Source organism: Symphodus melops, assembly GCF_947650265.1.
Source record: "Symphodus melops genome assembly, chromosome: 8".
Lineage (NCBI taxonomy): Eukaryota > Metazoa > Chordata > Actinopteri > Labriformes > Labridae > Symphodus > Symphodus melops.
This window is the reverse complement of record NC_136698.1, coordinates 20482578-20770935: the sequence shown is the minus strand read 5'-3', so window position 1 is coordinate 20770935 and position 288358 is coordinate 20482578. Positions and strand designations below refer to the sequence as shown.

The following is a 288358-nucleotide window of genomic DNA, read 5'->3' as shown; positions in this document are numbered from 1 at the left end:
ATTAAATTTAGATTAAGTGGTTAATGTTCCCAGAATCTCTTAACCTTACTTAATTTCTCCAATTACCTAAAAACGGCACTCATTAACTTTCCCTATCATATATGTACTTATTACATCCCATGTGGTCAGTATGCATTCAGAAATCAATTTATTTGTTTTAGCTTAATCGTCAAACTTCTTACCACAGACAATTCTTTATTTAGTTTATCCAATAGCAGAAATTCTGATATTGTATCGATATTTTAAATGTTTTTTGCTCACCTTTTAGTTGGGGTGTCCCCTTGAATTGTCTACAGAGAAGTCCGCCGACTCCACCACACGTGGTCCTCACTTTGGACTCATCCTGTCAACCAGACATCACGTCACAGGGTCACCAGTTGAAAGATTTTTAGGCTGTGTCTTCTTATCTGAAAGGAAGAACGAGACCAAATGCTAGCAAGTCAATAGCTGTTTTATTGCAGGTTGATCACAGATAATGCCAAGAGCCACTGAGCTGAGAATTTCTCCTCCCAAACAAGAGAAGAAAAAACCTTTTGAGAACAAAGAGCAGTTGGTGAGAAATGAGAGGCATGATGGGAGGATGGAGTGATCTCTTCTCTGTTGCATTTTTCAAAAGTGGTAACACAGGAGAAACAGAGGTGGACACACACAGAGCGCTGTGTGTGCTTTTCTGACAATGCTGGGAGCTCCCACTTTGCCGTACTTTGGCAATGCTCAAACACAATATGAATTCACAGAAAGACACCAATATTAGATAGATAGAGAGAGAGAGAGAGAGAGAGAGAGAGAGAGAGAGAGAGAGAGAGAGAGAGAGAGAGAGAGAGAGAGAGAGAGAGATATAGATAGATAGATAGATAGATAGATAGATAGATAGATAGATAGATAGATAGATAGATAGATAGATAGATAGATAGATAGATAGATAGATAGATAGATAGATAGATTCAAATTCAATATGAAGGTACAAAGACGTGATGATGGCAGTGGTTAGTTAAGGATGATGGGACAGAAACCAGGGAGAGAGAGTGTGTGTGGGGAAAATGACAAAATGACACGCTGGATTGTTTTAGATGCTTAAAGAAATGTTCAGTTTTTGACTGAACCAGAGGTCAGATTTGAACCTGGGCTGCTCTCGAGGATCTAAGTGTCTGTACGTAGGGCTACCCACGCACCTTGAGGAAAATCTGTTTGTCGATGGAAACCTGTTTTATAATCTCTTTGTTTTGTTTCAATTAGGACATCCCTCAGCTCAGCTCACCAGTCCAGACATCATCTGCTGCCTTATCTGCTGCACAGGCCAGAAACGTAGCCTCAAGACCCAACAAAACGTACAAGTCCAGCTGTGAGGCAAACACCAGGATCCAGCACACCTATAAAGAATTCAGGAGGAGCTGGAGAGACGTCTACTCAATGGAAGAACAACTGACTTGGCATGACAGTACTGATGACATTACCCTCTCTGATGTGTTCCTGCATGATTACTACTCACAGGTGACACATTATCTACCTGTCCTTTCTAAGTATGTCAGCACTCAGGCCATTGTGTTCAGGCCATTAGTGATAAAGACACCAGTCAAGTGTCAAGTACTTAATAGTAGGAATTAGCTTAGGGTAGTTTAACTTGAGGCACCCAGGCCCGGATCTGAGTACACTTGAACCCAAAGTCTAGTTAATTTGATCAGTGTGAACAGAAATTTATAATTCTTGGGTACTGTTCCCTAGTCTGCTTTATTCATGTGTACTCAAGTACTGTCTGAGGGAGATGTGAATGCAAACATGCTCAAACAAGGAAGTGGACCGCTATATGATGTAATTCTAAACGGCTCCTGAAGCTTCAATGTTTTTGGTGTCTCAGAAATAACAAAAACATCCACAGTTAGCAGGATGGAGTCAGTCTGCGGGTGGTTGCCATGGTTGCTTCTTCTTCTTTCTGCATTTTACCAAAATTGCAAACCAACTATATGCACATTGCCCCCTGCTGTATTGGACTGTTTTCACTGCCAATTTTTAATAATATAATAGAACTGAACTATGCACTGATAGAATAACCTTAAAATGTCCTCATAGAAAATCCCTAATAGATTATTCACCTTTTCACGCTTTTAGTTTATTTTTTATTCTAAAATGTGGAAAATACTGTAGTAAAAAAAAAACAAAGTTACTAATGTGAACACAGACCAGCAGGGGAGCAATTGTTCTCGTGCCTATTGTAAAAACGCCCCTTAGTCCTGTATCTAGTCAACTCAGTTTTTCAGTTCAACAGTGATTTTAACCAGAACTCTGATTTGGTAAGTAAAGTTTATACACTGTAAATTCATATTTCAGAATTAGGGCCTTAATAAGAACGTGAAGGATTCAGAAGTTTTCCCACAAGAAGCTTGCTTGTATAAACATGAGCTCATTACATTTTTGTGGCATATATGTTATTCAGTCAAGTATGTCGGCTGAGTCACAGATGTGTTCATGTTTCATTGTTTCACTGTCTTTGTTTTCATGTTGATCTCTATGCAGAAGGCGAGCTGTGCTGCAGCGAGGCAAGCAGCCTGGGATTGTCTTCTGGAGTACAACTATGAGGGTGTTGGCTCCCCTGCTCAGTGGACTATGGCATCAGCCCCTTGGAGTGTGATGAAGACCTGCAGTTTCTTGATGACCTTGGGCCAAAATGTAAGAAACTGGCTGAGATCTGTTTCCCTCCTACACCTCAGACCCCTCAAAAAAGCATCACCATCCCTGAGTTGAAGAAGGCTGACGTCATTGCTGAATCTTCGCTGAAGACCAAACCAGACCGTAACCAGAATGTCAGCGTGGCTCAATCATCCAGCAGCTACGGGCATGGGCACAAATCTACCAGCGTCATGGGCTTTAATGAAGCAGCTTTCCATACACAGAGGCAAACTCTACACAACACCAGGAGCATGTTTCAGTCACCTCACCTTCAGTCCAGTTAGCCAAACCATGCTGCCCTCTCCTGGTCACATGCTTCTTATACAAGAGCAACCTGTTTTCTATACCACCACCCCTGTGATGCAACCGATGCACTACATTGTCCAGCCACAGCTTCAGAGAGGCTCTGCACTGCTGGCTGAGCTCCTATCACCAACCTGCAGGGCATGATTCTGCTCAATGGGAGTCCTGAAAACATTGAGCACATCCTTCATTGGAGAAACACTGCCGGGACTTTAACTCTCAGGCGAACAAAAGGCAATGCTATGGTAGATGGGATCCAGGGAATTGGAATAAGGCAGAGATCTGATGGCTCAGGAGAGGATATGAGTGTTAGAAAGGGTCGTCGTAGGATCAGGTCAGAGGGCGGAGCTGGGACAGAGCTATGTTCCAGTGGGACACTCTTGCATATTGGAGAAGCAGGGTCTGCAGAGGAGCAGCGAGTGTTCACACAGAGGAGAGAAAGGAGAAGAACAAGGTCCACAACATCAGGAGGGAAAAGTTTCATGTAGTAGAATTTGTTCTGATATCATAAGTACTTCCAGACAAAAAGGCCTTTATCAAAAACAAAAAATACAGTGATTGTTAAACTTAATTGAGCAACACATATCATACCGAGCCCCTGAAGTCCTGTAAGGAGATTCTTTATTGTCACATATGTTGTATACACAAGATAAAACAAATCATTCATGTAGATGTGTATTCGACCTTGCGCTGTGTGAACAGACTTGGTTTTAGCATTCATAATTGATAACAACAGAAGCATGGCAATAAGTCTCTTACAGTCATCTGTGAATGAATGGCTCCAGAAATTGCTCAATCACAAATTGAAATAATGTAGCTGTGGGTTAATTGGTTAATATATGTGTGCACAAGATTATATATGGGGTTGTCAATCAATTAATTAATCAATTAAGATTTATTTGTATAGTGTCAATTCATAACAAGTGTTATCTTAAGACTCTTTACAAAAGCAGGTAAAAGACTTTGCTTATTGCTATATTACATGGGATACTTTACCCATTTGCATTAAGCTTTGTATCATTTGAAACTTGGTAGTAGTGTTGAATGGTTGTGAATCCTGCCCTCATTTTGCCCTGAGACGGCAAAAGAAAGATGTTCTTCTTTGCCTGAAAGTTTTCTTTATATGACTCAAAAAAAAGAATTTTAGGCTGGCAGGGAAGAACTACATGTCTAGTTTTTTATGTTTTCATCCGCTGAAGCTACAGACCAATCACAGATCAGTGGGTGGGACCTCATGGCCAGAATCGAAACTTAACGTCGGCCATATTGCTTGGTTGGAAGCTACTATATGCTAACCAGCTCTGTGGATAAAGCTTGTGAGAAAAAAAACGCAAAAAAGGATGTTTCAACTTCCAACTGATATGGATAAAGGGGATTTTGAAGGTGCGGTACTCAAATCAAATGTTTGTGGCTATCTCCACGAGGCTGCTGGAATAACGAGAGGCAGCTGCTGCGGTTGCTGCACCTCAGGGACAGGGCCTGCATGGTGAGGAGGAGAGGCCGCAGCTGCAGCCGAGGTAGAGGGCTATGTCGGCAGCAGTGGGGATGAGGAGCAGCGGCCTCAAAACATATTTCAAAATCCCTGAAGTGAACTGGAAACGTCAGCCAAAACCTGCAGGATTTAACAGACGTCTGTTAGCGTTTTTATTTTCTTTCTGTTACTGATGCGACATGCATAGTTTAGCCGTCATGCTAACTGTGTGCTCAGTGTTTTGTAGACAAGTTGCCTGACAGCCATTTTTAACATAATGAACCGTGTTTCTCTGCACATGTATTTTCCCAGGCACGTGCTTTGACTCGTCATAAAAAAGAAAACACAAACGTTACTAACAGCACTGATGATGGTCCTGGTTAATTCAAGTCTCCCATAGTGTGATAGCAGGAATTTCACAGGATCCTGACACATGTAACATGCATCCATTCACACCACATTCACACCCTGCTGGCAGAGGCTGCTAAGTTTAGTGTTTATAGGGATTGACTGATCCCATTTATAACATTCACACTTTGTTGGCTGTGCTCCCCATATGGCTGTATGGGGTGAAGTGTCTTGAAATTATGACTGCCTACCCATTTTAAACACTCGGGCTGTGTCCAAAATCACTCACTCATTCCCTACTTATTGTATAGTAGGTTTATTGCAGTGGACTCACTCAGCAAAATAAAAAAAACATTTTGGACGCTTATCGCTGACTTGCTGGCTGCTGACAGTGATGTCATTGTTTTTGCACTATGGCATAGGACCAAGAATAATGATAAATTATGACATACATTTTACTATTTATTGAAGATGATCGAAGATTTTATTAAAATGCTCCAAAAATGAAAATTATTGTGTTTCGGTGATCACGCCAGTCGCTCGTCTTGTCCGCCAGAGAGCCGCTGAGTCAAACGCTACTCTCCGCTCGTAAAAATCTTTTGAATCACATTATCATACACTACTACTACTTTTCAAAATGCATTGTGGTACAATTGTGAGACAAAGTAGGGTATGACCATACATACTCATTTAGAATTCAGACAGCCCTACAAAATGGCCACTGATTGAGATTTTTTTGGACACAGCCTAGGTGTCAGAGTAACATTTGGCTCAGTAAAATAATTGTTTGCTTGGAGTTTCTTCGCGAACTTCATGGTTCCATACAGTATTTCTATAAATCAGATGCTCTTGACAGATAAATAAATGTATCGTTTGATTCTGTTCCAAATGTTTGAACTGTTTTGTTAGTAAATATAACATATCCACAGGGTCTGCGGTTAAAACACTTTAATTTATTTTTGATTAGTAAAACACAGTTTTTGTCTGAATGGTAGGTACTGAGCAGTTCATGGTTTCCTAAGCCAACATGTCAATCCCTCTGAAGATCAGAGCTTTGGCAATGACTCTTATCTGAAATGCCACTTGAACTTAGCTCACCAGGTCTTAACGTTGCACTGGTCTGAAAATAACAGGTCTAACTGGTGGTCCATGCCAAGCAGCTTCTCATAAAGCTGTCAGTCATGTCAATTAGATTTAGTAATGAAAATGTGCAGATGTGAATAAATCATCAATCATGTGCATGTTTTTTTTACATGTCTATTGGGTGTTTTGTTTTCCATCATTTCTCACCCTTTATTCTCGTTCTCACCGTTTGTACATGTGGGAATAGTCACCCAGGCTCTTTCTCACCAGATTCCATCTCCTTCTCAGCCTTGGGAGATAGTAAATAGTCACGTAGGCTCTTCTCTCACACAAGGAGATAGATCGTGCCCTGCCAGGTGGGCAGTGGCCCTATGTGGTGATGGGTAGTGCCCTTGTTATTAGGGCACCATATAATGGTGGAAATGGAAATGTATGTTTGCCTTTCTTCTGGGCCTCTTTCTCTCCTCACCGTGTGAGAAAGGGGTCTTCGAACGCTGATTCTGCCTTCGAATAAATGTTCATTGAGACCAGATCAATCTTGGGATTCTTTTTTGAATATATATCTTCTCACTCTTTATTTTCACTCTTTGGTAATGGATAAAATTCCACAACACTGACTAGGGAGGGCTTAACCTGCAAGAGTAAATCCATTTAGTCTTTTAATAATCAAGTTATTTGACACTACTGGCTGTCAAGGTCTGTGTCAATAATCACTCCTCTGCTCCTCTGCTTTGTGGAGTTTCCCAAGGGTTTGGTCCTTGTGTTACACCTGTTACGCAAGGACATGATCAATCAATTACTTGGACCAATTCTTTTTTTTTCTTTTTATATATTCTGCCACTGGGCAATATATGCTATGCCAATGATTTATTTTTCAGCCAAACCAAATAATGAGAATCAATTATCTTCTCTTCACAACTGTTTAGCATTTATCAAAGAACGGATGTGTCAAAATGTCCTTAATCCCAGACAAAACTCATTAATCAAACATCAAACCGACCACTACGAATCTTGGAATCATCTTGGACCAACACATGACCTTTCACACTGACACTACTGTAGCTATCTAAAAAAAAAAAAACTTGAATTTCCCTCGGGATCAATAAAGTATCTATCTATCTATCTATCTATCTATCTATCTATCTATCTATCTATCTATCTATCTATCTATCTATCTATCTATCTATCTATCTATCTATCTATCTATCTATCTATCTATCTACTGAGTTTGGTGCTTCCTGCAATTCAGAAATATCTTAAAAATAATGAAAATGCTCTCCCATTATGACCTTGAAATATTGATTTAAACTTTTATTTTGTCGCTTTTAGAGAAGAATTATTGTAACTCTCTCTGCAGCCAATCCTCACTTAACCATTTACAGTTTTTTTCATTTCATTTTTTCATTTAACTTTTATTTGTAAAGGGGCCATGTGCAATATCAAACATAAGTGTTGCCTTTTTATGTATTGCACCAGAGTTAGCTTAGAGCTAGTTTACATCTGCAGTCCCTCAGCAGTTAACATTTAAAAAATCACATTGTATTACAAAATATAAAATATATCTGTAAGAAAAATAGCAGATTATCTACACACACACACACACACACACACACACACACACACACAAATGGACACATGTATGAATCAATCCTACAATTGATAGATAGATAGATAGATAGATAGATAGATAGATAGATAGATAGATAGATAGATAGATAGATAGATAGATAGATAGATAGATAGATAGATAGATAGATAGATAGATAGATAGATAGATAGATAGATAGATAGACAGACAGACAGACAGACAGATAGATAGATAGATAGATAGATAGATAGATAGATAGATAGATAGATAGATAGATAGATAGATAGATAGATAGATAGATAGATAGATAGATAGATAGATAGATAGATAGATAGATAGATAGATAGATAGATAGATAGATACTTTATTGATCCCGAGGGAAATTCAATTAATGAATCTGTAGGTACCACGAGCAGGCCTGGTCAGTTGTCAGGCACCACTCCTCTGGAATCGTCTGCCAGTCGGGGTTCAAAGTGTGTCTGCCTCCCGGACCCCAACTGGTAGACGATTCCAGAGGAGCGTCGTCTGTTTACTGAAGGCTCTACCTCCCATAGCACATTTAGAAACTGTAGGTACTGTGCCACAATCAGGCCTGCATTCTGGGAGCGCAGTGTTCCCCATAGGTAGTACGGTACAATTAACTCTTAACACTTTGTAAGTAAGAAAAATGATTTTAAATTCTATTCTAGATTTTATAGAGAGCCAGTGAAGAGAAGCCAATATAGGAGTAATGTATTGTTGTTTAAGCCTAATCTGTTTTTCTGTGTTGTCTTTTTTTTTTTTTGTTTTTTTGTGGCCACCTCCTCCCACATACACATCAATAGGGCCCATTGTACAGGTCACCCTGAAATCCTGGCTGCACTAGTTTCTTGTTAGGGGCTGGTGACAGCAGATGGTCAAGTGAAAAATCAAATAAGTTCTTTTTTATGTTTAGATAATACTCCTTAAAAAGATAAAAATGACATATTTTAATGATTGGTGTCCTTAAAAAAATGACAGACTCTGATATATACATTTTGAATTGTTTTAATTTTCAATTTCTGCCTAAACTACACATGCGTTTAAGTGTGTATATTTGAAAAAAAAAAAAAGAAAATTTTACAGATTAAAACTCTGCCCATTTGTAGTTAATAACTATCTGTGAATACCCTGTCTACATTTGGTGACATTCTGATTTTGATTTCCAGAGATACATGTAAAATAGCTGGAGCTGTCCCTTGCCGTCACATTTTTACTATTTTAATTCTTTGGTAAGATGCATAAAACATCCAAAAAAGTAATGTGATATTCTGTTATTCAACATGTTGCTTTCTTGTGTTTTTGCTCACTTCCTCTTGTATTTTGCTATCTGCTGCTGATGTATGATTTCTAGGCTGACTTCCTTTCCAGCCATAATTACCTTGTGTTTGCTTGCCCAGTTTTGACTTTTGATAGGATTTTTTTTGGATTTTGCAATCGTTGGTCCTCGCTGACTGCTTTTTTGTATATGACCTATGGAATTGAAGTAAAGAACATACAACCTGCTTTTTGTGTCTTGGACTTTACTCTGCAATTGAGTCTGGCTTTGAAGTGTTACAATACAATCTGGCCCTGAAACCTCTGCCTTGTCCTCGGGAAACCAGCATACAAGATGGCCAGCAGCTCTGCTTCATCACTCACTGTACTCCTGCCTTGAGCTTAACCATGTCAGGTAACCACTCAGAAATGTTCTCATTTCATATAATTGACTCATCTGAATATCCACTTGTTTTGGGTAATCCTTGGTTTAAAGAAACACAACTGGGGTGATTTTTGGATGGAGTAAATTTAGCCTCTCATCCTATCTTGTGTCTGCTTCACCAAGTATCTCTGCCAAGAACTCAGACTCCTCAGGTTTTCCAGATCTCTGTGATGTCCCTGATGTCGGCCTAGATTTAAAGGAGGTGCTCAACAAGTCCAACGGCCTGAATGATATCACGATCAAGATGAGGTATCCTCTACCACTCATGTCCTCTGCTTTCGAACAGTTGGAAGGGGTTTTCATTTTCACAAAATTGGATTGAAGAAATTCAGATATAAGAGGGGGGATGAATGGTAAACGATGTTTAACACACCAAGTGGTCACTATGAGAATCTGGTCATGCCATTTTGTCTTACTAATGCCCCAGCAGTTTTGCAGGACCTGGTGAATGATTTTCTGAGGGACCTGTTGAACAAGTTTGTTTTCGTCTACCTTGATGACATTTTGATTTTTTTCCAAGTCAGAGGAAGAGCATGTGCAACACGTCTGTCAGGTTCTTCGACAGTTTCTGGAGAATCAACTATTTGTCAAGGTGGAGATATGTGAGTTTCTCCAGTGTTCTGTTTCCTTCCTGGGGTTCATCGTTGCAACTGGCAGTTCAAAATGGACATTGAAAAGGTTAGTGCTGTCACAGACTGCCAAACCCCCTTCAACAGAAAACAGCTGCAGAGATTAACTTCTGAAAACTTCAGGAACTATTGTTCTGTTATGGTAAATGGACTTGAGCTTGCATAGCGATTTTCTAGTCTTCTGACTACTCAAAGCGCTTTTACACCGCAGGTCATACCTACCCATTAACACCCATTCACACAGATGGCTGGTTATATGGACCATCGAGCAACTAATTCCATTCACACACACATTCTTACGCCCCGAAGTTAAGTTAAGTTACCCCTGCTGAGCGAAACTATGACCTTGGCAACCGTGAGCTGCTGGCCATCAAACTGGCTCTTGAGGAGTGGAGGCACAAGTTGGAGGGGGCTGGCCAGCCCTTTCTTGTTTGGACTGACCACATGAATCTCGAGTATACAAGGACTGCAAAAAGATTAAACTCTTGTCAAGCCAAGTGGGCACTTTTGTTTAATGAATTTGATTTCCCCCTTTCCTATCACCCTGGATCCAGAAACATCAAGCCAGAGCGAGAGAAGACTCCTAGAACCCTTGGCACAATTTCACAATTTCACAATTCCACCGCCTTGTGTTAATGATGTGGGGTGTAGCTGATGAGGTCATGAGAGCGTTGGTAGGGGTGGAGATTCCAGAAGCCTGAGAATCGACTTTATGTCCTACCTAATCTCCATTCATGGGTCCTGCAGTGGAGACACTCCTCCAACCTCAGCTGTCATGCAGGGGTTGCTCGCTCCATCAGTCTCCTACAACAGTGTTTCTGGTGGCCCACACTGAAGAGGATGTCCGAGAGTTTGTTGCTGCCTGTCTGCCTGTGCCCAGAATAAGAACTCCTGACAGCGGCCTTCTGGTTTACTCAACCCATTATCTGTTCCACGGCGACCTTGGTCTCACATCTCCATAGACTTTGTCAATGGACTGCCTCACTCAGAAAGTAACATCGGAGGAGAGGGCATGCTGCTGTGACTCCAACTCCCTCTATACATTCTGCCATACACAGAAAAACGGATAATCACTCCATGCGACCTGGATCTACTCGAGGATTATATCGACGAATGCTTCAACAGATTCTGCAATATGGATGACAACCTGCCGAACATCACCCCCGCTTCCACCTCCTCCTCTACCTCCACCGCAGGTAATGAAAAGAAACGACTCCGGCCAACTCTACTCTCCAGCTCTGATTCACCCCCCAAACCACTCGGATAAATTGAGGTAAACGACATCCTACTTTCCATTGAACAAAAACTCACCGGACTGGACAATAGAATCAATCTAATTGAAGTTTTGCACCGCGAATTCCAATCCCTCCGCCAGAGCCTCGAATACAGTCAGGAACAAATAGACACCCTCAGCTGATAAATAAATCCCTTAAAATGTCAACACCCTCACCACCCAGCTCAACTCCAACGTTACGGAAAATAAAAATATGAAAGAAACAATATTAGACCTACAGGCCCGCAGCATGCGCGACAACCTTGTCTTCGCTGACATTCCAGAACACCCCGCAGACGACCTGGAAAAAACTGTTAAGACTTTATGATTCACCAATTCAAACTCTCCCCTGACACCGTTAAAAACATTACATTCCACCGAGTTCATCGCATAGGTCAGAAAAACACCTTCAACAACCGTCCCTGTCAAATAGTCGCTAAATTCGAACACTTCAAACAGAAACAACAGGTACAACGACAAGGCAGACAGCTCAAAGGAACGGACTATGGACTCAATGATCAGTTCCCAAAAGAAATCATGCTCCGCCGTAAACAACTCCATCCCATCCGCAAACTTATGATTGAACAAGGAAAAAAGGCCGTCATCTCCGTTGATAAACTCTACATAGATGGACAGTTATACCGCGATAAGGACAAAACCCCCTGGCTCTTCTAACCCCCCCTCATGCTCAGCTATATCTGACACACACAACGCACGCACACACACACACAGCCATCTACCCATCCTGGTAAACAGCTCTCCCTTCCCTCTCCTGCACCACTCTCTACTCCAATGCCAAACTTTTAAAATACCCATTCATAAAAACTATTACCCATCACCAACGTCTCCCCGCTACCTCCAAATACGACCTGACCAGCACTGTACTTTCCCCAAACTTGTTTTTGTTGTTGTTTTTGTTAAATGTTTGCACGCACCTACTCTTTATTTTCGTTGTAATGTTCACTCTCTCTTTCTGTGTTTTATGTGTACAGTGTAAAGGGTTAAAAACGTGTATATAATTCATTGAAGTAAGTATTGTGTTAAGTTTAAATTGAAGGTGATTTAAAAAAGGTTAAAAGAATGGATCACAAGATCTGTGATGGCATAAATGTTAAACGTATTCAGACCAGTAAAAAAGTTCATTGTATAAGGAAAATACATTTCATAGTTAATAAGTTAAATGAGTTAAAAAAAGACCCCAATATATTTTTTTGTCTAAAACAGGTATTTTAAGCCATATTTAAGCGCACTGGATTCATATGTTATTGTGATACTAGCTCAGGTCACTAGAGGGCGCATAGCGCTTGCAAGGGGCATAATACCCAAAAGAGGCAAGTGCTGCAGAATAAATCCTGCAGCTGAGCAGAACGCAGCTAAGCTTCGTTGCCTTTTTGTATTCATATACAGGTGGGTTTATTGTCCGCAAAACCACAAACATGAATGTCAGTATAATGATCAAGAGTGTTATGAATGTTGTCGGTAAGAATATGTTTATAGGGGGTCGCCGGTGGCGCAGCTGCAGTGCGCGCGACCCCATGTATTGAGGCTTAGTCCTCGCGCGCGGGCGGCCCGGGTTCGCGTCCGGCCTGTGGCCATTTCCCACATGTCTCTCCCCACTCTCTCTCCCCCTTTCTGACTCTATCCACTGTCCTCCCTCTACAATAAAGGCGAAAAAGGCCAAAAAATAAATCTTTAAAAAAAAAAAAAAAGAATATGTTTGTAGTTGAGTGTGTAACAGTGGCATGTGAGAGAGTAAAGTTTTACACTAGCGTGCTAGGCTAGCGCACCTGACGCTAGCGCATGGTAACATTGAAGAGCACGTGAGCTTACAAAGACATTTAAAGGGGGTTGTTTTGTTGAAGTAACGATATAGAAATCACAGAGAGCTGTACGTTTCATGTTATGTTTAATGAATGGAGGTTTATATAAACTTAATGGATGTGATTTATGTGTGAATATCTGTTAAGACATATGTGTATGGTCTTATGTGATAATGTAATGCTAGATATACAAAAGTGTTTTGTTTAAAATGTCTAATGAGAATAAATCCTGCAGCCGAGCTGTACGCAGCTAAACTTTGTTGCCTTTTTGTATTCATATACAGGATTTATTGAAACTCTCCTCCCTGGCACCCCCTAGGCCAGGTCGGGGGAGCAACAACAGCTTGCAGCTATGTTTCACTTAGATCAATTCCTTATTTTCTGAAATGTTACCACTAAAATTTTTAACATGGAACATAAGGGGAATTGGTTCTCAGGCTAAAATAATTAAAATAATTAATCACCTGGACAAACTACAAGCAGACATATGTTTATTACAAGAAACTCATCTCACTGACTCCAACCAAAATAAATTAAAATCACCACAATAACATAACCAAATGTACCTGCCAATCATCTGACACAATCAAACAGTTTATGACTGACATGGGACTTGGCGATAGTTGGCGGCTTCAACATCCATCTACAAGACAATACTCATTCTTCTCTCCAGTTCACATATCATTTTCACGCATTGACTTATTCCTCATCAGTAATTCAATCATATCTAATATTTCAGAATCAAAAATCCACCCCATCATCATCAGTGATCATGCCCCAGTAACATTCACATGGAATAAAACCACCCCATACAGACCCAATACCAGATGGCGCTTTAACACATCTCTCCTCAATGACCCAGCGTTTGACAGTCTCATTAGAAGAGTGGACATCCTTCCTAGAAATAAATGATTCCCCAAAGTCATCTCCGTCTATCATATGGGAAACAGGTAAAACAGTATTAAGAGGCATAATCATTTCATACTCCGTACACACAAAAAAGAGAGAACAGCAACAAGAAACTGAACTGGAAGAAAAAATCAAACACTTCACATCATCACCAACAACCCAACAGAAGAATCACATACTGAACTTAGAAACTGTAAACTTAAATTGAATGAAATTCTGAATAAAAAAAACTAAATTCCAAATACACAGACATTTCCATCACAACAAATCTGGTAAATACCTAGCAAATCAATTAAAGCAAAATAAAGAAAAAACAACCATTTCCACCATCAAGAACTCAGCAGGGAAGCCAACAAGCGCACCTGAAGAAATCAATTAAGTATTTAAGGAATTTTATGCAAATTCATATTCAACAGAAAATAACCCAAACCAAGAAGACATCATTTCATTTTTGAACAACATTGATTTACCACATCTCAACCAAGACCAAATCTCAGCACTAGACACTCCAATAGCTCCTGAAGAACTTTCATCTGCACTCCATCTCATGCCCAACCACAAATCACCAGGACCTGATGGCTTCCCTGCTGAGTTCTATAAACATTTGTTGTCAATTTTATCCACACTATTCCATAGAGTAATAACCAACATAATACAACAGTCAAAACTTCCCCCACATATGAACTTGGCAACAATTTCACTCCTCCTCAAACCTAACAAAGACCCATACTCCCCTCCAGCTACCGTCCCATCTCCCTCTTAAATGTAGACCTAAAGATCACCACAAAAACACTTTCTCACAGAATAGAAAAAAAATAATTCCATCTATAATCCACCCTGATCAGACCGGTTTCATCAAAGGCAGACACTCATCCAATAACACCCGCAGACTTCTTAATCTAACGGAACACTCATCACAACAACACACACCATCCATCATTTTCACACTCGACGCAGAAAAAGCATTTGATAAAGTTAACTGGTCATTTCTCATTTCCACAATGCAAAAGTTTGGCTTTGGGGAATCATTTATTAATTGGGTTAAAATTCTCTACACTGCACCTTCAGCCACCGTCATCACAAATGGACTAACCTCACAACCATTCACAACTCACCGGGGGACTAGGCAAGGATGTCCACTCTCCCCCTCATTATTCACCTTCTTCATAGAACCGTTAGCTGCAGCAATCAGACAGAACACTAATATCCATGGATTTAATACACCAAATCAACACCACAAAATCCGTTTATATGCCAATGACATACTGCTCTTTCCACAGAAGCCACATGCATCACTACAGGAAACTATCAAAACCATAGAAACATATTCTAAAATATCAGACTACTCCATAAACTGGCATAAGTCATCAATCCTCCCTCTCCATAGTAACAGCTGGGATGAGGCAGCCCACATACCACCTATCCCTTTATGCACTGGTCACATCACATACCTAGGTATCCACATTTCCCCCAAGCTGTCAGAGCTGGTCACCCTCAACTATACCCCATTACTTAAAACAATAACTGACACCATCCTCCGCTGGACAAACCTACCACTTTCATTAATCGGCAGGATAGCAGCAATAAAAATGACCATATTACCCAAAATAAATTATCTCTTTTCAATAATCCCATCTAAACCCACCCATTCCTGGTTCAAATCTTTAGACTCCATCGTCAACAAATATTACTGGAAAAATAAAACACCCAGAATCAAACTTACAACCCTACAGAAACCCAAAACACAAGGAGGACTAACAGCACCAAACTTTCATCAATACTTTATAGCAAATCAATTACAGTACATATTCAAATGGACCCACCCCCAACATTCAGACAGTACATGGTTAGACATTGAACAAACAGCATGTGACAACATCCCCCTCTCAGACTTACTATTCATCAGCCCATCCGTCAAACGCCACCCCTGTTTTAAATCAATAACTATATCATCAGCTCTGACAGCCTGGTGGGAATTCCACAAAATCACAAACTCAACTCTTGCACCATGTAAACTCACCCCCATCTGGAACAACCCCGACTTTCTCAGTAACAAAAAACCTCTCCACCTCCGCTCATGGTCAGACAAAGGCATTACACACATTTTTGAAAACAATAAACTGGTTTCATTTCCACCACTGGTCCGGGAGTATGGCATCAGGAGCAATCAATACCTGGAATACCTTCAAATTAAATAATCTATTCATGCCAAATATAACACCACAGACATTCACCTCCATCTCCCACCATTTACCCTTGAATTAATAAAAATCACCTCAATAAAAAAACTCTTGTCCAAAATATATTAAATCATATCTCAATCAGACACTTCCATAACTCTACCGGTATCAAAATGGGAAACAGATCTTTTGATTGCTCCTGATGCCGACTTCTGGAATCAAATCCTCCAAAATATTTATTCAATGACGAAAAATACAAACCTACAACTAATCCAATATAAAATACTACACAGAACATACCTCATGGGACAGAAAACGTTTAAAATGGGATTCAGCACCGAAAATTGTACTAATTTCACCCAAAATACACCAGACACCTACTTTCACGCCTTCTGGCACTGCACCCCAATTCAACAATTCTGGAACGAGTTCACTACATCACTTTCCACCATGATGGGCTGCCACATCCCTTCACTCTGCTTACTCGGTAACACGTCACTAACAAACCTCAACAAATCAAGCAATAAACTACTTCTCACAGCCCTGACTATCGCCAAGAAAACCATCCTCACCAACTGGAAAACTAGGAACAAAACAAACATCCCGCACTAGAAAAACTTACTCATTGAACACATCTCGCTGGAAAATTCACTCATACCCACCCACAACTCAGTAGTAGAACTCCTCTCTGTTTGGGCCCCCCTCCTCAACCACTTCCAAACATGAACCCACGCTCTGTTTATCATTTACTATTAACATTATTAGTATTACTTTTTTTTTTGTTTTGGATTCCCCTTCTGTTGTTATTATTATTATTAACAATAACTATAATGGCAATTGCCTGAGAACCAACTCCCCCCTCAACACAGAAATAACATTGTCATTCATATCTACCTCACACTCATTATCTAGTTATCCATACAGCTCTTTCTTGTTTGTTCATTCATTACCTTTACTTTGATGTGATAACTACTTACCATTATCATATTATGTTTACTATGTACTATGATTATTAGTTCTAGACATTTTTTTACTTTATTTGTTTTTGATTTTGATTTATTTATAGTTCAGTCAGGACCACTTTCTCAAGGAGAATACTTTGACGCAATTACGTATATTTGGCGGTATGGCTCTGAGGGATCTCCCTGCCCTTCCCCGTGCTTACGTTGGAAGGCATTAGGCAGGAAAAGCACACATCCCTGCCCTTCCCGCGCATGCAAGGAACGCCATAAGGCAGGGAGATGAGCCGCAACCCCCCAAGCCAGCATCAATGCAAGCATGACATTATTTAAGTTAGATATCATAAAAGGAGGAGCAGGGGAGGAGGTGGGTTGCAAATGCGCTTGCAAATGCGGCATGCAGAGGGAGCAGAAGTGTAGGCAGGCTAGAGCAGTTTAAATAAGGCGGCGTAAGAACTATTTAGCCAATAGGGTGCTTTCAGCAGATCAGCTGGCCATCAGCTGATTAGGCTTGAGTGAGATCAGCTGACACGAATTCTAGCACAATATTAAAGCGTGACTCCGTGACCTGTCGGAACTTACGTGATACTTCAATTATAATTATTTGATCATGATTATTGATACAATTATTTCTATATAAAACTAGACAATTTGCATTTCCCTGCGGAAATTGCGTGTGAATGCTTCCTGCCGCAGAAGATGAAGAAAAAGTGGAAGAAGAGGAAATAGCAGAAGAAAAGTAGAAGAAGACAAACAGTAGTAAAAGTACAACAAGAAGCAGAAGAAGTAAAAGTATCTGCAGAAGAACAAGAAATAGTAATAGAAGATGTAGAAAAAGCAGAAATACAAGAAGCAGAAGAGGAGGAAATAGCAGAAAAAAACAGTAGCAAAACTAAAACAAGAAGCAGAAGAAGTAAAAGTATCTGCAGAAGAACAAGAAATAGTAATAGAAGAAGATGTAGCAAAAGCAGAAATACAAGAAGCAGAAGAAGAGGAAATAGCAGAAAAAACAGTAGTAAAATTAGTACAAGAAGTAAAAGTGTCTGTACAAGAACAAGAAATAGTGATGTAAAAGTAATGGTAGTAAAAAAAATGTAAAAGTAGGAATAGTAAAAGTAGAACAAGAAGTAGTCACTGATCTGATTGAGGGGCGACAACTCTACCAACTGAGCCACAGCCGCCAATCAAGAAGTAAATGGAAAAAGTAAAGCATTTACAGTATAATCAAGAGCAACGGCAGTCAGCTGGCAGCTTCGACTGAGAAAACAGGGGAAACCTCTCCCTATTCAGTGCTTATTTTAAGGGGTAAAATGAAGAGTTGGTGGCTGAATGATGATATGAGCAAGAGGAGAGATAGCTGAACGCGTTGATGTAATTTTTATGTCTGGGATCCAAGAAATGTTGGAACTACAGTGATGTAAAAACTTAGTCAATTTTGCTTTCATTTAACATTTTTTGTTTCTTTTAACATTGTCGCAGATGGAGAGTTTTTTGGACCACCTGCCGCTTTGAAGCTCACTGTGTCCAAACCGTTGTTCCGTTTGTCCTGAAATTTTAATGTGAGTGAGAGGACAATAGTTTTCCTACGTTTTGAGGGTAAATTTAGTCATGTGGTGTGAAAATTGTGGTCGCTAGAGCAATTTGTTCGGGAGATTTTGAAACCATCTCCCAACTCTGCCGCACTCTAGCGATGATGTCACGCACTCTAGCTCTGAACATCCCACCACATACACACCCATTCAAAAACGGGGAAGACAGTAAAAAACATCAACATCAAATCACAAAACATTTGGAGGTATAGTTTAAAAAGTATAAAAGATAGCAAAACAATGTAAATGTAGTGGAAAAACGTGTGAACGTTTTAAAGTAAAAATGAAGTCTCTACGTGGAACACAGCAAAAGTTATAAGGCTGAGAAGAAGGTGAAACAGTGGGAAAAAATCCCATTCATTTCAATGGGGAAAAAAATTGTGAAAATTTGTGGAAAAAGTGAAATAACTTAAAAAGTAAAAGTAGTAAAAACATGAAAAGTCATAGCCATAATGAGCAGAAAAAGCTGAACAGTATGATAGTTGAACGGTGAAAGTAGCACAAACGGTGGAAAAAAGAAGAGGGCCAAAAAACGTACGGAAGTAGAAGAATAAGATGATTAAAGAACTGGATAACAATAGTGTGAATGCTTTGAAGCATTCACACTAATAAAGATTTGGATAACAATAGTGTGAATGCTTTAAAACTTTAAAACTGAGCATGCTTTGAAGCATTCACACTAATTATTAAATTCTTAGTGTGATGTACGGTATATTGACTGCTATTACCATTATTACTATTATTTTCATATTTAATTAATAAATTATTTATAATTGTAGTGATTAATTATCTTAAATTTTACTGTATTATAGTATTATGTTATAATGATTTTCTAAAATGCATTGCTTTCTATTGTTATATTTTCACATTGTTTCATTATACTTTGTCATATGAATATTATAATAGCTATTATATATTTTATATACTATTTGAATAGAAAAGGGGGGGAAAAAAATATATATACTGTTTTGTTTTTTTTTTTAATTTTTTTTTTTTTTTTTTTATCCCCATTATACATTGATGGAGGTCGGGGTGACTGGTGACGGGGTCACCAGTCTGACTCTTGGTTTTGGAAGGAATTCTGTAGACTCATCGGAGCCACAGATAGTCTGTCCTCTGAATTCGACCTTCAGTCCAATGGTCAGACAGAACGTTACAACCAGCAGCTGGAGACAGGGCTCCATTGTGCAGTAACCCAAGATCCTTCCTTTGGAGTAAGCATTTGATTTGGATTGAGTATGCTCACAATTCTCTCCCTGTCTCTGCCACAGGACTTTCTCCTTTCCTGTGTGTGTATGGTTACCAGCTACCTTTGTTCCTGAAGTGGACGGGGAAGTTTTGGTACGATCACCTCAGGCTTTGAGCAGCTCTCCTCCGCACTGCTAGCTGGTACAAAAGATCGGGATATAAACTCCACATTGGCTCCTTGCTATAGGGTAGGTCTTGGGGTTTGGCTTTCCACCCAAGACCTGCCTCTATGCCTAGAGTCACGGAAGTTGGCACAGAGAGTCATATGTCTGTTCACTATTACTGTTATTGTGAACCCAGAGGGAGTCCAGCTCAAATTCCTGAGGACGATGAGGGTTATTCAACTCTCCATGTCTCAAAAACAAAGCCCAACAGAATCAGTCCTCTAGTTTCCTTCTCCAAACCCCCTCCACCCCCAGAGTATTGATGGGGGGCCTGTCTACACTGTAAAACGACTTCTAGCTATTCTCCTCAAGGCCCTACCTTGTTGATTGGGAGGGGACCTGAGGAGAGGTCCAGGGAGGTCCAGGGTCAAGACATTATTTATAAGATATTGATCAGGGACTTTCAGTGGCGTCACCTTGTTCATCCAGGGACGTCTGGAGCCGTCCCTTGGGGGTGGATTTGCAATTGTTGGATGTCTCTGCCCTCACTGACTGCTTTGTTTTGTTTGACCTTCACGTTAAGCAGGAGCAGATACAGAGTGGAGACGCAGTGCAGCGGACCCAGTGGAAGCACATGGACGTACTACGGTGACATTGAGCGTATTGCATTACTTCTTGTTGTGTCTCACTGGTCCTGCACTGATCAATAGAGCTAAAGTGAAATCGTTCTATCTTGTGTAGTTTCTTACAGCTGTTGTTTCTAAATCACTGCATACTTTGACTGTAATCACCAAGTACTCTTCCTCTTTAGCGAGCTATCTGCTATTGATTTTTTGTTTATCTTAAACTACATACTCTTGGGCTAACTTAGCAGTTAGCTTCTCATACGATGGCTTCTTTTCCTGCCTCTCCCTCTCCTTCTCTGTTCTGTGTGTCAGATGTTTAGCTGCTCCTCGTCTTACTTCCCAGGCAGCGCCATATAGTGAGAGTTGTGTTTAAAAATTCATACTAGTTTATTTTCTTCCATTTCAGTAATCCCATGGTAATTAAGGGCCTATGTAATCTTAATGATGCAATGCAATCTTTGACTTTCAGATAGGACCGATCAGAGACAGTTACCTGTCAGACTCCTTTTGTCCTGGTCCATCCCTAGTCTATCAATGATTGTTACCTGACAGCACAACGGGTCAGAGGAGGATGAGCATCAGCAGCATGACGATGTTGTGTTGTCCAGGAAATCCATTGCAAATGCGTTGAATTAAATGAAGATTTAACTTTCGGATCCCTGAAGGGAAATTAGGTGTTTACACACTGAGTTTGCACTCCGAGTGAGTGAGGCAGGAGCTCCTGAGCTGATTTCTGTTTACAATTTGTATGCAATCCTGCACTTCATAACACTGTATATACATAAATACATAGTATTTACAACTTCAGAATAACTTCACTGTCTACTTTCTGTTTTGCAAAAGGCAGAAATATATCTTTGGCTTGCATGTGCAGAAATCTGAATCTGAGTCATGAAAGCCCTGCTGGAGAAAACAGCATCTTAATGAACTTGAAAGACTTCAAGGGAGTTTATTACACTTTGTCGTCCCTCCCAAGAAGCCTATGACTCCATTAAAGAAATAGAGGAGCTATTTAGGACCAAGACTGGTTCCTTCCTCATGGAGCTCCCCAATGCAGTGAGTGTGTTGGATAAAGAAGCCTAGTCACTCTCCAGCAGGCCGCTTCCATCATGCTGTGGAGTACAAGAAAAAATCTACAAAAGATTCATACAGCTGAGGTTGTGAATTGAGGCAAAGAAAATACGAAATGACAGAAAAAAACAACACTTAACAGGTGGCTATTTTGAAAGTAAGAGCCAATCCAAACAGGCTAAAAAGCACAAGAGTAGCCAAGATTCAACATCGGGCAACCCCCGAACAGCTTCAAACGTGCCATCAATCCCATTAGTTGTTGCAATGGAAACATTTGGGCTGACCATTACTCCTACAAGTGCTCCAGCATCCAGCCAACATCACTGCTTTTCCTCTTACTAGCACACAGCCATCATCACTACTTTGCAGCGTAACAGAGCATTGTCCCCAGCCATCCTTACCTGCAGCCTCATTGGTTCTCACCATGATGGCATCACAGAAGTAGGAGTCCTTGAAAATTATTTATTCAATTAGTATGATTATTTAAATAATTCATATAACATGTTCAGTATGACTGCTTACACCCTAATGAGATTACATGGTTAGTATAATTACTTGTATAATACAGTAGTAGCCTATATACTTATGCAGAATATAGTTCCCCATTTAGCCTATTGCAATTTATTTTCAACATTGTTCGTCTATTTTAAACTTCTATGTGCTTTCAATCTCACTTAGGGCTTCTAACTTACCCCTCTGCCATGATCATAACTAGCTGAGCTGATATTTACAGCTAAGAGAAACAAAGCTTAAAACACTCAATCTATAAATTACCTTTTTGTTCAAACTTGCTGTTTAGAAATCTCAAACATGACCTCTAAATTTATAGCAATATAACAAAAATAGCTTTCTTCATTGTTTTTTTGTTAAGTTAACTTTATCATGTTAGCTCGTACTCCAAAATCCATCCTCATTCCTCCGCTGTACAACCAGATGTCCTAAAATTATATTAAATTCATTAATTTATTTTACTATAGCAAAATAAATCACGTTTAAAAGTATGTTCTGTAATTCCACATCATTGGATGAAATGGCATTTATAAAATTTAACCTTATGGTGTCGCTAACTTTATTCAGTAACGCTATCATGTGCTAGCCTCATCTGTTATCTGCTAATGATCCCTTAACCTACCTGTTTAGCAGGTAGGTTATATTATGATGAAACACATACATTTTCATTGCTATGCAGATGATACTCAGCTATACGTATCAATGAAGCCAGAAAACACCAATCAATTACATAAAGTGGAAACCTGCCTCAAGGACATTAGGACCTGGATGACTGGAAACATTTTGCTGTTCAAGTCAGACAAGATTGAAGTTATAGTGATTGGACCTAAGAACCTCAGAGAGACTTTTTCTGACGATATAGCGGCCCTTAGTGGTATCAGCGTAGCCTCTAGTACCACTGTAAGGAATCTAGAAGTTCTTTTTGATCAGAATATATCCTTTAACTCTCACATTAAACACATTTCAAGGACAGCTTACTTTCACCTTCATAATATCTCTAAGATCAGGCATATCCCTTCACAAAACGATGGAGAAAAACTAGTTCATGGACTTCCAGTTGGCCATGAGCGAGTGAGGACGTGTGTGTTGGCGGCTCCTACAGCTAATGTGTTAAAATTACGATATGCACCAGAGTGAGACACTCTTTCCATAAAACAATAATAGTTTGGCTCCGGGTGGCTGTCGGGAGCACGGTGTTGGCCTAAAATGTCACCAAAAAAGGCGAACACAAAGCTTATCGGTGGAGCCTTGGGGGAAAATGACGATGCTAACCTCGGCGCTAGCGCTAGCCCTGCCAACGAGGAGTCCACCCAGGGCAACCAACGAGTGCTGACCGCGATTGCTTCTCTGGATGCCAAATTAACCCAAATGAAGGCGGACATCTGTGACACTTTGCGGGGTGAAATTGCTACGTTGAGGGCCGAAAATGACGTGGCAGTCTCCGCATTGAGAAGGGAGGTAGAAAACCACAATGACCGACTTAAAGACATAGTGGATTCAGCTACTAGCATGTCAAACTCTGTGGTGAAGTTAGAGAAAAAAGTTGCACAACTTTCGGGCAAGGTGGAAAAACTGACTGAAAAATTTATAGACTTGGAAGGACGTTCGAAGAGGCAGAATATAAGGATAGTCGGGGTGCCAGAAGGTAAAGAAAATGGGCGCAACTGTTAAAAGACGCATTGGATCTGGATGAAGTACCGTTGCTGGACCGAGCCCACAGAGCCCTGCGAACCCTACAGACCCTGAGATAACGCTCCTCCGCGACACTTGATTGCGAGGATTCACTATTGTCACACCATGGAGGAAATACTACGAAAAGTTTCGAGCAAAAAGAACTTAAAGCTTGGTGATGACCGCATTCAGATTTTTCGGGATTTGCCACAGGCTGTGGTGAAGCGCTGCCTTTACCCCAGCTAGGAACCTGTTACGAGATCAACCTGGAGTTAAATTTGGACTTCTATATCCTGCCAAACTTAGGGTGACACACAACGGCACGGAGCTAATGTTCACGGACCCCATCGAAGCCCACCGCTATGCACAAGAACAATTTGGTCCTTAACAGGGACAGATCTACAGCAGATGTTTGCCGATGGCCTAGACCCGGGTTTAAGACATTTTTTTTCAATACAGACTGCTCAGACCCAGCTAAGGTATAGTAAACACAAACATGAACATTCTGGGCTGAATTTCGTTCTGTCTAGGCTTTATTTATGTTGACATTCTTCCACCGTGTCTTACTTTGATGTAAACGACTGATAATTAGCTATGGAACTACGTTAGTAAAAAGGAAGTTTGAGATAAAGTATCTGGGTGACTTTAGGTTATATGCCAGCATCCCTTTAGTTGTTCTGTTATTATTGTTGGTTGTTACTGATAAGGCTGGGATGCACTGTTCAGGTGTTCTGCCTGCTTTTGTTTTGAAGGGGTTTTACATGGGGAGGAGGGAGGGGGTGGGCATTATATTCTGACTGCAGAAATACAGAGAGTACAAGAACTATACTGCCATAAATTAGGTCAATGCAAGACAATGCAAACGTGAATGACAAGAAGGTAGACCTGACCTTCTGTACATCGCTCAAAGCAGACGTCATCTTTTTACAAGAGACCCACTTGAAAAATGATGCTCATAATAAACTTAGATGTAGATGGGTTAATCAAGTATACCACTCAACATTTTCTGCCAAAGCCAGAGGGGTGGCTATACTAATTAAAAAAGGTGTGCCATTCAGACAAACATCCACTATAGCTGATAAAAATGGGAGATACATACTAGTTACTGGGGAGATGCTTTCCACTCCAATTACTTTGTTGAATATTTATGGACCAAATTACGACGATCCAGAATTCTATAGAAAGATTTTCAGCTTGATTCCTAACACAACTAATGCCAATAATTGGAGGCGACTTTAACTTAGTGTTAGACAGATATTTAGACAAATCACTCAGCAGGAAAACTACACTGTGTAAGGGTAGCAACTTTATTAAAACGTACATGGAAAATATGAACCTCTGTGATGTATGGCGAACCCTAAATCCATTCCATTGAAACGATGCCTGCTGTACTATGGGAAACATATAAAGCCTATATCAGGGGGTGCATAATATAATTTCAGGCCTCACAGAATAAAAAAATAATAAAGCAGAGCAGATAAAATTAGAAAAGCAGATATATGATCTGGACACTGAAATTGCAAGGGTGCCCTCTTTAGATAAATACAATACAATATGTGCATTAAAATACAAGCTCAATCAGATATTATCCAGCAACACCAATAGAGCATTCACCTATGTAAGACAAAAATACTTCGAATTTGGGGACAAACCACAAAAACTATTAGCAAGACAGTTAAAGAAGTTAGAGAATGACAGAACAATCCATAAAATCAGATCGGCAATGTGTTAGAACAGGTGGATCGTAAGAACCTTAATGCCAAGATTACAAGTGAAGAAATTAATAAATCTATTGGCTTATTGAAAAATGGTAAGAGTCCAGGCCCAGACGGGTCAGGGAATGAGTTTTATAGACAACTTAAGATCAAATTGGTTCCCTATTTATTTAATTATATAAACATGCATATAATGAGGAGTCTTTACCACCAACATTAAATGAAGCCATTATTACTGTGCTTCCTAAAAAAGGTAAAGACCTGGAGGAGGTGGCCTCTTACAGACCTATTTCTTTATTAAACTCAGACCAAAAAATCCTGGCAAAAATACTAGCAAAACGACTTAGTACAGTGATGAGTAAACTCATAAATTCAGATCAGACGGGCTTCGTACCAGACAGAAGTTCTTTCAACAATGTCATTTACTCTTCTAAGATACAACAGAATTTAATAATACTTAGTTTAGATGCCGAAAAAGCATTCGACCAAGCCATATCTCTTTGCAGTTTTAGAAAAGTTTCACTTGGGACAAGATTTTAATTCGTGGATAAAATTATTGTATAAGAACCCCACTGCCAGAATACTTACGAATCAAACACTATCCACCCAGTTTAAGCTTTGCAGAGTAACCAGACAAGGATGTGTTCTCAGCCCATTACTGTTCGCTCTTGCTCTAGAACCCTTGGCAGAGACCATTCGCACTCACCCTGATATACATGGCTATGACACAGCATACACTAATAATACTATATCACTTTATGCTGATGACATTTTATTGTATGTAACACAACCACAAACTTCTATCTCATCAATTCTTTCTATTATTGATAAGTTTGGAACCCATTAAATTAGAAAGTTATGAGTGGCTTGCATCTCCCCCATTTAAAGTGGCTTCCGAAAAGAATAACATTGGAATAACAAAGAAATATAGTGGTCTTGTGAAAGAAAATGTTCTCCCTCTTTTAGAGAAGCTTAAAAACAATATTCAATTCTGGAGGACACTTCCTATTTCACTGATAAGAAGGGTGAACTCAATAATGATGGTTTTTCTCCTGCAATATTTGTACCAGCTTCAAAATATACCACTTTTTCTGCCCAAATCCTTTTTCAAAAAGTTGGATGCCATTATTATGCCATTTACTGTATATGGAATTACAAATCTCTGTAAACATGGATCTCTTGGAGGCTTGACATTACCTAACTTTATGTATTATTACTGGGCAACAAATTTAAGAATAATATCTCTTTTGCTGGATGACTCAGCGGTACTCCCTAAAGGACTACAAATGGAGCAGGAGGATTGCCTCCCTTATTCTATTGGTGCAGTACTACTGTCACCTACCCCTTTAACAAGGGCTCACTATAATCATAACCCAGTGATCCACAGCACTGTACGAATTTGGAAACAGATAATTAAACAATTTAAACTTAAAACACTGTCACTCTGTATACCAATTTCATCGAACCCCTCTTTCCATCCATCCTTAGTTGATGGGGCTTTCAATTTGTGGGGAGAATTGGGAATCTGTTAATTGAAAGACCTGTATTCAAATGATATCTTCATGTCGTTCCAACAACTACATGACAGATTTGGATTGCCAAATAGTCATCTTTTTAGATATCTCCAACTACGAAACTATGTTCGTTCACTTCTGCCACAATTTGAAAGGGCCAAGCCTGATACTTTAGACAACTGCTTAAGTGACTGTCCAGGGACTGAACAAAGAATTTCACTATTCTATAGCTCACTACAGGAGACGAGTACCCCTTCCACTGGTTTGATTAAAGAGTGGGAAAAGGAACTTGGGACCCCTTTGTCTGATAACATTTGGCAGAAGGCTTTACACAATATAAACACAGTTTCTATAAATGCCCGTCATTGCCTGATCCAATACAAAATTGTACACAGGCTACACTACTCAAGAGAGAAAATTCATAAAATTAGATTGCTCACCCCTTTGTGAAAAATGTATGGTACAAAGTGACAGTTTGCTACATAGTTTTGTACTTTGTCCAAAGCTTCAAGGTCTTTGGTGTGACATTTTAACCTATCTGGCCAATGTTCTGAGATTCAGTGATTATTTTTGGGACTTCCAAAGAAACAAAGGACCTACAATGTGCTCAAATATCGTATGCACTAGTCATTGCAAAGAAACTTATCCTGCAGCTTTGGAAGGGTAAAGATACTCCTGTATTAATAATGTGGCTCACAGAGCATACAAATACACTGCACCTTGAAAAAATAAGATATGCCTTTAATGGCAATATGAATGCTTTTGAACAAACCTGGCAACCTCTACTCTCCTATCTTGGGGATATTTAATCTAGCAGTCAGGGAAAGGAGCTGTGTGGAGGTTTTTTGATTTTTGTGTTGGTATTTTGTTTTTAAGGCAGCAAGATCACTTTGAATTACAACGGATTGTTTATTTATTTATTTGTGTATTTTGTTGTTCATTCTTAATTTCACTTTGCCTCTCTTTTTTTTGCTGATGGTTTTTTTTTTCTTCTTTGTTTGTTTGATCTTACATTCATCCATTCATTTAATTTACTGACTGTTTGTTTTTTAGTTATTTCTGTTGGCTTCTATGGAGCACTGTAAAACAAAAATGAAGCATAAGTCTTGGATTAGAAACATGAGCAACTTGTGCTGGAGGTTTGTATCCTGTGGTCCAATCATCTGTCAGAGACCTAAGTTTAATTTAGAAGACACACAGATTAAATGTTTGTTTTCAGGAAAAAAGGGACTCGTTTATAATATAGTTTTTAGAGTGTGCTTTACCTGTCTCTCCCTGTCAGTCTGATCTAGTGTTAAACCCTGAGGCTGTACTGTCACCTTTAAAAGTATAAGGCAGCGTGAAGACACACCTTTGAGAAATATTCTGCATGTGACAGCTGAAGTTATGAGTGCATACATCAAGTGAAAGAGGGAGGGAGGAGAAAGAGAGGAGGGGTCTGCACATACAGGTGTGGTTGCACTGTACATAAAGGGGAGGTAGGGTAAAGCTGACAAAGGTGTGTCTCTAACCAACACTCTTTAGGGCTCAATATTGTCTTTTCCCCTGTTCAGACCACCTGACCAGACAGTTTTCACACACACAGACAGAACAAGTTGGTGTATGCTTTGGCTCTCCTGCAGTCATGGCTCGGCTCTCCCTCCCAGGAGTGGGCCTTCTGCTCCTGCTCACGCTGGCCCTGGTAAGTATTTACCCTGAAGCTGCTCATATTCTTTACCTTGACACACTATATATTACAGTCCATGAGCTAACGTGTTTCTACAGGAGAGGGATTAACTCTGAAACATGACTTCATAACATGATATCAAACATAGTTACTCACATTCATGAAGCTTGTTAGATATGTCTATGCATACAAAGCATACATTAATGCAATGACAGTCAGTCAGTCAGTCAGTGCGTTTGGATGCAAGTATTATCTTTCAATGCAGCAGAGTGTGCAGCGGTCATATAGCTTCAGCACTACATGATGGTTGTTTTAGAGTGTCTCTGCTGGAAGACACCACATTGTCATTAAGTTTTTATTTCTCAGGCATGCATGCTGTAAAAGTTGAGAAAAAATATGTCTGCTTGTCCATCTGTGTCCTCCATTTGCGGTCAAGAGATGAAAAAACAGAATTGTAGGAGTTTGCAGAGAACAGTGAATCCTCTAATTTCAGACCAAATCCAAACAGGTTAGAATTATATAAGTAGCTGAAAATGGACACTTGTTAATACAATATCATAACAAAATAATTTGAAACGATAAGGGCAAGATAGAAGATAGATATCAGCAAATAATGATTGGCTGATTCATTGATATTTTTATTTCAAACATATAGTTAAAAAATATGTAGAAAAATAAATATTCAAGATTAGAAAGTCTGTTTGTTCGCTCTTACATCCCCAAAGACAAGTAGAAGTTCAAACTGTTCATATTACCTCTCTCTACTGGTGTTATTAACTAGACAATAATACTTCATAAATTTCACACATTCCCACATTTTGTCATTAATCATTCATGACATTCAATATGTTGTGTTGTTTGATATTTTACTATGCTAAAAGATTGTTGTAGAAAAAGGGCAAAGTTTGGATATGCAGCGATCAATAACAAAATGGTATGAAATATATAATTAGAAGTTGATTTTATTTCATTTTCCATTTGCCACTTCTTTTTTTCATGCTGAAAATAAAACCCACATAAAATTCCAAACTACAGGCGTATTACCATCCTGCAAACTGCACCTTTGGAGCGTTTAGAGATGGCGTTAACTGAACATTTACTGCCTGGGTGGAGACATTGTACATTGGGCTGTTTTCCAGTGATTGCACCATTTCATTGCCATCAAATTACTTCTTTCATGTTGAACATGACAGCTGAAGCAGCTTAAATAACTACCACACCTACCAACACTTATCAGCATAACACATGCAAGACCGATCAGTCACCACACAGCCAAAAATCACTTTACAATTATCATAATCTTGGGCTCACCGCCCAGTGTTAAAATCATAGACACATGACCAGCTTATCAGCTTATTTAGTGGTACAAAAATGGGGGATATGGTGCCCATCCCATGTCTCACAAATTTCCCCAGTTCCTATTGGCAGCAGGCCACGGTTCTCTCAGGTGTACATCCCTGCAGATATTTTTCAGAACAGAAGACACAACATAAGGTACATCAGGCTGTAGATTAGAGCAGATTTATGTTTTTGTGAAGTCCCAACAAAATATTGCTGATCATTGTCAGTCGACGTGGTTCTTTTGTGGTTTCTAACAATACTCTCTGCTTGTTGTGGTCTTTGATGTGGAACCATAACAGCACTTTGTCTTACGACAGTGCAGTTGCACTCAAAAACCTTCAGTGGGTAGCAAAGCAGACAAAAACTCCTCCATAATGTTGCTTTAAGTCATCACTAACCCCTCAAAACTTACATGATAAAACTACTTAAAGTGTTCTATGAAGTAATTATATTGGAATTGTGATTTTAAAAGTTATACAGTACTAAAACAAAAGTAACAAAAACATTGATAGGTATGATCAGATCAGGATGGGACACACACACACACACACACACACACACACACACACACACACACACGCACATACACAGCTGTCTGGATGCTCTGGGAGCCAGGATAACAGCAAACCAATAGAATTGGTTCAGATAGACGTATTTGTACCTGACCTAAAAAGCTTTTTAATAAGCTCCACAAGCATGAACTTGCTCAAACTATGATCACCTTTGGAGATGCTTTTGAAAAAAGGGAGAGGTTAGAACACAGAAAGGTTTACAGAACGATGCAGAGCTGGTTAAACACTGAAGCCTCAGTGTCCACCACATGGCAACCTGAGTGACCGTCAACTCTCTGCAATGTTTAGACTGCAGTACCTATTTTAAACAGTATAGGTCAGAGTCACATATTGCGGTATTTCTTCTGAAGTTAGTTAGAAAGAGCTTAGATATCTCTTTTTCTAACTGGGAAGCTTTGTATCATTTAAAAAATGTTGTCTGGTGAAAGACTCAGTCAAGTTTCAACTACAACAAACTCAACAAACAATGTAATCTGCTTCTTGGTTTTAGGTGCTGATCGCTGAAGCAAGACCGAGGAAGTATCTAAGAAGGCAGAAGAGAGAGTGGATCATGCCTCCTTCCAAGCTGAAGGAAAACACTGACTACACCAACAAAGAATACATTGCCAAGGTCTTTTTTTTATTATAAGAATATTTTTTCCCACATTTAACATAAAGTGGCGATTTCATTGATGGGATTTTGGATCCCTGGATAGATGAGCTTTCAAGTTCTAACAGATACTGAACAACGACCTGATTTCACCTGACATCACTGTCTGCTCTGCCACCAAGCCAGCTGTAAAAACCTGTATCCACATGTTTATAGAGACTGGTTCAGCCTTTTCAAAAGCTGCACTATGAAACTATAGGGGATGTAGCCCTGGGCCAAAAGCTGATTTACACTCCCTGAAAAATGTTGCTTTACCGAGAGAACCACGTCTTTGAACTGGTTAATATCCAGTTCACGTGTTTTTCTTCTTTCTGTTGGAATAAAAAGTTACGACAGAGCACAGAGTACCATAACTATCCTTTACAACTTTTTTTTAGACAATCTCTATTTGGAGGCCCTTTTTCCCCTCTGTATCACCTTATTTATCTTTCCAGGACAGCTACAGCCAGATGTGTCTGCCTCAAAGTTATTTAACATCCTTGTGAGAGCATGAGACCAGCTCATTAGGTTTTGGGTCTTTTTGCTTTTTGTAATTCATTCCAAATAAAACTGGGGTAAAAAATATCTCTGGGCATGTAGTTCTGTCTGCTCTGAGGTTGTCCAAACTAGATTTAAACACAATATAATAGCGATAACTTGATTATTTTTTCAAAGAAGTGTTGATAAAACTAAAATACTTCAGGCTACTAATAATAACATTATTTATATGGCACCTTTAAAAATAACTGTTTACAAAGTGCTTTACAGATACAAATACATCAACATTAGATAAAGAAGGAACAGAGGTTAACGGACAGACCAAACATGGAGTTTTACATAAATATAATATAAAAGCAGATGACAGAAATACAAGCGATACAACAGGCAGGACGAGGTAGTAAATACAATGATGGAAAATTTGTTAAAAATCAAGTCAGACAAACTTGTAATTCAGGGTCTAGTGAAAACATTTAAAAAGTGACATTTAAACCTCCTTTTCAACCATCTTAAATACATCTCAGGGCTCCCAAAACATATGTGTGAAGTGTCTTGTTGTAAATCCACTCTGATCCTTTATTTGATCATGCATACAAACCCCTCTATTTCAGCCCTGATCAGAACAGGCTGTTTCTGTGTCTCTAGCTTTAAATGTAAATGAGTTGTGTCTGACCATGCCCCTCTCTGGAAAGTGAAATGGCTCATTGTTTACAGTGAGAAGGCAGAGGGCAGAACAAACACCTAGCTGTGGGACTGTCACCCACCTAGGTGAGGGGTTACTGCACTTTGCGGTGCCATGTTGGGAAAAACTCCAAACGGCCTGTTTGAGCACACATTTTCGGAAAAGTGGAGGAGGCAAAAGACAAAGAGGATGCACTTATCTCATCATTTGGGGGTTTGTAGACAGACTAGGGACATATATCAGTGTTAGAGAACTTTATTTTGCATAATATATGACATTCAAATGTAAGTTATTTTTGACAGCAGTTTTTCACTTATTGTGTTTGTGGTTTGAGGATCTGGGAGGGCTCGGTTTTTTAGGTGGGCTTAAAAGAAAACGGTTGGGAAGCATTTCTTTAATCAATGAACGTTTGTTAATCAATAATTTCTAAAGCATTTGGTGTAATAAGACAATTTCTCTTTCTTTTTGTCAAATACATGTCTCTAATGTCACATTTTTTTAAATTTATTTGTGAAACTAATTGTTCCTTTTATCGGTAATCACAATGCATTATGATGGTATTATTGTATGTATAAACAAATACACAGTTTGGTTGGTATGAAGACATTATTTGCGTCTCTGTCTGTGTTTTGTTGTCAGATTCGTTCTGATAAAAGCATGAATGACCGGGTGGAGTATTACCTCTCTGGAAAAGGAGCTGACAAGCCACCCTTCAACCTCTTTGTGGTGGACCAAAAAACTGGCTTCGTACGCGTCACTCAGATTCTGGACCGGGAGAAGTACCCATCCTACAATGTAAGTCTTCTTTAAGTCATTTCACCTGGGTAAATGGTAGACATTGAACGTGGATGTGATTTTTTTCACATTGTTAGTATGCTTAAAAAGTTGTCCTTATGGTGTAGGTGTTTATGTTAATGGAATTAGCTCTTATTATGATTACAGGGACAATGGTAAATTACATATAACTACAGCTGCTCATGTAATTTTATCATTTTGTGTCTGCCAAATGAAGGCTGTGATCAAACTTTAAAGAGGAACAGCCATTATAGGCAGAGGAGTCTCCATCTCTGAGAAACTTGCTGGCGCTGTCTTACTGTCAAATTAGTGTGAGGCAATATTTTGGAAGCCTGCAAGCATTTAAGGGGGGAAAAAAACGCCATAAAAATGAAATGAAAAAGAACAAGAGGCTACGCAATTTGGAAGGTCCAAATATGTTGAAGTTTAAAAAATGAAAAAATTTGCCTTCAAGTATAAATGTATAAAACAGCTTTAAACCACTGATGCCAAGGTGATCTGATCTCAGTGTCTTTAATTCCAGTAGACTGAACTCTGGTTTGTAATGGTCAATTTGTAGGTCAACCAACAACATACTTTTGATAAACTATCTTGCGGGATAAATATTCAATGTGGAATAGACTATTCAATGTAAATTAATATATCATGGCAGTGGACCTTTTTGAATTCCATCCATCCATCCATCCATTTTCTACCACTTATCCGGGGCCGGGTCGCGGGGGCAGCAGTCTAAGCAGAGACACCCAGACTTCCCTCACCCCAGACACCTCCTCCAGCTCTTCCGGTGGGACCCCGAGGCGTTCCCAAGCCAGCCGAGAAACATAGTCTCTCCAGCGTGTCCTGGGTCTACCCCGAGGCCTCCTCCCGGAGGGACATGCCCGGAATACCTCCCTAGGGAGGCGAGATCTCGTTCTTTCGGTCATGACCCAAAGCTCATGACCATAGGTGAGGGTAGGAACGAAGATCGACCGGTAAATCGAGAGCTTCGCCTTTCGGCTTAGCTCCTTCTTCACCACGACGGACTGATACAGCGACCGCATGACTGCAGACGCCGCACCGATCCGTCTGTCGATCTCACGCTCCATCTTCCCCCCACTCGTGAACAAGACCCCGAGATACTTAAACTCCAAGGACTCCCCACCGACCCGAAGGGGGCAAACCACCTTTTTCCAATCGAGAACCATGGCCTCAGATTTAGAGGTGCTGATCCTCATCCCAGCCGCCTCACACTCAGTAGCGTACCACCCCAGTGTGCACTGAAGGTCCGGGTTCGATGGAGCCAACAAGACCACATCATCCGCAAAAAGCAGAGACGAGATCCTGTGGTCACGGACCCCCTCCGGCCCCTGACTGCGCCTAGAAATTCTGTCCATAAAAGTAATGAACAGAACCGGTGACAAAGGGCAGCCCTGCCGGAGGCCAATGCGCACCGGGAACAGGTCTGACTTAATACCGGCAATGCGAACCATACTCCTGCTCCGGTCGTACAAGGACCGGACCGCCCTTAGCAAAAGACCCCGAACCCCATACTCACGGAGCACCCCCCACAAGTGAAGCACTGCTTCCCCCTCCTGAGGCGACGGATGGTTTGCCAGAATTTCCTCGAGGCCGACCGAAAGTCCTCTTCCATGGCCTCCCCGAACTCCTCCCAGGCTCGAGTTTTTGCCTCCACGACCGCCCGGGCTGCAGAACGCCTGGCCTGCCGGTACCCGTCAGCTGCCTCAGGAGTCCTATGCGCTAGTAATGCCCGATAGGACTCCTTCTTCAGCTTGACGGCCTCCCTTACTTCCGGTGTCCACCACCGGGTTTGGGGATTGCCGCCACGACAGGCACCAGAGACCCTGCGCCCACAGCTCAGAGCAGCTGCTTTGACAATGGAGGTGGAGAACATGGTCCACTCGGACTCAATGCACCCAGCCTCCCCCGGGACCTGTGAAAAGCTCGTCCGGAGGTGGGAGTTGAAGACCTCGCTAACAGAGGGTTCAGCCAGACGTTCCCAGCAGACCCTCACTACACGTTTGGGCCTGCCGAGTCTGACCGGCTTCCTCCCCTGCCAGCGCATCCAACTCACCACCAGGTGGTGATCAGTTGACAGCTCAGCCCCTCTCTTCACCCGAGTGTCCGAGACACACGGCCGGAGGTCAGATGACACGACCACAAAGTCTATCATCGACCTCCGGCCTAGGGAGTCCTGGTGCCACATGCACTTATGAACATCCCTGTGCTCGAACATGGTGTTTGTTATAGACAGACTGTGACTAGCACAGAAGTCCAATAACAGAACACCACTCTGGTTCAGATCAGGGAGGCCGTTCCTCCCAATCACCCCACTCCAGATCTCACTGTCACTGCCCACGTGAGCATTGAAGTCCCCCAGTAGAACAATGGAGTCCCCAGTCGGAGCACTGTCCAGCACCCCTCCCAGGGACTCCAAGAAGGCCGGGTACTCCACACTGCCGTTCGGGCCGTAGGCCGAAACGACTGTTAGAGACCTGTCCCCTACCCGAAGGCGTAGGGACACGACCCTCTCGTTCACCGGGGTGAACTCCAACACCTGGCGGCTGAGCTGTGGGGCTATGAGCAAGCCCACACCAGCCCGCCGCCTCTCACCGCGGGCAACTCCAAAGAAGTAGAGAGTCCAGCCCCTCTCAAGGAGCTGGGTTCCAGAGCCCAAGCAGTGCGTGGAGGTGAGCCCGACTATATCTAGCCGGTACCTCTCAACCTCCTGCACAAGCTCAGGCTCCTTCCCCCCCAGTGAGGTGACGTTCCACGTCCCAAACGCCAGAAGCTGCGTCCGGGGATCGGGTCGCCGAGGCCCCCGCCGTCGACTGCCACCCGATCCACACTGCACCCGACCCCTACGGCTTCCTCTGTGGATGGTGGGTCCACAAGAGGACTTTTTGAATTCAGATTACATAATTCACATAAGCAAAACTACATTTCTGTTGGGCAGTGGGCCCTTCAGAGAATAAACCTTCACTGTATTTTTCTTGCACTAATGTTTATTTAAATGGAGATCATTTGAATGTTGGATAGGCTAGGGGGGACGCTGGCGTTGTGTCTGTTTGGTGCTTCTCCAGTCGAGCCAAAATAACTAACAGTTTTTAATAAGCAAACTTTTTAACTTACCTTTTACTATCTGCGCCACCAACCAGTGAACCTTTTTGAATAGTTACCAGGTAGATGCTGTTCGAGCCTAGCGGAGGCCATCCTGTTGCTGCTAGCACAACACCTCTCTGAGACTCCCTGAAACTAGTCATTTTCGTTGCTGCTACCGCGGCCGAAAGAGGAAAAAAAAGAAATAATGATAATAATCTCCTCCTGGAAAGCCTGGACTCAACTTGTCCCTGCCATTATGATGTGCACCTGGGAAGCCTGAAATCACCCATCACTGCTGCCGCCGCAGAGTTGGGTGTCCATGTAGCATCCTGGCTACATAGCTAAAAACAACCTGCACTCCCTCCATGCCGGCACCACTATGTTGAGTTACTCCTTCAACCAGCTGATGAATCTCAACAGTTTTTTCACTCCACCGTGCATTACAGTGATTAAACAACTAGGACTTCTCTGTCGTCCGTACTACATCCACAAAGGGTTCCCACAGAAAGTTTGTCTACTCACAGACAAGTCCTGCATACGTCATCAGCGTGCTGTCTCCAACAGGCCAAGTAGTTTGGGCGTCTCCATGGCAACACCTTTCAGTGACCTGGATGGAAAACGTGAGTGGACTCCAGTCTGCTACGGCCAGTGCAAAGACTTGTTGCATCATCACATAGCAAAATTAATCTACTACAAACAAATCCTGTCTCATTCATGACCATGTCCTGGATAAATGTCTGGATTGTATGTGCATTACAGAGAAATGGCACCAACCAGATACTTTTTACTCTTTAAATGAGAGCTGTCTTCCAGAATATAGCTACCTCCAGAAAGCTTGCAGCACAGGATGTGGTGGTGGCCTGTCTGTCATCCATCGCAATGACCTGGAGTTAACTTTGCAGCCATTACCTGAACTTTCTTCTTTCGAATGCCTTGCATTTAAATGTAAGTCCCCTTTCCCTGTACTGTTCCTCCTCATTTACCGACCACCAAAACCAAACTCATCATTTATCACTGAGACGCCCAATCTTCTCACAGCTTACTGCACATCCTCTACTCATCCTCTATTGACACACCCTCCTGCCGCTTTGCAGCTGAATTTCTCAGCTGAAACTACTGGACTGCTTTAATTTAAAGCAACTTGTTGATGTCCCCACACACACCAGTGGGCACACCTTGGACCTGGTCATCTCAAACTCTGCCCCTCTCACCAACCTGCAGGTGTATGACCTAGGTGTCTGATCACAAGGCCATTTCTATGGAGTTGCCATCCCCATCGAGCCTCTCCAAGCCTAAACGGAATATCAGTTTCAGAAACCTGAACCAGAATCCCTGGCAGCAGACTTTCAGCATCTTTCCACACATTTTTCATCAGCCAGCGAAGCAGTGGACTACTACAACGGTCACCTAGGCAGCCTCCTTGACCTTCACGCCCCTGTTAAAATCAGACCAGTCACCTTCACCTGCTCAGCCCCCTGGTTCACAGATCGGTTTTGTAAAATGAAAGCAGCAGGGCGGGTCCTTGAGCAGCACTACAAAGCCTCTGGCCTCACTATCCATAAACAAATTTACCTTGAGCACCAACAAAAATATGCACAGTCCCTCAAAGAGTCAAGGTCACAGTTTTACTCTGATGCCATCAGAAACAGTCCAGGAAATTCCTAGCAGCTTTTCTCCACTGTCAACCACCTCCTTAAACCACAATCCTCCCCACTTACTGGTACTACAGAAGAGCAGTTTTATCATTTCATGGATTTTTTCACATTGCACATATTACCCTCTCTGGTCCTCCCACCCTAACTGTTTTAGGGTTGGAGGACATACATTACATCAAAGTTAGATCTGCCTGTAGTGTGTTTTTCCACTTTAATCTCGAGTGTTACTCCAAATCTAGACCTCCATTGGTTTATAAATTTGGTTCCTATTGATCATTTTTGTGTGATTTTGTTGTCAGCACATTCAACTATGTAAAGAACAAAATATTTAATAAGAACACTCGTTCAAATCTAGGATGTTATTTTAGTGTTCCCATTATTTTTTGAGCAATGTACATTCTTGTATCATGTTTGTGGAGATGCTTTGCAGTTAATTGATTTAATATGAGAAATTGAAATATAAAACTTTGTTAAATAAAAAAGAAAAAGGAAGTTGGAAGTTAGCACAGCAACAGGATTTACCTTAAACAGCTTTGATCAATCTTAAACCCAGAGGTAACTCTGAACGTGATGCTGATTAAAACCATCAAAGTGAAGTTTCCTGGTATCTCATAAAGCCTACCTTATTTTTTCATTCACACATTGTGGTTATTAGGATTATTTCACCGGTAAGAAGGCACAGTTCCACCATGACAGACCCACTTCCTTTATGAATTCTCCTTACACCTTTCCTTAACCCTGTGATGTTTTCACAGGGTTATGGTAAAGTGGATAGTGAAAGTAGAGGGAAAATCCGAATGCACCCATGAAATAGAAAAAAAACCACAAAAACAGGAAACACTACACACAAGACTATGGAAATGTAAACACACAGGGAAAAGAGAAAAACAAGAATAAAAATGGGAAAATAAAACAAGCACTCAAAAGATATACCAGGAACATGAAAAGGAAATACAAAACGAGAGAACACAACATAAACAGGAAATAAATTATAATACCTGAAATGAACCAAATGTAAAAGTAAACAGGAATAAATCACAACAGAAGGTAGCTGTGGCTTCAAATGTCTTGCCGTCCACTCCCGCTGAGGAGGTGTGGTCGATATGGTGTCAATGCATACCCTCTGTGCACAAGCACAATATATATTATACATTTGTTCTTATTTTAGTTTTGGCCTAAGGTATTCGTTGTTAAAGAAAAAAACTAATGGATAAATAAATGTAGGGAAAGATGCAGACAGAGAAAATAGAAACTTGAGAAAGGGGATGCTGAATGTAGATGCTGTTTTTATTATCTTTAAGTATGCATTTAGGACTTTGTTTCCTTCACACAACAGACCTTGAGTGAAATGTCTAACCAGCATCTTTTCATGTCAATGGTGCAGCTCACTGGAGTCGCTAAATTCACAAATGGGACCACAGCAGAAGATAACATCCCTCTGACCATCATAGTCACGGACGAGAATGACAACCCGCCAAGTTTTAAGCTGCATGCTGGCAATGTCTCGGAATCAAGCAAAACAGGTAAGCTTGAAACGAGCGTGATCTTAGTCGGTCTGTGACTGCAAATGATGACTCTTCTTCCATCAAGTCCTTCGTACACCTTCTTTGGTTCAAGGCTCACTTGAGAAATTTAAACATACCTAAGAACTACAGTCATAGTTTGGCAACATTTGAATCAAACTGTGGTTGACAGTGGGTGTGCCGTTTGTTTGTGCGAGGTCATGGCTGTCAGTCAGGCAATATCATATCCACATTTGTGATGGTGAAAATCACTTCACAAAATAACTATTAAAGGTCCGATATTCTGTTTTTTCTGGTTTGATGTGCTCTTTAGTGTGTTTTTCAGGTGTCTTGTGCATGTTTAGGCACATCTATTTGCAAAAATTCAAAGTCTGCAGAAACTTTGGCTTCTCCTACCTCCTCCTGTTAGCAGTAGGTGTAGCCCCATGAAATGCTCAGTCTCTAGCCTCCCTTGTTGAAAATGTGTGGAGTGATATTACAAGACAAAGACGTCACTGATCCAAGCCCATTGGCTCGTTGTAGCAAGAACGAGCACTCTTCAGACTAACTGTAGCATTCCCAATATGGGAACATACATATCCGAGAACAAAGCAGAACAACTGACCATTTACAAGAGCTGCGAGTAGACACATAAAGTCGATGTATGAACTCCTAAAAGGGCATAATATAGACCTTTAAAGACTTTTTAATGTGGGTTAGGGTTATAAATACGAGTTGATAAAACTCAAGCACTGTGATCAGATTTTCCTTATACCAGGGTCCCAAAAAGTGAGAAAGTACGGATCGGTTATTTGGGAGTCTTTCCCGGGATTAGTCTATGGAAACGCCGAAATGCGCGCCTTGCTGAACCGCTCAGTGGAAACGGGGCTAAAATCTCCTCCGATCTCAACTGTTAGTGAGTACGTTCCATGTATGGAAGCAATAGTCCTCCAAGTGGAGAGATGGGGTTAAAATGTGACCTCTGGCTCCTTTCCTGCACTTCATTATTCACATTTTTTCCCTGATTTCTGATTCTTTTTGTCTCGTCGGTTTATCAGCATCAAAACAAGAAAGTCATGAATCAAAATGAGATGTATAAATCCCCATACATATAATCATGCATGTTATTATTGTTGTCCTTCTCATTAGATCTGGGTTTACTGCATAGTGTGAACAGGACCTTTAAATAATGACTTCCATTTCATCGTCTTCCTCTTTGTGTTCCACTGCAGGAACCTTCATTATGCAGATCTCAGCCAATGATAAGGACCAAGCTGGGACAATAAATTCAAATATCTCCTACAGTATCGTCAGTCAAGAGCCAGCAGGCATGGGACATATGTTCTCTATTGACAAATATTCAGGAAAACTCTACGTCAAAGAGCCCACACTGGACAGAGAGGTGAGCCTGCTGCTCCTGTCACATGAAACACTTCATGCTGCAGGTGGTCATTGTGCATAATGTTTTAACAGCTGCTAATTTTGCCCTAAGCTACTTTCTCCTACAATTACGAACATGTGATGACATTTAACTGTGTTAGGGTTTTTCTGAACACTTTGTGGTTTGTTGTTTTTCTGTTGATTTCTCTGGCAGCATGTAGACTTTTTCAAACTAGTTATAAAAGGGACTGATATGGCAGGGGCCAAAAATGGACTAACAGGGACAGGGACTGTGGAGGTCAAGATCCTGGACATCAATGACAACATCCCCACTCTGCAGAAATCTGAGGTAAACTATTTTCATATTATGTTTGTATCCCCCCTATTTTAAATTTGTTAGCTTCTGGGTGAGGATGGGTCCATTGTCTCTCAACCAGAGAGTTTGGGGTTTGATCCCCAGCTTCTGCAGTCACATGTCTCATGTGTCCTTGGGCAAGATATCAACCACAAGTTGCGCCTTCTGCTTTGCTGGCGGTGAATACATTTTTGGGTGGGATTACTTCTGATGGTCACTTCACCGCAGCCTCTCCCATCAGTGTGTCAATAGGTGCTACAGGTTTTATTGTAACTATTAGGATCACCTACTTTATTGGTTCCATCGAAACTTAAAACAATCAGTTGACAATCAGAAGATATTTTAAGAAGCACCAGTGTCATCAGAGGACTTACACGCAGATGATTTCCTCCTGATTTACAGCTTAAGTGGTCTTCGTTAGACAAATGACAAGTATCAACTCTTACCTATTTGCAGTATGCTGGCTCAGTCGATGAAAATGTTGCAGATGTAATTGTGATGAGGATCAAAGCGCTGGACGACGACCTTCATCACACTGACAACTGGCTCGCTGTCTTTAAAATCGCCAAGGGAAATGAGGATAATCTCTTCTCCATTGAGACGGACAAAGAAACCAATGAGGGCATTCTGAAGCTTATCAAGGTATGAATATTTTTCTGATGGGATTTTAAAAACTGTTTAATTTATGACTGTAAATATTGTTGGATGAATCATTAACATTTTTTTCTGTATGCTGTTCTCTCAACTATATTTCCAAAAGCCATTAGATTTTGAAGAAGTCCAGAATCTTGAGCTTGGCCTGGAAATTGTGAATGTTGCTCCTTTTGTCAAAGGCAAAGCTGTACTGATGGATGTGGATGTTCTGGTGGGAGAGGGTGGAGGGGTTGGAGCTGGAGCTGGGGCTGGGGCTGGGGCTGGGGCTAGTGCTGGGGCTGCTGCTGGGGCTGGGGCTGGTGTTGGTGTGGATGCAGGGTCTGATGTGGATGTGGATTTGGATACAGATGTAGATGGAGGGGTAGATGCAGGGCTAGATATAGGGGTCGATGCAGGGGTAGATATAGGGGTTGATGTAGGGGTGGATGCTGGGGGTGGTGCAGGAGTTAAGCCTGGAGTGGATGTTGGCCTTAAACCAGGACCAGGGAACAAGCCAAAGCCAGGAGCACCTGCAAAAAGCTATCCCATTAAGATAGCAGTGAACAATGTGCCAGAGGGTCCGGCTTTTGTACCTGACACAAAGAAAGTTCCTGTATCAGAAGATCCGAAGGATGCGCCTGAGGATGGTGTCCTCACGGTGTTTCCTGCTCTCGACCCAGACACAGGAAAAACTGCAGAGGACGTCAGGTTGGTCCAAGCTCCAGTTAACATTACTTTCCAAAAAATATATTAATACTGCAGAAATTAAAAAGTTATCTTGTGAGGATAATGATCGGGTAGCTTTTAAAAAAATGTTACTATGGGCACTATGAAATAAGGACATCAACAAGGTTAATGAACCAACATTTATAAACCTAGAAAAAATTACTGACAAAATAATTTTCTTTAAATCCCATCTCGAATTTATTTCTCACAACTTTGATGTCAAGATGGGTGTAGCCCCCTGTCTGTGTTAAAAGTAAGTAGCTTTATCAAGAAAATTATTAACTTAGCATAAACAAAGGGAACTGCTATGTCTACCGGTTCACTATACTGTATAAAACATGGACCCATTCTCAGTGACTTCTCTAACTACCAAGGTTCATGGAGAATTAAAGGCTTGAAGAGGTTGAAAAAGCTTCAGCAATACTTTAAAAACGAAGATTAACTTTATTAACATTATTACAAAAGTTAAGTTGACATTTTAAAAATGGAAACCACCATCGTTCCGCTTCATTACTTAAATGCGTTTTTGTCTTGTGGCCTTCTTCAAGGTCATAATGGGGGATGGGGGGTGACCTTGATGAAGGCCAAAAGCCAAAAACGTGTCAAAATTTGTTGCTAGCTCAACAAAGAAACAAGTTATTGATACCAATTTCAGTTCACCAGCTGTCCACGTTTATTTTCAATGTAAACATTTCATAATAGGATGATAATGGAGATTCACCTCAAGTGGACACATTAATGGGACTGCAGTTTTATTTGCTTCCATATGGACTTCAAGTCCACCTAGGTTAGAGCCAGACGAGGGGTTTATCGTTCAGGTATTACTTGTTGTCTTATTATTAATTATACTCATTTTGTTCCTTTCTTACATGCGCGTTGTGCTACAGTTATGCCAAAGCCTATGATCCAGATAACTGGTTTACCATTGATGAAGAAACCGCTGAGATTAAACTCAACAAGGCCCCAGACCGAGAGTCACCCTTCTTGGTTAATGGTACCTACATTGCCAAGATTCTGGCCATAACAAAAGGTAAGACAATGAGACAATTTGTCCTTTATTACACTGCAAGTTGAATGTTAACAATAAGGTTTAATTTCTTTTACCAATCAATGATTCATTGATTACCTTTTAATCAATGAAAAGCTTTAACCTGCACGCGATTCATCCTTTCAATTTTTATGAGAAACAGAAACAGGTCATAAGCATGCTTTCCAGAGACAAAAAGACTTGACGAAATAAAGCCCACTGAACCAGCCAAACCACTTTGTCTCTCTAAGTGTGTCATGTTTACGATCAGATGAAGCCTGTGGGCAAGATAATGTACATCGTCTGCATGTTTTAACTGAATTCCCTATAGTCTATGAGTTTGAAAGTGTGCTTAAGAAGCATGCTCAATAGTTTGTTTGGACTGCTAATAACCAGACTTATTTTTCATGTTGTAAAAAGGCATTGTAGGATACAGGTCTTCATGAATGACTAGACCTCCACATTACAAAGTGGATTTTGTTGTACCTACCCGACAGCTTGTGTTCTGCTTGACTTAGGGCACACTCACGCTGGGCAATTTCTACTGTGCCTAAGCATGCTTCACCCCTAAAGTCCAGTTTGTTTGACAAGCGTGAGTGTGCCAATCTGTGCTCAAGCATGTCAGGCCCTGGCATGCAAGGAAGAGGTGTGTTCTGGTCCGACATGGTACAGTTCACAAGCACGGATACATTACGTGGATAGCCTTTATTATCGATAAGCCTTTTTTTGTTCTGTATTATTATTAAATTATTTTTAAAAAGCCACAAAATAAGTAAAGCAACTGTCACGTTGTCTGTGTTGTTCTCCGATGTGCAGACTCAAGCAAGCACCCGTTTTTATTTTCTATTGAGTTTGTCTGTCTTGTTAACTAAGCATGCTTTATAATTACGTAATGTCAAACGTATTGTATTACAACGTCATGTAAAAGAGGTAACTGACTTTGGCCCAGTTAGTCCTGGAGCAGTGTGACTTCAGGCCAGCAGGGGAATGGGGAGGGGGAGCATGGTACAGGAAAACATGAGCGAGTGTTCCAAGACTGAGTTTTTATTTCCTTCAGACATGCCAGCGAAGACAGCCACAGGAACAATAGCCATTGAAGTCACTGACTCCAACGACTACTGTCCCACCCTTACCACCACCTACAACCATCTGTGCACTGATTTAAAAACTGTTTATGTAACTGGCTTTGATAAAGACGTCAGCCCCAATGCTGGCCCATTCACCTTCAGAATCATACCTGAGGCGACAAAAGGCACTTGGGAAGTAGAAGTCATCAACGGTGAGTCAAACAGTGTTAGTCAGGCACTTTTCCAAAACCACAAACTTACATACAGTACTAGTACTTGTATACTCCTGGTGACAGTAATTGCAATCATCTTTGTGCAGGAGGCGTTTTAACAGTATTCTCTTTTTTGTTGTTTATAGAAACAACTGCTGCTCTTCACTCAAGTGAGGTGCTTTGGCCTGGAGAATACGAGCTGCAGGTGGAGGTGTCGGATGCTCAGGGCCTGTCCTGCCCAGAACACGAGGTTCTTAAAGTGGATGTTTGTGTCTGTGGGGAGACAAAGCACTGCACTTCAAAGGCAGCTCGTCTAGCAAGTACTAAATCTGAGCTCTCTGCCCCTGCCATTGGACTGCTGCTAATGGCCATGTGCTTACTGCTGTGTGAGTTGAGCTTTATCAAATACACTAATAAACATTTTTTTCACATCATGTAGTGATAAATATGATAGTATAGATGTGAGAAACAGAATATTCATCTACCCTGGAAAGCAGTTGCTACATACATTTAAGTAATAAATATGAATCATGGGTTTTAGTCAATAGAGCAGCATTATTTAGTAGTATTGACAATAGTTGTTCTATGATTTCTTAAGCCAGTTCTTAAGCCAGTTAAGCCCTGATAAATATCCAATCAAATGAAGGTGAAAGTAGAGGTTCAACGATTTGTATACCATTTAGTTAAAACCTTTCTGACACCCTTCTGACTTCAAACAGCCTGGAGAAGGCGAATGAGCTAAACCTGTTCTTCAACCAGTTTAGTTCACAGCCTTCAGCTGTCTCACCCACTTCAAACAACTTCCCTGTCCTTAACACCTCCAAGTTTTCCTTTGTGCTTTCTCCCTCCCCTCCACCACCCTCCATGCTAAACTTTCTTGACTCTGTCTCTTGCCCTGCACCACTGGGGTGTACTCCCCCATCCCCAGAGGTGAACTGCTCCATCTCCCACCTGACTCTAAGAACTAGCCAGGTAAAGAGACAGCTGGAGAAACTAAACATTAGCAAGAATCCAGTTCCTGACGGCATAAGCCCAGGAATTCTGAAGACCTGCACCAGCCAGCTGTCAACGATTCAGCAACACCTCTTTAACTTGAGTCTCAGTCAGGAGAGGATATCGCTGTGGAACGCTATCAATCAGTTTTAGCCACTGTACTTTTCTCTGCGGTGGTCTGTTGGGGGAGCAGCGCTGGAACCGGAAACATTAAAAGACTGGACAAGCTCATTGAGAAGGCCTGCTCTGTGACAGGCTGCAAGCTGGACTCTTTTGTAGAAGTGACAGACTCTGAACAAATTGGTATCCATAAAAGATAATCCATTCGAATAAACCATCCATTATATTATAATCCTGATCAACCTCTGCACCACCTACTGGACAGTCAGCTTCTCTAACAGACTAGTCCAACTCTGCTGCCACAAGGACAGATACAGAAAATCTTTCTGACCAAAAGCCATACAACAACAGCTCACCTCTTGCGATCAGAAAACTGTCATCTTGATCATCTTTGTAATGTTTACTATCCCGCTGACCATAACACCCTAGCATACCCTGCTGGGTTGGCTAGCATGTGCAGCTTTTGACACTATCTCTCATATCACCCTCCTTGACAGACTAGCCTCAATTGGATTCACTGGCACATCTCTCAAGTCATATCTATCTGGTGGCACTCAGTTTGTTCATCTCAAAAACTTCAGATCACAGCTCTCCCCAGTCACCTCCAGTTTTCCCCAGGGCTCTGTCTTGGGTCTTCTCCTTTTCATCATCTTCCTCCTACCCCTCGGTCCCACAGTACATCTGTCTGTCTGTCTGTCTGTCTGTCTGTCTGTCTGTCTGTCTGTCTGTCTGTCTGTCTGTCTGTCTGTCTGTCTGTCTGTCCATTAATTAAACATTGAGATGCTCTTAAGGTTCATTTTGCAACCCAACTCTGAGGGTTATAAACCATCTTAATGTTTTACCTCTCTCTGCAGTCATTCCTCTTCTCCTGCTGTTCTGTCAGTGTGGAGGAAAGGACACTATTTTCCCTGATCAATTTAGTGATCTGCCGTTCAAAGCCAAGGAATATCTGATATCCTACCACACTGAAGGCAAAGGCGAGGATAAGGTTGGTTAAATTTTGAGAAGAATGTCTCACATATCTCACTCTGATTTACAAATCCACCAAATCCAATGGATATAATTGTAGTTTTATAAAGAATGCATAAAGTCAAATCCCTAAAGGGAAAAGATGGTAAGCAATGCCATTGGGATGTCATATTTCACTGATATTTTTAATCGTGTCGTATAAGGACAAATACAAGGTTCATCCTGTTGTCATCAATTTTACTACGGAGGCTATTTATTTTTCAAGGATAACACTGGGAAATTGTGGTAAGCATTCACAATATGAACACTTCATACACCCACCGGGGGCTGTATGAAGGACTATCAGATCAGCAACTCCGAATTTCCTTCTTCTGTGATCAAATGGAATATACCATTGCTCAAATATGACCCTCATGTTACCCTGATTAGTCAAATGATTACATGTTTGTTTTTTTGACATATTTAAAAAATTATTGTTGAATGTATCATTTTCTTTTATTTTAGGAAGTGCCCCTTCAAAGTGTCCCCATTTTGATGGCCACCCAGAAGAAAGTTTCAGCAGCAGTACTGTCAAACTTCAACACTGCTCCAACAGTTGCATTAAAAAACATAGAAAATTATCAGAGAAATGCAAACTACAGAGAAGTTTTGCAGAATTTTCAGGAAACAACCCAAAATTTGATGCAGGTCGACAATTCCTACCAGTTTTCAAGACAATCGTTCAACCAAAGCTACATCAGTAACATGCAAGCGCTTGGTGTCCAATCAAAAACGTCTCTGTTTGAGGATATAGCTCTACCAGATGCTTTTCTGAAAGACTACTTCTCACAGGTACTAACTTTTCTTTGCAGTCATTTTTTTAACAGCCATAATTCATGTTAGCATAGGGTATTTTGCCAACATATTTTAATACTATTTCTTTGCCTTACAGAAAGCCGATTGTACTGTACCTGTGAAGGACACTATGTTGGAGTACGATTATGAGGGCTGTGGCTCCGCTGCTGGCTCTGTGGGCTGTTGCAGCCTCCTGGAGTCTGACAACAATCTGCAGTTCCTCAATAACCTTGGGCCAAAGTTCAGGACTCTGGCTGAGATCTGTTCCCCTCCTACACCAGCACCCAAACTAACAAGCAAAGTGGCAAGAGCTGTCAAGACCACAGTTAAATGCAATGAACCAGTTGTTGAGTCCAAAATGGAGACAAAGCAGAGAGACATGCAAACAGAGAAAGTCATGTCATCTACTAACATCTCTAAATCATCTGCAAGTAATGTAAGCTCTAACCTAACTCATTCTGTGATAACTAACATCAGTCATTCCCCTAACGTCATACACTCTGCTACTCTGCCCCGTTCAGCTCAGACAGTAATACTACAGCAGCAGCCAGTTTACTACACTACATGCCCTGTTATACAGCCCATGCACTATGTAGTTCAACCACAGCTACAGAACACTGTTCTGTTGGCAGATGGGAGTCATAAAGAAAATCTTCCAGGCCTGTATGTAGTTGGAGGTCCCCAGAGTCCATCTTCTGGGCTTGTAATCCAAGGCATTGAGAGCCCAAAAACACCAACCAGCCCAGTAAACCCCCTGTTACTACCTGTTGGCCCAGGTGTGCCTCGGGGCTCGGTCCCCAGGGATGGCTGGAAAATAGTTGGGCCAAAGCCTGATGGTAATTACAAACTAGTTCAGGAAAAGAGTATTCCAGTTGAGCCAGCTAGGGTGGACCCAGGTCCGCCTCTGGATAATTTGCCCAGAGGTGCTATCCTGGTAAAAGAGGCTGCTCCCCCTCAGGGGGTGTTAGGCCCAGCAGCCCGAGGGAGTGTGTTTGGCATTCTGCCAGAACACACTGTTGCCACAAAGGGGGGTGTTGTTTCAACAAATTTGGGGCAAACTCTGGTTGAGAAGCCAGGACACATGGGGTTAGGGCCTGTAACTGTTTTGGGAGTTGGAGTTGGGCAGCCAGGAATGGTAATGGGACATAGGATAGCAGTGAAGCCAGACATTATACAGGGCCGAATGGGGCCAACTGAGATCAATCCAGGTAGGATAAGGCAGCAGAGTAAGAACCAGTTTAAAGGAGTTCCTCCATTGGTGAAAACTGTGTCTTCATCACACAAAAGCGACTTGATAAATGTTATAAATACCACCAGCATTACAGCTGAAACCCCTAAAACTCATTTGCCTTCAATGGAAGAGGTTGTGATCAAAACTGTTCCTGGCATTAATCTAGCTCAGAGCATGCATGATTATAAAGATGAAGAAAATCAATCAGAATATTTGAACAATTCCACAGTGCAAAACACAATATTAGATGAATGGGAATGTAGTGATATGGACCAAAGGGCATTTGCTGTCAATGAGGGAATCAAAGAGTCTGCAACAGAAACATTAGGAGAATCGTTCATTTTGAATGTTGAGAGTGATATTGGAGGATCACTACGAGTGGCAGATGTATGGCAGGAATCTTCTGAGCAGTCCAAGCCAGTCAATGAGATACGAGGCGATACATTGGACCGAACTGTGCCTGTTGAACTAATTGAAATTAGTGAAGCTCCAGAATCAAACGACCCACAAGAGATTGCGGAGGTAGAAGTTGAGGTTTCACAGTCAGAACAGCAGGAAAATCATGTTCTATCAGAAAATGTTTCCAAGGAAGATGTATCCATGGTCACGTCAATGGCTTTCACTGAAGCTTCCCTACTTGCATCAAATGGTACTTATTCAATCAATCCAGGCAAAGAGAATGAACAAGGACCAGTCTTTCCTCAGGAAGAGATAGGAACTTCAATTTTGGAATACAGCAACATTGTAGAAGAAGAACCAGTAAAAGATGATCAAGCTCTTCATTTCAGTATCACTGATGGTGTTGAAGACAGAAGTTCTGAAGGTGGAGCAGAACCTCAATCAAATGAAGTCCAAGAAGATCCATATGGTAATGCCACTACAGATATTGTTGAGGTTGAAGGAATAAGTGCATCACAAACTGTTAACATAGAAGTTGGAGATCTGGGTAATCCAAAGTTGCCAGCAGAGTCTAAAGATGTTATTCTAGAAGCAGAAGTGGAAAGCACCAATGAGGCAGACGTTTTAAAGTTTGAGCAACACCTGCATACAGTGGAAGACAGCAGCTCTGGCAGCGAAGAGGATGACAAGCAAATTATTATTACATTAGAGATAGACATGGATCAAATCAATACAGATGTAAACAGTTTAAGTAGTGGAGAGAGAAAGGAGACAACTGTAGAGAACGAAGAGACAGAAGAAAGTTTAAGCACCTCAGATGGAGACATTGAAATGCAAGAAGCATTAAGCACAAGTTCTCAAATGGAGGAAAAGTTTATCTCAGATGACAACACAACTGAAGTTGTGGGACAGGACAATGCTGTAGAGGAAATAGAGACCCTACAGCAAGATCTAAGCCTCTCAGATAACAAAACTGAACAGACAGCAAAAGAAGATGCAATCCCAACGAGTCCTCAAGTGGACGAATCCTTGATCTCTGATAAAATAAATGATGTAGAGAAAGATGGGGAGATCGAGGATGCATTAGTGTTACCAGGCAACCGAGATTACCCAATTGAAAAAGGAGGTACTCCAGAGTGCATTGCAGATGACCAACTTTTCAAAGGTAGTAGTTTAAATATTGAAGAGAAAGAGGAGGATATTTTGGAGGAATTGGTGTCAGCTGTACAGCCATCTATTGGCCTAGATATAGAGATTGGTAGGGAAGATGCAGAAAGACAGATTTTCAAGGTGGAGAATCAGCTTGTCTCAGAGGAAGACATAAAAGATGGCAAAAAGGCCGAGGAAAGTCTGAAAGATGTGTTAACATATCCCCAAATTACCAGCATATCAGATCGAGATGAAGCTGCAAAAATAGAAGACGTTTGTGACACAGTTTCAGACATGACTTATGAGATCATTTCAGATAAAATTGTTCATGATGGAAAGATACAAGCACAAGAGGAACAATATTCACAGAAGTCACAAGATGAGCGCATGTCCTCAGATAAACATGTAGGAGAAAATGAGGAGTATCCTCCAGAGGACCGAGATGTTGAATGTGCAACAGAAAATACTGTAGACATACTTTGTAACATCGGGGAAGAAGTAACAAAGTCTTTTCAGGTAATAGAAGAGGAATCTCAGTCTTTAGTGACTGAATGTTTATCTAAGGAGGACTCTAATTTAGCAAATCAACATCTGGAGTTGAAGCAAGACACAGAAACATCAATTGTGACTGAAATCAATGAAATGGCTTGTGAAGTTAATCAAATTAATGAAGCGATTGACTCTTCAGAGGAAGGCAAAACTTTATACAATCCAGAGGGGCAAGAGACTGTTATTCAAGATTTAATGATTGGTACTGTTTCGGAAGAGGCCACATCTCCAGAGGAATACAGTTTATCCAAGGTTGCCACAGGGCAGGTTTCTATGTCCAGGAAAGATCAAGGGACGAGTAGAACAATGTTGTCAGTGGCTGAAGGTGAAACAGCTTATTCTGAAAACAAAGAAACAGAAATTATTAAAACTGAACAGACGGTGGGAGAGGGTGGGAATACCATTTTGGAAGAAGGCAAAGAAGAGGTCTCTTTTGAACATCTGGTTGGAGAAGTAATAGATGAAGCACTAGGACAGGTATCACCAACAGATTCAGAGAGTATTGAAGTGGACAAAACTACAGCTACAGCGTTGGAAAAAAACTCAGGCTCAGAAGGGACAGAATCCATAAGTTTGATGGCAGCAGGTGAGGTAGCTGAGGCTGGTGTCTTTGTTGAGAGCCAGAGCATGAACATAACCGGAGAACCGGCAGGGGTAGTGCCAAATACTGTTGAGGAAACTGATTTGATGGAAGCTATGTCAAAAGTTGCTGATAACCCGCTTGGTTCTGAAGCAGCTGGTGGTCAAGGAAGTCCTGTACAGCCTCAGGAGGTCGTCAGCCAAACAATCACTGCTAAAAAATCCAGAAAGAGCAAAAAAGAGTCCAGCAAGATTGTTCGAAGTCCCAAAAGCCCCTCTGGAAAGTGTAAGCAGCAGTGATTACTGTAAATGTAAAGCTACTGTATGTAATTACTATACAGTTACTCATAATGTAGATGGCTATGGTGGTAGTCCTGGGTTCTGCAGCAGTGTTGTGAAAGTTTTAAAAGGATTACACTTTGAAAAAGTGACTAGGACAGCTGTCTAACTATGCATGTGAAGACATTTGAAAGTTTTATTTCGACTATCATCAAGTACAATAGTCACCAAAAAAGGAAGTCCTCAATATCTTCTTTTAGCTTGACAGAGACACTTAATTGACTGGTCCAGAGACCAAAGACTAAAGATTAATCGTGAGGCAGTTAAAAATCTTTTTAAAGGTCAAGGTTCACATTGATACTTTAAAAAATAAATCACATGAACAGGGTCGCAAATGCTGTTCATATGTTCCTCCAAGAAATACATCAAATCAAAGGCCATCAGATATAGTTTTTAAATTTCCCAATTTCCTGCTCTGATAAAATGATTTAATCTGTGACTTCAAATTAGTGATCAATTCAACAGATCGTAATGCTTTCTCAATTAAATGTACAGTAACAGATGTGTATTTGACACAAAAACTCAATTTGTTATTTTGGTCATCAAAAAATCAGTTTGACCTGTGACTTTTTTAATTGACCCCGCCACCTTGGCTGGTGAGTCAAAAAGTTAATTTGCGACTCTGTAGTAATATGGTGATTATCAGCAGCTGTAGAGCAGAGGCGGTTGGTTGTAACAAGCAGGCGATATCATGGCAACTGCCATGAGTGGCAGTTTTGTAGCCCTGCTCACCCAAACAATTGTAAGAGCCAAAGAGCAGAAACTATGATATTAGAAAAATAATGATGATTAGTTTCACTGCCTTGTCTCAGTCCCTTGAAACAATAATCATGACTCACTGAGGGCATCTTTAGCACGTCTGTTTTAATGGATGGATGAGTCATTTCCAGTGCTTTTTTATAATTTGACTTTTGCATGCATTGCAGTGCTTTTGAACTTGCCATCGTTTTCTTGTAATGGGAATTGCTTGGGCCTTTGTTGCATGTTTAAATTTGTCATCCAGCTCACCTATGAGTGTTACGTGTATGTGTATGTGACTTTTTTTAGGTTGATCCTTCATGCAGGATATCCTCAGATCAGTTAAACCTTGAATCTAATTATGATATAATCTTGCTGTGATTAATCGATTTTTAAATTTCGGTAGAAAAAGATGCAAGTTTTTTTTGTCTATGTTTCTTCAATTCAATTAAAAAAATGTGTCCCTGTGGGCAATTCAAGGATGCACAGAGCAGTAAATGAACGACAGTGCAGCTTTACTAAAAAATGTGACCAAAGATAAAGAGTCAACAAAAGACTAAGTCCCTGTTTCCTCAGTTTAATGTCAGTGTAATGTTTGCAAAATACTGAGAGTTGGTGCAATTTTTGGAGACTCCTTTAGCACTTGATTATTAATAGCCCGTCCCCCTAGGATTTCGCAGACTTTTGGGGGGATTGTTGCAATTCATGTTGCGATTTCTTTAGCTGTTTTTTCCAATTAAATTGCAGCAGGAAGCAAAAATTGCAAAATAGTTGCGATTTTTTTTAATATTAATTGTTTTCTTGCACACACTTTGATGTGATTGAATGATATTTTAACCTGAGCAGAGCGATTTACTTTGTGAAGCATATTCCTCTACCTCACTCAGTGACTCCCTCTCACATACGCACACGCACACGCACACTGTTTTGTGTAGCTGCTCCGAGCTCTTTCCTCATTTCAGGAAGGCGCTGTTGACTTCATGTTTGCTCATTTCAAAATGTCTGATATTTCCTGTATTTTATATCTTCCTACAGAGCATACCTTGTACCCAGATTGTCTATGCTTCGTGTCTGCTGGGTTAAAAAAACGATCTCAAATATTAAGCAGTAAAAAGTGACAGAGCAGTGTCAGCTACACAGCGGCACTTTGTCAACAAACTGTTGTCAGGACCTGCAGCGCTTGTATTTTCAGCACACAAACGCTTCATGCACACTCTCCTGAGTGTGTATAAACAGGGAAGTGAGTTTGGTCCGTGGTCAGTAAACTTTGGTGACGTATAGATCACTGTTTTCGCCAAGAACTATTTTGATATTTGATTTGCAGAAAAGTTGCGGTGATTGGACAAAATTGCAAGGTCGCCCAGAAATCGTGGGGATTGGTTGAATTTGTGTGATTTGTTGCGATCACAACATCGTGACTTCCTGGAGGGAATGAATACCACTCAGAGTGGTGGTGCTGAATCCCTTGTTGTTTGGTTTCGATGTAAAGATATGTCGAGATAAAGGTTAGATTTACATTTTCTTGTCTTCAAACCAAGTCATAGTTTGTTCCTGTACTTTAAAGGTCTCATATTATTACTTTTTTGGGGTTCATATATCTAATTTATGTCTACTAAAGTATGTTCACAATCGCTAAGGTTTGAAAAAAGTGTCCATTTTCATGCACTGCCACTCCTAATGCCCAGACACCCCCACAAAGAGAAGAGAGAGGAAAAATAAAATGGTCGCCATGTGTGCCAAGTTTGATCTGATTGATGCCAATCTGCTCTCTTATAATTAGTCAGTCGTTCAGCTTTGTTCTTGGATATCTCCCGCATCTTTAACCATATTAGGAATGCTACAGTAAGTTCAAGGGGAGCTTCTGCTGCCACAGTGAGCAAGATCCATGGGCTTGTATCAGTGACATCAGGGGTTTGTGATGGCAAACCAAAAAAAACACATAATGGACCTTTAAGAGCCATATTAAGGTTAGGCTTGTCTGCTTAGATATGATATCAAGGCCCAATTTCAGTCCTGGTTGGGTGCCCTTTTTTCTGTTATGTTGGGATATTACAATTTTTTTTGTAAATAGATTATAACTCCATAGTTTTTCATTGCAAGCTGGGTGGTTACAGAAATTAGGCCTCATCAACCAGGAACTTCTCACATCCCATTAAAAAAAAGTTACTCTTCTAAATTAAAGTCAAAACATTCACCATCAATTAGCAACTTATTAGCATGCTAACTAATAGCGTACTGCAAAAAGCTATCAAGATTTTAATTCATGTTCAACAACTTCCTAACTTACTATCAATAAGCTTGATTAGGAGGGTAAACTCTTCGTTAATGACCTATTAGCTCTGGCCATGTAGAGTAAGGTCCTAATAAGCAGCCAGAATGCTACTAATTAGGATGCTAATAAGCAGCTAGTTAGTGGTGAACATTGTGACCTTAACTTAACTGTTAGCAAAAAAAGCATGATTTTTGATAGGTTACTATTCATCTTTTCATTTGATCCACAGTGCAGTCTTTATGTTTCAGTTCTACTTTAAAACGTTTACTGATTCAGTCATACATTTTGGACTTAATAATACTGAGCTCAAATGATAAGTCATTAAAAACATCAAGTTTGTATAAAGGTACAAAACGTGTGTGTGATTAAGATAGAAACAACCTCTATTCTACAACATGATGTAAATAAAGCATGTCGAATTTCTCATTTCTTTATAGAGTTTGTGTATTTTCATTTTTGAACGCATGTATTTCTTCCTTCTTTTTTTTTTTACTGAATTATATAGTAAAACAGCACATGCACATGTTTATTTAGTTTATAGATGAGCTCAAGCACTTGTTCTTGATTTATGAATTACATGTCTGCACTGCAAGTCGACTTGTCATTACCATTACGACAAAAAACAAAAAACATAAAGGACACAATTGCTTTTATAGGAAGCTGAAATGTTGTATAGAGTGTTGTGCACACTATGCGTGTTGTTTGTAATTTTACATGTTAATGAACCTATAGTTTTCCTTCTTTGTATTTTATTCAAAAATATACCAGGACCAGCCAGTTTGTGAGATGAATAAACTATTTACCATTCAAACAGAGTGACTGTGGAGATCTTTTAAATCCAGAGTCTAAGTGACCATAAGGCTGCACTACAAGAACGATACTTAACTAAAAGAAGCAGAAAAGCCTCTCTCAACGCATTTATTGTACATTTTGGAGGTAGAACAAACTCTCAATTTGAGTTGAGTCATAGTGAAGATAAAGCCTTCTGAAAAACCAGAAGAGAAACGAAGAAAATGACAAAATATCAGAGAAGACTTCGAAAGAAACTCTTATCTGTCCACGTTTACTACAAACCCCCTCATGAAGAACATTTCCCTGACAACTTTAAGGATCTTTTGGTACAATGTATGAGTAAGTTACTATGAGCTTGAGAAATAATGAGTGTGTCTGAAAGAAATAAACGGTTCACTGTTCTGATCTGAATTGTGTAAGAGATGCTTCCTCTTTTTTTACTCGTGTTTTTACTTAGACTCAACGTTCACAGTGTCTTTTCTCATGTCACCGAGGAATGTGATCCGTTTCGCCCAGAGCAACTGAGATGTGATTGCTTACACTGCAGAGTCACGCTAAAAACTATTCCATCCGTTCACCCCTTCTACATATCAATGAAGGGTGAACTCTCGGCTTCAGTTTGACGCTGACACCTGCCAAACCTGTCGTTCAGCACCATTTATGACTAAGAGTGAAAAGAAGAAGTAAATACAAATGTATGTTGATTGGATGTTGTATATTGAGCTTAGACTCCATTTTAAATTGGAAATGCATCCAATTTTAAGAAAATCACACCATGTCAGCATGGTGAGTCATTGGTTGGTGACATCCACATTTTGTAACTTAAAGATCCTGCATTGTACAAAATATACTTCACCATGTTTTTCTAACACTAATATGTGTGCCTAGTGTGTCTACAAACCACCCCAGTTATGAGAAAAGTCCATCATTTCCGTGTTTTGACTGCTCCACTTTTTAGAAAATGTGTGCTCAAACAGGCTGTTTGGAGATTTTCCTTTCATGACATCACAAAGAGCAGTAGCCCCTCCCCCAGGTGGGTGACACTCCTACAGCTAGGTGTTTGTTCTGCCCTCTGAGTCTGCCTTCTCATCGTAAACAACAGGACATGGAGCGAGAAAGTCACCCAAGCCCTTCCAGAGAGGGGCGTGGTCAGACACAGTTCATTTACATTTAAATCAACAGACAAAGAAACAGCCTGTTCTGAGCAGAGCTGAAATAGAGGGGTTTATAGACATGATCAAATACAGGACCACAGTGGATTTAGAGCAAAAACTTCACACATGTTTCGGGATATCTGAGACTCATTTGAACTTGTTGAAAATTAAAATGTGACCTTTAAAAAATACAGAATGTATAATAAAAATGCCAGCAGATGGAAAGTTAACATTGTAACGTAAACATCAAATGAAGTGATTTTTTTCTTCAAGTGTTATTGATATTAAAAGGACTTATCGTGATACCCACTACCAGGAAGCTAGCTAGCTAGTTAGCTTTGATTGGTTCATGTGATAGCTTTGCATATTGAAATACGTGACATTGTTCTGATGCCTTCAAATAGATTTTAATTCACAGGGCATTCTATTTTCATAACTTCAACAATGCATATTTTCAATACCAAGGTTGAGCTGAACATACAGGTTCAAAAGAAACAACGCACAGCATTCCCAACATGGGTGTCATTCTGGACTCCACCCTATCATTTGAGACATTCACCAAATGAGCCTTCAAAACTATCTCCAAACCTCAGCAATCACTCACAGACCCCGTTGCACAATCTCTCAGATACACTTATATCACCTTTCATATTGCAATGGAGTACTGTCTAAGGCAGGGTTTCTTAACCATAGGGCCGCGGCCCTTCGAAGGGCCGCGAGCGCCACCTGCAGGACCGCAAGGGGATAATATGTTTGCATCTGTGGGCCGTAAGGGCCGTGATCGTTGGCCTGCAGTATACTCTCCGACCACCAGAGGCAGTATCATCAGTTAGAAGTAGTGGAACTTTACAACGCGACACTCAGCAGTATAACCACTTCCTCCACAACATCCTGTTTAGCGGCTAGTTCTCCCAGGTCTTATCTAAATGCTGCATATGGTCGCCCTGTGCTTGGGTAAAGGTTGAACTATTTGCCGCAAGTATTCGTTGCTCTTTTGGCGGCGACATACACGATGTATCATATCAAGGTTCTGTTTTAAAAGACGATACAACGCGAATAGCTGCTGAAGCACATAGCCGCCGCCATTGTTGTTTGTTGTCGACTACTGCGCATGTCCAAATGTTTCGTCTTGCTGTCACAGCGTCTCCGTGTAAACGGGGCCTGAATCTGAATGGAAACGTAATGGAGAGGTTCTTAAAACGAAAAAATAATGACAGCAACGGGGGCAGCGCTACACAAAACAGAATGCTCTTTTTAATTTCAACAAATCTACCTAACTTCATTGAGCACCTAATTTTATTGCTTTTGTTGCTAAGTTTATATTGTGTTACTTATTTGACAAACATGCACTTAAACATGGTTTTATATGAGCAAAATTAATTAAATGATCTTAACTTGTGCAAGGTTTTATGCATAATTAGCCTATGTATAGGTTATATATTGATTAAAAAACATACAAATGAAGAACAGGATTCATTATTACAACATAGTGACACAAATAGCTATTAAATAAAAATGACCGCAAAAGTTAAATCAGAACCATTCACTCGATTGGGCCCCAGACTACCTTGCCCTGAAAATGTTGGGCCCCAAGGTCAAAAAGGTTAAGAAACCCTGGTCTAAGGGACCCAGCACTTAAAGTACTTGGTCAGTGTGATTTTAAAAAACAAAAACAAACTGAAGCTCTCCCAACTATTAGCTTACCGTAAGCTTTATAGGGGACATATTTTGAAAAATTGATTTTTGCAGTGTTTTTGAACACATATGATGTAACTTGAGTGTCCACTGGCACACAAAATGTGAAACAAACCCATCCAGTCATTTGTTTGTGGTCTGTGTAAGTCTTCCAACACAGAGACCCTCCCCTCCGTTGGTATCTCCACCCATGGACTCCACTGACTCTGCCCCCAATCGTAAGCTATTGTAATGCATAGAAACATGTTCTACTCAGGTGATCGAGTTATCAGGGGGGTTGCCAGAAATTCTGGACCCTGTAGAAACAAACATTTCTGGGCCTCGTACCTTTTACAGACAAAATTTAACCCAATAAACATGCCCCGCATACTTTAAAAGAGATGTACTTGGCACATCACATTGTTAATTAACATTAAAATATCTATTTAACTGTTTACAGGTCTCTTTTAACCAACACATGTTTTTCTCTCCTCACAGGTTATGTACATTATGCTATATTAGTTTTAAGTCTAACTGCTAATGCTAACTGAACAGGTTTAACATATAATTATGTTTATTCTTAGTCACATAGGGGCTGCTATATCTTGTTTGGGGGATTTTGTATACAGAGGGGAGGGGGGACAGCGGGTGTGTATTGTAACTAATGTCTTGTGTCCTGCCTGTCTGTATACTGCTACTGGATGCCTTGAATTTCCCTCGGGATCAATAAAGTATCTATCTATCTATCTATCTATCATTTTGCAAAATAATTATAGCCAATTTATTTTTTATTTTTAGGGACCGAAGCACTGACCATTGCGAAGGACCCTATTGTTTTTCGAATGATTATTAGGGACCGAAGCACTGACCAGTGCGAAGGACCCTATTGAAACCCAAATGATTATTTTTTAGGGACCGAAGCACTGACCAGTGCGAAGGACCCTATTGAAACCCAAATGATTATTAGGGACCGAAGCACTGACCAGTGCGAAGGACCCTATTGAAACCCAAATGATTATTAGGGACCGAAGCACTGACCAGTGCAGTGCGAAGGACCCTATTGAAAGCCAAATGATTTTTTTTTTTTTTTTTTTTAGGGACCGAAGCACTGACCAGTGCGAAGGACCCTATTGTTTTTAGAATGATTATTAGGGACCGAAGCACTGACCAGTGCGAAGGACCCTATTGAAACCCAAATGATTATTAGGGACCGAAGCACTGACCAGTGCGAAGGACCCTATTGTTTTTCGAATGATTAGGGACCGAAGCACTGACCAGTGCGAAGGACCCTATTGTTTTCCTTACGATTATTAGGGACCGAAGCACTGACCAGTGCGAAGGACCCTATTGTTTTTCGAATGATTATTAGGGACCGAAGCACTGACCAGTGCGAAGGACCCTATTGAAACCGAAATGATTATTAGGGACTGAAGCACTGACCAGTGCGAAGGACCCTATTGAAACCCAAATGATTATTAGGGACCGAAGCACTGACCAGTGCGAAGGACCCTATTGAAACCCAAATGATTATTATTTAGGGACCGAAGCACTGACCAGTGCGAAGGACCCTATTGTTTTTAGAATGATTATTAGGGACCAAAGCACTGACCAGTGCGAAGGACCCTATTGAAACCCAAATGATTATTAGGGACCGAAGCACTGACCAGTGCGAAGGACCCTATTGAAAGCCAAATGATTATTTATTTATTTTTTTTTAGGGACCGAAGCACTGACCAGTGCGAAGGACCCTATTGTTTTTAGAATGATTATTAGGGACCGAAGCACTGACCAGTGCGAAGGACCCTATTGAAACCCAAATGATTATTAGGGACCGAAGCACTGACCAGTGCGAAGGACCCTATTGTTTTTCGAATGATTAGGGACCGAAGCACAAACCAGTGCGAAGGACCCTATTGTTTTTCAAATGATTAGGGACCGAAGCACTGACCAGTGCGAAGGACCCTATTGTGTTTCGAATGATTATTTTTAGGGACCGAAGCACTGACCAGTGCGAAGGACCCTATTGTTTTCCTTACGATTATTAGGGACCGAAGCACTGACCAGTGCGAAGGACCCTATTGTTTTTCGAATGATTATTAGGGACCGAAGCACTGACCAGTGCGAAGGACCCTATTGAAACCCAAATGATTATTAGGGACCGAAGCACTGACCAGTGCGAAGGACCCTATTGAAACCCAAATGATTATTAGGGACCGAAGCACTGACCAGTGCGAAGGACCCTATTGAAACCCAAATGATTATTTTTTAGGGACCGAGCACTGACCAGTGCGAAGGACCCTATTGAAACCCAAATGATTATTAGGGACCGAAGCACTGACCAGTGCGAAGGACCCTATTGAAACCCAAATGATTATTAGGGACCGAAGCACTGACCAGTGCAGTGCGAAGGACCCTATTGAAACCCAAATGATTATTTTTTTTTTTTTTTTGAGGGACCGAAGCACTGACCAGTGCGAAGGACCCTATTGTTTTTAGAATGATTATTAGGGACCAAAGCACTGACCAGTGCGAAGGACCCTATTGAAACCCAAATGATTATTAGGGACCGAAGCACTGACCAGTGCAAAGGACCCTATTGTTTTTCGAATGATTAGGGACCGAAGCACTGACCAGTGCGAAGGACCCTATTGTTTTTCAAATGATTAGGGACCGAAGCACTGACCAGTGCGAAGGACCCTATTGTTTTTCAAATGATTATTCGGGACCGAAGCACTGACCAGTGCGAAGGACCCTATTGTTTTTCGAATTATTATTTTTAGGGACCGAAGCACTGACCAGTGCGAAGGACCCTATTGTTTTCCTTACGATTATTAGGGACCGAAGCACTGACCAGTGCGAAGGACCCTATTGTTTTTCGAATGATTATTTTTCTCCTTTTTTAGGGACCGAAGCACTGACCAGTGCGAAGGACCCTATTGTAACCCAAATGATTATTTTTATTTTATTTATTTTTATTTTTTTATTTTTTGTTCCGCCTCTTTGGAGCCATTTTTGATGGCTTGAGCAATTATCCGACACAATGAGAATGTCAGTGTGTTCTCGACATGTTGAAGATCTCTCGTTGTGCTCTGCACATTATTTCCTCAAAGGGCGTAGTCATACGGACGCGTTGTTCGTCACAAACAGGAAGTAGTTTGTTACGGGCCTCAATATAGTCATACATTCATCAAACATCATACACATGATCCCAGTGGAAAAATAAAACTAGACATGTTGGCATAAAAAGTGGACGTGGCTAATTTACTCAGTGGCGCCCCCTTGAAATTTTCAAAAAGGCCTCCCCATTGAGGTTTTTTTGTTCTACATACACGAATTCTTTTATGCTCATTGGGCATGTCAGGACCTACATAAAATCCTCTTACACCTATAGTCATAACCAAACAGGAAGTCCGCCATATTTCTTTGAATGCAACAAAAATGGCCGAAATTCACATTTCACAGGTTAGCTATTTGAACGAACTCCTACAACAGCGTTTATCCGATCATCGTAAACTCAGTGTCAGTGTATTCTAGACATGTTGAAGATCTCTCGTTGTGCTCCGCACGTTATTTCGTTTAAGGGCGTGGCCATGGCGTACCATCAAACATTGATGTCTCGGCGCACCCCTATTTTACCTTTCTGAAAGGCCTCCCTATAGAGGTTTTTTTCTTTTACATGCATGACAATTTTTTTGTACATTCATAATGTCAGGGCCTACAATAAATCCTCTTACACCCATAGTCAAAACTTAACAGGAAATCCGCCATATTTTTTTTTAATGGCGAAAATTCTCGTTTTAAAGGTTACCTATTTGAACGAACTCCTATAAAAGCGTTTATCTGATTGACAAAAAGTCAGTGTCTGTGTGATCTTGACATGTTGAAGATCTCTCTTTGTGCTCTGCACGTTATTTCCTCAAAGGTCGTGGTCATACGGACGCGTTGTTCGTCACAAACAGGAAGTAGTTTGTTATGGGCCTTAATATAGTCATACACTCACCAACCACCAGACACATGATCCCAGTGGAAAAATAAAGCTAGACATGCTGGCATAAAAAGTGGGCGTGGCTAAATGACTCAGTGGCGCCCCCTTGAAATTTTCAAAAAGGCCTCCCCATTGAGTTTTTTTTGTCCTACATACACAAATGTTTTTATGCTCATTGGGCATGTCAGGAGCTACATAAAATCCGCTCACACACATAGTCAAAACTAAACCGGAAGTCCGCCATATTTTTTTTTAATGGCGAAAATTTGCGTTTCACAGGTTACCTATTTGAACGAACTCCTACAAAAGCCGATATCCGAATGACACAACGTCAAGGTCTGTGTGTTCTAGACATGTTGAAGATCTCTCGTTGTGCTCTGCACGTTATTTCCTCAAAGGTCGTGGTCATACGGACGCGTTGTCTGTCACAAACAGGAAGTAGCTTGTTATGGGTCTTAATATAGGTGTAGAGTCACCAAACATCAGTCACATGTTCCCAGTAGAAAAATCAAACTTGTCATGTTGTTATGATAAGTGGGCGTGGCTAAATGACTCAGTGGCGCCCCCATGAAATCTTAAAAATGGCCTCCCTATAGAGGTTTCTTTGTCCTACATGCACGGGATTTTCTATGCTCATTGGGCATGTCAAAAGCTACATAAAATCCTCTTACACCCATGGTCAAAACCCAACAGGAAGTCCACCATATTTTTTCTGAATGGCTGAAATTCGGGGTTTACAGGTTAGCTATCTGAACGAACTCCTCCAAAAGCGTTTATCCGATCATCGCAAACTCAATCTTAGTGTGTTCTAGACATGTTGAAGATCTCTCATTGTGCTCTGCACGTTATTTCCTCAAAGGGCGTGGTCATACGGACGCGTTGTTCGTCACAAACAGGAAGTAGTTTGTAACGGGCCTTAATATAGTCATACATTCATCAAACATCACACACATGATCCCAGTGGAAAAATAAAACTAGATATGTTGGCATAAAAAGTGGGCGTGGCTAAATGACTCAGTGGCGCCCCCTTGAAATTTTCAAAAAGGCCTCCCCATTGAGGTTTTTTTGTCCTACATACACAAATTGTTTTATGATCATTGGGTATGTCAGGAGCTACATAAAATCCTCTTACACCTATAGTCATAACCAAACAGGAAGTCCGCCGTATTTTTTTGAATGCAACAAAAATGGCTAAAATTCCTTTTTCACAGGTTAGCTATTTGAACGAACTCCTCAAACAGCGTTTATCCGATCACCGTAAACTCAGTGTCAGTGTATTCTAGACATGTTGAAGATCTCTCGTTGTGCTCCGCACGTTATTTCGTTTAAGGGCGTGGCCATGGCGTACCATCAAACATTGATGTATCGCCGCACCCCTATTTTACCTTTCTGAAAGGCCTCCCCGTATAGGTTTTTTGCTTTTACATGCATGACAATTTTTTTGTACATTCATAATGTCAGGACCTACAAAAAATCCTCTTACACACATAGTCAATACTAAACAGGAAGTCCGCCATATTTTTTTTCAATGGCGAAAATTCGCGTTTCACAGGTTAGATATTTGAACGAACTCCTCCAAAAGCAATTATCCGATTGACACAATGAGAATGTCAGTGTATTCTAGACATGTTGAAGATCTCTCGTTGTGCTCCGCACGTTATTTCCTCAAAGGTCGTGGTCATACGGACGCGTTGTTCGTCACAAACAGGAAGTACTTTGTTATGGGCCTTAATATAGTCATACACTCACCAACCACCAGACACATGATCCCAGTGGAAAAATAAAGCTAGACATGCTGGCATAAAAAGTGGGCGTGGCTAAATGACTCAGTGGCGCCCCCTTGAAATTTTCAAAAAGGCCTCCCCATTGAGTTTTTTTTGTCCTACATACACAAATGTTTTTATGCTCATTGGGCATGTCAGGAGCTACATAAAATCCGCTCACACACATAGTCAAAACTAAACCGGAAGTCCGCCATATTTTTTTTTAATGGCGAAAATTTGCGTTTCACAGGTTACCTATTTGAACGAACTCCTACAAAAGCCGATATCCGAATGACACAACGTCAAGGTCTGTGTGTTCTAGACATGTTGAAGATCTCTCGTTGTGCTCTGCACGTTATTTCCTCAAAGGTCGTGGTCATACGGACGCGTTGTCTGTCACAAACAGGAAGTAGCTTGTTATGGGTCTTAATATAGGTGTAGATTCACCAAACATCAGACACATGTTCCCAGTAGAAAAATCAAACTTGTCATGTTGTTATGATAAGTGGGCGTGGCTAAATGACTCAGTGGCGCCCCCATGAAATCTTAAAAATGGCCTCCCCATAGAGGTTTCTTTGTCCTACATGCACGGGATTTTCTATGCTCATTGGGCATGTCAAAAGCTACATAAAATCCTCTTACACCCATGGTCAAAACCCAACAGGAAGTCCACCATATTTTTTCTGAATGGCTGAAATTCGGGGTTTACAGGTTAGCTATCTGAACGAACTCCTCCAAAAGCGTTTATCCGATCATCGCAAACTCAATCTTAGTGTGTTCTCGACATGTTGAAGATCTCTCGTTGTGCTCTGCACGTTATTTCCTCAAAGGGCGTGGTCATACGGACGCGTTGTTCGTCACAAACAGGAAGTAGTTTGTTACGGGCCTTAATATAGTCATACATTCATCAAACATCATACACATGCTCCCAGTGGAAAAGTAAAGCTAGACATTCTGGCATAAAAAGTGGGCGTGGCTAAATGACTCAGTGGCGCCCCCTTGAAAATTTCAAAAAGGCCTCCCCATTGAGGTTTTTTTGTCCTACATACACAATTTTTTTAATGCTCATTGGGCATGTCAGGAGCTACATAAAATCCTCTTACACCCATGGTCATAACCAAACAGGAAGTCCGCCATATTTTTTTGAATGCAATAAAAATTGCTAAAATTCCTCTTTCACAGGTTAGCTATTTGAACGAACTCCTACAACAGCGTTTATCCGATCATCGTAAACTCAGTGTCAGTGTATTCCAGACATGTTGAAGATCTCTCGTTGTGCTCCGCACGTTATTTCGTTTAAGGGCGTGGCCATGGCGTACCATCAAACATTGATGTCTCGGCGCACCCCTATTTTACCTTTCTGAAAGGCCTCCCCATAGAGGTTTTTTTCTTTTACATGCATGACAATTTTTTTGTATGTTCATAATGTCAGGACCTACAAAAAATCCTCTTACACCCATAGTCAATACTAAACAGGAAGTCCGCCATATTTTTTTTGAATGGCGAAAATTCACGTTTCACAGGTTAGCTATTTGAACGAACTCCTCCAAAAGCAATTATCCGACGGACACAATGAGAATGTTTGTTATAGTACTTAATATAGGCATAGAGTCATCAAACATAACACGCATGATCCCAGCAGAAAAATGTAACTTGTCATGTTGTTTTAATAAGTGGGCGTGGCTAAATGACTCAGTGGCGCCCCCATGATTTTTTAAAACTGGCCTCCCCATAGAGGTTTCTTTGTCCTACATGCATGACATTTTTTATGCTCATTGGGCATGTCAGAAGCTACATAAAATCCTCTTACACCCATGGTCAAAACCCAACAGGAAGTCCGCCATATTTTTTTTGAATGGCTGAAATTCGCGGTTCACAGGATATCTATCTGAACGAACTCCTCCAAAAGCGTTTATCCGATCATCGTAAACTCAATCTTAATGTGTTCTAGACATGTTGAAGATCTCTCGTTGTGCTCCGCACGTTATTTCGTCAAAGGGCGTGGCCACGGCGTACCATCAAACTTTGATGTCTCCGCGCACTCCAGTTTTTTAACCTTCGATGACTGTAAGGCCTGCTGCTCGGCCACGTGTCGCAGCTGCACTCCCGCGGTCGCACTCTCGCGGTCGCGACACCCGCCAACATGCGCGGGGTGCTTCGGTCCCTTCATCACCGCTTGCGGTTTTAATTAGGGACCGAAGCACTGACCAGTGCGAAGGACCCTATTGTTTTTCAAATGATTTTTTTTTTTTTTCTCCGGTCCGTCTCTTTGACGCCCTTTTTCACTGCCTGAACGTGAATGAAAACTCATCAAAATCTCCAACGTCATCGGGTCTGGCGAAAAATTTGATATTCTCGTCATTTCGTAATAAAAATTCGCAAAATGACTCAGTGGCGCCCCCTTCAAATTTTCAAAAGGGCCTCCCCATTGACGTTTTTTCATCGTACGTGCACGAAAATTTTTAGGCACATTCAGCATGTGAGATCTCACATAAAATCCTCTTACACCCATAGTCAAAACCAAACAGGAAGTCCGCCATATTTTTTTTCAATGGCGAAAATTTGCGTTTCACAGGTTAGCTATTTGAACAAACTCCTCCAAAAGCAATTATCCGATTGACACAATGACAATGTCAGTGTGTTCTCGACATGTTGAAGATCTCTCGTTGTGCTCTGCACGTTATTTCCTCAAAGGTTGTGGTCATACGGACGCGTTGTTCGTCACAAACAGGAAGTAGTTTGTAACGGGCCTTAATATAGTCATACATTCATCAAACATCACACACATGATCCCAGTGGAAAAATAAAACTAGTCATGTTGGCATAAAAAGTGGGCGTGGCTAAATGACTCTGTGGCGCCCCCTTGAAATTTTCAATAAGGCCTCCCCATTGAGGTTTTTTTGTCCTACATACACAATTTTTTTAATGCTCATTGGGCATGTCAGGAGCTACATAAAATCCTCTTACACCCATGGTCAAAACCCAACAGGAAGTCCGCCATATTTTTTTTGAATGGCTGAAATTCGCGGTTCACAGGATATCTATCTGAACGAACTCCTCCAAAAGCGTTTATCCGATCATCGTAAACTCAATCTTAATGTGTTCTAGACATGTTGAAGATCTCTCGTTGTGCTCCGCACGTTATTTCGTCAAAGGGCGTGGCCACGGCGTACCATCAAACTTTGATGTCTCCGCGCACTCCAGTTTTTTAACCTTCGATGACTGTAAGGCCTGCTGCTCGGCCACGTGTCGCAGCTGCACTCCCGCGGTCGCACTCTCGCGGTCGCGACACCCGCCAACATGCGCGGGGTGCTTCGGTCCCTTCATCACCGCTTGCGGTTTTAATTAGGGACCGAAGCACTGACCAGTGCGAAGGACCCTATTGTTTTTCAAATGATTTTTTTTTTTTTTCTCCGGTCCGTCTCTTTGACGCCCTTTTTCACTGCCTGAACGTGAATGAAAACTCATCAAAATCTCCAACGTCATCGGGTCTGGCGAAAAATTTGATATTCTCGTCATTTCGTAATAAAAATTCGCAAAATGACTCAGTGGCGCCCCCTTCAAATTTTCAAAAGGGCCTCCCCATTGACGTTTTTTCATCGTACGTGCACGAAAATTTTTAGGCACATTCAGCATGTGAGATCTCACATAAAATCCTCTTACACCCATAGTCAAAACCAAACAGGAAGTCCGCCATATTTTTTTTCAATGGCGAAAATTTGCGTTTCACAGGTTAGCTATTTGAACAAACTCCTCCAAAAGCAATTATCCGATTGACACAATGACAATGTCAGTGTGTTCTCGACATGTTGAAGATCTCTCGTTGTGCTCTGCACGTTATTTCCTCAAAGGTTGTGGTCATACGGACGCGTTGTTCGTCACAAACAGGAAGTAGTTTGTAACGGGCCTTAATATAGTCATACATTCATCAAACATCACACACATGATCCCAGTGGAAAAATAAAACTAGTCATGTTGGCATAAAAAGTGGGCGTGGCTAAATGACTCTGTGGCGCCCCCTTGAAATTTTCAATAAGGCCTCCCCATTGAGGTTTTTTTGTCCTACATACACAATTTTTTTAATGCTCATTGGGCATGTCAGGAGCTACATAAAATCCTCTTACACCCATAGTCATAACCAAACAGGAAGTCCGCCATATCTTTTTGAATGCAAGAAAAATGGCTGAAATTCCTTTTTCACAGGTTAGCTATTTGAACGAACTCCTCCAAAAGCGTTTATCCAATTATCGTAAACTCAGTGTCAGTGTATTCTAGACATGTTGAAGATCTCTCGTTGTGCTCCGCACGTTATTTCGTTTAAGGGCGTGGCCATGGTGTACCATCAAACATTGATGTCTCGGCGCACCCCTATTTTAGCTTTCTGAAAGGCCTCCCCATAGAGGTTTTTTTCTTTTACATGCATGACATTTTTTTTATACATTCATAATGTCAGGACCTACAAAAAATCCTCTTACACCCATAGTCAATACTAAACAGGAAGTCCGCCATATTTTTTTTTAATGCCGAAAATTTCGCGTTTCACAGGTTAGCTATTTGAACGAACTCCTCCAAAAGCAATTATCCAATTGACACAATGAGAATGTCAGTGTGTTCTCGACATGTCGAAGATCTCTCGTTGAGCTCTGCACGTTATTTCCTCAAAGGGCGTGGTCATACGGACACGTTGTTCGTCACAAAAAGGAAGTAGTTTGTTATGGGCCTTAATGTTGTCATACATTCACCAAACATCATACACATGATCCCAGTGGAAAAACAAAACTACACATGTTGGTATAATAAGTGGGCGTGGCTACATGACTCAGTGGCGCCCCCAAGAAATCTTAAAAATGGCCTCCCCATAGTGGTTTCTTTGTCCTACATGCATGGGATTTTTTATGCTCATTGGGCATGTCAGAAGCTACATAAAATCCTCTTACACCTATGGTCAAAACCCAACAGGAAGTCCGCCATATTTTTTTTTGAATGGCTGAAATTTGCGGTTTACAGGTTAGCTATCTAAACGAACTCCTTCAAAAGCGTTTATCCGATCATCGCAAACTCAATCTTATTGTGTTCTAGACATGTTGAAGATCTCTCGTTGTGCTCCGCACGTTATTTGGCCACGGCGTACCATCCAACTTTGATGTCTCGGCTCACTCCAATTTTTTAACCTTCGATGACTGTAAGGCCTGCTGCTTGGCCTCGTGTCGCAGCTGCACTCCCGCGGTCGCACTCTCGCGGTCGCAAAACGCGCCGACATGCGTGGGGTGCTTCGGTCCCTTCATCACCGCTTGAGGTTTTAATTAGGGACCGAAGCACTGACCAGTGCGAAGGACCCTATTGTTTTTCAAATGATTATTTTTATTTTATTCTTTTTTCTCCGCTCCGTCTCTTTGGAGCCACTTTTGACGGCTTGAACGTGAATGAAAACTCATCAAAATCTCCAATGTCATCGGGTCTGGCGAAAAATTTGATATTCTCGTCATTTCGTAAAAGAAATTCGCAAAATGACTCAGTGGCGCCCCCTTCAAATTTTCAAAAGGGCCTCCCCATTGAGGTTTTTTCATCGTACGTGCACGACAATTTTTATGCACATTAAGCATGCGAGATCTCACATAAAATCCTCTTACACCCATAGTCAAAACCAAACAGGAAGTCCGCCATATTTTTTTTCAAGGGCAAAAATTCACGTTTTACAGGTTAGCTATTTGAACAAACTCCTCCAAAAGCAATTATCCGATTGACACAATGAGAATGTCAGTGTGTTCTCGACATGTTGAAGATCTCTCGTTGTGCTCCGCACGTTATTTCCTCAAAGGGCGTGGTCATACGGATGCGTTGTTCGTCACAAACAGGAAGTAGTTTGTTACGGGCCTTAATATAGTCATACATTCATCAAACATCACACACATGATCCCAGTGGGAAACTAAAACTACATAACTTGTTATAAAAAGTGGGCGTGGCTAAATGACTCAGTGGCGCCCCCTTGAAATTTTCAAGAAGGCCTCCCAATTGAGGTTTTTTTGTCCTACATGCATGAATTTTTTTATGCTCATTAAGCATGTCAGGAGCTACATAAAATCCTCTTACACCCATTGTCATCAGGAAGTCCGCCATATTTTTTTGAATGCAACAAAAATGGCCGAATTTCACGTTTCACAGGTTAGCTATTTGAACGAACTCCTACAACAGCGTGTATCCGATCATCGTAAACTCAGTGTCAGTGTATTCTAGACATGTAGAAGATCTCTCGTTGTGCTCCGCACGTTATTTCGTTTAAGGGCGTGGCCATGGCGTACCATCAAACATTGATGTCTCGGCTCACCCCTATTTTACCTTTCTGAAAGACCTCCCCATAGAGGTTTTCTTCTCTGACATGCATGACAATTTTTGTGGATGTTAATAATGTCAGGAACTACAATAAATCCTCTTGCACACATAGTCAAAACTAAACCGGAAGTCCGCCATATTTTTTTTTAATGGCGAAAATTCGCGTTTCACAGGTTACCTATTTGAACGAACTCCTACAAAAGCGTTTATCCGATTGACACAACGTCAAGGTCTGTGTGTTCTAGACATGTTGAAGATCTCTCGTTGTGCTCTGCACGTTACTTTCTCAAAGGGCGTGGCCATACGGACGTGATGTTCATCACAAACAGGAAGTAGTTTGTTATGGGCCTTAATATAGGTGTAGAGTCACCAAACATCAGACACATGATCCCTGTAGAACAATTAAACTTGTCATGTTGTTATGATAAGTGGGCGTGGCTAAATGACTCAGTGGCGCCCCCATGAAATCTTAAAAATGGCCTCCCTATAGAGGTTTCTTGGTCCTACATGCATGGGATTTTTTATGCTCATTGGGCATGTCGGAAGCTACATAAAATCCTCTCACACCCATGGTCAAAACCCAACAGGAAGTCCGCCATATTTTTTTTGAATGGCTGAAATTCGCGGTTTACAGGTTAGCTATCTGAACGAACTCCTCCAAAAGCGTTTATCCCATTGACACAATGAGAATGTCAGTGTGTTCTCGACATATTGAAGATCTCTCGTTGTGCTCTTCACGTTATTTTGTCAAGGGGCGTGGCCACGGCGTACCATCAAACTTTGATGTCTCGGCGCACTCCAATTTTTTAACCTTCGATGACTGTGAGGCCTGCTGCTTGGCCACGTGTCGCGGCTGCACTCCTGCGGTCGCACTCCCGCGATCGCACTCTCGCGGTCGTGACACGCGCCGACATGCGCGGGGTGCTTCGGTCCCTTCATCACCGCTTGCGGTTTTAATTTTTTTTCTTTTCTTTTTCGGTCCGTCAGTTTGACGCCACTTTTGACGGCTTGAACGTGAATGAAAACTCATCAAAATCTCCAATGTCATCGGGTCTGGCGAAAAATTTGATATTCTCGTCATTTCGTAAAAAAAATTCTCTAAATGACTCAGTGGCGCCACCTTCAAATTTTCAAAAGGGCCTCCCCATTGAGGTTTTTTCATCGTACGTGCACGAAAATTTTTATGCACATTAAGCATGCGAGATCTCACATAAAATCCTCTTACGCCCATAGTCAAAACCAAACAGGAAGTCCGCCATATTTTTTTTCAAGGGCGAAAATTCGCGTTTTACAGGTTAGCTATTTGAACGAACTCCTCCAAAAGCAATTATCTGATTGACACAATGAGAATGTCAGTGTGTTCTCGACATGTTGAAGATCTCTCGTTGTGCTCTGCACGTTATTTCCTCAAAGGGCGTGGTCATACGGACACGTTGTTCGTCACAAACAGGAAGTAGTTTGTTATGGGCCTTAATATAGTCATACATTCATCAAACATCATACACATGATCCCAGTGGAAAAATAAAACTAGACATGTTGGCATAAAAAGTGGGCGTGGCTAATTTACTCAGTGGCGCCCCCTTGAAATTTTCAAAAAGGCCTCCCCATTGAGGTTTTTTTGTCCTACATACACGAATTTTTTTATGCTCATTGGGCATGTCAGGACCTACATAAAATCCTCTTACACCTATAGTCATAACCAAACAGGAAGTCCGCCATATTTTTTTGAATGCAACAAAAATGGCCGAAATTCACGTTTCACAGGTTAGCTATTTGAACGAACTCCTACAACAGCGTTTATCCAATCATCGTAAACTCAGTGTCAGTGTATTCTAGACATGTTGAAGATCTCTCGTTGTGCTCCGCACGTTATTTCGTTTAAGGGCGTGGCCATGGCGTACCATCAAACATTGATGTCTCGGCGCACCCCTATTTTACCTTTCTGAAAGGCCTCCCCATAGAGGTTTTTTTCTTTTACATGCATGACAATTTTTTTGTACATTCATAATGTCAGGACCTACAATAAATCCTCTTACACCCATAGTCAAAACTAAACAGGAAATCCGCCATTTTTCTTTTAATGGCGAAAATTCTCGTTTTAAAGGTTACCTATTTGAACGAACTCCTCCAAAAGCCTTTATCCGATTGACACAACGTCAAAGTCTGTGTGATCTTGACATGTTGAAGATCTCTCGTTGTGCTCCGCACGTTATTTCCTCAAAGGTCGTGGTCATACGGACGCGTTGTTCGTCACAAACAGGAAGTAGTTTGTTACGATCCTTAATATAGTCACACATTCATCAAACATCATACACATGATCCCAGTGGAAAAAAAAAACTAGACATCTTGGCACAAAAAGTGGGCGTGGCTATATGACTCAGTGGCGCCCCCTTGAAATTTTCAAAAAGGCCTCCCCATTGAGGTTTTCTTGTCCTACATACACAATTTTTTTTATGCTCATTGGGCATGTCAGGAGCTACATAAAATCCTCTTACACACATTGTCATAACCAAACAGGAAGTCCGCCATATTTTTTTTGCATGGCTGAAATTCGCGGTTCACAGGTTAGCTATTTGAACGAACTCCTCCAAAAGCGTTTATCCGATCATCGTAAACTCAGTGTCAGTGTGTTCTGGACATGTTGAAGATCTCTCGTTGTGCTCCGCACGTTATTTCGTTTAAGGGCGTGGCCACGGCGTACCATCAAACTTTGATGTCTCGGCACACTCCAATTTCTAAACCTTCGATGACTGTAAGGCCTGCTGCTTGGCCACGTGTCGCGGCTGCACTCCTGCGATCGCACTCTCGCGGTCGTGACACGCGCCGACATGCGTGGGGTGCTTCGGTCCCTTCATCACCGCTTGCGGTTTTAATTTTTCTTTTCTTTTTTGGTCCGTCAGTTTGACGCCACTTTTGACGGCTTGAACGTGAATGAAAACTCATCAAAATCTCCAATGTCATCGGGTCTGGCGAAAAATGTTATATTCTCATCATTTCGTTAAAAAAATTCGCTAAATGACTCAGTGGCGCCACCTTCAAATTTTCAAAAGGGCCTCCCCATTGAGGTTTTTTTGTCCTACATGCACAACATTTTTTATGCTCATTGGGCATGTCAGGGGCTACATAAAATCCTCTTACACCCATAGTCAAAACTACACAGGAAGTCCACCATATTTTTTTGAATGCAAGAAAAACGGCCGAAATTCCTTTTTCACAGCTTAGCTATTTGAACGAACTCCTCTAACAGCATTTATCCGATCATTGTAAACTCTGTGTCAGTATGTTCTAGACATGTTGAAGATCTCTCGTTGTGCTCCGCATGTTATTTCGTTAAAGGGTGTGGCCACTGCATACCATCAAACTTTCATGCCTAGGCGCACCGCTTTTTCACCTTCAAAAATAAGGCAATGCTTCCATCTTGTGGTTAAAAACAGGAAATCACCGTAAAAAACTGAAGTGGCTGTGATTCTTTTATATGTAGCACGGCGTATCTGGCTCAATTTTAAACCTACAGCGGATATAGAGATATCTAATGAAAGTCTGTGAAGTCCTGCATCCAATGCTACCAAAAGCGGTGATGAAGGGACCGAAGCACCCCGCGCTTCGGTCCCTTCATCACCGCTTGCGGTTTTAATTATTATTATTAAAACCGCAAGCGGTGATGAAGGGACTGAAGCACCCCGCGCATGTCGGAGCGTGTCGCGACCGCTACACATGGCCTTACAGTTTTATTTGTGTATGGCTGAAGTGTCAGCAGACATGTTGCTCTGCAGGAGCTGGGTATCAAACTCTTGACCTTCTGATTGAGAGACGATAACTCTCCCCACTGACCCACAGCGTACCGTAACACTTAGCCAGACGGCAGGCCTTACAGTTTGATTTGTGTAAAAGTGAAAATCCACCACTGTGGAACTGCAACAGCATGATGTGGCCAAGAAGCAAGGCTCATCATTTTCCAAAACATTTGTAGGTGTTTAAATGTTTTAAAGTATGCAAAGCAAACAAGGTGTGCATTGTTTATGCTTTGGTGTGTGAAGAAAAACATTCACTGATCCCTGAACAGAAATTAGGTGTTTACACTCCGAGCGAGTGAGAGCACCCTGATCTGATTGGATTGGGGGCGTGTTAAGTGTCTTGCCCAGGGATACACCAGACATGTTACTCGCAGGAGCTGGGTATCAAACTCTCCACCTTCTGATTGAGAGCTAGACGACTCTCTCCACTGAGCCACAGCCTCCCACAACACGTATCCAGGTTTGATTTGTGTAAAAGTCAAAATTCACCACCACCGGGACTGCAACAGCATGATGTGGACAAGCAGCATGCCTTACGGTTTCATTTGTGTAAAAGTTAGAAAGTTTGTTATTCAGATAAAATAATTAGCATGGCTAAAGACAGGTGTGTAACATTTTGGTTGATATGTATGACTTTCCATGTAATATCTGTCACTAAAATGTTTGTGCAGAGTGTATATTATAATTATTATAATATTTTGATGACAAAGTCTTATTAAATGATCGTTTAAAGGCAGCAATCAAAATAGAAATGCAGAAGTTGGGACACAGATATTATGTCCAGTAAGACACGGACATCGACTGTGTGCTTATGGCAGCTTTATTGTCGTAACACAGGTTGTACACTCAACACACCTTGCCTTCAAAAACACCGAACACTTTCCGGCCGTGACGTCACACTGTCGTGACTACCACACCATAGCATGTGGTGATACACCACATTTACCCCCCCTTCTTAAAGCGTCCAAACAACTGCAACAGGGTTAACAATTTATAATAACACACTATGGCCCGAACGGCCAACCTGACTGGATAAGCCGGGTAGACTGTCGACTTACCCGCATAGCCTTGTGGTTTATTCTGCCACATGGCAGGCTATGCGCTATACTAAGGTTTAAAAGTCTGTGACATAGTCTGTGAGGTAAGGGGGCCTCTGGCGGACCCGGACAGGATGGGGTTTAGGCTGCAGAGGTTCAACAGGCACATTCGGCTCCGGGAGATTCTCAGCCGGGGTCTCAGCCTGTATACTTGGCAGGTCCCAGTCCCCATCTGTGTGACGCCGATGAGCTGCGGTTACCTGGTCCGAGGCAGGCGGTGGTGCCACTCGTCTGAGGCGACTGGCATGCCAACGTGAACCGTCGGCCAGGCGAAAGGTGGCTGATCCCAGTTGTGCTGTAACTTGCTGTGGTGCAGACCAGAATGAGAGCAGTTTGTGGGACCGGCTGGGTCGCCGGATCCGGACCCAGTCCAATGCGGTGAGTGTGGGGTGCTTCACGCGATGCTTCTTGTCGAACTGCTGCTTCATGCTGTGTTGTCTCTTTGCCACTCTGTCACATGAGACGGGCGTCACTGCTGGAGAGTCCCCTACCGGAGGGCGCAGGCGGTCCAACGGTAGTTGCAGCTCGCGCCCCAGCATCAGAAGGGCTGGAGAGCTAACAGTCGTCGTGTGTGTCGTTGCTCTGTAATGCAGCAAGGTGCTCTGCAGTGATGATGAGAATGTTAGGCCGTCTGCCATGTGTGCTCTGAGCCCGTTCTTGAGGGTTTGATTAAACCTCTCGACGCCACCGTTGGCCTGCGGGTGGTAAAAGGCAGTTCTTATGTGTTTTATCCCCCTCCCCACCACGAAAGAGGCAAATTCGGCCGAGATGAACTGGGGCCCGTTATCAGTGGTGATGGCGTCGGGTACACCCCAGCGGGCAAACAGGGAGGATAGGAAGTCGATTACCACTCTGGTGGTGACGGACCCAGCAGGCAGCACCTCTGGCCATTTAGAGTGAAGATCGTAGGCCACCAGGAGGAAGCGCTGATGCTGTGGGGTGCCATGGAGTTCACCGCAGATGTCCACCTGAATGTGGGTCCATGGCGCCTGGGGCCATGGCAGAGGCTGCAAGGGCGGAGGCGGGGGAGGGCCAGTCTTCCCGCTGGTGAGACAGGCCACACAGTCCTTGACCAATGTCTCCACGTCTCTGTCGATACCCGGCCACCAGACCAGGCCCCTGCAGCGTTGTTTGACCTTCACAATGCCCAGGTGGCCGTCATGAACCATGGCCAGGACACGTTCCCTCAGAGCGCTCGGGACCACTGTGCACAGCCCTCTTGCCACGCAAACATCATTCCAGCATGAGAGGTCGCCCTTGACCCGGTGGAAGGGTGCTAGTTCCTCCGGGACTCTGGTGGGCCAGCCTTCACGGATGAAAGTGCGGAGTTGGGTGAGTACAGGGTCCTGTGCGGAAGCTGCCTGAAGCTCCGGCAGAGAAACAGCAGCCTGGAGGGGTGCGTGCAGCATGAGGATCAGTTCTGGTTCTGAGGAGTCGTGGGTGACGTCTGGGACCGAGCTGGGTGTAGCCCTGGAGAGGAGGTCAGCCACGACATTCTCTCTGCCAGGTGTAAACTGCGTGGAGAAGTTGTACGCCTGTAACCTCTCAGACCACCGATAAAGGCGCAGTGGCTTGTGACCCGACCCGGTTGTGGCCAGGAGGGCTGTGAGGGCCTGGTGGTCGGTCCGCAGTGTAAAATGCCGACCATAGAGGTACATGTGCCACCGCTCGCATGCCCAGACGCAGGCCAGTGCCTCCCTCTCCCCCACCGAATACTTCTGCTCAGTCGGGGTGAGGGACCTTGAAGCGAACGCCACTGGGCGCTCGGTCCCTTGCTGGAGCTGGGACAGGACCGCACCAACTGCAGTGTTGGAGGCATCACAGGTCACAAACGTGGGGCTCTGCAGATCGAAGTGAGCGAGCACAGGTGGGGAGGTGAGCTGCGACTTTAGCCGGCGGACTGCAGCAGAGCATGCAGGAGTCCAGGTCCAGGGTGCATCCTGCTTAAGGAGGGCGCGCAGAGGTGCAGTGGTGTCAGAGTAGAGAGGGAGGAAGCGTAGATAATAAGCAGTCATCCCCAGGAATGATGACAGTTGCGCAGGGCAGGAGGGCTCAGGCAGGCGCAGAATGGCTTCCACGTTAGAATGAAGTGGGCTTAAGCCGTCGGCGGTCAGGCGAAACCCCACAAACTCGATGACAGGTGCTGCGAAGATGCACTTCTCCCCATTCAGTGTGAGGTTGTGACGGGCGAGCACACTTAGCACCCTGGCGAGGCGGTCGTCATGCAGTGAGGATGTCGCTCCATGCACCACGATGTCGTCCAAGTACACAACCACGCCGGGGATGCCGGCAAAGATACATAATCTTCTGAAAGCAGCTGGGAGCGGAGCTGAGGCCAAAAGGCATGCGGGTGTAACGAAAGACCCCCATGTGGGTCACGAAGGCAGTGAGGTTGCGGCTGTCTGGATGTAGGGGCACCTGCAGATAACCCTGGCGGAGGTCGAGCTTTGAAAAAACTGTCGAGCCGTGGAACTTGGCAGAGAGCTCCTCCACTGTGGGCAGTGGGTATTTGTCGGGGACCACCGCTTTGTTCACTTGTCTGAGGTCAATACATGGCCGCAGGCCACCTGTCTTTTTCTTTGCCACCACCAGATTGGAGATCCAGGGCGAGGCGTCAACTCGCTCAATAATGCCACCGTCCAGCAGTTTCTGCAGCTCGGCTGTGACGTCATCACGCAGGGTGAGGGGTAGCCGGCGCAGAGGTTGGATGACAGGGGACGTGGTTGGATCGATGAGCGGCTGGTGGTTGAAGGCAGTGAGGCAGCCCAGCCCAGTGAACAGCGATGGCCAGCGCTGCTGCCAGGACGTGGTCACAGTCAGGACGGTGGCTCCCATGTTGTCTGTGATGGAGAAGCCCAGGGCACAGAAGAGGTCAAACCCCAGAAGGTTGGCACCATGGCGAGATACTTGGAATGTGAAAGCCGGGAGGGCTCTGGAGCCATATCGCACGGAAAAGGAAACGGTGCCCAACATGCTGATTTTAGTGTGTCCATAGCCGTACAGTTCCTCTGCTTCTGCCTTGATCGTCTGTCTGGGGAAGAGCCGTCGTACAGTGGATTCATTGAGAAGAGACCTGGAAGCAGCTGTGTCCAGTAGCAGTGGCAAGCACACGCCATCCAGCTCCACTGTGCACCATGTAAATGGCTTGGCGCTTGAGCCCACAGAGTGGATGGTAGTTGTGCCTGATGGATAGGATGAGCGGCGCTGAGGTTTTGTGGGAGCGGGTGCTGAGCGGCACACTTTGGCGAAGTGATGTAATTTACCACAGCGCTGGCACCTCTGCCCCGTGGCTGGACAGATCTGAGCGCGTGTGGAGTGAGACGAAGAGCCACAGTTCCCACAGGGCCTGCATGCTGCGGTCTCCTGACGCCCTGCTACATTAACCTCCAGATCGATGTGAGGGGAAGTGGGGCTGGGAAGCTGAGAGGCTGGGGCTACTGTCTGTGCTAGTGGAGCAGAGTGTGAGGCAGCCGGGTCTGTGGCCGCTAGCCGCGGTGCTAACTGAGCAGCAGATTCCAGCTGAAAAGCTATTTCCACCGCTTTGGCCAGGGTCAGGTCGTCTGGCGACATTAACAGTTTTTCTCTCAGCTTGTGATCGGCCGTGTGCTCAGCTAGCTGGTCTCGAATTAACTCCTCCTCTAGCCGGTCGAATTTACAGAGGCTAGCCAAACACCGGAGGTCGGTGACGTATTGGTGGACAGACTCACCCGGCCGTTGTCGGCGCTGGCGGAAGACGATCCGCCGGACTATTACGCTCTGTGGAGCGGCGAAATGTCTGGCCAGTAAGGCAACACAGTCTGCGTACTTATCTGCGGGTCCGAGAGTGCGGAAAATGCGTTGTCCCTCGCTGCCCAGGCTGTGGATGAGCAAAGCCTTTAGCCGTGCGTCGTCAGCCCCGGCTAATCCCATAGCAGCAATAAACGTCTGAAACGACTCATACCAGCGGGGCCATGGAATCGTCGGCTCGCCCGGCAAAGCGAGGAACGGAGATAGAGGTGATAGAGGAAGCTCCATCTTCGTCGCCAATATTATGTCCAGTAAGACACGGACATCGACTGTGTGCTTATGGCGGCTTTATTGTCGTAACACAGGTTGTACACTCAACACACCTTGCCTTCAAAAACACCGAACACTTTCCGGCCGTGACGTCACACTGTCGTGACTACCACACCATAGCATGTGGTGATACACCACAACAGAGAGTTTTAAAGAAGAACAAATGTACCCCTGTTAGGGGTTGGGGTCTCCTTAGCTAAGATGTTTGACAGATGAAAATAAACTTTGGCCTTATTATCACTGAATTAATCAAAAAGATTTAGGGTTTAAAAAAAATTGTTAGAGTGAAAGATCACACCAATGAAAATGGGGTGAAAAAATAAAGATTTTTAATGGTCTGTGTAAAAGCAAAGATTGGTTAGTCTAAAGCCTTTTGGTAAAGAAAACTGCAGATACAAGTTAAAATGTTATCTACCGAGTCACATAATATGTGTGAGGTTTGGCAGGAATGTAGCCATTGCATGATTGAGGTTTCTGTTGTTGTGCTTATTACACAGACATTAGCATATAGGCCTATATGGCAGGGCAGCTGATGAGAGCAATAACGTTAAGAGGTCTATCCAAGGGGCTTTTGTTCTGTGCTGAAAGGAATCTGCATGTGTATAGCCCACAGATATGTCTTGTTGTTGTTGAGGTATTTTTAGTGGGAATAAATGCTGTAAACATTTAATCAACTCCAGTGACAACAAAGGTTTTAGACGTTGAGAAAGGATACATCAGTGTAAAAGTGTCATGCAGAATATGAGTAATATTTAAAAGTATAAAATGTTTACAATGTGTTCACAGAGAAAATCAAATCTGCATCGATAAATACAGGGTTTCTAGAAAAATCTCCTTTTAATGCATGTATTTGTAACATTTGGGTTTAGGGGTTGTTATCATAGACTGTAAAAATAATGGACGGGACAAGGTCCCTTGTGGAGTGAAGCTTTTATTTTTAGAGCTCCCCCTACTGACTGGCTGCAGTATAGGTCATAAACCCCGCCTCCTCAATGATAACAGACGGGACTTGGGTCAAACTGTTAAGTTAAAATACTCGTCACATAATTTTTTTCCAGACGTAAACTCTGCTGTGATCATTAGATATTATCACCATACATGGTGTTCAAGTGCTCATTTTTCTGTGAAGTTTGTTTTAAATAAGTTATCTGAGGTTAAAAAACGGGATTTGACGTCATACATGGCGATGATTGACAGCCGCGAATCTTGCGTAGCGCTCTTGGTAAATAAGTAGTTACGTCGTGAAGTGAAGCCGGGACGCCATGGAGCTTTTCTGTTCAGTTTTTTCGTCTTTTTTGAGCTGGTGAAAGCTGTTTTTCTGCAGTAAACTAATGTCACGGACCGGTGGACTCTAAGGGAGCTTTGCAGTTTTTACGGTAAGTAATTAAGTTTGATTTATGTGTCATTGCTTAAAGTGTTATGAGCGAGCTAACATATTAGCAGTCTAAGCTAGGTTACTTGTCAGGCATGATTGATCTTTTTATTTTACTTTTTAATATGAGCAAACCTAAGAACTGACATGCTGTGTTTCTTGATATTGTTATATCGTTTTTGTGAAATTGTATTTAAAACCAAAACACCGTAACTAAAATCAGCTCATAGATGCCGTTCATTGACTGTACAGTTATGTTTCAATAAATAATAAACAGGTCTGGTAAGGTTTTTAAAAAAGCATCAAGGACAAAAACAAAGCTAAATACTATAAATCTGTCCTGTATCATTACTGATGTGTACATGTTTACAGTCTGTGTAAAGTGTGTTATACAGAGATTAACATGTCACCATGCAGCCTGATATTTATAATACTGTATAATGAGGTAGAATATTTCTCTAGATATCAGGATAAAACTAAAGTAAGCTCTGATTTAATATAACTTCTGTCTGATTTAAGAGACTGACAGAGACATGAACACAAACAATCAGCGGTGGTGTAATATAATATTAACCGAGCATTATGCTGCTTAAACCTGCCAAATATTCAGCATGAGCTTACACACACATTACCAATCCAATAATCACAAGTTGATTATGTTGTACATTTAATGACGCTTATTAATAAATTGTGTTACAACTTGACAAAACCTGACACAGACTACAAAAACCGGCTGCTTGTTATGGTGGTTAGGAGGAGACAGACAGGCTCAATAAAAGAAGGCATAAAGATCACGTTTCTCACAAAATTATATATTAATGTTTTTGATTTTGCATCTATAATCATTAATGAAGATTTTATGTCTTTTAATAGGTATTTCCCTGTTTTCACCAACATATTACACATTAAACTGAGGATTTCCTCTCTCTCTCTCTCTCTCTCTCTCTCTCTCTCTCTCTCTCTCTCTCTCTCTCTCAGCTTGTCCTCCAAAGCCTGCTGCTGCTGCTCTGTAAGAAGGATTGGAGGACCTGACCACAGCTTCTCTTACCAGGGCATTTGGTCTGATCTTACACAGCACTGGACGGCGGTCTGATGTGAAACAGTGGGCCGATTGTCGCGCCTGAGCCACAGAGGACACAGCTCACATCTCCTGAGCAATGTTTGACAATTCATTCAAAAGATGAACGGAAGAAAAGAGAGGCTGTTTAATACCGAGGTTTTTCTTATAAGCCACATTTTCTTTTTGTTATATTTAGATTAATCTGCTATAACTTTAAAATACTGTGCATTCATTTATATACATGTTTATTTTGGAGTGTTTTGTAATATTTTTAAACCGTATATTCCTTGTTGTGCTGACATAATGTATGACTTATAAACCATACATTTCTATTCTTTACTAGGTCATGGTATTGGTTCTAGGCATCGTGTCCGGAAATGGCCAACTTCTGATGTGACCGGACGGTCACACAAGTTGGTCCTTCCAGCTGAGTCTCCTGACAAGAAGGTATTATTTATTTAGATATTATGGAGAAATGTGAAGCTGTGAATGAAGACACTAGTACTAATCATATGAAATACATGTCTGCCCAGTTTATCCTTGTTGTAGGAGACAGTCATTTGCGAGCTCTAGCAGATGGCGTTGTGAAGATGCCAGAGAGTAGCTTGTCCTTTGGCTTCATGTCGACACCTGGGGGTTCTGCTCAGGATCTGAGGACGGAGTTGGTGAACGCGGAGGTTCCTCAAACTCCTGCAGCTGTGTGCCTTCTTGCCCCCAGCAACAACCTCACTTCTTCTAAATTCCTCCATGAAGCTGCAGATGACTTCAGAAAGCTTCTTCGTTCTGCTTGTGAACGCTGGTCTAACGTAAACTCATTTCTATCTAAATATCTGCTTTTTTTGCACACATGATTATTTTTTTATTTTTTTTTAAAGATTTTGTTTTTGGCCTTTTTGCCTTTATTGATAGAGGACAGTGGATAGAGTCGGAAAGGGGGAGAGAGTGGGGAGAGACATGCGGGAAAGTGGCCACAGGCCGGACGCGAACCCGGGCCGCCCGCGCGAGGAGCGAGGCCTCGCAACATGGTACGCGCGCTGTCGCTGCCGCTGAGCTATCGGCGCCCCCACATGATTATTTTTGATGATGAACTATTAAGTTAACATAGTTGGTACATGTAATGGCATGTTTGTAATAATTTCTTCTGTGTTCTTAATGTCAGGTGGTCGTGTTAGATTTCCCCCCACGTTTAAACTTTGACATGAGCTACCAGGAGCTCATGCGTCAGGAGTTTCACCGTGTTGCTGCAGACAAGGGTAGGCTTATTTTTAATGTACATTTGTCATTTATTCATGTATATTATATATCTGATAATTATAAAGAAGGATTACTTAAGGATACAATGTAAAAGTGATTGATATATTGTGATTTTCTGTTTATCTAGTCAAGTCAAGTCAAGTCAAGTTTATTTATATAGCACTGTTCAGACACAAGGCAATTCACAGTGCTTTACAGACATAGAAACAGAAAAACATTAAAACAGAGCTTAAGGAAAGAATACAAGATACATCATTAAAAGACGGGATGAAAGTGAAAATACTCGATAAAGGAACAACTGTTAAAACTATCAAAAAAGGAAGAATGTGATGCAGTAAGGCAGACAGTATATTTCTAATTGAAAGCCTGAGCGAATAACAAAGTTTTAAGGCCTGATTTAAAGGAGTTGAGTGTGCCAGCAGTCCTCAGTTGTTCAGGGAGTTTGTTCCACAGTTGAGGAGCGTAGTGACTAAACGCTGCTTCACCATGTTTGGTTCTGACTCTGGGAACACTGAGTAAATCTCTTCCTGAGGACCTGAGCGGTCTGGATGTTTTATATTCTACAAGTAGATCTGACATGTACTTAGGGCCAAGACCATTTAATGCTTTATAGACCAGTAGTAAGATTTTAAAGTCGATCCTCTGACACACAGGCAGCCAGTGCAGTGATTGAAGCACAGGTGTAATGTGCTCCACCCTCTTTGTGTTGGTGAGGACTCTGGCTGCTGCGTTCTGGATCAGCTGCAGCTGTCGGACAGATTTTTTACTAAGGCCTGTAAACACACCGTTACAATAATCCAGCCTGCTGAAAATAAAAGCATGAACAAGTTTCTCTGAATCTTGTTTGGTCAGAAAACCCTTGATTCTTGCAATATTTTTCAAATGGTAATAAGCTGATTTTGTTACCATCTTAATGTGGCTGTTGAATTTGAGGTCTGAGTCCATAATCACACCAAGATTTCTGGCTTGATTTGTTGTTCTTAAGGACATGGATTCAAGACAAGTGCTGACCTCTGACCTTTCCTCTTTAGGGCCAAAAACAATCACCTCAGTCTTTTCTGGGTTCAGTTGTAAAAAGTTCTGACACATCCACTCAGTGATTTCGTTGATGCACTTGCTCAGTGAATATAAGGCACTATGGTCATTTGTTGACACTGATATATAGAGCTGTGTGTCATCTGCATAATTATGATAGGAAACGTTGTAATATTCCATGATCTGAACGAGAGGGAGCATGTAGATGTTAAATAACAGCGGCCCAAGGATGGAACCTTGAGGAACTCCACAGGTAATATTCACATGCTCAGATTCATAATTACCAACAGACACAGTGTAGACCCTGTCCTGCAAGTAAGATTTAAACCAATTTAAGGCAGTTCCAGAAACTCCAAGCCAGTTTTCAAGTCTGTCCAGCAGTATGTTATGGTCCACCGTATCAAATGCAGCACTAAGATCCAGTAGCACTAAAACTGAGACTTTAGATGCATCACTGTTCACATAGATATCATTTAGCACTTTGATAAGAGCAGTCTCAGTGCTGTGCTTTGACCTGAATCCAGACTGAAAAACACTGAAGTATTTATTTTGTACCATAAAAGTGTTAAGTTGCACAAACACTGCTTTTTCGATTATCTTGCCTAAGAAAGGTAAGTTAGATATGGGTCTATAGTTACTAATTGATAAAGCATCCAGATTACTCTTTTTTAGGAGGGGTTTAATCACTGCTGTCTTTAGCGACTTCGGAAAAGTGCCTGTCTGAAGAGAGCTGTTAACTATCTGCAATACATCTGGTGCAACACAGTTAAAAACATTTTTTAAAAAGCTTGTGGGCAGAATGTCAAGACTGCATGTAGTGGACCTGAGGTGTTGAACTATGTCTGTTAATGCTACAGGATCTAGAAGGTGAAAATGTGCCAGGTTAGCTAAATTGTTTTCATTAGGAGGTACAGGAGTTACAGTCAGGCTGCCTGTAGTAGACTGACTGACTGTCTGTCTAATCTGTTCAATCTTTTGGGTGAAGTGCGATGCAAAGTCATTGCATGCCTTTACAGATAACAGTTCAGCAGGAACTGGTGCTGAGGGGTTGGTCAGCCTGTCCACGACAGTAAACAAAGTCTGAGCATTGTTGCTGTGCTTGTTGATTATCTCAGAGAAGAAGGACTGTCTGGCCTTTTTGAGTTCTAAGTTATATAAGCGGAGCGCCTCTTTAAAGATGTCATAATGAACCTGGAGTTTACTTTTTCTCCACCTGCGCTCAGCTTGTCTACAATCTTTTTTCTTTGTTATAACAAGTGTCCCATTCCTCCAATGGGGCTTTCTTTTTGCACAGACAGCTTTGGCCTTGACTGGAGCAACGGCATCAATAATATTTAGAACTTTAGCGCTGAACATATCTACAAGGTCTTTGACAGGAGCTGAGTGTAGAGCTGGTGTGTTAGTGAATGCCTCAGTGAAGAGTGTGCATGTGTTATCATCAATGTAACGTTTTCTGATCAGCTCTGTTTTGCCTTCTCTGCAGTCAGCCAAGATGGAAGCTTTAAAGGAAACACAATAGTGATCAGAGATGGCAACATCATTCACTACAACATCAGAAACCATTAGACCTCTTGAAATGACCAAGTCCAGAGTGTGTCCCTTGTTATGTGTTGGATTTGTTACATGCTGGGAAAGATCGAAGTTTTCCAAGATGTTTATAAGTTCTTTCACACTGTTATCTCTTGGATTGTCTAAATGAATGTTGAAATCACCCACTATAACGACACAGTCATAATCAATACACACAGCAGACAATAGTTTGTTGAGGTCATAAAAGAAGTTTGCGTTATACTTTGGTGGCCTGTAGATAGTGACTAATATTGCACAACAGGGTGAGCTTAGCTGGAGTGCAATGTGTTCAAAAGAGCAGAATTTCCCATATGACAACTGTTTGCATTGGTACTTGTTGTTGTACAAAGCAGCTACTCCACCTCCTTTCCTCTCTAACTTCACTGATAAAATTAAAGTTTGGGGGAGCTGTTTCAATAAGTGCTGCTGCACTGTTGTTCTCATTTAACCAAGTTTCAGTTAAAAACATAAAATCCAAATTCTCTTCGATTATGAGATCATTAATTAAAAGTGACTTCGCTGATAGAGATCTAACATTTAGTAGAGCAAATTGTAACATGCTATGAACTTTGCTAGATTCACACTGTGGCTGACGCACAACTGGAATCAAGTTAGATAGAGTGACCGTACGTTTTAATCTACTGATGTACTTTGCGCCATGCCACCAGCTATTTGAGATAACTGGTATGTTAAAAACTTCCGGGACAAAGGGCCCTGGCTTTTCCCTGGAGATGTCAGGCTTAGCATTTGCCTTAAAACCTGGACCCAGAACACATCAGTACACACTCTTTTGGGCTCTTATTGGGAGACTGGTGTAGGTTCAGATCTAGCTTTGGAAGGGGTACAGGTGGGGCTCGTCTGCGCGGAGGTAGTGGAGGGGGGCCGGGTTGTTGTTGGGGAATTAGGGGGGTTAGGAACCCAGGTCGGAGGGGAGTGAGTCTGGTACCAGTGTTGACAAGTTTGTTCATTTGTTCAGTAAACTCCAACATGGGGGAGGAGGGGGAGGGGATACCCGGTGAAGATGATGAACTGGGTGGAGTTTGGGCAGGTGGAGTTGGGGGATTCTCTCGAGCAGGTGGAGTTGGTGAATCCTCTCGAGCAGGTGGAGTTGGTGAATCCTCTCGAGTAGGTGGAGTTTGGGGATTCTCTCGAGCAGGTGGAGTTGGTGAATCCTCTCGGGCAGGTGGAGTTGGGGGATTCTCTCGAGTAGGTGGAGTTGGTGAATCCTCTCGAGCAGGTGGAATAGGTGAATCTTCTCCAGCAGTGGCTCCTGGTGAAGGACATAAGGCCTCCTCTTTTTCATTCTGGCACCCCTCATGGCCAGGACACGTAGGCGGGGGGGGAGTCGGTTCTCCTTCATGTTTTGGTGTTTGCTCCTTTTGTTTGGGTTCATCTTGTCTCTTGTCCTTGGCAGTGGGAACAGTATGACGCAGGAAGAAAGAGAGATTGGAGGTGAAAAGCCTCACTCCTGACTTGTTAAGGGAAAGGCCATCTCCTTTGAAAAAATGTCTTCTGTCCCAGAAAAAGTTAAAATTGTCAATAAAATGGATTGAGTGGACCTCACATTCTGTTGAAAGCCATCTGTTGATTGCCAACAGTCTGCTGAATCTCTCTCCTCCTCCTCTGACTGGTGGTAGCGGCCCACTGAAAAAGACTTCAACCTTCAGAGAGCTCACTGCATTTAGCAGATTACCTAAGTCACGTTTGAGCACCTCAGATTGTCTTTTCCCAATATCATTTGCCCCTGTGTGCAGTACAAGGTGTTTCAAATTGGGACTTTCTTCACAAATGCTGAGGATTCTGTCGGTCATGTTGGAGACTGTATCATCAGGAAAGCACAACACTCTTGTTTTTCTGCTGTACATGCTTCTCACATCTTTGATAGCAGAATCACCAACAACCAGAGTCTCAGCATCATTCAGTAGCTTTCCTTGTAGCTTTCTAACTTCTGACTTCTTGTCAGATCTTACCCTTCTCTGTGGGTTCAGGGGGTTGTCCAGGTGTCCAGTTGGAAATCCTGAGTCTTGCATTAGAGGAAGAAATTGATTTTGTAACTCCACAGCCGCTGGTATTGGAGCCTTGTTGGTAATCTTCCCTTTAGCCTTTATCCACGGCTGTGTCTTCCTCTGCACCGGTGTTGAGGAGGCAGATACCGCGGGCCAGCCTGTAGCATCACAGATCTCTGGGCGTTGGGTTCTACCAGTTGGACGTCTCCATGTGGCAGCTGGTGTACTCTTTGGTTTTGCCCCGAGAGCATTCCAGGGAGGATTGATAGTGGCAGATTTGTTACCTTTTGCACAGCCCCTCTGTTTGGTGGGAGCTGTATCAGAGCTCATTAGCTGAATGTTAGCATTCTCCAGGCTGTTGTTTTGAATTGTTGGGAATTTTCAGGAGCGAATACCTGACCAACGGTTATGTTGGGTTTTATGACGTAAAATTTGATTGTCAAAATAAATTAATAATTAAGTTTATTTAATTATTAATCTAAATCAATAATTGTTATTAAACTGCGTTTAATAAACCTCGGCGCACCACCCTGTAAACAGGGAACAACCAAAATATTACCAATATCAGTCTCAAATTATTTAATTAAATACCAATATCATTAATAATTAATAATTTGTATTTAATTGAAGGTGTGAAATCCGAACACAAAGCCCTTTCACCCAGCCTAAGTCACAAAGCAAATTCACAGTGATCACAAACAACGACTTTTTAAGATATAATAGAATTTATTTAACAAAGCAACATCAAGTAAATCAATGAAACCCAATCAAACAAATAACCATCATAAGCCAAACTACAAGTAACAAACAAAACAAACAAGCGTGGCACATGTGTGTGTGTGTGTGTGTGTGCGTGTGTGTGTGAGAGAGAGAAAGAGAAAGAGAGAGGGGGAGGGACAGACAGACAGAGACAGATCAAAATGGCGACGACCACGCGTGGTCACGTGATGGCGGACACAGAACGTGATCTACGTTTCTGCAGCGTCTGGAAAGCCACAGATCTAAGTGTGTGCGTTTACCGAAAGGTGTGTGTGTAAAGGCGAGAGAGCGAGAGAAAACAATGCACCTCGACAGCTCAATCTCGGACTGGAGCTCACCACAACTCAGAGCACAGTTTACGTCACGTACCAGAAGCAAGTGGCCGGATTTGTATCAGATGGCGTTCACACTAGTCTTTCTGATAGTGAGTCTATTACCCGGTTATGACGTGGGAGCTCACAGATAAACATACGGGACACAGCGGCACAAATAAGGAGAACAAAAGAGATTTTACTCTGGTAAAATCTAAGACACAGTGGTCAAACAAAGAGAACAAAGGAGATTTTACTCTGGTAAAATCTAAGACACAGTGGTCAAACAAAGAGAACAAAGGAGATTTTACTCTGGTAAAATCTAAGACACAGTGGTCAAACACCAAGCAAATATTATCACCGTTTCACTATAATAACTCAGTTATTAAACACACTCTCTATATCTAACTGCCCAGACCTAGCTAAGCCTCACTTGAAACCGTTTCGTCCACGGTTGATGAAAGGAAGAAAAGAGGTTCTGGAGCGGCCTTTCTGCAGTTGTAAGGTGATGGCGGTGCGTGTCCAGTGGGGTTGAGCAGGGCCGTCGTGTCCTCCGTCGAGCGAGGTGATCTCCGTGGGTGTCCTTTCTTTAAAGGACGGAACGAGACGTAATCCTTACAGTCTCTCTCAATACCGTTTTGATACGGGAGAAATAGAACGCTATACTTCTGAGATGCGTTCAAGTGGATGATCTAGGCTCGGAAATTAGGACGTCGGTGTGCTTCAAGGCCTTGGATCAGCTGCGCGCCAAAACTTTTAAACAAAGGGAAGCGTGCTGGAAACAGGAACAGAGTTGGGTATCCTCGGACGTCGCCAGACGACGTTTGAAAGAGAGAGAACAATGAGACATGGCTGGCTTTATACCTCCCAGACTTCACACCTCTGTGTTAGGTGTGGCAAAGCATTCTGGGAGTACCTGCAAGGCATGCTGGGATAAAGAGTCTTTGCCATCCTGGCTGGACCCAACATCCCCCCTGGCCTGAAGAGCGGGATGCAGGTCATGGTCTTCAGGGCACTATGGGCCACCAGTCCACGTGCTTTGGAGATACTTGTACAAAAGTTAATTTGGCAAACAGTCCATAAATTCAAGAGGCATTTGGTCTGGGCAGGCATTGAGGCAAAGTCTGGGCAGACTGTCTAACTATGTCTAACGCTAAACATCAAAACATAATCAGACATTAGCGAAGCATTGCTGCTCAAGGTGCATTCTTGGACAAAACACATGAAACAAACAAACAAGAGGAAGAGAGAAAGAGAAGAGTTTCATGTGTAGATGTGTGGGCTAACTCCTTGACTAGGCAGGAGAAAGCCTGTGTGTGTTTGTGGCATGTCAGTGCGTAATGTACATGTACATGTAGAGTCTCACTATGGGTGTGAGGCCACAAAACAAAACAAAACAACAACAACAAAAGCGTGAGTAGAGTTACTGGATTTTGAAATGGGAGCTACTCCCCCCTCCCCGATGTGGCGTCAGAACCTGGTTCTTTGTAAGGGCTGGAGGCCTGCCACTGTCTTACCCCAGCTATCACCCCCCTCGGAATTGTGCTAGTCATTTCACTGCCGAGACCTGCTTCCTTATGAAGCTCTTGGGAACTCTGGTTATACCTACCCTTCTGACTTAGGCTTCGGCCATCCCGAGAGTTCCTCTTGGGACCTCTGGTTATACCTACCCTTCTGTCTTAGGCTTCGGCCATCCCGAGAGTTCCGTTCAGGTCTGTCAGTGATTGACTCCTCAGGCTGGAACCTACCCTATGGCTGGCTCAACCCTTCACCCCCCTGGCTGTCGTCTTCTCTGCCGGTGACGTGGTCTCTTGGACTGCTTCATAGCACGAGGCAATTCGTTGCCTTCAAGTGCTACGTCACCTTTGTGACGCTCAGGGTGTATGTGTGGGAACCTGCAGGTAGTAGGAGAGGGCCTGCTGTAATCTCTGCCTGAGGGGGCTGAGATGTCACCCCCCTTCCCATGGGGTGATTCAAACCTGTGAAGGTGTGACAGCTGTCAATATACTGGAGCGTTTTGTCAAAGGGAGGGGCTCTACAGTCAAAATATTTCTGTTCCGGATTGACAGGGGGAACAAGACTTTGTTCAGTCATTAGACTAACCTGGCTGCTCGGTTTTCTACTGAGCTTTTTCAGCAGGGGCGTTTGATTTTTTAAGGGGCTTGGTGCACGATCAGAGTCGTATCCTGACGACGTGGCTCCCTGAATTAATTCAAACGTGTCTAACACCTTCTGCTTGGCAGTTTGTCGGTGCTGACAAAGAGATTTGTTCTCTTTCGGCAGGGATTGGACCTCTGGCTGGAGTGTCTCCACTGAGGCGCTGACACTCTGTCTGGTCCGTAAACCATGAGGAACAGCCTGGTGGGAGTTGCCCGAGTCGTCTGAAGACTCATAAGTCCTCTGGTCGTCCAACATGTCTGTCTCCTTCCTCCAGGGATCTGGTTCAGTATCCCATCCCTTGTGTAGGGCTTCCTCAGCTGGCGTGGGGGCTGCGGTGCGTACCTGCTCCTCCTGAATTCTGGGTACCATGACACTTTCTTTATGTCTGGCTAACCTGCAACTTTCTTGCAGTATTTTATTCTCCTCCTGCAGGGCCTTGCATTCGACTTGCAAGGTCTTAAGTTTATCCTGCCTCCTTTTGAAGCCGTCCTTTAGGATCTGGTTATCTTCTTGCACCTGGGCGAGCTGTGCCTGGTGTCTCTTTTGCTGCAAATATGATTTGCGCTGAAAAGGGAGGAGAAGTTGGCCGAGAACATTCGAAGATGTGTTCTGTGGTTTCCCTGTTCGATGAGTCATATACTCAACCGACTCATTTAATTTATCTTCGCCTGTGCTGAGGGTGGAGGAGTTCAGACTGTTGACCTTTAAAGGGACGTGGTTTAAACCTGCAACTCCAACCTGAGGGGGTGGATTGTGTGATCCACAGGGGGCCTTGGTCCCTGACTGCTGAATGTCTTTCGCAGACATTCTGTCTTTGTTGGGGGTGATCTTGGCTCGGGGGTTGGCCTGGTCACCTACCTTTCTCAAGGTGTCCTTACAAATGCTAATGAAATAGCTGTTCAGGTTGGCAATCCCCTCTAAGGAGAGCTGCGTCAGACCAGCAACAGTTTCTTTTGGTGATGTGTGGTGGTCTGATCCAAAAGGAGTCTTAGCTCCTGGCTCACAAGAAGTCCTGGTAGACATCTTAATGTGGTAAAACAGAATACCTTAGTGGATTTACTGTTTTCAAAGCTGCAAGATAAAAGTCAGCAGGAGGCAATTCTGATCTATGGTTCTGAACCGGATCAGTGCAGTCTGTCCTGGCAGCTAGGTGCGAGCATTCACACCTCAAGTCCTTTTGAGGATTGGGGGAAGACACACCTCTCAGGCAGCTGGCTCTGTAACAATTTTAAAGTTACACTCCTGACTAACAAATGGCTAACTTGTTGTCTCCAACAACAATAAGCACACAAAAATGATTAAACTACTCACTCATCAACACGCAACAGCACAACTAACACACAACTTGATGTTTGCTTTGCTTTAAAAACAACAAAAAGTAATCTCCCAAAGAAAAGAGAATTTCCTCAGAAGAATCACTTCAGGATTAAAAAGTTTGGATCACTGTGAACAAACAATGAAACAAAGCTGGTTTATTAAGGGCCTCACACGGGGCACCATTATGTTGGGAATTTTCAGGAGCGAATACCTGACCAACGGTTATGTTGGGTTTTATGACGTAAAATTTGATTGTCAAAATAAATTAATAATTAAGTTTATTTAATTATTAATCTAAATCAATAATTGTTATTAAACTGCGTTTAATAAACCTCGGGGCACCACCCTGTAAACAGGGAACAACCAAAATATTACCAATATCAGTCTCAAATTATTTAATTAAATACCAATATCATTAATAATTAATTTGTATTTAATTGAAGGTGTGAAATCCGAACACAAAGCCCTTTCACCCAGCCTAAGTCACAAAGCAAATTCACAGTGATCACAAACAACGACTTTTTAAGATATAATAGAATTTATTTAACAAAGCAACATCAAGTAAATCATTGAAACCCAATCAAACAAATAACCATCATAAGCCAAACTACAAGTAACAAGCGTGGCACATGTGTGTGTGTGTGTGTGCGTGTGTGTGTGAGAGAGAGAAAGAGAGAGGGGGAGGGACAGACAGACAGAGACAGATCAAAATGGCGACGACCACGCGTGGTCACGTGATGGCGGACACAGAACGTGATCTACGTTTCTGCAGCGTCTGGAAAGCCACAGATCTATGTGTGTGCGTTTACCGAAAGGTGTGTGTGTAAAGGCGAGAGAGCGAGAGAAAACAACGCACCTCGACAGCTCAATCTCGGACTGGAGCTCACCACAACTCGGAGCACAGTTTACGTCACGTACCAGAAGCAAGTGGCCGGATTTGTATCAGACGGCGTTCACACTAGTCTTTCTGATAGTGAGTCTATTACCCGGTTATGACGTGGGAGCTCACAGATAAACATACGGGACACAGCGGCACAAATAAGGAGAACAAAAGAGATTTTACTCTGGTAAAACCTAAGACACAGTGGTCAAACACCAAGCAAATATTATCACAGTTTCACTATAATAACTCAGTTATTAAACACACTCTCTATATCTAACTGCCCAGACCTAGCTAAGCCTCACTTGAAACCGTTTCGTCCACGGTTGATGAAAGGAAGAAAAGAGGTTCTGGAGCGGCCTTTCTGCAGTTGTAAGGTGATGGCGGTGCGTGTCCAGTGGGGTTGAGCAGGGCCGTCGTGTCCTCCGTCGAGCGAGGTGATCTCCGTGGGTGTCCTTTCTTTAAAGGACGGAACGAGACGTAATCCTTACAGTCTCTCTCAATACCGTTTTGATACGGGAGAAATAGAACGCTATACTTCTGAGATGCGTTCAAGTGGATGATCTAGGCTCGGAAATTAGGACGTCGGTGTGCTTCAAGGCCTTGGATCAGCTGCGCGCCAAAACTTTTAAACAAAGGGAAGCGTGCTGGAAACAGGAACAGAGTTGGGTATCCTCGGACGTCGCCAGACGACGTTTGAAAGAGAGAGAACAATGAGACATGGCTGGCTTTATACCTCCCAGACTTCACACCTCTGTGTTAGGTGTGGCAAAGCATTCTGGGAGTACCTGCAAGGCATGCTGGGATAAAGAGTCTTTTGTTGTAGTTCTCCAAACATACACAGCCTGAACTTTGCCATCCTGGCTGGACCCAACAGAATCAACGGATGAGTGCTGTCGTTTTCGCAGGGTCCATTCACTTCTGCGTTTATTTCTAAACGTTGAACTTTATTCTCCAAAACTGCGACCTGCTGCAGCAGTTTGTGGAGGTCATCTGTGGAGAACGGAGGCATCTCGGTACTGGTTAGCTTTAGCTGACAGTAGGCACCTGATTTGTCCGCTAAGAAAAATGTCTCCACCAACAGAGGTATTCCGTCAAAATGTAAACGTCAAAATGTTTACTAGCATCGAGGTGTGGGAGAAAAAAGCAAAAAAGCAAAAAGAGCAAAAAAAGAAAAAAGGGAGTGAAGCAGAGCGCAAAGCGGAGAGCCAAGAAAAACACGTCTACACTCTCAGGAAGCAGGTGTTAGGTGGTTTCCTGTGGCTGATAAATTCCTGTTGACCTGTGGGCCAGAGATGGTGTAAGTTGGAGTTGATTATTGAATAGGACAAGTTTATAATACACACATAGATAGGATATTCATTGTAATTGCCATTCTTTTTCATGATTTACAGATTCACTTGTCTGACTCAGTGGGAATGCCTCGTTTGGTAGACCTGCTTTGGACAGCTGTTTATTCGGTGAGTTAATTTTAAATACGTCTTTGTGTGGATGAAGCTGTGATTGTTGATGTCAAACAAGTTCAGTCTGAGTAACATAAAGCTATTATTGTATTTAGCAAGTGGATGACGTTCAACAGAGCAGCCAGGTGCAGGCTTCATCGAGGCCATGGGTTCCAAGATTCACTCCGCGAGTGGTTGTGAAGGGAAAGGAGATCTCAGCAGTTACTGCAGCCGACCCCTCAGAAGAGATAGTTGTCAGAAAGGGCAAGAAGGTAACATACTGCCAAGTGTTTGTTATCATGTTAAAAACAGTAATATTAACAAAACAGTCGAGTTTACTGAAAATTCTTTTGTCTAAAAGAAAGTGTGCTGTTATGTATTACAGAGGCGTTCATCAGTGGAGCTGACTGATGCTGAGTGGGCGTCTAAGCACAAGAATGTATGTAGGAGTGTTCCTTTTAAGTCTTACACATACTGTATGTATTCAATGAATTCTGCTTATGTTTTTCATTTGAACAAAAAAGTAACCAATTCTTTTTTCACAGCTGGTGAAAGATTGTACCATCCCGCTAAGACCCGTCTGGTTTAGCGTTCCCATGCTGGAGAAGATGGACAAAATCTCCCCCTCTGATCTCAGTAGTCCTGATGAGTCTGACGCGCCTGTTCCTGAGGGCAAGCCGGTATGTGTCATGTAAAAAATGCCATGTTTTATTTTCTCTTGTTGACAACGTAAAGCTTGAGGTCAGCTGAATCTCTCAGCTCTTTTAAATCAAGGTTAAAGACCCATCTGTTTACAGCTGCCTTTAACTAAAATGTTTGAATAAAGGTTCTAATTTTTTACTCTGCACTATAACTTTTAAATCCTTTTATATTCTTCCTTAAATTAATTTTATTTGAATTATTATTACTACAAATTTTAAGTTTTAATAATTTCAGTAATTTTTATTTTTTTATGTATCTTTTCTTTCCTCTGCCATGATGCTTTTGATGTCTTGTGTAAAGCACTTTGAATTGCCTTGTTGTTGAAATGTGCTATATAAATAAACTTGCCTTGCATTGATACAGTCAGCATTGTTGAAACTGTGGTGATGCAGTGTATGTTGTATATGACTACAATGAAGTTGTTTTTGTATTTTATCAGAAGGCCTTCGTGAAGCAGCGGAAGAGGGCCACCGTCTCCAAGATGCGTCTACCAAGGCCCGAGCAGGTCAGTTTTTTTGTTTGTGTAATATTATTTGGACATTAAAACTGTTTGTTGACTTTCAGGAACTGTCAGTCAACTTCACCAGTCTGTGTTGGTGAGAATGTTTTCTCATTATATTTATTTTATGTGTATTTGCTATAGGGGGCAGCAGTGAGTGTCGGCGGGACGTCAGATCAGCTTTCTCCTGCCATGACAGCCCAGGAGGTGTCCGATGCACAGTGCCCACAGAAGTCATCTAAAGGTCAGAGCGATGCTAAACCCTGAACATGTGTGTGTTTAGAGAAGTTACCAAAGGCTTGTATTCACGGTACACGTGTAGCACCTGCACCACTGACACATGATGTAAATGCACTGATAGCTTGTAGTGTGGTTGCTGCAATCAAGCATGTAGTTGCACCTGTGTGTACATGGACAGGGAGAGATGTAGATGAGGTAGGTGCAGAGGGAAAGAAGTTGCTTGCATTGTTAGCACAGGACAGTCATGCTAAGCCGAAGGAGTTGTCTGAGCTGATTCAACAGTGCAGTGTGTTTGGAAGGGAGTGGAAAGTAGCTGTTGGTGAAGCAGGCTATGTTTGTTTCAACACGTCTGCTGCTGACGAGTCTTTGTCCAAGAAGCTGCAGGAAGTATTGTTAACTGATCGTATGTGTCTCTTAAACATAAATGGTTCAGTAATTGCTGTCATACAACACAATGACAAATACCAACAAATGCCAAAGCTTAGGCAGAAAAAGCTGGAAAGGACAAAAATGCATTATCACAAACATATAGGTTATAAAGAGAACATTAGGAAAATTAAAAAAAATAAATATCAGTCAAATGTTAACTATAGAGAGAAAGTGAAAAAGTATAATAAAATGAGAAATCAGGAAAATATTTATAGAGAAAAGGTTCTGAAAATTAAAGAAATAAAATATCAAAATGTTGCTTTTAGAGAGAAAGTGAAGAACAATATGAAGATAAAATATCAAAATGTTGCTTTTAGAGAGAAAGTGAAGAACAATATGAAGATAAAATATCAAAATGTTGCTTTTAGAGATAGGAAGAAGAACAATAGCAAATTACATTATCATAAGCATTTGTTGTATAAAGCTAAAGTTAAGCAGTTGTCTAAAAATACATACCATGGCAATGAAGAGTTTAGGAAGAGTGTCGTAACAAGCAACCGATTAAAAAGACAGGACATGAAGAAAAAGGCAGAGCAGTTTGATTTTGTTAAGGAAAAGTTTGACGAGAAGGTAAAAGATGGTCCAGATTTTGTGTGCTGTGTCTGTCATAGATTATTATTTAAAAACCAGGTTTTAAATTGTAAAAGAGAGTACTACAATAAGAAAGAGGGAATAGCTGCATTAGCAGATAAATGTATAACAGAAGACTATTTACATAACTGTAGTCAGGACTGTGAGACGCCGTGTCAGATGTTGGATTCAGCTCGAGGTCAGCTTTGGATTTGCTACACTTGTCATTTTAAGATTAACAAAGGTGAAGTTCCACCTGAAAGTGTTGTTAATCATTTGGGACTTGATCCTGTTCCGGAAGAGTTGAGATGTTTAAATGTTTTGGAACGTCATTTGATCGCTTTAAACATACCCTTCATGAAAATGTTGGCTTTGCCTAAAGGTGGGCAAAATGGAGTTCATGGTCCGGTGACTTGTGTTCCTGCAAATATTGTGCAGACTGACAATTTGTTGCCCCGTACCAATATGGAAGGGTCTTTGCTGCGGGTGAAGTTAAAGCGCAAATTAACCTACAAAGGCCATTATGACTATCAGTTTGTTGACACGACACGTGTTAGACAAGCATTGCAATATTTAAAGAGGACTAATGTACATTATAAAGATATAGAGTTTAATGAAGACTGGTTAAATGAGTTTGTTATGGAGCAAGACGAGGAGGCTGTAGCATCACACAACAATAATTTAAAATCTGGCCAACCAAAATATGATGTAGTTGACGATGAGCTTTTGCATGATCGACAGTCACATTGCATGTATCAGGACACTTGTTTTATGCCAGTAGATTTAGGTCAGGAGATGTTAGATCAAAACACTGATGTATTAAATTTGGCCCCAGCTGAAGGAAATAATCCTGTGAGACTTTTGTCTGACACTACTAATGAAGCAAAGTGCTTCCCTTTTTTGTTTCCAAGTGGATCTTATACTTATCATGAAAGTCGGCAGCACAGATTAACATTGTGTCGTTATCTGAACAACAGAATTTTAAATGCTGATGGTAGATTTGCGCAATGTGTGGAATATCTCTTTTTTGCTCTGTATTTATTAGAGATAGAGCAGGTCATGTCAAAGGTATCAATAGCATTACGTAAAGGAAAAGGAGGTCACATGTCCATAAAGGTAGCAGATTTCTTAAAAGATGAAGAGTCCTTGAAGAAGTTTTTGGAGTTTGACGATGGTTATCGTTTCCTAAAACCAATTCGAGGTACTCCAGCATTTTGGCAAGCAGCACAGAAAGACCTCTTAGCTTGTGTCCGTCAGCTTGGCATTCCTACGTGGTTTTGTTCATTTTCTTCAGCTGACATGCGCTGGAAAAACCTATTGACAAGTATTTTGAAGCAGGAAGGTAGAACACAGACTGCTGACGAGTTAGAATGGGCAGAAAAGTGTGAGTTATTACGTCGCAATCCTGTCACAGCTGCCAGAATGTTTGATTTCCGCTGGCATTGTTTTTTGAGGGAGGTACTCATGTCTGCAGCAGAGCCAATAGGTGAAATAGTTGACTACTTTTATAGGGTGGAATATCAGCAGCGCGGGTCACCTCACATTCATAGCTTGTTTTGGATAAAAGATGCTCCGCGTATTGACACACACACAGATGAAGAGATCATTACATTTATTGACAAATATACCACATGTGCAAAACCAGTAGATGATGATGAACTATCAGAAGTAGTTAACTCTGTTCAGCAACATTCAAAGACACACACTAAGACTTGTAAAAAGAAAAACACAGTTTGTCGTTTTAATTTCCCTCGGTAAAAGTTTTGAGTTTAAAAAGACATGCAAATGTCAGGCTGATAAGACTGATTCTTCAGCAGCGTGTTCATGTGAAAAACAGACTCCTGAAGATCCACATGTAATGTCGGCAGAGCGAGCAGCAGACATTTTGACGGCATTAAAGAAGGCTCACTTAGATGAGAAGTCCAGCTTTTATAGTTTGGAGGTGATGTTTAAAAGTGTAGGCATTAATCAATCTATTTTTGAGGCTGCATACACACGATTAGCTCGTAATACACATATTGTGTGGAAAAGAGACCTCGATGAAGTTTGGATCAATCCCTACAGTAAGCCACTCTTAAAGTGCTGGTCAGCTAATTTAGATATACAGTTTGTGGTGGATGTATATGCATGTGTTGTCTACCTTGTGTCTTATATGTCCAAGGCAGAAAGGGAGATGGGGTTGTTGTTGGGGAATGCTCAAAGAGAAGCATCAAAAGATAAAAATCTTAATGCTAAAGAAGCACTTAAAAAACTAGGTAGTGTTTATCTGCATAACCGAGATGTCTCTGCTCAGGAGGCTGTTTGTCGACTCATGACAAATATGCATCTCAAAGAATGTTCAAGGAAAGTGGTGTTTGTACCAACAGGGGACAATATAGTTAAGATGAGTTTGCCTTTAAAAGTCTTACAACATACATGTGTGGTATTGAGTATTGAGTGGAAAAGAGACCTCGATGCTCATCATCATCACATGATCTGACATCAGAAGACATGTGGATGACCACTTTTGCTGATCGCTATAAAAACAGGCCAGATGACAGTGTCTTTAACGATATGTGCATGGCAACTTTTGCTTCAGAGTATCGCGTTTTAAGTAAAAATGAGAGGTCAAAAAACCGAGTACAACTTCAGAACAACTGTGGTTTTGTGCTGAAACGAACACGAACACAACCTGCTGTTTTAAGGTACGCACGCTTTTCCGAAACAAGAAATCCAGAATTATTTTATCAGAGCAGTATGCAGTTGTTTCTTCCGTACCGCCTTGACGTGCATCTGAAACCCCCACACTGTGAGACATATGAGCAGTTTTACAAGAATGGTCAGATTTGTTTTAGTGATAGCTCAAGACATTCAGTCAAGTCAGTTGTTGATCAGAATAGGAGGAGGTTTGAAATGGACGCAGATGAGTTGGATGATATTCAAAATCAAGTTGGTACTGATGGCGTTTTTGAAGATGCTTGGGCTCAGCTGTGTCCAGAGCTGGAAGCAGAGCGCTTAGAGTGTCAGCAAGAACGTATCATCAACGAACATGACGAGGAAGAAGTAGAGATCATTCCAGATTTGGCAGTTAGCAGCAAAGACGTTTCTCATTTGGAGAAAAGGAAGAACGTGATGTCCAGAAGTGATGGCTTGTCTTTAATTAGGTCTCTGAATGAAAAGCAGCTGTCTGTCTTCAATCAGATCCGTCAGTGGTGTTTAGAAAAAATTAGAGGTAACAAGCCAGATCCTTTGCATGTGTTTATCACAGGGGGTGCTGGCACAGGAAAGAGCCATTTAATCAAGGCTATTCAATATGAGGCCACAAGATGGTTGTCAACAGCTTGTCATCATCCTGACAACACTTGGGTTTTGTTGACAGCTCCTACAGGGATTGCTGCATACAATTTGCATGCAACAACTATTCATAGCACTTTGTCTATTGGAAAGGATGTACGCTTACCGTACACTCCTTTGGGTGAGGAAAAGCTTAATTCTTTGCGTGCCAAGTATAGTGATCTTCAGATACTGATCATTGATGAGATCTCTATGGTTGATCATAGGCTGCTCACTTATATCCATGGCAGGTTGAGGCAAATTAAACAGACTGGGGACTTTTCCCCATTTGGCAATGTTAGTGTTATTGCTGTAGGAGATTTTTTCCAGTTGCCTCCGGTGAAAGGGAAAGCACTTTATGTAGATGATGACGGGGTGAACTTGTGGTCTAGTCTATTTAAGGTTGTAGAATTAACAACAATAGTCAGACAAAAAGATGTTGTGTTTGCTGAGTTGTTTAATCGACTCAGAACACGTTCAAAGGACAACCCAATGCTGCTCAGTGATATTCAGACACTGAAGCGTTGTGAAACTGGTGAAGTCAGCTCAGCTTTGCACATTTTTCCAACAAACAGTCAAGTAAATGAGCACAACCTTGAGCATGTATTCAGGATTTGTCCTGAATATATAGTGATAGAGGCACAGGATTTTATGAACAGCAAGAAAACGGGAAAATTGGAACTTTTAAATGGACATCACAGCAAAACCTCTAACACATCTTTAGAGGAAACACTTCCCTTGGGGATAGGTGCCCGTGTGATGCTGATTAAGAATGTGGATGTTCTGGATGGTCTTGTTAATGGGGTGTGTGGTACTGTAACCCACATTGTGACTAATGGTGAAAATAAGTTTCCTCAGAAAGTCTATGTTAAGTTTGATGGTGTTGAGGTTGGAGCTAATAGGAGGAAACAGTCTGCTACTGCTTCTGTTAATTTGATGGATTCAACAGGTATTGCCCCAGAAGAAGAAAATGTGACCAGGAAGGGTGGAATGCGAAGGCAATTTCCACTTAAACTTGCTTGGGCTTGTACAGTCCATAAGGTGCAAGGTCTTACTGTGGACAATGCTGTTGTATCTCTGAAGAAGATTTTTACAGCTGGTCAGGCATACGTGGCCTTAAGCCGTGTGAGGAGTTTGTCAGGGTTAGTCATTCAGGATTTCAGAGAACAAAAAATATACTGTAAAGAGAACATTAAGGACGCCATAGAGAGTATGCCCCCATTTTTAGTTGTTGATGACACACAGCACACTGACACACAGACTTTCAATGTGTTTTTGACGAATGTTCAGAATTTGTCTCTGCACTTGCAGGATTTGGTGGCTTGTACACAGAATTTGCAGCTTAACTGCATTGCTGTTACAGAGACATGGCTGCCTGATGTGTCTTCAGAAACGATAAAGATTGATGGTTACAGTTTTTCTAACTGTCCACGAAGTTTATCGTACGATAGTAATAATCCAGTTTTTACAGCCTTGCAAGCCCAACAACATGGTGGTGTTGGCATGTTTATTGCAGACAATGTGGCATATGACTTAATCAAATTGCCACAGTTGAATGTAGAGTGCTTGCTTTACAAGTACATCAGTTTGGACATTGTAGTTGCAGTCATTTATCGACCACCGTCTTACCCCATGTCCTTGTTTAAGGAGTCTCTCGGCATGTTGCTTGATACGCTTGACCCCTTAAGTAACACAATTGCTGTCATGGGAGATTTTAATGATGACATTTTAAAGTCCACTTCCATCCTGAACTTTGTTGCAGAAAGGGGGTATGTGCAGCTAGTGACACAACCCACTACTGAGAGAGGCACACTTATTGACCACGTGTATGTGAAAACAACACAGTACCAGGTACAGTCAGTAGTGTGGCCAACTTATTTTAGTGATCATGAGGGGATTGTATGTTCCTTCAAAAGAACATCTTTCCCACATGTTGACAGAGATTAGTTCTGTACTCATTTGTTTGTAATGAAGTGGTGTTGATTTTAGCATTTAATGAATTGTTGTTGTTGGTAGGTTTTAAGATTGTCAGAACTTTTGTAATGAAGTGGTGTTTGTGGCTTTAAATGAAGTGGTGTTGATTGTAGCATTAAATGAATTGTTGTTCTTTGTAATATAACTTTATTTAATGTAGCGTCTTTAACTTGTAATAAACAAGTGTGTATCATGCAATGAATTTAAGGATTTTTTGTTGTTTGTAATATAATAACTATTTAATGTAGTGTCTTTAACTTGTAATAAAGAAGTGTTTATCATGTAATGAATTGTTGCTGTAGTTTTTGTCCTGTAATGAATTCTTGTTGTTTTTATCATGTAATGAATTATTGTTGTTTTAGTATGTAATGAATTGTTGCTGTTGTTTTTATCATGTATTGCATTGTTCCTGTTATTTATATCATGTAATAATAAATTGTTGTTGTTCTTTTTATTATGTAATGAATTGTAGCTTTTGTTTTTATCATTTAATGAAATGTTTTTTTACCATGTAATTATTATTTGTAGCTTAAGTGTGTTGAAATGTATAATAATGCAAACGTTTAAATAAACATAATACAATGCACTGTAATTATTGTCATGTGATGATTTTTATGAGGATAAGAGAATATTGAAATGCAAACTAGTTCAGGCAGCAAACACATGGAGTCTCAGTAAAAACATACAGATTCCAGGATTCCATATGGATTCCAGAGTCATACTCAACAGTAAATGTGACAAGAAGCTAAACTAGAACTCATGAGCATCATAGCGAAAGTAGCTTATGATCTTTGAATCACGTTTAAAACACACTGACACAGACTTAAGGATGTTGTTAAAATAATAACACTATAATTTAAACTTTTAGAAATGAAATAAATCCAAGAATGATGATTTCAGAACGTTATTTACCCCTCTTAGTATCAATGGATACTTCATTTCGTGGACTAAAATAGAGCCTGCGATGCTGTCGTAAATAAAGACTGGGAAATGATGTTTTTTGTACTTTCAAAATATCCTAGTGGACTTTGTTGAAATTTAAAGAGGAGTGTATTTGGGATTTTCATAGATCCTTACATGGTTAACATACACAGAAATTGCATGTCGCAGAAAAAAAACATATTGGAAAGATTAAAAAGGGGTGCGCCGACACATCAAAGATTGATGGTACACCGTGGCCATGCCCTTTAACGACATGTCTAGATGTCTAGAACAGACTGACACTGAGTTTGCGATGATCGGATAAACGCTTTTGGAGGAGTTCGTTCAGATAGCTAACCTGTAAACCGCGAATTTGAACCATACAAAAAAAAATATGGCGGACTGTTTGGTTATGACGATGGGTGTGAGAGGATTTTATGTAGCTCCTGACATGCCCAATGAGCATAAAAAATCTCATGCATGTAGGACAAAGAAACCTCTATGGGGAGGCCATTTTTAAGATTTCATGGGGGCGCCACTGAGTCATTTAGCCACGCCCACTTACTATAACAACATGACAAGTTTAACTTTTCCCCAGGGATCATGTGTCTGATCATGTCTCGGACTTCCAGTATAACTCTGAGCTCTGCCACATGCAGAAATACTCGGACGACACTGCGATAGTTGCTTGTGTCAGGGATGGACAGGAGGAGGAGTACAGGAGCCTGATCGAGGACTTTGTGACGTGGTGCAGTGCCAACCATCTGCAGCTTAACACCTCCAAGACCAAGGAGATGGTGGTGGACTTCCGAAGGAAGAAACCACATCTAGAACCTGTTTCCATCGGCGGGGTCGACGTGGAGGTGGTCAGAACCTACGGGTACCTGGGGCTGCAGCTGGATGACAAGCTGGACTGGTCGCCTAACATGGACACTACCTGCAGGAAGGGACAGAGCCGTCTGTACTTCCTGAGAAGGCTGGGGTCCTTCAACATCTGCAAAAAGCTGCTGCAGATGTTCTACCAGTCTGTGGTGTCCAGCGTCCTCTTCTACGCCGTGGTGTGCTGGGGAGGAAGCTGCAAGAAGAGGGACGCAGCACGCCTGGACAGACTGGTGAGGAGGGCCGGCTCTGTGGTGGGTACAGAGCTGGACTCACTGGTGACAGTGGTAGAGAGGAGGTCTCTGGACAAAATGCTCTCCATCATGGACAACACACACCACCCTCTGCACAGCACCTTCACCGGCCAGAGGAGCATGTTCAGCGAAAGACTGCTGTCACAGTCGTGCTCCACGGACAGACTCAAGAACTCTTTTGTCCCCCTGGCAACAAGGCTGTATAACACTTCACTGTCACGGCAGGGAAGAAGCGCACGGTGATCCCTGGAATCTTTTTTCACTTTTTTCTCACTCCTCACCTGCACTACTGACCTCAGAGTCAGCCCCCAGTTGGACACTGTAATGCATATTGATAGTCACCTTACTGAGCACTGGTCACTTTAAAGATAATCACCCTAATCATGTCTGGTTTCATCCTACTGTTGTGTTATGCTACATCTGTAAGGGTTGACATGATCACCCTAATTAGGTCAAGTTTCACTCTATTGTCTCCAACACTTAATGCTAATCTGCCCATCAATAGTTGGGTACTTAACGATAATTACCCTAAGCACTCCTGGTTTCACCATATTGTCTAGGTCACTTAATGCAAATCACTGCTCCTTTAAGTGGGTGAGCCAATTTACATTCCTGCATTGACTGTTTAACGACTGTACTCACACCTCTGGCATAAGCTCAAACACCTCTGTACATGCACATGTAACTAGTTTCTAAAGGTCAGCACTTTGTTTCTAAGGCTCTTTAACTGTTTACAGGTCTCTTTTAACCAACACATATTTTTCTCTCCTCACAGGTTATGTACATTATGCCATATTAGTTTTAAGTCTAACTGCTAATGCTAACTGCACAGGTTTAACATATAATTATGTTTATTCTTAGTCACATAGGGGCTGCTAAATCTGTTTGGGGGATTTGTATACAGAGGGGAGGGGGGACAGCGGGTGTGTATTGTAACTAATGTCTTGTGTCCTGCCTGTCTGTATACTGCTACTGAATGCCTTGAATTTCCCTCGGGATCAATAAAGTATCTATCTATCTATCTATCTATCATGTTTGGTGACTCTACACCTTTATTAAGCACTGTAACAAACTACTTCCTGTTTGTGACAAACAACGCGTATGTACGACCACACCCTTTAACGAAATAACGTGCAGAGCACAACGAGAGATCTTCAACATGTCAAGATCACACTGACATTGTCATCGTGTCAATCGGATAATTGCTTTTGGAGGAGTTCGTTCAAATAGCTAACCTGTGAAACGCGAATTTTCGCCATTAAAAAAAAATATGGCGGACTTCCTGTTTAGTATTGACTATGGGTGTGAGAGGATTTTTTGTAGGTCCTGACATTATGAACGTACCAAAAAATTGTCATGTATGTAAAAGAAAAAAACCTCTATGGGGAGGCCTTTCAGAAAGGTAAAATATGGGTGCGCCGAGACATCAATGTTTGATGGTACGCCATGGCCACGCCCTTTAACGAAATAACGTGCAGAGCACAACGAGAGACCTTCAACATGTCTGGAATACACTGACACTGAGTTTACGATGATCGGATAAACGCTGTTGTAGGAGTTCGTTCAAATAGCTAACCTGTGAAAGAGGAATTTAAGCAGTTTTTATTGCATTCAAAAAAATATGGCGGACTTCCTGTTTGGTTATGACCATGGGTGTAAGAGGATTTTATGTAGCTCCTGACATGCCCAATGAGCAGAAAAAAAATTGTGTATGTAGGACAAAAAAACCTCAATGGGGAGGCCTTTTTGAAAATCTCAAGGGGGCGCCACTGAGTCATTTAGCCACGCCCACTTTTTGTGCCAACATGTCTAGTTTCATTTGTCCACTGGGATCATGTGTGTGATGTTTGATGAATGTATGACTATATTAAGACCCCTAACAAACTACTTCCTGTTTGTGACGAACAACGCGTCCGTATGACCACGCCCTTTGAGGAAATAACGTGCGGAGCACAACGAGAGATCTTCAACATGTCAAGAACAAGCAGATACTTAATTTGTGTCCATCGAAAAAACACTTTTGGAGGAGTTCGTTCAAATAGCTAACCTGTGAAACGCAAGTTTTCGCCATTGAAAAAAAATATGGCGGACTTCCTGTTTGGCTTTGACTATGGGCGTAAGAGGATTTTATGTGAGATCTCGCATGCTTAATGTGTATAAAAATGTTCATGCACGTACGACGAAAAAACGTCAATGGGGAGGCCCTTTTGAAAATTTGAAGGGGGCGCCACTGAGTCATCTTGCGAAAAAAAATTACGAAATGACGAGAATATCAAATTTTTCGCCAGACCCGATGATGTTGGAGATTTTGATGGGTTTTCATTCACATTCAAGTCGTCAAAAGTGGCTCCAAAGATGAGGAAGAAAAAAGAAAACAAAAATAATCATTTGAAAAAACAATAGGGTCCTTCGCACTGGTCAGTGCTTCGGTCCCTAATTAAAACCGCAAGCGGTGATGAAGGGACCGAAGCACCCCACGCATGTCGGCGCGTGACGCGACCGCGAGAGTGCGACGGCTGGAGTGCAGCCGCGACACGTGGCCAAGCAGTAGGCCTTACAGTCATCGAAGGTTAAGATATTGGAGTGTGCCGAGACATCAAAGTTTGATGGTGCGCCGTGGCCACGCCCTTTGATGAAATAACGTGCAGAGCACAACGAGAGATCGTCAACATGTCCAGAACACACTGACACTGAGTTCACGATGATCGGATAAACGCTGTTGTAGGAGTTCGTTCAGATAGCTAACCTGTAAACCGCGAATTTCAGCCATTCAAAAAAAATATGGCGGACTTCCTGTTGGGTTTTGACTATAGGTGTAAGAGGATTTTATGTAGCTTCTTACATGCCCAATGAGCATAAAAAATCCCATGCATGTAGGACAAAGACACCTCTATGGGGAGGCCATTTTTAAGATTTCTTGGGGGCGCCACTGAGTCATTTAGCCACGCCCACTTATCATAACAACATGACAAGTTTAATTTTTCTACAGGGATCATGTATCTGATGTTTGGTGACTCTACACCTATATTAAGACCCATAACAAACTACTTCCTGTTTGTGATGAACAACGCGTCCGTATGACCACAACCTTTGAGGAAATAACGTGCAGAGCACAACGAGAGATCTTCAACATGTCTAGAACACACAGACCATGACATTTTGTCAATCGGATAAACGCTTTTATAGGAGTTCTTTCAAATAGGTAACCTGTGAAACGCAAATTTTCGCCATTAAAAAAAAATATGGCGGACCTCCGGTTTAGTTTTGACTATGTGTGCAAGAGGATTTATTGTAGGTCCTGACATTCTGAATGTACAGAAAAATTGTCATGCATGTAAAAGAAGAAAACCTCTATGGGGAGGCCTTTCAGAAAGGTAAAATAGGGGTGCGCCGAGACATCAATGTTTGATGGTACGCCATGGCCACGCCCTTAAACGAAATAACGTGCGGAGCACAACGAGAGATCTTCAACATGTCCAGAACACACTAAGATTGAGTTTGCGATGATCGGATAAACGCTTTTGGAGGAGTTCGTTCAAATAGCTAACCTGTGAAACGTGAATTTCGGCCATTTTTGTTGCATTCAAAAAAATATAGCGGACTTCCTGTTTGGTTATGACGATAGGTGTAAGAGGATTTTATGTAGCTCCTGACATGCCCAATGAGCATAAAAAAATCTGTGTATGTAGGACAAAAAAACCTAAATGGGGAGGTCTTTTTGAAAATTTCAAGGGGGCGCCACTGAGTCATTTAGCCACGCCCAGTTTTTATGCCAGCATGTCTAGCTTTATTTTTCCACTGGGATCATGTGTCTGATGGTTGGTGAGTGTATGACTATATTAAGGCCCATAACAAACTACTTCCTGTTTGTGACGAACAACGCGTCCGTATGACCACACCCTTTGAGGAAATAACGTGCAGAGCACAACGAGAGATCTTCAACATGTCGAGAACACACTGACATTCTCATTGTGTCAATTGGATAATTGCTTTTGGAGGAGTTCGTTCAAATAGCTAACCTGTGAAACGCGAATTTTCGCCATTGAAAAAAAATATGGCGGACTTCCTGTTTAGTATTGACTATGGGTGTAAGAGGATTTTTTGTAGGTCCTGACATTATGAACGTACCAAAAAATTGTCATGCATGTAAAAGAAAAAATCCTCTATGGGGAGGCCTTTCAGAAAGGCAAAATAGGGGTGAGCCGAGACATCAATGTTTGATGGTACGCCATCGCCACGCCCTTAAACGAAATAACGTGCAGAGCACAACGAGAGATCTTCAACATGTCTAGAATACACTGACACTGAGTTTACGATGATCAGATAAACGCTGTTGGAGGAGTTCGTTCAAATAGCTAACCTGTGAAAGAGGAGTTTCGGCCATTTTTGGTGCATTCAACAAAATATGGCGGACTTCCTGTTTGGTTATGACGATGGGTGTGAGAGGATTTTATGTAGCTCCTGACATTATGAACGTACTAAAAAATTGTCATGCATGTAAAAGAAAAAAACCTCTATGGGGAGGCCTTTCAGAAAGGTAAAATATGGGTGTGCCGAGACATCAATGTTTGATGGTACGCCATGGCCACGCCCTTAAACGAAATAACGTGCGGAGCACAACGAGAGATCTTCAACATGTCTAGAATGCACTGAAACTAAGCTTGCGATGATCGGATAAACGCTGTTGTAGGAGTTCGTTCAAATAGCTAACCTGTGAAAAAGGAATTTCGGCCATTTTTGTTGCATTCAAAAAAATATGGCGGACTTCCTGTTTGGTTATGACTATAGGTGTAAGAGGATTTTATGTAGGTCCTCACATGCCCAATGAGCATAAAATAATTCGTGTATGTAGGACAAAAAAACCTCAATGGGGAGGCCTTTTTGAAAATTTCAAGGGGGCGCCACTGAGTAAATTAGCCACGCCCACTTTTTATGCCAACATGTCTAGTTTTATTTTTCCACTGGGATCATGTGTATGATGTTTGATGAATGTATGACTATATTAAGGCCCGTAACAAACTACTTCCTGTTTGTGACGAACAACGCGTCCGTATGACCACGCCCTTTGAGGAAATAACGTGCAGAGCACAACGAGAGATCTTCAACATGTCGAGAACACACTGACATTCTCATTGTATCAATGGGATAAACGCTTTTGGAGGAGTTCGTTCAAATAGCTAACCTGTGAAACGCGAATTTTCGCCATTGAAAAAAAATATGGCGGACTTCCTGTTTGGTTTTGACTATGGGTGTAAGAGGATTTTATGTGAGATCTTGCATGCTTAATGTGCCTAAAAATTGTTGTGCACGTACGATGAAAAAACCTCAATTGGGAGGCCCTTTTGAAAATTTGAAGGGGGCGCCACTGAGTCATTTTGTGAATTTTTTTTACGAAATGACGAGAATATCAAATTTTTCGCCAGACCCGATGAAGTTGGAGATTTTGATGAGTTTTCATTCACGTTCAAGCCGTCAAAAATGGCGTCAAAGAGACGGACCGGAGAAAAAAAAAAATAATAATCATTTGAAGAACAATAGGGGCCTTCGCACTGGTCAGTGCTTCGGTCCCTAATAATCATTAGGGTTACAATAGGGTCCTTCGCACTGGTCAGTGCTTTGGTCCCTAATTAAAACCGCAAGCGGTGATGAAGGGACCAAAGCACACTGCGCATGTCGGCGCGTGTCGCGACCGCGAGAGTGCGACCGCGGGCGTGAAGCCGTGACATGAGGCCAAGCAGCAGGCCTTACAGTCATCAAGGGTTAAGAAAATGGGGTGCGCCGATACATCAATGTTTGATGGTACGCCGTGGCCACGCCCTTAAACGAAATAACGTGTGGAGCACAACGAGAGATCTTCAACATGTCTAGAACACACTAAGATTGAGTTTATGATGATCGGATAAACGCTTTTGGAGGAGTTCGTTCAAATAGCTAACCTGTGAAACGTGAATTTGAACCATTCAAAAAAAAATATGGCGGACTTCCTGTTTGGTTACGACCATGGCTGTAAGAGGATTTTATGTAGTTCCTGACATGCCCAATGAGCATAAAAAATTTCATGCGTGTAGGACAAAGAAACCTCTATGGGGAGGCCATTTTAAAAATTTCATGGGGGCGCCACTGAGTCATTTAGCCACGCCCACTTATTAAAACAACATGACAAGTTTAATTTTTCTGCTGGGATCATTTGTGTTATGTTTGATGACTCTACGCCTATATTAAGTACTATAACAAACTACTTTCTTTTTGTGACGAACAACGCGTCCGTATGACCACGCCTTTTGAGGAAAAAACGTGCAGAGCACAACGAGAGATCTTCAACATGTCGAGAACACACTGACATTCTCATTGTGTCAATCGGATAATTGCTTTTGGAGGAGTTCGTTCAAATAGCTAACCTATGAAACGCGAATTTTCGCCATTGAAAAAGAATATGGCGGACTTCCTGTTGGGTTTTGACCATGGGTGTAAGAGGATTTTATGTAGCTCCTGTTATGCCCAATGAGCATAAAACATTTCATGCATGTAGGACAAAGAAAGCTCTATGGGGAGGCCATTTTTAAGATTTCATGGGGGCGCCACTGAGTCATTTAGCCACGCCCACTTATTATAACAACATGACAAGTTTTATTTTTCTACAGGGATTATGTGTCTGATGTTTGGTGACTCTACACCTATATTAAGATCCATAACAAACTACTTCCTGTTTGTGACGAACAACGCGTACGTACGACCACGCCCTTTGACGAAATAACGTGCAGAGCACAACGAGAGATCTTCAACATGTCGAAAACACACTGACATTCTCATTGTGTGAATCGGATAATTGCTTTTGGAGGAGTTCGTTCAAATAGCTAACCTTCAAAACGCGAATTTTCACCATTAAAAGAAAATATGGCGGACTTTCTGTTTAGTTTTGACTATGTGTGCAAGAGGATTTTTTGTAGGTCCTGACATTATCAACGTAGAAAAAAATTGTCATGCATGTCAAAGAAAAAAACCTCTATGGGGAGGCCTTTCAGAAAGGTAAAATAGGGGTGCGCCGAGACATCAATGTTTGATGGTACGCCATGGCCACGCCCTTAAACGAAATAACGTGCGGAGCACAACGAGAAATGTTCAACATGTCTAGAATACACTGACATTGAGTTTACGATGATCGGATAAACGCTGTTGGAGGAGTTCATTCAAGTAACTAACCTGTGAAAAAGGAATTTCGGCCATTTTTGTTGCATTCAAAAAAATATGGCGGACTTCCTGTTTGGTTATGACGATGGGTGTGAGAGGATTTTATGTAGCTCCTGACATGCTTAAGGAGCATTAAAAAATTCACGCATGTAGGACAAAGAAACCTCTATGGGGAGGCTATTTTTAAGATTTCATGGGGGCGCCACTGAGTCATTTAGCCACGCCCACTTATTATAACAACATGCCAAGTTTAATTTTTCTACAGGGATCATGTGTCTGATGTTTGGTGACTCTACACCTATATTAAGACCCATAACAAACTACTTCCTGTTTGTGACGAACAACGCGTCCGTATGACCACGCCTTTTGAGGAAGTAACGTGCAGAGCACAACAAGAGATCTTCAACATGTCGAGAACACACAGACTTTGACGTTGTGTCAATCGGATAATTGCTTTTGGAGGAGTTCGTTCAAATAGCTAACCTGTGAAACGCGAATTTTCGCCATTGAAAAAAAATATGGCGGACTTCCTGTTTGATTTTCACTATGGGTGTAAGAGGATTTTATGTGAGATCTCGCATGCTTAATGTGCCTAAAAATTGTCGTGCACGTACGATGAAAAAACCTCAATGGGGAGGCCCTTTTGAAAATGTGAAGGGGAAGCCACTGAGTCATTTTGCGAATTTCTATTACGACATGGCGAAAATATCAAATTTTTTGCCAGACCCGATGAAGTTGGAGATTTTGATGAGTTTTCATTCACGTTCAAGCCGTCAAAAGTGGCGTCAAACTGACGGACCGAAAAAGAAAAAAAAATTAAAACTGCAAGTGGTGATGAAGAGACCGAAGCACCCCGCGCATGTCGGCGTGTGTTGCAACCGTGAGAGTGCGACCGTGGGAGTGCAGCTGCGACACGAGGTCAAGCAGCAGGACTTACAGTCATCGAAGGTTAAAAAAATGGGGTGTGCCGAGACATCAAAGTTTGATGGTACGCCGTGGCCACGCCCTTTGACGAAATAACATGCAGAGCACAACGAGAGATCTTCAACATGTCTAGAACACACTGAGATTGAGTTTACGATGATCGGATAAACGCTTTTGGAGGAGTTCGTTCAGATAGCTAACCTGTGAACCGCGAATTTCAGCCATTCAAAAAAAATATGGCGGACTTCCTGTTTGGTTATGAGAATGAGTGTAAGAGGATTTTATGTAGCTCCTGACATGCCCAATGAGCAAAAAAAAATTGTGTATGTTGGACAAAAAACCTCAATGGGGAGGCCTTTTTGAAAATTTCAAGGGGGCGCCACTGAGTCATTTAGCCACGCCCACTTTTTGTGCCAACATGTCTAGTTTCATTTTTCCACTGGGATCATGTGTGTGATGTTTGATGAATGTATGACTATATTAAGGCCCGAAACAAACTACTTCCTGTTTGTGACGAACAACGCATCCATAAGACCACGCCCTTTGACGAAATAACGTGCGGAGCACAACGAGAGATCTTCAACATGTCAAGAACAAGCAGATACTTAATTTCCATCTATCGGATAATTGCTTTAGGAGGAGTTCGTTCAAATAGCTAACCTGTGAAAGGCGAATTTTTGCCATTGAAAAAAAATATGGCGGACTTCCTGTTTGGTTTTGACTATGGGCGTAAGAGGATTTTATGTGAGATCTCGCATGCTTAATGTGTATAAAAATTTTCATGCACGTAAGACGTAAAAACGTCAATGGGGAGGCCCTTTTGAAAATTTGAAGGGGGCGCCACTGAGTCATCTTGCGAAAAAAATTTACGAAATGACGAGAATATCAAATTTTTCGCCAGACCCGATGACGTTGGCGATTTTGATGAGTTTTCATTCACGTTCAAGCCGTCAAAAGTGGCGTCAAACTGACGGACCGAAAAAAAAAAAGAAAAAAAAATCATTTGAAGAACAATAGGGTCCTTCGCACTGGTCAGTGCTTCGGTCCCTAATCATTTGGGTTACAATAGGGTCCTTCGCACTGGTCAGTGCTTCGGTCCCTAAAAATAATCATTTGAAAAACAACAGGGTCCTTCACACTGGTCAGTGCTTCGGTCCCTAAATAATCATTAGGGTTTCAATAGCGTCCTTCGCACTGGTCAGTGCTTCGGTCCCTAATAATCATTAGGGTTACAATAGGGTCCTTCGCACTGGTCAGTGTTTCGGTCCCTAATAATCATAAGGGTTTCAATAGGGTCCTTCGCACTGGTCAGTGCTTTGGTCCCTAATAATCATTAGGGTTACAATAGGGTCCTTCGCACTGGTCAGTGCTTCGGTCCCTAAATAATCATTAGGGTTTCAATAGGGTCCTTCGCACTGGTCAGTGCTTCGGTCCCTAAAAATAAAAATAATCATTTGGGTTACAATAGGGTCCTTCGCACTGGTCAGTGCTTCGGTCCCTAATAATTAAAACCGCAAGCGGTGATGAAGGGACCGAAGCACCCCTCGCATGTCGGCGTGTGTCGCGACCGCGAGAGTGTGACAGCGGGAGTGCAGCCGCGACACCTGGCCAAGCAGCAGGCCTTACAGTCATCAAAGGTTAAAAAATTGGAGTGCGCCGAGACATCAAAGTTTGATGGTACACCGTGGCCACGCCCTTTGACGAAATAACGTGCGGAGCACAACGAGAGATCTTCAACATGTCTAGAACACACTGAGATTGAGTTTGCGATGATTGGATAAACGCTTTTGGAGGAGTTCGTTCAGATATCTATCCTGTGAACCGCGAATTTCAGCCATTCAAAAAAAATATGCCGGACTTCCTGTTTAGTATTTACTATGGGTGTAAGAGGAGTTTTTGTAGGTCCTGACATTATGAATGTACAAAAAAATTGTCATGCATGTAAAAGCAAAAAACCTCTATGGGAAGACCTTTCAGAAAGGTAAAATAGGGGTGCGCTGAGACATCAATGTTTGATGGTACGCCATGGCCACGCCCTTAATTGAAATAACGTGCGGAGCACAACGAGAGATCTTCAACATGTCTAGAATACACTGACACTGAGTTTACGATGATCGGATAAACGCTGTTGTAGGAGTTCGTTCAAATAGCTAACCTGTGAAAGAGGAATTTTAGCAGTTTTTATTGCATTCAATAAAATATGGCGGACTTCCTGTTTGGTTATGACCATGGGTGTAAGAGGATTTTCTGTAGCTCCTGACATGCCCAATGAGCATAAAAAAAATTGTGTATGTAGGAAAAAAAAACCTCAATGGGGAGGCCTTTTTGAAAATTTCAAGGGGGCGCCACTGAATCATTTAGCCACGCCCACTTTTTGTGCCAACATGTCTAGTTTCATTTTTCCACTGGGATCATGTGTGTGATATTTGATGAATGTATGACTATATTAAGGCCCATAACAAACTACTTCCAGTTTGTGACGAACAACGCATCCGTATGGCCACGTGTGACCATGTGTGTGTAAGTGTGTGTAAGGGTATAAATCACATTAAACGGCTAAATTCAAAGTGTGTGTTGGGGTTTTCAGGAGCGAATACCTGACCAACGGTTAGGTTGCGTTTTATGACGTAAAATTTGATTGTCAAAATAAATTTATTAATTAAGTTTATTTAATTATTAATATAAATCAATAATTATTATTAAACTGAGTTTAATAAACCTCGGAGCAACACTCTGTAAACAGGGAACAACAAAATATTACAAATATCAGTCTCAAATTATTTAATTACACACCAATATCATTAATAATTAATAATCTGTATTTAATTGAAGGTGTGAAATCCGAACACAAAGCCCTTTCACCCAGCCGAAGTCACAATGCAAATACACAGTAATCACAAACAACTGCTCTTTAAATTATAACAGAATTTATTTAACAAAGCAACATCAAGTTAATCAATGAAACTCAATCAACAAACAACTATTATAAACTAAACTACAGAGACAAACATAAACAAACAAGCGTGGCACGTGTGTGTGTGTGTGTGTGTGTGTGTGTGTGTTTGTGTTTCTGTGAGAGTGAGTGAGAGAGAGAGAGAGGGAGGGAGAGAGATCAAAATGGACGCATGGCGGACGCTGAACACAGGCCTCCTAACCTGGTCTATTGTCTAGAGACGGAGTCAAACACTGTCTCTACCTGATCTATGTTTCTGCAGCGTCTGGAAAGCCACAGATCTCTATGTGTGTGCGTCTGCTGAAAGGTGCGTGTGTGCGTGTTTCTGTGAGAGTGAGAGAGAAAACAACGCACCTCAGAAGCTCAATCGCAGCCTGGAACTCACGCACAACTCAGAGCATAGTTTACTGCACTACCAGAAGTCAGTGGCCGGATTTGTATCAGACGGCGTTCACACTAGTCTTTCTGATAATGAGTATTACCCGGTTATGACGCGAGAGTTCACAGAGAAACACACGGGACGCAGCGGCACAAATAAAGAAAACAAAAGAGGTTTTACTCTGGTAAAACCTAAGACACAGTGGTCAAACACCAAGCAAATATTATCACCGTTTCACAATAATAACTCGGTTATTAAACACACTCTCTATATCTAACTGCCCAGACCTAGCTAAGCCTCACTTGTAACCGTTGGTCCGCGGTTGATGAAAGGAGCAAAGGGGTCCTGGAGCGTCTTCCTGCAGTTGTTTGGTGATGGCGGCGCGTCCAAAGGGTTGAGCAGGGGCCGTAGTGTCCTCCGTCGAGCGAGGTGATCTCCGTGGATGTCCTTTCTTTAAAGGACGGAACGAGACGTAATCCTTACAGTCTCTCTCAATACCGTTTTACTACGGGAGAAATAAGACGCTCTTCTTAGAGATGCGTTCAAATGGATGATCTAAGCTCGGAAATCAGGACGTCGGTATGCTTCAAGGCCCTGGGATTAGCTGCGCGCCAAAACTTTTAAACAAAGAGAAGCGTGCCGTGAAACAGGAACAGAGTTGGTATCCTCGAACGTCGCCAGACGACGTATGAAAGAGAAAGAACAATGGGGCATGGCCGGTTTTATACCCTCCCAAACTTCACACCTATGTGTTAGGTGTGGCAAAGCATTCTGGGAGTACCTGCAAGGCATGCTGGGATTAAGAGTCTTTTGTCCTAGTTCTCCAAACGTACACAGCCTGAACTTTGCCATCCTGGCTGGACCCAACATGTGTAAGCATGTAAATCATATTAAATGGATAAATTCTGAATATGCGTTGAGTCTATGCATTAGAAAACATTCAGACTCATCACAAATTATATTTTAACCAACAAAATAACATTTTATAGCTATTTTATGATAACAAAAAAACGGATAATTATATCTGATAATATTACCGTAAATTCCGGACTATAAGCCGCTACTTTTTTCTCACACTTCGAGCACTGCGGCTTCTACTCCGGTGCGGCTAATGCATGGATTTTTTATGGGGGACAATGAGCTTCTGCCGCAAAAACATTTGACTTCGTCACGTCGGATCTTAATATCAGTCATTTTGCGCTTCATGCACGCACCCTCATGATGGAAAACACACGGAGAAATACAGATGATGCAGCTTTCAAGTTAAAGGCGCTCGACCTGGCTGTCAAAGAAGCTAACAGAGCTGCTGCACGTTAAGATGACACTGACAGCGACAACAGAGACTGAGGAAGTGAGTAATGAAGTCATTCTGAGGCAGTGAATGGATGGACTTTTTCTTGTGAAATATATTACGGTCATCTTTTTCATCAGCCGTGTTACAGACACCGTCGGCTAGGCTTCGTATTGTAACGGTTCATGTTGTAAAGTCTGTAGTTGATAATGTGTTCATAATTCCGATTGTGTGGAGAGTCAGTGAATGCACCAGCGAGAACGTGTTGAGTGGCTGTATGAGAGAAAGCTGGGGGAGAGAGTTGGATTGTTACGGCAAGTTATGTGTTGCTCTCTGCTGTAAACGGCGTGGTCACGGCCGACAGTGATCGGGTTATTAAAAGTTATTATTTGAACGCTCTCGTCGTCCTTTAACGTCCGTACGGACGCTACAGTATTTGCGGATGTTACCGGTAGCCTACGTCTGTGTAAATAGCTCTTGTCATAGCGTGGACACCTGCGGCTTATAATCAAGTGCGGCTTATACATGTACAAATACATTTATTTACTTATTTTTAGCCGGTGCGGCTTATATCCAGGTGCGCTCAATAGTACGGAATTTACGGTAATAATCATGCCCAACTGGGTCGTCTTTAAATTATGGAATGTTGTTAAAACAAATTTCAAAAAAGTATGTAATATTTGAGTTACACAAAAGCTTTTTATTTGTCTTCTTCCCAGTTGTGCTTGAGAGAGCAGATGAGGAGCAGAGGAACAAGAGGAGCAGAGGAACAGTAGAGGAGGAGCAGAGGAACAGTAGAGGAGGAGCAGAGGAACAGAGGAACAGTAGAGGAGGAGCAGAGGAACAGCAGAGGAGGAGCAGAGGAACACTAGAGGAGGAGCAGAGCAGAGGAGGAGCAGAGGAAACGTAGAGGAGGAGCAGAGGAACAGGAGAGGAAGAGCAAGGGAAAAGGAGAGATTATCTTGTCCAAAGCCCAAGCAAGACAGTCATCTGGCATGATAATAACAATTCTAATAATCATCATCATCATAATAAAATTGAATATTGGTGTTTTATTATGGACTCATGTATATACTTTTGTAATATCATTTTGCTTTTCTTACCTTACTCAGGAAGTTTAGTAAATGATAGCAAACAAGTCCTTTCTTTGGGGGGACTTTAATGACTATGTACATTATATGTAACCATTCAATGCTAATACTAAATTCTATGAGGAATACACTATAAAAGGCAACTGTTATGATTGAATCAGATTCAGAGGAACAACAATTTTGAAGAAATTGAAAGGGTAAGTTCAAGCTGTAATGTACAGTATCTATCAGAAATCAATAAAAGTAGCCCAAATGGCTCTCACGACAGCCAAACGAATACTTCTGAGGCACTGGAGGAGGAAACATCCACCTCCTTATGAAGAATGGACCACAACTGTGGCTCAATTAGCTGCTTATGAGAGAGTAACATATTCTCTGTTGGACAAACTGGATCAATACATGTTTACGTGGGGCCCTTTCATTGCTTGGCTATCAATCCCTGTAACTTAAGAGGTCAGCTTGGTCATTTGATTTGTTTTAGCAATGTTCGGATGGGGAAACAGTGGGGAAACAGTGTGTGCACTACTATCATTAATTAATGTCAGTTTTTATTTTGTTTTTGTTTTCTTTTCTTCCTGTTTGTTTAATGTGCTGCTTTAATTTTTTTTCTTTGTTATTACCTGAGGAAAACTCATGAGGATTAGAGCTCATGTGGAGCAGTTATGAGTCTGAAAATGTAGATTCTGCATCTCTGTCATGTGCTTCAACATATTCTGGTGAAATAAAGTTGAAAACTTTTCTCCAAGTGTGTGTAAAGCTGGGGTATAGTGTGCTTATTCCAAGAAAGGGATTTTTTGTCTTGGCTTTGCTTGTTTGTCATGCAGAGTGTTACCAAGATTTAAATTTTCAAGCGAATCGGCGCAGCCGTTTTACTATTATAAGCATTTAAAGGTTGGCGATTTGGCCTTTGACCTCTGACAGCTCACAGGCTCCTGTTTGGCCCCTGGAACAGTGGGAGACCTGAAATTCGAACCGGCTAACCTCCAAATAAGGCTCTATCATGTTGTGGTGTAACCGAGTCGATCGGTCAATTACACATGCATGCAGATGGCGGCGCGAATGGTCGCAGCGGCTCCTCTCTCCCTGCGTAAACCTGCGTTTTTATGTTTTTTAGGTTGTATATCTGTGTGTATTTGTCCGTCTTCGTTGCGTCCACTAACCCCAAGGCGCACATTCACCCGTGAGGTCCTGCTCAACATCGGTAAATCCACAAATACGGAGTTTAATCCAGTATTAGCAGAACAGCTACGGGACTGCGGTCTGCTCCGGAGGCCTGCCCGATCACCGACCCCCGCTCCTGCAACCAGCCCACAGTGGAAGCGCCATTGTCGGAATATAAGGAAACAGAAGCGGGGCAAGCGAGGAGGTATCCGGGCTAGGCTAGCGGCTAGCCCTCACCGGCCGGCTATCCCGACCATCACTCTGGCCAACGTACGCTCGCTGGACAATAAACTTGATTATATTTGCTTACTCCGAACAACTTCCAGGACTGTGAGTGAGTGTTGTGTCTTTGTTTTTGTGGAGACATGGCTTCATGACAGTGTGCCGGACCATGCTATTCAGCTAGCCGGGCTAACATGCTACCGGGCAGACAGAGAGCTCGCAGAGAGTGGTAAAACTCGTGGCGGAGGTCTGTGTGTTTACATCAGTGATGCCTGGTGTCGAGACGTGGTGGTGTTATGTAAGCACTGCTCACCAGTTGTGGAGTTTATGGTTATTAAATGCCGGCCATTCTACCTACCGAGGGAATTTAGTGCCATATTGCTGGTAGCAATATACATCCCTCCTGGCTCCACCAACAACAGGAGTGAGGCTCTGTATGAACTCCACAAACACATCAGTGAGCAGCAGACAGCACAGCCTGATGCCTTTCTCATCCTGGCTGGGGATTTCAACCACGCTAACCCCAAGAGTGTGCTTCCACAACTTCATGGCCACATCAAGTTTCCCACTAGGGATAATAATATCCTGGACAATGTTTACACTGTAAACAAAGGGGCCTACAAAGCCCTCCCCCTCCCCCACCTCGGAGCCTCAGACCACTCCACTGTTATGCTAATGCCAGCATACAGGCCACTGGTTAAAGTCACCAAACCAGTTAGGAAGCAGGTACGGGTGTGGCCTGAGGGGTCCACAGAAGCACTCCAGGACTGCTTCTCCACCACTGACTGGAACATGTTTAAACAGGCGGTCACCAACAACAACATCACCGACCTCCAGGAGTACACAGAGACCGTCACGTCCTACATGGAAAAATGCATGGACGATGTCACGGTCACCAAGACCTTCACCATTCGGGCCAATCAGAAGCCATGGCTGACGGGTGAAGTCCACAGGCTCCTGAAGGCCAGGAACACTGCCTTCAGAGCTGGGGACGCGGTGGGCCTAAGGACTGCCAGGGCCAACCTGTCACGTGGCATCAGATTGGCCAAGAGGCAACACTCCAGGAGGATTGCAGACCGTTTCACCGACAGCAGAGACACCAGGAACCTGTGGCGGGGGGTCCAGACCATCACGGACTACAAGCCCCCTCCGCAGACCTGTGACAGCTCCACCTCTCTGCTAAACAACCTTAACAATTTCTTTGCTCGTTTTGAAGCAGACAACAGCACCCCAGCACAGAAGACGCCACCTTCCCCTGGCGACCAGGTACTGACGCTTTCCCGGGATAGCGTGAAGCGATCCCTCAAGAGAACAAATGCACGGAAAGCGCCAGGTCCTGACAACATCCCAGGTCGTGTCCTGAGAGACTGTGCTGAGGAGCTCACAGATGTCCTCACGGACATCTTCAACACTTCACTGAGCCAAGCTGTTGTCCCCACATGCTTCAAAGCTACCACCATCATCCCGGTCCCCAAGAAGCCGTCTCCATCCTGCTACAATGACTACCGCCCGGTCGCGCTTACCCCCATCCTCATGAAGTGCTTCGAGCGGCTGGTCATGCAGCACATCAAGTCTGCCCTCCCCTCCACCCTGGACCCCTACCAGTTTGCATATCGGCCTAACCAATCGACCGACGACGCCATCTCCACTGCCCTCCACTCAGCCCTCACCCACCTGGAGACCAAGGACGCCCACGTCAGAATGCTGTTCATCGACTTCAGCTCAGCATTCAACACCATCATCCCGCAGCAGCTCATCCACAAACTGGACAACCTGGGCCTAAGCACCTCCATGTGCAACTGGCTGCTGGACTTCCTGACAGGGAGACCACAGGCAGTCCGGGTCGGCAGAAACACCTCCAGCACCATCATGATGAACACGGGGGCCCCCCAAGGATGTGTGCTGAGCCCCCTCCTCTTCACTCTGCTGACCCATGACTGCACCCCATCTTCCAGCTCCAACCTCTTCGTTAAGTTTGCAGACGACACGACTGTGGTGGGTCTCATTAACAACAACGACGAGACAATCTACAGGAGTGAGGTGAGCAGGCTGGCCTTGTGGTGCAAGGACAATAATCTCCATCTGAACGTGGAGAAGACGAAGGAGATTGTTGTGGACTTCAGGAGAACGCACAACCAGCACGCTCCCCTGACCATCGACGGTGCTGCAGTGGAGAGGGTGAGCAGCACCAAGTTCCTGGGTGTGCACATCTCCGAAGACCTGTCCTGGAGCCTGAACTCTGCATCACTGGCCAAAAAAGCTCACCAGCACCTTTACTTCCTCCGCAAACTCAGGAGAGCAAGAGCCCTATCCTCCATCATGCACACATTCCACAGAGGCACCATTGAGAGCATCCTGTCCAGCTGCATCACCGTGTGGTACGGCGCCTGCACCGTGTCCTGCCGTAAGTCTCTGCAGCGCATCGTGAGAGCAGCTGAGAAGATCATTGGTGTCTCTCTTCCCCCCCTTCTGGACATTTACCACACACGTCTCACCCGCAAAGCCACCAGGATTGCAGGTGACCCCACCCACCCGTCTCACAGCCTCCTCAGCCTGCTGCCATCTGGGAGGAGACTGCAGAGTCTCCGTGCTCGTACCAGCAGGCTCAAGAACAGTCATTTCCACCAGGCTGTCAGGAGACTTAACTCCCTCCCTGCTCTCCCCCCCCATTCGTCCCCTCAGCCCTCCTCCCACCCTCTGCCTCCCCCCCTGCACCCTGCCACAGTCAGCCCCTACTGCATCTGTCATCACCCCCCTCCACCTCCACCCCCCGCGTGCTCCACTAATTCACGCACCCTAAAAACTCTGCACAGCCGTTTACTGTTTATGCTATTTGCACCTTTCAACGCACTACCTCACTTTTTAGCTTAATCTGCACTCTGTTTATATTGTTAATATTTTAATTTATCTACATACATACTACCTCATGGTGAAATACTCACAAGTGCCCTTGTCTGTCGATTGTCTGTCGTTCGTTATTTGTTGTCCAAATGTCTTTAGTTAAGTTATCTGTTTTATAGTATTGTTTTTTATTGCTAGTTTTTAGTGCTCTTCTTTTGCACTGCAGGTTTGCACTGGGGTTGGGGGGGATTGCAATTTCATCTGTGCTGTATGTTTAACATGGAGCATATTTGACAATAAACAACCTTGAAACCTTGAACATGGGTTGGGGTCAGGTAAGGGTTGGTTCTGGCGGGAAAACACCTTATTGACTCTCATTTGAATTTGGTGATGGCTACAAGCACAAAAATTCTGTTGATTGATGTTGGCTATATGGGCAACTACTAATTTTAAATGTGGAGCTTTGCGTGGCTCCAGTCCAAAATGGCGGCAAAAAAGACAAATTTTTCAAATTCAAATGTTGACCTTTGCTCTTTTGAAATCAGGAGGCCCCTGAATGAGCTGAGAGCCTGATTTTTGGACTGTGCAATCTCCCTGAATTATCAATTCAGGGAGAGTGGTGGAAGCGAGTCGATAGCTCCGCCCACAAACAAGTTAGCTAACGGGTGAAGGAGGTGGGACCAGCTTGGGATATGTTGTTCCCTGATGAAATCAGAGTCCCTCCTGAAGATTTCACTTGATTTGGACTGATTTTGACGGATTGGCAGCGCCGTAAAGTTGAAAAAAATCTAAATTTTGGCGCCTCCGTGTGGCCAGACAAAAAGAGCGAGGGTTGTGAAAACACCACAGGAGGGGCCGTCTGGGGCCCCTGTACAACATATAAGAATTTGGGCCCTCTAGGTGGTCCAGAAAAAAAGTTGCTCTGTTTGGATTTAGAATAAATCAGGGTCTTGGACATGATGGGGCTAACACCATCTGTGATTCTCAATTTGATTCAAGGGTCAAAAATCAAGGAAAAGAGCTACAGTTACAGAATTCCTCACACGTCATCTGGCCCTCACTGGGGTCATGCTCTGAAAATTTCAGACCTCTGGGTGTTAAGGAGCCCGAGCCGGCTGTTGAAAGTTGGGTCTTGGACCCCCCCCCCCCCCCCCCCCCCGCCTGAAACGAGTCTGGAGCTGTAACTTGGGTTCCGTAGCGGCTAGTAGTCTAGTAGCAGGTCCTCAAAAAAGGCCTTCGTTTTCGAGATACCCCTCCCCGACGTAGAACAAAACACAACCATGTTTTTTCTCATCTTTAGGGTCTCCCATTAATGAAATGGATTGTTGTGAAATTTCATTTTGGTGCAAAATGTGTTTTTTGGGCTATTGTTTAGACCTACCCCAATCTCTGAAAAAGGCAAATCCGAATAGGCCAAAAGTGACAAAAAAGCCTATAACTTGAGAATAATCACTCTTATCTTCATAAAAGCTGCTGAGGTATGTACCATGTGTCTATCCTACATCACCAAAGAATCAGAATGTAATTTATCTAAAGAAATATTGAAATATGGTCCTTTAAACATAACATTGTTTAGGCAGAAATTGTACTTTTGTGGTGAGGATACCTGTACTTACTCTCATTTACAAAAAAAACATACATTCATGTCAAATAAGCTGTAACTGCATTGCCCAAGATGCTATGAAACAATAACCAATGGTTGTGTTGAAGTTATGTGATACAGTTTTATTGCAAATGAGATTTAGATGAACCCCTTCTCTGGAATCATAAAACACTATTTTCATGTTGGAATAGACTTTACAATTATTACAAAATGTGTGGAAAATACATATGGAGTATGTATTCCATATTGAGGCAATTTTATATTTGAGAAAAGTAAAGCACCTCATGTCAAGAACCCAACTTTAGAGGGACTTAAAACCATATTAAAAGTTGCCCAGGAACGGGATGATGAGCTCCTTAAGAGACTGACCCCCCACTCAGATGACATATTGTCCTTCCAGTGTAAAGTCTCGTATCATAGGTCATGCAGGGCCAATTACTCAAGTTCAAATAACTATGTGCCGCCACCGCCTACTACTACTACTACTACTACTACTGAACAACAACCATTAAGGGATCAATGTCTTGGCAAAAGACTCTCCCGAGAACCTGGATTTGTCATTCGCAGCTAGTGCTTCATTTGCAGCCAAAAAGCCACAAGGAAGGAAGGTCTGACCCCTATAAGCACTGGCACAGGTGAAAGCACTAGGTCAAAGGTCCTCAATGCAGCCTCAGAGAGGTGTGATGAGAAAGTTCACCTTCGAATGCTGGCTCATGCAGATCTATTTGCTTATGATGCAAAGTATCACAGAAGCTGCCTGGGACACTATATTTCACAAAGGAACATCACAGCAGCAAGAAAGAAACTGTCAGAAAAGAACTTAAATGAATATAAGTGTCGCGGAAAACTACCATTTATATTGTGTTAAATGGATTAACAAACCTCGTAAGAAGAAGGGCACCACCTGGCTCACCAGGAACAATTTTTATTAATTTTGGAAATCAATAAAATTATTAGATATAAAAAAATTTATAAATTTATTTCTTATAAAAACCATAAATTCAGGGATTTATTATTTCTAACCAGTCTCAATCTAAGTATATGAATTCTCAAAACGTTCAACCACTGAATCAAACACGAACACACCTTTGAATTTTATACGTGATTATTTTTAATGAATAAGGATGAACAAAGAAATGAACGATCTTAAAGGAGCATCGGATATATATATGTAAAACCAGAGGTAACAGATACTATTTCTTTATTCAATTCAGTATGGTGTTGTTTACGTCTGTCTAACCAAAACTATTAACTAGATTCGGATCAGAATTTTATTGAACGAAAACAAAAAATAAAAATTATAAAAAAAAAAGAGGGTGGAACTATATTACGGTGGATAGAGCCAGGGGAAAAATTTCAAACGAAGGACACTCTTGACACTTGTTTCTGAGTAACAACCAACTGTTGAATATCTTACTGTATTCGCTGAAAAACGAGTCCGCCCAGTGGTACTGTAATTTGGAGAAGGGATTTCTGAGAAGATCCTGTACAGTTTTACAGCCCGTGGTTCACCTTAGTGAACAGGTCGGAGTCGATTTAGCGATGAACCCAGAAGTGTCGTGGTGCGTTCCGTCAGCTTTTCCCAGCTCGGATGAATGTCCAAAAATTATTGATAAACGTTCGTCAATTCTCTGCTTAAACTGAAATGGCCAATTCAGTTTTAATTCAGATGACGAATCATTCAAGTCTTTGTTGAAAAGAGAAATCCAAAAATATCGTCCAGAAGTGATAAAACTTTCAATTGAAGCAAACAAGAAGTACTAAGTCCAAAAATCATTTATCTCGAACAAAAGTCAGAGTGTAGAACAAACGAAAACTTACAAATTCCACAAAGTTAAAAGCGAAATTACGGGACCAGCCGAAGATATGACGGCTGCACGGCCTTTTTAATAGAGTGTTGAGGATACCACGCCCCTTCAGGATGATGTGTCTCTAGGCGGGCTGAAACATGACTCTAAAGTTCTGAAACTAAACTAACGTAAACCAAAACACCATACCAGAGTTCTTAATTCTACGTAAACAATGAAACAACATGTACAGACATGAAACTGAAACGAAACGTAACATCAAACCATGAATGCAAAAATTTTCAAGCGTAGAATTGATGTCTTGCCTGTTGAATAAAACATTGATTTAAAAGAACCACTAGATGGCACTGGTGCTCCATGACAATCTTTGAAAAGGGGCAGTGACTTCAAACGATAACCCAATTGTTTAATAGCTTCGTGATAGAGTGTCCGATCTGAGTCTGGTTTGAAAGACAGCATTAGTTGAAATGTCCTTAGAAAGATTGTTCATCTGAAAATGAGAAATACATATTGGTTAATATACATCTGAAAATGAGAGCATATGATCTCCCCTCATTTTAATGGGGTTCAGTCCAGGTTCAGACATTCCTTAGGGAGAGATTAAGTTGTCTTGCAAATCAGAGGTTCGTGGCAGAAGTGTTTTCCAAGTGTCAATACGATTTATTAACGAAGGGAAAAATGTGGTTCCATATGTTTTCTGCGTAATGAAGCCCTTTGAAAATGTTTACATGGGATGCGATAGCCTTTATGACTTCAGGTTTGAAGGGTTCAAACTGAGGGTCTTGTCGAAAGCAGAGAGGGAGGAGGATCATAAAGTTGAGTTGTGTGAAGACATCTGGTGGAGGGTGAAGATGAGGGCCTCCGGCCTCTCCAGAGGAATGTCAGACTCCTCTTGGATCTGATCAATCTGAATCTTGACCAATATTCGTAACATAAGAAAGCTTTCATTGAGCTAATTGAAGAATTAAGTCAAATATTTTTTTCTAAGAAGATGTCCGTCACAACACTAAGCGCTCTAACTCAGAGCTTTGTGGGAGAAGTAAGTACTACTGAAGAACCTGCAAAGTATTCAGCTTGGAAACTCAAAACAAAGTTGATCCAACATTATGGAGATAAGCTGATTTTCATTGAACGTCCTGGAAAGTCTGACCTGATCTGTTCTGGTGACATTACTGTTGGTCAAGCAATGAAAGAAGCGGCTCTCCTCAGAGAAATAATAAGAGAAGATAGATAGTGCCTCCACAGAGAAGAGAGTCTCTAAGTGATGCACAAATCCTACACCAGGCTGCAGGTATATTAAGGAAAGATATGGCAAACGTAGAGCATGAACCTCAATTCTACATAAGCAGTGATAAGATGTCCCTTCTCCAGTGCAGTAAATATGTACAAGATATTTTATATGATTTTGTGAACTGGTGTGTTAGTTCACATGCATTTAAAAAAGTTCAGACATGTAATGATGACCCAGCTACAAAGGATAACATAAGTGTTATAACCTTTTGCCATGATCTAATTGCACAATGCTGTACACCTATCACACTTGGACTGGGCATCATGATCCATCATGAGTTTGGCAGCAAGGCCCTTATCAACAAGCTACACACAATGGGTCATTGTGTCTCTTACACTAAAGTGCGCCAGTTTCTAACATTTCTAGCAGCAGATCAATTGCAGAGAAGCAAACATGTTTACATACCAAATGGTCTGTCAAGAACATCAGAACATGGGATAATTGATGCTGCCATTGACAACTTTGACCAGAATGAAGAGACACTAGATGGAAAGAATACCACACATGCAATGGCGATTGTTGTGTACAGAAGAGGTGCTGTTACTACAGTGCACAACTCCATCAAGAGAATTCCTGAGAGGTCCCTCACTGCTCTGACCAGCTGTGATTTGGACATTGAAGAAGTTCATAGGTAAATATTATAGTAAAAATATTTATTTACTGAAACATGTAAAAGAAAATTATTAGATTAAAGGAAAACTTTTATTATTGTAATTATTATTTCATTATCTTTGTTATTTCATTACATATGCTAATATGCTTTCCTTCTAATTTCAGGTACATCAAGCCACCAAGGCTTGATGCCTTTTAATTTTCTCTGTTTCATAGATCTTAAATAGAGATACACTTTAGTAGGTTACTCACATTCTGAGTGTACACACACACCTGGACTTTCTTTAGCAAAATATGATGACCATCATCAGTTTATAAGCTTACAAATGCCAACTGTCTTCCATCTTCCATCTCAAGTGACTTAATTTGGCTGTTTTCAGAGAAGGCATATAGCTAAAGAAGTCTCATTTAGATAGATATCTCCACACAACCATTGGTTATTGTTTCATAGCATCTTGGGCAATACAGTTACAGCTTATTTGACATGAATGTATGTTTTTTTTATAAATGAGAGTAAGTACAGGTATCCTCACCACAAAAGTACAATTTCCGCCTAAACAATGTTATGTTTAAAGGACCATATTTCAATATTTCTTTAGATAAATTACATTCTGACTCTTTGGTGATGTAGGATAGACACATGGTACATACCTCAGCAGCTTTTATGAAGATAAGAGTGATTATTCTCAAGTTATTGGCTTTTTTGTCACTTTTGGCCTATTCGGATTTGCCTTTTTCAGAAATTGGGGTAGGTCTAAACAATTGCCCAAAAAACACATTTTGCACCAAAATGAAATTTCACAACAATCCATTTCATTAATGGGAGACCATAAAGATAAGAAAAAACATGGTTGTGTTTTGTTCTACGTCGAGGAGGGGTGTCTCAAAATCTGAGGGCTTCTGCTGCTAGACTATAGGGACTTGAAATTTCTACTGCTTCATGGTGGGGCAATGAAGATATACATACACCGAGCTCGGACCCATAGGTTCCCAAACGGGAGCCAAATACAGTCTTAATTGAACAAAATCATGATTTTCTGCCATTAGAGCTCATGTGGAGCAGTCTGAAAATGTAGATTCTGCATCTCTGTCATGTGCTTCAACATATTCTGGTGAAATAAAGTTGAAAACTTTTCTCCAAGTGTGTGTAAAGCTGGGGTATAGGGTTTTTCCAAGAAAGGGATTTTTTAGAAACACATCAACCCTGCAGGCTTGTTTGTCGTGCAGTGTTACCAAGATTTGAATTTTCAAGAGAATCGGCGCAGCCGTTTTACTATTATAAGCATTTAAAGGTTAGAAACAAAGAGTTTTTTAAAATGTTATAACAGTATTGAAATTCTGTTATGTCCCTGAACAACACTATGAGGTTGAATTTTTGAATTTCAAAGTATTTTAATGAATGCATTGTAAAGGGTTAAAATAAACCCCCTGCGCATTCGACACAGTGGGTGTGGACTGTAGCTGTTTCCGTTCAACGTTCGTGAAGCTTTTTTACGGCCCTCATGGGCGCTGTCATCTTGGAATTTTGACGTCATTTGCAACCAGAGTCTGCGCAGTAGGGTCCGGCGGGAGGAGCCCTGGCAACACGCCCTGCCCATTTAGCGTACCGCTCTGATAGCTTACGCAACCCAGCTACGCCAAGAACTTAAGAATCTTTACGGAGAGAAATTTATCTACCGACCATAGAGGTGAGTACAAAACCACCATATATTTCAAGTCAAATATCTAAACGTAGTTCATTCAGAAATTAAGAAAATCACACTTTTTATATTAATTATTGAATTTAAACGTTTTTTCGTGTCCTGTATGTCTTGTATATTGCTACTGGATGCCTTGAATTTCCCTCGGGATCTATCTATCATCTATCTATCTATCTATCTATCTATCTATCTATCTATCTATCTATCTATCTATCTATCTATCTATCTATCTATCTATCTATCTAACCTTTTTTTTTGGCAAAAAACGAACTAAAACTATTTTTAGCTAAGTTAGCAACATAAGCTGTGTACAGATCTAACATATGCTGGTGAAAATATGTTATATGATAGAAAGTAGTGGTGCACATAGTACTAAAGTTATATCTGCTGTCAGTAGTTACTTCAGTTCTATGTACATTTACACAAAAATTTAGTACATGTGTTTCTGTGCATAACTGTGGAGTTGGTAAATGAATCTGTTTCATTAAGGTTTCTGTTTGTATGGACCTTTTCTCTGGTTCTTTTCCTTGTCTAAGATGTTTATCTCATTGTTTTTTATTATCCTCATTTTAGACACAAGGAAGAAGAAAGATGGCTGATACAGATACCCCTGCCAGCTCACCTGATGGTCTCCCTTACTTTGTTCTCCTCTCGGTGAACACCTTTGGACTGTGGAAGGAAGAGAGCATGCAAACTCCTCACAGAGAGACTCCTGTCAGACAGGGATTCAAACCAGTAACCTCCTCACTTTTATAACTGAACCGCTGTTCAGCCAATGTGTTATAAATCTAATAAAATATGTATTGATTTAAACCTTTTCTCTCCTGTTTTAAGCTGTAAAAACATAGAATGTCTCATGTTCTTGTAGGGCAATGACAGAAGTCACAGCTGGGAAACAAACAGCTTTAAAAGTACTTCAACACTCGAGTGCTTCACATTTAATGCAGGTTAGTGTTAAAGACAGCATGCACATAAAGACAGTAGAGTGGTATGATACAGACACGACTGAGAAGGCAATTACATTATTATATTTTATTCAATCACATGAAATGTAACACTAGTCTTGTAACTTTAACAAATACAGATTGTGCTTAAAAACATAGTGTGGTATTTTAAGCTACTTTCTTTCACTTGATTGTTCAGTTAGATGGCGGTAGTATGTAATGTTTTTGTGGGTTATACAGGTTTGAAAGAGGCAAATGAATGCACAGTATTTTAAAGTTATGGCAGATTAATCTAAATATAACAAAAAGAAAATGTGGCTTATAAGAAAAACCTCGGTATTAAACGGCCTCTCTTTTCTTCCGTTCATCTTTTGAATGAATTGTCAAACATTGCTCAGGAGATGCGAGCTGCGTCCTCTGTGGCTCAGGCTCGACACTCGGGCCACTGTTTCGCATCAGACCGCTGTCCAGTGCTGTGTAAGATCAGACCAAACGCGCTGGTAAGAGAAGCAGTGGTCAGGTCCTCCAATCTGTCCCGTCTTACAGAGCAGCAGCAGGCTTTGGAGGGGGGAGCACACCAGAGAGGACGAGCTGAGAGAGAGAGAGAGAGAGAGAGAGAGAGAGAGAGAGGGGGAAAATCCTCAGTTTAATGTATAATATGTTGGTGAAAACAGGGAAATACCTATTAAAAGACATAAAATCTTCATTAATGATTATAGATGCAAAATAAAAAACATGAATACATAATTTTGGGAGAAACGTGATCTTTATGCCTTCTTTTATTGAGCCTGTCTGTCTCCTAACCACCATAACAAGCAGCCTGTTTTTGTAGTCTGTGTCAGGTTTTGTCAAGTTATAACACAATTTATTAATAAGCGTCATTAAATGTACAACATGATCAACTTGTGATTATTGGATTGGTAATGTGTGTGTGTAAGCTCATGCTGAATATTTGGCAGGTTTAAGCAGCATGATGCTCGGTTAATATTATATTACACTACCGCTGATTGTGTTCACGTTTCTGTTAGTCTCTTAAATCAGACACAAGTTATATTAAATCAGAGCTTACTTTAGTTTTATCCTGATATCTAGAGAAATATTCTACCTCATTCTACAGTATTATAAATATCAGGCTGCATGGTGACGTGTTAATGTCTGTATAACACACTCTTTACACAGACTGTAAACATGTACACATCAGTAATTATACAGGCCAGATTACTGAAACATAACTGTACAGTCAATGAACGGCATTGATGAGCTGATTTTAATTACAATGTTTTGGTTGTGTAGTTTCTCAAGTCCCCTCCTTGACGATGATGTGTAGATGATGAAGAAATATCCACTGACACTGACTTGCTTGTAATGTAAGAAATGTATTTACAAAAACAGCATCAGTCCAGGTTAGCCATGTTACCTGGGAGAGTCACCAATTGTGATCCCTCTCGAACAAAGAAAAGACCCTAGTATTTATGCAGCATTGGTCAACAACATCAGGACATTTACGACTTCATTTAGGCTTTGATCATTCAGGTGTGCATCTCCTACAGTCCTACACCCCCTGTGGTTCCTCAGGACATATGACTTCAAAGGTTACACAGGTCACCATGAGGTTAACTTCTCCCCCAATGTATCCTAAGTCTCTGTTCTCATTTCAATACTAAATTGTTTATCTTTCACAGTCTTAAGGAATGACCCCAAATAGACCCCTTCATTGTCTTTGATGTTAACAAACCTCTAACCTGAAGAACACCATTTGTTTCACCAACAGCTCACATATTACAGCAGCATACTTACACTTCACATACTTATTCATATTACAGTATGTCGCATGTAAAATACACTTCAGTTGTAAATACAATTCCACTCACAAAAACGATATAACAATATCAAGAAACACAACATGTCAGTTATTAGGTTTGCTCATGTTAAAAAGTAAAATAAAGGGGTCGCCGGTGGCGCAGCGGCAGTGCGCGCGATCCCACGTATTGAGGCTCAGTCCTCGCGCGCGGGCGGCCCGGGTTCGCGTCCGGCCTGTGGCCCATTTCCCGCATGTCTCTCCCCACTCTCTCCCCCTTTCCGACTCTATCCACTTTCCTCCCTCTATAATAAAGGCATAAAAACGCCAAAAATAAATCTTAGAAAAAAAAAAAAAAGTAAAATAAAAAGATAAATCATGCCTGACAAGTAAACTAGCTTAGACTGCTAATATGTTAGCTCACTCATAACACTTTAAGCAATGACACATAAATCAAACTTTATTACTTACCGTAAAAACTGCAAAGATGCGTTAGAGTCCACAGGTCCGTGACATTAGTTTCTGCAGAAAAAACAGCTTTCACCAGCTCAAAAAAGACGAAAAAAACTGAACAGAACGCTTCACTTCACGACGTAACTTTAGGTTAAGAAATTAACCCCGGTTCTCTGAAACATGAGTGAGGTATCTCACTATGGGACACGCTCCTCGCGCTGTCCCCCAGAAGCAATATTACATTACGCCAGTCTTGACTGGCAGACGGACGTGACGTCGGCTCCCCGGAGGAGGTACATCCTCCTCCTATAAAAGTCCGACGTAACGTCCCATCCTCAGTCTTTGTAAACACACCTCTTCTCGCTCCAGGCAAGGAGGGTGGTCTGGTGAGATACCTCACTCATGTTTCAGAGAACCGGGGTTAATTTCTTAACCTAAAGTTCTCTTTCAACATTCATTTCGGTATCTCACTATGGGATATAGAGACTCCCGTATTGCCAAACAGGCATACCTCGAAGACCGATAGAGGACATCTAAACAAGCATGTTCTGCCCACCCACACTCAAAACAGAATGAGACAAAGTGTGCGTAGTCACATCCAGCTTGTAGAATCTGGAGAAAGTATGAGGCGATACCCAACTGGCAGCCGCACAAATCTCTTCAATAGTGACACCTCGAAAGAGTGCCCATGATGTGGCCATACCATGGGTAGAGTGAGCCCGCAGACCTGCCGGGGCCTGAATGCCCATACTGTCATAAGCCATGGCAATTGCCCCCACGATCCAGTGCGACAGTCGCTGTTTCGTGAGAGGTTTACCCAGATGGGGTGTCGCCCACGACACAAACAACTGTTCCGATTTCCTGAATCCAGCTGTTTTCTCCACATACGTGCGTAACGCGCGCACCGGGCACAGCGTATTAAGCCGCTCCTGCTCCTGTGTTGTAAACGGAGGAGGATAAAAGGCAGGCAGCTCAATAGGGCGGTATGACAGCGCCGAGTTCAGTACCTTTGGCACAAAAGCGGGATTAGGTTTCAACAAAACTCTAGAATCCCCCATCTGAAACCGCATGCATGACGGACTCACCGACAAAGCATGGATATCACTCACGCGCTTCGCCGAATCGAGTGCGAGTAAAAGAGCCGTTTTAAAGGAGAGTAACTTCAGCTCTACCTGGCCTAACGGCTCAAAAGGTGGGTGAGACAGTGCATCAAGCACCAAAGATAAATCCCAGGGGGCAGACAAGTTTCTAGACACTGGCCTAAGGCGTCACGCTCCTTTCATAAATTGACATATGAGAGGATGCTGACCCACCGTTTTGTCCCCAAATCCGACATGACAAGCCGATATCGCGGCTAAATACACTTTAACAGTGGAGAAGGCCAAGCCCTTATCCAGCAGCTCTTGAAGAAATGTCAAAACATTGGATACAGAGCTCTGAAAAGCGATCACCCCAGCTTTTACACACCACTCATCAAACGCACGCCATTTGCCATCATAAGCACAACGTGTAGAGGATGCCCTGGCGCCCTGAATGGTTGCGATCACGCTCGGTGGAAGCCCCGCAGCAGTTAAATTTAACCTTTCACGGGCCAAGCCCACAGAGCCATGCGCTCTGGGTGGGGATGGAAGATTTCTCCGCGTGCCTGTGACAGGAGGTCCCTGCGGAGAGGCAGAGGCCACGGAGGATCCCAAAGCATTTGAGATATCTCCGCCAACCAGGTCCTCCCCGCCCAGCGGGGGGCTACCAGAATCAGAGAAAGTCCCCACTCCCGCACTCTGGCGAGAGTAGGAGTGATCAGCTCTAATGGGGGAAAAGCGTACAGGAGGACACGCGGCCACTCGTGTGCTAGAGCATCCAGCCCCATTGGCGAGCTCTGACCGGTCAGGGAATAAAACAGCGGGCACTGAGCGTTTTCCTCTGACGCGAATAGGTCTATCTCTGCCCGACCATACCTCGCCCAAAGTTGAGCCACCACTTCGCTGTGGAGCTTCCAATCCTTGTAGCGAGGGTTGCCTCTGGACATTAGATCCGCCCCCCTGTTCAAGATTCCCGGAACATGGGTGGCTCTCAGAGATAAAAGGCGAGAGCTGCTCCAAACAATCAGTCTGCGTGCCAATGTGTGCAGATGACGTGAGCGCAGACCCCCTTGTCTGTTTATATACGACACCACCGTAGTGTTGTCCGTCCTGACCAACACATTCTGCCCCTGCAGGAGGGGCAGAAAATGTCTCAGAGCCAGAAAAACAGCCTGGAGCTCCAGGTAGTTTATGTGACACAACTGCATCTGTGAGCTCCATGTGCCATTCACAGCCCTGCCCTCGTGCGTGGCTCCCCACCCCACGAGGGAGGCATCCGTAGTAACAACTTTCCTTGTTATGATCGTTCCCATGGAAACGCCTGTGGTCAGAAAAGCCGTGCGTCTCCAAGGGCGCAGCGCCAGGACGCACCTCGAGGAGCTCAACACCTGGCGGTGGCAGTGGCGCGTGGGACTCAGACCTAGTGACGCGACCCACTGCTGAAAAGGTCTCATGCATAAGCGGCCGAGAGAGATGACAGTCAAAGCTGACGCCATCAATCCCAGCAGCCTGAGACACATTCTGAACTTCAGCAACGCTCCTCTGTGAAAAAGTGCCAGACAAGCCTGAAAGGCTTTCACCCTTTCCACAGACAGACGTGCTTTTAGTGTGGCTGAATCCAGCTGCAAGCCTATAAAAGTGATGTTTTGAGTCGGAGTCAAAACACTCTTTTCCCGGTTGATAGTGAAACCCAGGGCTGACAGATGAGACGTGAGCGGTCCAATCTGTGCCTGAATCTGCGGGGGAGACTGTGCAGCCAGGAGCCAATCGTCTATGTAGGTCGCGAGGCGCATCCCATTTTCCCTCAGGGGAGCAATAGCCGCCTCGGTACATTTCACGAACATCCGCGGGCTCAGAGACAGCCCGAATGGGAGCACCCGGTATTCGTAGACCACGCCACGGAAAGCAAATCTGAGATACTTTCTGTGAGGAGGATAAATGGGGATATGGAAATATGCGTCTTTTAGATCTATTGAAGCAAACCAATCTCTGTGACGCACGAAGCGCAGCAGAGTGGTGTGTGTCAACATTCTGAACTTGTACTTTCTCATGTATTCGTTCAGAGCGCGCAGATCCAATATCGGACGCAGACCTCCGCCCTTTTTCGGCACCAGAAAATACCTCGAATAGAACCCGTTCTGAAACTGTTCTAACGGCACTTTCTGAATAGCCACTTTCTTTAGTAGAGAAGCAATTTCCTCCTGCAAAACTCGGGCTTTTTCTCCTTGCGCAGAAGACTGCAAAATCCCGTTGAAACGGGGTGGAGTACGTGCAAACTGGAGTCTGTAGCCCTTGGTTACAGTCTTTAACACCCAGTCCGACACACCGGACGCACGCCACTGCTGAGCTCGGTGCGCGAGCGGACCCAGCAGTCCCTCTGACACACCAAGCTCGCCTGGCATGGTGGGGCGCGCCGTCACAGCGCTTATGGTGCCCACCGGAGCAGCCAAGCTGGCTCGCTGCTCCACAAGTGAGCTTATGGCGCCCTCTTGTGGAGCTGCACGGGTCTGTGCAGCCCCGTTCTGTTCCTTTATTATTTTTATTGTTTTCTTTTTTGAATAAATCAGCGCCCTCGGCCCTCGGCCTGGATGCGCGTAAGAAAACATATTTATTGAACGTTTTACATGAAAAGGAGGACACTGGTGTGTGTTTGGGCACTGGTGTGTGCTTGTGCGACTCGGTTGGAGCTCGGCAGAGCTCTCCACGGGTCCGACCCTCCTCCTCTTCATACGGCGGCAAACTGACGGCTCCTCCGCGGCCTGTGCGCGCCTCTTGAGGGGCTTGGAACATGCCTCTCTGAACATTACTTGGAACAGAACGTTGACCGGGTGGGACGGTGCGGGCGTCTGGCTGAGCCCGCCGTCCCGCCTGTCCGGCAGCGCATCAGGTGGCGCGCCGCTTCTTCATTGCCCCCTGAGTGACCGGAGCGCTCATCTGGTCTCTCGGCGCCACACTGGGAGCGAATGGTTTCTTAGCCCAAGCACCCTTCATCTCAGGCGGTTTGCTCTGGCTCCGGCTGCTTGTCTGGGGCTGGGGCTGGCGTTTGGGAATGCGGTAAGCTGGCTTCGCCACCGCTTGAGCAAACGTCTGCCGAGCTGCGGGAGGATGAGAGGAGAGCACTTTCCTGGGCAGACACAGCTGCAGTGCTTCTCCCTCTTTCTTCTTTTCCTCGCAGCGTCTCTGCATCGTGGCCACCGCCGGGCCAAATAAGCCTTTCGGGTCCACGGGCACATCGAGAAGCTGGGTCTTCTCCTTGTGAGAGAGGCTGGTTGAGCCATCTCGCCCTCTCCTGAGAGACCATCAGGGCCATAGCCCTCCCCGAGGACTGCACAGCACACCTGTGAAGGCGCAGGCAGAGGTCCGTAACCACGCACAGCTCTTCCCACAGGGCTGGTGTAGGGGAGGTCGCCATGTCGTCCTCCAACTCCGCCTGGTAAGCCAGCAGCAGGGATGATGCGTTCAGGGCCCTGACAGACATAGCCACCGCCTTATAGCTTTTCTCAGTCAGTGAAGACTGGAAACAATCAGCTCTCGAAGGCAGAGAGGGGCTCGCAGAAGTCATGGTGGACTTTTGGGAGGGGTGGAGGTGAGACGCCAACAGAGGCTCGACTGGAGGTAGATGTGAAAATCCCTTCTCTTCCATGTCGGCCCAGTCTAAAGCTGACCCACCCTGGACGGGGTTTTTGGCGGTCAGGGGGTTGCTCCAGGACCGGGTAGCCTCCTCCAGGCACTCCGGGAAGACCGGGAGGTGCTGCCTGGTAGAGAGTTTTGCCTTCGGCAGCCTTTTTCCCTCGTAGCGAGACGTGGTGGTCTCGGTGAGGACTTCAGGCCACGCAATGCCCAGCTTTGCAGCTGCCCTCTTGCAGGTCTCATGCAGGTCCGCGTTGACAGGCGGGTCTGGGTTGCCGCTGCACGCACCACCTACAGCCGACAGCTTTGCAGCCGGAGGGGCGGTGAAAGGCTCCCTGTAGTCCTCATCGTCCTCATCGGAACCGAGGCTAAGGGTCACTCCCCCGAAGTCGGAGTCAGTGTCCTCGACGTCTACTTGCTCTGCCCTCAGGCTCGCTTCAAGATCGTCGGGGTCGTCTAGTGGGGCCATGGCGTCAAGCTGGTCGCCCCAGCTAGCAGTAGCGCCCAGAGCGGTGGCGTCAACATCACTCTGGGCGTCCCCTGAAGTCCCCTGATGTGGCGGCGTGGTAACCCCCAACATAGGGTCCTCGGTCGACAGGTTGGCTTGGCGTGCTAGCCTGCGACGGCGAGTTTTCAGAGAAAAGCGCGCACAGTGTTCACAAGTAGCCTGGGTCGACAGTGCGTCCCGGGCGTGTTGCAGCCCGAGGCACGCACTGCATACAGAGTGGGTATCTGCCCCGGCTATCTTGTTACTACACGTGCACAGCCTGGCCGGCAGCCTGCCCTTTTCCATGGTGAGAGAAAAGTGTAAGCACCGTGTCAGGAAGCTTCATCAACAAAGGCCGAGAAGCGGGAGGCAGTCAGTATGGTGGCCAACTGTGACAGCTAGTTTGGTGACTCAACTGTGGCAGCTAGTATGGTGGCTAACTGTGGCAGCTAGTATGGTGGCTAGCCGCGGTAGCTACTGTTTGGGGACAGACCAGCTACCGGCTCAGTCGGCCTGTGTAGACTGCAGGTAGCGTTCGGCGACCGAGCGGTTAACTCGTTCTATGAACAGTTTGCTAGCCCGTTAACTACACCGGCCTTCTGAGAGGTTGCTTCTAGGAGCGAGAAGAGGTTTAAGACTGAGGATGGGACGTTACGTCGGACTTTTATAGGAGGAGGATGTACCTCCTCCGGGGAGCCGACGTCACGTCCGTCTGCCAGTCAAGACTGGCGTAATGTAATATTGCTTCTGGGGGACAGCGCGAGGAGCGTGTCCCATAGTGAGATACCGAAATGAATGTTGAAAGAGAACTGCTTATTTACCAAGAGCGCTCGCAAGATCCGCGGCTGTCAATCATCGCCATGTATGACGTAATATCCCGTTTTTTAACCTCAAATAACTTATTTAAAACAAACTTCACAGAAAAATGAGCACTTGAACACCATGTAGGGTGATAATATCTAATGATCACAGCAGAGTTTACGTCTGGAAAAAAAATATGTGACGAGTATTTTAACTTAACAATTTGTCCCACATCCCGTCTGTTATCATTGAGGAGGCGGGGTTTATGACCTATACTGCAGCCAGTCAGTAGCGGGAGCTCTAAAAATAAAAGCTTCACTCCACAGGGGACCTTGTCCCGTCCATTATTTTTACAGTCTATGTTCGACACAGTAAATATGATAAACTTGGACTATGATAAACTATGCCCATCCCCCACTCAGAGTGACATTGTGGGTTTCTAAAACAGACAGGATCATAATTTTATTTTCTAAACAGGATGATGACATCAGCACAGCTTAATTAAGTTATATTGTAGGATAATTATCTGAAATATTTTATTTCTAGTTTGTTTTAATGATGCAATGACAGGGGGGTCGGACACACTTCCTGACATGCGCAGTCCCCATCTGACCTATGCCCCTCCCCGACTCAGACAACGTAACGGAAAGTGAGGAGGTCAGTCAGGTTGGAGAGAGACGGTTGGACACAGCAAACAGGGGAAACATTAACACACGGGAAAACTAAGTAAGTTTACAGTTTTTGTCACATAAATTATTAATAATAATGAGCATTTTGGCTAGCGTGTTAGCTGCTAAGAGCTAGCTAGTTTTTATATTAGCTAGAAATAACGATTAGCATTGTGGCTAGCGCGTTAGCTGCTAAGACCTCACTCATTTCTATAGTAGCTAGAAAGTCAACACATGTTAGCTTGTAAAGCAATGTTTGTAAAATTTTCTGATAAATTAGATTTTTGCGCTGACATTTCCAGGGGTTAAAGTGGGAGTCTGGAGCTAAGCTCTGGCACCTAAATTATTCAATTGAAACTGGCAGTAGCACCATGGACAACAAATTATTTTCACTCTTCAGTAAGGACAAGGATAATATTTATTGATAGTGTGCTGTGTGAAACTGCTGACGCGCCACGGTGTTCTGACCGTGACGGAGCGGATCCAGTGTGAGTTCACATATTGACTTTAATTGAAACCAAGTTAGACAACGGAACAGCACCGGAAACGCATCAGGTGTATTTTGGCCGTTTACATACAGTCTAGCCATGTGCATGAGCATGCTCATGCTCCTTTAAGCACAATGGTTTATGGGAAATATAGGAGACGACGGTGTTTTGTGTTTATGTCACCTTCTGGTCTCGTGCCATACTTTTCACCTTGTCTGTAAAGAAATAAAAGGATCCAGTTCGCAAGATTTACTGCCTTCCACGCAGTCTGTTTTGACAGCAGCCCAGACGGCTTGTTACCTGCACGAAACAAGCCAACACAGTATATAGAGTATATATATATATATATATCTTTTTTTCTATATACAGTCTGTGTGTGTAGCTAACAGCAGATACCCTCAGTCTGCTGTGTTAATGTGCAAGTTAATGTGCATGTGATGTAAACAAAGCAGCTTGTCAGCTGCATCAGACCAGTGACATAACTCCAGTAAAAATGTACCTGCACTCCCTGACTGTTTTCTTGTTGTTTTTATGTCCTGCAGACAGAGTACTCTATCCAGGTTTTCTGCACGCTTACAGCGTTTGAGGGATCATGATAAATGCTTATCCAAGTACATGGAGTAAGTGGATCACCAAACCGAGGTAAAGATGATTGGTCTTTGTTATTCACATCTGATATAATATTGATGTCGCATGAAGGTAAGAACGCAAGCAAACTGTACTCAGTTGTTGCCAGAAAAGAAAATTTAGAATATCTCTAGCCCTGCATTTTTTTTAGGTCATTTATATTAAGGTAGAAATTGCATAATTGTATAATTCCTCATGCACATATCTGTGGTAGATAGTAGACATAGGGGAAAATTGTTCATGCAAACATTTGAAAGCTTGATATTGTATAATGACTCTAACTTATTTCAGAGGGCCTCTTACACAATATGTTTTAGTTGTGTGTTATTTTTTTAGGTCATGCAGGTGTCTATATATTAGTCCTCAGGACTGCCATACCAAGAAAGGGACTGTACGTCACCACAGGATAAGACATCCGAGTTAGTGCCAGCCTCCAACAGCTCGGTAAGCTCAACGAAGTCCACTCCACATACATAATGCATGATCGGGCTCGGGGAGTAACGGAATACATGTAACAACGTTATGTGATTATGATACAATAAAAAAGGTAACTGTATTCTGCTACAGTTACAGAAAAAAAACATCAGATGACAATGACATTTAGTAAATTTGGGATTATTTTGCAGGATTAGAATTTTAATGCATTTTATGATATATATTTTTTTCATTTAAAACCTGTGATTTTGACCTGTGATGCTGATATGGTGTGTGGGGTTGGGAGGGATTGTTTTGTTAAACAATAGCGCTGATTTGCCTGTAATTAAAGTTGGTGTCTATGCATTCACATCAATGTGAAAATCCCACAACACACACCCACCACTGGCAAAGTTTCTCTCACGTACTTAAACATTTACATTTATGTATCGTTTGCGTGTCAAATACAAACCCGGGAAAGCAATGCTAACCACGCCATACATTACTACCATTGCTGCCTTGTAGCTTCTTTGGGAAAAGGCCCACTTTCTGAATTTACATCATGATGTTCATTATCTTTCATTTGTTTGGCATTTTTTGTTGAAAATGTGGCAGGTGAACACTGTGTGTTTAAAACGGCATTATGGGAGCTCTTAATCCATACTGTGAACTAAAACGGAGCATATTGTGTCTGCCATGTAAAAGAAGCAGTTTACTTTTTGCTTAATAGACTGAACAATGTGGTTAAGACTTGAACATTTTCATTGTAGGACTATAAACTACTGCCTAAACTTGGTTTTCTCAATTTCTTTTACAAGCTCACATTGTTCAGCTGTCTTACAGAATACACAAACATTAGTCATTTTATTGATATTTAGTTTCTTTTAATTTTATTAGCTTATTCTGTATTGGAAAAATCCAAAGTAATTGAAAGTAATCAAGTTACATTACTTTAATATTATCGTACTTGGATTACATTACTGATTAAATGTTTTAACTAGTAACTGTATCAGAATACATCTTTATAGAAATCCTCCCAACCCCGCGCATGATATACACAAGTACTGCACCAACCTACCATGTGTTTAAGAAATGAATCAATAGAGTATCAGGATTTCCTTGATTTAGGTTGCAGAATTGGAATTTGAATCAAATGTGTAACTATCTAAGTCAGTGGTTTTTACCGTGGCAGTGACTCTGTCATCTCGATCTCTGCACCACATCCTAATGTTCAGCCCTAGTTCACTGTATCAGCACCAAACCATTCCACCATGATGCTATCTCACTGTGTGTGTACAGACAGCAAGCAGATGTTCTTCTTACCGCGTGTAACACAACATCAGAAACTGTAGCAGTAACTTCTGTGTGCTCTACCTCTTTAGCCCTTCGTGATGAAGCCTCATGAAGAGGAGGAGGCAGAGGAGCAGGCTGCATCAGAACCTTCTCCTGAACATCTAGCACCTTTCAACAGTTTGGTAAGTATTCAACAGTTATTGTTATAAATCAGCAGCAACCCACCAGGAAATTAGAACATACAACATATTGTAGCACAGTGGATGTGCAGCTGCATTTATATGAATAGAGACACTTATGCCTTAGTTGTGTGAAGGGGCCTTGAACACATTGTCTTAAAAATGCTGCGCTGTCAGTTTTATTGATTCTTATAAACTAATCAGAAGTCTGCTTTGTTTACATCCTAAGTACAGCCAGGCCCTCAGACTGCCATTAAACTGGGTCTGGCCGACTGCAGCCCCTGACATTTAATTTGACGCTAACTTGATGAAAACTTCTTGCTTTTAAAGTTAGAACAGTATGTTAATCAAAGGATCTAATTGTGTTATATCACCTTTCTGTGTATTATGGTGGCCAATTTTGACTGTGGTTTGTATTTACTATTTTTCCAACAAAGGAAACAAGCTTCAACAGTGGTAACAGTACAGAGATATTCACTCCTGAAAGCTCGAGCTCTGCTCTCAGTGCTGACCCAGAACTTCCAACACTGGAAAGAACTGACTCCATATTTGTAAGTTTACATACTGAATATTTTGTATTATCCTCTATTTAACCTCTTTGCTGTTGATACTCTGACGGTAATACTTAACACTGACTCAAAGTTTGACTGTCAAGTTTGGCAGTGGACTCATAGACGTTTTATGACTAGTTATTGTTTTGGTACAAAATTTAGCATGTATTGTATTTATATTTTCAGCTCACTGAAGAATTAATTCACCCTAACCCTAACAATGGGGCGCCTGCTAACTCGGACACCTCTTTAAGCTGCATTGAGACTAGTGGGGATGAATACCATCCATCAAAAGACTCGGCAAAGGAAAGCAGTTCAGACGGATCAGATGATCTTAGAATTGAGATTTCACCGCTGAAACTGAAGAGAAAAAAGACGTAAAAGAGGACTTACTGCAGAAAGACTGTGTCCAGCAGGTTATCTGCTAAGGATGATGGGAGAGCAGAGAGTGGACTCTCAAGTGAAACAAGCTCTGGAAATGTGTCTGTTTTGAAGCTACAGAAAAAGAAAGATGGTGCTCGAGTTTACAATAAAAAGCACTATTGTCTGTACTGTCCTGTGCACTGCCATAAAATGGCACGACACTTGATGCACAAACACAGCAATGAACCAGCTGTGGCACAAGCAAAAATGTTTCAGGTGAACTCAAAAGAACGGAAATTGCATTTGGACTTGTTAAGAAACAAAGGAAATCGTGCACATAATAATGAGGTTCAGATTGACAGACAGATTGCAAAGGAATGTGGAGCCAAACATCCTGAAACTCTTTCCTCGACCAAGCTGAGGAAGCAAATCTCCACACTGTCCACGGTCCTGAACCTGAAGGATCATGAGATGGATGTGCTTGCAAATTTTCTTGGCCATGACATTCGGGTTCATAGACAGTATTATCGACTACCTGAAGGAACTCTGGAGTTGGCTAAAGTCAGCAAAGTCCTGTGCACGCTTGAACAAGGACACCTATCAGACTTCAAGGGAATGAGCCTTGACCAAATCCAAATTAATCCAAACGGTAAAGACATTTATTCAGTTTACATTCATATTTCTCTTAGAGGAGATGTTTGTTTTTTCACACTTTTGAACCCTGTTTTTCAGAAAAAGTCCTGGAAGCGGTGGACAGTGAGGTCTCAGACGTGGAGACAGACAAGGACTCATCTTTCAGCAGTCAATCGACAGGTGATTTTTACATTTAAGTCTTTCTTCTGGGCAAGTGCCCTGTACAGTACATGGTGCTGTATGTCTTTCTTTGTGGAGGGGCAAGGAGGGAGATGCATGTGGTTAAAGAACATTAAGACAGCATTATTGGTAACTTCATAATGCCTGATTTGTTAAAGGATCTTCAAGAGGAAAAAGAGAAATGCCTCCCAGTGACTCTGGGGAAGATGCCACACCATTAGGTAACCTACTAACCAACTACACATGTCATTCTTTCTCGTTAATGTACACTGAAAAATAAAAAAAAGACAAGGATTGAGTTATTGTTTGTTATTTTAACAGACTACACCAAGAAGGCAGCAGTGTGTCCAGCTAGACGAGGATGATTTTGAGAAAGGTATTTCACACTCAAGCTTTTTAAATATCATAACTTGATAAACTTTAGGAAAAGTTAACATAGTGCTGGATGGTATGCCAAAAAAAAAAATTGTATCACGGTATTTTTTAACATTATGACATTATTTTTTTCATGATTTGGTTAAACCAGTAGTTTGGTAATTAATCTAATCGCTCTCCCTGCCCATCACTATCCATAATAAGATTTTTTGGGGTTTATATTAATTTATTACAATAAAATAAATCATATTCATGTTACACCTTTTAAGGTGTTCAGAGTCCTCCTCTCCTGCTGTCAGTCTGTCACTCTGCAAAGGGAGGGGCTGTGTGTCACTCAGTAAACAAGAATCTGACAGATTTGAACCTTATAGTTGAGTTCTTTCATCCGTTTTGTGACAGACTGTCAGCTATTAGCTGTGAAGCTAGCTGCTGTGACAGAGAGAGCTGAATAAATACTGCGTTTTCACGTTCACGTCTGTGCAGGGACAACAGTGATATTAATAAAGTTTTGGTGTTTGAATCACAGAGATTTATTGCTGTTACTTACCCAAGAGTCAAGCGCCCCAGTGAAGAGAGACGACGGACGAGCGAACATCTAACACATATCTTGTTAATGACGCGATGTAAGGAAGGTATGCAGTTGATGGGAAAACCCGGCCACACAACTGTATAACAGGCGGTGCGAAAAGAGCAACGGGAGCTAAATACCCTACGCCCGGAAGGTGAATAATATGAGAAATGACGGTATACCGCTGTTCTGAAAATCCATACTGTCATGAAGTGGGCCGACGATATATCGTGGACACCAGTATACGACACAGCACTAAGTTAACATTCACAAAATAACAGTGCTGCCTTTCTGCCTTATTTTCAGCAGGCCCTTCTGCACCAAAGATACAGACTTTGACATCCATCCCTGATGATCATGAAGAAGGTATTTTATACACTAACTGACATTTTGCTACTTGTTTGTAACTTTATTTTACAAAAGCAGAACAATTAATATAATCATGTGTTAGTATTCCAAAATTTGCTAAAAAATTTTTTTAATGAGGCAATTGATCAGAATCTGTGAATGGAGTTCATAACCTGGTTTATTACTGATGGGATACTTTCAGCTGGATGGTAGAGCTGCTGCCTGACACAGAAAACCTGCTTTAAGCTGACCTTATTTCTTAGGTCGGTTTATTCTTCTTTATTCTTTTCTTAGGACCCCAAATAGATGACAAAGCACAGCAAGATGAATCTTCTGCTACAGGTATGACACAAGCTGGACTGTTTGCCTATTACCTTTTTCAATGCAGAACCACTTAGCAGATATTTTTATTATTAGCATTATTAAAACAAGTTGTAGTTGGTACATTTCTTATCCTGTATGATGCGTTTATGTAAAAGCAAAGAAAGAAATGAAAGATTGTACATGGAAAACAAGATAAACGAGCTAAAATGATCTTCAATACTTGGCTCAGTTTAAACAGATCAATCAATCAATCAATCAATCTTTATTTATATAGCGTCAATTCATAACAGGCGTTATCTCAAGACACTTTACAAAAGCAGGTAAAGGACCTTACTGTTTGTCTGTTAACATTAACAAAAGGGCAGGTAACAAGACCATGCTCATTGTTATGTTTACAAAAAGCAGGTAAAGGACCTTACTTATGGCTATGTTACAAGAGCCCAGCTTAATCCGTCATGGCGTGGCAAGAAAAAACTTCCTTTTAACAGGCAGAAATCTTCAGCAGACCCGGGCCCATGACGGAACAGCCATCTGCTAAACTGTGCTGGGCTTGAAAATGGGATGGGGGAGATGGGACAAGATGCAGAAAGAAGAATAGGATGGGATAGGTTGGGGGGGGGGGGGGGGGGGGGGGGTCTGGGCAGGCCATCCTCAGGGGGAGGGGGGGGGGGGGGTTGTTTGGGCAGGCCATCCTCACCAACAGTCCCAAGGAACCTAAGAGAAACAGATGTCGCTGCCGTATGCTTATTACTTTGAATAGTAACTTTAATTGGTGCATTTGTAGAAAAACACCAAAACAAATGCGTAACTGGTTTAGTACCACATCAGTCAGTAAAACTGGTGATGTAGTCCATTTTAGTTTCTATCAAATTATCAGCTTTCAGGACATTGCTTGATGTAATTACACATCTGATCAACTATTAAAGCTGGTTGGTCATTGAAATCTTACGTTAAGACAATGTGAATCTGTTGAATGAGTTTGAGTGAGACTAGCAATGGGGTCTATAGATGTAATTGTCTTTTTTCTGTCTTCCTGTCATAGAAACCTCAAAGAAGAGGATGTGGACACCTGTAGAAGTTTGTGCAGTGGAAAAAACACTAAAGGTGTTCATAGACTCGGGGAAAGTTCCTGGTAAAGCAGACTGTTTGGATTGCATCGAGACATCACTGAGCTGAAGACAATAACCTGGAGGGCTGTTAAGTATTATGTTAAAAATCGAATCACAGTAGCTCAGCGTGAAAGTGCAAAACGATACTAAAGATTTAGTCAGGCTTTTGTTTTGAACCGTTTCCTGTTGTTTCTGCGAGTTTTGGGGTTTTCGAGATTTGAATATTCCACAGATTTTTTATAGTCATATAAAACTACAAAAATGTGGTAGTGGTTTTTGGTTTAAAATGATGTTTTAATTCATCACACCATGTTAGTGTGGCATTACTACAACTAAACAAAATTTGGTGAGCTAAAAAATGTTTGAAAATCATATTGCTCAATGTTCAAAGGTTACACAAATATTTGACTAAAAAGTACGAGCGCTTTTTTTTTTTTTTTTTTTTTAAGTTTTCCATTTAATGTCAATGGCAGAATACATCATTACACAGGATGCAACTCTGCAATCCAGTCAACAGTTGAATCCTGTGTAGTGATGTATTCTGCCATTGATTTGGTGTCTCTGTCATACATTAAATGGAAACCTTTAAAAAAAAAAGTGCTCGCACTTTTCAGTCAAATTTCGACTTTTCAGTAAATTTTCATATACACTTTTTTAAAGGTTTCCATTTAATGTGTGACAGATACCAAATCATTGGCTGAATACATCACTACACAGGATGCAACTCTTAACTGGATTGTAGGTCTTTTCCATAGTGTTATTTGTTATTGAGACACAGAGTCCAAAGCACTCAAATCTTGTATGAAGAGGTGCGTTTTGTTTTTGACAGTGTAGTAAAATTGTCAAGTGTTGATCAAGGGTCACTGCCTCATATCAAATGGAAACGTGCACAAAGGGCAGTTCTTGCTGTTTGACATTTGGAGGACATCTGTTCAACTTTAGTCACTTTATTAATGGATTTTCAATAAAACCATTGTTCAGTACATAATCTTGATTATCTTTGATTGAACAGGTATTTGATGTCACAGTGAAGGTTCCAGGACCAGGCTGTGGTAATAATAGAACAAGGTTGTCCTGATGGTACGCTATGATCTATTAACAAACCAAACCACAATTTAAATTAAAAACAACTTTATTGACAACACATCTCTAATCAACCCCTAATTCATCTTGCTCAAACGTTGACAACTGTGAAAGCAGTACAAATGTTGGATTGTGTTGTAAGACACTGCATGATTTAATTCTAAAAGAATTTGTATTGTGTATCGGGGAGAGATCCTGTTGAACCAACATGACTGTAAAGTAATAATATTGGTAATCTTTATCAACTCTCTTACCAACTCATATATTAACATCAGTAATTCTTTGGATTGTAAACCTGATCTGTCAGTTTGACAGTCTGGATAACCAGAGTAACTGTAGATCTGGAGCTGTGAACTGTCTTAATAATGCTGTAATTGCATGCAAATAAGCACAACAGTCACGGTCCCCAAGAGCAACCAGAATTCAGGTTTGGTCCCCAGGAAGATAAAAATTCAGGTTTGAAAATTTTTTGTGGGTTTTCAGTGATTCAAGAGATTTTTGTGTTGTCTTAAATTTTTCATGATTTTAGAAGTTAAAATTAGGGCTGTATGATCCTCAGAAAGGGTGGATCCCATAAGACACCAGCATGTCATTGGTCCTCGCGATGTAATATAAAACCGTATGTGCGTGTGTGTGTGTGTTAAATCCAACCCAGCTGGAGGACACCGCCACCCAACGCTCCGCCAGCCGAAGGCTCTGTCATCAAGGACTGCATAGACTTGAAGAGGAGTGAGTGGAACGACGGACGCCAAAGGAGACATGACGCCCGTACCACACCAAGCCTCCCTTTGACTTACCTGCTCTGACTGTGGTGGACAGCTCACTATTCCTCACCGATGTCACAAGTGAGGAAACTTCAATTCCTAGAGACGACATTGCACACCGGGATTTGAGCTTCGGATTAAATAGCATATTGCAGGTTAAATCTTTTATTTTTTTGTAAATTAACACTTCACCTTGTCCGATAAGGGCTGTAGAATAAGCACATTAATTTTCTGTATGTTCCTCACCACTAAAGGGCTCTAATTTAGAGAATAAAGTACCGTAAATTCCGGACTATAAGCCGCTACTTTTTTGTCATGTTTTCAACACTGCGGCTTTTACAAGGATGCGGCTTATTTTTGGATTTTTGTCGGGGGACAATGAGCTTCTGCCGCAAAAACATTTGACCTCGTCACGTCGGAGCTTAATGTCAGTCATTTTGCGCTTCATGCACGCACCCTCATCATGGAAAACACACGGAGAAATGCATATGATGCAGCTTTCAAGTTAACGACGATCGAACCGGCTGTCAAAGAAGCTAATAGAGCTGCTGCACGTAATGTTGACACTGACAGCGACAACGAAAAAGAGACTGAGGAAGTGAGGAAATGAAGTCATTCTGAGGCAGTGAATGGACTGACTTTTTCTTGTGAAATGTATTACTGTATTACGGTAATCTTTTTCATCAGCCGTGTTACTGACACTGTTCGATAAAGGATTTCCAGTTAGTAGGCTTCGTTTTTGCGGATGTTACCGGTAGCCTACGTAGTTAATTAAATGTTAAAACAATGTTTTTGTGTCACATCTTTCTGTGTAAATAGCTCTGTTACAACGTGGACACCTGCGGCTTATAATCAAGTGCGGCTTATATATGTACAAATACATTTATTTACTTATTTTTAGCCGGTGCGGCTTATATCCAGGTGCGCTCAATAGTCCGGAATTTACGGTAGCTGTTTTTAGTGTAGCGGTGTTTAGGACAGCGTGCGTGGACTACGTTCAGTGGACGTGCGCTGTGAACTGGCATCAGAAGCATACTACACTATAGACTTTATTTTTCACAACAACTTGACCACTGGACTGCATCAGGAAAAGAAAAATAGACATCAGTGCTGCATTTGCACAGGCTTTGCTCTCTCTCGCTCTCTCTCTCACGCACAGATAGTGATTCATGGGGGACTCCCTGGTGTCATGTTATAGCTGAACTAACGCCAGGCGAAGGCTCTGTCATCAAGGACTGCATAGACTTGAAGAGGAGTGAGTGGAACGACGGACGCCAAAGGAGACATGACGCCCGTACCACACCAAGCCTCCCTTTGACTTACCTGCTCTGACTGTGGTGGACAGCTCACTATTCCTCACCGATGTCACAAGTGAGGAAACTTCAATTCCTAGAGACGACATTGCACACCGGGGTTTGAGCTTCGGCTCAAATAGCATATCGCAGGTTAAATCTTTTTTTTTTTGTAAATTAACACTTCACCTTGTCCGATAAGGGCTGTAGAATAAGCACATTAATTTTCCGTATGTTCCTCACCACTAAAGGGCTCTAATTTAGAGAATAAAGTAGCTGTTTTTAGTGTAGCTGTGTTTAGGACAGCGTGCGTGGATTACGTTCAGTGGACGTGCGCTGTGAACTCGCATCAGGAGCATACTACACTATAGACTTTATTTTTCACAACAACTTGACCACTGGGCTGCATCAGGAATAAAAAAATAAATAGACATCAGTGCTGCATTTGCACAGACTTTGCTCTCTCTCTCTCACACGCACAGATAATGATTCAAGGGGGACTCCCTGGTGTCATGTCACAGCTGAGCTAACGCCAGGCGAAGGCTCTGTCATCGAAGACATATATCGAAGTCTTGATATAAAATTTTAGTGAAGAGAATGTGAATGCCTCAGGTTTGAATGTGTACGTTTGAGAAGTTTTAACAGCTCAAGTGTGTGTGTGTGTGTGTGTGTGTGTGTGTGTGTGTGTGTGTGTGTGTGTGTGTGTGTTAAATCCAACCCAGCTGGAGGACACCGCCACCCAACGCTCCGCCAGCCGAAGGCTCTGTCATCAAGGACTGCATAGACTTGAAGAGGAGTGAGTGGAACGACGGACGCCAAAGGAGACATGACGCCCGTACCACACCAAGCCTCCCTTTGACTTACCTGCTCTGACTGTGGTGGACAGCTCACTATTCCTCACCGATGTCACAAGTGAGGAAACTTCAATTCCTAGAGACGACATTGCACACCGGGATTTGAGCTTCGGATTAAATAGCATATTGCAGGTTAAATCTTTTTTTTTTTTTGTAAATTAACACTTCACCTTGTCCGATAAGGGCTGTAGAATAAGCACATTAATTTCCTGTATGTTCCTCACCACTAAAGGGCTCTAATTTAGAGAATAAAGTACCGTAAATTCCGGACTATAAGCCGCTACTTTTTTGTCATGTTTTCAACACTGCGGCTTTTACAAGGATGCGGCTTATTTTTGGATTTTTGTCGGGGGACAATGAGCTTCTGCCGCAAAAACATTTGACCTCGTCACGTCGGAGCTTAATGTCAGTCATTTTGCGCTTCATGCACGCACCCTCATCATGGAAAACACACGGAGAAATGCATATGATGCAGCTTTCAAGTTAACGACGATCGAACCGGCTGTCAAAGAAGCTAATAGAGCTGCTGCACGTAATGTTGACACTGACAGCGACAACGAAAAAGAGACTGAGGAAGTGAGGAAATGAAGTCATTCTGAGGCAGTGAATGGACTGACTTTTTCTTGTGAAATGTATTACTGTATTACGGTAATCTTTTTCATCAGCCGTGTTACTGACACTGTTCGATAAAGGATTTCCAGTTAGTAGGCTTCGTTTTTGCGGATGTTACCGGTAGCCTACGTAGTTAATTAAATGTTAAAACAATGTTTTTGTGTCACATCTTTCTGTGTAAATAGCTCTGTTACAACGTGGACACCAGCGGCTTATAATCAAGTGCGGCTTATATATGTACAAATACATTTATTTACTTATTTTTAGCCGGTGCGGCTTATATCCAGGTGCGCTCAATAGTCCGGAATTTACGGTAGCTGTTTTTAGTGTAGCGGTGTTTAGGACAGCGTGCGTGGACTACGTTCAGTGGACGTGCGCTGTGAACTGGCATCAGAAACATACTACACTATAGACTTTATTTTTCACAACAACTTGACCACTGGACTGCATCAGGAAAAAAAAAATAGACATCAGTGCTGCATTTGCACAGGCTTTGCTCTCTCGCTCTCTCTCACACGCACAGATAGTGATTCATGGGGGACTCCCTGGTGTCATGTTACAGCTGAACTAACGCCAGGCGAAGGCTCTGTCATTGAGGACATATATCGAAGTCTTGATATAAAATTTTAGTGAAGAGAATGTGAATGCCTCAGGTTTGAATGTGTAAGTTTGAGAAGATTTAACAGCTCAACTGTGTGTGTGTGTGTGTGTGTGTTAAATCCAACCCAGCTGGAGGACACCGCCACCCAACGCTCCGCCAGCCGAAGGCTCTGTCATCAAGGACTGCATAGACTTGAAGAGGAGTGAGTGGAACGACGGACGCCAAAGGAGACATGACGCCCGTACCACACCAAGCCTCCCTTTGACTTACCTGCTCTGACTGTGGTGGACAGCTCACTATTCCTCACCGATGTCACAAGTGAGGAAACTTCAATTCCTAGAGACGACATTGCACACCGGGATTTGAGCTTCGGATTAAATAGCATATTGCAGGTTAAATCTTTTTTTTTTTTTGTAAATTAACACTTCACCTTGTCCGATAAGGGCTGTAGAATAAGCACATTAATTTTCTGTATGTTCCTCACCACTAAAGGGCTCTAATTTAGAGAATAAAGTACCGTAAATTCCGGACTATAAGCCGCTACTTTTTTGTCATGTTTTCAACACTGCGGCTTTTACAAGGATGCGGCTTATTTTTGGATTTTTGTCGGGGGACAATGAGCTTCTGCCGCAAAAACAGTTGACCTCGTCACGTCGGAGCTTAATGTCAGTCATTTTGCGCTTCATGCACGCACCCTCATCATGGAAAACACACGGAGAAATGCATATGATGCAGCTTTCAAGTTAACGACGATCGAACCGGCTGTCAAAGAAGCTAATAGAGCTGCTGCACGTAATGTTGACACTGACAGCGACAACGAAAAAGAGACTGAGGAAGTGAGGAAATGAAGTCATTCTGAGGCAGTGAATGGACTGACTTTTTCTTGTGAAATGTATTACTGTATTACGGTAATCTTTTTCATCAGCCGTGTTACTGACACTGTTCGATAAAGGATTTCCAGTTAGTAGGCTTCGTTTTTGCGGATGTTACCGGTAGCCTACGTAGTTAATTAAATGTTAAAACAATGTTTTTGTGTCACATCTTTCTGTGTAAATAGCTCTGTTACAACGTGGACACCAGCGGCTTATAATCAAGTGCGGCTTATATATGTACAAATACATTTATTTACTTATTTTTAGCTGGTGCGGCTTATATCCAGGTGCGCTCAATAGTCCGGAATTTACGGTAGCTGTTTTTAGTGTAGCGGTGTTTAGGACAGCGTGCGTGGACTACGTTCAGTGGACGTGCGCTGTGAACTGGCATCAGAAGCATACTACACTATAGACTTTATTTTTCACAACAACTTGACCACTGGACTGCATCAGGAAAAAAAAAATAGACATCAGTGCTGCATTTGCACAGGCTTTGCTCTCTCGCTCTCTCTCACACGCACAGATAGTGATTCATGGGGGACTCCCTGGTGTCATGTTACAGCTGAACTAACGCCAGGCGAAGGCTCTGTCATTGAGGACATATATCGAAGTCTTGATATAAAATTTTAGTGAAGAGAATGTGAATGCCTCAGGTTTGAATGTGTACGTTTGAGAAGTTTTAACAGCTCAAGTGTGTGTGTGTGTGTGTGTGTGTGTGTGTTAAATCCAACCCAGCTGGAGGACACCGCCACCCAACGCTCCGCCAGCCGAAGGCTCTGTCATCAAGGACTGCATAGACTTGAAGAGGAGTGAGTGGAACGACGGACGCCAAAGGAGACATGACGCCCGTACCACACCAAGCCTCCCTTTGACTTACCTGCTCTGACTGTGGTGGACAGCTCACTATTCCTCACCGATGTCACAAGTGAGGAAACTTCAATTCCTAGAGACGACATTGCACACCGGGGTTTGAGCTTCGGCTCAAATAGCATATCGCAGGTTAAATCTTTTTTTTTTTTGTAAATTAACACTTCACCTTGTCCGATAAGGGCTGTAGAATAAGCACATTAATTTTCTGTATGTTCCTCACCACTAAAGGGCTCTAATTTAGAGAATAAAGTACCGTAAATTCCGGACTATAAGCCGCTACTTTTTTGTCATGTTTTCAACACTGCGGCTTTTACAAGGATGCGGCTTATTTTTGGATTTTTGTCGGGGGACAATGAGCTTCTGCCGCAAAAACATTTGACCTCGTCACGTCGGAGCTTAATGTCAGTCATTTTGTGCTTCATGCACGCACCCTCATCATGGAAAACACACGGAGAAATGCATATGATGCAGCTTTCAAGTTAACGACGATCGAACCGGCTGTCAAAGAAGCTAATAGAGCTGCTGCACGTAATGTTGACACTGACAGCGACAACGAAAAAGAGACTGAGGGAGTGAGGAAATTTCTGAGGCAGTGAATGGACTGACTTTTTCTTGTGAAATGTATTACTGTATTACGGTAATCTTTTTCATCAGCCGTGTTACTGACACTGTTCGATAAAGGATTTCCAGTTAGTAGGCTTCGTTTTTGCGGATGTTACCGGTAGCCTACGTAGTTAATTAAATGTTAAAACAATGTTTTTGTGTCACATCTTTCTGTGTAAATAGCTCTGTTACAACGTGGACACCTGCGGCTTATAATCAAGTGCGGCTTATATATGTACAAATACATTTATTTACTTATTTTTAGCCGGTGCGGCTTATATCCAGGTGCGCTCAATAGTCCGGAATTTACGGTAGCTGTTTTTAGTGTAGCGGTGTTTAGGACAGCGTGCGTGGACTACGTTCAGTGGACGTGCGCTGTGAACTGGCATCAGAAGCATACTACACTATAGACTTTATTTTTCACAACAACTTGACCACTGGACTGCATCAGGAAAAAAAAAATAGACATCAGTGCTGCATTTGCACAGGCTTTGCTCTCTCTCGCTCTCTCTCACACGCACAGATTCTCAACTCAACTCAACTCAACTTTATTTATAAAGCGCTTTTAAACAGCCATGGCTGTGACAAAGTGCTGTACATACATGAGCACAAACATAAAACATAAGTAAAACACTAACAGGGTTAAAACAATAAAAACAATAAAACACTAAAACAAGAACAGAGTCTCATGCTGGGTTAAAAGCCAAAGAATAAAAATGTGTTTTAAGATGAGTTTTAAAAATGGACAGTGAGGGGGCGTGTCTTATATGGAGAGGGAGGTCGTTCCAGAGTTTGGGACCGGCAAAAGAAAAAGCCCTATCCCCTCTGAGCTTCCGCTTGCACCTCGGTACCTCCAGGAGCAGCTGGTCAGCTGACCTGAGGCACCGGGCAGGAGTGTAGGGATGGAGCAGCTCAGAGAGGTAAGGTGGGGCGAGGCCATTTAAAGATTTAAAAACAAATAAAAGAATCTTAAAATGAACTCTAAAATGCACAGGCAGCCAGTGGAGGGAGGCCAGAATTGGGGTAATGTGCTCCCTCTTTCGTGCTCCGGTTAGGAGGCGAGCAGCAGCATTCTGGACTAACTGGAGCCGAGCGAGGGAGGACTGGCTGACTCCGAAGTACAGTGCGTTGCAGTAATCCAGCCGAGATGTGACGAAGGCGTGGATTACCGTTTCAAAGTTCTTTTTTGAAATAAAAGGCTTCACCTTTGCCAGCCGCCTTAAGTGAAAGAAGCTGGACTTCACAGCTGCACCAATTTGCCGATCCAATTTAAAATCGTTGTCCATTTTAAAACCCAGGTTTGAGACCGTCGGCTTCAAAAAGTGTGCCAAAGGGCCCAAGTCAACAGTGGGGGTTTTAACAGAGCCACTCGGGCCAAACACCATCACTTCAGTTTTGTTGTCGTTAAATTTTAAAAAGTTCAACGACATCCAGGACTTGATGTCTTCAAGACATGACAGCAGTGGATCCAGACAAAAGGCATCTTTCTTTTTCAGTGGCACATAAATCTGACTATCGTCAGCATAACAATGAAAACAGATACCATGCTTTCTCAGGATGGAACCCAGGGGAAGCAGATACAAAGAGAAAAGCAGGGGTCCTAGAATTGAACCCTGTGGGACCCCATATGACAGCGGAGCAGAGCGGGACTCAGAAGCACCAAGGCTTACGCACATTGTTCTTTCTGCAAGATAAGATTTAAACCAGTCCAGGGCGCTACCACAAACGCCCACTAGGTGCTGCAACCTGGACACTAAGATCTTGTGGTCCACAGTATCAAATGCTGCAGTTAGATCCAGCAGGACAAGGATCACATAGTCTCCGGAATCATTCGCCAAGAGGATGTCATTGAACACTTTTAATAAAGCTGACTCCGTGCTATGTCGTGTTTTAAAACCAGACTGAAAGACCTCCAGGACATCATGCTCATCCAGGAAGGACTTCAGCTGAGCATGGACAACTTTCTCCAGGATTTTGGAAATAAAAGGCAGCTTTGAGATAGGTCTGTAATTGGCTAAAACACTACGATCAAGGCCAGGTTTCTTAAGCAGGGGCTGCACCACAGCGTGTTTAAAACTTTGGGGGACAACACCAGAAGACAGACTGCTGTTAATAATGGTCAGAACCGACTGCCCTATACTAGGGAAAACCTCTTTAAAAAAGTGAGGCGGGACAGTGTCACAGGGAGAGCCTGATGGCTTAATCTGGCCAACCACATCCTCTAAAGCCTTCAGAGACACGGGCTCAAACAACGCGAACACAGCAGAGCAAGGAACAGGATCAGAGGGGTCAGATGCAGGAGGAGCAATGAGAGCCCTTGCAGTAGCAACCTTATCAATGAAAAAATAAAGGAAGTTATTGCACATTTCTGGGGTTTCCTCTGTGCACACAGGCTGAGGGGGATCAAGAACGGATTCAATGGTTTTAAATAACACACGTGGGTTGTGAGAATTTGACTCAATAATGTTAGACAGGTGCTCTCTTCTGGCCTCTTTAACAGTGCTCTGGTAGAAGTGCCAGCAGTCCTTTAGGATTTGGTGAGAAACCTGCAGCCTGTCCTTCCTCCACCTGCGTTCAGCTTTGCGGCACTCCTGTCTAGCTGCGAGAGTTCTCACATTGAACCACGGCTCAGGTTTAGCTTTGGGCTGCACAGTTTTTAATGGAGCCACAGAGTCCAGTATGGTTCGGCAGGAGGAGTGAAACCAAGAACTGAGCTCATCCGTGTCTGCAGATGTCAAGGAAGAGGGGACACAGAGGTGGTTGAAGGCAGCAGAGAACTGACCGGCAGTGACAGGGTTAAAAATCCGACGGCTGCGAGCAGGAGCGCCAGATTTAACTGTAGTACAGGAGAAAGCAGCTTCAAACAATACAGGCAAATGATCGGAAAACACATTGTCACAGATTTCCACGTTTGACACAGGCAAGCCATGACAGAGAAGGAGGTCTAACGTGTGTCCATGATCGTGTGTGGGACCAGACACGCACTGCTCCAAATTAAAAGAGTCAATAAGGCTTAAAAAGTCCTTCACCAACGGTTTATCAGGACAGCACACATGAATATTAAAATCCCCCACAAGGAGGACATGGTCATACTTCGGCATAATTTCAGCCAGAAGATCGGAGAAGTCGCTTAAAAAGTCTTTATTGTATTTGGGCGGTCGGTAGATGACGGCACACAGCACCGGATCGGAACGACCCACCTCGAATAAATGTGCTTCAAAGCTGGAAGATGAGGATGAAACAGTGCGCTGTTTACATTTAAAGTCATTTTTATACACAGTCGCCGTTCCTCCACCACGACCCGACGACCGCGGGGAGTTAAAATAAGAACAGCCGGGAGGGAGAAGTTCGATCAGAGGGCTGCACTCACCGGCACCGATCCAAGTCTCTGTCACACAGAGGAAATCCAGACCATTCGAGTTAAAGAAATCCTTCAGGATAAAAGTTTTGTTCACCAGTGATCTGGCGTTCACCAGGCCAAACCTGGCGGGAACCGGGGACTTAGATTCGGCGGATCGGGGAGCCCGTGGCAGCGTCTTCAGGAGCCGGGGGTTCACACCGCGCCTAGAGAGCCGGGGAGGGCACGGGCGGCGGGGCCGGAGTCCCTCAAACGAGCCAGCGACAGGTACAAGGCAGGCGTCAATGGGATCCAGGAAACGACGGGGCACAACGAAATGATCGATTAATCCACGTCCTGTCCGGGAAATGGATGAAGATCGTGCCAGCCGGACTTTCAGCTTCACCAGCCGGCCGCCGCGTTTGCTGCGGCGACGGGAACGCTTCCGCCGAGCAGGTGGAGCCAAGGCCCGGTACAGGTGAGTCGGGATCCCCGCCAGTAGCGGGGGCACAGTTCTCTGTCCACTATGCTCAAATGCACCTAAATCTCCGATATTATGTCGAAGATCCAAAAGAGACTGGCGATCATACACCAGCAGAGACTCTATCTGAGTAGTGCCGAGGGTTAGAAACAACAGAAACATCAAACATTGTAGGGGCAGCAGCAGCAGGCAGCCAGCAACACACAGCAGCGCCATACGGAAGTCAGCTCTTCTGACACACAGCCCTCCCAGGGGGAGAAAATAAAGTACCGTAAATTCCGGACTATAAGCCGCTACTTTTTTGTCATGTTTTCAACACTGCGGCTTTTACAAGGATGCGGCTTATTTTTGGATTTTTGTCGGGGGACAATGAGCTTCTGCCGCAAAAACATTTGACCTCGTCACGTCGGAGCTTAATGTCAGTCATTTTGCGCTTCATGCATGCACCCTCATCATGGAAAACACACGGAGAAATGCATATGATGCAGCTTTCAAGTTAACGACGATCGAACCGGCTGTCAAAGAAGCTAATAGAGCTGCTGCACGTAATGTTGACACTGACAGCGACAACGAAAAAGAGACTGAGGAAGTGAGGAAATGAAGTCATTCTGAGGCAGTGAATGGACTGACTTTTTCTTGTGAAATGTATTACTGTATTACGGTAATCTTTTTCATCAGCCGTGTTACTGACACTGTTCGATAAAGGATTTCCAGTTAGTAGGCTTCGTTTTTGCGGATGTTACCGGTAGCCTACGTAGTTAATTAAATGTTAAAACAATGTTTTTGTGTCACATCTTTCTGTGTAAATAGCTCTGTTACAACGTGGACACCTGCGGCTTATAATCAAGTGCGGCTTATATATGTACAAATACATTTATTTACTTATTTTTAGCCGGTGCGGCTTATATCCAGGTGCGCTCAATAGTCCGGAATTTACGGTAGCTGTTTTTAGTGTAGCGGTGTTTAGGACAGCGTGCGTGGACTACGTTCAGTGGACGTGCGCTGTGAACTGGTGTGTGTGTGTGTGTGTGTTAAATCCAACCCAGCTGGAGGACACCGCCACCCAACGCTCCGCCAGCCGAAGGCTCTGTCATCAAGGACTGCATAGACTTGAAGAGGAGTGAGTGGAACGACGGACGCCAAAGGAGACATGACGCCCGTACCACACCAAGCCTTCCTTTGACTTACCTGCTCTGACTGTGGTGGACAGCTCACTATTCCTCACCGATGTCACAAGTGAGGAAACTTCAATTCCTAGAGACGACATTGCACACCGGGGTTTGAGCTTCGGCTCAAATAGCATATCGCAGGTTAAATCTTTTTTTTTTTTGTAAATTAACACTTCACCTTGTCCGATAAGGGCTGTAGAATAAGCACATTAATTTTCCGTATGTTCCTCACCACTAAAGGGCTCTAATTTAGAGAATAAAGTAGCTGTTTTTAGTGTAGCTGTGTTTCGGACAGCGTGCGTGGATTACGTTCAGTGGACGATAATGCCTGCGGTTATAGTGGACGTGCGCTGTGAACTGGCATCAGAAGCATACTACACTATAGACTTTATTTTTCACAACAACTTGACCACTGGACTGCATCAGGAAAAAAAAAATAGACATCAGTGCTGCATTTGCACAGGCTTTGCTCTCTCTCGCTCTCTCTCACACGCACAGATAGTGATTCATGGGGGACTCCCTGGTGTCATGTTACAGCTGAACTAACGCCAGGCGAAGGCTCTGTCATTGAGGACATATATCGAAGTCTTGATATAAAATTTTAGTGAAGAGAATGTGAATGCCTCAGGTTTGAATGTGTAAGTTTGAGAAGATTTAACAGCTCAACTGTGTGTGTGTGTGTGTGTGTGTGTGTGTGTGTGTGTGTGTGTGTGTGTGTGTGTGTGTGTGTGTGTGTGTGTGTGTGTGTGTGTGTGTGTGTGTGTGTGTGTGTGTGTGTGTGTGTGTGTGTGTGTGTGTGTGTGTGTGTGTGTGTGTGTGTGTGTGTGTGTGTGTTAAATCCAACCCAGCTGGAGGACACCGCCACCCAACGCTCCGCCAGCCGAAGGCTCTGTCATCAAGGACTGCATAGACTTGAAGAGGAGTGAGTGGAACGACGGACGCCAAAGGAGACATGACGCCCGTACCACACCAAGCCTCCCTTTGACTTACCTGCTCTGACTGTGGTGGACAGCTCACTATTCCTCACCGATGTCACAAGTGAGGAAACTTCAATTCCTAGAGACGACATTGCACACCGGGGTTTGAGCTTCGGCTCAAATAGCATATCGCAGGTTAAATCTTTTTTTTTTTGTAAATTAACACTTCACCTTGTCCGATAAGGGCTGTAGAATAAGCACATTAATTTTCCGTATGTTCCTCACCACTAAAGGGCTCTAATTTAGAGAATAAAGTAGCTGTTTTTAGTGTAGCTGTGTTTAGGACAGCGTGCGTGGATTACGTTCAGTGGACGTGCGCTGTGAACTCGCATCAGGAGCATACTACACTATAGACTTTATTTTTCACAACAACTTGACCACTGGGCTGCATCAGGAATAAAAAAATAAATAGACATCAGTGCTGCATTTGCACAGACTTTGCTCTCTCTCTCTCACACGCACAGATAATGATTCAAGGGGGACTCCCTGGTGTCATGTCACAGCTGAGCTAACGCCAGGCGAAGGCTCTGTCATCGAAGACATATATCGAAGTCTTGATATAAAATTTTAGTGAAGAGAATGTGAATGCCTCAGGTTTGAATGTGTACGTTTGAGAAGTTTTAACAGCTCAAGTGTGTGTGTGTGTGTGTGTGTGTGTGTGTGTGTGTGTGTGTGTGTGTGTGTGTGTGTTAAATCCAACCCAGCTGGAGGACACCGCCACCCAACGCTCCGCCAGCCGAAGGCTCTGTCATCAAGGACTGCATAGACTTGAAGAGGAGTGAGTGGAACGACGGACGCCAAAGGAGACATGACGCCCGTACCACACCAAGCCTCCCTTTGACTTACCTGCTCTGACTGTGGTGGACAGCTCACTATTCCTCACCGATGTCACAAGTGAGGAAACTTCAATTCCTAGAGACGACATTGCACACCGGGATTTGAGCTTCGGATTAAATAGCATATTGCAGGTTAAATCTTTTTTTTTTTTTGTAAATTAACACTTCACCTTGTCCGATAAGGGCTGTAGAATAAGCACATTAATTTCCTGTATGTTCCTCACCACTAAAGGGCTCTAATTTAGAGAATAAAGTACCGTAAATTCCGGACTATAAGCCGCTACTTTTTTGTCATGTTTTCAACACTGCGGCTTTTACAAGGATGCGGCTTATTTTTGGATTTTTGTCGGGGGACAATGAGCTTCTGCCGCAAAAACATTTGACCTCGTCACGTCGGAGCTTAATGTCAGTCATTTTGTGCTTCATGCACGCACCCTCATCATGGAAAACACACGGAGAAATGCATATGATGCAGCTTTCAAGTTAACGACGATCGAACCGGCTGTCAAAGAAGCTAATAGAGCTGCTGCACGTAATGTTGACACTGACAGCGACAACGAAAAAGAGACTGAGGAAGTGAGGAAATGAAGTCATTCTGAGGCAGTGAATGGACTGACTTTTTCTTGTGAAATGTATTACTGTATTACGGTAATCTTTTTCATCAGCCGTGTTACTGACACTGTTCGATAAAGGATTTCCAGTTAGTAGGCTTCGTTTTTGCGGATGTTACCGGTAGCCTACGTAGTTAATTAAATGTTAAAACAATGTTTTTGTGTCACATCTTTCTGTGTAAATAGCTCTGTTACAACGTGGACACCAGCGGCTTATAATCAAGTGCGGCTTATATATGTACAAATACATTTATTTACTTATTTTTAGCCGGTGCGGCTTATATCCAGGTGCGCTCAATAGTCCGGAATTTACGGTAGCTGTTTTTAGTGTAGCGGTGTTTAGGACAGCGTGCGTGGACTACGTTCAGTGGACGTGCGCTGTGAACTGGCATCAGAAGCATACTACACTATAGACTTTATTTTTCACAACAACTTGACCACTGGACTGCATCAGAAAAAAAAAAATAGACATCAGTGCTGCATTTGCACAGGCTTTGCTCTCTCGCTCTCTCTCACACGCACAGATAGTGATTCATGGGGGACTCCCTGGTGTCATGTTACAGCTGAACTAACGGCAGGCGAAGGCTCTGTCATTGAGGACATATATCGAAGTCTTGATATAAAATTTTAGTGAAGAGAATGTGAATGCCTCAGGTTTGAATGTGTAAGTTTGAGAAGATTTAACAGCTCAACTGTGTGTGTGTGTGTGTGTGTGTGTGTGTGTGTGTGTGTGTGTGTGTGTGTGTGTGTGTGTGTGTGTGTGTGTGTGTGTGTGTGTGTGTGTGTGTGTGTGTGTGTGTGTGTGTGTGTGTGTGTGTGTGTGTGTGTGTGTTAAATCCAACCCAGCTGGAGGACACCGCCACCCAACGCTCCGCCAGCCGAAGGCTCTGTCATCAAGGACTGCATAGACTTGAAGAGGAGTGAGTGGAACGACGGACGCCAACGGAGACATGACGCCCGTACCACACCAAGCCTCCCTTTGACTTACCTGCTCTGACTGTGGTGGACAGCTCACTATTCCTCACCGATGTCACAAGTGAGGAAACTTCAATTCCTAGAGACGACATTGCACACCGGGGTTTGAGCTTCGGCTCAAATAGCATATCGCAGGTTAAATCTTTTTTTTTTTTGTAAATTAACACTTCACCTTGTCCGATAAGGGCTGTAGAATAAGCACATTAATTTTCCGTATGTTCCTCACCACTAAAGGGCTCTAATTTAGAGAATAAAGTAGCTGTTTTTAGTGTAGCTGTGTTTAGGACAGCGTGCGTGGATTACGTTCAGTGGACGTGCGCTGTGAACTCGCATCAGGAGCATACTACACTATAGACTTTATTTTTCACAACAACTTGACCACTGGGCTGCATCAGGAATAAAAAAATAAATAGACATCAGTGCTGCATTTGCACAGACTTTGCTCTCTCTCTCTCACACGCACAGATAATGATTCAAGGGGGACTCCCTGGTGTCATGTCACAGCTGAGCTAACGCCAGGCGAAGGCTCTGTCATCGAAGACATATATCGAAGTCTTGATATAAAATTTTAGTGAAGAGAATGTGAATGCCTCAGGTTTGAATGTGTACGTTTGAGAAGTTTTAACAGCTCAAGTGTGTGTGTGTGTGTGTGTGTGTGTTAAATCCAACCCAGCTGGAGGACACCGCCACCCAACGCTCCGCCAGCCGAAGGCTCTGTCATCAAGGACTGCATAGACTTGAAGAGGAGTGAGTGGAACGACGGACGCCAAAGGAGACATGACGCCCGTACCACACCAAGCCTCCCTTTGACTTACCTGCTCTGACTGTGGTGGACAGCTCACTATTCCTCACCGATGTCACAAGTGAGGAAACTTCAATTCCTAGAGACGACATTGCACACCGGGATTTGAGCTTCGGATTAAATAGCATATTGCAGGTTAAATCTTTTTTTTTTTTGTAAATTAACACTTCACCTTGTCCGATAAGGGCTGTAGAATAAGCACATTAATTTTCTGTATGTTCCTCACCACTAAAGGGCTCTAATTTAGAGAATAAAGTACCGTAAATTCCGGACTATAAGCCGCTACTTTTTTGTCATGTTTTCAACACTGCGGCTTTTACAAGGATGCGGCTTATTTTTGGATTTTTGTCGGGGGACAATGAGCTTCTGCCGCAAAAACATTTGACCTCGTCACGTCGGAGCTTAATGTCAGTCATTTTGTGCTTCATGCACGCACCCTCATCATGGAAAACACACGGAGAAATGCATATGATGCAGCTTTCAAGTTAACGACGATCGAACCGGCTGTCAAAGAAGCTAATAGAGCTGCTGCACGTAATGTTGACACTGACAGCGACAACGAAAAAGAGACTGAGGAAGTGAGGAAATGAAGTCATTCTGAGGCAGTGAATGGACTGACTTTTTCTTGTGAAATGTATTACTGTATTACGGTAATCTTTTTCATCAGCCGTGTTACTGACACTGTTCGATAAAGGATTTCCAGTTAGTAGGCTTCGTTTTTGCGGATGTTACCGGTAGCCTACGTAGTTAATTAAATGTTAAAACAATGTTTTTGTGTCACATCTTTCTGTGTAAATAGCTCTGTTACAACGTGGACACCAGCGGCTTATAATCAAGTGCGGCTTATATATGTACAAATACATTTATTTACTTATTTTTAGCCGGTGCGGCTTATATCCAGGTGCGCTCAATAGTCCGGAATTTACGGTAGCTGTTTTTAGTGTAGCGGTGTTTAGGACAGCGTGCGTGGACTACGTTCAGTGGACGTGCGCTGTGAACTGGCATCAGAAGCATACTACACTATAGACTTTATTTTTCACAACAACTTGACCACTGGACTGCATCAGGAAAAAAAAAATAGACATCAGTGCTGCATTTGCACAGGCTTTGCTCTCTCGCTCTCTCTCACACGCACAGATAGTGATTCATGGGGGACTCCCTGGTGTCATGTTACAGCTGAACTAACGGCAGGCGAAGGCTCTGTCATTGAGGACATATATCGAAGTCTTGATATAAAATTTTAGTGAAGAGAATGTGAATGCCTCAGGTTTGAATGTGTAAGTTTGAGAAGATTTAACAGCTCAACTGTGTGTGTGTGTGTGTGTGTGTGTGTGTGTGTGTGTGTGTGTGTGTGTGTGTGTGTGTGTGTGTGTGTTAAATCCAACCCAGCTGGAGGACACCGCCACCCAACGCTCCGCCAGCCGAAGGCTCTGTCATCAAGGACTGCATAGACTTGAAGAGGAGTGAGTGGAACGACGGACGCCAAAGGAGACATGACGCCCGTACCACACCAAGCCTCCCTTTGACTTACCTGCTCTGACTGTGGTGGACAGCTCACTATTCCTCACCGATGTCACAAGTGAGGAAACTTCAATTCCTAGAGACGACATTGCACACCGGGATTTGAGCTTCGGATTAAATAGCATATTGCAGGTTAAATCTTTTTTTTTTTTGTAAATTAACACTTCACCTTGTCCGATAAGGGCTGTAGAATAAGCACATTAATTTTCTGTATGTTCCTCACCACTAAAGGGCTCTAATTTAGAGAATAAAGTACCGTAAATTCCGGACTATAAGCCGCTACTTTTTTGTCATGTTTTCAACACTGCGGCTTTTACAAGGATGCGGCTTATTTTTGGATTTTTGTCGGGGGACAATGAGCTTCTGCCGCAGAAACATTTGACCTCGTCACATCGGAGCTTAATGTCAGTCATTTTGCGCTTCATGCACGCACCCTCATCATGGAAAACACACGGAGAAATGCATATGATGCAGCTTTCAAGTTAACGACGATCGAACCGGCTGTCAAAGAAGCTAATAGAGCTGCTGCACGTAATGTTGACACTGACAGCGACAACGAAAAAGAGACTGAGGAAGTGAGGAAATGAAGTCATTCTGAGGCAGTGAATGGACTGACTTTTTCTTGTGAAATGTATTACTGTATTACGGTAATCTTTTTCATCAGCCGTGTTACTGACACTGTTCGATAAAGGATTTCCAGTTAGTAGGCTTCGTTTTTGCGGATGTTACCGGTAGCCTACGTAGTTAATTAAATGTTAAAACAATGTTTTTGTGTCACATCTTTCTGTGTAAATAGCTCTGTTACAACGTGGACACCAGCGGCTTATAATCAAGTGCGGCTTATATATGTACAAATACATTTATTTACTTATTTTTAGCCGGTGCGGCTTATATCCAGGTGCGCTCAATAGTCCGGAATTTACGGTAGCTGTTTTTAGTGTAGCGGTGTTTAGGACAGCGTGCGTGGACTACGTTCAGTGGACGTGCGCTGTGAACTGGCATCAGAAGCATACTACACTATAGACTTTATTTTTCACAACAACTTGACCACTGGACTGCATCAGGAAAAAAAAAATAGACATCAGTGCTGCATTTGCACAGGCTTTGCTCTCTCGCTCTCTCTCACACGCACAGATAGTGATTCATGGGGGACTCCCTGGTGTCATGTTACAGCTGAACTAACGCCAGGCGAAGGCTCTGTCATTGAGGACATATATCGAAGTCTTGATATAAAATTTTAGTGAAGAGAATGTGAATGCCTCAGGTTTGAATGTGTAAGTTTGAGAAGATTTAACAGCTCAACTGTGTGTGTGTGTGTGTGTGTGTGTGTGTGTGTGTGTGTGTGTGTGTGTGTGTGTGTGTGTGTGTGTGTGTGTGTGTGTGTGTGTGTGTGTGTGTGTGTGTGTGTGTGTGTGTGTGTGTTAAATCCAACCCAGCTGGAGGACACCGCCACCCAACGCTCCGCCAGCCGAAGGCTCTGTCATCAAGGACTGCATAGACTTGAAGAGGATTGAGTGGAACGACGGACGCCAAAGGAGACATGACGCCCGTACCACACCAAGCCTCCCATTGACTTACCTGCTCTGACTGTGGTGGACAGCTCACTATTCCTCACCGATGTCACAAGTGAGGAAACTTCAATTCCTAGAGACGACATTGCACACCGGGATTTGAGCTTCGGATTAAATAGCATATTGCAGGTTAAATCTTTTTTTTTTTTGTAAATTAACACTTCACCTTGTCCGATAAGGGCTGTAGAATAAGCACATTAATTTTCCGTATGTTCCTCACCACTAAAGGGCTCTAATTTAGAGAATAAAGTAGCTGTTTTTAGTGTAGCTGTGTTTAGGACAGCGTGCGTGGATTACGTTCAGTGGACGTGCGCTGTGAACTCGCATCAGGAGCATACTACACTATAGACTTTATTTTTCACAACAACTTGACCACTGGGCTGCATCAGGAATAAAAAAATAAATAGACATCAGTGCTGCATTTGCACAGACTTTGCTCTCTCTCTCTCACACGCACAGATAATGATTCAAGGGGGACTCCCTGGTGTCATGTCACAGCTGAGCTAACGCCAGGCGAAGGCTCTGTCATCGAGGACATATATCGAAGTCTTGATATAAAATTTTAGTGAAGAGAATGTGAATGCCTCAGGTTTGAATGTGTACGTTTGAGGAGATTTAACAGCTCAACTGTGTGTGTGTGTGTGTGTGTGTGTGTGTGTGTGTGTGTGTGTGTGTGTGTGTGTGTGTGTGTGTGTGTGTGTGTGTGTGTGTGTGTGTGTGTGTGTGTGTGTGTGTGTTAAATCCAACCCAGCTGGAGGACACCGCCACCCAACGCTCCGCCAGCCGAAGGCTCTGTCATCAAGGACTGCATAGACTTGAAGAGGAGTGAGTGGAACGACGGACGCCAAAGGAGACATGACGCCCGTACCACACCAAGCCTCCCATTGACTTACCTGCTCTGACTGTGGTGGACAGCTCACTATTCCTCACCGATGTCACAAGTGAGGAAACTTCAATTCCTAGAGACGACATTGCACACCGGGATTTGAGCTTCGGATTAAATAGCATATTGCAGGTTAAATCTTTTTTTTTTTTGTAAATTAACACTTCACCTTGTCCGATAAGGGCTGTAGAATAAGCACATTAATTTTCCGTATGTTCCTCACCACTAAAGGGCTCTAATTTAGAGAATAAAGTAGCTGTTTTTAGTGTAGCTGTGTTTAGGACAGCGTGCGTGGATTACGTTCAGTGGACGTGCGCTGTGAACTCGCATCAGGAGCATACTACACTATAGACTTTATTTTTCACAACAACTTGACCACTGGGCTGCATCAGGAATAAAAAAATAAATAGACATCAGTGCTGCATTTGCACAGACTTTGCTCTCTCTCTCTCACACGCACAGATAATGATTCAAGGGGGACTCCCTGGTGTCATGTCACAGCTGAGCTAACGCCAGGCGAAGGCTCTGTCATCGAGGACATATATCGAAGTCTTGATATAAAATTTTAGTGAAGAGAATGTGAATGCCTCAGGTTTGAATGTGTACGTTTGAGAAGTTTTAACAGCTCAACTGTGTGTGTGTGTGTGTGTGTGTGTGTGTGTGTGTGTGTGTGTGTGTGTGTGTGTGTGTGTGTGTGTGTGTGTGTGTGTGTGTGTGTGTGTGTGTGTGTGTGTGTGTGTGTGTGTGTGTGTGTGTGTGTGTGTGTGTGTGTGTGTTAAATCCAACCCAGCTGGAGGACACCGCCACCCAACGCTCCGCCAGCCGAAGGCTCTGTCATCAAGGACTGCATAGACTTGAAGAGGATTGAGTGGAACGACGGACGCCAAAGGAGACATGACGCCCGTACCACACCAAGCCTCCCATTGACTTACCTGCTCTGACTGTGGTGGACAGCTCACTATTCCTCACCGATGTCACAAGTGAGGAAACTTCAATTCCTAGAGACGACATTGCACACCGGGATTTGAGCTTCGGATTAAATAGCATATTGCAGGTTAAATCTTTTTTTTTTTTGTAAATTAACACTTCACCTTGTCCGATAAGGGCTGTAGAATAAGCACATTAATTTTCCGTATGTTCCTCACCACTAAAGGGCTCTAATTTAGAGAATAAAGTAGCTGTTTTTAGTGTAGCTGTGTTTAGGACAGCGTGCGTGGATTACGTTCAGTGGACGTGCGCTGTGAACTCGCATCAGGAGCATACTACACTATAGACTTTATTTTTCACAACAACTTGACCACTGGGCTGCATCAGGAATAAAAAAATAAATAGACATCAGTGCTGCATTTGCACAGACTTTGCTCTCTCTCTCTCACACGCACAGATAATGATTCAAGGGGGACTCCCTGGTGTCATGTCACAGCTGAGCTAACGCCAGGCGAAGGCTCTGTCATCGAGGACATATATCGAAGTCTTGATATAAAATTTTAGTGAAGAGAATGTGAATGCCTCAGGTTTGAATGTGTACGTTTGAGAAGTTTTAACAGCTCAACTGTGTGTGTGTGTGTGTGTGTGTGTGTGTGTGTGTGTGTGTGTGTGTGTGTGTGTGTGTGTGTGTGTGTGTGTGTGTGTGTGTGTGTGTGTGTGTGTGTGTGTGTTAAATCCAACCCAGCTGGAGGACACCGCCACCCAACGCTCCGCCAGCCGAAGGCTCTGTCATCAAGGACTGCATAGACTTGAAGAGGATTGAGTGGAACGACGGACGCCAAAGGAGACATGACGCCCGTACCACACCAAGCCTCCCATTGACTTACCTGCTCTGACTGTGGTGGACAGCTCACTATTCCTCACCGATGTCACAAGTGAGGAAACTTCAATTCCTAGAGACGACATTGCACACCGGGATTTGAGCTTCGGATTAAATAGCATATTGCAGGTTAAATCTTTTTTTTTTTTGTAAATTAACACTTCACCTTGTCCGATAAGGGCTGTAGAATAAGCACATTAATTTTCCGTATGTTCCTCACCACTAAAGGGCTCTAATTTAGAGAATAAAGTAGCTGTTTTTAGTGTAGCTGTGTTTAGGACAGCGTGCGTGGATTACGTTCAGTGGACGTGCGCTGTGAACTCGCATCAGGAGCATACTACACTATAGACTTTATTTTTCACAACAACTTGACCACTGGGCTGCATCAGGAATAAAAAAATAAATAGACATCAGTGCTGCATTTGCACAGACTTTGCTCTCTCTCTCTCACACGCACAGATAATGATTCAAGGGGGACTCCCTGGTGTCATGTCACAGCTGAGCTAACGCCAGGCGAAGGCTCTGTCATCGAGGACATATATCGAAGTCTTGATATAAAATTTTAGTGAAGAGAATGTGAATGCCTCAGGTTTGAATGTGTACGTTTGAGGAGATTTAACAGCTCAACTGTGTGTGTGTGTGTGTGTGTGTGTGTGTGTGTGTGTGTGTGTGTGTGTGTGTGTGTGTGTGTGTGTGTGTGTGTGTGTGTGTGTGTGTGTGTGTGTGTGTGTGTGTGTTAAATCCAACCCAGCTGGAGGACACCGCCACCCAACGCTCCGCCAGCCGAAGGCTCTGTCATCAAGGACTGCATAGACTTGAAGAGGAGTGAGTGGAACGACGGACGCCAAAGGAGACATGACGCCCGTACCACACCAAGCCTCCCATTGACTTACCTGCTCTGACTGTGGTGGACAGCTCACTATTCCTCACCGATGTCACAAGTGAGGAAACTTCAATTCCTAGAGACGACATTGCACACCGGGATTTGAGCTTCGGATTAAATAGCATATTGCAGGTTAAATCTTTTTTTTTTTTGTAAATTAACACTTCACCTTGTCCGATAAGGGCTGTAGAATAAGCACATTAATTTTCCGTATGTTCCTCACCACTAAAGGGCTCTAATTTAGAGAATAAAGTAGCTGTTTTTAGTGTAGCTGTGTTTAGGACAGCGTGCGTGGATTACGTTCAGTGGACGTGCGCTGTGAACTCGCATCAGGAGCATACTACACTATAGACTTTATTTTTCACAACAACTTGACCACTGGGCTGCATCAGGAATAAAAAAATAAATAGACATCAGTGCTGCATTTGCACAGACTTTGCTCTCTCTCTCTCACACGCACAGATAATGATTCAAGGGGGACTCCCTGGTGTCATGTCACAGCTGAGCTAACGCCAGGCGAAGGCTCTGTCATCGAGGACATATATCGAAGTCTTGATATAAAATTTTAGTGAAGAGAATGTGAATGCCTCAGGTTTGAATGTGTACGTTTGAGAAGTTTTAACAGCTCAACTGTGTGTGTGTGTGTGTGTGTGTGTGTGTGTGTGTGTGTGTGTGTGTGTGTGTGTGTGTGTGTGTGTGTGTGTGTGTGTGTGTGTGTGTGTGTGTGTGTGTGTGTGTGTGTGTGTGTGTGTGTGTGTTAAATCCAACCCAGCTGGAGGACACCGCCACCCAACGCTCCGCCAGCCGAAGGCTCTGTCATCAAGGACTGCATAGACTTGAAGAGGATTGAGTGGAACGACGGACGCCAAAGGAGACATGACGCCCGTACCACACCAAGCCTCCCATTGACTTACCTGCTCTGACTGTGGTGGACAGCTCACTATTCCTCACCGATGTCACAAGTGAGGAAACTTCAATTCCTAGAGACGACATTGCACACCGGGATTTGAGCTTCGGATTAAATAGCATATTGCAGGTTAAATCTTTTTTTTTTTTGTAAATTAACACTTCACCTTGTCCGATAAGGGCTGTAGAATAAGCACATTAATTTTCCGTATGTTCCTCACCACTAAAGGGCTCTAATTTAGAGAATAAAGTAGCTGTTTTTAGTGTAGCTGTGTTTAGGACAGCGTGCGTGGATTACGTTCAGTGGACGTGCGCTGTGAACTCGCATCAGGAGCATACTACACTATAGACTTTATTTTTCACAACAACTTGACCACTGGGCTGCATCAGGAATAAAAAAATAAATAGACATCAGTGCTGCATTTGCACAGACTTTGCTCTCTCTCTCTCACACGCACAGATAATGATTCAAGGGGGACTCCCTGGTGTCATGTCACAGCTGAGCTAACGCCAGGCGAAGGCTCTGTCATCGAGGACATATATCGAAGTCTTGATATAAAATTTTAGTGAAGAGAATGTGAATGCCTCAGGTTTGAATGTGTACGTTTGAGAAGTTTTAACAGCTCAACTGTGTGTGTGTGTGTGTGTGTGTGTGTGTGTGTGTGTGTGTGTGTGTGTGTGTGTGTGTGTGTGTGTGTGTGTGTGTGTGTGTGTGTGTGTGTGTGTGTGTGTTAAATCCAACCCAGCTGGAGGACACCGCCACCCAACGCTCCGCCAGCCGAAGGCTCTGTCATCAAGGACTGCATAGACTTGAAGAGGATTGAGTGGAACGACGGACGCCAAAGGAGACATGACGCCCGTACCACACCAAGCCTCCCATTGACTTACCTGCTCTGACTGTGGTGGACAGCTCACTATTCCTCACCGATGTCACAAGTGAGGAAACTTCAATTCCTAGAGACGACATTGCACACCGGGATTTGAGCTTCGGATTAAATAGCATATTGCAGGTTAAATCTTTTTTTTTTTTGTAAATTAACACTTCACCTTGTCCGATAAGGGCTGTAGAATAAGCACATTAATTTTCCGTATGTTCCTCACCACTAAAGGGCTCTAATTTAGAGAATAAAGTAGCTGTTTTTAGTGTAGCTGTGTTTAGGACAGCGTGCGTGGATTACGTTCAGTGGACGTGCGCTGTGAACTCGCATCAGGAGCATACTACACTATAGACTTTATTTTTCACAACAACTTGACCACTGGGCTGCATCAGGAATAAAAAAATAAATAGACATCAGTGCTGCATTTGCACAGACTTTGCTCTCTCTCTCTCACACGCACAGATAATGATTCAAGGGGGACTCCCTGGTGTCATGTCACAGCTGAGCTAACGCCAGGCGAAGGCTCTGTCATCGAGGACATATATCGAAGTCTTGATATAAAATTTTAGTGAAGAGAATGTGAATGCCTCAGGTTTGAATGTGTACGTTTGAGGAGATTTAACAGCTCAACTGTGTGTGTGTGTGTGTGTGTGTGTGTGTGTGTGTGTGTGTGTGTGTGTGTGTGTGTGTGTGTGTGTGTGTGTGTGTGTGTGTGTGTGTGTGTGTGTGTGTGTGTGTGTGTGTGTGTGTGTGTGTGTGTGTGTGTGTGTTAAATCCAACCCAGCTGGAGGACACCGCCACCCAACGCTCCGCCAGCCGAAGGCTCTGTCATCAAGGACTGCATAGACTTGAAGAGGAGTGAGTGGAACGACGGACGCCAAAGGAGACATGACGCCCGTACCACACCAAGCCTCCCATTGACTTACCTGCTCTGACTGTGGTGGACAGCTCACTATTCCTCACCGATGTCACAAGTGAGGAAACTTCAATTCCTAGAGACGACATTGCACACCGGGATTTGAGCTTCGGATTAAATAGCATATTGCAGGTTAAATCTTTTTTTTTTTTGTAAATTAACACTTCACCTTGTCCGATAAGGGCTGTAGAATAAGCACATTAATTTTCCGTATGTTCCTCACCACTAAAGGGCTCTAATTTAGAGAATAAAGTAGCTGTTTTTAGTGTAGCTGTGTTTAGGACAGCGTGCGTGGATTACGTTCAGTGGACGTGCGCTGTGAACTCGCATCAGGAGCATACTACACTATAGACTTTATTTTTCACAACAACTTGACCACTGGGCTGCATCAGGAATAAAAAAATAAATAGACATCAGTGCTGCATTTGCACAGACTTTGCTCTCTCTCTCTCACACGCACAGATAATGATTCAAGGGGGACTCCCTGGTGTCATGTCACAGCTGAGCTAACGCCAGGCGAAGGCTCTGTCATCGAGGACATATATCGAAGTCTTGATATAAAATTTTAGTGAAGAGAATGTGAATGCCTCAGGTTTGAATGTGTACGTTTGAGGAGATTTAACAGCTCAACTGTGTGTGTGTGTGTGTGTGTGTGTGTGTGTGTGTGTGTGTGTGTGTGTGTGTGTGTGTGTGTGTGTGTGTGTGTGTGTGTGTGTGTGTGTTAAATCCAACCCAGCTGGAGGACACCGCCACCCAACGCTCCGCCAGCCGAAGGCTCTGTCATCAAGGACTGCATAGACTTGAAGAGGAGTGAGTGGAACGACGGACGCCAAAGGAGACATGACGCCCGTACCACACCAAGCCTCCCATTGACTTACCTGCTCTGACTGTGGTGGACAGCTCACTATTCCTCACCGATGTCACAAGTGAGGAAACTTCAATTCCTAGAGACGACATTGCACACCGGGGTTTGAGCTTCGGCTCAAATAGCATATTGCAGGTTAAATCTTTTTTTTTTTTGTAAATTAACACTTCACCTTGTCCGATAAGGGCTGTAGAATAAGCACATTAATTTTCCGTATGTTCCTCACCACTAAAGAGCTCTAATTTAGAGAATAAAGTAGCTGTTTTTAGTGTAGCTGTGTTTAGGACAGCGTGCGTGGATTACGTTCAGTGGACGTGCGCTGTGAACTCGCATCAGGAGCATACTACACTATAGACTTTATTTTTCACAACAACTTGACCACTGGGCTGCATCAGGAATAAAAAAATAAATAGACATCAGTGCTGCATTTGCACAGACTTTGCTCTCTCTCTCTCACACGCACAGATAATGATTCAAGGGGGACTCCCTGGTGTCATGTCACAGCTGAGCTAACGCCAGGCGAAGGCTCTGTCATCGAGGACATATATCGAAGTCTTGATATAAAATTTTAGTGAAGAGAATGTGAATGCCTCAGGTTTGAATGTGTACGTTTGAGAAGTTTTAACAGCTCAACTGTGTGTGTGTGTGTGTGTGTGTGTGTGTGTGTGTGTGTGTGTGTGTGTGTGTGTGTGTGTGTGTGTGTGTGTGTGTGTGTGTGTGTGTGTGTGTGTGTGTGTGTGTGTGTGTGTGTGTGTGTGTGTTAAATCCAACCCAGCTGGAGGACACCGCCACCCAACGCTCCGCCAGCCGAAGGCTCTGTCATCAAGGACTGCATAGACTTGAAGAGGAGTGAGTGGAACGACGGACGCCAAAGGAGACATGACGCCCGTACCACACCAAGCCTCCCATTGACTTACCTGCTCTGACTGTGGTGGACAGCTCACTATTCCTCACCGATGTCACAAGTGAGGAAACTTCAATTCCTAGAGACGACATTGCACACCGGGGTTTGAGCTTCGGCTCAAATAGCATATTGCAGGTTAAATCTTTTTTTTTTTTGTAAATTAACACTTCACCTTGTCCGATAAGGGCTGTAGAATAAGCACATTAATTTTCCGTATGTTCCTCACCACTAAAGAGCTCTAATTTAGAGAATAAAGTAGCTGTTTTTAGTGTAGCTGTGTTTAGGACAGCGTGCGTGGATTACGTTCAGTGGACGTGCGCTGTGAACTCGCATCAGGAGCATACTACACTATAGACTTTATTTTTCACAACAACTTGACCACTGGGCTGCATCAGGAATAAAAAAATAAATAGACATCAGTGCTGCATTTGCACAGACTTTGCTCTCTCTCTCTCACACGCACAGATAATGATTCAAGGGGGACTCCCTGGTGTCATGTCACAGCTGAGCTAACGCCAGGCGAAGGCTCTGTCATCGAGGACATATATCGAAGTCTTGATATAAAATTTTAGTGAAGAGAATGTGAATGCCTCAGGTTTGAATGTGTACGTTTGAGAAGTTTTAACAGCTCAACTGTGTGTGTGTGTGTGTGTGTGTGTGTGTGTGTGTGTGTGTGTGTGTGTGTGTGTGTGTGTGTGTGTGTGTGTGTGTGTGTGTGTGTGTGTGTGTGTGTGTGTTAAATCCAACCCAGCTGGAGGACACCGCCACCCAACGCTCCGCCAGCCGAAGGCTCTGTCATCAAGGACTGCATAGACTTGAAGAGGAGTGAGTGGAACGACGGACGCCAAAGGAGACATGACGCCCGTACCACACCAAGCCTCCCTTTGACTTACCTGCTCTGACTGTGGTGGACAGCTCACTATTCCTCACCGATGTCACAAGTGAGGAAACTTCAATTCCTAGAGACGACATTGCACACCGGGGTTTGAGCTTCGGCTCAAATAGCATATTGCAGGTTAAATCTTTTTTTTTTTTGTAAATTAACACTTCACCTTGTCCGATAAGGGCTGTAGAATAAGCACATTAATTTTCCGTATGTTCCTCACCACTAAAGGGCTCTAATTTAGAGAATAAAGTAGCTGTTTTTAGTGTAGCTGTGTTTAGGACAGCGTGCGTGGATTACGTTCAGTGGACGTGCGCTGTGAACTCGCATCAGGAGCATACTACACTATAGACTTTATTTTTCACAACAACTTGACCACTGGGCTGCATCAGGAATAAAAAAATAAATAGACATCAGTGCTGCATTTGCACAGACTTTGCTCTCTCTCTCTCACATGCACAGATAATGATTCAAGGGGGACTCCCTGGTGTCATGTCACAGCTGAGCTAACGCCAGGCGAAGGCTCTGTCATCGAGGACATATATCGAAGTCTTGATATAAAATTTTAGTGAAGAGAATGTGAATGCCTCAGGTTTGAATGTGTACGTTTGAGAAGTTTTAACAGCTCAACTGTGTGTGTGTGTGTGTGTGTGTGTGTGTGTGTGTGTGTGTGTGTGTGTGTGTGTGTGTGTGTGTGTGTGTGTGTGTGTGTGTGTGTGTGTGTGTGTGTGTGTGTGTGTGTGTGTTAAATCCAACCCAGCTGGAGGACACCGCCACCCAACGCTCCGCCAGCCGAAGGCTCTGTCATCAAGGACTGCATAGACTTGAAGAGGAGTGAGTGGAACGACGGACGCCAAAGGAGACATGACGCCCGTACCACACCAAGCCTCCCTTTGACTTACCTGCTCTGACTGTGGTGGACAGCTCACTATTCCTCACCGATGTCACAAGTGAGGAAACTTCAATTCCTAGAGACGACATTGCACACCGGGGTTTGAGCTTCGGCTCAAATAGCATATTGCAGGTTAAATCTTTTTTTTTTTTGTAAATTAACACTTCACCTTGTCCGATAAGGGCTGTAGAATAAGCACATTAATTTTCCGTATGTTCCTCACCACTAAAGAGCTCTAATTTAGAGAATAAAGTAGCTGTTTTTAGTGTAGCTGTGTTTAGGACAGCGTGCGTGGATTACGTTCAGTGGACGTGCGCTGTGAACTCGCATCAGGAGCATACTACACTATAGACTTTATTTTTCACAACAACTTGACCACTGGGCTGCATCAGGAATAAAAAAATAAATAGACATCAGTGCTGCATTTGCACAGACTTTGCTCTCTCTCTCTCACATGCACAGATAATGATTCAAGGGGGACTCCCTGGTGTCATGTCACAGCTGAGCTAACGCCAGGCGAAGGCTCTGTCATCGAGGACATATATCGAAGTCTTGATATAAAATTTTAGTGAAGAGAATGTGAATGCCTCAGGTTTGAATGTGTACGTTTGAGAAGTTTTAACAGCTCAACTGTGTGTGTGTGTGTGTGTGTGTGTGTGTGTGTGTGTGTGTGTGTGTGTGTGTGTGTGTGTGTGTGTGTGTGTGTGTGTGTGTGTGTGTGTGTGTGTGTGTGTGTGTGTGTGTGTGTGAAATCCAACCCAGCTGGAGGACACCGCCACCCAACGCTCCGCCAGCCGAAGGCTCTGTCATCAAGGACTGCATAGACTTGAAGAGGAGTGAGTGGAACGACGGACGCCAAAGGAGACATGACGCCCGTACCACACCAAGCCTCCCATTGACTTACCTGCTCTGACTGTGGTGGACAGCTCACTATTCCTCACCGATGTCACAAGTGAGGAAACTTCAATTCCTAGAGACGACATTGCACACCGGGATTTGAGCTTCGGATTAAATAGCATATTGCAGGTTAAATCTTTTTTTTTTTTGTAAATTAACACTTCACCTTGTCCGATAAGGGCTGTAGAATAAGCACATTAATTTTCCGTATGTTCCTCACCACTAAAGGGCTCTAATTTAGAGAATAAAGTAGCTGTTTTTAGTGTAGCTGTGTTTAGGACAGCGTGCGTGGATTACGTTCAGTGGACGTGCGCTGTGAACTCGCATCAGGAGCATACTACACTATAGACTTTATTTTTCACAACAACTTGACCACTGGGCTGCATCAGGAATAAAAAAATAAATAGACATCAGTGCTGCATTTGCACAGACTTTGCTCTCTCTCTCTCACACGCACAGATAATGATTCAAGGGGGACTCCCTGGTGTCATGTCACAGCTGAGCTAACGCCAGGCGAAGGCTCTGTCATCGAGGACATATATCGAAGTCTTGATATAAAATTTTAGTGAAGAGAATGTGAATGCCTCAGGTTTGAATGTGTACGTTTGAGAAGTTTTAACAGCTCAACTGTGTTTGTGTGTGTGTGTGTGTGTGTGTGTGTGTGTGTGTGTGTGTGTGTGTGTGTGTGTGTGTGTGTGTGTGTGTGTGTGTGTGTGTGTGTGTGTGTGTGTGTGTGTGTGTGTGTGTGTGTGTGTTAAATCCAACCCAGCTGGAGGACACCGCCACCCGACGCTCCGCCAGCCGAAGGCTCTGTCATCAAGGACTGCATAGACTTGAAGAGGAGTGAGTGGAACGACGGACGCCAAAGGAGACATGACGCCCGTACCACACCAAGCCTCCCATTGACTTACCTGCTCTGACTGTGGTGGACAGCTCACTATTCCTCACCGATGTCACAAGTGAGGAAACTTCAATTCCTAGAGACGACATTGCACACCGGGGTTTGAGCTTCGGCTCAAATAGCATATTGCAGGTTAAATCTTTTTTTTTTTTGTAAATTAACACTTCACCTTGTCCGATAAGGGCTGTAGAATAAGCACATTAATTTTCCGTATGTTCCTCACCACTAAATAGCTCTAATTTAGAGAATAAAGTAGCTGTTTTTAGTGTAGCTGTGTTTAGGACAGCGTGCGTGGATTACGTTCAGTGGACGTGCGCTGTGAACTCGCATCAGGAGCATACTACACTATAGACTTTATTTTTCACAACAACTTGACCACTGGGCTGCATCAGGAATAAAAAAATAAATAGACATCAGTGCTGCATTTGCACAGACTTTGCTCTCTCTCTCTCACATGCACAGATAATGATTCAAGGGGGACTCCCTGGTGTCATGTCACAGCTGAGCTAACGCCAGGCGAAGGCTCTGTCATCGAGGACATATATCGAAGTCTTGATATAAAATTTTAGTGAAGAGAATGTGAATGCCTCAGGTTTGAATGTGTACGTTTGAGAAGTTTTAACAGCTCAACTGTGTGTGTGTGTGTGTGTGTGTGTGTGTGTGTGTGTGTGTGTGTGTGTGTGTGTGTGTGTGTGTGTGTGTGTGTGTGTGTGTGTGTGTGTGTGTGTGTGTGTGTGTGTGTGTGTGTGTGTGTGTTAAATCCAACCCAGCTGGAGGACACCGCCACCCAACGCTCCGCCAGCCGAAGGCTCTGTCATCAAGGACTGCATAGACTTGAAGAGGAGTGAGTGGAACGACGGACGCCAAAGGAGACATGACGCCCGTACCACACCAAGCCTCCCATTGACTTACCTGCTCTGACTGTGGTGGACAGCTCACTATTCCTCACCGATGTCACAAGTGAGGAAACTTCAATTCCTAGAGACGACATTGCACACCGGGGTTTGAGCTTCGGCTCAAATAGCATATTGCAGGTTAAATCTTTTTTTTTTTTGTAAATTAACACTTCACCTTGTCCGATAAGGGCTGTAGAATAAGCACATTAATTTTCCGTATGTTCCTCACCACTAAAGAGCTCTAATTTAGAGAATAAAGTAGCTGTTTTTAGTGTAGCTGTGTTTAGGACAGCGTGCGTGGATTACGTTCAGTGGACGTGCGCTGTGAACTCGCATCAGGAGCATACTACACTATAGACTTTATTTTTCACAACAACTTGACCACTGGGCTGCATCAGGAATAAAAAAATAAATAGACATCAGTGCTGCATTTGCACAGACTTTGCTCTCTCTCTCTCACACGCACAGATAATGATTCAAGGGGGACTCCCTGGTGTCATGTCACAGCTGAGCTAACGCCAGGCGAAGGCTCTGTCATCGAGGACATATATCGAAGTCTTGATATAAAATTTTAGTGAAGAGAATGTGAATGCCTCAGGTTTGAATGTGTACGTTTGAGAAGTTTTAACAGCTCAACTGTGTGTGTGTGTGTGTGTGTGTGTGTGTGTGTGTGTGTGTGTGTGTGTGTGTGTGTGTGTGTGTGTGTGTGTGTGTGTGTGTGTGTATGTGTGTGTGTTAAATCCAACCCAGCTGGAGGACACCGCCACCCAACGCTCCGCCAGCCGAAGGCTCTGTCATCAAGGACTGCATAGACTTGAAGAGGAGTGAGTGGAACGACGGACGCCAAAGGAGACATGACGCCCGTACCACACCAAGCCTCCCATTGACTTACCTGCTCTGACTGTGGTGGACAGCTCACTATTCCTCACCGATGTCACAAGTGAGGAAACTTCAATTCCTAGAGACGACATTGCACACCGGGGTTTGAGCTTCGGCTCAAATAGCATATTGCAGGTTAAATCTTTTTTTTTTTTGTAAATTAACACTTCACCTTGTCCGATAAGGGCTGTAGAATAAGCACATTAATTTTCCGTATGTTCCTCACCACTAAAGAGCTCTAATTTAGAGAATAAAGTAGCTGTTTTTAGTGTAGCTGTGTTTAGGACAGCGTGCGTGGATTACGTTCAGTGGACGTGCGCTGTGAACTCGCATCAGGAGCATACTACACTATAGACTTTATTTTTCACAACAACTTGACCACTGGGCTGCATCAGGAATAAAAAAATAAATAGACATCAGTGCTGCATTTGCACAGACTTTGCTCTCTCTCTCTCACACGCACAGATAATGATTCAAGGGGGACTCCCTGGTGTCATGTCACAGCTGAGCTAACGCCAGGCGAAGGCTCTGTCATCGAGGACATATATCGAAGTCTTGATATAAAATTTTAGTGAAGAGAATGTGAATGCCTCAGGTTTGAATGTGTACGTTTGAGAAGTTTTAACAGCTCAACTGTGTGTGTGTGTGTGTGTGTGTGTGTGTGTGTGTGTTAAATCCAACCCAGGTGGAGGACACCGCCACCCAACGCTCCGCCAGCCGAAGGCTCTGTCATCAAGGACTGCATAGACTTGAAGAGGAGTGAGTGGAACGACGGACGCCAAAGGAGACATGACGCCCGTACCACACCAAGCCTCCCTTTGACTTACCTGCTCTGACTGTGGTGGACAGCTCACTATTCCTCACCGATGTCACAAGTGAGGAAACTTCAATTCCTAGAGACGACATTGCACACCGGGGTTTGAGCTTCGGCTCAAATAGCATATTGCAGGTTAAATCTTTTTTTTTTTTGTAAATTAACACTTCACCTTGTCCGATAAGGGCTGTAGAATAAGCACATTAATTTTCCGTATGTTCCTCACCACTAAAGAGCTCTAATTTAGAGAATAAAGTAGCTGTTTTTAGTGTAGCTGTGTTTAGGACAGCGTGCGTGGATTACGTTCAGTGGACGTGCGCTGTGAACTCGCATCAGGAGCATACTACACTATAGACTTTATTTTTCACAACAACTTGACCACTGGGCTGCATCAGGAATAAAAAAATAAATAGACATCAGTGCTGCATTTGCACAGACTTTGCTCTCTCTCTCTCACACGCACAGATAATGATTCAAGGGGGACTCCCTGGTGTCATGTCACAGCTGAGCTAACGCCAGGCGAAGGCTCTGTCATCGAGGACATATATCGAAGTCTTGATATAAAATTTTAGTGAAGAGAATGTGAATGCCTCAGGTTTGAATGTGTACGTTTGAGAAGTTTTAACAGCTCAACTGTGTGTGTGTGTGTGTGTGTGTGTGTGTGTGTGTGTGTGTGTGTGTGTGTGTGTGTGTGTTAAATCCAACCCAGGTGGAGGACACCGCCACCCAACGCTCCGCCAGCCGAAGGCTCTGTCATCAAGGACTGCATAGACTTGAAGAGGAGTGAGTGGAACGACGGACGCCAAAGGAGACATGACGCCCGTACCACACCAAGCCTCCCTTTGACTTACCTGCTCTGACTGTGGTGGACAGCTCACTATTCCTCACCGATGTCACAAGTGAGGAAACTTCAATTCCTAGAGACGACATTGCACACCGGGGTTTGAGCTTCGGCTCAAATAGCATATTGCAGGTTAAATCTTTTTTTTTTTTGTAAATTAACACTTCACCTTGTCCGATAAGGGCTGTAGAATAAGCACATTAATTTTCCGTATGTTCCTCACCACTAAAGGGCTCTAATTTAGAGAATAAAGTAGCTGTTTTTAGTGTAGCTGTGTTTAGGACAGCGTGCGTGGATTACGTTCAGTGGACGTGCGCTGTGAACTCGCATCAGGAGCATACTACACTATAGACTTTATTTTTCACAACAACTTGACCACTGGGCTGCATCAGGAATAAAAAAATAAATAGACATCAGTGCTGCATTTGCACAGACTTTGCTCTCTCTCTCTCACACGCACAGATAATGATTCAAGGGGGACTCCCTGGTGTCATGTCACAGCTGAGCTAACGCCAGGCGAAGGCTCTGTCATCGAGGACATATATCGAAGTCTTGATATAAAATTTTAGTGGAGAATGTGAATGCCTCAGGTTTGAATGTGTACGTTTGAGAAATTTTAACAGCTCAACTGTGTGTGTGTGTGTGTGTGTGTGTGTGTGTGTGTGTGTGTGTGTGTGTTAAATCCAACCCAGCTGGAGGACACCGCCACCCAACGCTCCGCCAGCCGAAGGCTCTGTCATCAAGGACTGCATAGACTTGAAGAGGAGTGAGTGGAACGACGGACGCCAAAGGAGACATGACGCCCGTACCACACCAAGCCTCCCATTGACTTACCTGCTCTGACTGTGGTGGACAGCTCACTATTCCTCACCGATGTCACAAGTGAGGAAACTTCAATTCCTAGAGACGACATTGCACACCGGGGTTTGAGCTTCGGCTCAAATAGCATATTGCAGGTTAAATCTTTTTTTTTTTTGTAAATTAACACTTCACCTTGTCCGATAAGGGCTGTAGAATAAGCACATTAATTTTCCGTATGTTCCTCACCACTAAAGAGCTCTAATTTAGAGAATAAAGTAGCTGTTTTTAGTGTAGCTGTGTTTAGGACAGCGTGCGTGGATTACGTTCAGTGGACGTGCGCTGTGAACTCGCATCAGGAGCATACTACACTATAGACTTTATTTTTCACAACAACTTGACCACTGGGCTGCATCAGGAATAAAAAAATAAATAGACATCAGTGCTGCATTTGCACAGACTTTGCTCTCTCTCTCTCACACGCACAGATAATGATTCAAGGGGGACTCCCTGGTGTCATGTCACAGCTGAGCTAACGCCAGGCGAAGGCTCTGTCATCGAGGACATATATCGAAGTCTTGATATAAAATTTTAGTGAAGAGAATGTGAATGCCTCAGGTTTGAATGTGTACGTTTGAGAAGTTTTAACAGCTCAACTGTGTGTGTGTGTGTGTGTGTGTGTGTGTGTGTGTGTGTGTGTGTGTGTGTGTGTGTGTGTGTGTGTGTGTGTGTGTGTGTGTGTGTGTGTGTGTGTGTGTGTGTGTGTTAAATCCAACCCAGCTGGAGGACACCGCCACCCAACGCTCCGCCAGCCGAAGGCTCTGTCATCAAGGACTGCATAGACTTGAAGAGGAGTGAGTGGAACGACGGACGCCAAAGGAGACATGACGCCCGTACCACACCAAGCCTCCCATTGACTTACCTGCTCTGACTGTGGTGGACAGCTCACTATTCCTCACCGATGTCACAAGTGAGGAAACTTCAATTCCTAGAGACGACATTGCACACCGGGGTTTGAGCTTCGGCTCAAATAGCATATTGCAGGTTAAATCTTTTTTTTTTTTGTAAATTAACACTTCACCTTGTCCGATAAGGGCTGTAGAATAAGCACATTAATTTTCCGTATGTTCCTCACCACTAAAGAGCTCTAATTTAGAGAATAAAGTAGCTGTTTTTAGTGTAGCTGTGTTTAGGACAGCGTGCGTGGATTACGTTCAGTGGACGTGCGCTGTGAACTCGCATCAGGAGCATACTACACTATAGACTTTATTTTTCACAACAACTTGACCACTGGGCTGCATCAGGAATAAAAAAATAAATAGACATCAGTGCTGCATTTGCACAGACTTTGCTCTCTCTCTCTCACACGCACAGATAATGATTCAAGGGGGACTCCCTGGTGTCATGTCACAGCTGAGCTAACGCCAGGCGAAGGCTCTGTCATCGAGGACATATATCGAAGTCTTGATATAAAATTTTAGTGAAGAGAATGTGAATGCCTCAGGTTTGAATGTGTACGTTTGAGAAGTTTTAACAGCTCAACTGTGTGTGTGTGTGTGTGTGTGTGTGTGTGTGTGTGTGTGTGTGTGTGTGTGTGTGTGTGTGTGTGTGTGTGTGTGTGTGTGTGTGTGTGTGTGTGTGTGTGTGTGTGTGTGTGTGTGTGTGTGTTAAATCCAACCCAGCTGGAGGACACCGCCACCCAACGCTCCGCCAGCCGAAGGCTCTGTCATCAAGGACTGCATAGACTTGAAGAGGAGTGAGTGGAACGACGGACGCCAAAGGAGACATGACGCCCGTACCACACCAAGCCTCCCATTGACTTACCTGCTCTGACTGTGGTGGACAGCTCACTATTCCTCACCGATGTCACAAGTGAGGAAACTTCAATTCCTAGAGACGACATTGCACACCGGGGTTTGAGCTTCGGCTCAAATAGCATATTGCAGGTTAAATCTTTTTTTTTTTTGTAAATTAACACTTCACCTTGTCCGATAAGGGCTGTAGAATAAGCACATTAATTTTCCGTATGTTCCTCACCACTAAAGAGCTCTAATTTAGAGAATAAAGTAGCTGTTTTTAGTGTAGCTGTGTTTAGGACAGCGTGCGTGGATTACGTTCAGTGGACGTGCGCTGTGAACTCGCATCAGGAGCATACTACACTATAGACTTTATTTTTCACAACAACTTGACCACTGGGCTGCATCAGGAATAAAAAAATAAATAGACATCAGTGCTGCATTTGCACAGACTTTGCTCTCTCTCTCTCACACGCACAGATAATGATTCAAGGGGGACTCCCTGGTGTCATGTCACAGCTGAGCTAACGCCAGGCGAAGGCTCTGTCATCGAGGACATATATCGAAGTCTTGATATAAAATTTTAGTGAAGAGAATGTGAATGCCTCAGGTTTGAATGTGTACGTTTGAGAAGTTTTAACAGCTCAACTGTGTGTGTGTGTGTGTGTGTGTGTGTGTGTGTGTGTTAAATCCAACCCAGGTGGAGGACACCGCCACCCAACGCTCCGCCAGCCGAAGGCTCTGTCATCAAGGACTGCATAGACTTGAAGAGGAGTGAGTGGAACGACGGACGCCAAAGGAGACATGACGCCCGTACCACACCAAGCCTCCCTTTGACTTACCTGCTCTGACTGTGGTGGACAGCTCACTATTCCTCACCGATGTCACAAGTGAGGAAACTTCAATTCCTAGAGACGACATTGCACACCGGGGTTTGAGCTTCGGCTCAAATAGCATATTGCAGGTTAAATCTTTTTTTTTTTTGTAAATTAACACTTCACCTTGTCCGATAAGGGCTGTAGAATAAGCACATTAATTTTCCGTATGTTCCTCACCACTAAAGAGCTCTAATTTAGAGAATAAAGTAGCTGTTTTTAGTGTAGCTGTGTTTAGGACAGCGTGCGTGGATTACGTTCAGTGGACGTGCGCTGTGAACTCGCATCAGGAGCATACTACACTATAGACTTTATTTTTCACAACAACTTGACCACTGGGCTGCATCAGGAATAAAAAAATAAATAGACATCAGTGCTGCATTTGCACAGACTTTGCTCTCTCTCTCTCACACGCACAGATAATGATTCAAGGGGGACTCCCTGGTGTCATGTCACAGCTGAGCTAACGCCAGGCGAAGGCTCTGTCATCGAGGACATATATCGAAGTCTTGATATAAAATTTTAGTGAAGAGAATGTGAATGCCTCAGGTTTGAATGTGTACGTTTGAGAAGTTTTAACAGCTCAACTGTGTGTGTGTGTGTGTGTGTGTGTGTGTGTGTGTGTGTGTGTGTGTGTGTGTGTGTGTTAAATCCAACCCAGGTGGAGGACACCGCCACCCAACGCTCCGCCAGCCGAAGGCTCTGTCATCAAGGACTGCATAGACTTGAAGAGGAGTGAGTGGAACGACGGACGCCAAAGGAGACATGACACCCGTACCACACCAAGCCTCCCTTTGACTTACCTGCTCTGACTGTGGTGGACAGCTCACTATTCCTCACCGATGTCACAAGTGAGGAAACTTCAATTCCTAGAGACGACATTGCACACCGGGGTTTGAGCTTCGGCTCAAATAGCATATTGCAGGTTAAATCTTTTTTTTTTTTGTAAATTAACACTTCACCTTGTCCGATAAGGGCTGTAGAATAAGCACATTAATTTTCCGTATGTTCCTCACCACTAAAGGGCTCTAATTTAGAGAATAAAGTAGCTGTTTTTAGTGTAGCTGTGTTTAGGACAGCGTGCGTGGATTACGTTCAGTGGACGTGCGCTGTGAACTCGCATCAGGAGCATACTACACTATAGACTTTATTTTTCACAACAACTTGACCACTGGGCTGCATCAGGAATAAAAAAATAAATAGACATCAGTGCTGCATTTGCACAGACTTTGCTCTCTCTCTCTCACACGCACAGATAATGATTCAAGGGGGACTCCCTGGTGTCATGTCACAGCTGAGCTAACGCCAGGCGAAGGCTCTGTCATCGAGGACATATATCGAAGTCTTGATATAAAATTTTAGTGGAGAATGTGAATGCCTCAGGTTTGAATGTGTACGTTTGAGAAATTTTAACAGCTCAACTGTGTGTGTGTGTGTGTGTGTGTGTGTGTGTGTGTGTGTGTGTGTGTGTGTGTGTTAAATCCAACCCAGCTGGAGGACACCGCCACCCAACGCTCCGCCAGCCGAAGGCTCTGTCATCAAGGACTGCATAGACTTGAAGAGGAGTGAGTGGAACGACGGACGCCAAAGGAGACATGACGCCCGTACCACACCAAGCCTCCCATTGACTTACCTGCTCTGACTGTGGTGGACAGCTCACTATTCCTCACCGATGTCACAAGTGAGGAAACTTCAATTCCTAGAGACGACATTGCACACCGGGGTTTGAGCTTCGGCTCAAATAGCATATTGCAGGTTAAATCTTTTTTTTTTTTGTAAATTAACACTTCACCTTGTCCGATAAGGGCTGTAGAATAAGCACATTAATTTTCCGTATGTTCCTCACCACTAAAGAGCTCTAATTTAGAGAATAAAGTAGCTGTTTTTAGTGTAGCTGTGTTTAGGACAGCGTGCGTGGATTACGTTCAGTGGACGTGCGCTGTGAACTCGCATCAGGAGCATACTACACTATAGACTTTATTTTTCACAACAACTTGACCACTGGGCTGCATCAGGAATAAAAAAATAAATAGACATCAGTGCTGCATTTGCACAGACTTTGCTCTCTCTCTCTCACACGCACAGATAATGATTCAAGGGGGACTCCCTGGTGTCATGTCACAGCTGAGCTAACGCCAGGCGAAGGCTCTGTCATCGAGGACATATATCGAAGTCTTGATATAAAATTTTAGTGAAGAGAATGTGAATGCCTCAGGTTTGAATGTGTACGTTTGAGAAGTTTTAACAGCTCAACTGTGTGTGTGTGTGTGTGTGTGTGTGTGTGTGTGTGTGTGTGTGTGTGTGTGTGTGTGTGTGTGTGTGTGTGTGTGTGTGTGTGTGTGTGTGTGTGTGTGTGTGTGTGTGTGTGTGTGTTAAATCCAACCCAGCTGGAGGACACCGCCACCCAACGCTCCGCCAGCCGAAGGCTCTGTCATCAAGGACTGCATAGACTTGAAGAGGAGTGAGTGGAACGACGGACGCCAAAGGAGACATGACGCCCGTACCACACCAAGCCTCCCATTGACTTACCTGCTCTGACTGTGGTGGACAGCTCACTATTCCTCACCGATGTCACAAGTGAGGAAACTTCAATTCCTAGAGACGACATTGCACACCGGGGTTTGAGCTTCGGCTCAAATAGCATATTGCAGGTTAAATCTTTTTTTTTTTTGTAAATTAACACTTCACCTTGTCCGATAAGGGCTGTAGAATAAGCACATTAATTTTCCGTATGTTCCTCACCACTAAAGAGCTCTAATTTAGAGAATAAAGTAGCTGTTTTTAGTGTAGCTGTGTTTAGGACAGCGTGCGTGGATTACGTTCAGTGGACGTGCGCTGTGAACTCGCATCAGGAGCATACTACACTATAGACTTTATTTTTCACAACAACTTGACCACTGGGCTGCATCAGGAATAAAAAAATAAATAGACATCAGTGCTGCATTTGCACAGACTTTGCTCTCTCTCTCTCACACGCACAGATAATGATTCAAGGGGGACTCCCTGGTGTCATGTCACAGCTGAGCTAACGCCAGGCGAAGGCTCTGTCATCGAGGACATATATCGAAGTCTTGATATAAAATTTTAGTGAAGAGAATGTGAATGCCTCAGGTTTGAATGTGTACGTTTGAGAAGTTTTAACAGCTCAACTGTGTGTGTGTGTGTGTGTGTGTGTGTGTGTGTGTGTTAAATCCAACCCAGGTGGAGGACACCGCCACCCAACGCTCCGCCAGCCGAAGGCTCTGTCATCAAGGACTGCATAGACTTGAAGAGGAGTGAGTGGAACGACGGACGCCAAAGGAGACATGACGCCCGTACCACACCAAGCCTCCCTTTGACTTACCTGCTCTGACTGTGGTGGACAGCTCACTATTCCTCACCGATGTCACAAGTGAGGAAACTTCAATTCCTAGAGACGACATTGCACACCGGGGTTTGAGCTTCGGCTCAAATAGCATATTGCAGGTTAAATCTTTTTTTTTTTTGTAAATTAACACTTCACCTTGTCCGATAAGGGCTGTAGAATAAGCACATTAATTTTCCGTATGTTCCTCACCACTAAAGAGCTCTAATTTAGAGAATAAAGTAGCTGTTTTTAGTGTAGCTGTGTTTAGGACAGCGTGCGTGGATTACGTTCAGTGGACGTGCGCTGTGAACTCGCATCAGGAGCATACTACACTATAGACTTTATTTTTCACAACAACTTGACCACTGGGCTGCATCAGGAATAAAAAAATAAATAGACATCAGTGCTGCATTTGCACAGACTTTGCTCTCTCTCTCTCACACGCACAGATAATGATTCAAGGGGGACTCCCTGGTGTCATGTCACAGCTGAGCTAACGCCAGGCGAAGGCTCTGTCATCGAGGACATATATCGAAGTCTTGATATAAAATTTTAGTGGAGAATGTGAATGCCTCAGGTTTGAATGTGTACGTTTGAGAAGTTTTAACAGCTCAACTGTGTGTGTGTGTGTGTGTGTGTGTGTGTGTGTGTGTGTGTGTGTGTGTGTGTGTGTTAAATCCAACCCAGCTGGAGGACACCGCCACCCAACGCTCCGCCAGCCGAAGGCTCTGTCATCAAGGACTGCATAGACTTGAAGAGGAGTGAGTGGAACGACGGACGCCAAAGGAGACATGACGCCCGTACCACACCAAGCCTCCCATTGACTTACCTGCTCTGACTGTGGTGGACAGCTCACTATTCCTCACCGATGTCACAAGTGAGGAAACTTCAATTCCTAGAGACGACATTGCACACCGGGGTTTGAGCTTCGGCTCAAATAGCATATTGCAGGTTAAATCTTTTTTTTTTTTGTAAATTAACACTTCACCTTGTCCGATAAGGGCTGTAGAATAAGCACATTAATTTTCCGTATGTTCCTCACCACTAAAGAGCTCTAATTTAGAGAATAAAGTAGCTGTTTTTAGTGTAGCTGTGTTTAGGACAGCGTGCGTGGATTACGTTCAGTGGACGTGCGCTGTGAACTCGCATCAGGAGCATACTACACTATAGACTTTATTTTTCACAACAACTTGACCACTGGGCTGCATCAGGAATAAAAAAATAAATAGACATCAGTGCTGCATTTGCACAGACTTTGCTCTCTCTCTCTCACACGCACAGATAATGATTCAAGGGGGACTCCCTGGTGTCATGTCACAGCTGAGCTAACGCCAGGCGAAGGCTCTGTCATCGAGGACATATATCGAAGTCTTGATATAAAATTTTAGTGGAGAATGTGAATGCCTCAGGTTTGAATGTGTACGTTTGAGAAATTTTAACAGCTCAACTGTGTGTGTGTGTGTGTGTGTGTGTGTGTGTGTGTGTGTGTGTGTGTGTGTGTGTGTGTGTGTGTGTGTGTGTGTGTTAAATCCAACCCAGCTGGAGGACACCGCCACCCAACGCTCCGCCAGCCGAAGGCTCTGTCATCAAGGACTGCATAGACTTGAAGAGGAGTGAGTGGAACGACGGACGCCAAAGGAGACATGACGCCCGTACCACACCAAGCCTCCCATTGACTTACCTGCTCTGACTGTGGTGGACAGCTCACTATTCCTCACCGATGTCACAAGTGAGGAAACTTCAATTCCTAGAGACGACATTGCACACCGGGGTTTGAGCTTCGGCTCAAATAGCATATTGCAGGTTAAATCTTTTTTTTTTTTGTAAATTAACACTTCACCTTGTCCGATAAGGGCTGTAGAATAAGCACATTAATTTTCCGTATGTTCCTCACCACTAAAGAGCTCTAATTTAGAGAATAAAGTAGCTGTTTTTAGTGTAGCTGTGTTTAGGACAGCGTGCGTGGATTACGTTCAGTGGACGTGCGCTGTGAACTCGCATCAGGAGCATACTACACTATAGACTTTATTTTTCACAACAACTTGACCACTGGGCTGCATCAGGAATAAAAAAATAAATAGACATCAGTGCTGCATTTGCACAGACTTTGCTCTCTCTCTCTCACACGCACAGATAATGATTCAAGGGGGACTCCCTGGTGTCATGTCACAGCTGAGCTAACGCCAGGCGAAGGCTCTGTCATCGAGGACATATATCGAAGTCTTGATATAAAATTTTAGTGAAGAGAATGTGAATGCCTCAGGTTTGAATGTGTACGTTTGAGAAGTTTTAACAGCTCAACTGTGTGTGTGTGTGTGTGTGTGTGTGTGTGTGTGTGTGTGTGTGTGTGTGTGTGTGTGTGTGTGTGTGTGTGTGTGTGTGTGTGTGTGTGTGTGTGTGTGTGTGTGTGTGTGTGTGTGTGTTAAATCCAACCCAGCTGGAGGACACCGCCACCCAACGCTCCGCCAGCCGAAGGCTCTGTCATCAAGGACTGCATAGACTTGAAGAGGAGTGAGTGGAACGACGGACGCCAAAGGAGACATGACGCCCGTACCACACCAAGCCTCCCATTGACTTACCTGCTCTGACTGTGGTGGACAGCTCACTATTCCTCACCGATGTCACAAGTGAGGAAACTTCAATTCCTAGAGACGACATTGCACACCGGGGTTTGAGCTTCGGCTCAAATAGCATATTGCAGGTTAAATCTTTTTTTTTTTTGTAAATTAACACTTCACCTTGTCCGATAAGGGCTGTAGAATAAGCACATTAATTTTCCGTATGTTCCTCACCACTAAAGAGCTCTAATTTAGAGAATAAAGTAGCTGTTTTTAGTGTAGCTGTGTTTAGGACAGCGTGCGTGGATTACGTTCAGTGGACGTGCGCTGTGAACTCGCATCAGGAGCATACTACACTATAGACTTTATTTTTCACAACAACTTGACCACTGGGCTGCATCAGGAATAAAAAAATAAATAGACATCAGTGCTGCATTTGCACAGACTTTGCTCTCTCTCTCTCACACGCACAGATAATGATTCAAGGGGGACTCCCTGGTGTCATGTCACAGCTGAGCTAACGCCAGGCGAAGGCTCTGTCATCGAGGACATATATCGAAGTCTTGATATAAAATTTTAGTGAAGAGAATGTGAATGCCTCAGGTTTGAATGTGTACGTTTGAGAAGTTTTAACAGCTCAACTGTGTGTGTGTGTGTGTGTGTGTGTGTGTGTGTGTGTGTGTGTGTGTGTGTGTGTGTGTGTGTTAAATCCAACCCAGCTGGAGGACACCGCCACCCAACGCTCCGCCAGCCGAAGGCTCTGTCATCAAGGACTGCATAGACTTGAAGAGGAGTGAGTGGAACGACGGACGCCAAAGGAGACATGACGCCCGTACCACACCAAGCCTCCCTTTGACTTACCTGCTCTGACTGTGGTGGACAGCTCACTATTCCTCACCGATGTCACAAGTGAGGAAACTTCAATTCCTAGAGACGACATTGCACACCGGGGTTTGAGCTTCGGCTCAAATAGCATATTGCAGGTTAAATCTTTTTTTTTTTTGTAAATTAACACTTCACCTTGTCCGATAAGGGCTGTAGAATAAGCACATTAATTTTCCGTATGTTCCTCACCACTAAAGGGCTCTAATTTAGAGAATAAAGTAGCTGTTTTTAGTGTAGCTGTGTTTAGGACAGCGTGCGTGGATTACGTTCAGTGGACGTGCGCTGTGAACTCGCATCAGGAGCATACTACACTATAGACTTTATTTTTCACAACAACTTGACCACTGGGCTGCATCAGGAATAAAAAAATAAATAGACATCAGTGCTGCATTTGCACAGACTTTGCTCTCTCTCTCTCACACGCACAGATAATGATTCAAGGGGGACTCCCTGGTGTCATGTCACAGCTGAGCTAACGCCAGGCGAAGGCTCTGTCATCGAGGACATATATCGAAGTCTTGATATAAAATTTTAGTGGAGAATGTGAATGCCTCAGGTTTGAATGTGTACGTTTGAGAAATTTTAACAGCTCAACTGTGTGTGTGTGTGTGTGTGTGTGTGTGTGTGTGTGTGTGTGTGTGTGTGTGTGTGTGTGTGTGTGTGTGTGTGTGTGTGTGTGTGTGTGTGTGTGTGTGTGTGTGTGTGTGTGTGTGTGTGTGTGTTAAATCCAACCCAGCTGGAGGACACCGCTACCCAACGCTCCGCCAGCCGAAGGCTCTGTCATCAAGGACTGCATAGACTTGAAGAGGAGTGAGTGGAACGACGGACGCCAAAGGAGACATGACGCCCGTACCACACCAAGCCTCCCATTGACTTACCTGCTCTGACTGTGGTGGACAGCTCACTATTCCTCACCGATGTCACAAGTGAGGAAACTTCAATTCCTAGAGACGACATTGCACACCGGGGTTTGAGCTTCGGCTCAAATAGCATATTGCAGGTTAAATCTTTTTTTTTTTTGTAAATTAACACTTCACCTTGTCCGATAAGGGCTGTAGAATAAGCACATTAATTTTCCGTATGTTCCTCACCACTAAAGAGCTCTAATTTAGAGAATAAAGTAGCTGTTTTTAGTGTAGCTGTGTTTAGGACAGCGTGCGTGGACTACGTTCAGTGGACGTGCGCTGTGAACTCGCATCAGGAGCATACTACACTATAGACTTTATTTTTCACAACAACTTGACCACTGGGCTGCATCAGGAATAAAAAAATAAATAGACATCAGTGCTGCATTTGCACAGACTTTGCTCTCTCTCTCTCACACGCACAGATAATGATTCAAGGGGGACTCCCTGGTGTCATGTCACAGCTGAGCTAACGCCAGGCGAAGGCTCTGTCATCGAGGACATATATCGAAGTCTTGATATAAAATTTTAGTGAAGAGAATGTGAATGCCTCAGGTTTGAATGTGTACGTTTGAGAAGTTTTAACAGCTCAACTGTGTGTGTGTGTGTGTGTGTGTGTGTGTGTGTGTGTGTGTGTGTGTGTGTGTGTGTGTGTGTGTGTGTGTGTGTGTGTGTGTGTGTGTGTGTGTGTGTGTGTGTGTGTGTGTGTGTGTGTGTGTGTGTGTGTGTGTGTGTGTGTGTTAAATCCAACCCAGCTGGAGGACACCGCCACCCAACGCTCCGCCAGCCGAAGGCTCTGTCATCAAGGACTGCATAGACTTGAAGAGGAGTGAGTGGAACGACGGACGCCAAAGGAGACATGACGCCCGTACCACACCAAGCCTCCCATTGACTTACCTGCTCTGACTGTGGTGGACAGCTCACTATTCCTCACCGATGTCACAAGTGAGGAAACTTCAATTCCTAGAGACGACATTGCACACCGGGGTTTGAGCTTCGGCTCAAATAGCATATTGCAGGTTAAATCTTTTTTTTTTTTGTAAATTAACACTTCACCTTGTCCGATAAGGGCTGTAGAATAAGCACATTAATTTTCCGTATGTTCCTCACCACTAAAGAGCTCTAATTTAGAGAATAAAGTAGCTGTTTTTAGTGTAGCTGTGTTTAGGACAGCGTGCGTGGATTACGTTCAGTGGACGTGCGCTGTGAACTCGCATCAGGAGCATACTACACTATAGACTTTATTTTTCACAACAACTTGACCACTGGGCTGCATCAGGAATAAAAAAATAAATAGACATCAGTGCTGCATTTGCACAGACTTTGCTCTCTCTCTCTCACACGCACAGATAATGATTCAAGGGGGACTCCCTGGTGTCATGTCACAGCTGAGCTAACGCCAGGCGAAGGCTCTGTCATCGAGGACATATATCGAAGTCTTGATATAAAATTTTAGTGAAGAGAATGTGAATGCCTCAGGTTTGAATGTGTACGTTTGAGAAGTTTTAACAGCTCAACTGTGTGTGTGTGTGTGTGTGTGTGTGTGTGTGTGTGTGTGTGTGTGTGTGTGTGTGTGTGTGTGTGTGTGTGTGTGTGTGTGTGTGTGTGTGTGTGTTAAATCCAACCCAGCTGGAGGACACCGCCACCCAACGCTCCGCCAGCCGAAGGCTCTGTCATCAAGGACTGCATAGACTTGAAGAGGAGTGAGTGGAACGACGGACGCCAAAGGAGACATGACGCCCGTACCACACCAAGCCTCCCATTGACTTACCTGCTCTGACTGTGGTGGACAGCTCACTATTCCTCACCGATGTCACAAGTGAGGAAACTTCAATTCCTAGAGACGACATTGCACACCGGGGTTTGAGCTTCGGCTCAAATAGCATATTGCAGGTTAAATCTTTTTTTTTTTTGTAAATTAACACTTCACCTTGTCCGATAAGGGCTGTAGAATAAGCACATTAATTTTCCGTATGTTCCTCACCACTAAAGAGCTCTAATTTAGAGAATAAAGTAGCTGTTTTTAGTGTAGCTGTGTTTAGGACAGCGTGCGTGGATTACGTTCAGTGGACGTGCGCTGTGAACTCGCATCAGGAGCATACTACACTATAGACTTTATTTTTCACAACAACTTGACCACTGGGCTGCATCAGGAATAAAAAAATAAATAGACATCAGTGCTGCATTTGCACAGACTTTGCTCTCTCTCTCTCACACGCACAGATAATGATTCAAGGGGGACTCCCTGGTGTCATGTCACAGCTGAGCTAACGCCAGGCGAAGGCTCTGTCATCGAGGACATATATCGAAGTCTTGATATAAAATTTTAGTGAAGAGAATGTGAATGCCTCAGGTTTGAATGTGTACGTTTGAGAAGTTTTAACAGCTCAACTGTGTGTGTGTGTGTGTGTGTGTGTGTGTGTGTGTGTGTGTGTGTGTGTGTGTGTGTGTGTGTGTGTGTGTGTGTGTGTGTGTGTGTGTGTGTGTGTGTGTGTGTGTGTGTGTGTGTGTGTGTTAAATCCAACCCAGCTGGAGGACACCGCCACCCAACGCTCCGCCAGCCGAAGGCTCTGTCATCAAGGACTGCATAGACTTGAAGAGGAGTGAGTGGAACGACGGACGCCAAAGGAGACATGACGCCCGTACCACACCAAGCCTCCCATTGACTTACCTGCTCTGACTGTGGTGGACAGCTCACTATTCCTCACCGATGTCACAAGTGAGGAAACTTCAATTCCTAGAGACGACATTGCACACCGGGGTTTGAGCTTCGGCTCAAATAGCATATTGCAGGTTAAATCTTTTTTTTTTTTGTAAATTAACACTTCACCTTGTCCGATAAGGGCTGTAGAATAAGCACATTAATTTTCCGTATGTTCCTCACCACTAAAGAGCTCTAATTTAGAGAATAAAGTAGCTGTTTTTAGTGTAGCTGTGTTTAGGACAGCGTGCGTGGATTACGTTCAGTGGACGTGCGCTGTGAACTCGCATCAGGAGCATACTACACTATAGACTTTATTTTTCACAACAACTTGACCACTGGGCTGCATCAGGAATAAAAAAATAAATAGACATCAGTGCTGCATTTGCACAGACTTTGCTCTCTCTCTCTCACACGCACAGATAATGATTCAAGGGGGACTCCCTGGTGTCATGTCACAGCTGAGCTAACGCCAGGCGAAGGCTCTGTCATCGAGGACATATATCGAAGTCTTGATATAAAATTTTAGTGAAGAGAATGTGAATGCCTCAGGTTTGAATGTGTACGTTTGAGAAGTTTTAACAGCTCAACTGTGTGTGTGTGTGTGTGTGTGTGTGTGTGTGTGTGTGTGTGTGTGTGTGTGTGTGTGTTAAATCCAACCCAGCTGGAGGACACCGCTACCCAACGCTCCGCCAGCCGAAGGCTCTGTCATCAAGGACTGCATAGACTTGAAGAGGAGTGAGTGGAACGACGGACGCCAAAGGAGACATGACGCCCGTACCACACCAAGCCTCCCATTGACTTACCTGCTCTGACTGTGGTGGACAGCTCACTATTCCTCACCGATGTCACAAGTGAGGAAACTTCAATTCCTAGAGACGACATTGCACACCGGGGTTTGAGCTTCGGCTCAAATAGCATATTGCAGGTTAAATCTTTTTTTTTTTTTTGTAAATTAACACTTCACCTTGTCCGATAAGGGCTGTAGAATAAGCACATTAATTTTCCGTATGTTCCTCACCACTAAAGAGCTCTAATTTAGAGAATAAAGTAGCTGTTTTTAGTGTAGCTGTGTTTAGGACAGCGTGCGTGGATTACGTTCAGTGGACGTGCGCTGTGAACTCGCATCAGGAGCATACTACACTATAGACTTTATTTTTCACAACAACTTGACCACTGGGCTGCATCAGGAATAAAAAAATAAATAGACATCAGTGCTGCATTTGCACAGACTTTGCTCTCTCTCTCTCACACGCACAGATAATGATTCAAGGGGGACTCCCTGGTGTCATGTCACAGCTGAGCTAACGCCAGGCGAAGGCTCTGTCATCGAGGACATATATCGAAGTCTTGATATAAAATTTTAGTGAAGAGAATGTGAATGCCTCAGGTTTGAATGTGTACGTTTGAGAAGTTTTAACAGCTCAACTGTGTGTGTGTGTGTGTGTGTGTGTGTGTGTGTGTGTGTGTGTGTGTGTGTGTGTGTGTGTGTGTGTGTGTGTGTGTGTGTGTGTGTGTGTGTGTGTGTGTGTGTGTGTGTGTGTGTGTGTGTTAAATCCAACCCAGCTGGAGGACACCGCCACCCAACGCTCCGCCAGCCGAAGGCTCTGTCATCAAGGACTGCATAGACTTGAAGAGGAGTGAGTGGAACGACGGACGCCAAAGGAGACATGACGCCCGTACCACACCAAGCCTCCCATTGACTTACCTGCTCTGACTGTGGTGGACAGCTCACTATTCCTCACCGATGTCACAAGTGAGGAAACTTCAATTCCTAGAGACGACATTGCACACCGGGGTTTGAGCTTCGGCTCAAATAGCATATTGCAGGTTAAATCTTTTTTTTTTTTGTAAATTAACACTTCACCTTGTCCGATAAGGGCTATAGAATAAGCACATTAATTTTCCGTATGTTCCTCACCACTAAAGAGCTCTAATTTAGAGAATAAAGTAGCTGTTTTTAGTGTAGCTGTGTTTAGGACAGCGTGCGTGGATTACGTTCAGTGGACGTGCGCTGTGAACTCGCATCAGGAGCATACTACACTATAGACTTTATTTTTCACAACAACTTGACCACTGGGCTGCATCAGGAATAAAAAAATAAATAGACATCAGTGCTGCATTTGCACAGACTTTGCTCTCTCTCTCTCACACGCACAGATAATGATTCAAGGGGGACTCCCTGGTGTCATGTCACAGCTGAGCTAACGCCAGGCGAAGGCTCTGTCATCGAGGACATATATCGAAGTCTTGATATAAAATTTTAGTGAAGAGAATGTGAATGCCTCAGGTTTGAATGTGTACGTTTGAGAAGTTTTAACAGCTCAACTGTGTGTGTGTGTGTGTGTGTGTGTGTGTGTGTGTGTGTGTGTGTGTGTGTGTGTGTGTGTGTGTGTGTGTGTGTGTGTGTGTGTGTGTGTGTGTGTGTGTGTGTGTGTGTTAAATCCAACCCAGCTGGAGGACACCGCCACCCAACGCTCCGCCAGCCGAAGGCTCTGTCATCAAGGACTGCATAGACTTGAAGAGGAGTGAGTGGAACGACGGACGCCAAAGGAGACATGACGCCCGTACCACACCAAGCCTCCCATTGACTTACCTGCTCTGACTGTGGTGGACAGCTCACTATTCCTCACCGATGTCACAAGTGAGGAAACTTCAATTCCTAGAGACGACATTGCACACCGGGGTTTGAGCTTCGGCTCAAATAGCATATTGCAGGTTAAATCTTTTTTTTTTTTGTAAATTAACACTTCACCTTGTCCGATAAGGGCTATAGAATAAGCACATTAATTTTCCGTATGTTCCTCACCACTAAAGAGCTCTAATTTAGAGAATAAAGTAGCTGTTTTTAGTGTAGCTGTGTTTAGGACAGCGTGCGTGGATTACGTTCAGTGGACGTGCGCTGTGAACTCGCATCAGGAGCATACTACACTATAGACTTTATTTTTCACAACAACTTGACCACTGGGCTGCATCAGGAATAAAAAAATAAATAGACATCAGTGCTGCATTTGCACAGACTTTGCTCTCTCTCTCTCACACGCACAGATAATGATTCAAGGGGGACTCCCTGGTGTCATGTCACAGCTGAGCTAACGCCAGGCGAAGGCTCTGTCATCGAGGACATATATCGAAGTCTTGATATAAAATTTTAGTGAAGAGAATGTGAATGCCTCAGGTTTGAATGTGTACGTTTGAGAAGTTTTAACAGCTCAACTGTGTGTGTGTGTGTGTGTGTGTGTGTGTGTGTGTGTGTGTGTGTGTGTGTGTGTGTGTGTGTGTGTGTGTGTGTGTGTGTGTGTGTGTGTGTGTGTGTGTTAAATCCAACCCAGCTGGAGGACACCGCTACCCAACGCTCCGCCAGCCGAAGGCTCTGTCATCAAGGACTGCATAGACTTGAAGAGGAGTGAGTGGAACGACGGACGCCAAAGGAGACATGACGCCCGTACCACACCAAGCCTCCCATTGACTTACCTGCTCTGACTGTGGTGGACAGCTCACTATTCCTCACCGATGTCACAAGTGAGGAAACTTCAATTCCTAGAGACGACATTGCACACCGGGGTTTGAGCTTCGGCTCAAATAGCATATTGCAGGTTAAATCTTTTTTTTTTTTGTAAATTAACACTTCACCTTGTCCGATAAGGGCTGTAGAATAAGCACATTAATTTTCCGTATGTTCCTCACCACTAAAGAGCTCTAATTTAGAGAATAAAGTAGCTGTTTTTAGTGTAGCTGTGTTTAGGACAGCGTGCGTGGATTACGTTCAGTGGACGTGCGCTGTGAACTCGCATCAGGAGCATACTACACTATAGACTTTATTTTTCACAACAACTTGACCACTGGGCTGCATCAGGAATAAAAAAATAAATAGACATCAGTGCTGCATTTGCACAGACTTTGCTCTCTCTCTCTCACACGCACAGATAATGATTCAAGGGGGACTCCCTGGTGTCATGTCACAGCTGAGCTAACGCCAGGCGAAGGCTCTGTCATCGAGGACATATATCGAAGTCTTGATATAAAATTTTAGTGAAGAGAATGTGAATGCCTCAGGTTTGAATGTGTACGTTTGAGAAGTTTTAACAGCTCAACTGTGTGTGTGTGTGTGTGTGTGTGTGTGTGTGTGTGTGTGTGTGTGTGTGTGTGTGTGTGTGTGTGTGTGTGTGTGTGTGTGTGTGTGTGTGTGTGTGTGTGTGTGTGTGTGTGTGTGTGTTAAATCCAACCCAGCTGGAGGACACCGCCACCCAACGCTCCGCCAGCCGAAGGCTCTGTCATCAAGGACTGCATAGACTTGAAGAGGAGTGAGTGGAACGACGGACGCCAAAGGAGACATGACGCCCGTACCACACCAAGCCTCCCATTGACTTACCTGCTCTGACTGTGGTGGACAGCTCACTATTCCTCACCGATGTCACAAGTGAGGAAACTTCAATTCCTAGAGACGACATTGCACACCGGGGTTTGAGCTTCGGCTCAAATAGCATATTGCAGGTTAAATCTTTTTTTTTTTTGTAAATTAACACTTCACCTTGTCCGATAAGGGCTGTAGAATAAGCACATTAATTTTCCGTATGTTCCTCACCACTAAAGAGCTCTAATTTAGAGAATAAAGTAGCTGTTTTTAGTGTAGCTGTGTTTAGGACAGCGTGCGTGGATTACGTTCAGTGGACGTGCGCTGTGAACTCGCATCAGGAGCATACTACACTATAGACTTTATTTTTCACAACAACTTGACCACTGGGCTGCATCAGGAATAAAAAAATAAATAGACATCAGTGCTGCATTTGCACAGACTTTGCTCTCTCTCTCTCACACGCACAGATAATGATTCAAGGGGGACTCCCTGGTGTCATGTCACAGCTGAGCTAACGCCAGGCGAAGGCTCTGTCATCGAGGACATATATCGAAGTCTTGATATAAAATTTTAGTGAAGAGAATGTGAATGCCTCAGGTTTGAATGTGTACGTTTGAGAAGTTTTAACAGCTCAACTGTGTGTGTGTGTGTGTGTGTGTGTGTGTGTGTGTGTGTGTGTGTGTGTGTGTGTGTGTGTGTGTGTGTGTGTGTTAAATCCAACCCAGCTGGAGGACACCGCTACCCAACGCTCCGCCAGCCGAAGGCTCTGTCATCAAGGACTGCATAGACTTGAAGAGGAGTGAGTGGAACGACGGACGCCAAAGGAGACATGACGCCCGTACCACACCAAGCCTCCCATTGACTTACCTGCTCTGACTGTGGTGGACAGCTCACTATTCCTCACCGATGTCACAAGTGAGGAAACTTCAATTCCTAGAGACGACATTGCACACCGGGGTTTGAGCTTCGGCTCAAATAGCATATTGCAGGTTAAATCTTTTTTTTTTTTGTAAATTAACACTTCACCTTGTCCGATAAGGGCTGTAGAATAAGCACATTAATTTTCCGTATGTTCCTCACCACTAAAGAGCTCTAATTTAGAGAATAAAGTAGCTGTTTTTAGTGTAGCTGTGTTTAGGACAGCGTGCGTGGATTACGTTCAGTGGACGTGCGCTGTGAACTCGCATCAGGAGCATACTACACTATAGACTTTATTTTTCACAACAACTTGACCACTGGGCTGCATCAGGAATAAAAAAATAAATAGACATCAGTGCTGCATTTGCACAGACTTTGCTCTCTCTCTCTCACACGCACAGATAATGATTCAAGGGGGACTCCCTGGTGTCATGTCACAGCTGAGCTAACGCCAGGCGAAGGCTCTGTCATCGAGGACATATATCGAAGTCTTGATATAAAATTTTAGTGAAGAGAATGTGAATGCCTCAGGTTTGAATGTGTACGTTTGAGAAGTTTTAACAGCTCAACTGTGTGTGTGTGTGTGTGTGTGTGTGTGTGTGTGTGTGTGTGTGTGTGTGTGTGTGTGTGTGTGTGTGTGTGTGTGTGTGTGTGTGTGTGTGTGTGTGTGTGTGTGTGTGTTAAATCCAACCCAGCTGGAGGACACCGCCACCCAACGCTCCGCCAGCCGAAGGCTCTGTCATCAAGGACTGCATAGACTTGAAGAGGAGTGAGTGGAACGACGGACGCCAAAGGAGACATGACGCCCGTACCACACCAAGCCTCCCATTGACTTACCTGCTCTGACTGTGGTGGACAGCTCACTATTCCTCACCGATGTCACAAGTGAGGAAACTTCAATTCCTAGAGACGACATTGCACACCGGGGTTTGAGCTTCGGCTCAAATAGCATATTGCAGGTTAAATCTTTTTTTTTTTTGTAAATTAACACTTCACCTTGTCCGATAAGGGCTATAGAATAAGCACATTAATTTTCCGTATGTTCCTCACCACTAAAGAGCTCTAATTTAGAGAATAAAGTAGCTGTTTTTAGTGTAGCTGTGTTTAGGACAGCGTGCGTGGATTACGTTCAGTGGACGTGCGCTGTGAACTCGCATCAGGAGCATACTACACTATAGACTTTATTTTTCACAACAACTTGACCACTGGGCTGCATCAGGAATAAAAAAATAAATAGACATCAGTGCTGCATTTGCACAGACTTTGCTCTCTCTCTCTCACACGCACAGATAATGATTCAAGGGGGACTCCCTGGTGTCATGTCACAGCTGAGCTAACGCCAGGCGAAGGCTCTGTCATCGAGGACATATATCGAAGTCTTGATATAAAATTTTAGTGAAGAGAATGTGAATGCCTCAGGTTTGAATGTGTACGTTTGAGAAGTTTTAACAGCTCAACTGTGTGTGTGTGTGTGTGTGTGTGTGTGTGTGTGTGTGTGTGTGTGTGTGTGTGTGTGTGTGTGTGTGTGTGTGTGTGTGTGTGTGTGTGTGTGTGTGTGTGTGTGTGTGTGTGTGTGTGTGTGTGTGTGTGTGTTAAATCCAACCCAGCTGGAGGACACCGCTACCCAACGCTCCGCCAGCCGAAGGCTCTGTCATCAAGGACTGCATAGACTTGAAGAGGAGTGAGTGGAACGACGGACGCCAAAGGAGACATGACGCCCGTACCACACCAAGCCTCCCATTGACTTACCTGCTCTGACTGTGGTGGACAGCTCACTATTCCTCACCGATGTCACAAGTGAGGAAACTTCAATTCCTAGAGACGACATTGCACACCGGGGTTTGAGCTTCGGCTCAAATAGCATATTGCAGGTTAAATCTTTTTTTTTTTTGTAAATTAACACTTCACCTTGTCCGATAAGGGCTGTAGAATAAGCACATTAATTTTCCGTATGTTCCTCACCACTAAAGAGCTCTAATTTAGAGAATAAAGTAGCTGTTTTTAGTGTAGCTGTGTTTAGGACAGCGTGCGTGGACTACGTTCAGTGGACGTGCGCTGTGAACTCGCATCAGGAGCATACTACACTATAGACTTTATTTTTCACAACAACTTGACCACTGGGCTGCATCAGGAATAAAAAAATAAATAGACATCAGTGCTGCATTTGCACAGACTTTGCTCTCTCTCTCTCACACGCACAGATAATGATTCAAGGGGGACTCCCTGGTGTCATGTCACAGCTGAGCTAACGCCAGGCGAAGGCTCTGTCATCGAGGACATATATCGAAGTCTTGATATAAAATTTTAGTGAAGAGAATGTGAATGCCTCAGGTTTGAATGTGTACGTTTGAGAAGTTTTAACAGCTCAACTGTGTGTGTGTGTGTGTGTGTGTGTGTGTGTGTGTGTGTGTGTGTGTGTGTGTGTGTGTGTGTGTGTGTGTGTGTGTGTGTGTGTGTGTGTGTGTGTGTGTGTGTGTGTGTGTGTGTGTGTTAAATCCAACCCAGCTGGAGGACACCGCCACCCAACGCTCCGCCAGCCGAAGGCTCTGTCATCAAGGACTGCATAGACTTGAAGAGGAGTGAGTGGAACGACGGACGCCAAAGGAGACATGACGCCCGTACCACACCAAGCCTCCCATTGACTTACCTGCTCTGACTGTGGTGGACAGCTCACTATTCCTCACCGATGTCACAAGTGAGGAAACTTCAATTCCTAGAGACGACATTGCACACCGGGGTTTGAGCTTCGGCTCAAATAGCATATTGCAGGTTAAATCTTTTTTTTTTTTGTAAATTAACACTTCACCTTGTCCGATAAGGGCTGTAGAATAAGCACATTAATTTTCCGTATGTTCCTCACCACTAAAGAGCTCTAATTTAGAGAATAAAGTAGCTGTTTTTAGTGTAGCTGTGTTTAGGACAGCGTGCGTGGATTACGTTCAGTGGACGTGCGCTGTGAACTCGCATCAGGAGCATACTACACTATAGACTTTATTTTTCACAACAACTTGACCACTGGGCTGCATCAGGAATAAAAAAATAAATAGACATCAGTGCTGCATTTGCACAGACTTTGCTCTCTCTCTCTCACACGCACAGATAATGATTCAAGGGGGACTCCCTGGTGTCATGTCACAGCTGAGCTAACGCCAGGCGAAGGCTCTGTCATCGAGGACATATATCGAAGTCTTGATATAAAATTTTAGTGAAGAGAATGTGAATGCCTCAGGTTTGAATGTGTACGTTTGAGAAGTTTTAACAGCTCAACTGTGTGTGTGTGTGTGTGTGTGTGTGTGTGTGTGTGTGTGTGTGTGTGTGTGTGTGTGTTAAATCCAACCCAGCTGGAGGACACCGCTACCCAACGCTCCGCCAGCCGAAGGCTCTGTCATCAAGGACTGCATAGACTTGAAGAGGAGTGAGTGGAACGACGGACGCCAAAGGAGACATGACGCCCGTACCACACCAAGCCTCCCATTGACTTACCTGCTCTGACTGTGGTGGACAGCTCACTATTCCTCACCGATGTCACAAGTGAGGAAACTTCAATTCCTAGAGACGACATTGCACACCGGGGTTTGAGCTTCGGCTCAAATAGCATATTGCAGGTTAAATCTTTTTTTTTTTTGTAAATTAACACTTCACCTTGTCCGATAAGGGCTGTAGAATAAGCACATTAATTTTCCGTATGTTCCTCACCACTAAAGAGCTCTAATTTAGAGAATAAAGTAGCTGTTTTTAGTGTAGCTGTGTTTAGGACAGCGTGCGTGGATTACGTTCAGTGGACGTGCGCTGTGAACTCGCATCAGGAGCATACTACACTATAGACTTTATTTTTCACAACAACTTGACCACTGGGCTGCATCAGGAATAAAAAAATAAATAGACATCAGTGCTGCATTTGCACAGACTTTGCTCTCTCTCTCTCACACGCACAGATAATGATTCAAGGGGGACTCCCTGGTGTCATGTCACAGCTGAGCTAACGCCAGGCGAAGGCTCTGTCATCGAGGACATATATCGAAGTCTTGATATAAAATTTTAGTGAAGAGAATGTGAATGCCTCAGGTTTGAATGTGTACGTTTGAGAAGTTTTAACAGCTCAACTGTGTGTGTGTGTGTGTGTGTGTGTGTGTGTGTGTGTGTGTGTGTGTGTGTGTGTGTGTGTGTGTGTGTGTGTGTGTGTGTGTGTGTGTGTGTGTGTGTGTGTGTGTGTGTGTGTGTGTGTGTGTGTGTGTGTGTGTGTGTGTGTTAAATCCAACCCAGCTGGAGGACACCGCCACCCAACGCTCCGCCAGCCGAAGGCTCTGTCATCAAGGACTGCATAGACTTGAAGAGGAGTGAGTGGAACGACGGACGCCAAAGGAGACATGACGCCCGTACCACACCAAGCCTCCCATTGACTTACCTGCTCTGACTGTGGTGGACAGCTCACTATTCCTCACCGATGTCACAAGTGAGGAAACTTCAATTCCTAGAGACGACATTGCACACCGGGGTTTGAGCTTCGGCTCAAATAGCATATTGCAGGTTAAATCTTTTTTTTTTTTGTAAATTAACACTTCACCTTGTCCGATAAGGGCTATAGAATAAGCACATTAATTTTCCGTATGTTCCTCACCACTAAAGAGCTCTAATTTAGAGAATAAAGTAGCTGTTTTTAGTGTAGCTGTGTTTAGGACAGCGTGCGTGGATTACGTTCAGTGGACGTGCGCTGTGAACTCGCATCAGGAGCATACTACACTATAGACTTTATTTTTCACAACAACTTGACCACTGGGCTGCATCAGGAATAAAAAAATAAATAGACATCAGTGCTGCATTTGCACAGACTTTGCTCTCTCTCTCTCACACGCACAGATAATGATTCAAGGGGGACTCCCTGGTGTCATGTCACAGCTGAGCTAACGCCAGGCGAAGGCTCTGTCATCGAGGACATATATCGAAGTCTTGATATAAAATTTTAGTGAAGAGAATGTGAATGCCTCAGGTTTGAATGTGTACGTTTGAGAAGTTTTAACAGCTCAACTGTGTGTGTGTGTGTGTGTGTGTGTGTGTGTGTGTGTGTGTGTGTGTGTGTGTGTGTGTGTGTGTGTGTGTGTGTGTGTGTGTGTGTGTGTGTGTGTGTGTGTGTGTGTGTGTGTGTGTGTGTGTGTGTGTGTGTGTTAAATCCAACCCAGCTGGAGGACACCGCCACCCAACGCTCCGCCAGCCGAAGGCTCTGTCATCAAGGACTGCATAGACTTGAAGAGGAGTGAGTGGAACGACGGACGCCAAAGGAGACATGACGCCCGTACCACACCAAGCCTCCCATTGACTTACCTGCTCTGACTGTGGTGGACAGCTCACTATTCCTCACCGATGTCACAAGTGAGGAAACTTCAATTCCTAGAGACGACATTGCACACCGGGGTTTGAGCTTCGGCTCAAATAGCATATTGCAGGTTAAATCTTTTTTTTTTTTGTAAATTAACACTTCACCTTGTCCGATAAGGGCTGTAGAATAAGCACATTAATTTTCCGTATGTTCCTCACCACTAAAGAGCTCTAATTTAGAGAATAAAGTAGCTGTTTTTAGTGTAGCTGTGTTTAGGACAGCGTGCGTGGATTACGTTCAGTGGACGTGCGCTGTGAACTCGCATCAGGAGCATACTACACTATAGACTTTATTTTTCACAACAACTTGACCACTGGGCTGCATCAGGAATAAAAAAATAAATAGACATCAGTGCTGCATTTGCACAGACTTTGCTCTCTCTCTCTCACACGCACAGATAATGATTCAAGGGGGACTCCCTGGTGTCATGTCACAGCTGAGCTAACGCCAGGCGAAGGCTCTGTCATCGAGGACATATATCGAAGTCTTGATATAAAATTTTAGTGAAGAGAATGTGAATGCCTCAGGTTTGAATGTGTACGTTTGAGAAGTTTTAACAGCTCAACTGTGTGTGTGTGTGTGTGTGTGTGTGTGTGTGTGTGTGTGTGTGTGTGTGTGTGTGTGTGTGTGTGTGTGTGTGTGTGTGTGTGTGTGTGTGTGTGTGTGTGTGTTAAATCCAACCCAGCTGGAGGACACCGCCACCCAACGCTCCGCCAGCCGAAGGCTCTGTCATCAAGGACTGCATAGACTTGAAGAGGAGTGAGTGGAACGACGGACGCCAAAGGAGACATGACGCCCGTACCACACCAAGCCTCCCATTGACTTACCTGCTCTGACTGTGGTGGACAGCTCACTATTCCTCACCGATGTCACAAGTGAGGAAACTTCAATTCCTAGAGACGACATTGCACACCGGGGTTTGAGCTTCGGCTCAAATAGCATATTGCAGGTTAAATCTTTTTTTTTTTTGTAAATTAACACTTCACCTTGTCCGATAAGGGCTGTAGAATAAGCACATTAATTTTCCGTATGTTCCTCACCACTAAAGAGCTCTAATTTAGAGAATAAAGTAGCTGTTTTTAGTGTAGCTGTGTTTAGGACAGCGTGCGTGGATTACGTTCAGTGGACGTGCGCTGTGAACTCGCATCAGGAGCATACTACACTATAGACTTTATTTTTCACAACAACTTGACCACTGGGCTGCATCAGGAATAAAAAAATAAATAGACATCAGTGCTGCATTTGCACAGACTTTGCTCTCTCTCTCTCACACGCACAGATAATGATTCAAGGGGGACTCCCTGGTGTCATGTCACAGCTGAGCTAACGCCAGGCGAAGGCTCTGTCATCGAGGACATATATCGAAGTCTTGATATAAAATTTTAGTGAAGAGAATGTGAATGCCTCAGGTTTGAATGTGTACGTTTGAGAAGTTTTAACAGCTCAACTGTGTGTGTGTGTGTGTGTGTGTGTGTGTGTGTGTGTGTGTTAAATCCAACCCAGCTGGAGGACACCGCTACCCAACGCTCCGCCAGCCGAAGGCTCTGTCATCAAGGACTGCATAGACTTGAAGAGGAGTGAGTGGAACGACGGACGCCAAAGGAGACATGACGCCCGTACCACACCAAGCCTCCCATTGACTTACCTGCTCTGACTGTGGTGGACAGCTCACTATTCCTCACCGATGTCACAAGTGAGGAAACTTCAATTCCTAGAGACGACATTGCACACCGGGGTTTGAGCTTCGGCTCAAATAGCATATTGCAGGTTAAATCTTTTTTTTTTTTGTAAATTAACACTTCACCTTGTCCGATAAGGGCTGTAGAATAAGCACATTAATTTTCCGTATGTTCCTCACCACTAAAGAGCTCTAATTTAGAGAATAAAGTAGCTGTTTTTAGTGTAGCTGTGTTTAGGACAGCGTGCGTGGACTACGTTCAGTGGACGTGCGCTGTGAACTCGCATCAGGAGCATACTACACTATAGACTTTATTTTTCACAACAACTTGACCACTGGGCTGCATCAGGAATAAAAAAATAAATAGACATCAGTGCTGCATTTGCACAGACTTTGCTCTCTCTCTCTCACACGCACAGATAATGATTCAAGGGGGACTCCCTGGTGTCATGTCACAGCTGAGCTAACGCCAGGCGAAGGCTCTGTCATCGAGGACATATATCGAAGTCTTGATATAAAATTTTAGTGAAGAGAATGTGAATGCCTCAGGTTTGAATGTGTACGTTTGAGAAGTTTTAACAGCTCAACTGTGTGTGTGTGTGTGTGTGTGTGTGTGTGTGTGTGTGTGTGTGTGTGTGTGTGTGTGTGTGTGTGTGTGTGTGTGTGTGTGTGTGTGTGTGTGTGTGTGTGTGTGTGTGTGTGTGTGTGTGTGTGTGTGTGTGTGTGTGTGTGTGTGTGTTAAATCCAACCCAGCTGGAGGACACCGCCACCCAACGCTCCGCCAGCCGAAGGCTCTGTCATCAAGGACTGCATAGACTTGAAGAGGAGTGAGTGGAACGACGGACGCCAAAGGAGACATGACGCCCGTACCACACCAAGCCTCCCATTGACTTACCTGCTCTGACTGTGGTGGACAGCTCACTATTCCTCACCGATGTCACAAGTGAGGAAACTTCAATTCCTAGAGACGACATTGCACACCGGGGTTTGAGCTTCGGCTCAAATAGCATATTGCAGGTTAAATCTTTTTTTTTTTTGTAAATTAACACTTCACCTTGTCCGATAAGGGCTGTAGAATAAGCACATTAATTTTCCGTATGTTCCTCACCACTAAAGAGCTCTAATTTAGAGAATAAAGTAGCTGTTTTTAGTGTAGCTGTGTTTAGGACAGCGTGCGTGGATTACGTTCAGTGGACGTGCGCTGTGAACTCGCATCAGGAGCATACTACACTATAGACTTTATTTTTCACAACAACTTGACCACTGGGCTGCATCAGGAATAAAAAAATAAATAGACATCAGTGCTGCATTTGCACAGACTTTGCTCTCTCTCTCTCACACGCACAGATAATGATTCAAGGGGGACTCCCTGGTGTCATGTCACAGCTGAGCTAACGCCAGGCGAAGGCTCTGTCATCGAGGACATATATCGAAGTCTTGATATAAAATTTTAGTGAAGAGAATGTGAATGCCTCAGGTTTGAATGTGTACGTTTGAGAAGTTTTAACAGCTCAACTGTGTGTGTGTGTGTGTGTGTGTGTGTGTGTGTGTGTGTGTGTGTGTGTGTGTGTGTTAAATCCAACCCAGCTGGAGGACACCGCCACCCAACGCTCCGCCAGCCGAAGGCTCTGTCATCAAGGACTGCATAGACTTGAAGAGGAGTGAGTGGAACGACGGACGCCAAAGGAGACATGACGCCCGTACCACACCAAGCCTCCCTTTGACTTACCTGCTCTGACTGTGGTGGACAGCTCACTATTCCTCACCGATGTCACAAGTGAGGAAACTTCAATTCCTAGAGACGACATTGCACACCGGGATTTGAGCTTCGGATTAAATAGCATATTGCAGGTTAAATCTTTTTTTTTTGTAAATTAACACTTCACCTTGTCCGATAAGGGCTGTAGAATAAGCACATTAATTTTCTGTATGTTCCTCACCACTAAAGGGCTCTAATTTAGAGAATAAAGTACCGTAAATTCCGGACTATAAGCCGCTACTTTTTTGTCATGTTTTCAACACTGCGGCTTTTACAAGGATGCGGCTTATTTTTGGATTTTTGTCGGGGGACAATGAGCTTCTGCCGCAAAAACATTTGACCTCGTCACGTCGGAGCTTAATGTCAGTCATTTTGCGCTTCATGCATGCACCCTCATCATGGAAAACACACGGAGAAATGCATATGATGCAGCTTTCAAGTTAACGACGATCGAACCGGCTGTCAAAGAAGCTAATAGAGCTGCTGCACGTAATGTTGACACTGACAGCGACAACGAAAAAGAGACTGAGGAAGTGAGGAAATGAAGTCATTCTGAGGCAGTGAATGGACTGACTTTTTCTTGTGAAATGTATTACTGTATTACGGTAATCTTTTTCATCAGCCGTGTTACTGACACTGTTCGATAAAGGATTTCCAGTTAGTAGGCTTCGTTTTTGCGGATGTTACCGGTAGCCTACGTAGTTAATTAAATGTTAAAACAATGTTTTTGTGTCACATCTTTCTGTGTAAATAGCTCTGTTACAACGTGGACACCTGCGGCTTATGATCAAGTGCGGCTTATATATGTACAAATACATTTATTTACTTATTTTTAGCCGGTGCGGCTTATATCCAGGTGCGCTCAATAGTCCGGAATTTACGGTAGCTGTTTTTAGTGTAGCGGTGTTTAGGACAGCGTGCGTGGACTACGTTCAGTGGACGTGCGCTGTGAACTGGCATCAGAAGCATACTACACTATAGACTTTATTTTTCACAACAACTTGACCACTGGACTGCATCAGGAAAAAAAAAATAGACATCAGTGCTGCATTTGCACAGGCTTTGCTCTCTCTCGCTCTCTCTCACACGCACAGATAGTGATTCATGGGGGACTCCCTGGTGTCATGTTACAGCTGAACTAACGCCAGGCGAAGGCTCTGTCATTGAGGACATATATCGAAGTCTTGATATAAAATTTTAGTGAAGAGAATGTGAATGCCTCAGGTTTGAATGTGTAAGTTTGAGAAGATTTAACAGCTCAACTGTGTGTGTGTGTGTGTGTGTGTGTGTGTGTGTGTGTGTGTGTGTGTGTGTGTGTGTGTGTGTGTGTGTGTGTGTGTGTGTGTGTGTGTGTGTGTGTGTGTGTGTGTGTGTGTGTGTGTGTGTGTGTGTGTGTTAAATCCAACCCAGCTGGAGGACACCGCCACCCAACGCTCCGCCAGCCGAAGGCTCTGTCATCAAGGACTGCATAGACTTGAAGAGGAGTGAGTGGAACGACGGACGCCAAAGGAGACATGACGCCCGTACCACACCAAGCCTCCCTTTGACTTACCTGCTCTGACTGTGGTGGACAGCTCACTATTCCTCACCGATGTCACAAGTGAGGAAACTTCAATTCCTAGAGACGACATTGCACACCGGGATTTGAGCTTCGGATTAAATAGCATATTGCAGGTTAAATCTTTTTTTTTTTGTAAATTAACACTTCACCTTGTCCGATAAGGGCTGTAGAATAAGCACATTAATTTTCTGTATGTTCCTCACCACTAAAGGGCTCTAATTTAGAGAATAAAGTACCGTAAATTCCGGACTATAAGCCGCTACTTTTTTGTCATGTTTTCAACACTGCGGCTTTTACAAGGATGCGGCTTATTTTTGGATTTTTGTCGGGGGACAATGAGCTTCTGCCGCAAAAACATTTGACCTCGTCACGTCGGAGCTTAATGTCAGTCATTTTGCGCTTCATGCACGCACCCTCATCATGGAAAACACACGGAGAAATGCATATGATGCAGCTTTCAAGTTAACGACGATCGAACCGGCTGTCAAAGAAGCTAATAGAGCTGCTGCACGTAATGTTGACACTGACAGCGACAACGAAAAAGAGACTGAGGAAGTGAGGAAATGAAGTCATTCTGAGGCAGTGAATGGAATGACTTTTTCTTGTGAAATGTATTACTGTATTACGGTAATCTTTTTCATCAGCCGTGTTACTGACACTGTTCGATAAAGGATTTCCAGTTAGTAGGCTTCGTTTTTGCGGATGTTACCGGTAGCCTACGTAGTTAATTAAATGTTAAAACAATGTTTTTGTGTCACATCTTTCTGTGTAAATAGCTCTGTTACAACGTGGACACCTGCGGCTTATAATCAAGTGCGGCTTATATATGTACAAATACATTTATTTACCTATTTTTTTCGAGCCGGTGCGGCTTATATCCAGGTGCGCTCAATAGTCCGGAATTTACGGTAGCTGTTTTTAGTGTAGCGGTGTTTAGGACAGCGTGCGTGGACTACGTTCAGTGGACGTGCGCTGTGAACTGGCATCAGAAGCATACTACACTATAGACTTTATTTTTCACAACAACTTGACCACTGGACTGCATCAGGAAAAAAAAAAAGACATCAGTGCTGCATTTGCACAGGCTTTGCTCTCTCTCGCTCTCTCTCACACGCACAGATAGTGATTCATGGGGGACTCCCTGGTGTCATGTTACAGCTGAACTAACGCCAGGCGAAGGCTCTGTCATTGAGGACATATATCGAAGTCTTGATATAAAATTTTAGTGAAGAGAATGTGAATGCCTCAGGTTTGAATGTGTAAGTTTGAGAAGATTTAACAGCTCAACTGTGTGTGTGTGTGTGTGTGTGTGTGTGTGTGTGTGTGTGTGTGTGTGTGTGTGTGTGTGTGTGTGTGTGTGTGTGTGTGTGTGTGTGTGTGTGTGTGTGTGTGTGTGTGTGTGTGTGTGTGTGTGTTAAATCCAACCCAGCTGGAGGACACCGCCACCCAACGCTCCGCCAGCCGAAGGCTCTGTCATCAAGGACTGCATAGACTTGAAGAGGAGTGAGTGGAACGACGGACGCCAAAGGAGACATGACGCCCGTACCACACTAAGCCTCCCTTTGACTTACCTGCTCTGACTGTGGTGGACAGCTCACTATTCCTCACCGATGTCACAAGTGAGGAAACTTCAATTCCTAGAGACGACATTGCACACCGGGATTTGAGCTTCGGATTAAATAGCATATTGCAGGTTAAATCTTTTTTTTTTTGTAAATTAACACTTCACCTTGTCCGATAAGGGCTGTAGAATAAGCACATTAATTTTCTGTATGTTCCTCACCACTAAAGGGCTCTAATTTAGAGAATAAAGTACCGTAAATTCCGGACTATAAGCCGCTACTTTTTTGTCATGTTTTCAACACTGCGGCTTTTACAAGGATGCGGCTTATTTTTGGATTTTTGTCGGGGGACAATGAGCTTCTGCCGCAAAAACATTTGACCTCGTCACGTCGGAGCTTAATGTCAGTCATTTTGCGCTTCATGCATGCACCCTCATCATGGAAAACACACGGAGAAATGCATATGATGCAGCTTTCAAGTTAACGACGATCGAACCGGCTGTCAAAGAAGCTAATAGAGCTGCTGCACGTAATGTTGACACTGACAGCGACAACGAAAAAGAGACTGAGGAAGTGAGGAAATGAAGTCATTCTGAGGCAGTGAATGGAATGACTTTTTCTTGTGAAATGTATTACTGTATTACGGTAATCTTTTTCATCAGCCGTGTTACTGACACTGTTCGATAAAGGATTTCCAGTTAGTAGGCTTCGTTTTTGCGGATGTTACCGGTAGCCTACGTAGTTAATTAAATGTTAAAACAATGTTTTTGTGTCACATCTTTCTGTGTAAATAGCTCTGTTACAACGTGGACACCTGCGGCTTATAATCAAGTGCGGCTTATATATGTACAAATACATTTATTTACCTATTTTTTTCGAGCCGGTGCGGCTTATATCCAGGTGCGCTCAATAGTCCGGAATTTACGGTAGCTGTTTTTAGTGTAGCGGTGTTTAGGACAGCGTGCGTGGACTACGTTCAGTGGACGTGCGCTGTGAACTGGCATCAGAAGCATACTACACTATAGACTTTATTTTTCACAACAACTTGACCACTGGACTGCATCAGGAAAAAAAAAAAGACATCAGTGCTGCATTTGCACAGGCTTTGCTCTCTCTCGCTCTCTCTCACACGCACAGATAGTGATTCATGGGGGACTCCCTGGTGTCATGTTACAGCTGAACTAACGCCAGGCGAAGGCTCTGTCATTGAGGACATATATCGAAGTCTTGATATAAAATTTTAGTGAAGAGAATGTGAATGCCTCAGGTTTGAATGTGTAAGTTTGAGAAGATTTAACAGCTCAACTGTGTGTGTGTGTGTGTGTGTGTGTGTGTGTGTGTGTGTGTGTGTGTGTGTGTGTGTGTGTGTGTGTGTGTGTGTGTGTGTGTGTGTGTGTGTGTGTGTGTGTGTGTGTGTGTGTGTGTGTGTGTGTGTGTGTGTGTGTGTGTGTTAAATCCAACCCAGCTGGAGGACACCGCCACCCAACGCTCCGCCAGCCGAAGGCTCTGTCATCAAGGACTGCATAGACTTGAAGAGGAGTGAGTGGAACGACGGACGCCAAAGGAGACATGACGCCCGTACCACACTAAGCCTCCCTTTGACTTACCTGCTCTGACTGTGGTGGACAGCTCACTATTCCTCACCGATGTCACAAGTGAGGAAACTTCAATTCCTAGAGACGACATTGCACACCGGGATTTGAGCTTCGGATTAAATAGCATATTGCAGGTTAAATCTTTTTTTTTTTGTAAATTAACACTTCACCTTGTCCGATAAGGGCTGTAGAATAAGCACATTAATTTTCTGTATGTTCCTCACCACTAAAGGGCTCTAATTTAGAGAATAAAGTACCGTAAATTCCGGACTATAAGCCGCTACTTTTTTGTCATGTTTTCAACACTGCGGCTTTTACAAGGATGCGGCTTATTTTTGGATTTTTGTCGGGGGACAATGAGCTTCTGCCGCAAAAACATTTGACCTCGTCACGTCGGAGCTTAATGTCAGTCATTTTGCGCTTCATGCATGCACCCTCATCATGGAAAACACACGGAGAAATGCATATGATGCAGCTTTCAAGTTAACGACGATCGAACCGGCTGTCAAAGAAGCTAATAGAGCTGCTGCACGTAATGTTGACACTGACAGCGACAACGAAAAAGAGACTGAGGAAGTGAGGAAATGAAGTCATTCTGAGGCAGTGAATGGAATGACTTTTTCTTGTGAAATGTATTACTGTATTACGGTAATCTTTTTCATCAGCCGTGTTACTGACACTGTTCGATAAAGGATTTCCAGTTAGTAGGCTTCGTTTTTGCGGATGTTACCGGTAGCCTACGTAGTTAATTAAATGTTAAAACAATGTTTTTGTGTCACATCTTTCTGTGTAAATAGCTCTGTTACAACGTGGACACCTGCGGCTTATAATCAAGTGCGGCTTATATATGTACAAATACATTTATTTACCTATTTTTTTCGAGCCGGTGCGGCTTATATCCAGGTGCGCTCAATAGTCCGGAATTTACGGTAGCTGTTTTTAGTGTAGCGGTGTTTAGGACAGCGTGCGTGGACTACGTTCAGTGGACGTGCGCTGTGAACTGGCATCAGAAGCATACTACACTATAGACTTTATTTTTCACAACAACTTGACCACTGGACTGCATCAGGAAAAAAAAAAAGACATCAGTGCTGCATTTGCACAGGCTTTGCTCTCTCTCGCTCTCTCTCACACGCACAGATAGTGATTCATGGGGGACTCCCTGGTGTCATGTTACAGCTGAACTAACGCCAGGCGAAGGCTCTGTCATTGAGGACATATATCGAAGTCTTGATATAAAATTTTAGTGAAGAGAATGTGAATGCCTCAGGTTTGAATGTGTAAGTTTGAGAAGATTTAACAGCTCAACTGTGTGTGTGTGTGTGTGTGTGTGTGTGTGTGTGTGTGTGTGTGTGTGTGTGTGTGTGTGTGTGTGTGTGTGTGTGTGTGTGTGTGTGTGTGTGTGTGTGTGTGTGTGTGTGTGTGTGTGTGTGTGTGTGTGTGTGTGTGTGTGTGTTAAATCCAACCCAGCTGGAGGACACCGCCACCCAACGCTCCGCCAGCCGAAGGCTCTGTCATCAAGGACTGCATAGACTTGAAGAGGAGTGAGTGGAACGACGGACGCCAAAGGAGACATGACGCCCGTACCACACTAAGCCTCCCTTTGACTTACCTGCTCTGACTGTGGTGGACAGCTCACTATTCCTCACCGATGTCACAAGTGAGGAAACTTCAATTCCTAGAGACGACATTGCACACCGGGATTTGAGCTTCGGATTAAATAGCATATTGCAGGTTAAATCTTTTTTTTTTTGTAAATTAACACTTCACCTTGTCCGATAAGGGCTGTAGAATAAGCACATTAATTTTCTGTATGTTCCTCACCACTAAAGGGCTCTAATTTAGAGAATAAAGTACCGTAAATTCCGGACTATAAGCCGCTACTTTTTTGTCATGTTTTCAACACTGCGGCTTTTACAAGGATGCGGCTTATTTTTGGATTTTTGTCGGGGGACAATGAGCTTCTGCCGCAAAAACATTTGACCTCGTCACGTCGGAGCTTAATGTCAGTCATTTTGCGCTTCATGCATGCACCCTCATCATGGAAAACACACGGAGAAATGCATATGATGCAGCTTTCAAGTTAACGACGATCGAACCGGCTGTCAAAGAAGCTAATAGAGCTGCTGCACGTAATGTTGACACTGACAGCGACAACGAAAAAGAGACTGAGGAAGTGAGGAAATGAAGTCATTCTGAGGCGGTGAATGGACTGACTTTTTCTTGTGAAATGTATTACTGTATTACGGTAATCTTTTTCATCAGCCGTGTTACTGACACTGTTCGATAAAGGATTTCCAGTTAGTAGGCTTCGTTTTTGCGGATGTTACCGGTAGCCTACGTAGTTAATTAAATGTTAAAACAATGTTTTTGTGTCACATCTTTCTGTGTAAATAGCTCTGTTTCAACGTGGACACCTGCGGCTTATGATCAAGTGCGGCTTATATATGTACAAATACATTTATTTACTTATTTTTAGCCGGTGCGGCTTATATCCAGGTGCGCTCAATAGTCCAGAATTTACGGTAGCTGTTTTTAGTGTAGCGGTGTTTAGGACAGCGTGCGTGGACTACGTTCAGTGGACGTGCGCTGTGAACTGGCATCAGAAGCATACTACACTATAGACTTTATTTTTCACAACAACTTGACCACTGGACTGCATCAGGAAAAAAAAAAAGACATCAGTGCTGCATTTGCACAGGCTTTGCTCTCTCTCGCTCTCTCTCACACGCACAGATAGTGATTCATGGGGGACTCCCTGGTGTCATGTTACAGCTGAACTAACGCCAGGCGAAGGCTCTGTCATTGAGGACATATATCGAAGTCTTGATATAAAATTTTAGTGAAGAGAATGTGAATGCCTCAGGTTTGAATGTGTAAGTTTGAGAAGATTTAACAGCTCAACTGTGTGTGTGTGTGTGTGTGTGTGTGTGTGTGTGTGTGTGTGTGTGTGTGTGTGTGTGTGTGTGTGTGTGTGTGTGTGTGTGTGTGTGTGTGTGTGTGTGTGTGTGTGTGTGTGTGTGTGTGTGTGTGTGTGTGTTAAATCCAACCCAGCTGGAGGACACCGCCACCCAACGCTCCGCCAGCCGAAGGCTCTGTCATCAAGGACTGCATAGACTTGAAGAGGAGTGAGTGGAACGACGGACGCCAAAGGAGACATGACGCCCGTACCACACTAAGCCTCCCTTTGACTTACCTGCTCTGACTGTGGTGGACAGCTCACTATTCCTCACCGATGTCACAAGTGAGGAAACTTCAATTCCTAGAGACGACATTGCACACCGGGATTTGAGCTTCGGATTAAATAGCATATTGCAGGTTAAATCTTTTTTTTTTTGTAAATTAACACTTCACCTTGTCCGATAAGGGCTGTAGAATAAGCACATTAATTTTCTGTATGTTCCTCACCACTAAAGGGCTCTAATTTAGAGAATAAAGTACCGTAAATTCCGGACTATAAGCCGCTACTTTTTTGTCATGTTTTCAACACTGCGGCTTTTACAAGGATGCGGCTTATTTTTGGATTTTTGTCGGGGGACAATGAGCTTCTGCCGCAAAAACATTTGACCTCGTCACGTCGGAGCTTAATGTCAGTCATTTTGCGCTTCATGCATGCACCCTCATCATGGAAAACACACGGAGAAATGCATATGATGCAGCTTTCAAGTTAACGACGATCGAACCGGCTGTCAAAGAAGCTAATAGAGCTGCTGCACGTAATGTTGACACTGACAGCGACAACGAAAAAGAGACTGAGGAAGTGAGGAAATGAAGTCATTCTGAGGCAGTGAATGGAATGACTTTTTCTTGTGAAATGTATTACTGTATTACGGTAATCTTTTTCATCAGCCGTGTTACTGACACTGTTCGATAAAGGATTTCCAGTTAGTAGGCTTCGTTTTTGCGGATGTTACCGGTAGCCTACGTAGTTAATTAAATGTTAAAACAATGTTTTTGTGTCACATCTTTCTGTGTAAATAGCTCTGTTACAACGTGGACACCTGCGGCTTATAATCAAGTGCGGCTTATATATGTACAAATACATTTATTTACCTATTTTTTTCGAGCCGGTGCGGCTTATATCCAGGTGCGCTCAATAGTCCGGAATTTACGGTAGCTGTTTTTAGTGTAGCGGTGTTTAGGACAGCGTGCGTGGACTACGTTCAGTGGACGTGCGCTGTGAACTGGCATCAGAAGCATACTACACTATAGACTTTATTTTTCACAACAACTTGACCACTGGACTGCATCAGGAAAAAAAAAAAGACATCAGTGCTGCATTTGCACAGGCTTTGCTCTCTCTCGCTCTCTCTCACACGCACAGATAGTGATTCATGGGGGACTCCCTGGTGTCATGTTACAGCTGAACTAACGCCAGGCGAAGGCTCTGTCATTGAGGACATATATCGAAGTCTTGATATAAAATTTTAGTGAAGAGAATGTGAATGCCTCAGGTTTGAATGTGTAAGTTTGAGAAGATTTAACAGCTCAACTGTGTGTGTGTGTGTGTGTGTGTGTGTGTGTGTGTGTGTGTGTGTGTGTGTGTGTGTGTGTGTGTGTGTGTGTGTGTGTGTGTGTGTGTGTGTGTGTGTGTGTGTGTGTGTGTGTGTGTGTTAAATCCAACCCAGCTGGAGGACACCGCCACCCAACGCTCCGCCAGCCGAAGGCTCTGTCATCAAGGACTGCATAGACTTGAAGAGGAGTGAGTGGAACGACGGACGCCAAAGGAGACATGACGCCCGTACCACACCAAGCCTCCCTTTGACTTACCTGCTCTGACTGTGGTGGGCAGCTCACTATTCCTCACCGATGTCACAAGTGAGGAAACTTCAATTCCTAGAGACGACATTGCACACCGGGATTTGAGCTTCGGATTAAATGGCATATTGCAGGTTAAATCTTTTTTTTTTTGTAAATTAACACTTCACCTTGTCCGATAAGGGCTGTAGAATAAGCACATTAATTTTCTGTATGTTCCTCACCACTAAAGGGCTCTAATTTAGAGAATAAAGTACCGTAAATTCCGGACTATAAGCCGCTACTTTTTTGTCATGTTTTCAACACTGCGGCTTTTACAAGGATGCGGCTTATTTTTGGATTTTTGTCGGGGGACAATGAGCTTCTGCCGCAAAAACATTTGACCTCGTCACGTCGGAGCTTAATGTCAGTCATTTTGCGCTTCATGCATGCACCCTCATCATGGAAAACACACGGAGAAATGCATATGATGCAGCTTTCAAGTTAACGACGATCGAACCGGCTGTCAAAGAAGCTAATAGAGCTGCTGCACGTAATGTTGACACTGACAGCGACAACGAAAAAGAGACTGAGGAAGTGAGGAAATGAAGTCATTCTGAGGCAGTGAATGGACTGACTTTTTCTTGTGAAATGTATTACTGTATTACGGTAATCTTTTTCATCAGCCGTGTTACTGACACTGTTCGATAAAGGATTTCCAGTTAGTAGGCTTCGTTTTTGCGGATGTTACCGGTAGCCTACGTAGTTAATTAAATGTTAAAACAATGTTTTTGTGTCACATCTTTCTGTGTAAATAGCTCTGTTACAACGTGGACACCTGCGGCTTATAATCAAGTGCGGCTTATATATGTACAAATACATTTATTTACTTATTTTTAGCCGGTGCGGCTTATATCCAGGTGCGCTCAATAGTCCGGAATTTACGGTAGCTGTTTTTAGTGTAGCGGTGTTTAGGACAGCGTGCGTGGATTACGTTCAGTGGACGTGCGCTGTGAACTCGCATCAGGAGCATACTACACTATAGACTTTATTTTTCACAACAACTTGACCACTGGACTGCATCAGGAAAAAAAAAATAGACATCAGTGCTGCATTTGCACAGGCTTTGCTCTCTCTCGCTCTCTCTCACACGCACAGATAGTGATTCATGGGGGACTCCCTGGTGTCATGTTACAGCTGAACTAACACCAGGCGAAGGCTCTGTCATTGAGGACATATATCGAAGTCTTGATATAAAATTTTAGTGAAGAGAATGTGAATGCCTCAGGTTTGAATGTGTACGTTTGAGAAGTTTTAACAGCTCAACTGTGTGTGTGTGTGTGTGTGTGTTAAATCCAACCCAGCTGGAGGACACCGCCACCCAACGCTCCGCCAGCCGATGGCTCTGTCATCAAGGACTGCATAGACTTGAAGAGGAGTGAGTGGAACGACGGACGCCAAAGGAGACATGACGCCCGTACCACACCAAGCCTCCCTTTGACTTACCTGCTCTGACTGTGGTGGACAGCTCACTTTTCCTCACCGATGTCACAAGTGAGGAAACTTCAATTCCTAGAGACGACATTGCACACCGGGGTTTGAGCTTCGGCTCAAATAGCATATTGCAGGTTAAATCTTTTTTTTTTTTTGTAAATTAACACTTCACCTTGTCCGATAAGGGCTGTAGAATAAGCACATTAATTTTCCGTATGTTCCTCACCACTAAAGGGCTCTAATTTAGAGAATAAAGTAGCTGTTTTTAGTGTAGCTGTGTTTAGGACAGCGTGCGTGGATTACGTTCAGTGGACGTGCGCTGTGAACTCGCATCAGGAGCATACTACACTATAGACTTTATTTTTCACAACAACTTGACCACTGGACTGCATCAGGAATAAAAAAATAAATAGACATCAGTGCTGCATTTGCACAGACTTTGCTCTCTCTCTCTCACACGCACAGATAATGATTCAAGGGGGACTCCCTGGTGTCATGTCACAGCTGAGCTAACGCAAGGCGAAGGCTCTGTCATCGAGGACATATATCGAAGTCTTGATATAAAATTTTAGTGAAGAGAATGTGAATGCCTCAGGTTTGAATGTGTACGTTTGAGAAGTTTTAACAGCTCAACTGTGTGTGTGTGTGTGTGTGTGTGTGTGTGTGTGTGTGTGTGTGTGTGTGTGTGTGTGTGTGTGTGTGTGTGTGTGTGTGTGTGTGTGTGTGTGTGTGTGTGTGTGTGTGTGTGTGTGTGTGTGTGTGTGTGTGTGTGTGTTAAATCCAACCCAGCTGGAGGACACCGCCACCCAACGCTCTGCCAGCCGAAGGCTCTGTCATCAAGGACTGCATAGACTTGAAGAGGAGTGAGTGGAACGACGGACGCCAAAGGAGACATGACGCCCGTACCACACCAAGCCTCCCTTTGACTTACCTGCTCTGACTGTGGTGGGCAGCTCACTATTCCTCACCGATGTCACAAGTGAGGAAACTTCAATTCCTAGAGACGACATTGCACACCGGGATTTGAGCTTCGGATTAAATAGCATATTGCAGGTTAAATCTTTTTTTTTGAAAATTAACACTTCACCTTGTCCGATAAGGGCTGTAGAATAAGCACATTAATTTTCTGTATGTTCCTCACCACTAAAGGGCTCTAATTTAGAGAATAAAGTACCGTAAATTCCGGACTATAAGCCGCTACTTTTTTGTCATGTTTTCAACACTGCGGCTTTTACAAGGATGCGGCTTATTTTTGGATTTTTGTCGGGGGACAATGAGCTTCTGCCGCAAAAACATTTGACCTCGTCACGTCGGAGCTTAATGTCAGTCATTTTGCGCTTCATGCATGCACCCTCATCATGGAAAACACACGGAGAAATGCATATGATGCAGCTTTCAAGTTAACGACGATCGAACCGGCTGTCAAAGAAGCTAATAGAGCTGCTGCACGTAATGTTGACACTGACAGCGACAACGAAAAAGAGACTGAGGAAGTGAGGAAATGAAGTCATTCTGAGGCAGTGAATGGACTGACTTTTTCTTGTGAAATGTATTACTGTATTACGGTAATCTTTTTCATCAGCCGTGTTACTGACACTGTTCGATAAAGGATTTCCAGTTAGTAGGCTTCGTTTTTGCGGATGTTACCGGTAGCCTACGTAGTTAATTAAATGTTAAAACAATGTTTTTGTGTCACATCTTTCTGTGTAAATAGCTCTGTTACAACGTGGACACCTGCGGCTTATAATCAAGTGCGGCTTATATATGTACAAATACATTTATTTACTTATTTTTAGCCGGTGCGGCTTATATCCAGGTGCGCTCAATAGTCCGGAATTTACGGTAGCTGTTTTTAGTGTAGCGGTGTTTAGGACAGCGTGCGTGGATTACGTTCAGTGGACGTGCGCTGTGAACTCGCATCAGGAGCATACTACACTATAGACTTTATTTTTCACAACAACTTGACCACTGGACTGCATCAGGAAAAAAAAAATAGACATCAGTGCTGCATTTGCACAGGCTTTGCTCTCTCTCGCTCTCTCTCACACGCACAGATAGTGATTCATGGGGGACTCCCTGGTGTCATGTTACAGCTGAACTAACACCAGGCGAAGGCTCTGTCATTGAGGACATATATCGAAGTCTTGATATAAAATTTTAGTGAAGAGAATGTGAATGCCTCAGGTTTGAATGTGTACGTTTGAGAAGTTTTAACAGCTCAACTGTGTGTGTGTGTGTGTGTGTGTTAAATCCAACCCAGCTGGAGGACACCGCCACCCAACGCTCCGCCAGCCGATGGCTCTGTCATCAAGGACTGCATAGACTTGAAGAGGAGTGAGTGGAACGACGGACGCCAAAGGAGACATGACGCCCGTACCACACCAAGCCTCCCTTTGACTTACCTGCTCTGACTGTGGTGGACAGCTCACTTTTCCTCACCGATGTCACAAGTGAGGAAACTTCAATTCCTAGAGACGACATTGCACACCGGGGTTTGAGCTTCGGCTCAAATAGCATATTGCAGGTTAAATCTTTTTTTTTTTTTGTAAATTAACACTTCACCTTGTCCGATAAGGGCTGTAGAATAAGCACATTAATTTTCCGTATGTTCCTCACCACTAAAGGGCTCTAATTTAGAGAATAAAGTAGCTGTTTTTAGTGTAGCTGTGTTTAGGACAGCGTGCGTGGATTACGTTCAGTGGACGTGCGCTGTGAACTCGCATCAGGAGCATACTACACTATAGACTTTATTTTTCACAACAACTTGACCACTGGACTGCATCAGGAATAAAAAAATAAATAGACATCAGTGCTGCATTTGCACAGACTTTGCTCTCTCTCTCTCACACGCACAGATAATGATTCAAGGGGGACTCCCTGGTGTCATGTCACAGCTGAGCTAACGCAAGGCGAAGGCTCTGTCATCGAGGACATATATCGAAGTCTTGATATAAAATTTTAGTGAAGAGAATGTGAATGCCTCAGGTTTGAATGTGTACGTTTGAGAAGTTTTAACAGCTCAACTGTGTGTGTGTGTGTGTGTGTGTGTGTGTGTGTGTGTGTGTGTGTGTGTGTGTGTGTGTGTGTGTGTGTGTGTGTGTGTGTGTGTGTGTGTGTGTGTGTGTGTGTGTGTGTGTGTGTGTGTGTGTGTGTGTGTTAAATCCAACCCAGCTGGAGGACACCGCCACCCAACGCTCCGCCAGCCGAAGGCTCTGTCATCAAGGACTGCATAGACTTGAAGAGGAGTGAGTGGAACGACGGACGCCAAAGGAGACATGACGCCCGTACCACACCAAGCCTCCCTTTGACTTACCTGCTCTGACTGTGGTGGGCAGCTCACTATTCCTCACCGATGTCACAAGTGAGGAAACTTCAATTCCTAGAGACGACATTGCACACCGGGATTTGAGCTTCGGATTAAATGGCATATTGCAGGTTAAATCTTTTTTTTTTTGTAAATTAACACTTCACCTTGTCCGATAAGGGCTGTAGAATAAGCACATTAATTTTCTGTATGTTCCTCACCACTAAAGGGCTCTAATTTAGAGAATAAAGTACCGTAAATTCCGGACTATAAGCCGCTACTTTTTTGTCATGTTTTCAACACTGCCGCTTTTACAAGGATGCGGCTTATTTTTGGATTTTTGTCGGGGGACAATGAGCTTCTGCCGCAAAAACATTTGACCTCGTCACGTCGGAGCTTAATGTCAGTCATTTTGCGCTTCATGCATGCACCCTCATCATGGAAAACACACGGAGAAATGCATATGATGCAGCTTTCAAGTTAACGACGATCGAACCGGCTGTCAAAGAAGCTAATAGAGCTGCTGCACGTAATGTTGACACTGACAGCGACAACGAAAAAGAGACTGAGGAAGTGAGGAAATGAAGTCATTCTGAGGCAGTGAATGGACTGACTTTTTCTTGTGAAATGTATTACTGTATTACGGTAATCTTTTTCATCAGCCGTGTTACTGACACTGTTCGATAAAGGATTTCCAGTTAGTAGGCTTCGTTTTTGCGGATGTTACCGGTAGCCTACGTAGTTAATTAAATGTTAAAACAATGTTTTTGTGTCACATCTTTCTGTGTAAATAGCTCTGTTACAACGTGGACACCTGCGGCTTATAATCAAGTGCGGCTTATATATGTACAAATACATTTATTTACTTATTTTTAGCCGGTGCGGCTTATATCCAGGTGCGCTCAATAGTCCGGAATTTACGGTAGCTGTTTTTAGTGTAGCGGTGTTTAGGACAGCGTGCGTGGATTACGTTCAGTGGACGTGCGCTGTGAACTCGCATCAGGAGCATACTACACTATAGACTTTATTTTTCACAACAACTTGACCACTGGACTGCATCAGGAAAAAAAAAATAGACATCAGTGCTGCATTTGCACAGGCTTTGCTCTCTCTCGCTCTCTCTCACACGCACAGATAGTGATTCATGGGGGACTCCCTGGTGTCATGTTACAGCTGAACTAACACCAGGCGAAGGCTCTGTCATTGAGGACATATATCGAAGTCTTGATATAAAATTTTAGTGAAGAGAATGTGAATGCCTCAGGTTTGAATGTGTACGTTTGAGAAGTTTTAACAGCTCAACTGTGTGTGTGTGTGTGTGTGTGTTAAATCCAACCCAGCTGGAGGACACCGCCACCCAACGCTCCGCCAGCCGATGGCTCTGTCATCAAGGACTGCATAGACTTGAAGAGGAGTGAGTGGAACGACGGACGCCAAAGGAGACATGACGCCCGTACCACACCAAGCCTCCCTTTGACTTACCTGCTCTGACTGTGGTGGACAGCTCACTTTTCCTCACCGATGTCACAAGTGAGGAAACTTCAATTCCTAGAGACGACATTGCACACCGGGGTTTGAGCTTCGGCTCAAATAGCATATTGCAGGTTAAATCTTTTTTTTTTTTTGAAAATTAACACTTCACCTTGTCCGATAAGGGCTGTAGAATAAGCACATTAATTTTCCGTATGTTCCTCACCACTAAAGGGCTCTAATTTAGAGAATAAAGTAGCTGTTTTTAGTGTAGCTGTGTTTAGGACAGCGTGCGTGGATTACGTTCAGTGGACGTGCGCTGTGAACTCGCATCAGGAGCATACTACACTATAGACTTTATTTTTCACAACAACTTGACCACTGGACTGCATCAGGAATAAAAAAATAAATAGACATCAGTGCTGCATTTGCACAGACTTTGCTCTCTCTCTCTCACACGCACAGATAATGATTCAAGGGGGACTCCCTGGTGTCATGTCACAGCTGAGCTAACGCAAGGCGAAGGCTCTGTCATCGAGGACATATATCGAAGTCTTGATATAAAATTTTAGTGAAGAGAATGTGAATGCCTCAGGTTTGAATGTGTACGTTTGAGAAGTTTTAACAGCTCAACTGTGTGTGTGTGTGTGTGTGTGTGTGTGTGTGTGTGTGTGTGTGTGTGTGTGTGTGTGTGTGTGTGTGTGTTAAATCCAACCCAGCTGGAGGACACCGCCACCCAACGCTCCGCCAGCCGAAGGCTCTGTCATCAAGGACTGCATAGACTTGAAGAGGAGTGAGTGGAACGACGGACGCCAAAGGAGACATGACGCCCGTACCACACCAAGCCTCCCTTTGACTTACCTGCTCTGACTGTGGTGGGCAGCTCACTATTCCTCACCGATGTCACAAGTGAGGAAACTTCAATTCCTAGAGACGACATTGCACACCGGGATTTGAGCTTCGGATTAAATAGCATATTGCAGGTTAAATCTTTTTTTTTTGTAAATTAACACTTCACCTTGTCCGATAAGGGCTGTAGAATAAGCACATTAATTTTCTGTATGTTCCTCACCACTAAAGGGCTCTAATTTAGAGAATAAAGTACCGTAAATTCCGGACTATAAGCCGCTACTTTTTTGTCATGTTTTCAACACTGCGGCTTTTACAAGGATGCGGCTTATTTTTGGATTTTTGTCGGGGGACAATGAGCTTCTGCCGCAAAAACATTTGACCTCGTCACGTCGGAGCTTAATGTCAGTCATTTTGCGCTTCATGCATGCACCCTCATCATGGAAAACACACGGAGAAATGCATATGATGCAGCTTTCAAGTTAACGACGATCGAACCGGCTGTCAAAGAAGCTAATAGAGCTGCTGCACGTAATGTTGACACTGACAGCGACAACGAAAAAGAGACTGAGGAAGTGAGGAAATGAAGTCATTCTGAGGCAGTGAATGGACTGACTTTTTCTTGTGAAATGTATTACTGTATTACGGTAATCTTTTTCATCAGCCGTGTTACTGACACTGTTCGATAAAGGATTTCCAGTTAGTAGGCTTCGTTTTTGCGGATGTTACCGGTAGCCTACGTAGTTAATTAAATGTTAAAACAATGTTTTTGTGTCACATCTTTCTGTGTAAATAGCTCTGTTACAACGTGGACACCTGCGGCTTATAATCAAGTGCGGCTTATATATGTACAAATACATTTATTTACTTATTTTTAGCCGGTGCGGCTTATATCCAGGTGCGCTCAATAGTCCGGAATTTACGGTAGCTGTTTTTAGTGTAGCGGTGTTTGGGACAGCGTGCGTGGATTACGTTCAGTGGACGTGCGCTGTGAACTCGCATCAGGAGCATACTACACTATAGACTTTATTTTTCACAACAACTTGACCACTGGACTGCATCAGGAAAAAAAAAATAGACATCAGTGCTGCATTTGCACAGGCTTTGCTCTCTCTCGCTCTCTCTCACACGCACAGATAGTGATTCATGGGGGACTCCCTGGTGTCATGTTACAGCTGAACTAACACCAGGCGAAGGCTCTGTCATTGAGGACATATATCGAAGTCTTGATATAAAATTTTAGTGAAGAGAATGTGAATGCCTCAGGTTTGAATGTGTACGTTTGAGAAGTTTTAACAGCTCAACTGTGTGTGTGTGTGTGTGTGTGTTAAATCCAACCCAGCTGGAGGACACCGCCACCCAACGCTCCGCCAGCCGATGGCTCTGTCATCAAGGACTGCATAGACTTGAAGAGGAGTGAGTGGAACGACGGACGCCAAAGGAGACATGACGCCCGTACCACACCAAGCCTCCCTTTGACTTACCTGCTCTGACTGTGGTGGACAGCTCACTTTTCCTCACCGATGTCACAAGTGAGGAAACTTCAATTCCTAGAGACGACATTGCACACCGGGGTTTGAGCTTCGGCTCAAATAGCATATTGCAGGTTAAATCTTTTTTTTTTTTTTGTAAATTAACACTTCACCTTGTCCGATAAGGGCTGTAGAATAAGCACATTAATTTTCCGTATGTTCCTCACCACTAAAGGGCTCTAATTTAGAGAATAAAGTAGCTGTTTTTAGTGTAGCTGTGTTTAGGACAGCGTGCGTGGATTACGTTCAGTGGACGTGCGCTGTGAACTCGCATCAGGACCATACTACACTATAGACTTTATTTTTCACAACAACTTGACCACTGGACTGCATCAGGAATAAAAAAATAAATAGACATCAGTGCTGCATTTGCACAGACTTTGCTCTCTCTCTCTCACATGCACAGATAATGATTCAAGGGGGACTCCCTGGTGTCATGTCACAGCTGAGCTAACGCCAGGCGAAGGCTCTGTCATCGAGGACATATATCGAAGTCTTGATATAAAATTTTAGTGAAGAGAATGTGAATGCCTCAGGTTTGAATGTGTACGTTTGAGAAGTTTTAACAGCTCAACTGTGTGTGTGTGTGTGTGTGTGTGTGTGTGTGTGTGTGTGTGTGTGTGTTAAATCCAACCCAGCTGGAGGACACCGCCACCCAACGCTCCGCCAGCCGAAGGCTCTGTCATCAAGGACTGCATAGACTTGAAGAGGAGTGAGTGGAACGACGGACGCCAAAGGAGACATGACGCCCGTACCACACCAAGCCTCCCTTTGACTTACCTGCTCTGACTGTGGTGGGCAGCTCACTATTCCTCACCGATGTCACAAGTGAGGAAACTTCAATTCCTAGAGACGACATTGCACACCGGGATTTGAGCTTCGGATTAAATAGCATATTGCAGGTTAAATCTTTTTTTTTTGTAAATTAACACTTCACCTTGTCCGATAAGGGCTGTAGAATAAGCACATTAATTTTCTGTATGTTCCTCACCACTAAAGGGCTCTAATTTAGAGAATAAAGTACCGTAAATTCCGGACTATAAGCCGCTACTTTTTTGTCATGTTTTCAACACTGCGGCTTTTACAAGGATGCGGCTTATTTTGGGATTTTTGTCGGGGGACAATGAGCTTCTGCCGCAAAAACATTTGACCTCGTCACGTCGGAGCTTAATGTCAGTCATTTTGCGCTTCATGCATGCACCCTCATCATGGAAAACACACGGAGAAATGCATATGATGCAGCTTTCAAGTTAACGACGATCGAACCGGCTGTCAAAGAAGCTAATAGAGCTGCTGCACGTAATGTTGACACTGACAGCGACAACGAAAAAGAGACTGAGGAAGTGAGGAAATGAAGTCATTCTGAGGCAGTGAATGGACTGACTTTTTCTTGTGAAATGTATTACTGTATTACGGTAATCTTTTTCATCAGCCGTGTTACTGACACTGTTCGATAAAGGATTTCCAGTTAGTAGGCTTCGTTTTTGCGGATGTTACCGGTAGCCTACGTAGTTAATTAAATGTTAAAACAATGTTTTTGTGTCACATCTTTCTGTGTAAATAGCTCTGTTACAACGTGGACACCTGCGGCTTATAATCAAGTGCGGCTTATATATGTACAAATACATTTATTTACTTATTTTTAGCCGGTGCGGCTTATATCCAGGTGCGCTCAATAGTCCGGAATTTACGGTAGCTGTTTTTAGTGTAGCGGTGTTTAGGACAGCGTGCGTGGATTACGTTCAGTGGACGTGCGCTGTGAACTCGCATCAGGAGCATACTACACTATAGACTTTATTTTTCACAACAACTTGACCACTGGACTGCATCAGGAAAAAAAAAATAGACATCAGTGCTGCATTTGCACAGGCTTTGCTCTCTCTCGCTCTCTCTCACACGCACAGATAGTGATTCATGGGGGACTCCCTGGTGTCATGTTACAGCTGAACTAACACCAGGCGAAGGCTCTGTCATTGAGGACATATATCGAAGTCTTGATATAAAATTTTAGTGAAGAGAATGTGAATGCCTCAGGTTTGAATGTGTACGTTTGAGAAGTTTTAACAGCTCAACTGTGTGTGTGTGTGTGTGTGTGTTAAATCCAACCCAGCTGGAGGACACCGCCACCCAACGCTCCGCCAGCCGATGGCTCTGTCATCAAGGACTGCATAGACTTGAAGAGGAGTGAGTGGAACGACGGACGCCAAAGGAGACATGACGCCCGTACCACACCAAGCCTCCCTTTGACTTACCTGCTCTGACTGTGGTGGACAGCTCACTATTCCTCACCGATGTCACAAGTGAGGAAACTTCAATTCCTAGAGACGACATTGCACACCGGGGTTTGAGCTTCGGCTCAAATAGCATATTGCAGGTTAAATCTTTTTTTTTTTTTGTAAATTAACACTTCACCTTGTCCGATAAGGGCTGTAGAATAAGCACATTAATTTTCCGTATGTTCCTCACCACTAAAGGGCTCTAATTTAGAGAATAAAGTAGCTGTTTTTAGTGTAGCTGTGTTTAGGACAGCGTGCGTGGATTACGTTCAGTGGACGTGCGCTGTGAACTCGCATCAGGAGCATACTACACTATAGACTTTATTTTTCACAACAACTTGACCACTGGACTGCATCAGGAATAAAAAAATAAATAGACATCAGTGCTGCATTTGCACAGACTTTGCTCTCTCTCTCTCACACGCACAGATAATGATTCAAGGGGGACTCCCTGGTGTCATGTCACAGCTGAGCTAACGCAAGGCGAAGGCTCTGTCATCGAGGACATATATCGAAGTCTTGATATAAAATTTTAGTGAAGAGAATGTGAATGCCTCAGGTTTGAATGTGTACGTTTGAGAAGTTTTAACAGCTCAACTGTGTGTGTGTGTGTGTGTGTGTGTGTGTGTGTGTGTGTGTGTGTGTGTGTGTGTGTGTGTGTGTGTGTGTGTGTGTGTGTGTGTGTGTGTGTGTGTGTGTGTGTGTGTGTGTGTGTGTGTGTGTGTGTTAAATCCAACCCAGCTGGAGGACACCGCCACCCAACGCTCCGCCAGCCGAAGGCTCTGTCATCAAGGACTGCATAGACTTGAAGAGGAGTGAGTGGAACGACGGACGCCAAAGGAGACATGACGCCCGTACCACACCAAGCCTCCCTTTGACTTACCTGCTCTGACTGTGGTGGACAGCTCACTATTCCTCACCGATGTCACAAGTGAGGAAACTTCAATTCCTAGAGACGACATTGCACACCGGGATTTGAGCTTCGGATTAAATAGCATATTGCAGGTTAAATCTTTTTTTTTTGTAAATTAACACTTCACCTTGTCCGATAAGGGCTGTAGAATAAGCACATTAATTTTCTGTATGTTCCTCACCACTAAAGGGCTCTAATTTAGAGAATAAAGTACCGTAAATTCCGGACTATAAGCCGCTACTTTTTTGTCATGTTTTCAACACTGCGGCTTTTACAAGGATGCGGCTTATTTTTGGATTTTTGTCGGGGGACAATGAGCTTCTGCCGCAAAAACATTTGACCTCGTCACGTCGGAGCTTAATATCAGTCATTTTGCGCTTCATGCATGCACCCTCATCATGGAAAACACACGGAGAAATGCATATGATGCAGCTTTCAAGTTAACGACGATCGAACCGGCTGTCAAAGAAGCTAATAGAGCTGCTGCACGTAATGTTGACACTGACAGCGACAACGAAAAAGAGACTGAAGAAGTGAGGAAATGAAGTCATTCTGAGGCAGTGAATGGACTGACTTTTTCTTGTGAAATGTATTACTGTATTACGGTAATCTTTTTCATCAGCCGTGTACTGACACTGTTCGATAAAGGATTTCCAGTTAGTAGGCTTCATTTTTGCGGATGTTACCGGTAGCCTACGTAGTTAATTAAATGTTAAAACAATGTTTTTGTGTCACATCTTTCTGTGTAAATAGCTCTGTTACAACGTGGACACCTGCGGCTTATAATCAAGTGCGGCTTATATATGTACAAATACATTTATTTACTTATTTTTAGCCGGTGCGGCTTATATCCAGGTGCGCTCAATAGTCCGGAATTTACGGTAGCTGTTTTTAGTGTAGCGGTGTTTAGGACAGCGTGCGTGGACTACGTTCAGTGGACGTGCGCTGTGAACTGGCATCAGAAGCATACTACACTATAGACTTTATTTTTCACAACAACTTGACCACTGGACTGCATCAGGAATAAAAAAATAAATAGACATCAGTGCTGCATTTGCACAGACTTTGCTCTCTCTCTCTCACACGCACAGATAATGATTCAAGGGGGACTCCCTGGTGTCATGTCACAGCTGAGCTAACGCCAGGCGAAGGCTCTGTCATCGAGGACATATATCGAAGTCTTGATATAAAATTTTAGTGAAGAGAATGTGAATGCCTCAGGTTTGAATGTGTACGTTTGAGAAGTTTTAACAGCTCAACTGTGTGTGTGTGTGTGTGTGTGTGTGTGTGTGTGTGTGTGTGTGTGTGTGTGTGTGTGTGTGTGTGTGTGTGTGTGTGTGTGTGTGTGTGTGTGTGTGTGTGTGTGTGTGTGTGTGTGTGTGTGTGTGTGTGTGTGTGTGTGTGTGTGTGTGTGTTAAATCCAACCCAGCTGGAGGACACCGCCACCCAACGCTCCGCCAGCCGAAGGCTCTGTCATCAAGGACTGCATAGACTTGAAGAGGAGTGAGTGGAACGACGGACGCCAAAGGAGACATGACGCCCGTACCACACCAAGCCTCCCTTTGACTTACCTGCTCTGACTGTGGTGGGCAGCTCACTATTCCTCACCGATGTCACAAGTGAGGAAACTTCAATTCCTAGAGACGACATTGCACACCGGGATTTGAGCTTCGGATTAAATGGCATATTGCAGGTTAAATCTTTTTTTTTTTGTAAATTAACACTTCACCTTGTCCGATAAGGGCTGTAGAATAAGCACATTAATTTTCTGTATGTTCCTCACCACTAAAGGGCTCTAATTTAGAGAATAAAGTACCGTAAATTCCGGACTATAAGCCGCTACTTTTTTGTCATGTTTTCAACACTGCGGCTTTTACAAGGATGCGGCTTATTTTTGGATTTTTGTCGGGGGACAATGAGCTTCTGCCGCAAAAACATTTGACCTCGTCACGTCGGAGCTTAATATCAGTCATTTTGCGCTTCATGCATGCACCCTCATCATGGAAAACACACGGAGAAATGCATATGATGCAGCTTTCAAGTTAACGACGATCGAACCGGCTGTCAAAGAAGCTAATAGAGCTGCTGCACGTAATGTTGACACAGACAGCGACAACGAAAAAGAGACTGAGGAAGTGAGGAAATGAAGTCATTCTGAGGCAGTGAATGGACTGACTTTTTCTTGTGAAATGTATTACTGTATTACGGTAATCTTTTTCATCAGCCGTGTTACTGACACTGTTCGATAAAGGATTTCCAGTTAGTAGGCTTCGTTTTTGCGGATGTTACCGGTAGCCTACGTAGTTAATTAAATGTTAAAACAATATTTTTGTGTCACATCTTTCTGTGTAAATAGCTCTGTTACAACGTGGACACCTGCGGCTTATAATCAAGTGCGGCTTATATATGTACAAATACATTTATTTACTTATTTTTAGCCGGTGCGGCTTATATCCAGGTGCGCTCAATAGTCCGGAATTTACGGTAGCTGTTTTTAGTGTAGCGGTGTTTAGGACAGCGTGCGTGGACTACGTTCAGTGGACGTGCGCTGTGAACTGGCATCAGGAGCATACTACACTATAGACTTTATTTTTCACAACAACTTGACCACTGGACTGCATCAGGAATAAAAAAATAAATAGACATCAGTGCTGCATTTGCACAGACTTTGCTCTCTCTCTCTCACACGCACAGATAATGATTCAAGGGGGACTCCCTGGTGTCATGTCACAGCTGAGCTAACGCCAGGCGAAGGCTCTGTCATCGAGGACATATATCGAAGTCTTGATATAAAATTTTAGTGAAGAGAATGTGAATGCCTCAGGTTTGAATGTGTACGTTTGAGAAGTTTTAACAGCTCAACTGTGTGTGTGTGTGTGTGTGTGTGTGTGTGTGTGTGTGTGTGTGTGTGTGTGTGTGTGTGTGTGTGTGTGTGTGTGTGTGTGTGTGTGTGTGTGTGTGTGTGTGTGTGTGTGTGTGTGTGTGTGTGTGTTAAATCCAACCCAGCTGGAGGACACCGCCACCCAACGCTCCGCCAGCCGAAGGCTCTGTCATCAAGGACTGCATAGACTTGAAGAGGAGTGAGTGGAACGACGGACGCCAAAGGAGACATGACGCCCGTACCACACCAAGCCTCCCTTTGACTTACCTGCTCTGACTGTGGTGGACAGCTCACTTTTCCTCACCGATGTCACAAGTGAGGAAACTTCAATTCCTAGAGACGACATTGCACACCGGGGTTTGAGCTTCGGCTCAAATAGCATATTGCAGGTTAAATCTTTTTTTTTTTTTGTAAATTAACACTTCACCTTGTCCGATAAGGGCTGTAGAATAAGCACATTAATTTTCCGTATGTTCCTCACCACTAAAGGGCTCTAATTTAGAGAATAAAGTAGCTGTTTTTAGTGTAGCTGTGTTTAGGACAGCGTGCGTGGATTACGTTCAGTGGACGTGCGCTGTGAACTCGCATCAGGAGCATACTACACTATAGACTTTATTTTTCACAACAACTTGACCACTGGACTGCATCAGGAATAAAAAAATAAATAGACATCAGTGCTGCATTTGCACAGACTTTGCTCTCTCTCTCTCACACGCACAGATAATGATTCAAGGGGGACTCCCTGGTGTCATGTCACAGCTGAGCTAACGCAAGGCGAAGGCTCTGTCATCGAGGACATATATCGAAGTCTTGATATAAAATTTTAGTGAAGAGAATGTGAATGCCTCAGGTTTGAATGTGTACGTTTGAGAAGTTTTAACAGCTCAACTGTGTGTGTGTGTGTGTGTGTGTGTGTGTGTGTGTGTGTGTGTGTGTGTGTGTGTGTGTTAAATCCAACCCAGCTGGAGGACACCGCCACCCAACGCTCCGCCAGCCGAAGGCTCTGTCATCAAGGACTGCATAGACTTGAAGAGGAGTGAGTGGAACGACGGACGCCAAAGGAGACATGACGCCCGTACCACACCAAGCCTCCCTTTGACTTACCTGCTCTGACTGTGGTGGACAGCTCACTATTCCTCACCGATGTCACAAGTGAGGAAACTTCAATTCCTAGAGACGACATTGCACACCGGGAGTTGAGCTTCGGATTAAATAGCATATTGCAGGTTAAATCTTTTTTTTTTTGTAAATTAACACTTCACCTTGTCCGATAAGGGCTGTAGAATAAGCACATTAATTTTCCGTATGTTCCTCACCACTAAAGGGCTCTAATTTAGAGAATAAAGTACCGTAAATTCCGGACTATAAGCCGCTACTTTTTTGTCATGTTTTCAACACTGCGGCTTTTACAAGGATGCGGCTTATTTTTGGATTTTTGTCGGGGGACAATGAGCTTCTGCCGCAAAAACATTTGACCTCGTCACGTCGGAGCTTAATGTCAGTCATTTTGCGCTTCATGCATGCACCCTCATCATGGAAAACACACGGAGAAATGCATATTATGCAGCTTTCAAGTTAACGACGATCAAACCGGCTGTCAAAGAAGCTAATAGAGCTGCTGCACGTAATGTTGACACTGACAACGAAAAAGAGACTGAGGAAGTGAGGAAATGAAGTCATTCTGAGGCAGTGAATGGACTGACTTTTTCTTGTGAAATGTATTACTGTATTACGGTAATCTTTTTCATCAGTGTGTGTGTGTGTGTGTGTGTGTGTGTGTGTGTGTGTGTGTGTGTGTGTGTGTGTGTGTGTGTGTGTGTGTGTGTGTGTGTGTGTGTGTGTGTGTGTGTGTGTGTGTGTGTGTGTGTGTGTTAAATCCAACCCAGCTGAAGGACACCGCCACCCAACGCTCCGCCAGCCGAAGGCTCTGTCATCAAGGACTGCATAGACTTGAAGAGGAGTGAGTGGAACGACGGACGCCAAAGGAGACATGACGCCCGTACCACACCAAGCCTCCCTTTGACTTACCTGCTCTGACTGTGGTGGACAGCTCACTATTCCTCACCGATGTCACAAGTGAGGAAACTTCAATTCCTAGAGACGACATTGCACACCGGGGTTTGAGCTTCGGCTCAAATATCATATTGCAGGTTAAATCTTTTTTTTTTTTTGTAAATTAACACTTCACCTTGTCCGATAAGGGCTGTAGAATAAGCACATTAATTTTCCGTATGTTCCTCACCACTAAAGGGCTCTAATTTAGAGAATAAAGTAGCTGTTTTTAGTGTAGCTGTGTTTAGGACAGCGTGCGTGGATTACGTTCAGTGGACGTGCGCTGTGAACTCGCATCAGGACCATACTACACTATAGACTTTATTTTTCACAACAACTTGACCACTGGACTGCATCAGGAATAAAAAAATAAATAGACATCAGTGCTGCATTTGCACAGACTTTGCTCTCTCTCTCTCACATGCACAGATAATGATTCAAGGGGGACTCCCTGGTGTCATGTCACAGCTGAGCTAACGCCAGGCGAAGGCTCTGTCATCGAGGACATATATCGAAGTCTTGATATAAAATTTTAGTGAAGAGAATGTGAATGCCTCAGGTTTGAATGTGTACGTTTGAGAAGTTTTAACAGCTCAACTGTGTGTGTGTGTGTGTGTGTGTGTGTGTGTGTGTGTGTGTGTGTGTGTTAAATCCAACCCAGCTGGAGGACACCGCCACCCAACGCTCCGCCAGCCGAAGGCTCTGTCATCAAGGACTGCATAGACTTGAAGAGGAGTGAGTGGAACGACGGACGCCAAAGGAGACATGACGCCCGTACCACACCAAGCCTCCCTTTGACTTACCTGCTCTGACTGTGGTGGGCAGCTCACTATTCCTCACCGATGTCACAAGTGAGGAAACTTCAATTCCTAGAGACGACATTGCACACCGGGATTTGAGCTTCGGATTAAATAGCATATTGCAGGTTAAATCTTTTTTTTTTGTAAATTAACACTTCACCTTGTCCGATAAGGGCTGTAGAATAAGCACATTAATTTTCTGTATGTTCCTCACCACTAAAGGGCTCTAATTTAGAGAATAAAGTACCGTAAATTCCGGACTATAAGCCGCTACTTTTTTGTCATGTTTTCAACACTGCGGCTTTTACAAGGATGCGGCTTATTTTGGGATTTTTGTCGGGGGACAATGAGCTTCTGCCGCAAAAACATTTGACCTCGTCACGTCGGAGCTTAATGTCAGTCATTTTGCGCTTCATGCATGCACCCTCATCATGGAAAACACACGGAGAAATGCATATGATGCAGCTTTCAAGTTAACGACGATCGAACCGGCTGTCAAAGAAGCTAATAGAGCTGCTGCACGTAATGTTGACACTGACAGCGACAACGAAAAAGAGACTGAGGAAGTGAGGAAATGAAGTCATTCTGAGGCAGTGAATGGACTGACTTTTTCTTGTGAAATGTATTACTGTATTACGGTAATCTTTTTCATCAGCCGTGTTACTGACACTGTTCGATAAAGGATTTCCAGTTAGTAGGCTTCGTTTTTGCGGATGTTACCGGTAGCCTACGTAGTTAATTAAATGTTAAAACAATGTTTTTGTGTCACATCTTTCTGTGTAAATAGCTCTGTTACAACGTGGACACCTGCGGCTTATAATCAAGTGCGGCTTATATATGTACAAATACATTTATTTACTTATTTTTAGCCGGTGCGGCTTATATCCAGGTGCGCTCAATAGTCCGGAATTTACGGTAGCTGTTTTTAGTGTAGCGGTGTTTAGGACAGCGTGCGTGGATTACGTTCAGTGGACGTGCGCTGTGAACTCGCATCAGGAGCATACTACACTATAGACTTTATTTTTCACAACAACTTGACCACTGGACTGCATCAGGAAAAAAAAAATAGACATCAGTGCTGCATTTGCACAGGCTTTGCTCTCTCTCGCTCTCTCTCACACGCACAGATAGTGATTCATGGGGGACTCCCTGGTGTCATGTTACAGCTGAACTAACACCAGGCGAAGGCTCTGTCATTGAGGACATATATCGAAGTCTTGATATAAAATTTTAGTGAAGAGAATGTGAATGCCTCAGGTTTGAATGTGTACGTTTGAGAAGTTTTAACAGCTCAACTGTGTGTGTGTGTGTGTGTGTGTTAAATCCAACCCAGCTGGAGGACACCGCCACCCAACGCTCCGCCAGCCGATGGCTCTGTCATCAAGGACTGCATAGACTTGAAGAGGAGTGAGTGGAACGACGGACGCCAAAGGAGACATGACGCCCGTACCACACCAAGCCTCCCTTTGACTTACCTGCTCTGACTGTGGTGGACAGCTCACTATTCCTCACCGATGTCACAAGTGAGGAAACTTCAATTCCTAGAGACGACATTGCACACCGGGGTTTGAGCTTCGGCTCAAATAGCATATTGCAGGTTAAATCTTTTTTTTTTTTTGTAAATTAACACTTCACCTTGTCCGATAAGGGCTGTAGAATAAGCACATTAATTTTCCGTATGTTCCTCACCACTAAAGGGCTCTAATTTAGAGAATAAAGTAGCTGTTTTTAGTGTAGCTGTGTTTAGGACAGCGTGCGTGGATTACGTTCAGTGGACGTGCGCTGTGAACTCGCATCAGGAGCATACTACACTATAGACTTTATTTTTCACAACAACTTGACCACTGGACTGCATCAGGAATAAAAAAATAAATAGACATCAGTGCTGCATTTGCACAGACTTTGCTCTCTCTCTCTCACACGCACAGATAATGATTCAAGGGGGACTCCCTGGTGTCATGTCACAGCTGAGCTAACGCAAGGCGAAGGCTCTGTCATCGAGGACATATATCGAAGTCTTGATATAAAATTTTAGTGAAGAGAATGTGAATGCCTCAGGTTTGAATGTGTACGTTTGAGAAGTTTTAACAGCTCAACTGTGTGTGTGTGTGTGTGTGTGTGTGTGTGTGTGTGTGTGTGTGTGTGTGTGTGTGTGTGTGTGTGTGTGTGTGTGTGTGTGTGTGTGTGTGTGTGTGTGTGTGTGTGTGTGTGTGTGTGTGTGTGTGTGTGTTAAATCCAACCCAGCTGGAGGACACCGCCACCCAACGCTCCGCCAGCCGAAGGCTCTGTCATCAAGGACTGCATAGACTTGAAGAGGAGTGAGTGGAACGACGGACGCCAAAGGAGACATGACGCCCGTACCACACCAAGCCTCCCTTTGACTTACCTGCTCTGACTGTGGTGGACAGCTCACTATTCCTCACCGATGTCACAAGTGAGGAAACTTCAATTCCTAGAGACGACATTGCACACCGGGATTTGAGCTTCGGATTAAATAGCATATTGCAGGTTAAATCTTTTTTTTTTGTAAATTAACACTTCACCTTGTCCGATAAGGGCTGTAGAATAAGCACATTAATTTTCTGTATGTTCCTCACCACTAAAGGGCTCTAATTTAGAGAATAAAGTACCGTAAATTCCGGACTATAAGCCGCTACTTTTTTGTCATGTTTTCAACACTGCGGCTTTTACAAGGATGCGGCTTATTTTTGGATTTTTGTCGGGGGACAATGAGCTTCTGCCGCAAAAACATTTGACCTCGTCACGTCGGAGCTTAATATCAGTCATTTTGCGCTTCATGCATGCACCCTCATCATGGAAAACACACGGAGAAATGCATATGATGCAGCTTTCAAGTTAACGACGATCGAACCGGCTGTCAAAGAAGCTAATAGAGCTGCTGCACGTAATGTTGACACTGACAGCGACAACGAAAAAGAGACTGAAGAAGTGAGGAAATGAAGTCATTCTGAGGCAGTGAATGGACTGACTTTTTCTTGTGAAATGTATTACTGTATTACGGTAATCTTTTTCATCAGCCGTGTTACTGACACTGTTCGATAAAGGATTTCCAGTTAGTAGGCTTCGTTTTTGCGGATGTTACCGGTAGCCTACGTAGTTAATTAAATGTTAAAACAATGTTTTTGTGTCACATCTTTCTGTGTAAATAGCTCTGTTACAACGTGGACACCTGCGGCTTATAATCAAGTGCGGCTTATATATGTACAAATACATTTATTTACTTATTTTTAGCCGGTGCGGCTTATATCCAGGTGCGCTCAATAGTCCGGAATTTACGGTAGCTGTTTTTAGTGTAGCGGTGTTTAGGACAGCGTGCGTGGACTACGTTCAGTGGACGTGCGCTGTGAACTGGCATCAGAAGCATACTACACTATAGACTTTATTTTTCACAACAACTTGACCACTGGACTGCATCAGGAATAAAAAAATAAATAGACATCAGTGCTGCATTTGCACAGACTTTGCTCTCTCTCTCTCACACGCACAGATAATGATTCAAGGGGGACTCCCTGGTGTCATGTCACAGCTGAGCTAACGCCAGGCGAAGGCTCTGTCATCGAGGACATATATCGAAGTCTTGATATAAAATTTTAGTGAAGAGAATGTGAATGCCTCAGGTTTGAATGTGTACGTTTGAGAAGTTTTAACAGCTCAACTGTGTGTGTGTGTGTGTGTGTGTGTGTGTGTGTGTGTGTGTGTGTGTGTGTGTGTGTGTGTGTGTGTGTGTGTGTGTGTGTGTGTGTGTGTGTGTGTGTGTGTGTGTGTGTGTGTGTGTGTGTGTGTTAAATCCAACCCAGCTGGAGGACACCGCCACCCAACGCTCCGCCAGCCGAAGGCTCTGTCATCAAGGACTGCATAGACTTGAAGAGGAGTGAGTGGAACGACGGACGCCAAAGGAGACATGACGCCCGTACCACACCAAGCCTCCCTTTGACTTACCTGCTCTGACTGTGGTGGGCAGCTCACTATTCCTCACCGATGTCACAAGTGAGGAAACTTCAATTCCTAGAGACGACATTGCACACCGGGATTTGAGCTTCGGATTAAATGGCATATTGCAGGTTAAATCTTTTTTTTTTTGTAAATTAACACTTCACCTTGTCCGATAAGGGCTGTAGAATAAGCACATTAATTTTCTGTATGTTCCTCACCACTAAAGGGCTCTAATTTAGAGAATAAAGTACCGTAAATTCCGGACTATAAGCCGCTACTTTTTTGTCATGTTTTCAACACTGCGGCTTTTACAAGGATGCGGCTTATTTTTGGATTTTTGTCGGGGGACAATGAGCTTCTGCCGCAAAAACATTTGACCTCGTCACGTCGGAGCTTAATATCAGTCATTTTGCGCTTCATGCATGCACCCTCATCATGGAAAACACACGGAGAAATGCATATGATGCAGCTTTCAAGTTAACGACGATCGAACCGGCTGTCAAAGAAGCTAATAGAGCTGCTGCACGTAATGTTGACACAGACAGCGACAACGAAAAAGAGACTGAGGAAGTGAGGAAATGAAGTCATTCTGAGGCAGTGAATGGACTGACTTTTTCTTGTGAAATGTATTACTGTATTACGGTAATCTTTTTCATCAGCCGTGTTACTGACACTGTTCGATAAAGGATTTCCAGTTAGTAGGCTTCGTTTTTGCGGATGTTACCGGTAGCCTACGTAGTTAATTAAATGTTAAAACAATATTTTTGTGTCACATCTTTCTGTGTAAATAGCTCTGTTACAACGTGGACACCTGCGGCTTATAATCAAGTGCGGCTTATATATGTACAAATACATTTATTTACTTATTTTTAGCCGGTGCGGCTTATATCCAGGTGCGCTCAATAGTCCGGAATTTACGGTAGCTGTTTTTAGTGTAGCGGTGTTTAGGACAGCGTGCGTGGACTACGTTCAGTGGACGTGCGCTGTGAACTGGCATCAGGAGCATACTACACTATAGACTTTATTTTTCACAACAACTTGACCACTGGACTGCATCAGGAATAAAAAAATAAATAGACATCAGTGCTGCATTTGCACAGACTTTGCTCTCTCTCTCTCACACGCACAGATAATGATTCAAGGGGGACTCCCTGGTGTCATGTCACAGCTGAGCTAACGCCAGGCGAAGGCTCTGTCATCGAGGACATATATCGAAGTCTTGATATAAAATTTTAGTGAAGAGAATGTGAATGCCTCAGGTTTGAATGTGTACGTTTGAGAAGTTTTAACAGCTCAACTGTGTGTGTGTGTGTGTGTGTGTGTGTGTGTGTGTGTGTGTGTGTGTGTGTGTGTGTGTGTGTGTGTGTGTGTGTGTGTGTGTGTGTGTGTGTGTGTGTGTGTGTGTGTGTGTGTGTGTGTGTGTGTGTGTGTGTGTGTGTGTGTGTGTTAAATCCAACCCAGCTGGAGGACACCGCCACCCAACGCTCCGCCAGCCGAAGGCTCTGTCATCAAGGACTGCATAGACTTGAAGAGGAGTGAGTGGAACGACGGACGCCAAAGGAGACATGACGCCCGTACCACACCAAGCCTCCCTTTGACTTACCTGCTCTGACTGTGGTGGGCAGCTCACTATTCCTCACCGATGTCACAAGTGAGGAAACTTCAATTCCTAGAGACGACATTGCACACCGGGATTTGAGCTTCGGATTAAATGGCATATTGCAGGTTAAATCTTTTTTTTTTTGTAAATTAACACTTCACCTTGTCCGATAAGGGCTGTAGAATAAGCACATTAATTTTCTGTATGTTCCTCACCACTAAAGGGCTCTAATTTAGAGAATAAAGTACCGTAAATTCCGGACTATAAGCCGCTACTTTTTTGTCATGTTTTCAACACTGCGGCTTTTACAAGGATGCGGCTTATTTTTGGATTTTTGTCGGGGGACAATGAGCTTCTGCCGCAAAAACATTTGACCTCGTCACGTCGGAGCTTAATATCAGTCATTTTGCGCTTCATGCATGCACCCTCATCATGGAAAACACACGGAGAAATGCATATGATGCAGCTTTCAAGTTAACGACGATCGAACCGGCTGTCAAAGAAGCTAATAGAGCTGCTGCACGTAATGTTGACACAGACAGCGACAACGAAAAAGAGACTGAGGAAGTGAGGAAATGAAGTCATTCTGAGGCAGTGAATGGACTGACTTTTTCTTGTGAAATGTATTACGGTAATCTTTTTCATCAGTGTGTGTGTGTGTGTGTGTGTGTGTGTGTGTGTGTGTGTGTGTGTGTGTGTGTGTGTGTGTGTGTGTGTGTGTGTGTGTGTGTGTGTGTGTGTGTGTGTGTGTGTGTGTGTGTGTGTGTGTGTGTGTGTTAAATCCAACCCAGCTGGAGGACACCGCCACCCAACGCTCCGCCAGCCGAAGGCTCTGTCATCAAGGACTGCATAGACTTGAAGAGGAGTGAGTGGAACGACGGACGCCAAAGGAGACATGACGCCCGTACCACACCAAGCCTCCCTTTGACTTACCTGCTCTGACTGTGGTGGACAGCTCACTATTCCTCACCGATGTCACAAGTGAGGAAACTTCAATTCCTAGAGACGACATTGCACACCGGGGTTTGAGCTTCGGCTCAAATATCATATTGCAGGTTAAATCTTTTTTTTTTTTTGTAAATTAACACTTCACCTTGTCCGATAAGGGCTGTAGAATAAGCACATTAATTTTCCGTATGTTCCTCACCACTAAAGGGCTCTAATTTAGAGAATAAAGTAGCTGTTTTTAGTGTAGCTGTGTTTAGGACAGCGTGCGTGGATTACGTTCAGTGGACGTGCGCTGTGAACTCGCATCAGGAGCATACTACACTATAGACTTTATTTTTCACAACAACTTGACCACTGGACTGCATCAGGAATAAAAAAATAAATAGTCATCAGTGCTGCATTTGCACAGGCTTTGCTCTCTCTCTCTCACACGCACAGATAATGATTCAAGGGGGACTCCCTGGTGTCATGTCACAGCTGAGCTAACGCCAGGCGAAGGCTCTGTCATCGAGGACATATATCGAAGTCTTGATATAAAATTTTAGTGAAGAGAATGTGAATGCCTCAGGTTTGAATGTGTAAGTTTGAGAAGATTTAACAGCTCAACTGTGTGTGTGTGTGTGTGTGTGTGTGTGTGTGTTTGTGTGTGTTTGTGTGTGTGTGTTAAATCCAACCCAGCTGGAGGATACCGCCAGCTGGGTCCGTGGAACGACGGACGCCAAAGGAGACATGACGCCCGTACCACACCAAGCCTCCCTTTGACTTACCTGCTCTGACTGTGGTGGACAGCTCACTATTCCTCACCCATGTCACAAGTGAGGAAACTTCAATTCCTGGAGACGACATTGCACACCGGGATTTGAGCTTCGGATTAAATAGCATATTGCAGGTTAAATCTTTTTTTTTTTTGTATATTAACACTTCACCTTGTCCGATAAGGACAAAGTCACCCAACGCACCGCCAGGCGAAGGCTCTGTCATCAAGCCTCCTAGCCTCCCTTGGACTTACCTGCTCTGACTGTGGTGGACAGCTCACTATTCCTCACCGATGTCACAAGTGAGGAATTTTCAATTTGTGCGCTGTGAACTTGCATCAGGAGCATACTACACTATAGACTTGTGGAGACATGTCAAAAGATGTCCATGCAGGCCAGGAAACACGGATCTGGAACAAACTGGTCGACGCAGAGTGCTGGCTCTGGCTGCAGCCCAAGAAACAGTATTTAGTCAACAATTTTCCAGTGGAATGTGGAAGATCCTGAGCACCATGAAGATGGACGAGGTTGGCCTGGCTGTGCGGAACGACCTCTCTATTGTTCATTTTGCCCAGTCACTTTACAACAGGCACGGATAGGACCCCACAAAGTGTGAACATATGCGTCAAAAGCTCCGTGAGGTGGGACGACTGCTGATATGCCTGCGCACAGACTTCTTGATTCACAGCTTGGAGGAGGCATTAAAGCCTTCCAACTTTCAGAGAGTTGTTCAGGCAGTCAAGAAAGTTGCTGGATTTGATGAGAAGACTCTCTCCTATCACACTCCAAGCCACATTCGTGTCCATCGGGATTTTTACAGGTCGCCAGTTCCAACCACACAATTATCAAAGATCTCAAAACTACTGTTGTCCATGGAAAAAGGCAATCTCGCTGGCCTGCAGGGAAAATCCCTGGATGACATTGAAATTGAAGGTTTGTATTAATATTGATACCATTTGACTTTCAAGCAAGTACATACAAGCTGTTTTTGGATATCTCAACCTTGATTTTTCTACCGTCTCTAAGATTTACCCAAACTAGCAGTATTGAAGAATGAGAACATGTCTTTTTGTTGCAGATTTTTTCTCTGAAATATAAATTCCAATGAAAATCCACTAATGTCCAGCTGTTGTATGAATTATGTTCTCTAGATGAGATGTCATTCACTGATACTGAAGCCAAAGACAGTGGCAGTGACTCAGAGGGCAGAAGCACAGAGGCCAAACAACTAGAGCCTGTAGATAAAGAAGACCTGGGTCAGGCCCAAACCTCCGAGGGCCACAGTAAGTCCCTCATATGGGCTTCTCTTTTAGCAGAGGTGGGGAACAGTCTATTGATGAGACTCTTTTCACAAGTCATGTTTGGTCTTTTTCAGAGATACTGCCACAAGAGACATCCTCAGCAGGAGAGATGGCCCCTTCATCTGAAGGTAAGACAGTCTTCAAAGCCTTGTTGAAATGATAAGAAACAATGAGACCTCCAGAACAGGTAAATGTAGAGAAATTAAATTCATTAAATTAGGCCATAGAATTACAGATAAGTGACAGTGATATCTTTAATACATACATAATGCTGCTGCTGCTCTGTAAGACGGGACGGATTGGAGGACCTGACAGGGCGTTTGATCTGATCTTACACAGCACTGGACGCCGCTCTGATGTGAAACAGTGGCTCGAGTGTCGCGCCTGAGCCACAGAGGATGCAGCTCGCACGTCCTGAGCAATGTTTGACAATTCATTCAAAAGATGAACGGAAGAAAAGAGAGGCTGTTTTTCTTATAAGCCACATTTGCTTTTTGTTATATTTAGATTGATCTGCAATAACTTTAAAATACTGTGCATTCATTTGCCGCTTTCAAACCTGTATAACCCACAAAAACCTTAAATACTACCTCCATCTAACTGAACAATCAAGTGAAAGAAAGTAGCTTAAAATACCACACTATGTTTTTAAGCACAATCTGTATTTGTTAAAGTTACAAGACTAGTGTTACATTTCATGTGATTGAATAAAATATAATAATGTAATTGCCTTCTCAGTCGTGTCTGTATCATACCACTCTACTGTCTTTATGTGCATGCTGTCTTTAACACTAACCTGCATTAAATGTTCAGCACTCGAGTGTTGAAGTACTTTTAAAGCTATTTGTTTCCCAGCTGTGACTTCTGTCATTGCCCTACAAGAACATGAGACATTCTATGTTTTTACAGCTTAAAACAGGAGAGATATGGTTTAAATCAATGAATACTTTATTTGATTGATAACACATAGTCTGAACGGTGGTTCAGTTATAAAAGTGAGGAGGTTACTGGTTTGAATCCCTGTCTGACAGGAGTCTCTCTGTGAGTAGTTTGCATGCTCTCTTCCTTCCACGGTCCAAAGGTGTTCACCGAGAGGAGAACAAAGTAAGGGAGACTATCAGGTGAGCTGGCAGGGGTATCTGTATCAGCCATCTTTCTTCTTCCTTGTGTCTAAAATGAGGATAATAAAAAACAATGAGAAACATCTTAGACAAGGAAAAGAACCAGAGAAAAGGTCCATACAAACAGAAACCTTAATGAAACAGATTCATTTACCAACTCCACAGTTATGCACAGAAACACATATACCGTAAATTCCGGACTATAAGCCGCTACTTTTTTCTCACACTTCGAGCACTGCGGCTTCTACTCCGGTGCGGCTAATGCATGGATTTTTTATGGGGGACAATGAGCTTCTGCCGCAAAAACATTTGACTTCGTCACGTCGGATCTTAATATCAGTCATTTTGCGCTTCATGCACGCACCCTCATGATGGAAAACACACGGAGAAATACATATGATGCAGTTTTCAAGTTAAAGGCGATCGACCTGGCTGTCAAAGAAGCTAACAGAGCTGCTGCACGTTAAGATGACACTGACAGCGACAACAGAGACTGAGGAAGTGAGTAATGAAGTCATTCTGAGGCAGTGAATGGATGGACTTTTTCTTGTGAAATATATTACGGTCATCTTTTTCATCAGCCGTGTTACAGACACCGTCGGCTAGGCTTCGTATTGTAACAGTTCATGTTGTAAAGTCAGTAGTTGATAATGTGTTCATAATTCCGATTATGTGGAGAGTCAGTGAATGCACCAGCGAGAACGTGTTGAGTGGCTGTATGAGAGAACGCTGGGAGAGAGAGTTGGATTGTTACGGCAAGTTACGTGTGTTGCTCTCTGCTGTAAACGGCGTGGTCACGGCCGACAGTGATCGGGTTAAGTAAAACTTATTATTTGAACGCTCTCGTCGTCCTTTAACGTCCGTACGGACGCTACAGTATTTGCGGATGTTACCGGTAGCCTACGTCTGTGTAAATAGCTCTTGTTATAGCGTGGACACCTGCGGCTTATAATCAAGTGCGGCTTATATATGTACAAATACATTTATTTACTTATTTTTAGCCGGTGCGGCTTATATCCAGGTGCGCTCAATAGTACGGAATTTACGGTACTCTCACATATACTCAATTTTTGTGTAAATGTACATAGAACTGAAGTACTACTGACAGCAGACTTTAGTACTATGTGCACCACTAGTTTCTGTCATATAACATATTTTCACCAGCATATATTAGATCATGGAGAGGATTCAAGATGGCGGAGTGAGAGGCAAGGTCTCTGCAGGCTCTGTAAATAAGTCCGAGTTTAGTCCTTTTATTGTCGCTTTTTCGGTGTAACTTCCCTTCATTTTCATTACTAAGTCTTGTGCCAAGAATTTGCACATCTTTTTTTACAGTTTGTAAATTTTTGTAAAAGTTTTGTTTTTTTGCTGCTAGCATGTCTGACCACGATTACAATTTGAAGGTCCTCCAGGAGGCGTGTAATGACAGTGATATTGAAGATATTGAAGTGGATCAAACTCCTAAAGACAGCAGACGTAATTTGAGCCATACTCCTATTAAAAGTCCAAACCCGAAAAAGATGAAAGCAACACAGGCATCTGACAAGAAAGAAGATGATAGCGTGAGTGCTGCAATTCTGCACGCCATCCAAGTCTTAACCAAAAAGGTCGACGAACAAACTGTGCAGCTTAAAAACTCTGAGAAGCGTATTGAAGACAACAAAACGGCGATAGACGAGAACAAGAAAGAAATTGATATGCTGAGTAAAAAAATCGACGAAGTTAAAAGAGAAAACAACACCATGAGAAACACATGTGAGGAGCAAGCCCGCTATAAGAGGAGATGGACATCTTTTTTTACAGTTTGTAAATTTTTGTAAAAGTTTTGTTTTTTTGCTGCTAGCATGTCTGACCACGATTACAATTTGAAGGTCCTCCAGGAGGCGTGTAATGACAGTGATATTGAAGATATTGAAGTGGATCAAACTCCTAAAGACAGCAGACGTAATTTGAGCCATACTCCTATTAAAAGTCCAAACCCGAAAAAGATGAAAGCAACACAGGCATCTGACAAGAAAGAAGATGATAGCGTGAGTGCTGCAATTCTGCACGCCATCCAAGTCTTAACCAAAAAGGTCGACGAACAAACTGTGCAGCTTAAAAACTCTGAGAAGCGTATTGAAGACAACAAAACGGCGATAGACGAGAACAAGAAAGAAATTGATATGCTGAGTAAAAAAATCGACGAAGTTAAAAGAGAAAACAACACCATGAGAAACACATGTGAGGAGCAAGCCCGCTATAAGAGGAGATGGAACCTGAGGCTGACGGGGCTACCTGAGAAGGATGGAGAGCATACAAGAGAAGCTGTCATCGGCATTCTCACACAAGTGGTACCGATGTCTGTGGAGCATCTGCGAGACACAGTGGACACCGTCCATCGTCTGGGGAGAAAGAACGACCCTGCTCACTCCAACAACACACCGAGGGCCATAATTATCCAATTCGGGATGAGAACCGTTCGGGATGAGGTCTGGAGACGTTCGAGGGAAGTGAGAGTCTGCAGTGAGATGCACATCCGATTCAAGGAAGATTTCTCCAAAGAAGACCGAGAGGCTCGCACCAAACTGTGGCCGCTTGTGCAGGAAGCGAGGAGAATTGGGAAAAGAGCGTTTCTCAAAGAAGGGTATGCATTGATTGATAACCAACAGGTTGATCCAAAATAATCAGTGATAAAAGTTTTAGTTTCTATGATTACAGGCAAGCCGCCTAGTTTGAAGTGTATGTGTGGCACAGTTGTTTATTAGGATGTTACACTGAAACGTTTTTTGAATCAGTAGGTTGATAAGGACAAAGCTGCTCATTCCTGCGCATCCTTTTTCTAGCGCATTTTTTCTTTGAATAGTTTGACTTGGTGAATGTTATCTTTTATTTCTTTAAATACTCGGGGGTTGAATAATATTACAAAACGTAAGGCAGCTTTTCTTTTTTGTAAGGAGCAAAAGACTACATTTATTTTCTTACAAGAGACTCATTCAACAGAAGCAGACGCTACATTTTGGAAACAGCAATGGGGGGACTCTGTTTTTTTCAGTCATGGTACATCTCATTCAGCTGGAGTTATGATTCTGTTTAACAGATTTTCTGGGAATATAATTGACCACAGAAGTGACACAAATGGTCATTGGCTAATGGTAGTGATTGAGTATAATTATATAAATTACATTCTGTGATATGTGTGTATGGTTACAACCTAAGACCACTGAACAAATTTTTTTTTTCTTGTTTAAGCAAACTGATAGAGGACTGGAAAGTGACTTATGCAACCGATAAAATAATAATAGGTGGAGATTTTAATTTAGCTCCCGATCTTTGGTTAGATCGTCTTCCTTGTAGAGGATTATGTCACAACCATGAAGAAATTATCCTTGAATTTACTTCCCAGTTAAACTTGACTGATTACTGGAGATTAAAAAATCCCAGGGAATTGAAATACACTTGGTTTAATCCTGCTAATAATGGCCAGTGCTCAAGATTAGACTATTGTACGGCATACATTTTAGGACATCCTCAGGTCTCAGACGAAGGTGTCAGACCTCAGACGAAAAAGCATCAGTTCTCAGGAAAACCTCCGTCGGGTGTCAGACCTCAGACTAAACGGCCTCAGATGAAACTGTCTCAGACTAAACGGCGTCAGACCTCAGACGAAACGGCCTCAGACGAAAAAGCCTCAGACGAAACGGCCTCAGACGAAAAAGCCTCAGACGAAAAAGCCTCAGACGAAACGGCCTCAGACGAAAAAGCCTCAGACGAAAAAGCCTCAGACGAAACGGCCTCAGACGAAAAAGCCTCAGACTGAACGGCCTCAGACGAAAAAGCCTCAGACGAAAAAGCCTCAGACGAAACGGCCTCAGACGAAAAAGCCTCAGACGAAACGGCCTCAGACGAAAAAGCCTCAGACGAAACGGCCTCAGACTGAACGGCCTCAGACGAAAAAGCCTCAGACTGAACGGCCTCAGACGAAAAAGCCTCAGACGAAACTGCCTCAGACATATTTATTTTATTTATTTTTAAATTCGAGGGGGGGGGGGGGGGGGTGACTAAACGGCCTCAGATATAATTATTTTATTTATTTATATATTTTTAAATTGGGGGGGAAGCGGAGCGTTGCCGGGGAACATGAAACGTCATCAAGATGCGACCACAACAACCCTGGCGCGTCTATGGGCGCGGAATGAAAATACAGTAAGTAAGTTTTCATTCCGCGCCCATAGCAGTGGGTGTGGACTGTAGCTGTTTCCGTTCTACGTTCGTGAAGCTTTTTTACAGCCCTCATGGGCGCTGTCATCTTGGAATTTTGCAACCAGAGTCTGCGCAGTAGGGTCCGGCGGGAGGAGCCCTGGCAACACGCCCCGCCCACTTTGCGTACCGCTCTGATAGCTTACGCAGCCCAGCTACGCCAAGAACTTAAGAATCTTTACGGAGAGAAATTCATCTACCGACCATAAACGTGAGTACAAAACCACCATATATTTCAAGTCAAATATCTAAACGTAGTTCATTCAGAAATTAAGAAAATCACACTTTTTATATTAATTATTGAATTTAAACGTTTTTTCGTGTCCTGTATGTCTTGTTTATTGTTACTGGATGCCTTGAATTTCCCTCAGTATCTATCTATCTATCTATCTTCTTTAACTGTGTGGGTTATTAAACCTTTTATTTTTGGCAAAAAACGAACTAAAACTATTTTAAGCTAAGTTAGCAACATAAACTGTGTACAGATCGAACATATGCTGGTGAAAATATGTTATATGATTGAAAGTAGTGATGCACATAGTACTAAAGTTATATCTGCTGTCAGTAGTTACTTCAGGTCTATGTACATTTACAGAGTATGTGTTTCTGTGCATAACTGTGGAGTTGGTAAATGAATCTGTTTCATTAAGGTTTCTGTTTGTATGGACCTTTTCTCTGGTTCTTTTCCTTGTCTAAGATGTTTATCTCATTGTTTTTTATTATCCTCATTTTAGACACAAGGAAGAAGAAAGATGGCTGATACAGATACCCCTGCCAGCTCACCTGATGGTCTCCCTTACTTTGTTCTCCTCTCGGTGAACACCTTTGGACTGTGGAAGGAAGAGAGCATGCAAACTACTCACAGAGAGACTCCTGTCAGACAGGGATTCAAACCAGTAACCTCCTCACTTTTATAACTGAACCATCATTCACACTATGTGTTATAAATCAAATAAAGTATTCATTGATTTGAACCTTTTCTCTCCTGTTTTAAGCTGTAAAAACATGGACTGTCTCATGTTCTTGTAATGACAGAAGTCACAGCTGGGAAACAAATAGCTTTAAAAGTACATCAACACTCGAGTGCTGAACATTTAATGCAGGTTAGTGTTAAAGACAGCATGCACATAAAGACAGTAGAGTGGTATGATACAGACACGACTGAGAAGGCAATTACATTATTATATTTTATTCAATCACATGAAATGTAACACTAGTCTTGTAACTTGAACAAATACAGATTGTGCTTAAAAACATAGTGTGGTATTTTAAGCTACTTTCTTTCACTTGATTGTTCAGTTAGATGGAGGCAGTATTTAAGGTTTTTGTGGGTTATACAGGTTTGAAAGAGGCAAATGAGTGAACAGTATGTTAAAGTTTAAGCAGATTAATCTAAAAATAACAAAAACAAAATGTGGCTTATAAGAAAAACCTCGGTATTAAACAGCCTCTCTTTTCTTCCGTTCATCTTTTGAATGAATAGTCAAACATTGCTCAGGACGTGCGAGCTGCGTCCTCTGTGGCTCAGGCGCGACACTCGGCCCACTGTTTCACATCAGACCGCTGTCCAGTGTAAGATCAGACCAAACGCCCTGGTAAGAGAAGCAGTGGTCAGGTCCTGCAATCCTCCGAGGACGAGCTGGAAGAGAGAGACAACATGAGAAAAAGGAAATCCTCAGTTTAATGTATAATATGTTGGTGTAAACAGGGAAATACCTATTAAAAGACATAAAATCTTCATTAATGATTATATATGCAAAATAAGAAACATTAATATATAATTTTGTGAGAAACGTGATCTTTATGCCTTCTTTTATTGAGCCTGTCTGTCTCCTCCTAACCACCATAACAAGCAGCCTGTTTTGTAGTCTGTGTCAGGTTTTGTCAAGTTATAACACCATTTATTAATAAGCGTCATTAAATGTACAACATGATCAACTTGTGATTATTGGATTGGTAGTGTGTGTGTAAACTCATGCTGAATATTTGGCATTTTTAAGCAGCGTGATGCTTGGTTAATATTATATTACACCACTGCTGATTGTTTGTGTTCACGTTTCTGTCAGTCTCTTAAATCAGACAGAAGTTAAATCAGAGCTTACTTTAGTTTTATCCTGATATCTAGAGAAATATTCTACCTCATTATACAGTATTATAAATATCAGCCTGCATGGTGACATGTTAATCTCTGTATAACACACTCTTTACACAGACTGTAAACATGTACACTTACTTTTTTTAAAACCTTACCAGACCTATTTCTTATTTACTGAAACATAACTATACAGTCAATGAACGGCATCTATGAGCTGATTTTAATTACCATGTTTTTTATTTTAAATACAATTCCACTCACAAAAACGATATAACAATATCAAGAAACATATGTCAGTTCTTAGGTTTGCTCATATTAAAAAGTAAAATAAATAGATAAATCATATCTGATAACTAACCTAGCTTAGCCTGCTAATATGTTAGCTCGCTCGATAGCGCTTTAAGCAATGACACATAAATCAAACTTTATTACTTACTGTAAAAACTGCAAAGCTCCCTTAGAGTCCACAGGTCCGTGACATTAGTTTACTGCAGAAAAAACAGCTTTCACCAGCTCAAAAAAGACGAAAAAACTGAACAGAAAAGCTGTCAATCATCGCCATGTGTGACGTAAAATTTTAACCTCAAATAACTTATTTAAAACAAACTTCACAGAAAAATGAGCACTTGAACACCATGTAGGGTGATAATATCTAATGATCACAGCAGAGTTTGGGTCTGGAAAAAAATTATGTGACGAGTATTTTAACTTAACAGTTTGACCCAAGTCCCGTCTGTTATCATTAAGGAGGCGGGGCTTATGACCTATACTGCAGCCAGTCAGTAGGGGGCGATCTAAAAAAAAAAGCTTCACTTCACAGGGGACCTTGTCCCGTCCATTATTTTTACAGTCTATGGCCCATAGACGCGCCAGGGTTGTTGTGGTCGCATCTTGATGACGTTTCATGTTCCCCGGCAACGCTCCGCTTCCCCCCCAATTTAAAAATATATAAATAAATAAAATAATTATATCTGAGGCCGTTTAGTCACCCCCCCCCCCCCCCCCCCCCCCCCCCCGAATTTAAAAATAAATAAAATAAATATGTCTGAGGCAGTTTCGTCTGAGGCTTTTTCGTCTGAGGCCGTTCAGTCTGAGGCCGTTTCGTCTGAGGCTTTTTCGTCTGAGGCTTTTTCGTCTGAGGCCGTTTCGTCTGAGGCTTTTTCGTCTGAGGCCGTTTCGTCTGAGGCTTTTTCGTCTGAGGCTTTTTCGTCTGAGGCCGTTCAGTCTGAGGCCGTTTCGTCTGAGGCTTTTTCGTCTGAGGCCGTTTCGTCTGAGGCTTTTTCGTCTGAGGCTTTTTCGTCTGAGGCCGTTTCGTCTGAGGTCTGACGCCGTTTAGTCTGAGACAGTTTCATCTGAGGCCGTTTAGTCTGAGGTCTGACACCCGACGGAGGTTTTCCTGAGAACTGATGCTTTTTCGTCTGAGGTCTGACACCTTCGTCTGAGACCTGAGGATGTCCTAAAATGTATGCCGTACTATTGGTTAATATCTCTAAACTTAATTAACAATGTTTCTAAGTGTGAAATTTCTGCGTCTCCTCTTACTGATCATTGTGTAATTTCTTTGTTGCTTAAGTTGTGTAGTACCGAGTCTAACCTTAACCCTATATGGAAATTTAATAACAGTCTTCTTGATAATCAAGTTTTTTGCAATGAGGTCGTAAAGTTAGCTCAAGACATTTCTGAAATGGAAATGTCATCTGTTAGTAAATGGGAGTGGTTTAAATTTAAAACTAAAGAGTCTGCAATCAAAACAAGTAAATATATCTCAAAACTTAAGAAAGAAAAACAACAGGTGTTGATAAGTGAAATAAACAATTTAAGATCTATCAATGGAAGAACATGTCAAGTTAAATAGCCTCCAATCTAACTTGGATAATTTATACTTGGAAAAAGCAAAAGGGGCTTTTGTACGTTCTAGAGCTTGTTGGTTAGAGGAAGGTGAAAAAAATTCTTCATATTTTTTTAATTTGGAAAAGCACAGACAAGCAAAAAAGAAAATTCGGAAGTTAAAAATCAATGATGTCATTATAGACACTAAAGACCGAGTTGAGAAAGAAATAGGAGATTTTTACAGTAATTTATACAAATCCAATTTTTTGGAAGAAAGCTGTGCGACACTTTTTTCGAAGAATAAATGAACATAAGAATGTGATGGATGCTGATTTTAAGCTTGCTTTGGAGGATGATCTCAAAATTGAAGAATTAGATAATGCAATTTTGCGGATGTCTAAAGGGAAGTCACCAGTTGTTGATGGTTTAACCGTTGAATTTTATATATTGTTTTGGAAAGATATCAGAGAGATGTTGTATAATGCTTTTATAGATTGTATATCATCTGGGCATCTGTCACCAACTATGAAGCAGGGGCTTATCACCCTAATCCCAAAACCTAATAAGAATACACTTCTAACGGACAATTGGAGGCCAATAACCTTGTTATGCAATGATTAGAAATTACTAGCACATGTATACTCTAACCGTTTAGATGGGGTTTTAACCGAGTTAGTTGATGAATGTCAGTCCACTTTTGTAAAGGGTAGAAATATTCATAACCACACCAGACTGATACTTGATATGTTAGACTACAACGATTTTATTAGTACAGAAAGTTATGTGTTATTTCTAGATTTCTACAAGGCCTTTGATAGCATTGAACACCCCTTTCTGTTGAAAGCATTACACTTTTTAGGTTTTGAAGACAAGTTCTGTAGCATCATTAAGATGCTCTATACTGACATATACAGCTGTGTTTCCCTGAACCCTGGGATGACCCCGAGATTTAAGGTTCTTCGTGGCATAAGACAGGGCTGCCCGATCTCTCCTAAGCTTTTCATTTTAGCAACTCAACTTTTAACTATTCATATTAAATTTTCTCCTGAAATACAAGGTATTTCAATCTTCGACAAAGAATTTAAATTAAGTCAATTTGCAGACGACACATCTATTTTTCTAAAAGATAAATCAATGGTTGATAAAACACTCAATACAATCTCAGATTTTTCAAATGCTTCAGGCTTATCCCTTAACATAAATAAATGTGAACTACTTCCCATACATACAAGTTCTGAAACGACAATTGCTTCTATTAAAGGGGTATCAGAAGTAAAATACCTGGGAATAACATTAACAAAGAACCTTCTTAGAAGGGAAGACATTAATGTGTCCAACCGGATATCAGATACAAGGAAATCTCTTAGTCTTTGGCTGACCAGAGACCTTACTATTTTTGGCAGGGTTATTTTATCTAAAGCAGAAGGTATCTCGAAACTTATTTATCCATGCCACTCCCTGTTTATTTCCTCAAACAATATTAATAAGGCTAATTCAGTGATTTATCAGTTCATATGGAGAAACAAGACTCACTACATTAAAAGGTCCCAGCTTGTAAAAGACTATGATAAGGGTGGTGTCAATGCTCTTGATTTTCAATCACTAGTTGGCACATTTAAAATCAATTGGATTAAGTCCTTTTTGTCCCAACCAAACTCTATGTGGTTTCATATTCCTAGATCTTTGTTTAGTAAAATAGGCGGTTTAGACTTTCTTTTAAAATGTGATTTTGAAGTGTTCAAAATTCCACTAAAACTGTCTAATTTCCACCGTCAGGTTCTCCATTTTTGGAAAATGATATTTACTCATAACTTTTCTCCTCACTGTTCAACTCTGTGGAACAATAGGGTAATCACGAGCAATAGAAAATCCTTATTCAAGAATGATTGGGTTGAGAGAAATATCATGTTTGTTACTGATTTATTGAATTCAAATGGTGACTTAATAGACTATACATCCTTTGTTAACAAGTTTAACTTTACTTGCGGTTTTCGTATATTTAGTAAAATTTCTAAACTCACACAGCCCTTACCATTAATCCAGATAATCAAGAACACCTTAATGTACGCAAATGTTAAGGCTGTGTTACCAAAATTGATGATTGATGGGTGTGACTTGTGTGATAGGAAATGTAATAACAAAGTTATTCGGAATATCCTAAAATCTCGTTTTTTCCATGATTGCCACAGAGGGCCGCTTACTAGGTTTCCAGAGGAAATTGAACTTTCTGTTCTGTCTAAAGCACATTCCAAATATATTAAGATGCCTGTTCTCCCTAAAGTGAAAGAAACCAATTTTAAAATAATTCACCAGATCTATCCAACTGCTACTTTTCTTCAAAAAAGGTTTAATTTCGAGGTGAACCCTTCCTGTGCTTTCTGTGGTGAATCTGAAGAGACCTTAGAACACTTGTTTGTACTCTGTCCTGTGTCTCAAATATTTTGGGTCAACATTAGAAGCTGGTTATCGCTAAAAATTGACGATATTCCTTCTTTTGATTTTTTCAGTATTGTTTATTTTATGAATAATCTAAAGCCTTCCATTACTGACATGGTAAACGTTATTTTACTCATGTGTAAATATCATATTCACTGTAGTAAGTGGAGAAATAGCAAACCCTCCTTTGACTGGTATATGAATGATTTCAAATATTTTTACTTATCCCTGAAAAAGGTTAAATCTAGCAGGATTGCTAGGAAGATTAGAGCTGATTTGTCTAAATTCTGTTTGTTTTGATTCCTGGCCCTCCTCGTTGTTGCTGTTTGTAATTTGTTTTCCTTTTTATATTGCTCCAGTTTTGTTTGTCTGCTCTTTTAATTTATTTGTGGTTAATCCCCCCTAGTCTTGACTGACGTTTTGAATGTACTTGTGCTGTATATTTAGCTATTGTTGCTCATCCTTTTAAGAGTTTGTTTTGTCATTTTGTGTATGTTGAAATTTTCAATAAAGTTGGAGGAAAAAAAAAAAAATTAGATCTGTACACAGCTTATGTTGCTAACTTAGCTTAAAATAGTTCGTTTTTTTGCCAAAAATAAAAGGTTTAATAACCCACAGAGTTAAAGAAGATCGATAGATAGATAGATAGACAGACACAGACAGACAGACAGACAGACAGATAGATAGACAGATAGATAGATAGATCCCGAGGGAAATCCAAGGCATCCAGTAGCAATACACAAGACATACAGGAGACGAAAAACGTTTAAATTCAATAATTAATATAAAAAGTGTGATTTTCTTAATTTCTGAATGAACTACGTTTAGATATTTGACTTGAAATATATGGTGGTTTTGTACTCACCTCTATGGTCGGTAGATGAATTTCTCTCTGTAAAGATTCTTAAGTTCTTGGCGTAGCTGGGCTGCGTAAGCTATCAGAGCGGTATGCTAAATGAGCGGGGCGTGTTGCCAGGGCTCCTCCCGCTGGACCCTACTGCTCAGACTGTGGTTGCAAATGACGTCAAAATTCCAAGATGACAGCGCCCATGAGGGCCGTAAAAAAGCTTCACGAACCTAGAACGGAAACAGCTACAGTCCACACCCACTGACACACACACACACACAAACCCGGAAATAAGCTGACGTCATTTCAATGTGGGCGTGTCTAAGAGCGGAGTCGCGGGAAACTTTCCTGGCAATGGAAGTAAAGGTAAGCAGCTCCTTTATATATTTTCTGACATGAGGTTTAAGTTTTAAATGAACCCGAGTTTTTCTGTGAAGTGGAAGTTTATTTTTTTAAGCGCTCTGGTAACTTGTTAATGTTACCTTCACTGAAAATCACGCAATATTTAATGCACATTAAAATAAAAGGGGGATTTAAACGGTTACGTTACTGACAATGGGCCTTTCTCAGTTCCCTTATTTGCACCGAGTGTCCTCCGAGTTGTCTCCTCCACTTGCGTCTTAGTCCCGCCCACCAGAGATGCACGGAGGAAACGAAGCCGAGGAGAGAGGACCGAGGAAATCAGTTTTAAGACACATGAGACATCGTTTCCTCGACAGCGTCACATGACGCGACATCAGCTGATCACGTTCAGCTGTCAATCAGCCTAACAGCTGTTTATGTCCACACAAACACGCACACACACACACTGTATTATTTCTCATCAAACACAGTGTTTAGTGTCTTTACCTGATAAAAAAAACACCTGAAGAACAACCTGCAGTCTACTCATAACCAAAAGGACAGTTTCTACTGACTAAAAGATTTCATTTTGAATTGTCTATAATTATTGATTATTATGAAACAGTTTGGACTTAACCTAGCCTGTATTTAGACAACCAACTCTGTATTTTATAAACAGATATTTATGTGTCAGGATACTGAAAATGATTGATTAGAATCTAAATGATGAAACGTTCAGAAGATAAATAAGTGAGAATATAAAACGGACTCCTCTTCGTCAGACTCTTTTTAATCCCAGCTCATCACAGAGCGACTCTTTACAAACTCACTGATGTTCATCATCTGTTTAAATGTCCGACGCTCCGTTTCGCGTCTTTTTAATGTCCGTCTTTTCTCCCGTATTAAACTCTGCTCATGTTGAGAAGTTTCACTGAAGTCTGATCCTGCGCAGCGTCCAATCAGTGAGTGATATACGAGAAGGGGGCGTGTCTGTCAGTGAAAAGACTTCCGTGAAGTCAGCTCTCGTGTCTCCTCGGTCATCGCTCCTCGGATCAGCCTCCTCGCTCCTCGATCCTCTCTCCTCCGTTCGCTATTAGAGCTTTGGGACGATCCATAAAGTTTTTGAATGGAAAAAAAAAAAAAGCTTTGGGACGATCCTCAACATGGCGGCTTTGGAACTACTTCCGGTTCGGCCGAGGACCGAGGAGACTGCAAATAAGCAAAGTGAGACGTACCCAATGTGCAATTCCTATCACTAATATGGCGTCTTAATTTACAAAATCGTATTAGACCGTAACTCTGCTGATTTAACTTTAAATTAGCGACAGCTAGTCCGGTTAGCGTAGCTGCGCACCTACGTGCACGTGATGACGGCTCCGCGTGGCCCTTTACCTGTCTACCTGCTGAGCTAGAAGCAGGACTGCGTGTTTCCGTGTTCATGGATGATGACGCTGCACCACTGCCAGGGCTATCGTTGTTATTGTCTCTATTGTTGGGCTGTTATATACTATTACTTATTTAATTAGAATTCAGACCACATAGAAAAAGCACTCATGTAAATAACAATGTCCCTAAATGATTGTGAGTAGGCACAATGTAACGTTTCCATCAGCAGAAAATGTGTAAAGATTGTAAAGACACTGGAATAAACTTCACTAATATTATACATTATGATATCAAAATTCAACTCAGTCACTAAAAATTAATTTTAAGTCACATAATGCATGCGTGCAAGACAACTGTAAAATGTAAAGTTTCTGTGTGGAAATCACATTTTTACTGTAGTGAGCTTTCACATTGATGCATGCTTTTAAAGGTGCTATATAAATATAGTTATTAATATTATGTCTCTGTGTACCAGGTGATTATGTTAACCCTCCCTCTGTCTCTGGACACATAGGGTTACAGTACACACAGGAATGCAGAGGCGGAGGCGTTTAAACCCAAAGGAAGATGCAAGGACCTGTATTGCGTCTGGGAAGGACAAAGGGGACCTCGATGTCAGGTTCATCAGCTCTTTTAAGGGTAAGATAGGTCTGACTAAGGACTGTTGGCCTTATAAAATGTCCTGTTTCTCCTGACTTCATCACTTGTGTTTGTGTTTTAACAGGGTGGGGTGTCCTCACCGACATCTTCAACACTTCACTGAGCCAAGCTGTTGTCCCCACATGCTTCAAAGCCACCACCATCATCCCGGTCCCCAAGAAGTCGTCCCCATCCTGCTACAATGACTACCGCCCGGTCGCACTAACCCCCATCCTCATGAAGTGCTTCGAGCGGCTGGTCATGCAGCACATCAAGTCTGCCCTCCCCTCCACCCTGGACCCCTACCAGTTTGCATATCGGCCTAACCGATCGACTGACGACGCCGTCTCCACTGCCCTCCACTCAGCCCTCACCCACCTGGAGACCAAGGACTCCCACGTCAGAATGCTGTTCATCGACTTCAGCTCAGCATTCAACACCATCATCCCGCAGCAGCTCATCCACAAACTGGACAACCTGGGCCTAAGCACCTCCATGTGCAACTGGCTGCTGGACTTCCTGACAGGGAGACCACAGGCAGTCCGGGTCGGCAGCAACACCTCCAGCACCATCATGATGAACACGGGGGCCCCCCAAGGATGTGTGCTGAGCCCCCTCCTCTTCACTCTGCTGACCCATGACTGCGCCCCATCTTCCAGCTCCAACCTCTTTGTTAAGTTTGCGGACGACACGACTGTGGTGGGTCTCATCAACAACAACGATGAGTCAATCTACAGGAGTGAGGTGAGCAGACTGGCCTTGTGGTGCAAGGACAATAATCTCCATCTGAACGTGGAGAAGACGAAGGAGATTGTTGTGGACTTCAGGAGAACGCACACCCAGCATGCTCCTCTGACCATCGACGGTGCTGCAGTGGAGAGGGTGAGCAGCACCAAGTTCCTGGGTGTGCACATCTCTGAAGACCTGTCCTGGAGCCTGAACTCTGCATCACTGGCCAAAAAAGCTCACCAGCGCCTTTACTTCCTCCGCAAACTGAGGAGAGCAAGAGCCCCATCCTCCATCCTGCACACATTCTACAGAGGCACCATTGAGAGCATCATGTCCAGCTGCATCACTTTGTGGTACGGCGCCTGCACCGTGTCCTGCCGTAAGACTCTGCAGCGCATCGTGAGAGTAGCTGAGAAGATCATTGGTGTCTCTCTTCCCCCCCTTCTGGACATTTATAACTCACGTCTCACCCGAAAAGCCACCAGGATTGCAGGTGACCCCACCCACCCGTCCTACAGCCTCTTCAGCCTGCTGCCATCTGGGAAGAGACTGCGGAGTCTCCGTGCTCGAACGAGCAGGCTCAAGAACAGTTTATTCCACCAGGCTGTCAGGAGACTCAACTCCCTCCCTGCCCTCCCCCCCTTTCGTCCACTCATCCCCTTTCCTGCCCCTGCCCCCATCCCCCCTCCGCCTCCTCCACCCTCTGCCCTCAGTTCTCTACCCTCCTTCATCCCTCTGCCCCCTCTGCCCTCCATCCCCATCACTACCCTCCCTCACCCCTCTGCCCCCTCTGCCCCCCATCCCCCCCCCTTCATCCTGCCACAGTCTGCCCCTACAGGACCTGGCATCACCCCCCTCCTCCTCCACCCCCCGCGTGCTCCACTAATTCACGCACCCTAAAAACTCTGCACAGCCGTTTATTGTATTGACTATGCTATTTGCACTATTGCACACTACCTCACTTTAACTTCGTATTTTTAATCAGCACTCTGTTTATATTGTTAATACTGTAATTTATCTACCTCATAGTAATTTTGCTATTTGCACTATTGCACACTACCTCACTTTAACTTCGTATTTTAATCTGCACTCTGTCTATATTATTAATACTGTAATTTATCTACCTCATAGTAATTTATCCACATTCTACCTCAAAGCGAAACACTCACAAGTGCCTTGTCTGTCGATTGTCTGTTGTTCGTTATTTGTTGTCCAAATGTCTTTAGTTAAGTTATTTGTTGTATAGTATTGCTAGTTTTTTTTTTTTTAGTGCTCTTTTATGCACTGCAGGTTTGCACTGGGGGGGGGGAATGCAATTTCATCTGTGCTGTATGTTTAACATGTGGCATATTTGACAAATAAAGAACCTTGAACCCTTGAACCTTGAACCTTTGCTTGTGCTCCATTTGAAAAAGGAGACTTCCTGTTGGGAGTATCGTGGTGAACTAATAAGCAAACAAGAATGTGAGAGGAGACAGCGAGTTTATCACAACAAGCTGAAGGTCTTCATGTTTGAGTTTCGCCATAATGGAACATTTTGGTGGTATGTATTAAAACTCAATGCTTTATGTCAGTGACTTAACACAGAGCATTTGATAGTCCAGATCTTAATAGGCTCTTAATCCATAAAATATACACATGCATGTATTTAATATTGATCGTTTGTATTTGAAGTGTTGATGCAGCAAAAGAAGATGAGTCACTTGGAAGGTTGGTCAACGATGACCACATCAACCCAAACGCTAAAATGAAGCACCTAAATGTAGAAGGGAAGCCCCATCTGTGTCTGTTTGCAAGACGAGACATCGAGCCAGGAGAGGAGATCACCTATGACTATGGTGACTCGGACTGGCCTTGGAGAGGACAGGTGATTATATGAACATGTGCTGAAAGTGATCATTGTTCAGAGGGAAACAAAGGAGGGAAATAAGGCTGAATGTTTTACAATGAATCTGCTGTTTTTCAACACTCAGGAGTGTGGTGAGGAGTCGTCCACTGAGCAGCGTGGTGACACATCCACCTCTGAGCTGACCTCTGAGGGGGGCACGTCTACAGCCACAGAGGACTGTGGGGAACTCTTTAAAAAGGTGAATATAAGTAGAGCTTCAGAGTGCTCTTGAACAGCTCATAACTATGTTTTAATAATAATGATGACAAATGAAGCTGGCACAATGCTGTGATGAAAGGTAAACACTCGTACCTGGTTGTGTTAGATATCTACCCTACATGTGCTTTACTCACATTAAACACTTGACTTATCATACGTGTGCTTTCAAACGCCTAAACAGCCGTGTGCTTTATCTTCTTTAGTAAAAACTTCAGATCATCTATTCATATTTGTATATTTTATTTGGTCCACAAATGTTATATGGTCCACTGTCAGTTGTTTACATTCTTTCATTGTTAGTGAACTTCATGGGTTTTAGATTTGTGTCTATAATTATCTTCTCAATAAAGCACTAATCAAGACTATTTTCATTTCCTGGACCCGTCCTCTACCAGAACTATTCTCCAAGTGTTTCATTTGGTGCTTTTTCTGAAGCATGAAATCAGATGAATCACATAAACATTTGACCTCTTGATAATTATGTCATAACTTCTGCACTGTTACTTGGTATTGTTTAACCGCTCCCTGTCTCCTCTCAGCCTGCTGACGTGGACACGTCTCCCAGAGTGTCTGAGGCTGGACATCCTGATCAGGTGAGTCAACATGCTTGAATGATTTCTAAGTCATCTTAGTCTGTAAGAGTTAAAACTATTCAGGATGCACTTCAGTGATTTTATGCCCTCTTTTGAGGTTAATAGTGATAGTGAGAACTCTATTGAAATGTCATTGTGCTTCCTCTCATGTATCATTGTTTGTTCTTTAGTGTGTGATGGAGACAGAGGACTCACCTGTGTCTCTAAGCCACAGTGAGCTGAGTCCAGAACACGGGCAGCAACCCAGTTTTAAAAAGGTAAGATAAGTTTTCTAATAGTCTCTGTTTTTACTATCAGACTCATAATGTTGACGTGCTGTGTTTGTGTATATAGTCTGAAATGATTATAATGTATGGACCAGTTTACTGGAGACTTCCCTCTACTTAAAAGCTACACTTGAATCAGAGAGAGTCTGCAGTCATTTGAGTATGTGACTTGGGCTCAATCCCAAGTCCCTTATTTGCCCCGAGTGTCCTCCGAGTTGTCTCCTCCATTTGCGTCTTAGTCCCGCCCACCAGAGAGGATGGAGGAAACGAAGCCGAGGAGAGAGGACCGAGGAAATCAGCTTTAAGACACATGAGACGTCCTTTCCTCGACAGCGTCACATGACGTGACATCAGCTGATCACGTTCAGCTGTCAATCAGCCGAACAGCTGTTTATGTCCACACAAACACGCACACACACACACACACACACACACACGCACACACACACACACACACACACACACACACACACACTGTATTATTTCTCATCAAACACAGTGTTTAGTGTCTTTACCTGATAAAAAAAACACCTGAAGAACAACCTGCAGTCTACTCATAACCAAAAGGACAGTTTCTACTGACTAAAAGATTTCATTTTGAATTGTCTATAATTATTGATTATTATTAAACAGTTTGGACTTAACCTAGCCTGTATTTAGACAACCAACTCTGTATTTTATAAACAGATATTTATGTGTCAGGATACTGAAAATGATTGATTAGAATCTAAATGATGAAAAGTTCAGAAGATAAATAAGTGAGAATATAAAACGAACTCCTCTTCGTCAGACTCTTTTTAATCCCAGCTCATCACAGAGCGACTCTTTACAAACTCACTGATGTTCATCATCTGTTTAAATGTCCGACGCTCCGTTTCACGTCTTTTTAATGTCCGTCTTTTCTCCCGTATTAAACTCTGCTCATGTTGAGAAGTTTCACTGAAGTCTGATCCTGCGCAGCGTCCAATCAGTGAGTGATATACGAGAAGGGGGCGTGTCTGTCAGTGAAAAGACTTCCGTGAAGTCAGCTCTCGTGTCTCCTCGGTCATCGCTCCTCGGATCAGCCTCCTCGCTCCTCGCTCCTCGCTCCTCGCTCCTCGATCCTCTCTCCTCCGTTGGCTATTAGAGCTTTGGGACGATCCTCAACATGGCGGCTTTGGAACTACTTCCGGTTCGGCCGATGACCGAGGAGACTGCAAATAAGCGAAGTGAGACGTACCCAATGTGCAATTCCTATCACTAATATGGCGTCTTAATTTACAAAATCGTATTAGACCGTAACTCTGCTGATTTAACTTTAAATTAGCGACAGCTAGTCCGGTTAGCGTAGCTGCGCACCTACGTGCACATGATGACGGCTCCGCGTGGCCCTTTACCTGTCTACCTGCTGAGCTAGAAGCAGGACTGCGTGTTTCCGTGTTCATGGATGATGACGCTGCACCACTGCCAGGGCTATCTTTGTTATTGTCTCTATTGTTGGGCTGTTATATACTATTACTTATTTAATTAGAATTCAGACCACATAGAAAAAGCACTCATGTAAATAACAATGTCCCTAAATGATTGTGAGTAGGCACAATGTAACGTTTCCATCAGCAGAAAATGTGTAAAGATTGTAAAGACACTGGAATAAACTTCACTAATATTATACATTGTGATATCAAAATTCAACTCAGTCACTAAAAATTAATTTTAAGTCACATAATGCATGCGTGCAAGACAACTGTAAAATGTAAAGTTTCTGTGTGGAAATCACATTTTTACTGTAGTGAGCTTTCACATTGATGCATGCTTTTAAAGGTGCTATATAAATATAGTTATTAATATTATGTCTCTGTGTACCAGGTGATTATGTTAACCCTCCCTCTGTCTCTGGACACATAGGGTTACAGTACACACAGGAATGCAGAGGCGGAGGCGTTTAAACCCAAAGGAAGATGCAAGGACCTGTATTGCGTCTGGGAAGGACAAAGGGGACCTCGATGTCAGGTTCATCAGCTCTTTTAAGGGTAAGATAGGTCTGACTAAGGACTGTTGGCCTTATAAAATGTCCTGTTTCTCCTGACTTCATCACTTGTGTTTGTGTTTTAACAGGGTGGGGCGTCTTTGCTTGTGCTCCATTTGAAAAAGGAGACTTCCTGTTGGGAGTATCGTGGTGAACTAATAAGCAAACAAGAATGTGAGAGGAGACAGCGAGTTTATCACAACAAGCTGAAGGTCTTCATGTTTGAGTTTCGCCATAATGGAACATTTTGGTGGTATGTATTAAAACTCAATGCTTTATGTCAGTGACTTAACACAGAGCATTTGATAGTCCAGATCTTAATAGGCTCTTAATCCATAAAATATACACATGCATGTATTTAATATTGATCGTTTGTATTTGAAGTGTTGATGCAGCAAAAGAAGATGAGTCACTTGGAAGGTTGGTCAACGATGACCACATCAACCCAAACGCTAAAATGAAGCACCTAAATGTAGAAGGGAAGCCCCATCTGTGTCTGTTTGCAAGACGAGACATCGAGCCAGGAGAGGAGATCACCTATGACTATGGTGACTCGGACTGGCCTTGGAGAGGACAGGTGATTATATGAACATGTGCTGAAAGTGATCATTGTTCAGAGGGAAACAAAGGAGGGAAATAAGGCTGAATGCTTTACAATGAATCTGCTGTTTTTCAACACTCAGGAGTGTGGTGAGGAGTCGTCCACTGAGCAGCGTGGTGACACATCCACCTCTGAGCTGACCTCTGAGGGGGGCACGTCTACAGCCACAGAGGACTGTGGGGAACTCTTTAAAAAGGTGAATATAAGTAGAGCTTCAGAGTGCTCTTGAACAGCTCATAACTATGTTTTAATAATAATGATGACAAATGAAGCTGGCACAATGCTGTGATGAAAGGTAAACACTCGTACCTGGTTGTGTTAGATATCTACCCTACATGTGCTTTACTCACATTAAACACTTGACTTATCATACGTGTGCTTTCAAACGCCTAAACAGCCGTGTGCTTTATCTTCTTTAGTAAAAACTTCAGATCATCTATTCATATTTATATATTTTATTTGGTCCACAAATGTTATATGGTCCACTGTCAGTTGTTTACATTCTTTCATTGTTAGTGAACTTCATGGGTTTTAGATTTGTGTCTATAATTATCTTCTCAATAAAGCACTAATCAAGACTATTTTCATTTCCTGGACCCGTCCTCTACCAGAACTATTCTCCAAGTGTTTCATTTGGTGCTTTTTCTGAAGCATGAAATCAGATGAATCACATAAACATTTGACCTCTTGATAATTATGTCATAACTTCTGCACTGTTACTTGGTATTGTTTAACCGCTCCCTGTCTCCTCTCAGCCTGCTGACGTGGACACGTCTCCCAGAGTGTCTGAGGCTGGACATCCTGATCAGGTGAGTCAACATGCTTGAATGATTTCTAAGTCATCTTAGTCTGTAAGAGTTAAAACTATTCAGGATGCACTTCAGTGATTTTATGCCCTCTTTTGAGGTTAATAGTGATAGTGAGAACTCTATTGAAATGTCATTGTGCTTCCTCTCATGTATCATTGTTTGTTCTTTAGTGTGTGATGGAGACAGAGGACTCACCTGTGTCTCTAAGCCACAGTGAGCTGAGTCCAGAATACGGGCAGCAACCCAGTTTTAAAAAGGTAAGGTAAGTTTTCTAATAGTCTCTGTTTTTACTATCAGACTCATAATGTTGACATGTGCTGTGTTTGTGTATATAGTCTGAAATGATTATAATGTATGGACCAGTTTACTGGAGACTTCCCTCTACTTAAAAGCTACACTTGAATCAGAGAGAGTCTGCAGTCATTTGAGTATGTGACTTGGGCTCAATCCCAAGTCCCTTATTTGCCCCGAGTGTCCTCCGAGTTGTCTCCTCCATTTGCGTCTTAGTCCCGCCCACCAGAGAGGATGGAGGAAACGAAACCGAGGAGAGAGGACCGAGGAAATCAGCTTTAAGACACATGAGACGTCCTTTCCTCGACAGCGTCACATGACGTGACATCAGCTGATCACGTTCAGCTGTCAATCAGCCGAACAGCTGTTTATGTCCACACAAACACGCACACACACACACACACACACACACACACACACACACACACACACACTGTATTATTTCTATTCTATTTCGGTGCTGTTAAACATATTAAAATCAAATACAAACCATAATACAGATGGTTATTCTTAATCAAAATGACAAAAATGGCATAAAAACACACTTATTCTTATAAGGGTAATTTCAGACCCACTTATGAAAGAGTATAGGGTCCAAGCACTGGAGTATTTTTGTATAAATTCTGGCTAGCGACTACTTTAATAGTGGCTAGCCAGAATTTATACAAAAATACGGAACGATAATTTCTGACTTCCTTTGTGAGACTTTTATTTTGAAAGTGCGCAGGAAGTTGAGTATCATGTGCCGACGATTGCTTCGAGAGCTCAGCTGTCGTCACGGTACAGGTGAAATGATGAGAACGAAGCGCGACTGGCAAGGAGCTGCTAGCAAGTGATTAGTAAGTGTTAAATCTTTCTGTTAAATACATAAAATGTGACATAACATTTTTATTCGGTTTGAAGAAATGTAGTTCAAGTCTACTGTTGCTGAAAAGTAGTCGAGCTAACGAGCTAATTCGCTAAACAAGCTAGTAAGCGAGCGAATTAAGCACGTTTTTATTTAGCATCATGCAAGTTTTCGATGACGTATTTATACGCTTGACTTTGTTAAGACTATGGTCCATATTAGCAGTTATAGTGCCTTTTAAATTTAAATAGGCGTCTTTTGGACAACAGCTTACTAAAAAATAGACTCCTGTCAAAGTGAAGCGAGATATTATTTACAAAGTAATTAATTAAGCAATTGCAGTATTATGCAGTAAATATTAAACTCCTTTGAAGTGACTCACTTAATTCAACACAGGAGCATCCAATTGGCATTAGAAGTCGCACAATTAGTGATCCTGGGTGCAGTCTGATTGATTGTAATATAAAGACACCTGAATCTGGAAGGTCCAGTCGCTGGTGAATCAGTACTCCTTGATTGAACTACACTATGAAGCCTAAAGAACACTCCAAGCAACTCAGTGAACAGGTAAAAAGCGGTTTTAAACTAAATGGCAAAAAGTGAGTTGCTACTACGAAGACTAGCATTGTGCCAGATACTTGAGAAACCTGAGAAGCATAGTTACAACTAAATCTAGAATGATATTAACCATGAATCATTTAACACTGGGCATGATAAGGCAGGAGGTGAATAATACAGACAGGAATGGAAATAGTGAGCAGGAATAAAAACCAGCGTCTGCTCCTTAGTGTGTGTATTTCCATTCTGTAAGGTAAATTAAAATAATTCCACTTAGGTTTTGGACTACAGTCACAAGTTTTTAAAACTACAAAATATCAGATTCCCCATTTTTGTTTTACATTTGAAAGGCATCTATTAATTGAAGGAATTTCAGAGGTATAAGCCTGGGACAGTAAGAAATCTTAACATCATGAAATTCCTTTCATTTTGAAGTATCTGGACATAAGAATTTGTGAAAACCTTGTATAGCTAATGCTTTCAAAGAGCTCAAACGGAAACTGAATCCAATGAAAACCGATTTTTATTTTTTTCCCTACAGTTTGAAATGCCACCACGGATTAGCCCACTGAAAGATGCCATTCAGCATGTTGTCAAGGACTGACAAAACATGCAAGTTAGAGGTGAAGTTCATCAATGCAGTGAAAGGTAAGTTGGTATCTGATGTGATTTGTCAACGTATACCATCACTATCGCATTAGCATCTGTTGCAAAACTTTAGGGTGCATTGAATTGGCAAAAGATTGCAGCTTATCTTAAATCACCTAACATTTCAGTTTTTGTGTAATTTAGGGCTACAACTAACGATTGTTTTAATAGACGATTAATCTGTTGATTGATTTTTCGTTTTTTTGGGGTGGGGAGGTTTGGAGTAATGACTTGGAATAAGATTATTCGTTTATTAACACAGTAAGGACAAATGGCAGGCGACGGCGCTGCTGCGTGGGGGGTGCACATGTGTAATATAGTGTAAGAATTTCTAAACTGACTGAACTGCAGTTTAAACTTCCAGTCCTCCTGTGTACGCTTCTCATTCTGGATGGACTTTGCATTACAATGCAGAAAGGTCAGCATGTCCACATGCTCCTGGCTAAGACTAGCTCTCTTCTTGGGAGTTATGTTGCCTGCCGTAGAGAACAGTCAACGTGTTTTTGGTTCTCTGTTCAGACATATAGTGTAAGAGTAGACGTTGCTCTTTAACTTTCTGCTTGACAGTTTCAGCGATGTCTCTTGCCTTCATCAGAAGTGTCTCACTGACCAGTGAGCTGTGGTCAGTGAGACGCTTCTGATGAAGGCGTGTTCAACAGGAACGTGCACAAGACGAGAAATCGAGACCGACTGAATCAATCACCGAAATAGTTCCCAACTATTTTTAGAATTGATTTGAATCGATTCAATCAATTCGTTGTTGCAGCCCTAGTGTAATTTTCATCATGTATGTTTCTCTTTCTTTCTCTCCCCCTTTTTTCTCTCTCTCTCTCTCCCTCTTTTTCTTTCTCTCCCTCTTTTTTCTGTCTCTCTCTCTTTCTCTCCCTCTTTTTTCTGTCTCTCTCTCTTTCTCCCTCTCTTTCTCTCCCTCTTTTTTCTGTCTCTCTCTCTTTCTCTCTCTCTTTTCTCTCTCTCTCTTTATCGTTATCTTTCTCTCTCTCTCCCTCTCTCGCTCTCTCTCTCTCTCTCTCTCTCTCTCTCTCTCTCTCTCTCTCTCTCTCTCTCTCTCTCTCTCTGTGTGTTTTCTTGCCCTCACCCAAGTTGTATAAATAATAGTTTGTTTCTGTGTTCCAGGGGGATCACTGTTGGCTGGTGACTTCTTCAAGGCTGGACCGGAAATCCTTAGATTGTTGCTGTTTCTTGACTTTGTAAGTACTTTTCTCTCTCTCTCTCAATTTCTCTCTCTGTCTCTCTCTCTCTCACTCTCTCTGTTTGTTCTCTCTCTTTCTTTCTTTCTCTCTGTCTCTCTTTCTCTCCCTCTTTTTTCCTTTTTTCTCTCTCCCTCTTTTCTCTCTCTCTCTCTCTCTTTCTCTTATTTCTCCCTTTTTTCTTTAATTTAAAGTTTAACCACAGCTGTCATCATACACCAGGAGAGAATCATTATTAATACGACCTTACAGTAAAGACACTTTAGAGCGACACTTGTTGTTTCCTTTCTCTGTGATCTATTGTAACATGTTTGATACCAACATGATTATTATAATATACTGATTTATATTTCAGTAGTGTCTTCAAAACTGACTCGCTGCCTAAAAACAAATTCCTCAAGAAAATGGAAATATGATCCACTAAATGTCAGTGTTTAAACTTAATTGAAGTAGGTGTTGGCTTGGCGTTACAGTTCTCCTCAAGTATTTAGTTTACATGAATAAATAATATGAAATAAAGACAAGAATTCTGGTCCTGAAGATGTTTGAATGAGCTGTGAGGTGTTTCTACAGTGAAATAAAATATCTCTGTCTCCTTCTCTTAACTGCAGACCGTTGTTGACAGCCTCCCTTCCAAACCCTGAAACGTGAGTTCACGTGCATGAATTATAATTTTGATGTCATGACACACTTTAAAAGTCATCTTATTACCATTTGGCCTCAGCCAGAAATCACTTATTATTGAGAATGCAAACAGTTGTAAAGTTTCCGTTATACAATAGAAAACACATTTTGACATTGACTGTCCTGGTCAAACTGGTTACTGGTACCAACTGTTTAACAAGTCTGTAAATTTCTCTGTTCACATTTCTCTCTCACTCTTTCCTGTCGTTAATCTGAATAGCTATTGGCATTAACTTACATTTTGTAAGTCTTCACATTAATTTGAAAACATTTATTCAGTATTCTATTGGATACAAAATACATAAAAAACAGAAACTTTATTGAACTACAACAATTTCTTTTTACAAAATTTAATAAGTTACTTCTATTTCAAATTTGATCCATTGAAGTTCTAAATTTGTCTTTTCTGCCAGACATTAGTTCTTTGATTGATTTGATATATCCTTGTAGATAAATTCAATAATTTGACTGAAATTTGATAATAATAAAAAGAAGAAAACATAAAAGAACTGTAGTTGTTCCTGAACGTTGTTGCTGAGGAGACCTGTTTGGTTTGTATCAAAGGTTTGATTGCAAATTGATTCACACTCATCAGTTTTTGTTGATATCTGTGTCAATAATCATAAAAGTAAAACTAATTGATACAGCAGTTATTTTCACAAACATAGTTTAGTAATTCATTTGTTAAAGATTTTCTGTTGTGATATAACTTGATCTATAAAATAAATGACATCTTGCAGGGAAACATTTGGAGTGGCTGTTCCCTTTCTGCAGACTGCGAGTTCTACCACAGGATCACTCATCCATCACCAGATTTAAAATAAAAACTTTGAAAAAGTTACTTTATTACAGTATCATATTACCAGCTAACGCATAAAACAGTTAAAACAGCACAATGCCAAGGAAGAATAAGAGATCTCAAGCCCAAAGCCTCCGCTGGAAGAAGTCAGGTGATGTTAAGTGTGTAACAGTTTCTCAGAGCAGTGAGGAGGTAAAGACAGCCACAGCACCTGATCCTGACAGTAAGAAACAAGAAGGTCAAATGTCATCATGTGTACCACAGGTATGTTATGCAGACATGGTGAAGAGAGTACGTGATCCAGCTCAGTCTTTGCAGGAGAACAAAGTAGGTCCAAGTGATGAACAACATGTAGCACAGGTATCTCAAGCAGGCTTTGTGAAGAGAGAAGGTCACTCTGATCCACATACTGCAGGCCCTTCTCTGTCTCAGCAGTTCAGCAGCACAGGTCTGGTGTCAGCTGCGGTGAGGAAATCGTTGGTGATTTTTATGAGGGCAGTTTCAGTGCTGTGACGGATGCGGAAACCTCTCCTTCTTCATGGTTGTTCTGTTTCCATGGAGGTGCAGGACTTTAGATTGCATTGAAAAATTAACCCACAATGAGCTAAAATGAGAACAGGAGCAATAAAAACACCCAGAAACTGCAGCTCGGAGTTCAGAGGGCTAAAATATTTAGTAAATCTGCATCACAGACCCATCAATTTAACCTGAATGTTTGTGCATCCTCTGCTGCTTTTGTTTCTCTTGGTGCATGTGTTTGCTATTCAGTAAGTATTTGGAGGTAGAGGCAGTTTTCATCAGTTCAGTTCTGCATACGCACACACACAAAATATTCAAAATCTGTTATAGTGTGAAAAATAAACATAGTTCAAATATGACATCAGTCATGTGTGGACCAAAATATAATACAAACCATAATACAGATGGTTATTCTTAATCAAAATGACAAAAATGGCATAAAAACACACTTATTCTTATAAGGGTCATTTCAGACCCACTTAAGAAAGAGTATAGGGTCCAAGCACTGGAGCATCTAAGGGTTAAAGTAGTGGCTAGCCAGAATTTATACAAAAATACCGAACGATAATTTCTGACTTCCTTTGTGAGACTTTTATTTTGAAAGTGCGCAGGAAGTTGAGTATCATGTGCCGACGATAGCTTCGAGAGCTCAGCTGTCGTCACGGTACAGGTGAAATGATGAGAACGAAGCGCGACTGGCAAGGAGCTGCTAGCAAGTGATTAGTAAGTGTTAAATCTTTCTGTTAAATACATAAAATGTGACATAACATTTTTATTCGGTTTGAAGAAATGTAGTTCAAGTCTACTGTTGCTGAAAAGTAGTCGAGCTAACGAGCTAATTCGCTAAACAAGCTAGTAAGCGAGCGAATTAAGCACGTTTTTATTTAGCATCATGCAAGTTTTCGATGACGTATTTATAGGCTTGACTTTGTTAAGCAAAGATGCTCAGAAAGTAAGTTAGACTATGGTCCATATTAGCAGTTACAGTGCCTTTTAAATTTAAATGGGCTTTTTTTGGACAACAGCTTACTAAAAAATAGACTCCTGTCAAAGTGAAGCGAGGTATTATTTACAAAGTAATTAATTTAGCGATTGCAGTATTATGCAGTGGCCGAGCCCCCAAAAATGTCAGGTCCAAAACTGACACTCCGCAGCTTTACCTCCATGTTAAAAAACATGGAGGTAAAGAGGGTGCAGTCTGATTGATTGTAATATAAAGACACCTGAATCTGGAAGGTCCAGTCACTGGTGAATCAGTACTCCTTGATTGAACTACACTATGAACACTCCAAGCAACTCAGTGAACAGGTAAAAAGCGGTTTTAAACTAAATGGCAAAAAGTGAGTTGCTACTACCAAGACTAGCATTGTGCCAGATACTTGAGAAACCTGAGAAGCATAGTTGCAACTAAATCTAGAATGATATTAACCATGAATCATTTAACTCTTGGCATGATAAGGCAGGCGGTGGATGATACAGACAGGAATGGAAATAGTGAGCAGGAATAAAAACAAGTGTCTGCTCCTTAGGGTGTGTATTTCCATTCTGTAAGGTAAATTAAAATAATTCCACTTAGGTTTTGGACTACAGTCACAAGTTTTTAAAACCACAAAATATCAGATTCCCCATTTTTGTTTTACATTTGAATGGCATCTATTAATTGAAGGAATTTCAGAGGTATAAGCCTGGGACAGTAAGAAATCTTAACATTATGAAATTCCTTTCATTTTGAAGTATCTGGACATAAGAATTTGTAAAAACCTTGTATAGTTAATACTTTCATAGAGCTCAAACGGAAACTGAATCCAATGAAAACTGATTTTAATTTTTTTTCCCCCTACAGTTTGAAATGCCACCACGGATTAGCCCACTGAAAGATGCCATTCAGCAAGTTGTGTCAAGGACTGACAAAACATGCAAGTTAGAGGTGAAGTTCATCAATGCAGTGAAAGGTAAGTTGGTATCTGATGTGATTTGTCAACGTATACCATCACTATCGCATTAGCATCTGTTGCAAAACTTTAGGGTGCATTGAATTGGCAAAAGATTGCATCTTATCCTAAATGACCTAACATTTCAGTTTTTGTGTAATTTAGGGCTACAACAAACGATTGTTTTAATAGACGATTAATCTGTTGATTTTTTCTTTTTTTTGGGTGGGGTGGGGAGGTTTGGAGTAATGACTTGGAATAAGATTATTCGTTTATTTATTAACACAGTAAGGACAAATGGCAGGCGACGGCGCTGCTGCACACGTGTAATATAGTGTAAGAATTTCTAAACTGACTGAACTGCAGTTTAAACTTCCAGTCCTCCTGTGTACTCTTCTCATTCTGGATGGACTTTGCATTACAATGCAGAAAGGTTAGCATGTCCACATGCTCCTGGCTAAGACTAGCTCTCTTCTTGGGAGTTATGTTGCCTGCCGTAGAGAACAGTCAACGTGTTTTTGGTTCTCTGTTCAGACATATAGTGTAAGAGTAGACGTTGCTCTTTAACTTTCTGCTTGACAGTTTCAGCGATGTCTCTTGCCTTCATCAGAAGTGTCTCACTGACCAGTGAGCTGTGGTCAGTGAGACGCTTCTGATGAAGGCGTGTTCAACAGGAACGTGCACAAGACGAGAAATCGAGACCGACTGAATCAATCACCGAAATAGTTCCCAACTATTTTTAGAATTGATTTGAATCGATTCAATCAATTCGTTGTTGCAGCCCTAGTGTAATTTTCATCATGTATGTTTCTCTTTCTTTCTCTCCCCCTTTTTTCTCTCTCTCTCTCTCCCTCTTTTTCTTTCTCTCCCTCTTTTTTCTGTCTCTCTCTCTTTCTCTCCCTCTTTTTTCTGTCTCTCTCTCTTTCTCTCTCTCTTTCTCTCCCTCTTTTTTCTGTCTCTCTCTCTTTCTCTCTCTCTTTTCTCTCTCTCTCTTTATCGTTATCTTTCTCTCTCTCTCCCTCTCTCTCGCTCTCTCTCTCTCTCTCTCTCTCTCTCTCTCTCTGTGTGTTTTCTTGCCCTCACCCAAGTTGTATAAATAATAGTTTGTTTCTGTGTTCCAGGGGGATCACTGTTGGCTGGTGACTTCTTCAAGGCTGGACCGGAAATCCTTAGATTGTTGCTGTTTCTTGACTTTGTAAGTACTTTTCTCTCTCTCTCTCAATTTCTCTCTCTGTCTCTCTCTCTCTCACTCTCTCTGTTTGTTCTCTCTCTTTCTTTCTTTCTCTCTGTCTCTCTTTCTCTCCCTCTTTTTTCCTTTTTTCTCTCTCCCTCTTTTCTCTCTCTCTCTCTCTCTCTTTCTCTTATTTCTCCCTTTTTTCTTTAATTTAAAGTTTAACCACAGCTGTCATCATACACCAGGAGAGAATCATTATTAATACGACCTTACAGTAAAGACACTTTAGAGCGACACTTGTTGTTTCCTTTCTCTGTGATCTATTGTAACATGTTTGATACCAACATGATTATTATAATATACTGATTTATATTTCAGTAGTGTCTTCAAAACTGACTCGCTGCCTAAAAACAAATTCCTCAAGAAAATGGAAATATGATCCACTAAATGTCAGTGTTTAAACTTAATTGAAGTAGGTGTTGGCTTGGCGTTACAGTTCTCCTCAAGTATTTAGTTTACATGAATAAATAATATGAAATAAAGACAAGAATTCTGGTCCTGAAGATGTTTGAATGAGCTGTGAGGTGTTTCTACAGTGAAATAAAATATCTCTGTCTCCTTCTCTTAACTGCAGACCGTTGTTGACAGCCTCCCTTCCAAACCCTGAAACGTGAGTTCACGTGCATGAATTATAATTTTGATGTCATGACACACTTTAAAAGTCATCTTATTACCATTTGGCCTCAGCCAGAAATCACTTATTATTGAGAATGCAAACAGTTGTAAAGTTTCCGTTATACAATAGAAAACACATTTTGACATTGACTGTCCTGGTCAAACTGGTTACTGGTACCAACTGTTTAACAAGTCTGTAAATTTCTCTGTTCACATTTCTCTCTCACTCTTTCCTGTCGTTAATCTGAATAGCTATTGGCATTAACTTACATTTTGTAAGTCTTCACATTAATTTGAAAACATTTATTCAGTATTCTATTGGATACAAAATACATAAAAAACAGAAACTTTATTGAACTACAACAATTTCTTTTTACAAAATTTAATAAGTTACTTCTATTTCAAATTTGATCCATTGAAGTTCTAAATTTGTCTTTTCTGCCAGACATTAGTTCTTTGATTGATTTGATATATCCTTGTAGATAAATTCAATAATTTGACTGAAATTTGATAATAATAAAAAGAAGAAAACATAAAAGAACTGTAGTTGTTCCTGAACGTTGTTGCTGAGGAGACCTGTTTGGTTTGTATCAAAGGTTTGATTGCAAATTGATTCACACTCATCAGTTTTTGTTGATATCTGTGTCAATAATCATAAAAGTAAAACTAATTGATACAGCAGTTATTTTCACAAACATAGTTTAGTAATTCATTTGTTAAAGATTTTCTGTTGTGATATAACTTGATCTATAAAATAAATGACATCTTGCAGGGAAACATTTGGAGTGGCTGTTCCCTTTCTGCAGACTGCGAGTTCTACCACAGGATCACTCATCCATCACCAGATTTAAAATAAAAACTTTGAAAAAGTTACTTTATTACAGTATCATATTACCAGCTAACGCATAAAACAGTTAAAACAGCACAATGCCAAGGAAGAATAAGAGATCTCAAGCCCAAAGCCTCCGCTGGAAGAAGTCAGGTGATGTTAAGTGTGTAACAGTTTCTCAGAGCAGTGAGGAGGTAAAGACAGCCACAGCACCTGATCCTGACAGTAAGAAACAAGAAGGTCAAATGTCATCATGTGTACCACAGGTATGTTATGCAGACATGGTGAAGAGAGTACGTGATCCAGCTCAGTCTTTGCAGGAGAACAAAGTAGGTCCAAGTGATGAACAACATGTAGCACAGGTATCTCAAGCAGGCTTTGTGAAGAGAGAAGGTCACTCTGATCCACATACTGCAGGCCCTTCTCTGTCTCAGCAGTTCAGCAGCACAGGTCTGGTGTCAGCTGCGGTGAGGAAATCGTTGGTGATTTTTATGAGGGCAGTTTCAGTGCTGTGACGGATGCGGAAACCTCTCCTTCTTCATGGTTGTTCTGTTTCCATGGAGGTGCAGGACTTTAGATTGCATTGAAAAATTAACCCACAATGAGCTAAAATGAGAACAGGAGCAATAAAAACACCCAGAAACTGCAGCTCGGAGTTCAGAGGGCTAAAATATTTAGTAAATCTGCATCACAGACCCATCAATTTAACCTGAATGTTTGTGCATCCTCTGCTGCTTTTGTTTCTCTTGGTGCATGTGTTTGCTATTCAGTAAGTATTTGGAGGTAGAGGCAGTTTTCATCAGTTCAGTTCTGCATACGCACACACACAAAATATTCAAAATCTGTTATAGTGTGAAAAATAAACATAGTTCAAATATGACATCAGTCATGTGTGGACCAAAATATAATACAAACCATAATACAGATGGTTATTCTTAATCAAAATGACAAAAATGGCATAAAAACACACTTATTCTTATAAGGGTCATTTCAGACCCACTTAAGAAAGAGTATAGGGTCCAAGCACTGGAGCATCTAAGGGTTAAAGTAGTGGCTAGCCAGAATTTATACAAAAATACCGAACGATAATTTCTGACTTCCTTTGTGAGACTTTTATTTTGAAAGTGCGCAGGAAGTTGAGTATCATGTGCCGACGATAGCTTCGAGAGCTCAGCTGTCGTCACGGTACAGGTGAAATGATGAGAACGAAGCGCGACTGGCAAGGAGCTGCTAGCAAGTGATTAGTAAGTGTTAAATCTTTCTGTTAAATACATAAAATGTGACATAACATTTTTATTCGGTTTGAAGAAATGTAGTTCAAGTCTACTGTTGCTGAAAAGTAGTCGAGCTAACGAGCTAATTCGCTAAACAAGCTAGTAAGCGAGCGAATTAAGCACGTTTTTATTTAGCATCATGCAAGTTTTCGATGACGTATTTATAGGCTTGACTTTGTTAAGCAAAGATGCTCAGAAAGTAAGTTAGACTATGGTCCATATTAGCAGTTACAGTGCCTTTTAAATTTAAATGGGCTTTTTTTGGACAACAGCTTACTAAAAAATAGACTCCTGTCAAAGTGAAGCGAGGTATTATTTACAAAGTAATTAATTTAGCGATTGCAGTATTATGCAGTGGCCGAGCCCCCAAAAATGTCAGGTCCAAAACTGACACTCCGCAGCTTTACCTCCATGTTAAAAAACATGGAGGTAAAGAGGGTGCAGTCTGATTGATTGTAATATAAAGACACCTGAATCTGGAAGGTCCAGTCACTGGTGAATCAGTACTCCTTGATTGAACTACACTATGAACACTCCAAGCAACTCAGTGAACAGGTAAAAAGCGGTTTTAAACTAAATGGCAAAAAGTGAGTTGCTACTACCAAGACTAGCATTGTGCCAGATACTTGAGAAACCTGAGAAGCATAGTTGCAACTAAATCTAGAATGATATTAACCATGAATCATTTAACTCTTGGCATGATAAGGCAGGCGGTGGATGATACAGACAGGAATGGAAATAGTGAGCAGGAATAAAAACAAGTGTCTGCTCCTTAGGGTGTGTATTTCCATTCTGTAAGGTAAATTAAAATAATTCCACTTAGGTTTTGGACTACAGTCACAAGTTTTTAAAACCACAAAATATCAGATTCCCCATTTTTGTTTTACATTTGAATGGCATCTATTAATTGAAGGAATTTCAGAGGTATAAGCCTGGGACAGTAAGAAATCTTAACATTATGAAATTCCTTTCATTTTGAAGTATCTGGACATAAGAATTTGTAAAAACCTTGTATAGTTAATACTTTCATAGAGCTCAAACGGAAACTGAATCCAATGAAAACTGATTTTAATTTTTTTTCCCCCTACAGTTTGAAATGCCACCACGGATTAGCCCACTGAAAGATGCCATTCAGCAAGTTGTGTCAAGGACTGACAAAACATGCAAGTTAGAGGTGAAGTTCATCAATGCAGTGAAAGGTAAGTTGGTATCTGATGTGATTTGTCAACGTATACCATCACTATCGCATTAGCATCTGTTGCAAAACTTTAGGGTGCATTGAATTGGCAAAAGATTGCATCTTATCCTAAATGACCTAACATTTCAGTTTTTGTGTAATTTAGGGCTACAACAAACGATTGTTTTAATAGACGATTAATCTGTTGATTTTTTCTTTTTTTTGGGTGGGGTGGGGAGGTTTGGAGTAATGACTTGGAATAAGATTATTCGTTTATTTATTAACACAGTAAGGACAAATGGCAGGCGACGGCGCTGCTGCACACGTGTAATATAGTGTAAGAATTTCTAAACTGACTGAACTGCAGTTTAAACTTCCAGTCCTCCTGTGTACTCTTCTCATTCTGGATGGACTTTGCATTACAATGCAGAAAGGTTAGCATGTCCACATGCTCCTGGCTAAGACTAGCTCTCTTCTTGGGAGTTATGTTGCCTGCCGTAGAGAACAGTCAACGTGTTTTTGGTTCTCTGTTCAGACATATAGTGTAAGAGTAGACGTTGCTCTTTAACTTTCTGCTTGACAGTTTCAGCGATGTCTCTTGCCTTCATCAGAAGTGTCTCACTGACCAGTGAGCTGTGGTCAGTGAGACGCTTCTGATGAAGGCGTGTTCAACAGGAACGTGCACAAGACGAGAAATCGAGACCGACTGAATCAATCACCGAAATAGTTCCCAACTATTTTTAGAATTGATTTGAATCGATTCAATCAATTCGTTGTTGCAGCCCTAGTGTAATTTTCATCATGTATGTTTCTCTTTCTTTCTCTCCCCCTTTTTTCTCTCTCTCTCTCTCCCTCTTTTTCTTTCTCTCCCTCTTTTTTCTGTCTCTCTCTCTTTCTCTCCCTCTTTTTTCTGTCTCTCTCTCTTTCTCTCTCTCTTTCTCTCCCTCTTTTTTCTGTCTCTCTCTCTTTCTCTCTCTCTTTTCTCTCTCTCTCTTTATCGTTATCTTTCTCTCTCTCTCCCTCTCTCTCGCTCTCTCTCTCTCTCTCTCTCTCTCTCTCTCTGTGTGTTTTCTTGCCCTCACCCAAGTTGTATAAATAATAGTTTGTTTCTGTGTTCCAGGGGGATCACTGTTGGCTGGTGACTTCTTCAAGGCTGGACCGGAAATCCTTAGATTGTTGCTGTTTCTTGACTTTGTAAGTACTTTTCTCTCTCTCTCTCAATTTCTCTCTCTGTCTCTCTCTCTCTCACTCTCTCTGTTTGTTCTCTCTCTTTCTTTCTTTCTCTCTGTCTCTCTTTCTCTCCCTCTTTTTTCCTTTTTTCTCTCTCCCTCTTTTCTCTCTCTCTCTCTCTCTCTTTCTCTTATTTCTCCCTTTTTTCTTTAATTTAAAGTTTAACCACAGCTGTCATCATACACCAGGAGAGAATCATTATTAATACGACCTTACAGTAAAGACACTTTAGAGCGACACTTGTTGTTTCCTTTCTCTGTGATCTATTGTAACATGTTTGATACCAACATGATTATTATAATATACTGATTTATATTTCAGTAGTGTCTTCAAAACTGACTCGCTGCCTAAAAACAAATTCCTCAAGAAAATGGAAATATGATCCACTAAATGTCAGTGTTTAAACTTAATTGAAGTAGGTGTTGGCTTGGCGTTACAGTTCTCCTCAAGTATTTAGTTTACATGAATAAATAATATGAAATAAAGACAAGAATTCTGGTCCTGAAGATGTTTGAATGAGCTGTGAGGTGTTTCTACAGTGAAATAAAATATCTCTGTCTCCTTCTCTTAACTGCAGACCGTTGTTGACAGCCTCCCTTCCAAACCCTGAAACGTGAGTTCACGTGCATGAATTATAATTTTGATGTCATGACACACTTTAAAAGTCATCTTATTACCATTTGGCCTCAGCCAGAAATCACTTATTATTGAGAATGCAAACAGTTGTAAAGTTTCCGTTATACAATAGAAAACACATTTTGACATTGACTGTCCTGGTCAAACTGGTTACTGGTACCAACTGTTTAACAAGTCTGTAAATTTCTCTGTTCACATTTCTCTCTCACTCTTTCCTGTCGTTAATCTGAATAGCTATTGGCATTAACTTACATTTTGTAAGTCTTCACATTAATTTGAAAACATTTATTCAGTATTCTATTGGATACAAAATACATAAAAAACAGAAACTTTATTGAACTACAACAATTTCTTTTTACAAAATTTAATAAGTTACTTCTATTTCAAATTTGATCCATTGAAGTTCTAAATTTGTCTTTTCTGCCAGACATTAGTTCTTTGATTGATTTGATATATCCTTGTAGATAAATTCAATAATTTGACTGAAATTTGATAATAATAAAAAGAAGAAAACATAAAAGAACTGTAGTTGTTCCTGAACGTTGTTGCTGAGGAGACCTGTTTGGTTTGTATCAAAGGTTTGATTGCAAATTGATTCACACTCATCAGTTTTTGTTGATATCTGTGTCAATAATCATAAAAGTAAAACTAATTGATACAGCAGTTATTTTCACAAACATAGTTTAGTAATTCATTTGTTAAAGATTTTCTGTTGTGATATAACTTGATCTATAAAATAAATGACATCTTGCAGGGAAACATTTGGAGTGGCTGTTCCCTTTCTGCAGACTGCGAGTTCTACCACAGGATCACTCATCCATCACCAGATTTAAAATAAAAACTTTGAAAAAGTTACTTTATTACAGTATCATATTACCAGCTAACGCATAAAACAGTTAAAACAGCACAATGCCAAGGAAGAATAAGAGATCTCAAGCCCAAAGCCTCCGCTGGAAGAAGTCAGGTGATGTTAAGTGTGTAACAGTTTCTCAGAGCAGTGAGGAGGTAAAGACAGCCACAGCACCTGATCCTGACAGTAAGAAACAAGAAGGTCAAATGTCATCATGTGTACCACAGGTATGTTATGCAGACATGGTGAAGAGAGTACGTGATCCAGCTCAGTCTTTGCAGGAGAACAAAGTAGGTCCAAGTGATGAACAACATGTAGCACAGGTATCTCAAGCAGGCTTTGTGAAGAGAGAAGGTCACTCTGATCCACATACTGCAGGCCCTTCTCTGTCTCAGCAGTTCAGCAGCACAGGTCTGGTGTCAGCTGCGGCGAGGAAATCGTTGGTGATTTTTATGAGGGCAGTTTCAGTGCTGTGACGGATGCGGAAACCTCTCCTTCTTCATGGTTGTTCTGTTTCCATGGAGGTGCAGGACTTTAGATTGCATTGAAAAATTAACCCACAATGAGCTAAAATGAGAACAGGAGCAATAAAAACACCCAGAAACTGCAGCTCGGAGTTCAGAGGGCTAAAATATTTAGTAAATCTGCATCACAGACCCATCAATTTAACCTGAATGTTTGTGCATCCTCTGCTGCTTTTGTTTCTCTTGGTGCATGTGTTTGCTATTCAGTAAGTATTTGGAGGTAGAGGCAGTTTTCATCAGTTCAGTTCTGCATACGCACACACACAAAATATTCAAAATCTGTTATAGTGTGAAAAATAAACATAGTTCAAATATGACATTAGTCATGTGTGGACCAAAATATAATACAAACCATAATACAGATGGTTATTCTTAATCAAAATGACAAAAATGGCATAAAAACACACTTATTCTTATAAGGGTCATTACAGACCCACTTATGAAAGAGTATAGGGTCCAAGCACTGGAGCATCTAAGGGTTAAAGTAGTGGCTAGCCAGAATTTATACAAAAATACCGAACGATAATTTCTGACTTCCTTTGTGAGACTTTTATTTTGAAAGTGCGCAGGAAGTTGAGTATCATGTGCCGACGATAGCTTCGAGAGCTCAGCTGTCGTCACGGTACAGGTGAAATGATGAGAACGAAGCGCGACTGGCAAGGAGCTGCTAGCAAGTGATTAGTAAGTGTTAAATCTTTCTGTTAAATACATAAAATGTGACATAACATTTTTATTCGGTTTGAAGAAATGTAGTTCAAGTCTACTGTTGCTGAAAAGTAGTCGAGCTAACGAGCTAATTCGCTAAACAAGCTAGTAAGCGAGCGAATTAAGCACGTTTTTATTTAGCATCATGCAAGTTTTCGATGACGTATTTATACGCTTGACTTTGTTAAGCAAAGATGCTCAGAAAGTAAGTTAGACTATGGTCCATATTAGCAGTTACAGTGCCTTTTAAATTTAAATGGGCTTTTTTTGGACAACAGCTTACTAAAAAATAGACTCCTGTCAAAGTGAAGCGAGGTATTATTTACAAAGTAATTAATTTAGCGATTGCAGTATTATGCAGTGGCCGAGCCCCCAAAAATGTCAGGTCCAAAACTGACACTCCGCAGCTTTACCTCCATGTTAAAAAACATGGAGGTAAAGAGGGTGCAGTCTGATTGATTGTAATATAAAGACACCTGAATCTGGAAGGTCCAGTCACTGGTGAATCAGTACTCCTTGATTGAACTACACTATGAACACTCCAAGCAACTCAGTGAACAGGTAAAAAGCGGTTTTAAACTAAATGGCAAAAAGTGAGTTGCTACTACCAAGACTAGCATTGTGCCAGATACTTGAGAAACCTGAGAAGCATAGTTGCAACTAAATCTAGAATGATATTAACCATGAATCATTTAACTCTTGGCATGATAAGGCAGGCGGTGGATGATACAGACAGGAATGGAAATAGTGAGCAGGAATAAAAACAAGTGTCTGCTCCTTAGGGTGTGTATTTCCATTCTGTAAGGTAAATTAAAATAATTCCACTTAGGTTTTGGACTACAGTCACAAGTTTTTAAAACCACAAAATATCAGATTCCCCATTTTTGTTTTACATTTGAATGGCATCTATTAATTGAAGGAATTTCAGAGGTATAAGCCTGGGACAGTAAGAAATCTTAACATTATGAAATTCCTTTCATTTTGAAGTATCTGGACATAAGAATTTGTAAAAACCTTGTATAGTTAATACTTTCATAGAGCTCAAACGGAAACTGAATCCAATGAAAACTGATTTTAATTTTTTTTCCCCCTACAGTTTGAAATGCCACCACGGATTAGCCCACTGAAAGATGCCATTCAGCAAGTTGTGTCAAGGACTGACAAAACATGCAAGTTAGAGGTGAAGTTCATCAATGCAGTGAAAGGTAAGTTGGTATCTGATGTGATTTGTCAACGTATACCATCACTATCGCATTAGCATCTGTTGCAAAACTTTAGGGTGCATTGAATTGGCAAAAGATTGCATCTTATCCTAAATGACCTAACATTTCAGTTTTTGTGTAATTTAGGGCTACAACAAACGATTGTTTTAATAGACGATTAATCTGTTGATTTTTTCTTTTTTTTGGGTGGGGTGGGGAGGTTTGGAGTAATGACTTGGAATAAGATTATTCGTTTATTTATTAACACAGTAAGGACAAATGGCAGGCGACGGCGCTGCTGCACACGTGTAATATAGTGTAAGAATTTCTAAACTGACTGAACTGCAGTTTAAACTTCCAGTCCTCCTGTGTACTCTTCTCATTCTGGATGGACTTTGCATTACAATGCAGAAAGGTTAGCATGTCCACATGCTCCTGGCTAAGACTAGCTCTCTTCTTGGGAGTTATGTTGCCTGCCGTAGAGAACAGTCAACGTGTTTTTGGTTCTCTGTTCAGACATATAGTGTAAGAGTAGACGTTGCTCTTTAACTTTCTGCTTGACAGTTTCAGCGATGTCTCTTGCCTTCATCAGAAGTGTCTCACTGACCAGTGAGCTGTGGTCAGTGAGACGCTTCTGATGAAGGCGTGTTCAACAGGAACGTGCACAAGACGAGAAATCGAGACCGACTGAATCAATCACCGAAATAGTTCCCAACTATTTTTAGAATTGATTTGAATCGATTCAATCAATTCGTTGTTGCAGCCCTAGTGTAATTTTCATCATGTATGTTTCTCTTTCTTTCTCTCCCCCTTTTTTCTCTCTCTCTCTCTCCCTCTTTTTCTTTCTCTCCCTCTTTTTTCTGTCTCTCTCTCTTTCTCTCCCTCTTTTTTCTGTCTCTCTCTCTTTCTCTCTCTCTTTCTCTCCCTCTTTTTTCTGTCTCTCTCTCTTTCTCTCTCTCTTTTCTCTCTCTCTCTTTATCGTTATCTTTCTCTCTCTCTCCCTCTCTCTCGCTCTCTCTCTCTCTCTCTCTCTCTCTCTCTCTCTCTGTGTGTTTTCTTGCCCTCACCCAAGTTGTATAAATAATAGTTTGTTTCTGTGTTCCAGGGGGATCACTGTTGGCTGGTGACTTCTTCAAGGCTGGACCGGAAATCCTTAGATTGTTGCTGTTTCTTGACTTTGTAAGTACTTTTCTCTCTCTCTCTCAATTTCTCTCTCTGTCTCTCTCTCTCTCACTCTCTCTGTTTGTTCTCTCTCTTTCTTTCTTTCTCTCTGTCTCTCTTTCTCTCCCTCTTTTTTCCTTTTTTCTCTCTCCCTCTTTTCTCTCTCTCTCTCTCTCTTTCTCTTATTTCTCCCTTTTTTCTTTAATTTAAAGTTTAACCACAGCTGTCATCATACACCAGGAGAGAATCATTATTAATACGACCTTACAGTAAAGACACTTTAGAGCGACACTTGTTGTTTCCTTTCTCTGTGATCTATTGTAACATGTTTGATACCAACATGATTATTATAATATACTGATTTATATTTCAGTAGTGTCTTCAAAACTGACTCGCTGCCTAAAAACAAATTCCTCAAGAAAATGGAAATATGATCCACTAAATGTCAGTGTTTAAACTTAATTGAAGTAGGTGTTGGCTTGGCGTTACAGTTCTCCTCAAGTATTTAGTTTACATGAATAAATAATATGAAATAAAGACAAGAATTCTGGTCCTGAAGATGTTTGAATGAGCTGTGAGGTGTTTCTACAGTGAAATAAAATATCTCTGTCTCCTTCTCTTAACTGCAGACCGTTGTTGACAGCCTCCCTTCCAAACCCTGAAACGTGAGTTCACGTGCATGAATTATAATTTTGATGTCATGACACACTTTAAAAGTCATCTTATTACCATTTGGCCTCAGCCAGAAATCACTTATTATTGAGAATGCAAACAGTTGTAAAGTTTCCGTTATACAATAGAAAACACATTTTGACATTGACTGTCCTGGTCAAACTGGTTACTGGTACCAACTGTTTAACAAGTCTGTAAATTTCTCTGTTCACATTTCTCTCTCACTCTTTCCTGTCGTTAATCTGAATAGCTATTGGCATTAACTTACATTTTGTAAGTCTTCACATTAATTTGAAAACATTTATTCAGTATTCTATTGGATACAAAATACATAAAAAACAGAAACTTTATTGAACTACAACAATTTCTTTTTACAAAATTTAATAAGTTACTTCTATTTCAAATTTGATCCATTGAAGTTCTAAATTTGTCTTTTCTGCCAGACATTAGTTCTTTGATTGATTTGATATATCCTTGTAGAAAAATTCAATAATTTGACTGAAATTTGATAATAATAAAAAGAAGAAAACATAAAAGAACTGTAGTTGTTCCTGAACGTTGTTGCTGAGGAGACCTGTTTGGTTTGTATCAAAGGTTTGATTGCAAATTGATTCACACTCATCAGTTTTTGTTGATATCTGTGTCAATAATCATAAAAGTAAAACTAATTGATACAGCAGTTATTTTCACAAACATAGTTTAGTAATTCATTTGTTAAAGATTTTCTGTTGTGATATAACTTGATCTATAAAATAAATGACATCTTGCAGGGAAACATTTGGAGTGGCTGTTCCCTTTCTGCAGACTGCGAGTTCTACCACAGGATCACTCATCCATCACCAGATTTAAAATAAAAACTTTGAAAAAGTTACTTTATTACAGTATCATATTACCAGCTAACGCATAAAACAGTTAAAACAGCACAATGCCAAGGAAGAATAAGAGATCTCAAGCCCAAAGCCTCCGCTGGAAGAAGTCAGGTGATGTTAAGTGTGTAACAGTTTCTCAGAGCAGTGAGGAGGTAAAGACAGCCACAGCACCTGATCCTGACAGTAAGAAACAAGAAGGTCAAATGTCATCATGTGTACCACAGGTATGTTATGCAGACATGGTGAAGAGAGTACGTGATCCAGCTCAGTCTTTGCAGGAGAACAAAGTAGGTCCAAGTGATGAACAACATGTAGCACAGGTATCTCAAGCAGGCTTTGTGAAGAGAGAAGGTCACTCTGATCCACATACTGCAGGCCCTTCTCTGTCTCAGCAGTTCAGCAGCACAGGTCTGGTGTCAGCTGCGGTGAGGAAATCGTTGGTGATTTTTATGAGGGCAGTTTCAGT

The 288358-nt window shown here is 42.8% G+C and overlaps 3 protein-coding genes and 2 long non-coding RNA genes across 6 annotated transcripts; 4 read left to right on the top strand and 1 right to left on the bottom strand.

The window, feature by feature from the left end:
- Nucleotides 1-28619: 28619 nt before the first annotated feature.
- LOC306828595 (desmoglein-2.1) lies at nucleotides 28620-74080 on the top strand (the record flags this gene model as incomplete). Its single annotated transcript, XM_079351117.1, has 15 exons — nucleotides 28620-28676; nucleotides 31065-31184; nucleotides 33022-33177; nucleotides 39316-39454; nucleotides 40666-40835; nucleotides 41028-41162; nucleotides 41625-41810; nucleotides 41929-42509; nucleotides 43415-43557; nucleotides 44612-44833; nucleotides 44980-45219; nucleotides 46801-46934; nucleotides 47420-47479; nucleotides 47847-48180; nucleotides 74043-74080. 15 exons carry the CDS (start codon nucleotides 28620-28622, stop codon nucleotides 74078-74080), a joined length of 2715 nt encoding a protein of 904 aa, XP_079207243.1.
- An 8682-nt stretch (nucleotides 74081-82762) lies between these two features.
- On the top strand, nucleotides 82763-94657 carry LOC306828710. The gene is made up of 3 exons (XR_013779771.1): nucleotides 82763-82891; nucleotides 83245-83338; nucleotides 94619-94657. It is a non-coding gene; the product is annotated as an uncharacterized lncRNA (long non-coding RNA).
- Nucleotides 94658-94776: 119 nt separating this feature from the next.
- LOC306828430 (uncharacterized protein) lies at nucleotides 94777-96651 on the top strand. The gene is made up of 6 exons (XM_079350910.1): nucleotides 94777-94836; nucleotides 94935-95090; nucleotides 95204-95257; nucleotides 95364-95498; nucleotides 95960-96025; nucleotides 96164-96651. The coding sequence occupies exons 1-6, from the start codon at nucleotides 94795-94797 to the stop codon at nucleotides 96284-96286; spliced, it is 576 nt and encodes a 191-aa protein (XP_079207036.1). The 5' UTR covers nucleotides 94777-94794; the 3' UTR covers nucleotides 96287-96651.
- Nucleotides 96652-130470: 33819 nt separating this feature from the next.
- Nucleotides 130471-253380, bottom strand: LOC306828708. 2 transcript variants are annotated; one of them, XR_013779768.1, is made up of 3 exons: nucleotides 253276-253380; nucleotides 252190-252383; nucleotides 130471-130938 (listed from the first exon to the last, which is right to left on the bottom strand). It is a non-coding gene; the product is annotated as an uncharacterized lncRNA (long non-coding RNA). The 2 variants fall into 2 exon arrangements; XR_013779769.1 differs by having other exon boundaries at nucleotides 130471-131035; nucleotides 252291-252383.
- Nucleotides 253381-262485: 9105 nt separating this feature from the next.
- On the top strand, nucleotides 262486-269929 carry LOC306828528 (uncharacterized protein; the record flags this gene model as incomplete). Its single annotated transcript, XM_079351045.1, has 11 exons — nucleotides 262486-262591; nucleotides 262723-262915; nucleotides 263022-263135; nucleotides 263695-263748; nucleotides 263919-264005; nucleotides 266109-266272; nucleotides 266404-266596; nucleotides 266703-266816; nucleotides 267376-267429; nucleotides 267600-267686; nucleotides 269918-269929. The coding sequence occupies exons 1-11, from the start codon at nucleotides 262557-262559 to the stop codon at nucleotides 269927-269929; spliced, it is 1107 nt and encodes a 368-aa protein (XP_079207171.1). The 5' UTR covers nucleotides 262486-262556.
- Between the last annotated feature and the right edge of the window lie 18429 nt (nucleotides 269930-288358).

Excerpts from the sequence above, each read along its gene's own strand:
- LOC306828430 (XM_079350910.1), top strand. The coding sequence starts at position 94,795 with ATGCCTCGTTTGGTAGACCTGCTTTGGACAGCTGTTTATTCG. Across the intron at positions 94,837-94,934 it reads TTTGGACAGCTGTTTATTCG|CAAGTGGATGACGTTCAACA; the intron begins GTGAGTTAATTT and ends TATTGTATTTAG. Across the intron at positions 96,026-96,163 it reads GTCTACCAAGGCCCGAGCAG|GGGGCAGCAGTGAGTGTCGG; the intron begins GTCAGTTTTTTT and ends TATTTGCTATAG.